General features: G+C 39.1%; 10 protein-coding genes across 16 annotated transcripts; 6 read left to right on the top strand and 4 right to left on the bottom strand.

Annotated features, from left to right (window-relative positions):
* The first annotated feature begins 26,724 nt into the window (after window positions 1-26,724).
* On the top strand, window positions 26,725-44,774 carry LOC106556317 (extracellular serine/threonine protein kinase FAM20C). The gene is made up of 10 exons (XM_087723198.1): window positions 26,725-27,534; window positions 29,814-29,974; window positions 32,053-32,131; window positions 34,715-34,807; window positions 36,697-36,812; window positions 37,108-37,288; window positions 39,071-39,180; window positions 40,687-40,768; window positions 41,708-41,767; window positions 43,071-44,774. Exons 1-10 carry the CDS (start codon window positions 27,047-27,049, stop codon window positions 43,306-43,308), a joined length of 1,608 nt encoding a protein of 535 aa, XP_087579324.1. The 5' UTR covers window positions 26,725-27,046; the 3' UTR covers window positions 43,309-44,774.
* Window positions 44,775-49,326: 4,552 nt separating this feature from the next.
* On the top strand, window positions 49,327-77,474 carry SUN2 (Sad1 and UNC84 domain containing 2). 4 transcript variants are annotated; one of them, XM_087723197.1, is made up of 18 exons: window positions 49,327-49,524; window positions 53,795-53,966; window positions 57,496-57,692; window positions 58,734-58,871; window positions 60,004-60,099; window positions 60,616-60,709; window positions 61,534-61,604; window positions 63,013-63,134; window positions 65,024-65,239; window positions 66,706-66,783; window positions 69,222-69,265; window positions 70,200-70,365; window positions 70,950-71,165; window positions 72,256-72,340; window positions 72,875-72,990; window positions 73,623-73,790; window positions 74,696-74,788; window positions 76,011-77,474. In XM_087723197.1, exons 2-18 carry the CDS (start codon window positions 53,833-53,835, stop codon window positions 76,125-76,127), a joined length of 2,151 nt encoding a protein of 716 aa, XP_087579323.1. In that variant the 5' UTR covers window positions 49,327-49,524; window positions 53,795-53,832; the 3' UTR covers window positions 76,128-77,474. The 4 variants fall into 4 exon arrangements, 3 of the variants coding, with proteins under 3 accessions (XP_087579323.1, XP_087579321.1, XP_087579322.1); XM_087723195.1 differs by having other exon boundaries at window positions 49,327-49,598; XM_087723196.1 differs by lacking the exon at window positions 49,327-49,524 and adding an exon at window positions 53,198-53,363.
* A 12,929-nt stretch (window positions 77,475-90,403) lies between these two features.
* On the bottom strand, window positions 90,404-114,612 carry GTPBP1 (GTP binding protein 1). Of its 2 annotated transcripts, XM_014055176.2 has the most exons (13): window positions 114,373-114,585; window positions 113,110-113,221; window positions 111,202-111,382; window positions 108,174-108,522; window positions 106,783-106,906; window positions 101,226-101,340; window positions 98,134-98,278; window positions 97,821-98,003; window positions 96,944-97,079; window positions 95,970-96,148; window positions 94,820-95,020; window positions 93,694-93,735; window positions 90,404-93,106 (listed from the first exon to the last, which is right to left on the bottom strand). In XM_014055176.2, exons 1-13 carry the CDS (start codon window positions 114,562-114,564, stop codon window positions 93,014-93,016), a joined length of 2,052 nt encoding a protein of 683 aa, XP_013910651.2. In that variant the 5' UTR covers window positions 114,565-114,585; the 3' UTR covers window positions 90,404-93,013. The 2 variants fall into 2 exon arrangements, with proteins under 2 accessions (XP_013910651.2, XP_013910652.2); XM_014055177.2 differs by lacking the exon at window positions 93,694-93,735 and having other exon boundaries at window positions 114,373-114,612.
* A 4,059-nt stretch (window positions 114,613-118,671) lies between these two features.
* JOSD1 (Josephin domain containing 1) lies at window positions 118,672-128,176 on the top strand. Its single transcript, XM_014054935.2, has 5 exons — window positions 118,672-118,783; window positions 119,467-120,276; window positions 124,437-124,565; window positions 124,656-124,850; window positions 126,052-128,176. Exons 2-5 carry the CDS (start codon window positions 120,092-120,094, stop codon window positions 126,149-126,151), a joined length of 609 nt encoding a protein of 202 aa, XP_013910410.2. The 5' UTR covers window positions 118,672-118,783; window positions 119,467-120,091; the 3' UTR covers window positions 126,152-128,176.
* Window positions 128,177-128,605: 429 nt separating this feature from the next.
* On the bottom strand, window positions 128,606-135,565 carry TOMM22 (translocase of outer mitochondrial membrane 22). The gene is made up of 4 exons (XM_014054936.2): window positions 135,432-135,565; window positions 135,034-135,152; window positions 130,820-130,937; window positions 128,606-129,221 (listed from the first exon to the last, which is right to left on the bottom strand). Exons 1-4 carry the CDS (start codon window positions 135,534-135,536, stop codon window positions 129,147-129,149), a joined length of 417 nt encoding a protein of 138 aa, XP_013910411.1. The 5' UTR covers window positions 135,537-135,565; the 3' UTR covers window positions 128,606-129,146.
* Window positions 135,566-137,571: 2,006 nt separating this feature from the next.
* CBY1 (chibby 1, beta catenin antagonist) lies at window positions 137,572-146,198 on the bottom strand. 2 transcript variants are annotated; one of them, XM_087723193.1, is made up of 5 exons: window positions 146,074-146,198; window positions 145,495-145,596; window positions 144,210-144,315; window positions 141,075-141,190; window positions 137,572-139,200 (listed from the first exon to the last, which is right to left on the bottom strand). In XM_087723193.1, exons 2-5 carry the CDS (start codon window positions 145,570-145,572, stop codon window positions 139,120-139,122), a joined length of 381 nt encoding a protein of 126 aa, XP_087579319.1. In that variant the 5' UTR covers window positions 145,573-145,596; window positions 146,074-146,198; the 3' UTR covers window positions 137,572-139,119. The 2 variants fall into 2 exon arrangements, with proteins under 2 accessions (XP_087579319.1, XP_087579320.1); XM_087723194.1 differs by having other exon boundaries at window positions 146,149-146,189.
* A 533-nt stretch (window positions 146,199-146,731) lies between these two features.
* On the top strand, window positions 146,732-167,205 carry FAM227A (family with sequence similarity 227 member A). 2 transcript variants are annotated; one of them, XM_014054937.2, is made up of 16 exons: window positions 146,732-146,813; window positions 147,834-147,955; window positions 148,374-148,459; window positions 149,118-149,196; window positions 149,697-149,785; window positions 152,152-152,298; window positions 153,161-153,262; window positions 154,696-154,800; window positions 155,863-155,986; window positions 157,679-157,780; window positions 158,554-158,618; window positions 162,656-162,767; window positions 164,740-164,858; window positions 165,613-165,770; window positions 165,988-166,137; window positions 166,982-167,205. In XM_014054937.2, the coding sequence occupies exons 2-16, from the start codon at window positions 147,835-147,837 to the stop codon at window positions 167,115-167,117; spliced, it is 1,695 nt and encodes a 564-aa protein (XP_013910412.2). In that variant the 5' UTR covers window positions 146,732-146,813; window position 147,834; the 3' UTR covers window positions 167,118-167,205. The 2 variants fall into 2 exon arrangements, with proteins under 2 accessions (XP_013910412.2, XP_087579317.1); XM_087723191.1 differs by lacking the exon at window positions 153,161-153,262.
* Window positions 167,206-168,349: 1,144 nt separating this feature from the next.
* On the top strand, window positions 168,350-188,885 carry DMC1 (DNA meiotic recombinase 1). The gene is made up of 13 exons (XM_087723192.1): window positions 168,350-170,246; window positions 172,369-172,413; window positions 172,709-172,855; window positions 175,236-175,318; window positions 176,765-176,817; window positions 178,247-178,288; window positions 179,531-179,603; window positions 180,327-180,418; window positions 181,613-181,686; window positions 181,797-181,911; window positions 183,146-183,206; window positions 186,548-186,664; window positions 188,125-188,885. Exons 1-13 carry the CDS (start codon window positions 170,190-170,192, stop codon window positions 188,192-188,194), a joined length of 1,029 nt encoding a protein of 342 aa, XP_087579318.1. The 5' UTR covers window positions 168,350-170,189; the 3' UTR covers window positions 188,195-188,885.
* A 1,431-nt stretch (window positions 188,886-190,316) lies between these two features.
* DDX17 (DEAD-box helicase 17) lies at window positions 190,317-210,439 on the top strand. The gene is made up of 13 exons (XM_014054938.2): window positions 190,317-190,624; window positions 193,752-193,890; window positions 196,468-196,567; window positions 196,809-196,942; window positions 198,376-198,441; window positions 198,744-198,885; window positions 199,334-199,494; window positions 199,579-199,751; window positions 200,737-200,847; window positions 202,236-202,297; window positions 202,466-202,525; window positions 206,305-206,541; window positions 207,621-210,439. Exons 1-13 carry the CDS (start codon window positions 190,581-190,583, stop codon window positions 208,133-208,135), a joined length of 1,944 nt encoding a protein of 647 aa, XP_013910413.1. The 5' UTR covers window positions 190,317-190,580; the 3' UTR covers window positions 208,136-210,439.
* On the bottom strand, window positions 210,435-218,202 carry KDELR3 (KDEL endoplasmic reticulum protein retention receptor 3). The gene is made up of 5 exons (XM_014054939.2): window positions 217,722-218,202; window positions 213,817-213,917; window positions 211,997-212,155; window positions 211,594-211,846; window positions 210,435-210,908 (listed from the first exon to the last, which is right to left on the bottom strand). The coding sequence occupies exons 1-5, from the start codon at window positions 217,810-217,812 to the stop codon at window positions 210,868-210,870; spliced, it is 645 nt and encodes a 214-aa protein (XP_013910414.1). The 5' UTR covers window positions 217,813-218,202; the 3' UTR covers window positions 210,435-210,867.
* Window positions 218,203-253,382: the final 35,180 nt, after the last annotated feature.

Here is a 253,382-nt window from a genome sequence, read left to right as displayed (position 1 = left end):
GAGCCAGATTGGATCCTACAACGTTATTCTGGGACACGTAGATTTGCCTTCATTCGTAATTAAATTCCAGCTTAGAAAATAGAAAGGCTTTATGTAATTCCAATGTAGAATTATTATTTTTTTACTATGTACTCAAAATTGCCTTAATTTTATTTATAATTTTCATTTATGCCTGGAGACTGTAATCAACTTTTAAATCTACTGTTCTAATTAAGAGCTGTTGTATGTAAAAAGTTCTACAACTTTTACATTTTGAGTTCATTTTAAACCTTTTACAATAAAAATACACATTGTTGTTAACTGACAATAGCAGCAAGTATGGAATAATAGAAACATAGCAAATACTGTACATAAGCAATACATCTCCCATTTTTCTGATCTAAAGAATAAAGTTTATGCCTCATTTCTATAAAGTTCAGCTTCATCTCATCCACCATGGTTTCTAATCTGCATAAATTCAATCTTTCTAACGGAGTGCAAGACATAAAAAAGAGATAAGAAGTGACATGTAACTTTGTGGATATTGATTTCTGACTTGCTTTATTTGCTGCTTTACCACATAGTTCAAGAACGAATTCAACTCTTGTTGTTCTAAAAATTTCTAAAAATTGATTAAGAAGGTGATTATTCAATACATATCCCCACAGAGCAATAATTTAAATGAAGAAGAGCAAAGGGAGTTTTCCATTTATCAATGAAACAGTCAAAAGGTGATAGGATAGCCCTTTAAACTGACAGAGAAGCAAAATCATAGATCCAGTTTGTAATGTATTGAATGTATACAGTTATATAACTGTGCTAAAATGAAACTAACCTTTAGATGACCCTAATTGTTAACTGTGCCTAAGTGAAACTAACCTTTAGATGACCCCAACTGTTTTGAAGGGAAAATTAGAACATTTATATTTGGGCGGGCTTTTTCTAGTTCTAAGATTGGTTAAGGCCCTGTGGGCCTAGAGCAGTGGTAGTCAATCTGGTCCCTACCGCCCACTAGTGGGCGTTCCAGCTTTCATGGTGGGCGGTAGGGGTTTTGTCCGATACTGAAGCACTTTCCTTTTTTTAAATTTAATTGACTTTTTAAAAAAAATCATAGCATTATTTAAAAATTTTCATTAGGTTTTCATAAAATCACCATTACTGTGGAACCGGAGGGCGATTAGAAAATTTTACTACTAACAGAGATACAAAAGTGGGCGGTAGGTATAAAAAGGTTGACTACCCCTAGCCTAGAGTATAAATCACAGGCATTTGCCTGCAGTTCCTTAGTTCCATTTTTGAGTCAATAAATACTGTTGTAACTATGCTGGTCTAATTCTTGCCTACTGAAGCCCACTACACAATACAGTCCATTTCTCTACAAAACTACAAATCTCATGTGTCTTTTTAATGGTCATGAAGAAAGCAAGGCAGGCAAGTTTTGATAGATGGCTAGAGTGGAGGTGGAGCTCCTAGCTGCTGACCCCAGAGGTGGATGAGGGACAAGCTTTTTTCTTCTGCTGCTCCTCTCAACCTAAATCAGCTGCCAGAGCTAGAAGGGTGTCAGAAGAAGAATAGAACAACTCTTTTACCTGCCAAGTCTCCAGTTCCAAGGGTCAACTCCTTGGGATCAAAGGTCTGATAGATCAAGAGGTTCTTTTTCCATTTCTGCTAACTGTGCCAGCTAGTCTCCACACTGACAAGGCTAGGAGTGGTAACAGAAATGGAGGTGTCCATTATTTGTCCCCAGTTGCTTTTTCAGCCAACCTGAGAAAAACTGACAGAGGCCAGGTGGGACACCGTACAATTACCCCAATGACTTTACCATTCGTTTGAAGGCTCATATCGTGGTTGGGCTGTTTTTAAACATAAGTTTAGACTTTTACAGAAAAATGCTAGATCCCACATTTAAAAATAGCCTGAAAAGCGAGAGGGGGAAGGCTTCTCTCCAGCTTACCTTGCAACCAATTCCACCTGCTCATCTGTCAGCAGTTAAATCAATCTATGCCTAAAATAGTGGCTTGGTATTTCTGGAGGAATGGTAAATCCATGTTCAAAATCAGCTCAACAACACCTGCCAGGCAAGGTGGGTGCATCCATACAGTGACAGGAAGATAGACTATGTGCTCTCTCCCTCATTTTACTTCATTTCCCACCCACCCCCTTTGGTAGCTTTTGGGGATGATCCAGCTTTCTGAATCAAGGTTCAGCTCACAAGCCTGGTTGGCTCAAGGCAGAGGTGGGTTGCTAATCTTTTTACTACTGGTTCTGCATGCGCAGAAGCGTCCGGGTGGGTGAGTGGAGTCTCCTGCGGCTGCTACTACCAGTTTGGCTGATCCAGGCCAAACTGGCAGCAACCCACCTCTCATCTGAGGGGAAGCCTTGGTGGAAAGAACTGGACTATCTGATTAACTTCAAAAAATGTCCTTAGAGGATGATGTCCAGGCACTGAAGTATGTGTTACCTAAAAGTTCTGGTTTGATTCCACACCTTTCCAAGGGTCACCTGATGAGTTCTTGGACCATATTGCAGAGGGGCATGTCAATCTTCACCAAAACCAAGATTATCCTGACTTGTTGCTTCATTAAGGGGGGAAAGAATTCTGTAACACCAGAACAGCAAGGAGAACTTCAAGCAGCCTCTGAGGATGAGATGACAGCATTGTCACAAGCAGGAAAAAATGTTGCTGGGGCAGCTTCATGCTGTGGCTAGGGTGCAAGTAGAGAAAGGCCCACTAACCTTTACAATATAGTGATACAGTTCTACCACAATATTCAGGAAATTCACAATGCCTCAAAACCATCAGTTGGGGGTACGCATTCAAATCAGACCTGGTGGCCTTCATACACAGGATAATGTTTATTTTACACCAGAATAGAACTACAAAAGAAAGCAAGGAGGGTTGATTGCTATCAAAGAAACATTTTCCCAATGAAAAAAACAAAGGATTCCATATAAAGAATTTAATTAAAATTATACAGTTGAAGGGAAAATTATAAATATCTATCAAGGTGAGAAGTTTCACACAAAACAACAGATTGCCTAACAATGAGTGGGGGGAAATGGCATTTCTACAAAGATTGTAGAGTAGAGGGAGAGGATGAGATGGAGCAGATCAATGGTTAAAAAAAGAAAATTAAAGTGTTTAAACTCCACATGGAATCTTCTAAAGGATGCTAAAGGAAAGTGAACGTTATCTTGATTTTTAAAAAGAAACCATAAAGAGAGCTGAAAAATATGATATACATCAAAGCTTCTCCTCTTAAAAATAATTAATTTAGCAAATGGAAAATTTTCAGATGCATATCAAAACATTCAGTTAATATAAATATTTAAGTTGAAGAGGTTACTGGAAATTAAAAGGCTACTTTTTATACAGGAATATCAAATAGAAACTGAGGGAGAAACTTTGAACCTAAGACTTTTCTCAGTAACTACTTGCACATTATCAAAGAAGAAGACATTTTAAAAAAATAGATTTGCATAAAATGAACAGTGTTCTGCTCCAGCAGTATATAGCTCGTGTAGGAATTAAGAACTGTCTCCTTCAAAAAACTATCTCATAGGAAATGCAGGCAGAGACTGCCTTATGAGAAATGTAGTTCCATGACATGTGATCACATCTCTGTTTCTGATTGGCCACCAGGGCATTCTGCCTGCATGCAAAGTTTATAGCCGGTCAGTTTAAATGCCTTTGTGAACCAAAATAGTAGTGTTTGTATCTTTGCTCAGCCTGGGAGTGAAATCATCATCTTTTTACACCACATGATGGGACAGATTATGGAAAGTCAGAAGTATCTTAACACTGAACTGTAAGTTTTGCTATTAAGAATGCCTGATAATAAACTTGATCTGAATGAGATTCCTAAGCGTGGAGTTAACTGCATGCCCCGAGCAAGCCTACAATGCTCAAGGCAGAACGAACAGTCTTGCATAAATTGAACAATGTGCGTAAAATGATCATTAGCAAACATAGACAATATAAACATCTTTTGTGCTCTACCCCAGTTAAGCAGTTCTCTCTAGCCATAGCAGAGAGATTGCAGTGCCATAATTTATTTATGTATTTATTTATCTAATTTTTTGTAGCTTGGAGCGAAGGGAAGGACGCGACAAGAGTTAAGAGGAAAGTGACTTTATTCAGCTCATAGTAAACTGCGATTCAACGTGGCGTGTTTCGCGCCCTACATTTATACCCCCGGGTTTGAACGAGGAGCCAATGGGGCGTCGAGTAGCTCGGCCAATCAGGGCGAGGATTGAACCGGCTCCGCCCGGGAACCAATCAGGAAGGAGCCCTTTGTTCGCGCGCTAGTTTTCCCGCGCTAGTATTCAACACCCCTCCCCCCCCAGTCAAAGAGTTCTTTTGGGAAGGGCAAACATAGTCTTGTAGGTAGGCGGGGCGGTGGCGTTCTCGCCCTGACCTTCGTGGCTCCCCGGCGGTCGTTGACGGGGGGGAACCCGCTGGCGGAGGTGTGTCCGTGGTAGGGCGGTGAACCTGTGGTTCGGGCCCGCGGGAGAGAGCTGGCCCCGGGTCCCCTGTCCAATGTCCAACTGTCTGGGGTGGCGTTTCCGTGGCAACCGGAGTGTCCGGTTGCGGTCCCGTGCAGTCTGGTTGGGGTGTAGGTTCAGAGTCTCGATAAGGGCTTCGAGGAAAAGAGTAGCCGGTTGAGGCGTGCCTGTCCGGAAAGTTCGCATCGGCTTGCCTCTCGTTCCCCGGGTGGAAACGGTCCGATGGGGAAAAAATCAACGATGTTGGCTCCTGGTGTGAGCGGGTGTGCGCAGGGCTCGGGCCGTCTGTTTCCGCGGGAAGGCGACGCCTTAATTGGTCCACGTGGCGCCTCCATTGTGCTCCGTCGGCCAGGCTGACCCTGAAGGAACAGGGGCCGGTCAGAGCTGTGATGGTTGCGGGAACCCACCGTGGATCCCCGGAAAAGGAGCGGGCCCATACCGGATCCCCTAACTTAAACGCGTGGGAAGGGAGGGCCCCCAGGTTGCTCGGCAGATCCCCTGCGTAGAGTGGATGGAGCCTGTCTAGGGAGGTTCGCAATCTCCTACCCATCAAGAGCTCTGCGGGACTTTTATTCGTCGTTGGGCAGGGTATGGAGTGCTGGCTCAAGAGGTAAGCCGCCACTCTTTCTTGCCAGTCGCCCTGGCCCATGCGGCCCAAGGCTTCTTTCGCTGAGCGAACTGCGCGCTCCGCCCGGCCATTGCTAGCTGGGTGATAGGGGGCTGTGGCCGCGTGTCTGATTCCTTGCTCGGCCAGGAATTCTTGGAACGTGGTGGAGGTAAACTGGGGCCCATTATCGGAAACTATCACATCCGGTAACCCATGGGTAGCGAACATCTTACGGAGGGCCCTCACTGTACTCTCCGCTGTGGTGGAGGTCATGATCACCAGCTCCACCCACTTAGAGTAAGCATCTACCACTATCATAAAGTTTCGGCCGTGGAAGGGACCGGCGAAATCAATATGTAAACGGGACCATGGGCCTCTAGGGATTTCCCACTCGCGAGGGGCGGCTGTGGGGGGATTCGGCCTGGAATTTTGGCATATTCTACATCGGCCTACATAATCTGCGATTTCGGAATCTAACAAGGGCCACCACACATAGCTACGGGCTAACGCTTTCATTCGTGCTATGCCTGGGTGGTTTTTATGGAGTGCAGGCAGGATTCGTGCCCGCAGGGCTGTGGGGATCACTACCCTATCCCCCCAGACAAGACACCCCCCATGAAGGGCGAGTTCGGCTTGTCGCATTTTGAATGGACGGAATTCTTCCGCTACCTTTTCCGTGGGCCACCCCCTCAAAACCCATGAAGCAACCTGAGATAGGACGGGGTCAGCCTTTGTGCAGGCTGCGACGTCCGCGGCCGAGACAGGGAGGTCGGATTCGGCGATGGACAGAACAGAGAGCGCGGGCACGTGGGCTGTGTCCGTCTCTGGCAGAGGGCAACGGCTTAGAGCGTCTGCGTGCCCTAGCTGTTTGCCCGGACGGTATAACAGCGTATATGAATACGCTGTTAGAAACTCCGTCCATCTAGTCATGCGGGGGGACAAAATGGGGGGGGTTGGCTTGTCGCCCGCCAGTAGCCCCAAGAGGGGCTTGTGATCCGTGACCAGGGTGAAATTCCTACCGTAGAGGTAGTCATGGAACCGCTTAATGCCGGAGACTGCAGCCAGGGCCTCTTTATCGATTTGGCTGTAGTTCCGCTCCGTGGAGGAGAGTGTCCGGGAATAGAAAGCTATGGGGGCTTCTGAGCCGTTCGGGAGGACGTGGCTCAGGACCGCCCCAACGCCATAGGGGGAGGCGTCGCAAGTCAGAATTAGAGGCATCCTATCGCTGTACTGGATTAGGACTGCCGATGAAGTTAAAATATCTTTTATAGCCGCGAACGCGTGCGCTTCACGGCTACCCCATTTCCAGGCCGCTGACCGGTCAAGTAGTCGGTGTAGCGGCTCAGCTAGTGACGCCTTGTGGGGGATAAAAGGGGCGTAGAAATTTAGAAGCCCCAGGAACGCCTGTAATTCCGCCCTAGAGGTGGGTGCGGGTGCGTTTTTGATGGCGGCAACTTTGGAAGGAGTGGGGTGGATGCCTTGGGCATCAATGAGGAACCCCAAGAACTCAACTTTGGGAACAGCAATTTCGCATTTGCTGCGCTTTAATTTCAGTCCTGCCTCCCTAAAACGTGTGAGGACCTCCCGCAGTGTTTTCAGGAGTTCCGAGTGGCTGGGGGCTGCGACCAGGACGTCGTCGAAGTAGGGAACGACGCCTGGGAGCCCATGGAGCAACCGCTCCATGAGGCTCTGGAAAATCCCGGGGGCAACCGAGACGCCGAATTGTAGGCGGCGGCAACGGAAGGCCCCACGGTGGGTGACGATGGTCTGGGCTGTAGCCGCATCGTCGTCTACGGGAAGCTGCTGGTAGGCCTGTGCCATGTCTAGCTTGGCGAAAATGCGGCCCTGTCCTAAGGAGTGGAGTAGGTGCTGCACTACGGGAACCGGATACGGGTTTGCCTGCAGGGCCAAATTGATGGTCGACTTGTAGTCGGCACATATTCTCACGGATCCGTCGGGTTTGACCGGGAGGACTATGGGGGTTTCCCAACGGGCGTGATCTACGGGCTCGAGTACCCCTTGCTCAATAAGTTTGTCCAGTTCTGCGTCTACTTTTGCTCGCAATGCGAAGGGAACCCTGCGTGCCTTTAGTCTAACGGGAGCGACCTGGGGATCGAGGCAGAGGGAAATTGGGGTGCCCTTATAACAGCCCAATCTCCCATCAAATACGTCTGAGAACTCGTCTAGGACGCTATCTACGGCGAGGGGAACTACCCTGTGTACCCCTTCTATGGTGAGGCCCAAAGCGGAGAACCATTCCAACCCCAGGAGAGCGGGCAGGTTGTTTCTAACGACTAAAACTGGGAGTTTCCCTTTAAAATTCCCGTATTCCACCCGGATGTGGTATATCCCGGCTGTGGGAATCCCATTTCCCTGGTAGTCTAGGAGGGAGACCCGGGCGGGGCGCAGCTTTCTCTGGGGAACCCCGGGGCAAAGGCGGGAGAACAAAGCCCAAGATAGGAGAGAACGGGATGAACCAGAGTCCACCTCCATTTGGCAAAGCTGACCTTCGAGCCGGACGGCGGTGCTTATTTTCCGGTGGCCGGCAGGAACGTGGGATGCCTGGTAGACCACGCAGTCAGCGCTGGAGGGCTGGTAGGTTGAGTAGCAGTCCTCAGTGCGCTTCGCGGGACGTGGTTGCTGGCGGCGTTGCGGCGCCGGGCGCTGGTTGCTGGGTTGCATGAACGACGGGGCTGACAGGGGAGCCCGGCATACTCTGGCGAGGTGCCCTTCTCCTCGGCAGCGGCGGCAAACGGCAGAGCGGTACGGGCAGGCTGCGCGGCTGTGGCGGCCGCCACATCCGCGGCAAGGTGCGTTTGATGCTGGCTGAACGGGCGCCGGCGGTTGCTGGGGTGGCCTCTGCTTCGGCTGCATCCTCATCTGGCCAACGATTTCCTCCTCCTCCTCCTCGTCTTCGGCAGGGGAGAGATCGTCGACGAGGTTCGTCTGGGTGGACGGCCCCGCGGCGGGTTGTGCGGGGGGGTTTAGCTGGAGGCGTTCCATGTCGGCCGTGGATTGTTCGGAGAGTTCGGCTGCTCGCGCTATCTCCACGGCTTGCATCAGGGTAATCTTGTGATTCCGGAGTAATCGGCCGCGTAAATGTGCGTCGCGGACCCCGCACACAAACTGTTCCGCAAGATTCTCCTCCAGGTCTGCGAAATCACACTGGGCGGCCACGGTGCGCAAAGCCTCCAGGAAATGGCTAATGGACTCGTTGGCCCTTTGTACTCGGCGGCGGAAAGCGAAACGGCGTGCAAACAGAGAGGGTGAGGGAGCGTAGTGGTTCCTCAGCCTGGACATCAGCTCGGCCCACCCAAGTTTGTAGGCTGGCCTCGGGGCGGCCAGGGCTCTCGCAGAGGCGAACATGGACGGCTCACAGCAGGACAGGAAGAAACTGCACTTCTCCTCGTCGGTCTGAGCCTGGTTTTTCGAGGCGATTAGGTAGCACTCGAACCGCTCCATGAACCCGTCCCATGATTCTCCGGTGGCTCCGCCGAATGGCGCGAAAGGAGGAAGCGATGACGCCATCGTGATGTGGAGCCGGAGAGAGAGAGTGAATGACGGAGAAAATTTCGCGTTCGCTGCCGGCGTTCTTGGTCCGAGGATAGCGTGCTAGCTGGTTCAGACGCGGTGGCAGCTGGCTGTTCTTCTCCGTGGTCGCGGGAATCGGTATCCCACCTTCGTCGCCAGTTTTGTAGCTTGGAGCGAAGGGAAGGACGCGACAAGAGTTAAGAGGAAAGTGACTTTATTCAGCTCATAGTAAACTGCGATTCAACGTGGCGTGTTTCGCGCCCTACATTTATACCCCCGGGTTTGAACGAGGAGCCAATGGGGCGTCGAGTAGCTCGGCCAATCAGGGCGAGGATTGAACCGGCTCCGCCCGGGAACCAATCAGGAAGGAGCCCTTTGTTCGCGCGCTAGTTTTCCCGCGCTAGTATTCAACATAATTCATACAGCCACCCATCTCACAGAATAAGTAACAGTTGTTGGCTTACAACAAGTTAAAACAATGAATTCATACTTAAAATCATATTTATTAACAATTAAAATAAAAACTATCAAAAAGCTGAGCTACATCAAAGTAGACAAAGTGACTCATTTATTTATTTATCTAATTTTTCTTATGTTTTGAGATTTCAGGTCTCATGAAAGGTATAATTATCAGTTACTGTAATCACTTTAGCTGTCTTTTCAGTTTGTACATTGAGAAAGCTCTCAGGAATGTTCCTTATACTCCATTCAGGAATTCATTGAAAAACTATTATTGAACGCATAGAAATTGTGCATTGTGCAGAGATATTTTAAACCATGTGGTGATTGCCAGTCAAATTGTTCAACCGAAAGCTCAGGAGGTTGCCTTTAAAAAGAAAGGGAGGAATCCTAGCTCCATTATGTAGTTATGTTCCATTAACTGTGGCAGTGCAAATGGCAGACGTATCAATTATCGAATCATTATTGTAAAACATTATAAAATGACTAATATGTAATTCTAAGCAAGCATATTAAAGAAAGAATATTTATTAACAATTTAAATAATTAAATTAAAATTAAAACACTGATGGTAATCTTGATGGAATAAAAATAACCGGAGACGCTAGCAGGAAATGAAAGCAGCAATGCTCATGAAAAATTTAGAAGGCAATCCCTAAGTACAGCACATATAAAGCACATTTTGTGAAATACAAACAAATAGTTCCAATATATTCATATATATTAATTGGCATTACAGATAGAAGAAAACATCCACGATTACAAGACTATCATTAATTAAGAGCCGAGGTGGCGCAGTGGGTAGAGTGCAGTACTGCAGGCCACTTCAGCTGACTGCTAGATCAGCAGTTCAGCGGTTCAAATCTCACCGGCTCAGGGTTGACTCAGCCTTCCATCCTTCCGAGGTGGGTAAAATGAGGACCCAGATTGTTGTTGGGGGCAATATGCTGACTCTGTAAACCGCTTAGAGAGGGCTGAAAGCCCTATGAAGCGGTATATTAAAAAATCTGCTATTAATGTACTTCTTTCCCAGTTTGTGAGGTCTGCTGAAATGCTGTTTTCCCAGATGTTAAAATTAATAACCCAGAACGTTATCTTTGCAAAATTATAAAACCTTTCCCAAAAATATTACTTACGTATCTTACGTATGAAGTAATCCTCCTGCAGTCATATGAAATTCCATGATTTCCTACAGATAATAGATAAGAATTTGGAGAAAACATTAGCAAGTTTATTTATTTTATTTATTTATTTTGTTTATTTAGTTTGTCAAACATGTACAAGGTAACAGGTATAAGTATAAACATGGACATGAACACAGGAAATGGGTGCAAATAAATGCGGACAATGAGACAGGGACGGTAGGTGCACTGGTGCACTTATGCACACCCCCTTAGAGACCTCTTAGGAATGGGGTGAGGTCCACGATAGACAGTTTAAGGTTAAAGTTACGGGGGTTTGAGGATGTAACAACAGAGTCAGGTAGTGCATTCCAGGCATTAACTATTCTGTTGCTGAAGTCATATTTTCTGCAATTGAGTTTGGAGTGGTTTACCTTGAGTTTGTATCTATTGTTTGCTTCTGAATACAGTGCCTGAGGACATAAATCTCTTTAGATTAAGAAGATATCCTCTGAATTGATAGGTTTTTTTAAATCTCAGGCTTCAAGACTGCTTCTCATTTTACTCTTCACAATTGTCTGACATATTTTTTTGATGGAGGAGATCGACACAAAACATGAGTGGAATAGCTAAATTGGAAGCGACCACATTTTTGTATAATTTTATTAAATATTTGGTATACTAACTCTTCCTTTTATTTTAAGTAGCCCCTTTTACTTTTATAGCAACCTTCAGCAAAGTTATTTTGAATTTCCGCTTTCCTGATACCCTCTCTGAAGTTTCAGGCTACCTGTCCTTCTCCTGCTGAGTGATTTGCCATTACCACCACCCACTTTTCACCTCTTGTTTGTGTCATTTTTGAGTTTCAGATCTTTCACTAAGCATTTTGTAAAGCCACACTGGCTTCCCCCCATGTCCACCATTTCATTTCTGGATTTTTTTGCAACTGTACATGTATTATTGCCCAGTATAGTTGCCCCATCCAATATTTTTACAAATGTGTATATTCTCTCTCTCTGTCTCTCTCTCTCTCTCTCTGTCTCTCTCTCTTTCTCTCTCTCTCTCCCTCTCCCTCCCCCCTCTCTGTTGTGTATGAATATGGTGTGTGAATATACAGAGAGAGAGAGAGAGAGAGAGAGAGAGAGAGAGAGAGAGAGAGAAAGAGAGAAAGAGAGAAAGAGAGAAAGAGAGAGAGAAATATAAATACACACACAAAAATATAGGTTTCTGTATTTGTTCTTGTTAAAATTCTTGTTTTCCTCCTCCAAATCTTAATAATGTACTCCAAGAAATTTGTTATTTTGTCCTATCTTTCTGTATTTCCTATATTATTTCTCTTCTCTTTCCCCATTTCTCTTCTCTTTCTATCTTTCTTCTACCCTTCTATATTTACAATATTATATTTGATAATGCTATATTTTTAACCCATTATCCAAGTCCTTTATAAATTTGATTGCCCAAACTTGTTTGCAGTTACATAAATATTTTTAATAAATAACCGAATGAATTTGACACAACTTTTCAGCAGGATATGAAGACATTAATATACATTTTGCACAGGTAGTCCTTGACTTATGACTATAATTGAGCCCAAAATTTATGTTGCTAAGTGAGATATTTGTTAAGGAGTTTCCCCTCATTTTATGACTTTTCCTGCCACAGTTGTTAAGTGAATCATTACAGTTATTAATAGCCCAGTGGTTAAAAGAATCCAGCTTCCACATTGACTTTGCTGGTCAGAAGGTCACAAAAGGTATTCACGTGATCTGGGGACACTGCAACTATCATAAATATGAACCAATTGCCAAGCATCCAATTGCCAAGCATCCAAATCTTGGTCACGTGACCGAGACAATGCTGCAATGGTCATAAAGTGTGAAAATAATCATAGGTCACTTTTTTCAGTAACATTGTAACTTCAAACGATCACTAAATGAACTGTTGTAAGTTGAGGACTATCTGTATAGGATTGCTCTGTGAGCTCTGGCCGCATACTCCAGCCCAATTTTGCCATACTACAAAAAACATTTCATATGCTGTCAAATAATTTACTGAAATCCATGTATACTTATGTCTACTGCATTCCCATGGCCAGTTAAACTAGTCACCCTATGAAAAATAAAATCAGGCTGGTTTGGCACAATTTCTTCTTGGTAAATCCATGCTGACTCCTGCCAAACAATACTTCTTCCCTCTGTTTACTTACAATAAGTGCTTAATAGTACATTATAGAGTTTTCCCCAGTGTTGATGTCAATCTGATTGCTGTGTATTTATTGGTTCCTCTTTATCCCCTTTTTTGAAGGTAGGAACAATTATCCTTCTCCAGTCAAAATGGCAGATTTGCCATTTGGTTGACTATCCACTCGATTTAAAGAGAGCCTTCTAGAGGTTTGATTTTTACTAATCTGCACATACCGATGTAGATAGTTCAGTGCTTACCCCCAAAGTAAAATTCAGTAAAATTCAAAACTCATAACCAAACCTATTACACCAGGCAAAAAGCCCAGCATTTCCCCCTTCTTGAACCCCTTGATAATTGAGCCATGTGAAACTTTAAGAATGAAGAAAATCAGTATAGCTGTTTCCACAAAGATTAATGCTTGTTACATCAAATTGCCATCATTTCAGTCCTGTAGCTTCATTTCAAGGGGGGGGATTTTTGTCATTGCTTTTATGAAATCATAGGTAGTGAAAACCCTTTTTCCAATCTATTAGAAATCACTCAAAATCTATTAACAGCTTTAACATCTTGCAATTACCAGGAGGAGCCTGTAAGAGGTATAAATTCATTGACATCTTCCCTTAGGGCTACCTTTTTGTTAAGAAGTGATTGCTGGTGTATCGACCTAATTTCTATTGCTTAAATAAATCTCTCGGTAAGAGAAGGACTCAGTAGTCTCCTGTTCTCTACTGTTATTACATTTCCCCACACCACCCCCAGCCCTAACTAGTCCAGCACAAACAAAAGACATGGTGGGAAGATTCAGACTCCTGTGACTGAAGTTCTTTGTGTTTAATACCAGCACTCAGACATGCTAGAAGAAATCTGAGTCTGGGAGGGTAAAATATCCTACCAACAAAATGAAAATGGTGGCTGAGTGGAAGCTTCTGTAATCTATGACTTCATGGTTTCTTGGTGCTTGGCCTCATTTTTTCTCCACCTACTATATTTGTTCAGGCTTTGGGGGAGTAGATACCTTTCCTTTATGGGTGGTGATTCTCAGTTCTGGCTGTCTCATTTAAGAAATGGGCCAGATAATCCCCCCTCTGTTGCCCTTTTTAAAGACGTCTCCAAATGAAAATAAGATGGAATCAAGAGAAATATAGTGACTGATCAAGGTTTTGTTTCTGAAGTCATTCATGAAGTGAAGAATCTTCCTTTAAATGAAGTCTATTTGCTTATATTTGGAAGAGTTCTTGGCATACGCTTTCAGAATCCAAACTCACCCACCCAGATTTTTCTCAGACATTTTGTTGTATTTTTGGATCAGTTAACAAAAGCAGGTTTCTTTTCAGTAATTTTGTGGCATTTCTTATTTATATACCAGTTTCATGAAAAATATTTTTGTGTTTGGTCTGTGCAAATTTATGTGAGAGGTTTAATATTGCTCAAAAGACACCTGACTCTTATTCTGCTATTGTTTCAAGGTGGAATAATGCAGGAGGGATTGAATTTATGAAGCCGTACATCATAGGTAGCGTGAAAAAAGTTAAATCCAACTTGTTGCTACTCCTTGCTGTCAATCCCATTTTCTGAGAGTGGATTTGGGGAGGGAGGCAGCTGATTTCTCTCTGCTTGTATGACAGCTGCCTGGTTGTGAGAAATGTCTGTGACAGCTTGAAAATTTTGACCCACGGAATGGTTGCTAAGGTAATTGCCCTTCCACCTCCTCATTACACCTACAGAGCATTGATATAGTTTGTGAAGCGTATGGCACACAAATAGAACTATTTTGCATAGCATGTGGGATGGGGTGGGAGTGTCACAATGCCAATATGTTGTTAAGAAACTGGAGGAGGAAGAAGCTGTAGCTAAACAACCAGTTTTTCTACTTTTAAGTACAATTGTATGTCTATTCTGTAGAGTCTAATGGTATTTGATTAAGAGATCCGTGAGGACATTTTAAAAAGTCAAGATGGCAGTTGCAACTGCACATTTGCTGTGCCATCTTTGTTTGCTTGTTATTGTGGGCAGTCCCATGTTTGATGAATGGAATGGTTCTAACACTATTTTCTATATTGCTTATTGAATTTGGAGTATGAGGGGTGTGTATGTGTGTATACATAAATGTTTTAGAAAATTACTCAGAATTGTATGCACATGTGTTAGCAGTGAGGAAGTATGTAAACCTATTTCAGTTTAGGTCCCAAAAGACCCAGGTGCAGGGTTCAGTTCAGAATTATGTGTCTCAATTATTGGCAGATTTTTTGATAGGAACTTGCCTTCATCCTTTCATTCAAGATATCAGACATTATCATACAATCCTAAGTCACATGGACATCTTGTTCAATTGGAGCCTTTGGTCAAGAATTAATGACTGAGCAACTGATCCTGGAATAGAGCTGGGTTTATTATGTTTATATGCTGCTCATTTTCAACATCTCAAATTGGTTCTTTATTTTCTTGATTTAGATAGAACCTTATGCTACCCCTAAGTCCTTCTAAAACCTGTGACCAAATAGTAAACTGAATTTAACAAAAGGATAACTTTATTAAACATATATCAAATAGGAAATAGTATTAACTAGAAAACATTGAATACAACTGAAATTAAATCAAATTTCATTTTTATTCTAATTCCATTCATTATTTTGGGGGACGGAGCCCCCGACCCAAAGAATAAATACGGCCCTTGCCCCAGGTAAAATTATGTCCACATATCCAACATTTCCTCTACAGAGAAAAAGAGGTTTTATAATATAAAATGTGTATTAAATAAAACTGTAAAAAAATGGAAATATCAGGGGAAGCCCAGGTGTAACACAGTTGCCTTTTGTTTTTAAATGTAATATTTAAATAATTGGGATATAGTTGCAACATATTTTCTTATTATTTGCTATGACTCATACATTGTGTGTGTGTGTGTGTGTATGTGTGTGTGTGTGTGTGTGTGTATATATATATATATATATATATATAGATAGATAGATAGATAGAGAGAGAGAGAGAGAGAGAGAGAGAGAGAGAGAGAGAGAGAGAGAGAGAGAGGGGGGGGGGAGGGAGGGAGGGAGGGAGAGAGAGAGAGAGAGAGAGAGAGAGAGAGAGAGATTGTTAATATGAAAATGTAGTGTGAAAAAAATAATGTAATAAAGTAGTGAAAAACAAATCTCATTTAAAGCTAACAGAACATTATATAAAATTCCTGTAAACAATCTGATTGTTAACATCCACTCTCAATTTAGTAAAAGATGATTATTAGGGTGCTTTTCTCTAAGAGGCAAGTTCTGTTGTTATAGAAAAGGTCATTGTAATTGTGCTGTAAACAACTTAGTGTACTGGTAGCAATAAAGGAATAAAGGAATCAAACAGCTTTTTCTTCTGAACAGGTGACTTGATATCTCTCTGAAAAATATTATATGTAGAGACATGCTTTAAAGGGGACAACAACACTGTATTTGAAAACCCAAAGACTAAAGAGTATTTTGGATGTAATGCTCAATGTCCCATCACCAAGATAACATGTTGTTCAAACCAGAGTGGGTTGCTAACCAGTTTACTGCCAGTTTACTCGTGCTCATGCGCACTCTTGCATACGCAGAGGTATCTGGGCGGGTGGGCGGAGCCTCCCGCCACTACCACTACCAGTTCAGCTAAACCAGGCCGAACCGGGAGCAACCCACCCCTGGTTCAAACCATCCTTTATAGGACCAATTTGTTCACAGCTACCCGTGGAAATATCCCATTCACCTCAGTGATATTTCAATGATTTATCCCATTCAGAGGAATCCAATCAATATTCCACATATCATTCTTTGTTTCTCAATGCTGCCAGGCATGCTTATCCCATTAATAGATTACGTATTGAGATGAGAAAGAGGGAGAGAAAAATTCAACAATTCTGTCAGATTATAAGGTAAGGCCTTGGAAATCCTTGCTTTCTGAACATTGAATCTACTTTTGACTACATACACTGTTTTTATAGCAACTTTAGGAACTTTACAAAAATAAATTAATACCTTTTGCACATAGATAAAAACACATGTTCTTTTGTACATTGGTCATAGTGACCCATCCAGTAGTCAGGCTGACCCAGAGAAATTCTAATGCCTAAATAGGTGCTTATCTAAGCAATGTATTTCTTGGCTGCTCTGCCTGTCTCTTATCTGTAACCAATCATCAGGTGAAGTGTAGCAATGACCTGTACCAAGTAAGCAAGGACAGCCTGAATTAGCTGGTCTACATTTTAAAAAAATCAAAACTCACTCATAAGAGTGCTATCTGTAGCTGCTACTGTTGATATCCTAATTACCTTGGCAATTGTCACAGGCTGTTACTTTTCGCATGCTAAATCCCATTAAATCCTATTGTCATTTTGATCAACTGGAAGGCAAAATCACACTTGGCCAAAAAAGAATTCTATTCTATTCTATGAGCGAATCACATGTCTGCTGAAGACTAGGTCACAAGGCTTTAGATGCCATTGAAGGAAAACCACCGTTCAGTGTTTCCACAGCCAGGAGAATAGTTGAATACTTCGTTTGGTGCTGAGGCTAGAATGTTATCTATATGCACTGTAGTAGCAATGGAAAAAGTTCTCTACAGAACCATCAAAAAGTTTTCTTGAGTGAAAAAGCCCATCCTTGTGCTTGGGACCACAGAGATTATGAAAAAAAGAGGGAGCTACTCCACTACTTTTCCAAGGTTGACATTCTAAAAAGGTGCTGGTGTTCTGAGGTTAATAGTTTCTTGAAGTCTCAGCAAGCATAATCAAATTCTGACCGGGAATTCTGAAAATTATATCCCAACACATTTGGAGGGTTGTGCCAACTTGGAGAAGGCCTGTCTTCAGGTTATAGTTTTATTAAAAACAATGCTAATGTGCATAAGCTCTGTCACTCAAGCTAAACAATTAAGTTCTTTCATTCTATATTATCCAGGAGTATGAAGACCACAATCACTGCTTTTCTGTACATTTTCACCTTGAAATAATTCCCTGGGTATTTAAGCATATGATAAAGTGCACAACGCATAACATTTACCCTGGAGTTGAATGAGATGATGACATTTTGAACATGATTGTGCAAGAAAGCCACAAGAAAGTCCTAATTGGTTCATGAGTGCATTTGCTTTGGCACATATCCCATCCATGCTGAATATTTGGCCTTCCTAAGAGATTGCTACAGCCCACCTCAGTTCTCAGAAATTAACTGAGCCTGATGCAGTGGCTGCATGTGAGATGAATGGCTTGCTTTCCTCAGGGTCTATGTTGAAGCAAATTTCAGCCCAAAATCTGCTTTCAGTACTACATATAAGTTCTGAACTATATGAAATAAGGTGTGCATTTGAAATAATGTGGGCAGAACATTCTTCATTCACAAATAAAATGCATCCCTTCTGGATATAGGATTTATAGATGTCAGATCCACACAGTTTGGGAGTTCTTGCGTAGGTAAAAAGAACAGATTGCTTTGATTTTAATTCATTCTATTGATTTAGAATGTAATGTTTATTTCTCATGCTAATCTATAATATGATTTGGTTGATTTTGGTTTAGAGTGATATACAGTATAAACCAACCATTCTGGTTTAAAAAGAATTAATTAAAAAAAAACACAGAGAAAAGGCCTACCTCTGCAAATCTAGAGAAAAACAGATAACCCTGCCCTCACATGTGTGAGATGATTCTTTCCTCTTTACATCATTGCTCTGCCCAACACAGTTTTTGACATAACAAAAAAGGCAGTGTACAGCCATAACAATATCCTACATAACTAACTTAGAGGCTAAAGTTCCCTTGAGCCTTGTAGGACTCTCAGATTTGATAAACGGCCATTAAATGTTCCATGCCAAGGCCCTGCCTCATGTTTATCAGTCACCAATTCCCCTTTTTCTGAGCAGAAAGTTCTATTCCTGACAGGTTTTTTGTACAAATGCAGAAAAAAACCTTCAGGGAGAAAAAAGAACTTATTTGACTTACTGTGGCTTTGATATGAAATATAGTGTTGTCAGAATCTGGGGCAACTGAAAATGTTAGCTGGAGACAGTTACTAAGCAACAGCTGCACCACGGGACATGAGTGAGCAGACAACTCATCATTCTCTCAGCAGCTTGGGGTCTTTGTGTATGTGGCAAAGGAAGCAGATGTGACATTATGAATGCTCACCTGTATGACGTAAGTGGCCTACATTTGAGAAACCGGCTGAGTATTAGTAGATAAAATGATATTTCTCGCATGTTGGATGTTCATCTCCTGTAGAGTCTTAGTAAGAATGCTTGACACAAGCATAAAATGTACTTACACTGTCACTTAATTTGGAAGCTCAATTGCTAGCAGGGAGCTCACAAATTGCCATATGTTATAATGTTATGTGGATGTTTGTCACTTAGTGTATTATATGATGGATGATCAGAAGGCCTGAAGCAAATGGAGAAGGACCACTTGAGCCAAGAGGAGACTCTTCTCTTCCTTCCCAAGGTATACATTCTCTCCTAGGTGACTCCTTTCTTGGTTACCAGAGTGCTGCTCCTCAGACTGATAAGCAATTAGTCATCCTATAGATGCCATTCTGAGGGAAATTCTTTGAGAAACTCATTCTGAGGTGACCTGAGTGTTGCCATCACAGCCTGCTGCAGCTATCTAACAAGGAATCACACTGAAGACCTTTTAAAGCAACACCTGTGCAGTGACCAGCATAGTGACAAGCTGTTTGGTTTGAAAGAGGGGTAAAATAATTCATCTATGTTACATTGAACTGTCCTCCCTCAACAGAAGGGGAAGAATAAGGTAAAGGTAAAGGTTCCCCTCACACATATGTGCTAGTCATTCCCGACTCTAGGGGGCAGTGCTCATCTTTGTTTCAAAGCCGAAGATCCAACGCTGTCCAAAGATGTCTCCGTGGTCATGTGGCCGGCATGACTAAATGCTGAAGGTGCACGGAATGCTGTTACCTTCCCACCAAAGGTGGTTCCTATTTTTTCTACTTGCATTTTTACATGCTTTCGAACTGCTAGGTTGGCAGAAGCTGGGACAAGTAACAGGAGCTCACTCTGTTACCCGGCACTAGGGATTTGAACTGCCAAACTGCCCACCTTTCTGATCGACAAGCTCAGTGTCTTAGCCACTGAGCCACCGCAATAAGACACCACAATAAGACACCACTTATCTCCAGTTTACAACATAACCCTTGCAGCAGTTCCAAGTGATTCCACAAACAATTGCACCTTATTTCAGGTGACCCTGAGGGCACAGATAAACCCATAAGTGGCATCAACAGCTCTCAGAGAATGCTAATGACCAAATGACTGCAAAGAAATACAGTCCTTCCATTCCCCCTCCCATCCTATCAGAATCTATCCTTCCATCTCCTCACCATCCAGTCTCAACACTCAGTACCATCCTTCCACCCCCTCCCTGCCATCAGAATTGTTGAAGCTTCTTGGATGAGAAGAAAAACATATTATTATTCTTCCTCAAGGGGGAAAAAACCCCAGTCCAGTTGCCTTTTGAAGAAAAAAGCCCCTTTGTTATAACATGAATATATGTTATTTCAAAAGTTCTTCCATGTTTCCTCTCCCATAGTTCTGGTCTGATGGCATCAATGATTGAGTTTTCATTGACATATTGCAAGCCATTTTGGAGAGAACCTCTGAAGTTGGTATGGCAAGAGTTGGTACATTCCAGCAACTCTCTGACTCTCTGCCTAGCTGATTTTGCTCAGGCTGATGAAGTTGCTTGGGTGAGCAATTAAACATCTCAGATTAACGAAGTTTGGTCCAGACGCCATGATCAAACCTTTAGACATCTTTGGCCTGGATGATTGACCCTTCATTGACATAGGTAAAGGTTTCCCGGCACATGCATGCTAATCGTTTTCCACTCTGGGGCAGTGCTCATCTCTGTTTTTAAGCCGAAGAGCCAGCGCTGTCCGAAAACATCTCTGTGGTTGTTAGATTAGGTAATGGATAGGCACACACAGGCTTAACGGTAACAATAGCTCTTTATTGAATACAAGTGAGAACAATCCAGCGAAGGTTGAGTCTGACAGCAGCCCTTTTATAGGGAGCTGTCAGATCCTTCAACCAATAGGATTAAACCTCTGTTCCTGCCAGAACAGAGGACCTTGGTGGAAACCACTGTAGATAAGGTGAATATCTAGCACCCCTCCCCTCTTGGATGGAACAATCCTACTTGTAATATAGTCACGCAGGTAGGCGGGCTTTTGGGTAGCTTTGCCTGACCTGCGCAGTTCAGTAGGAGAGGTTTCCTTGGACAGGTCGGATGGACCTGTTTGCTCCGCAGCTCCGTTTGGTGGAAGCTCCTGGAACCTTTCACAGGCCATGGCTGGAGCTTCTAGAGCCAGTTTGCTTGGAACTCGCGCGGGCCTGCAACAAAACCAGATAAGTTTCCTGGTACTCTCGGGCTTGAGCTGGCCATGGAAGGAGTCAGAGTTTGCTCCGTTTGGGTAGGGCTTTGGCTAACTCGTGCAGGAATTACCTCTGGTTGTCTAAGAGTGGAGTTGGAGAGGCGGCCACGGAGTTGGTCAACATGCCTTCTCCAATTCCTACCGTCCTCGAGCTCTAAGAGGTAAGAGCGAGGGCCGGTGATGCCTATCACTGTGGCAGGAATTCACAGAGTTCCCCTGGCGTAGTTGTGGCCGTATACCGAATCACCTATGCTAAATGTCTTATCTTGCTTGTGGAGTCTGGGGGTGATGAGGCAGAATAATTGGGGTGTAGCCGGTCTAAGTGGGACCTTAGCTGGTGACCCATGAGAAGCTCGGAGGGGCTTCTCCCTGTAGTGGCAGTGGGTGTGATGTGCTGAATTAGCAAATAGTGATCAACCGTGTTTGCCAATCTCCCAGGCCCATCCTAGCGAGGGCCTCTTTTGCAGATCGCACCATTCTCTCCACCTGACCATTGGAGGCCAGATGGAATGGCGTGACCAGGGCATGCCTGATTCCCTGAGCTCCTAGGAAGGTCTCGAATTACATGGCCGTGAATTGGGGCCCGTTGTCAGAGACCAAGACCTCAGGCAGGCCGTGCATGGAGAAAAGTCTCCGTAGCACCTTGCTGACCGCTTCTGCCTTAGTGGAGGTCATCAGGACTACATCTAACCATTTTGAGTAGGCATCCACAACTATGACAAAATGTCTGGCCATGAACTGGGCCAGCAAAGTCAATATGCACCCTAGACCATGGTGCTTGAGGTCACTCCCACTCCTTAGCGGGCGCCTCTGGGGGATTTGATCTGGACTCCTGGCATGGTGTGCAGGTAGCCACCCACTCTTTGATCTCCCTGTCCATGTTAGGCCACCACACATAACTCCTAGCCAAAGACTTCATCCTGACAATTCTAGGATGCCCTATGTGTAAAGCCTCTAATACTGCAATGTGCAGTTTGGGTGGAACAACTACCCGGTCCCCCTACAATAAACAGCTGTTAACAACTGATAACTCATCGCGTTTGGCAAAATGCATTTTGAAATCAGTTCCCACAGGCCCCTTGGGCCACACCCTCCACACCCAGTTCAAAATTTGCTTGATGGTGGAGTCCTTACAGAGTGACGGGCAAAGTCACTGGACAAGACTGGCACAGTCTCAAGGCAGTCAATGAGAAGGACTGGCATCTTGGGGGTAGGGTCAGCGAGAAGTTCTGGCAATAGCCAGTGGCTCAAAGCGTCAGCGTGCCCCAAGGTGGATCCAGATCGGTGGATGAGGCGGTAGGAGTAGGCAGCTAGGAAGATGGTCCACCTGGTCATGCAAGGTGATAATGACACTGAGGTAGGTCAGTCCCCAGCCAGTAAGCCCAACAATGGCTTGTGGTCAGTAACCAGTTCGAAGTCCCATCCGTAAAGGTACTTGTGGAACCTCTTTACTCCAGCCACTGCAGCCAATGTCTCACGGTCCAACTGGCTGTAGTTCCGCTCAGTGGCGGACAAGGTCCGGGAGTAAAATGCAATAGGGGCTTCGGTTCCGTTGGGCATGCGGTGGCTGAGGACAGCGCCAACGCCGAAAGGGGAAGTGTCACAGGTCAGCACCAACGGCAGGGTCTGGCTGTATTGAACTAGAAAGGAGTTCGCCGACAGGAGTCGTTTTACCGTGGCAAATGTTGCAGCCTCGGCTCTGTCCCAGTGATCACTTTGTGTTCTTAGCCAGGAAACAGTGTAAGGGCTCAGCAACGGTGGCTTTCTGTTTGAGAAAGACGCTGTAGAAATTAAGGAGCCCGAGGAACACCTGCAGCTCGGTTTTGATTGTGTGGTGTGGGGGCATCCTGAATAGCTTTAATTTTTTGTGTAATCAGGTGAATCCCAGAACCATCGATCAGGTACCCTAGGAATTCAACCCTTGGCACATTAATTTGGCATTTCTCTTTTTTGAGAAGGAGGCCTTTGTCTCTAATTTGAGCCAAAACTGTTTGTATGCATTTTAAAAGTTGTGCCTCATTTGTAGAGGATACCAAGATGTTGTCGAAATAGGGGACAACTCCTAGAATCCCCTGCAAAAGCCATTCCATGACGTTTTGGAATAGTTCAGGGGCGATACTAACGCCGAATTGCGGGTGGTGACATTTGAATGCACCCATGTGTGTCACAATGGTTTGGGCCTCCGCCGTAGCACCATCTACAGGCAATTGTTGGTATGCCTGCACCATGTCCAATTTTGCGAAGATTTTTCCTGAGCCTAGTGAATGAAGTAGGTGCTGTACAATGGGTACAGGATAGGCGCTTTGTTGTAGCACCTTATTTATTGTGCACTTGTAGTCTGCGCAGATGCACACAGACCTGTCAGATTTGAGAGGTAACACTATGGGGGTCTCCCAGCCTGCGTGATCAACTGGTTCTAGGATTCCCTGGCTCACGAGCTTGTCAATTTCCTTGTCAATTTTGGGGCAGAGAGCAAAAGGTACTCTCCTGGGTTTTAGCCTAATTGGGGCTATGCTGGGGTCCAAACTAAAGGATTGGAGTCCCCACATACTTACCCAGACCATTGCTGAAAACATCCTCGAACTTCTTAAAGATGGCCTCAGCGCCATTGTCTTTCAAGGCATTGATGCCGGTCACTTCTAGGCCCAGGGCTTGGAACTAATCTAGCCCCAGGAGGCTCTGCAAGTTGCCACTGATAACTGTTACTGGGAGTTTCCTGCTGAATTGCTTGAAGTTTACCTGGAGGTGCCTTGGCCCACGATGGGGACCTGGTTTCCCTGGTAATCACATAGGCGGATGTCAGGGTGCATAGATGCTGCTTCTGTAGGCTAGGGATAGCCTGCTTAAGGGTAGACCAAGGCATGATGGTCAGTGATGACCTGGTGTCGATCTCCATCTCACATGGAGAGTCCTCGATGAGGACTGTGATGTTCAGCTTTTTTGGCCGCCTGGTATGGACTTGGCCGATTGATGTATGGTGGGTGACTCTATTGTCGCCCTCTGAGCACTGTGGTGGCTTCTGCCAGGCCCCTGGATTGGGCCTCTGTTGGCGGCTTGGTGCACTTCTAGGCTGCCAGGTGGTGACAGGGAATTCGCTCCGGCACACCTTGATGATGTGCCCCTTTCACTCGCACCGCTGGCAGGTTGCGTCACAGAAATGGCAAGCAGATCTGGCATGGCCTCCTCTGCAGCCAGTGCAAGGCAGGAGACATGATTTGAAATTGCACACTGGCTGGGCACGGCTACTGCACATGTGGCAGCTGTCATTTTCCTCACCTTCTGAGCTCTTGGGCTCTGCAGCCTCGCGATGTATGCATGTACTTTTTCGCACTTCTTGTGGTACACTTTGGCGCTGCAGAGTCTCAGTAGATTTGGCAGCTGATTCGGACGCCCTGGCTTCGTCCAAGGCAATCTGCAGAGTGAGGTTAGATTTTGCGAGTAACCTCCTCTGCAGGGTAATGTCCCGCACGCTGAAAATTATGTGGTCCAAAATCAGCTTGTCCAGGTCTTGGAATTCACAGTACGCTGCAACCATGTGAAGTGCCGCCATGTACTCGTTAATTGACTCGCTCTCCTTCTGGTTTCTGATGTTAAACTCATGCCGGTGAACGTGCTTAGACGGCTTGGGCGGTGTCGGCTCAGAAATGTTTTTCGCCGTCTCGAACACTTCCCGGCCACAGTATCCGAAGAACATGTTCTTCTTGCGGCCTTCGGGAATGCCCATGAGGTCGTTTGCCTCGAAGAAGCAGTGAAATCGTAGCATGTACGATTCCCAGTGCTCGGTGACTGGGTCATACGGAATTGTTGGGCCATTTTCTGTACAGAGGGCGATTTGAGTTTGCCACTCAAAAATGGCTGCTTGATGCCGCGCTGAGCTCCAGGCTGGATGTACTTGCTGGATTGCTATGCTCTTTTTGGTTCACCTAGTTGCCTTCCAATCCCACCTTCTTCGCCAGTGTTAGATTGGATAATGGATAGGCACACACAGGCTTAATGGTAACAACAGCTTTTTATTGAATACAACAAGTGAGAACAATCCAGCAAAGGTTGAGTCTGACAGCAGCCCTTTTATAGGGAGCTTTAGGAACTCTTTCCAGAGCACGATACCATAGTCTTTTGAGACTGAAGGATGCCAATGCCATAACATTCATAAAGAATACATCCTATTGCAGTGATGGTGAACCTTTTTTGGCTCGTGTGCTATAAGGGGAGGGAACGCAGGGGGGTTGTGTGCGGACATGTCGCACCCATAATGCAACGTGCGACCCCCCAGTGTGCATATGCATGCATGAGAGGCACTCCCCCCATTTTTTGCATGCTTTTTTGCCCTCCCCAGGCTCCAGAGGCTTTATAGGAGCCTGGGGAGGGTGAAAACAGCCTTCCCCCGGAGGCCCTCTGGAGGCTTCAGGGACCTTCAGGAGGCTTTCCTGAAGCTTCCGGAGGGTAACAAATGACCCTACGAGCAAACTGGAAGTGACTTCTGGTTTGCTCGTAGGGCCTTTTTTAGTCCTGCGGAGGCTTCAGGAAAGCCTCCTGAAGGTCCCTGAAGCCTCTGGAGGGCTTAAACCGACCCTACGAGCAAACCAGAAGTCCGTTCCTGAACTTCCGGTTTGCCCATAGGACCGTTTTTCTGCGCTCCAGAGGCTTCAGGGAAGCTCATGAAGCCTCCGGAGGGCCTCCAGGGGGCAGGGGAGGCTCTTTTCACTCTCCCCAGGCACCTATAAGGCCTCTGGAGCTTGGGGAGGGCAAAAAATGGCTTTTAAAAAAGCTGAACACAGCTGGCCAGCGTGCGCATGCAGGGAAACGCCTCGCATGCCCTGACAAATGGCTCCACGTGCCAGCTGTGGCACACGTGCTATAGGTTCGCCATCCTGGCCCTATTGTATAGACCTGCCATGACCCACCCGCAGCCCATGGCCCACATGCAACTCTGGACAGCTAGTAATGTAGCCCCGCAAGATGGTAAATTTTTAACATTATTATGTGATTTATATACATTACCATATATAGCTGAGGTGGCACAGTGGTTAGAACACAGTACTGCAGGCTACTTCTGCTGACTACTGCCTGCCTGCAATTTGGCAATTTGAATCTCAGCAGGTTCAAGGTTGACTCAGCCTTCCATCCTTCCAAGGTCGGTAAAATGAGGACCCAGATTGTTGGGGGCAATATGACTCTGTAAACCGCTTAGAGAAGGCTGTAAAGCACTGTGAAATGGTATATAAGTCTAAGTGCTTTTGCTATTACTATATTATATATTTAACATGTGGCACAAGAAAATTCTTCTTCACTCAGTATGATCTAGACCAGTGTTTCTCAACCTTAGCAATTTGAAGATGTCTGGACTTCAACTCCCAGAATTCCCCAGCCAGCGAATGCTGGCTGGGGAATTCTGGGAGTTGAAGTCCAGACATCTTCAAGTTGCCAAGGTTGAGAAACACTGATCTAGACAAAGCAAAATGTTGGACACCCATAGACCGTTGATCCATAGAGCCTATTTCAATCAACAATGACTAGCAAACCAGCCTTGCCTATGTTTATACAAATACACAGGCCAAAATAAACTAGCAGGGTAATTGTTTGTCCCGTGACAGTGGGAAAATGTTTAATTTTTACATTCTGGGGACAAAGTGACGTGTTTCCATTATAAAGATTTGTCAAATGAACGCATGTGCCTACATCTTTCCCTATACATCATCTGATTGATAGCCTATGCTTCATCTATTTTTAAAAAATAAATCCTAGATATTTCAGCCAAAAAGTTCCAGTGCAAGTTATCATGTTGCAATAGAAAGTTTTAACAACTGCTGTTGCATGACACTATGCTTTGAAGAGACTTGCGGATTGGCTAATCTGCTACTATTGATTTGGAGTTTGGTCTCTTCACATTAACCTTGACTCCACCTGCTCTTCTCTTATCAACATAGTTAAAATTCATAGACAGCCTCTCTTTCTCCCCTTTTCTTGCTGAGGACTACTTGATGAAGGAAATGTTTGTAGCAGACGTAGCTTTATATATATTTTTTTCATAAGTAAAGGTGATTATAACATAAATGGAGAGATTATAGTTGTTTAATTGTTTGTTTTGCCTGAAAAAAGTTGAACTTCTGCATTTCTCCCTGGATTACAGTTCTGGAATTACTATTCTTACTGCTGCATTCTTGCAATTAGGATCAAAAAAGAAGAGAGACTTTTTCTATTTACATGTGAATCTTTGACATTCCGTTGCATCTTTCTGTATCTAAGAATCCAAGAAGATGGTACGCTACCTGCCTTTTTTGCTCCAGAGGAAACTCAAAGCCACCCTTTGTCTTTTTCTCCTTATGGTTGTCCTGATACACATTGTGATGGAATTTGTGCCCTCTGCTGATAAGACGTCCTGCAGGTGTCTATCTAAAGCCACAGGTAACTTGGACCATTTATCACCCCGTTCCATATCACCAACTCAGAATAAGATGAATCTGAGGAATCTTCAGGATTTTAGTAGCAGTAACAGCTCCCTGGAAAAAGGATTTCATTCAACAGAAGGTGTGTCTCATGTGGATGGCCTCAGCAATGTGGGTCTCCAAGATGTCAACATCAAGCAACAACGGGAAACCAGAGAAAAACCCAGCCAGAAAATCAAATCCAAATTGTCTGCTCTTTTTCACCATCCTCTGTATAAGATCCCAATCCCAAAAGTTGCAAGGAAAGACAAACTATTTGGGAACAAGCCAACGATGAATCTCTTCATAAAAAATGAAGGGTGAGAGATCCTCTTTTTCTTCTGGATGATTTGCTCAGTTTGGTATCTTCTCTTTTCAGATAAGCTGGTGTCTATTCCTGACCAGATTCTATTATTAAGTGCATAATTATTTTCTTTCCCATTTTGGAACAGTTTGATTCTCAGTAGGTTGTGTGGATAAGAAGCCAGACTAAGATTATGTTGTGTATAATTTGATTCTGACTCTTCCCTGAGGCATAACCTCCCATGTGAAATAATATCAACCTCTCCTCATTAGTGATGGCAATCGGTTCAAGCAACTTTTCATAAAGTGAAATGGTTGCTAAATGAACATGTGTAGGAGAGAGAGAAGGAGGAAGAGAGGGTGGGAAGATCACTGATGGTTGCCATTTCATTCAGATGAAATTCTATCCTACAATCATGACCCATTTTCTCCTCTCTCTTTTTTGCCACTGTTGATATAAGTAGTGTATGCTAACCTACTATGGAAAGAATTGCAATCCTAGTTGAGATGGTCTTCTTCCATGAGTACTTCCTAAGACCTGGATAATAATGTCTAAGAACAATATATAAAATCAGTACCAAAAGCATGCATGTCAGATCATGGGACTCAGATTCAGAAGGAAGTATTTTCCACAGGATGTTGTGATCAGATTATTGTAATTTACCTCTGTATATTATGCTGGCTTCCAAATGTCCTTCTGTGTACATAATGAATGCGCTCTTCTCTTTCCGGTTCTTTTCTCAATTATTTCTAATAGACAATTATGATGCTACTTATTGTTTAAAGCAAGATATGGTGAGCCTCATTTTTCCCCACTACACAGCATCATTGCTAAACACAGCAGGGCTATTTGATGCAGGAAGTACAAACTAGAACAAAAAGAATTGTGGGTTTTTTTTTCTGAAAAAAGAAATTCCCTTTTAGGAAAACATCTACAATTTTACTTATTTTACTCATTCCCATCATTATCCCATCCTTTGTAGCCCTCATCTATTAAATACCATCCATTGACATTGGATGATATTTAATAGATGATATCCATTGATATCCTCGCATGGTTTATAGGAGCTACATTTTCTGATGTGATATACAAGTTTTTTCTAAAATGTTTCATTTGTTCAATATCAAAGGTATGATCCAAACAAATAAATAAATGTAGTATCCTTATAAAATGTCAATTGCTATAAAAAGGGGCCCATATACAGTACGCTGGCCAGAACTGAGATTGCATCAACCATAGTTACATATACAAATATATAGTTGCACATACAGATGCACAGAATGTTCTGTTCCACAGTAAGAAACTGTGGGGTGTGACTGCAGTACATGGCCATTTCAACCGATACTGGTTTAAGGCTAGTTGCAATAGAAAAATGAAATCAGAAAGCTAGGTCATACAACTAGGTTTTTAAACATGCCAAATTCTAATGTTTAGCTCCTTCATTCTACATTATTACTATGGTTGATTGCAGTCAGCCAGATGTTTAGACTGGGTTTGGCATTTTTGTCCAGCTATCAAGGCCTTCTCAAGAACCTGGAATAGGCAAATGTTATTGTTTAATAATATTAAATGAATCATGTAAGCTGTTTCCAAGCAAAACTGCCTTTTGCGATGGACTGATTATGATTTGATCGGTGCCAAAGGGTGTTCAAATGGTGCTCCAGATGTTTTATCCAATATTGCTATTGGTTTTTGCTTTCATTTGCCATAGTTGTTCTACTATTTGAGATTTTTCTGTTTTGTGATTTTGTATGGTTCTTTCTCTTCTGTTCTGGGAAAAATAGGAGGAAGAAGTATTAGAAGTTCACCACCTTGAATTATTTATAAAAAATAAACTAGACAGGAAACAAACAGACAAACAAACAATGTTTGTCCATCTAAATTCTAAAGTCCCAGAGCACTGTAACTTCTTCACATGTTCTATTGCTTTTTTTTTCCCCAACTGTTCTCGCTTGCAGGCAAGTTGCCTTCCAAAGTACTCACTTGCAGGCAACATTTCTTATCCAGACTTTTTATTTTGCCTTTCTTACCCACAGCTGCTACGTTTGAAGTGTTCAGTGGCAAGTTTAATTATTATTTTATTTGTTCAAAAGGTGTGAAGCCACAGCAACCAATTCTTTAGCTGGTGTTGGGCTTCATCTGCACTGACTTCTTAGGATGGGGTTTGTTTCAGGATAGCCTTAGTGTATTAGTAGCTTTATTTTGCTTCCAGTTCAGTGTGTAAATTCAGTATTCATACATAGGATGTAATAATAACTCAATAGAGTGTTTGATTTTGTTTGTTGGGATCTGCAGAATCATAATCAACAGTGCAGAAGTTCTTCAGAACCACAGTGCTAATCCTGCGTGGCTCAGTTTTTACGCTGGAATCAATCGCTATGAATTGTATGCCCGCCATGATCCCTCTCGCCATGACTTGATGAAGGATTTGGCCAAACAGAAAATTATCAGCTCAGGTATCACATAGCAGATGCTCCATCTAACTCATTGTTTGCTTGTTTTCTCATTCTGTTTTCTTATTTCTACTGTTTACTTTTCTAGTGTTTCCATTCTTTAATTCAGTATCAACCCAGGTAACCATCCACAGAGGAGAGTGTTAGATGAAGGAAGGATGTCTTCTGCAGATGAGCTACTTAGTACTAACCAACCAAAACAGGGACACATCTTTTTGTAGCCCACAGCCACACTTTTTGTTAACAAAGTTTGCCTGAAATCCAAGGGTACAAGGGGATGACATCTTGGACAGATTACATTTCCCTGTTTGTTTGTTTTACTCAATGTTTTATTTAGATACGTTAAACCAACCTGACATCTTATCTTCCCCCCCCCTCCTCCTCCTCCTCCTCCGCCACCTGCTGGGAAAATGAACTCTTCATGTTTCGCAATTTGTTTCTGGACTATTTGATTGCCAAAAGTGAAGTTTGGGAGCCAGATAAGCTCATTAAATTACATCCCCCATGCCAAGAGTTTGCCAAGATTCTCGGTGCAAACAAAAGACGGCCATGTTTCTCTTTGTTATTTGTAATATATATATTTTTTAATTTAAATACACACATACCACTGGCAAATACATGACAGCAGAGTTAAACAGCTTGACAGCTATATCTACTCTTAACATGTGGACAAGCATACTATAATATATAGTGTGTACATATTCTGTATTCTGTTATAATAATTCTAACAGAAAAATACCGAAAGATGTTGATTGGGGAAATAATAATTTGATTTTGAATCTAAAAGGCATAAACAGCCTGAAGCTGATGAAGAACATCAGAGCACTGTTGTACTGTTTAATGGATACTGGATATATACTGGATGTTATATCCAAAAGAGCTCCTAGTACAATAGGTTGCCAGATCAAAAATTAAATTTAGGAGTCAATTATTATTAAATTACTGCAGAACCACAAACAGACGATAAGCAGTCTCTAAGTGGTAATGAAATCACCACAGCCAATGGTCACGAAACCCAGCTTGGTAGATATCATACCGTGATTTCCCAAAATATGACCTATTCAAAACGTAAGGCCTAGTACAATTTTTTAGGGCAGTGGTCTCCAACCTTGGCAACTTTAAGACTTGTGGACTTCAACTCCCAGAGCTTTGCTGGCTGAGGAACTCTGGGAGTTGAAGTCCACAGGTCTTAAAGTTGCCAAGGTTGGAGACCACTGTTTTAGGGGACCAGCGTAATATATACCCTACCCCAAAAATAAGCCCTAGTGAAGGGTGTGGGCATACACAGCACAGGAGACAGCCCTCCCCTTCCCCAATCATCACATGGCTGCTCAGCCCCTTAACTGCGGCCTGTGGATCAGCTGATCTAGCGAGGGTCGGGAGTTCTCTCCGGGCACCTGGAGATGTTTCTGGCACACTCTTGCCAGCCGTAGCCCTGTCAACCTGGGACTGGGGGAAGCGGGATCAGCGTGGGCAGTTCTTGCCCACAGCATTACCAGCCAGGATCAGATCAGAGCCACTGTCACTTGAGATCAGCAGGCCAGATTAGGCGAGCAAGGTGCACTGCCGGCCACACCTCTGTGCAGACAGAGCCTGCACTGGCCACTGCTTGGAGCTCCAGCTCCAGTCCCCCTCCCCCCAATCCCAGGTCGACAGGGCTAGGGCTGGCAAGAGTGGGCCAGAAACATCACTAGATGCCCAGAGAGACAGAACCTCTGGCCCTCGCTGGATCAGCTGATCTGCAGGCTGTGGGCCGCAGATAAGGGCCTGAGCAGCCATGCTCACTGCCTCCTGCACCCCCAAAAAATAAGACCGAAGACAATAAGACCCGGTCTTATTTTTGGGGAAACACTGTACACTTTTAGGATGAAATTAGGTGTGAAACGCTAAAAGTGTGAGAAAGAAGCTTAATTCGTAATCATATTTTTAAAACCAGGATTTTTATTCAACGAACACTTTTCAAGGAGGTATCCTCTTTGAATGAACAAGATAAATGGAACATTTTATCCTCATCTGTAAAATAAAAAATACAGCAACCTGAATCTCTTCATGAGCTCTAATGCTTGTTAATGTCATTTCAGTTCAGAAGCCTGGAGGAACTCAACTGAAGCTTATCATGACTTTTCCCAATCATGGCGAAGCTCTCTTCAAACCTATGAAGTAAGGCACCTTGATACACTAATTGTGATTCCCTCCAAAACGGGCTGTTTGGATATGCTGAGAGTGTAACTCCAAAAGCAATGCTAGCTGAAAATTTGGGAATTTCAGGCTGACATGAGAGAGTGCTCTTTACTAATATCTTGAGCATCTTTTCATACATTTCTTGATGGGTTTACATTAAATCTACACTTTGTAAATTAGTTGGTAGCTAAAGCATCTTTGCATAGCAAGCTGATAAGGTAATCCTGGCATTGGCATCTGTATCCCAAGTGAAAAAAGAAGTTTGTTTGCTAAACAAACCTATGCAATGACTCTATCAGAAGCAACTTAAATGTAAGCATCAAAGTGTAAAGTCAGGTACAGAGGCTGCTAACTACAAAGATGCCTCCATATTGGTTTCTTGGCAAAAGGTAATGAAGGCTATTGTAGGAAAACAATACATGTGCCCCTTTGCCGGGAAGCCTGATTCTATATCCCAGACAGCATGTTTTATAAGGCTGGCATTGAAACAGAAATGGATTAACTTGCTCTGTATTTCTCATGGGGTTTCATCCACAGAAAAATGTGGTCACAGAGAGAGATAATAAAATTACACAGGAGTAATATAATAAATCATCAGCATCTGCAAATCTGATTACAAGTTAAAGGCGGAATTTACGTTTGTTTTTTTTTTCAAAAATAGGCACTTCTTAGTGTATTGGGAACATCTGGAAAAATAACTCAAAATACTAGCAGGCAGTGTCATATTTTAATTAGAATTAGAACCAAAAATATTCAAAGCTTCAGAAAAAAAAAACATTCACAACCCTTTAAAGCATTTTGTAATCCCTATATCCTAGCAAAACAACAGCAATCTTGCCCTTCTGTTCCCTATCAATATGACTGCTTTCCCTAACTTAGTGCCATATTCATGAGTGTTCAGATTGATTGCACTGAATATTTAATAGAAATGTCCTTAAAATTACTCTGAAATTTTCTGCCATAAGATGGTTACATATGGCGCTGTAGTAAAAAATAGTTATCCTTATTACCACCCTAGCACAGTTGTAGCTACTGCAGTTCGGTTTTGATGGAGATGTGCGACCTCTGGTGGTGAAAGGTTTAAATTGAAGTTCTTAGTGTTTTTCAAGCTGGAATCCACAATCCCAACACTTCCCTTTCAGAAATAATGGGCATTGTAATCCAAACGTTCCTGGAAAGGTCTGAATTGAGAAAAATCTTTAAAATGATAAAATTGAATAACTTTTAATTGGATGCTAGTTTGTTTGAACAGATTCAGCTAAAAGACTAGCTCTGTGAAGCATGTACTTTACATTCAAAATGTCTTCCAACATCTCCAAATAGATCAGGGGTGTTGAACTCAATTTCATTGAGGGTCACGTCAGGGTGATGTTTGACCTCACAGGGCCAGGGTGGGCATGGCCAGCTTGACATCATTTGTGTCAGGGGTGCCTGTGGTGGCTCAAGCGCTCTGCCAGCAAAATATGCTCACAAGCTCCATTTTCAGCCCCGACGGCCTCCTGCAGCCCTCTGCCAGAAAAAAATGAGCTGGGGGGGGAGAGTTCATGCCAGGACCCCATTTTAGCTGTGATGGCATTCTGCAGCCCTCTGCCAGCAAAAATGGAGCTCCGCAAGGGTCATGTGTCACCCTCCAAGCTCCGTTTCTGCTGGCAGAGGCACCCTGGGCTGGTCCTTTACTGTTTCCAGGGTGACCCCAAAGGCCAGATATAAGCAACCCTGGGGCTGGATCAGAGGCTTTGTGTTTGACATCCCTGAGAGAGATAGACAAAATATCTACCACTTGAAGTCACAAGAGTTACTACTGCTGTAAAATACCAAGATGATGGATGCAAATCTGACTTGCTATAAGAACTTTGCCCGTTCTTATCTCATGTGCAAACTGATCTCCCAGGTGCAAAGGAGATACAGACTTGACTTCAGCCACAAGATACTTACTTTCTTGACAATTTCTCTCTATATGAACATCTGCCAAATGTTGACATCTTCCCAGAATTCTCAGTAACACCATATTGTTGGAGAATTCTGTGAGCTGGATGAAGTTTCTGATTGTGACCCGACAAAACCGCGGTCCACTAAAGCGCGCCCGATTAAAGCGCGTACCTGACGTCATCAGCAGCGCGACAAATACGACCGCGGAGAAAAAAGGGTGCTTTAAAAAGCGCTTTTAAAGCAAGCCGATTCACATAAAGGTAAGGGTTAGGTTTAGGGTTAGAGTTAGGGTTAAGTTAAGGCTTAGGGTTAGGGTTAGGGTTACGTTAAGCGTTAGGGTTAGGGTTAGGTTAAGGGTTAGCGTTAGGTTTAGCGTTAGGTTAAGGGTTAGGTATAGGGTTAGGTTTAGGGTTAGGTTAAGGGTTAGGCTTAGGGTTAGGTTTAGGGTTAAGTTTGGGGGGGTTAGGTTTAGATTTACGTGTTAATTTTAAGTTTACCGCTCACAGCGTGCTGTTTTCATCGCGCTGTGATGACGTCACGTACGCGCTTTCGTCGAGTGCGCTTTAGTCTACCGCGGTTTTGTGGTGGAACCGTTTCTGATATCCCATTCTACTCTTCTCTCTGCCTTCCTAGGCAAACCCGAGACCAGGAGACTTCAGCAGACTTCTTTTACTTTTCAGACTTTGAGCGGCACAATGCAGAAATATCAGCTTTTCATTTGGACAGGTACGTTAAGTCTAATTCTCTTCTTCAAAATATACCTATGCTTTATTTTCAGGAGGTGGTTCGTAAAACAATTACCATAGTTTAAACCTAGAATACTGGTATACTCTTTGCCTGTAAACAAATTCAGGTTTTGGCACTTTCTGTTGCAGAATAATCCCAGTAGTACAGGAAAGGAACTCTTTCAAACTGTTGTTATTAGAGTAGGCAAGACTGAGCTAGCAGAAGACAACTTTCTGCCCTGAATGGGAGTAAAAAGAATGGTGAGATACACATCGTAATAAAAATAACAATATAACCAGCCTGATACTTTATAACAGTGTTTGAGAAGACACCTGAAAAAAAAAATCAAGGACATCAATGGGTTAGTGAACAATTCAAGCAAGAGTTCTCACTCAAGACTCAAATGATCAAATTATCTTACTTCAGACATATTATGTGAAAATCTGGAGAAGGGTCTAATTCTGGGGAAAGTGAAAGGAAAGAGAAAAAGAAGGTGATAGCAGCAAGGTGGTTGATTCAGTTACAGTAGCAATGGCTGCAATGTTGGAAAACTTGAAAGACAAGATTAGGACAAATCATCATGGAGAAAATCTATTTATGTGATTGAAAGGAATTTAAAATGACTTGATGGCACATAATCAATCGAAATAGTGATTTTGGCTGATATGAGATCCAGGCATACAACAAGCTATAGAACAGGATTGGATAATCTATAACTTTTTAGATTTTGTGGGAATATAAATCTGAATATCCTTAATTAAAGGATTACAATGTTTACTTAAAGGAAGCAGGAATCCTAAAATTTCTGGATGGCCACAGATTCACCATTTGATCTAGTGTGTAACTTGAGACCATGACAAAGTTATTGGTAGCCATTCTGAAACTCTAGCTCTGCTTGGTGTGTCCAAGGTTACACTAAGTGTTTCATGTTTACATGAGGCCTTATGCATCACTGAGTTCAGATTGGCCTCAGTAAAAACTATCCTTGGAGGGTACAATCCAATTTCTAGCAGGATTTACTGCACCTTTGCCCTGGGTCTCTCTAAGCAGTTAGGAAGTCCCATTTAATTTTCAAAATAAAGGGAACATCCTGAGAAATTTAGGTGAGGCTTCTAATTCACTCAGAGCATTGCTGTTATAATCCAAATTATCTAAGGTGAAAAGCAATCCATCAAGGAATCCTTCAACAAGAGTTCCATAAAGGATATGGCAGGAGATGATACAAGATATATTTCCATGGACCTAGTTGAGAGCAGTTTGCTAAGCTACAAGGCAAACCTCAGGTCAAGGCTTGGGGGCCACATCATAATGTGATGGCAAATACAACTATTAGAAAAAGTTAATTTGATATTGTTTGATTGTAGCCTCTATCATGTTCGTGACCCGTCAAAAGCGCGGACGGCAAAAGCGCGATCGACAAAATCGCGCCTTTGACGTCATCACAGCGCGACGAAAAAGATCAAAAAATTCAAATAAAAATTAATAAAAATTAAATTAAAGCAAGCCGATTCACATAAAGGTAAGGGTTAGGTTTAGGGTTAGGGTTAGGGTTAGGTTAAGGGTTAGGGTTAGCTTTAGAGTGTTAGCGTTAGCGTTAGGGTTAGGTTAAGTGTTAGCGTTAGGTTTTTCGTTACTTTAACAGTTAGGTTTAGGGTTAGGTTTAGGGTTAGGTTAAGAGTTAGGTTTAGGGTTAGGTTTGGGGGGCTTAGGGTAAGGTTTTCGCTTTATTTTTACATTTTTCGAACTTTTTCGTCGCGCTGTGATGACGTCACAGCGCGCTTTTGTCGAGCGCGATTTTGTCCTACGCACTTTTGTGGTGGAACCATGATGTTAATAGTGTATAGGCTAACCATCTGTTATTTTCTCCTGCATTTGCCTTTTCCATGCAGGATCTTGGACTTTAGAAGAATTCCCCCAGTTTCTGGACGCTTGGTGAACATAAGCGAGGACATTCGTGACATTACCACAGATAAGAAACTGTTTAAAACGTTTTTCATCTCCCCAGGTGAGTATCTCCCTGCCCCATTCTTGACACCTCCCCTCAACTTTGGAAACAATGAATAATTGTGTCTTTGAATTTATGGGGGTAATTGTGTAAATCTTTCCCAGTACTGCTCTCTAGATTTAGTGTGGCTCCTATAATTACTGGCCAGCTTCACCACTGACAGGAATGTAAACTATTCCCTTCTCCCTCCGAATCTGTAAGGCAGGTGGTGGCGCAATCTATCACAGAAAAAAAAATGTGTCTGTGTTTCACTTCCCTAACCTTTGCTTCCCTCCATTTTGCCTGGATCAACCAGCTGGCAACATCTGTTTCTTTGGTGAGTGCTCCTACTATTGCTCCACTGAACATGCTTTGTGTGGCAAACCTGACCAGCTTGAGGGATCCATGGCAGCCTTGTTGCCTGACAAAATAATAGCTGGACGCCAGTCTTGGCGGAATCCCTGGAGACGTTCCTATTCCAAGATCAAGAAAGCTGAGTGAGTATTCAAAAGGAGAAAAGAAAAGCCACTACTGCTAAAAAGAGGATTTAAAAGGCGAAAAGAACATTCTAGATAGAGTGGAGACAAATGAGATGGTTGGAGAAACAGGCAAGCAAAGAAAGGAAAAAATGAGGCACTTAGTCTAAAGGGAATCTGTACAAACCATGAAAATATATCCCTCAGCCCACCAATTTGGCCATCTTGCCGCCGCCCACTTTTTTTTTGCACCCATTTTACTTTTTTAAATTCCTCTTGCTTTTATGCTCACGTGAGCCAATGGTAGGGTGTGGCTTCCTGGGCATGGCTTCCTGGGCATGGCAGGGGAAGGTTACGGCAAAATCCCCATTCCCTCCCCATCCTACTAAGCTGCTTTCCAGCTCTGTTCTCCTGTTTAGGACAACAAAAGAAGATCAGCTGGGAGGCTGGGAAGCAGCTGGGGCGGGGCCAGCCTATTTGCCGGTTCTCTGAACTACTCACAATTTCCACTACTGGTTCTCCAGAACCTGTAAGAACTGGGTGAATACCACCTCTCATGTGAGCCCAAGAAAAGTCCAGTAAGAGGACAAAGAACACCACACCCTCAAAGTATTCAGTGGCTCCTTCATCACTAGTGACTTGAAGAAGCTGATTCTGTTTAAAAAATATTAAAGCATGGGTCTCAAGTAACTAATGGAAATAAGTGTTTTTTATGTCTTTTCTATATATGAATATAGATATATAAATATCTCGAGCTTCAGATACAAGATCAAAAAAGATTCAGAAATCTAAAATAAATAAAAAATGTAAACTTATAACCATGACAGAACATGGATATCAACAGAAAGATATATTTCCCTATTCACCATTGTATAAATAAATGCTGATCTGTTACCTGTCTGGTACGATCTCCTGGAAATGAAGAAGAGGAAATGAACCTCTTATTTTAAGTGGTTGAGACATACTGCTTCATACCTGTGGGAAAGGCTCAGGTCACAAAAGCATCATATTTCAGGGCAAGCATTGCCACTTTCTCTATTTCTGTGGCTTTTCTTAAGGTCTCAGGATCAAGGTTCACCCTATCAGCAATGAGAAGTGCCAGCCCATTTTCGTTGCTTCGGAAAAGGAGCAGAATTCCATTGTGCCACTTATTCTCATGGTAATTTTACTGGCAGAAAGAGGAAAAGATGCTTCAGAGATTTTCCTGGTTTGAGTGTCATCACTTAGTATGCAATTACACGAGTGGAAAAAGAGAGAAGTCATTTGTAGCTCAGCTCACACAGCAAAGTATCTTGGCCTTTGCTTAAATAACTGCAGCATCATGCAAACAAGTTCAAAAGAATCTCTGTAGCCATACAACATGCATTTGCAAAATGACAAAATGCATAAGCGGACCTGAAGGAGGAAGGAGTTCGACCAAAGCTGCTTCTTTTTTCCAATATAAGATTTATTTATTGTTGCTATTAAGACTGCATGTACTACCGTTTAGCAATACACCTCAGCAGTTTAAAACAGAAAGACAAAATAAAATTAAAATGAAGAATAACTAAATCATCTTTGAAAACACACTATATTTTATGTTGGTAAATATTCTCATATGCCACTCAAAAGTATACAACAGTGGTAGTTGGGAGAGGGAGAGAAAACTGGATAAACAGAAGACTAAAAATGAACTATTGTAAATGATTAACCATTGGAAGCCTGTCCAAAGCAAAATAAAAATAAAATTTGAGGACTTTTTGAACAAAGACTTTAGGTCACAAATTTAGCAGATAATATTTCACAATGGCTGACTTTTCCCAGGTGGGAGCTGAATGAAAATTACTGTGCTAAGATTCGAAAGACACCGCCCTATAACAACACAGCCCGGCTTCTGAATCTCATTGACATGACCATGCTTGATTTTCTCATGGGTAAGTTTGTTAATGTATTTATATTGGGGACGACAAGGGACCCGAATCAGTGGTAGCAGAGGCAGAAGGCCCCAGATTATGCCCCTGATTCAGACTCTGTCTGGCATTTCCACGGCAGATGTTTCAGCTCAGCTTGTAGGAATGAGACTGTGGAGCTTGAGTTTCCTAACCATAAGGCCCATTGCATCTTGCAAAACAAAGGATCTCTGTCTGTGTAAAACTGGCTGCCCACCAGCTTCTCCAAAATAGACTTTCACTGGCAATACATTGTGCTGAAATTCATAAGAAAACAATCGCTCCTTCTGTAACATTTCTCAGAGTCGCTTGTTCTGGCCTGTTTTTTTTTTAGCATTGCCTTACTATTCCAGAAGGGACATTCTTTTTCTCAGCTGGTTATCCCACTTCAGAAGAACCAAACTGATGCCAGTTAAAACCTGTCTCAATAAGGAATGTACAGGCCTGCATCTTAACTAAATTTCAGGACCCTGAATAATTTCAGAAAGTTTACTGAAGGCCTTATGTTCACCATTTACCAAGGCCTATTGTTGGCCGATTTAGCCCATTTCTGTCCAACCGTCAGTGGCTCCGCAGGTTTCATAAGCTGTCCATTTTACATAGTAAAAACTGTAACTTATTTTTTCTCCTTTTCCCAGTTTCAGGTTAATATGCAAACAAAGTTTCACCTATCAGACTTACACAGAGACAAAACTTTAATCTTTTCCTTAGTGTTTTCAGGATACATGTAAGAAAATTCAGAAAAAAATGTGGCTTGCTAAAAGCTTCTTTATTTAAATTACTATTCAACATACAATGGTGTATTTAAATAAAGAAGCTTTTAGCAAGCCACATAATTTTATAGTTTATAATGGCAAATATGTGTCACTATGCCCTCTAGTGGAAGCATTGCATTTTTTCATATTCATATCCTATATTTCAACAATAGACATGTACAGTAAGTATTTAGAGGATTGGCCATCTCATCTATTCTGATTTATGCTCCAAAAATACAGCTGCTTATTATGTGTTGTTATTATAATGTTTAACTGACCAGTCAGAGTAACCTATTTGATTAGTGGGCAGCAGAAGCACAAACATAGCATCTTAAAAGATAATATAATCTTTCAAACACTGATAATCTGCCTTGTTGAATGTTAAATCAAGTTAAATACTACATGCCCTTTGGCTTTGAAAATCCAGAGTAAGTAATATAACTCATCCGTGATTTTAGCATATTGTATCACTCTCTTTTTAAATGTAGACTCAGACACATACACTTCTGACAGTGGCAGAAGAGTAATATATGTTTATATCCCAATATTATATATTATAATGGCAACCTAAGAGTTGGGTCACTCTCATGACAATTCTCTGTCTGAATAGTGTCATGTCAGAAGCAGAACTGAGTGACAGTTGGTATAAATGTACTGTATACTTTTGGTCTTATAGCTCTGGTATGGGCAAATTTTGGTGACACATTTTCTTCCACTGCTTTCTCTTGATCTGCAGGAAATATGGATAGGCACCATTATGAGACATTTGAAAAGTTTGGTAACCACACTTTTTATCTTCACCTGGACAATGGAAGAGGGTGAGAAAGTGCTGCTATCTTCCTAAGGATGGGCAAGAGATTTTGGAAAGCTTTTGAATTCTGACTATAATGAGGGGGAGTATAAGCAGGGCTAACATCAGAGGATATCTCAGTACATTCTTCAGATGTATGTGGGATGCGCCTGGCTAAAAAATCTGGGAACTGTAGCTCCAACACATTTTGGAAAGTCCCAGGTTTTTGTTTTTTTTAAAAAAACAACAACTATTCTGCACTAATTCAAGATAAACAACTACCCCCATTATGGGATAGACTTTGAAAGCAAGAGTTTACAAGTTAAGAATTTCAAACAAGGAAGAATTAGTTGCAAAGTAGTTTTGTGCTAGAATCCAGTGAACTAGTCTCTGCGGTCCCAGCCCTTGGCAAGTATTATTTGAATGCCAAGGAGTACTTATCTACTGGCACTATTTATGCATGATAAGGAGAATTATAATTTACTTTAAGACTACAGCAATAATATTATTCCAAAATTTAACAGTAGAATGACATTATATAAAATGTAACACTACAAGCAGTATGATTAGAAGAATTCCTACCAACTGTACCATGTTTTGCCTTTGGATAATTCCTTTCTTCTCAGTAACAGAATAAGATAGCTACATTATGCAGCTGTGTCTAATTTTCACGGTCTATTTCAGTGGCAGGATTTGAATTGTGTACAGTAACCCCTTGAGATGAACCCATGTCATGTACTGATTATTCTGTTGGACTAGACTGGGAGATCCAGATCCAAGGTCTCAAGTAACAGGATTATTCACTGTTTTAGTCCAACATGCCTCAGGATTGTTGTGGGGATAAAATTAGAGGACAGAATGTAGCTTTATGCCAGTTCTTTCTCTGAAGAACAGGGAAATTGTTTGTAATGGATAGCATTACTTCTCCCCCAAATTATGCCACTAATCTGCTATTTTTATTCTTCAGGTTTGGGAGACATTCTCATGATGAAATGTCTATTCTGACTCCTCTTCGTCAATGCTGCATGTAAGGATAACTTTTTACCTCTCAAAATTTGCATTTGCTGGGGTAATATAATTTAGGATGTTTTAAGAATGTTCCAGATTTTTGCAATGAAAAACTAATGTTGCTCGTAAAAGAGATTGTCAAGGTGCTCTCTCAAAAGTTCTGTGTTTTTAGGACATCACACATCTAAATCCTCCATTGTTTAGTTTGTTCAGGAGAGTAGGCGATTGTATGTGGGAGCGAGAGTGATTTCTGTTGAACTGTTTCTCGCCACTAGTCCAATATTGCTGAGTGCTCAAACTTCTTTATTTAATCATGAGATTTATTTGCTGCCCATCTCATATCCAACGACTTGGATGCTTCTTGACTATCTACATAGCAAAAGGCATGTCCATTAATTACATTTACCCAATTCATTATCATACAATGGCCCTGATGACTTAATTCAGCCTTTCTCAAAGAGAATGTCCTCAAGATATATTGGGCTTCCATAATTTTCACCCAACATAGCCATCGTATTTAGAAAATATTAAATCTAACTCATCTCAAAACATAAGGTAAAGAAGAAAGTTATCTGAGGCTGGAATACTCTATGGTATGGCTGATATGACATTTGTGAAATATGGGATATAGGATAGGATTCAAATCCTCTTGTTAAAGCTGAAGTTTAATATATCTAAAGAGCTTCAAATTGGGCAAGGTGGTTTAATGTGACTGTCTGTAGGATAATTTTGAAGGTCAAGTTTTTCTTTCCTCCAGTTCTGTAGTTCCATGAACCAGCTCCTTTTCCAATTTTGAAGTATGAATTGTCTGAGATTGGTGGCTGTTTCCTATTGACACATTTGGACGTAGGGCAATTCAAAAATGCAAAGGAGCATGTAATCATGTTTCTGGCAGAAATCTATTAAAATGCACATGCTCTGGGTAGAACAATTCCTGCCAAACTACTTCCACTCTCAATCTATAGGAACAAGCATTTGTTTGTCATCTGAATCAGGGAACTTTTTGTAAACAGCACCAAATTAAGATTGATTCAGTTGACTCATAATAAGAAATGGATTTTCCCCAAATGCCCATAGCATATTATTATTATTTTCAAGCTTAGCAATCAGTTTGGAAATTACTGTACTTTACTGGATTCCATAATAGTTATGAGCATTTCTCACTTTGACAGTTCTAAGACTTCTATGACTGTCTTGATTCATACTGGTATTTCAAGTCCATATGGGTTTATTTTAATTCAATTGCATTGATAGAAATAGTAAATACGGTATTTTCTCTCTCATATATATATTCTCTTTTCCTTGTTGTTACTGTCTCCCAGTATTAAAAAGTCAACCTTCCTGCGGCTGCAACTGCTTGCTACTGAGCCTTTTCGCTTGAGTGATGTCATGCGTGAATCATTAGCTTCAGATCCCCTGTCTCCAGTCTTATCAGAGCCTCATCTGGAAGCACTGGATCGACGACTGAAAAAGATATTGGCTATGGTGGAAAACTGCAAAAAGGCAGATGGACCCAAAGAAGTAATAGTCGATGACTTAAAAGGAAAACAGCATTTTTAGTTCAGAGTAGCTAGAGAAGTGATAGTGATCTTACCTACAGTAGACACAATAACCCCAACCACCTTTTTTTGTTCACTCATGAAGAAATTATCTACCGTTGCTATTTATTGGGGAGGGGGGCATCTATAGTTTATTGAGTTCCAATATGGAGCTGTGAACTTTGTCCACTGACAGATCAGACAATTTGTTTATTTAACTAACTTCTAGATGACCTGTTGCCTTAACAATCATGCACAGCAAGAAATCAATTCAGACTATGGTGCCAACTTCCAGTCAATTCCTCCAGATTGCCTCTTGAGAGAGAGAAAAAGTATCAGGAGTAAAAAGGGATTGGAGGCTAGGGAGAGTGTACAGTGTCTCATGTCACCAGTTCTTTGAAGTTGCCCAGAGGTTGCCTCTGCAGCTCTTGATAGGAAAAACAGTATTTACTTCTGACAACTGCTAGGCAATATTATCTACTAAGGCCTCTGGTACTATGTTTTTCTATTGTATGGTCCTTTTAGAAAGGGCAAGATGTGAACCTGGAATTGTCTGCCTGAAATCATATAAATGGTTATCTGAATAATTAGTTCCATGTATTATGCAACATTCTGCTTCAGGTAATGACCAACTAAGTGGAAATATATATTTTGTACAGTATGTAAACTGTTGTACAGGAACATAACCAGTTCATAGTGAGCCATCCAGCCCATATTATTGACCTTGACGAGTAGTGGCTCACCAGTGTTTTAGACAATTTTCCCCCCAAGTCCTACTTGGTGATTCCAAGAATAAAATTTTAGATCTTTAGTAAAAAGATGAAATGCTTTATGATATGTGAAGTCTACCCATAGAGGGGAATGTGTAAACTCAGGCAAGGCTCCTATTGGGCAGGTAGCCTATGGTTCTCCAAATATTCTTATACAACATCTTCAAGCAACATCCAGAAGCACCAGCCAATGAGACAGCCAATGAAGGTTGCTGTTCAAAAGCATCTTGACAGATACAGGTTGCTTACTCCTGTCCTTGGATAGGTGGATTCAAAGGAAAACATGCATACATAGTTACGTGAATGATTTAACATGATTGCCCATGAATTGGTTTTATGGCCTTTTGGATGGAAAGTTTTTAAAAGAAATTGAAGAAATACTATTGTAGCTACTGTACAATAACTGTATTACAAATTTATTGGGAATTTCATGTTCTTATTTTTCCAAGAATATAACAAATGAATGAATAACAAATTGTTTTAATGATATTTTAGGTCTTTAGAGGGGAAAGTAGCCAAGGTATATTTCTACTGAAAATGACAAGCAAATGTGCCATGGTTTATTCAGGGTATTGTGTTAACTCTAAAAAAAAAATGCATCATTTTTATTAATTGTGCCTCAGTGTTCATACATATCTTTTTCAGGGTTTTCATAGCAACAGATTTTTTAGATCCTGTTAAATAAGAGTATACAATGAAAATAAACACTCGAAACATGATATAAATATGTGTTTAATTTCTATATTAGCTATGTGGTACAACAGGTAATTTTCACTTTAAACTGAAAATTAAGCTTCAATACAAGGTCATCCTCAAGTTTGAGGCCAATTGGTAGCACATCCGGAAAAAGCCAAAAATGGACAAATCTCTGATTTGATGTATATTCATTGTGCACAAATATATTAATATGGATATAGCTCTGTTAGCCTTATGCAATTAAGTGTCAAACACCTTAAAAACTAAATTAAGTTTGTTGTAGAAAAACATTTCACAGACTAAAGTCATCAGATGCAAAGAATTTCATTCCACAAAAATTTATACCATAACAAATTATAATTTCTAAGAAATTATAAGACTTAGTCCTTGATATTGTAGATTAACAGTTTTCCCTGTGAAAATGTTAAGACCAAGAAGTCCAGGATACACAATCACCTAACTAAATCCTGGTTGCATTAGACATGTTTTAACTATCATACATTTATAAATTGGTAAGGATTATGATCATAATGGCAGGTTTTTTTTCTCTGTCACTTTTACAAAGAATATTTAATTTGATTCACTAGCTCAGACTGCGCTAAAGCTCATATACTTTTTAGAGGGAAAACTGAAATGAAAAAGGTTTTTATAAACTTTAATTAGTGCAAGTATCGTTAGAAAAGCACAGAGATTATATGTCTAATTTATAGGTATAGAGATTGCCTGTTGGTCTCCCATCCAACTTCTACCAGGTCAAAACCTGCTTAGTTCCTTGAGTAACCAAAGTGGGATTAATGAACCACCTAGCTGACTTGTAATTTTTACTGACTTAACTTGGTAGCATACACTCTTTAGCATATACTTTAACCTTTTTTATCTGGATGCACTGTCTTAGTGTGTGAACATTGAGTTGCTATAAGCATTAGTTGTAAATTATAACTTGTAATCCCCCCAGAGTTGCTGTCTCTTCTTAGAATCTTGGCCGTCACCACTTAGGGCCAAGGAGGAAGCAGTCAGAGCCTGCTGTGATTGGGCAATGAAGAGCAGAGCTGAAACTGATTAGCTGCTGGACAATCACCTTCCTTATTTCATAAAAGGCATCAGGCAGTAACTGAAACTAATAAATACAGAAAATTGGCAAACACAAGATAGAAGTCCCTTTCAACCCTTGTTATTGTGAGGTCACCTGCATCTAAGAGAAACATCCCCACTGACACTTTTTCTGACAATATGGAATTGTACTGATGCTCTTCTGGCTCCAATAAAATAAGGGAGGTCTGCTTTTTTCTCCCCTACTTTGTTGAAAATCTGGAGAAGATGAATAGGGAAGAAGAGTTATAATTCAGAAATCAAAATGTAAACGGAGAAGGCAAACTACAAAACAGAAAAAATGTAGTGGAGGCTGAATAGTGATTAGAGGGGAGAGGGTATACCCAGTCCACCCAGAACATACCCAACTAGCAAATGTCCACAAAAGGCAGCAATGACTTTATGACACAAGTCCCACCCTTGCTACTTGTGCTGACATCTGATGAAATAGCACATTTGCAGCATGACAAATATGATGTACATTTCACTGCTTGTTCCTCTTGCCTCGGCTCTGATATAATCTCTATGCACTTTCCAGATAATAGGAGAGGGGCTATTATGGATTTTATATATCATAAAGCTATGATGAGAGTTTTCAACTTCAGGGGAAAATATCTACATTTATTTTTAAGATGACTTAGAACTTGTTCTGGGAACAAGATGAGAAGAACATCATGTATCCAGAGGGGAGAATGGATCATAACAAATAATGACAGGCCCTGTTCTGCCCCAGCGATCCAGATGGCTCGGGGCATGCAGTTAATTCCACACGTAGGAATCTCTTTTTAGATCAAGTTCATTATCAGGCATCCTTAATAGCAAAACTTACAGTTCAGTGTTAAGATTCTTCTGACTTTCCATGATCTGTCCCATCACGTAGTGTAAAAAGACATTAATTTCCTCTAATCCTTGCTGCTGACGCAAAGCTGCTCTTTTGGTAGAACAAAAGGTGATTCAGCGAGTGGCCAATAATAAATCACTTTTCCCGGGCAGAGTACCCCGCTGCCCAATCAGGGAACACAGATGTAGTCACATGTTATGGAATTACATTTCCCACAAGGCAGTTCTGCCTACATTTCCCATAAGGTAGTTTCTTAAAGGAGACAGCACTTAATTCCTACATTAGCTATATACTGTTGAGACAGCACAGGCCCAAAGACTAGTATTAAAGGTTTCACTGCATAGCTTTCAATAGTGGCCAAAATTGTGGAAACCTTTTGGGAAAGGCTACTATTTTTGAGGTTTGTTGGCTAACACCACTTTTTTGGACTAATTAGTACCATAAAATTATATATCAATGGAAAGATAGTTTAATCGATAATGTAATGCAATAACTTTTATGGAGGATTTGTTATTAGAATAGCAGTTGTAAAGAAGAAAAATGAAATACATAGGGGGGAAAATGAGATATGCAAAGATTATCACGTCAGTTAATACTTAGTTGGGTAACCGGAATGCCCCGCCGGGCTAAGGAGGGGCGGTGGCGGCGGCACAGCTGCTTTAAGCGCTGCCTTGTTTTGCAGCCAGGGCCGCTCTGGCCGGGCTACCGGCCGCTGGCACGCGCTCCTGCGAGAGCCTCTGCGTAGCGCCGGGAGGCCGTGGAGAAGCTTCGCTCCGCTTCTCACCCAGCCTTCCCCCCGAGGCGATCCGGGACTTCCAGCGGCGGAGCCTGGAGAAGCAGGCCGGGGCAGCGGGCGGGCGGGCGGGCGGCAGGGCACTTTGCATCGCGGGAGCCGCCAAGCACCCAGGTCTGCAGCAAAGAGCCAGCCTCCTCCTTCTCCCCCACTCATCTCTCCTCTGAAGCATGCCCTCCGAAATAGCCCGCCCAACGTAAGCGTGCTCAAGAAGACATGATTCGCTGCTTCCAGATCAGGAGGCGGAAGAATTAGTGCCTCTTTTCCATCTGAACTTTTTTGCCTTTTAACTCTTTCTTAACTTTTAGAAGGCGAAAAATTCCTCATGGAAAGGAGGCCCCGAGTTCTCTCGTCTCCTGCTTTGGTTAACACTAAGCAGACACCAAGCCACTGTGACCTGGAATCTGGTAGCGACTATCTTGGCTTTAATTATTTAAAAAAAATATTTAAATTTCTTTCTTTTTCCTGAGGAGACTGGTGAGGCTCCACCTCCCTTGCCTCTAGTGACTGCACGTCCCTGTTTAGCATGAATTACGCCTTCCCATGGAGTGAAACAAGTCTTTCAGTTCTGCAGCTGTTATAATGTGAAACCAAGATTGAATGATTGCTTCTATTAACTTTTTATTGCTGGCTATATTTGGCTATAACTTTTCAAAAAATACAGATAATTGAACAAACTTTGTTGCATTACATTCTTGATTAAATTATCTTTGCGTTGATATATAATTCTATGGCACTACTGTTATTAGCCATCAAAACTCAAAAACACTTTCCTCAAAAGGTTTCCACAATTTTGGCCACTACTGTATATTTTTCCATGCATCTATTTTTGCTGCTTAGCTTTAGGATCTTTAAAGTATTATCTATTAGTTTTTAAATTTGCAAAAAAGTATGTTGGCATAAAATATTATGTCCTTCACCAATGATCCCTATTCTGCCACAGCGACACTCCTGCTGAATGATGTTGTTCTTACATACTCATGGTGGGTTATCTAAGGGAAAGGGATTGGCTGGTTTCCCAATTATGTTGCCACAAAAGTACCAACCGCAGATGGGGCTCTCCTTAAGTGGGATAAATTTAGTCGAATGCTTACAGCCGACAGTTTTAGCTACCCACAATGTTGCTTAGCTAAAGGGTGACAGGAGTTAAGGCGAAACCAGAAGATGACGCAGCAGGGAGGTTGCCCACTGCTGCTTCTTAGCAAAACTAAGCACAAGCCTCGCAAGTGTCACTCAAATTTTCCTCCAGCCCGAGCCTAAATAGCCATGGAGGGCAGTACTCAGTGGGGAGAAGGGCATGCATAAAGAAGTGGGCACACGTTCCATCGTCACACCCCAGTACAAAAGTCAGGAAACCACTAGATGTTTGTGGGGACTTCAGGTATGGAAAACTTTTAAGCTGCCTCATGTACGGGGCGAGAATAGACTCTCTGTCTCTCTGACACTCACACACACACGATTATATCAGCACGTTCCTGCAATGCTTGAAACTGAGGAACACCCTCTATCGGAGACTCCTCCTGTGCACCCAACAGCCCCTCCTCCCCCCAGGGCCCGGGAACTCTTCCCAAAGCTGCAACCAGCCTTCCGACCTTCCTTCCTCTTCTATGCCACGCCTACCCCGGGGCGGAGCCAGCCCTACTGCAGTTTATCCCGCCCCGAGCTTTTCTTCTTCTTGCGCAATCCGGCAACTGAATCCACAAAACGAACGGGAGGGGCGGGGGAAAGAAAAGGCCAGGCGACCAACGGAGGGCACTTCTTGTTCAAACCGACCAATAGACACAGGGCGTCGCAGGAGACTGACAGCCCGGGTCAGGTGCGGCTCCTGCCAATAAGCTCATGCTTGTGAGGTTTGACAGGCGCACGCAGGCACCGGAGAAGAGACCCGTCAAGGCTCTATTGTTGGCGCGCGGGGCGCTTGCCGAGGCTTCGAGTGGCTCGAGCTGGCTACGGCAATTTTCCTGGGATTCATCAAATCGCTTAGAAAGCCCGGCTAACTTCGCCCGCTGAGGAGAAAGTCCCGAACCTCTTTTGAATTTTTCTATTTGGGTGCGTGTGTGCGCTCGTGTTTTTGTTTGGAGTTTTCTTTTGTGCGTCTCTCTTCCGAAGCCGCTTTGTGAAAGGTAATTCCGTGCGGTTAAAGGCGAGAAAAAAAGCAAGCGAGTAACGGAAGAGTATTTCTTCCTCTCCTCCCCCCCCTACTCTGTCTTTGTGTAACGCTGTCGGTTCTCCCCCCCTCCCCAACCCTCCCCGTCCGTTCTTGCGGTGCCACTTTCAAAACATCCCAGGCAATGTGAGCCATTTCCAGCCCGGTCCCCTCCCACATTGTCGGTAGGGATTACAAGTCCCATCTGCCACGGACATGCATATTGATGCTGGGGATGATGGAGCTTGCCCCACGTTTTGTTGCGCTCGTCTTTCCTACCGCTCTTTTTTCTTTCTTTTTTTCTTTCTTACGGCGTCTTCGAAGGTTGCGGCTGCATTTCTTCTACCTTTCTGGAAATGCGACTGCTTATTTTTATTTATTTGTCCCCCTCTAAAATCAGGCTCCGCTACTTTCGCTTCCTTCCGGCAAGCGAGCGCAGCGTTTGTTGCCCTCCTTAAAAAGTGGAGAGCCAGCTGCAGGCTTGGAAGTTTTCGCCGAAGATAATAAAAGGAGAGACCAGGAACAGGAATGGGGCCGGAGTGGGGGGGGGGGCTGCGAGTGAAACAAATACGCCCCGATCCTAGGCAGGTTTGTCCGGATCTAAGTTTCAGTGCGTGAATTTGTTTGTCGTGTAACGACCGTGGTTGCCATTGAAAAGTGCGAGGCAGCCGCGTGGATCGCTTTAACGGAAACGACGGAAACGGTTTGACAGTTTTGCTGCCCCTTAACCGTTCTTTTTCTTTCGTGCCTCCTGGCCTTTCTTAATATTGGTACATTGAGAAGTTTGGTACATCAAAATGTAGGTTTGAAGTAGCGAGGGATGATGGGGTTAAATGAACAGCTCTGGACATGTTTAATTTATAAAGAGAAGGAGGGAGAACTTGCCGGTGGGAGGAGAAATCACGCCTCCTAATTTGGAAATCCTACCCTGGAGAGCCCCAGATTCAAATTCCTCTTCTATGATCTTGGCTTATTTACAAGTCAGCCTAACCTATTTTGCGGGATTATTGTTACAGGGAAAGAATTTTGTTTTCAGGGAAATGCAAGGAAATAATCCTGTGTACTGTTTTAAGCCACTGAAAAGGAAAAATGTGGGGTATTTATTTAATGTTACTGAAACTCAGTGAAACTCCCAGGAGATTAGTGGTGACATTTTGTGTATCACTTTTACCCCACTTATTTTCGCCTCAAGTGAACCGTCTGATGTAGTCTCAATGAAAAATATTCGCATTTGATTATATGCTGATTTCTGCAATTTTAACTCAGCATTCCCGAACCACATAACCTGTTTTCTTTAGATTAAAAAAATGCACATGGTGCAGCTCACGTACTAAAACAGATGACAACTGTTATTCTCATATGAGGGGAGGGATGGAATACAATGAATACAAGACAGAATCAAAATGCAGTCTGAATTTCTGTATGCAATGCTATTCTTTCTCTCTAATTTGTCTTCTTTAAAATGTTCTACTTTAGCAAATTGACTTTGCTGTTGAAAACAATAAGGCCATTTTTGCTCCATAGGGTCTCAGTAATTTTCTTTCTCAGAGGTTGAAGCATACAAATTAAGGGGAAGATGGGGAGAAGAACAGATCTGAAAGATGTGAAGGAAAGGAGGCCAGCATGTCTCCTGGAGTAACATACTTGATTTGAGTTGAGCTGCCTAGGGATGGATGTGCATCCTAATTGGAATGAAAAGAGGCATTTGTATTTTCTTTTACTCTTGGGAATTTGGACAATTTTTTTTTTATTTTGTTCGTTGCTTCCTACATATTTGTGTGCACCAGCGGGGATAACATGAGAAAGAATATGTATTATAACAACAATTATAATTAGTACATTATAATACAATTAGTAGCTACTAGCTACTAACAACTAGCTACTAAATTTGGCCTATAAAATCCTGGCCACCACTAGTGTAGCAGAGAGGGATAATGCAAGAGTCTTTTGGTTTGATATAAGGATGGTTCAAAGCAATGTTTCTCACCCTTAGCAACTTGAAGATGTGTGGACTTTAACTCCCCGAATTTCCCAGTTCAAATCCACACATCTCCGAGATGTCATAGTTGAGAAACTGGTCTGGAGTTTTGCAATCCAGGTAGAATGTTGGAAATAACGAAGAACAGGAGTGGGTGTGGAGAATGGCAGCAGCATGGCTTATGACTAAGCAAGGGAAACCCTCTTGTCATTTGACTTGCTGAACATTGGAAACATTTCCCAGAAGAACAGTTGTGTTGTAAGAGTAGAAATGCAGGCTGAGGCATGATAGAAATATAATTAGAGAATTAATGATGTAAATGTTGATAAACAATTGTTGGTGAGCAGACCTGACTTGATTTGCTTGTGGCAACGAGCAGGGAGGCAGGTTTTTTTAAACTGTATGAAGTGAAGGATAGGCCCAAGGTCAGATCTTGATTTTCCTATGTGGTTCCCCCCCCCCCCCCTCTCAGCAGGCAAATCTGCAGGGTGACTGACTCTGTATAAATATAGTTGTTGCTGTTGCTGCTGAGGGTGGGACTTGACTTAGTTCCAGACCAGCCTTGTCTTGGCTGGGCTATGGACTATATTTTGCCTTGCCCAAAAGCTCTACTGTTTCCAGCCGCATTTGGTTCATGATGCTCTGATGGGAGTAGCTCATGAATCTATCAGCGGGCTAGAAATTGAGCTCACATGCCAGTGGCAGTTGAAATGTGACCCTGCAGTGTAGTTCAGTGCAAGAGCATCAGGTATTAGTCCCTAGTGCCTTTTGATAGCAAAAAGAAATGAAGAAAAATAAATCCTCAAATCAAGCTGAGATCCTGATAAATGTAGACAAATACAGTCATGCTGGTTTATTGGCAATACTACTGAAGTAGTTTGCCCATTTTTGTTTCTGTTGTTACTATTGTTTATTTACCAAATATATTTGTCTACATCTATCAGGATCTTAGCATGTGCAGATGACTGAGAAAACATTTGAAGTTGTCACTCAGGTCGTGCAAAGATGTGCCTGCCTTATTTCAAAGAGTTACTTCATTAGCTCTATCACATTTTTAAAAGGATTTCTTTCAAATGATTTGCATAGTCTGAAGTGATATGGGTTATTTTTCCTTCAAGTCAGGATTGACTCTTGATGACTGTCTAGACTATCCCTGCACTTTTCTTGGCAAGATTTACCAGCTTCTAAAGACTGAGAGTCAGTAACTGGTCCAAAGTTGCACGGCTAGTTTCTTGCCTAAGACAGGTCTAGAACTTACAGTCTCCCAGTTTCTAGTCTGCTATCTTAACCAGGACACCAAACTGGCTCTTCACAGACTTAGTAACTCTAGACAATCCATGCCCTTTTGGTCATTGTTTCAGAAGTATTTCATTATCTAGACAGAGAAATAGAATGACTACAGGTGGGCAAAAAGCAGTGGGAGTTGAAGTTATGAGGGTGCCCAAGAGATGCTGCATAGATCTGGGAACACACGGGGTGGTGCAGGTTGGAGAAGACACAAGAGGGGTGGCACAGATTGAGCCCACAGGACAGTGACATGTGCCAGGAAGTATGTATTTTCCCTTCCCTTTCCAGAGGTAAATGGCTGCTTCTGGGTGGGGAAAGGAATGAGGGATTGCAAGACTGGCTGGAAAACTGTCACAGAATGTTGAAAATGAAAGTCATATGACCACAGCTCAGCAGCCGCCAGCAGCACTGGATCAGCCACAGTGTTCCCATATTTCATCCCCTCAAGACATATAGATCAAGGATTGGACACTTTCTGTAAGTTAGCCTATTTAAATAACTTGGCTTAAAAATTGTTGTCCTACGATTCACCAATTTGTCTAGTTAAATGTCATGACAGTGATAGTTTTAGTAGTGTATAGATTAGTTACTTTAACTAAAGGGAACTTCGTTTGTCATTAGAACAATGGTACACTTTGGAACACGTAAGCTGGGATTCTTGGAATTGAGTTTTGCAAAGGATTCTGAAGATGAGAAAAGTGGAATATGAGCAATAGCAAGACCCCAGTACCTATTTCATTTAGGTAGTCTTTTTAGAGGAATTGACTTGGCCAATAGGAGAAAAAATGCTAGCTTTTGTGAACTTTTCTTTGGGATTCAATAAAACTGTTCAATCATAAACCATCTTCATACTACTTATATCTGATGTAAGTCCTGATATTTTCTTTTTTGTGCTGCTTCCTCTTAAGAACCTTGACACAAGTGTGGAGGCGGCTCTTTTTTGGTCATGTCTCGACGAAGCCAACGCATTGGTGGAACTTTTCGCAGTTATCAAAGTGAGGATACTGGGAACAGTAGGATCAGTGGAGGAAGTTCTCTGCTAAGTGGACCTCAGCCCCTGTTTACAGATAATTCAAACAGGTAAGTCAGAAGGTAGGAAGAGGGAGACTCCCCCACGTATGCTATGTATGAATTATAAGGTTTCTTTGTCTTTTTGAGTGGTAACATTAATTTATTGTCGCTGCTTCCATATTTTCAGGTTGAATCTGATCGTTTACCACTGCCATCCCCAACTTGTTATTCATTATCAATGTCAGATACAATTCCCATAATTATTAGTATTATAATTCAAATTATTTAAAAGGCAGTAGAATAGAGAAGGGTCTGTGGCATGAAGTAGAAATAAGATGAGGTATTTTGAACTGTAGTATACTCAGAGTTGTCTCATTTTTTTTATAGAACTCAACTAAGCTCAGATTGAATTCAAAACTTTAATTTTAACAGACTTTGATTTTTGTATTTATACAATTCTGTCTCACTTTATATAAAGAGATTTTCCTGTATATTACTAAAGATTTGTCTTGTGTTAATAGTAGCTACTATGATCGGATTGTGAAGTAACAGCAAGGACAAATCTGGCTCTAATTAGAACAAAGTGCATCATTAAAGATTGCACCAAACAGCTTCTTAATTTGCTTTGTCCCTTCTACATTTACAAATAATGGGTATTTTAAGACTTTTCAAGATTTTCTTTTTACATCTAGTACTTCATAGCCTATTTCAGTACAGTAGTTGCAGTACACAAATAGCCAATATATAATTGGTTTTAATATGCAAGTTTGTTTTTTAAATCAGTTTCCCCCAATCTGGATGGATTACCAGTCCTTAATTTCCATATAATTCTATCTGTAGTTGCCTAATTTAGTTGTAGTTGTGGGGTCGTAGCCTAGTACTCCTATTGTCAGCAGAATAGGGAAGGCTACTTTAAAGTGGCTGGAAAGCTCCCATTCCCATTAGATACTTTGATTCTTTAAAAAGAGAAAGGAAAAAGAAATAGATAAACATTGTAAGTGCTACAGTTAAATTAGTTGGCATTGCTGGTATCATAAGACCTGATTATTATACTGTATGGCTCATGTTCATGCCACTATGTCCCATTTGAAATAGTAATGGGAATTGTAAATGGAAAAAAATAAATATTTTCTCATGAAAATGTTATGTTATTTGTAGAGTGTGCAGGCAATTTCTTTATCATAGTCTTGAATGTTCTTACTGGAAACAACTAATGACAAAGAAAAACCATAAAAACATGTTCAGTTGTATAAATGGAGCTGTAGACAGAGGCACAGAAGAGAGTTAGTGCTATAGGGAGAAGTCATTTTTGGATGCATAATTTATTTTATTTTTGCCTCAGAGAGCTAGTTTTAGTACAAAAATGCACAAATACTTGATTTTCTTACAAGTAGCCATAATGAAAGATGGGGGGGGGAGAGCTCAACCTCCCATCATGCACCATATCAATTGGGAATTGTAATTGCTTCTTAGGAGAACTTGAAAAATAAGCCGCCTATGACCTTCATGTCACTATTCATAGCCCATTTTTACAGCCCCATTGCTCCTCAGAATAGCCCTGAAAAAATTCTGAGCACAATTTTGGGAGACAGGCCTCAAGGAGAATGAAAAAGGGGCTCTAGAAAATGATTTTGACTTTGCCCAGCTTAGTAACATCACTGTCTACACACTGCAGCAATCCTTACAGGTGGAAAAATATTCACTTTTACAAAGTGTAATTTGTAGGAGGCAAAATATTGTCATCTCAGGAGCAAATGGCTTCTGACTTTTGAATAATCAGCCAAGACGTCATTTCCCTCATAGCTTTCTTTTAGGCTTCTGTTTGCCACTAATGGGAAGATTTCCCTTTGATATGATTTGCCAGAGTGGTACTAACTTCTTCAGTTCTGTTTCTTGCTTCCTCATAAACAGCTCTAACCACATCGGAAAGCAATTGTTGCTGCAGAATAAGCAGGCAGGAACGAGAGTAGGCCGAGTATTCTATCTGTTGGTGCGTTGCCTCCGCTTGGTTAAAGAAGTGTTGGTAGATAAAAAGGATGTTACCATCTGTCTGTATTACTCCCACTTCCTCCATACGCATGAACTTTAAAGAAAAATGTTATACTCAGAAAAAGCTGCTTGTGCTATTTTATTCTCTTCTTGGAGTGTGGTACAAAATCCACCCCAAAAGTGCCAATGTTTGGAGAGCATCCAAAGGATTGTTTTATTAATTCCAAAGCTAGCAGGTTACAATGAGTCATTGGTCTCTTGCAAAGAGCAGGAACTGCAACATTACATAAATCTTATGTAGAATGTTGTTCAAATGGAACTGAGCGTGGAGCTACATAGAAGAAAACCCCAAATACAAAACAATGGCTTTACAATTAATAAGAAAACAAGATAACCACAAACCAGGTATACTACTGTTTATGAAATGTGAAATCATTAAAGATGCATTCCTAGAAAGAAATACTGTGTAGTATTTTTGGTGTATAAGTTGAGCCAAGGCTTTGGTTGCTATCCTAACAGTCAACTCTGCATTCACAGCCAGAAATAAGGAGGCACAACAGCTTATATCCTTGTGTCCTGGCTCCACTCAAGGACTGAATAGTGTAATAAATTAATAATTGGCAGACACATATTACTACAGTTCAAGTCATTATTATAGCATGGTGCATGATGGCTACTGGAAATGTCATTAAATAAATATAATATGCAGTACTACACTCAGATAAATAATCATGAACATGATTAAACTGATTCAACCCAAGTTCTTATTTCAGTTCATCACAGGAGCAAACTGCATGCTTTTTTAAATTCTCTGCAAAGCAAGGATTTTGGATAGTTCTAGTTTCCTCCTGTATTCAATATGTCATAAACACCTCAAGGGCTAGTTCTTGAGCTCCTAGTTATAATATAGAGCAGTGTTTCCTAAATTGAGGTCTTCTGGATGAACTGGAACAGCATCTCTCCTGGCCATGCTTGTTGGGAATTTTGGTCTCAACGTATTTGGAGGGACCCAGCTGGGAAATTTGCTGTAAAGTGTTTGTGGACAGGGAAATGGCCTCATTTGCTCAACCTATTACAATTGTTCTGTTCCGTAAATGAAGTTGCACGTGGCTATGTGGAAACATATATCCCCACCCATCCCCAATAGGCAGTTAGGATGAACTGACAGACATTCTTACAACTTTGGTATTAAACAAGGCAAAATACAAAGCAGACGAAAAGGAAATTAGGTTAGAACTCATTAGGTAATGAAAGATGCAGTTGTTACATCACTGTAATCTTTTCCAGTACAGTCTCATTTACATGCAATGGGATGACAACTTCCAGAAATCCCAGTATATTTGAACCTTGTACCAAATATATTTTACCACTTATTTAGCGTGATCAAGTTCCAACTTGCAATATCCTTAGGAAAAGATTGCTTTTCTCCTTTCTTATCTCTTTCCCATTCAATTCTATTGTTAGGATGTGAATTCTATTAAATGGTAGGAATTTATTAGTGTTATTTCTAAATAAGAGCACTTATGCATGTGTGTACAAATGCATTTTTATGTTCTTCATCTAACTATGTACTGTCTTATCAATATGCCATTTGTTTCTTCTCCTGCAGTCGAACCCTGAGAAAGAAACCAAGCAGTGTGAAACGTCTGTCTCCTATACCTAGTCTAGGGATCAGTTCTGCTCCCCATACTACCGCCTACTACAGTGAGTCTGTCATTAATGAGTCTTATCTAACTGATGACAGAGGATTTTCTCTTAAAACTAATGTGGCCTTTGATGAGCCATTGGAAAGCAGTTCTTATTGGAGTAAGTATTTCTCTGAAATGTTCTGTAGTTTGTATATTCTAGAATATATGGATGGTACTTGCTTGGGAGAATTTAAAATAAGCTGCAAAGCAACAAATTAGCCCTTCAGATGTTTTTGAACTAGACTAGCAATTCCACTTGGGACTAATGAGAATTGGCATCTGCAACATCTGTAGGACCACAAAAGCTTTTTATTCTTATTGGCTCTGCATAGTCACTGTACAAATCCCCAATTGTTTTTCACATGTTACCTAATCTTTCAATTAACCCTGGCCTGTAGTTAGCATAATTCATACCCAAGTTAGAATATTCTTCTGCATCACCTGGCCTACATGAACCTATTTCCAATTTGATGCTCTTGGAAGATAACATTTGGAGTAAATTTGTTAGTCTTTGGGATCTCTAAGGGTCCTTTGTTGTGACTTACACTATTTATACAGAATGGTTCAGAGAGTTCATTAAATCTTTATTTGTTGTATGCTGTCAATATATTTTTGACATTGTATCATTTTTTTCAATTGATGCAATGGATATCAGCCAAATGATTTTGGAATATTGTTCTGGATGATGAAAGTTAGAAGTACAGCAATACCTGAAAGGCCATGCGTAGTCTTCTCTGGATTAGTTGGTAGGGTTTCGAATGCAAGGCAGTATTAAAGACAACTGAGGGAGAATTGGATTGGGACACATGCTGAAAATCCAGCAAAGAAAGACTATTCTAGGGAAGCTGGTTAGTGGAATTCTCAAACATCTAATCAATTAATATAAAATATTGCAGTTCTTCATGGTGATGTAATCCATCACCTGCATCAACAACAATTATTAAATATGAACATGAAGGGGTGTGTGGTAGAATTCCAAAAATATACTCAAGGCACAAGGAAGATATTTAAACTCTCCTGCAATTTTCACTAAATGATATGCTTTATTTGAGCTTGTCTAAAGATGATAGTATCTAGTTTCATACAAGCTTTTGGTAGGAAATGTATAAAAAAAAAGATTGAGTTTATTTCTAAAATAAATGTTGTAATTTGTGGTCAGGTGAGGATCTTTCATCGAGAAGGAGAAGAGGTATAGGGGGCATCGAGTCCAATAAGAAAATCAATGGATTAGGAGACAAGAAGACATATGACACCTATGGTTCTTCATCTGGTTATTCCTCTGAGGATGACTACACAGGTATTGGGAAGTTCTGTGACCCTAAGCAATCAGACGAGGCTCCCGGAGGAAAAACATTAGGGGAATAATTTGTTAACATCATTTACAGCCAAAACTGATTGGCTTGGTAGACTAAAGTAAACCATCAGCTAACAAAAGGCCTGATGAACTCCTTGACCTGCACATATTGAAGTTTTCCTTAAGGATGTGCATACTTAAAGCCTGATTGCTGGTTTCATCACAGGTCCTTGTTATTCCACTCATCACAGAGGAAGATGCTTGTCTGTTACTTTTTTTATAAAAATAAGGAAGTTATAATATTTTTCAGTTTGTTCTTTAAAAAACAGCTGTTGCAAAACTGATCTGCAGATTGGTAAAGCAGAGAGAGTAGTCAATAGTTACCATCTCCATACAGTTGGCAGAGGATGAACTTAATTTATACAGAGGAAAGATTAACAATCATGGCTGAAGCCTGCTTTCATAAGTCAGACAAACTTGGCCACCAAAACAGTACAGCTGTTAATATTTTATTTCTGTTTTAGATAGATAAAGTAACTGGAGGAAACCACTGGATCCAATTTGACTAATTCCTGGGTTACAAGATTCTTACCACAGAATCCAATCTGGCTCAGTCACCAGAACCAGAGATTTAGTCTTCTGCGCTTTCAGACTCATGCTGGAGTCCATCCTCAGGGAACTTCTCTCTAGCAGAAAATATGCTTTGGTCTATTTGGTGTGTGGTATTTATATAGATTTATATTTATACCACACACCAAATAGACAAAAGTACACAAAGTTCCCTGAGGATGGGCTCCAGTATGAGTCTGAAAGCTTGGAAGACTACATCTCTGGTTCTAGTGACTGACCCAGATTGGACCCTGCAACGTTATCCTGGGACACATAGATTTGCCTTCATTCTTGCCACAGAACGTGGAGTATGCATCAGCTGTGTCCTCTATTAACTGCATACAATGCTTTTTAGGTAGGATGTGGGAGAAATCGCTACCTTAAGACCACCTTTACCTGTTGTTAAGCTTAGGATAAGGTGGATGTGGGCTATTATCAAACTGGGGCAGACAAAACAGAAAGAAAAAGAAAAAAGAAAATCAATGATGACTTGTTAGCTGACAAAACTATCTTCTGCTTCTTGCAGGTGGTTCTTCCATGGACCAGAATACATCCAATTTTGGGTTCAAGAGTGTCCTCTCCAAAGTGGGGTCCTTCATTTGGTTGGTGCTTTTAGCCCCAGGTAAATGGAAAGAAGTTTTTAGAAATCTGATTAGTTATTACACATGTTAAAAAGGAAGCTATATAGCTGTGTTTATGTCTCTGTACTGCATTTTCAGTACTAACTTATCTGATATGGACTTCTTCAAAATAATGCTGAAAATGTTCATTTGGAAGGGATATAGAGAATTATATTAAGAGATAGCCAGAGGCTTAGAATCAAGCATCTGGAGAAATTCTAATTCTTCAGATTTATTCTTTGAGATTAATTTGTCCAAGAATGCAATTCAACTTGGAAAAAAATTATTTAATATTTTGAATAATTTTTAAACTGTCCAGAGACATTGGGAGTCAAGGGGCATATATACAATATGTGTAATTAATAATATCTTGTGGGTTTTGGTAAACCGTCATTTATGCTATTGAATGTGGAAATAAGGCTTCTGAGAAATTCTGTTGTAGAGGAAGGGAAGAGATGGAAAGAAAGCTGAGCAGTTACTCTTTTAAAAGCTGTTCTGAGTTGTTTTTTTTTTTGCAGGACGGTTCTTTGGTTTGTTATACTGGTGGATGGGGACCATGTGGTATCGTCTAACAACTACAGCCTCTCTCCTGGATGTCTTCATTTTAACACGGTTAGTGAGAATAGAATTTGAAATATAAAAGGATGTGGCTAACTGGTTCCTGGATGGACTGGAAAAGTAACTGAAAGGGGGTGGGGGGAATAGAAGAAATTCCTGCAGGTGCACAGCTTAGAGTATCCCCAAATTCATCAGCATTTAGAATGTGTGTGTGTTTTTCTGCTACAGCCGTCTTTCATTAATAACTATCTAACCAACTAGACACTTATCATATGCACAATCCAATAGCAGATGCTTCAGAGTTGTAGGATGGACTTAAAAGTTTGAAGTGGCCCAACTCTACTGTGGTTGATGATTGGGTTTACACGTTTTTCTAAATATTTTTTCACCATTCAATAAACTAAGAATAACTGGATTCATACAATACTAAACCATATTCCATGCAGTTTACAAACTATACTACAATAGCTCAATCTACCCAACACATTAAGTAAAAAAAACACAAGCAGACTAGTTTCATAAAAACATTGCACGTTGGCTTAGCTGGTTGGATGAACCTAGCTATTATAATTAGTCATCTGTGGCTTATATTTTAGTATATTATAAGTTTGTGGTTAAGTAAACAACACAGTACAATATGTGAACCAGGTCTATCTATTTTGATTACTTTCCAATGTTAACTGCAGCAGTTATATTTGATATGATGTCATCATGCCAATAATGTAATATGAAGTTGGGGTGTAAACTTCATTTCATTGAGGTTCACATCACATGTTCTATTTTTATTGGCAAGCTGAGGCAGCACTGTTTTGCTTATAATGCTTGATTTTGCCTTGTATTAACAGTTTGTTCTCTCTCTCCTGTTGTTTGGGTTTTAGGAGCTATCCAGTCTTGAAGAAGATAATGTTGTTTATGCTTCTGCTCTTGCTCCTGAGCTCTGTTGGTTATGGTGAGTTTCACATTTGCCTTTGTCTGTGCCTCTTAGAAAGTATGAGATGACATCACCCTGAAAGGAGTATTATTGAACATCTTATATTTCAACATGTGATTCTTTTTGCAGACTTTTGCCTTACATTGTGCAACTGTTGAGAAGGGAAGAAAAAAAATGGGGGAAGGGAAACATTTGTTAATGCACTTGTATTTTTTTCTGTTAAAAATTGCTTCCTCTATTTAAAAAATGTACTTCTGATTAGGAGAATCTGTTGTTTCTTTCATGACACTTGAGCAGATAAACTCAGCTAGAAAATTTTAATTAGGAAAACAGCGACTAGGAAGAATTGGGAAGTCTTTCCTCCCTCGTGTACACTTCTTGTCTCAGGAAAGCATTCCACTCAAGCAGTGACTTGTCCCAAACAAAATGTGATAAAAATGTTTATTGGTACAGGTCTGGAATCGAGTGAGTCCAAAACCTTGCCACTCTTCCAGATAAGCACTTAAGAGATTCTTTCCTTGGCTTTAGAAATATAGTTAACAATGCTGAAACTAATGCTACTGTGCAATAGTATGAATCAATTGTCAGGGTCTTATTATATCTTCATTCTATCGAGTGACTTTTAAAATATTAGCCCTTTTTTAATTGCTGGCATCTTTGAGAGAGACATGTGGGAATGAGTCTCACAATCCAGCTAGGAATAGTTGTGAGAGGAATTCCGGAGCCATTTCTTAAGAATTATAGGGCTTTCGTGTTTCTCTGATACAACTAGAAGCTGAACTGAGGAGGGCTCAGAGTTCAGAGCTTTGCTTCCCAGTGTGGTTGGTGCTAACACTATTGAAGGTATCACTTTTTTTAGGGTTTGTACACTATGGCTGCTTCCTTCTATGTTATATCTTCTTTCCAATTGCAACCACAGCTCCATTTGATCAGACAATATCCATAATAACTGCTGAAGAGCTACACCTTATGGCTAGAATCACTTTGCTTGGAAGACCAGAAAAATATAAATATAATTTTAAAAAATGCTTTTAAGAATTACATCCATATAACGGTGTTTCTCAGCCTCGGCAACTTCAACTCCCAGAATTCCCCAGCCAGCATGTATCAGCAATATGATAATAAAAGGAACTTTATGATGTTGCTGATAACAGTATTAGTTCTTTCAGTATCTGACCTTTTTCTAACTATTCTCTTCTAGAAATATAACTTTGTGTGTAAACTTCCTGAGGGTATGGTCCTAAAAACAAATGAGAACTTAAAAATACAGAATGTAACACTGAACTCTAGAATTACGTTTGTCAATATCTTGAGTTTCATTGAAAGCAATCTGCCAGCCGTCATATTTATAATCTTCTGGAATATACTCTGCAATTATCATTTCTCATTTTTTAATTTGATTATTCTTCTTTTCTAATTATTTTAGGTGCATGGTATTTTTATCCCTTTGGGCTTCAACCTTCTATGTTTTCTTGGGGAACAGTGAAATTATTTCCCTCTGGCACCAAGAAGGACCAAGAAATGGGAGAGACTGCTGTATTTTCTGAGGTGTGTATTATGTGGATTTAGAGGGGTGTTTATAGAGAATATTCATGTTGGATATCACCTATTGCAAAATTCTCGTATTTGCTGAGAATTACACAGTGTTTTAAGAGGAATCACCAGGATTTCTTCATGTCATAAATGTAGCACAGACACTTAACCAGCTTAATGTTATTTTGGTAGATTCTTTCAGACTGAAAGGTAGTATGTCATGGCAAAAAAAATTGAATTAGGAGGGCCCTAGTTTGAATATTGTTTTTGACAAGGACTTAGTACACGGTCTTAGGCAAGGAGTATAACCTCAGCTTCAAATCCTTCTATTTACAATTTAAAATACTGATTTGATCTAGAAGGATATTCCGCAAATGTTAACTATTTAATGCATCTTCAATAAGCAATAGCAATGTGCAGTATGATATAAATATCAAACAAGAATATGTATAAATCAGGGAGGAATTTAGCTCTTAATTGGTTTGTAATCACATTTGTTTAATGAAAAGGACTAGGGGAGACATGATAGCAGTATCAGTCCCCAATATCTCAGGGGTCATCACAAAGAAGAGGAAGTCAAACTATTCTCCAAGGCACCTGAGGGTAGAAAAAGAAGCAATGGGTGAAAATTAATCAAGGAGAGAAGCAACTTAGAACTGAGGAGAAATTTCCTGACAGTTAGAACAATTAATCAGTGGAACATCTTGCCTCCAGAAGTTGTGAATGCCCCAACACTGGAAGTCTTTAAGAAGATGTTGGATAGCCATTTGTCAGAAATGGTATAGGGTTTCCTGCCTAGGCAGGGGGTTGGACTAGAAGACCTCCAAGGTCCCTTCCAACTCTGCTATTGTGTTGTGTTGTATTGTATTGTATTGTTTGCTGCCCATCTCATTTTAAAGTGACTCTGAGCAGCTTGCAACATTAAAAGCCATAAAACCATAAAATATAAATATTTCTAAAAGCAATAAAAATAGAATTACAATCCAAAGAAAATTTACAGTTATGGGGAGGGAGCAGAATGAGTGGAGGGAGGGGAGAGGCGATTCTTAATTCATCAACCACTTCCAGTGTGATGCTCTCCTGTTGGGTCTCCAAGTCAACTGGCAGAGCCAGGTCTTCAAGCCCTAACGAAAGATCAGATGGGAGCTGATCTCACCTCAGGGGGCAGGATGGTCCAAAGGGCAAGAGCCACAATAGAGAAGGCACCTCTCCTGGACCATGCCAGCTGAAATTCCCTGATTGATGGGCCCGCAGCATGGATGGGCAGGGAAGTCCATTGGGATGAGATGGTTCATGAAGTAACCTGGTCCTGTGCCATTCAGGGATTTTAAAGGTAATAACCAAACCCCGAAGAGTACTCGGAAGCAAATAAGCAGCCAATGCAGTTCACAGAGCAGTGATGTAACATAAGCCATCTTAGGGGCCCAAGAACTACCCACACTATCATACTCTGCACCACTTGTATTTTCCAAATGCTCTTCAATGGTAGCCCCATGTAGAGCATATTGCAGTAGTCCTAATGTAGATGATAAGGGCTCAAGTGACTGAACACAGACACTGGAATCCAGAAAAAGCCACCGGTGGTGGGAGGGGGTGTGATGTTAAATACTGTAAATATCTCTATACATCTCAACATAAATATTAATATAATATAACAATCAATAATTAAAGTGAATCATGGAAATTATACCAGGTCTTTGTGTTACATATTGGAGCAACCTGGAAACCAATGTAATGAGCAAAAAAATTATTCCTTTCACTTTAGTCCACAAGTGATCCAGGTTTCTACTTTTTTATTGGCTGCAGTTCATACATAACATCCTGCACAATTCTGATCTGGAGATTATTAAACTCTGGATGAAACTTCATTATTTTTTTCTTTCATTTTGTCTCTTGATTAAAAGGCCCAGCAACAGGCTTTGTCTCGTCTCCGGGCACTGGAAAGACGTTTTGAGACCCTGGAAACTGCAGCTTCTATGCTAGAATTCCAGAAAAGAAAGAACACAGAAGGTGCCACCCTGTCTCATGAGGATACCCTGGTGTTCCTGGATGGGATGATGACTCAGAAAGAGGCAGCCATGAGAGAGAAGCTTGGCTCAGACATAGATCTTCGTCTCCAGGTCAGGGAGCAAGGAGGCCAGTTGGGACTAAAGGAAAGGTGCACTGTAAAAACTTGAATTATTGTGAACTAGAGCCACTAATTGCTCAAAGAATGTTAATTTCCAATCTCAAACTATGTATTGGGACTCTAACTAGAAGCTTATCAGACATGGCAGTTCTATTCTACCATAATCTATTCTAAACAGACTCTTGGTAGTTTACCATAAAATAAAATATAAGGTATATAATACAAAAAAAGCAAATACCTAAAATACCTAAACCACTAGCAACCACTAAGTGATGAGATGGTTCAAATACCCTCTGGACGAATTCCATCCTCAACTTCTGGAAAGTGAACAGCATCAGAGCTACAGTAAAGAAACCTCCAACTGTCAGGGTTCCGACCGATGTCTAATAAAAGCAGGAGCCTCAAGCAAAGTTTGAAGAAAAATCCAATTGTTTATTAGGAGCACCATGTTGGCAAGGACTAAGTGAAGCCAGTTCTGATTTCACTCAATTCATGCCTTGCCTCTGACCCTGTTCCCCCACCCCCACCCCCAGGTGCGTCATCAGTCACATTCCCCAATGAAGCAATTTCACAGGTCATAGAAGTTACTACCTCTGGCCATTGGATCTCTGTGGAGATGGCCTTGACTTCGGCCGGCTAGGATGTGTTTTGTTTTGACTGAGGTATGAATTCCTCAATGCAGCTGTGAGGTGTGATTCCCCAACCCCCTGCTTATGGCAACTCGGGACCAGGTCAGGAAAGCTTCGTGAGTTGACACCAACAAAAGGTCATACCAGAAGGCTGGCCCCACCAACAAAAATGCTTCTGACCTTCAGCCCCATTGACTTTCACAAAATGGTGAACAATTAATTGTTTCTTGTGGCATAATCAAAATGGTTGGGCCAATTCCAGAGGAGAGATTCAGTCCTGCAAGTAACTTGAAGGTCTTTATAGGTTACACCTGGAGTTTGAAATTGTACTTGGAAGCTAATGGGAGCCAATGCAGGGCCCAGAATGTAATTATAATGTAATCCTACCAACTACCACTGGTGAGCACTTGGGCCACTACATTTTGCATTCACAGAACCTCAACATTTAATAAACTTGACAAAAATTTCACAAGATAAAGAAATGCTAAGATCGCGCTGATATTACCTGAAATCTCATAAGAACTCAGAATGAGATTGCCACCATTTCATAAAATGTGTTTGTCAACAGGCTTCTGGTATCTGAAAATATTGCTGTTTTTTGGCATAAGAACTATGTACAGTAATGTAAAAAAGTTAGAGTCTAGATGAACAGAAGAGAGGATTGCTCTTTATAATTACATCTTTGAGCTGAATTCATTTTTATATGTTAAAGAAATTTGAAACAAGTAAAATTTAAAACTCTGCTTCAATTTAAAGGATACCTTTACTTTTTTAATCAGCATTTTCCCCATTCATTAATTTTTGTGTTCCTTTTTTTCTTTTTATTTAGGATAAATTGGATGCTTTCCAATCCCAGGTGCAGAAGGATTTTGACAATCTCCTGAAGAAAGTCTCTCAGACTTCTGAGGTAGGACTTGTGTAGCATTTGTAATAAAGTGGACATGATGTAATTTAGATTTAGATTTAGATTTTATTAATATTTGTAGGCCGCCCTTTTCCCTGAGGGGACTCAGGGCGGCTCACATAAAATCGGGGAGGGGGAATACAGACATTAAACATAGAGACATATAATAAAATAGTAAACAACATACATTCATCATTCGGGAGGGGCAACTATCCTTGTCCCCAGGCCTGACGGGCTAGCCAGTTCTTCAAGGCTGTGCGGAAGGTTTGGACGGTGGAGAGGGTACGAATCTCCACGGGGAGCTCGTTCCAAAGGGTCGGGGCTACTACTGAGAAGGCCCTCCTCCTTGTAGTTGCCAGCCGACACTGGCTGGCCGATGGAATACGGAGGAGGCCTAATCTATGTGATCTTATTGGTCGCAGGGAGGTAATTGGCAGAAGGCGGTCTCTCAAGTATCCAGATCCACTACCATGCAGGGCTTTATGGGTGACTAGTAGCACCTTGAAGCGCATCCGGAGCTCAACAGGTAGCCAGCGCAGCTCGCGGAGGATAGGTGTTATGTGGGTGAACCGAGGTGCACCCACAATCACTCGCGCGGCCGCGTTCTGTACTAGCTGAAGTCGCCGGATACTCTTCAAGGGCAGCCCCATGTAGAGCACATTGCAGTATTCCAGCCTAGAGGTCACAAGGGCCCGGGTGACTGTTGTGAGAGCCTCCCGATTCAGGTAGGGTCGCAACTGGCGCACCAGGCGAACCTGGGCGAATGCCCCCCTGGTCACAGCCTTTAAGTGGTGGTCAAATGATAGCTGTGGATCCAGGAGGACTCCTAAGTTGCGAACCCTCTCTGAGGGGTATAAAATTTGACCCCCCAGCCTGAGTGATGGAATATTGATCGAATCTTTGGGAGGGAAGCACAACAGCCACTCGGTCTTTTCCGGGTTGAGTACAAGCTTGTTAACCCTCATCCAGTCCATAACGGCTTCAAGGCCCCGGCTCATCACGTCTGCCGCTTCATTGAGTTGGCACGGGGCGGACAGATACAGTTGAGTATCGTCCGCATATTGATGGTATCTGATCCCGTGCCTGCGGATGATCTCTCCCAGCGGTTTCATGTAGATATTGAATAGCAGGGGGGATAAGACCGAGCCCTGAGGCACCCCGTAAGTTAGGGGCCTAGGGGACGATCTCTGCCCCCCCACTAATACCGACTGTGACCTGTCCGAGAGGTAGGAGGAGAACCACCGCAACACGGTGCCTCCCACCCCCACCTCCCGCAGTCGTCGCAGAAGGATACCATGGTCGATGGTATCGAAAGCCGCTGAGAGGTCAAGGAGGACCAGGATGGAGGAGTGTCCTCCATCTCTGGCTCTCCAGAGATCATCGGTCAATGCGACCAAAGCGGTTTCTGTGCTGTAACCGGGTCTGAAGCCTGACTGGAAGGGGTCGAGATAGTTTGCTTCCTCCAAGGACCGTTGGAGCTGGAATGGTATGACAAAGCCTGTTTTACTCTGAAGAGTTTATGCATGTAACATGTCAATATTTCAGAGGTGTTTTTCAGAATTTTTTGAAACATTTGGCAACACTACTGGGCATGATCAGTTAAATGTTCCCATTTAAATGTGAGACATATGTATCTTATCCTATGTACCACTGAATTTTAGCAGACTTCGTCCTTTTAATAAAACTTCCATTTATACAAATAGTTAGCTGTTATTAAGGGCAATGGTCCAAAACGAATGGTATCTTCAGTCTCTCTGTGCTGTCCCAAAATTTGGGGAGTTTGGTGGTTGGGGGAATTGGAAGGACTGCAGTGGGTCTGTTTATTGAAGCAAAGTCAGTACTCATGACACACTTGTGGAGGACTGATGATTTTCTATCTTTTTTACTAAGCATCGTAGACTTGAGTTTTTCTTTTTCAACCTACATTTAGAGGTTAACTACAGTTTCTTTTTTTCTGCTTCAAAATGGTGGGGAAATATAGTACAAATGTTCAACCATTATAGCAGGAGGTTGCTCTGGCGGATTATACACTGTGAAGATGGGGCTCATAGTCTTGAGGTGCGAAAGCATCGGTTTGTCTATTCCTGGTTTAGCCTAAATCCCTAGAGAGTCTTGACTTACTTGAGTGGGTTACTAGCATTTGCTCTCTTTTTCTTAGCCAGCTTTGGGAGATCCCAAATGCAACAATAACCTATATTTGATAACCTATATCTAACAGGTGTACATGTCAGGAAGCTATCCTACAAGTAATTTAGGAACATGAACTGGTGTAAAAGTGGCTCAGAGATCAACCATACCTCTCCCCACTTTCTATTTCTTTTTTACCCTTTTATGTTTTGTTTCATTTTAGCTTTTAATCATTTGCCTAAGATTTCTAAGAAACTTGAACGCTTATAACTGATACAAAATCTTGCCTATGCTGACTAGAGTTTCTCCCACAGCAGGTGGAGGCCCAGACAATTGAGAAAACAGCTCAGTGGCAAAGGTAATTTGAGTGCAATGAGCAAATCATATTCCTATTTCTGGTGAAAAGGAACAAAGGAGTCGTGGAATATTTTTACACCTTGCAGGAATTGTTATTCTAAAAAAGCATTTTAGCACTTATAACATTCAGTGCATTTCTACCGGAACCATTACTTTAGGATAATCATTATTAGGTGATTATTTTAATTGAGGTTCGACTTAACTTTTCTCCCTGTGCTGATACCATACTTCATTTCAAGAAGGCACAATAAGCAAGAACATTTCTATCGCATCTGAGCAGGATACTGTTGTTTCTGTGCTATGTTTACTAAGCAGTGCTGTAAGAATATACATGCAATAAAGTAGTACATGGAAATTTAGATTTTTTTTTTAAAGAGAACTATGTCTTCCAATTCTTTGCAAAAAAATATGTTCATAGCCAAATACGATTTTAGTAAATTGGGGATTGCTCATATTTTGTATCTACATTCTTCTCTGTACATTGTTGAATTACAGGATTATTAACCCTCCAAGCAGTATTCCTGGGAGCTGGGGTTCAATACCCTATGGAAGATACTGATTGCCCATCCACAAAAAGCTAGATGTGTATTTATTTAAAACATTTTTGCTTTGCTGTTTAATAAACAAGAGCTCACAGGGCAGCTGACATAAAACTCATTAGCAAAGCTTAAATTGGCTTTTTTCCAAAGTTGCCTTGCTATGATATGAGATTGTCCAAGAATTTCATTTACTATGAAACTCTAAGATATTATTATTAAAGATTAAATGCACAGTTTGGATAACTGTTCATAATTTGAGGATTAAAACGTTTAAAAGTTCATACCTTAAGCTAGCTTTTGATAAACACATTTGAAAAAAAGTGGATAAATACCTTTTATTTGCATTGGATTATAAGTAGCACCTCAACATTCGTTCTGTTTTTTCCTCTTTCAAAGCTCCATAAAAGAAGACCTAATGAATACTTTCCGAAAGGAAATAGATAAACTGGAGGACCATTTATCAAGTCTGAAAAATGAATTTGGGACTTTAAGTTCTAATCAGAAGGCATTGTCAAGACAAGTGGAATCTCTTCCAGGGCAGATCAAGGAAATGCGAGAAGATGTGAGTTTCCCAATGTTTCCCACTTTTAAATCAATTTGTTCCAAAGATTCTTCCACTTGTGGTCCTGCCCTCTAATTGTCTGCCCCATTTCTCTTCCCTCTCTGGTGATTCAAGGTGCCACTTAAACTTTATTGGAAGGAAGAGGTTATTTGGGAGCACTAGTATAAATTGAACAGACCATCTCCACATTTTGTAGATCAGCCAGGTCTTCAACAGTAATACAGAAAAGGCAGGAAATTCCTCAAGTAAATTTAGTAAACTTTCTAGTTAGGTTTTAGACCATATTAACTAATCTGCAGTGAGTTATAGCAGGCATCACTGTAAAAATGATCAAAAAGTGATCCATCCATGACAACATCCCTAGCCAACAAAAACATTTCCTATAGATGATGAGATTAAACACATTTAAGAAGGTATCAGATTAAGGAAGATCTGTTCTTTAAAAAGACCACAATAATTCAAAAGGTCTTCTGAAATAGGCAATACACTGTCTATCTCATTTGATATAAAACCAGACATGATACGAAGAGTGAGGATGGAGGAATAAGATGTTTATCAAATTTGTTCTTCTCTTAATGATTTAGGTGGAAATTCAGTTTCCAACATGGTTTAGCCAATTCCTGTCCCGATCTAGAGAGGATAAAACTGGAAAACCTTTTGTCCAGCATGAAGAATTACAAGAGCAGCTACGCCAATTGGAGCACAAGATCCTTGCCAAGATCTTGAAGGACCAAGAATTGTCTGTGCAGAATGTTGGAGTCACTCTTCATAAAGAAGGAATTACAGGAGTGACTGAGGAGGTATGAGGATGTCTTTCCAGTAGATCTAAGAGAATCATCATTTAATATCTACTGAATAAATGGATGTTTATATGAGATGTTCTTGTCCATATGCAAATCTAGATTGTAAGACCTGCTCTGTGATTTACATGTGCATTAATTGCACTGTTTTTATTTGAATAGGTTCCAGAGTTCCAGAATTAATAGCACTTAGCAATAGCACTTATACAGCCTTCTCTAAGCATTTTACAGAGTCAACATATTGCTCCCAACAATCTGGGTCCTCATTTTACTGATCTTGGAAAGATGGAAGGCTGAGTCAACGTAGAGCTAGTGAGAATCAAACTGCCAAACTGCTGGCAGTCAGCAATCAGCAGAATTAGCCTACAGTACTGCATTCTAACCATTGCACCACCACGGCTCTAAACTACCGTTTTGTGGCATTCTGCTATTAGTCATAAATAGATTCTGAAAACTCATCCTACAGAATTTGGACAAACACCTTGGGCAACAGGGAGAGGGATGTTAGCCTTATATTTTTTTTCTCTTGACCTCTTTACTCTTCCCATTTATTGCAGATAGACAATACATTTTATACAGCCTTCCCTGTGTCCTTAAACTAACCTCAGATGCATGAAGAAGGCTGTTCCATCATAAGTTTTATTGGCTTCTGTAGAGGAGAAATAGAGATAATTGCCCCTTACCTTGATATCAAAAGGTTTTGACTACTTTGCTGAAACGCTATCCTGACTAGGCTTGAAGCCACAAAATTGAGAGGATAGCCTTCTTTCCTTATTTCTCATCCTCTGGAAGGGCAACACTTGTGAAGCATTTTCTGGCTGTTAGCACAGGGATGCACAGTCTTTATATCTCTCAGCTTAATTTCAGTTCCCTTTACACTATATACAAACAAAAATAGATGATTTCAGATGTTTATAAGAAGCTTGTTTCTTGGAAGAGTGAGAACAGATAATAGGTGTCCCATCACTTTGTGTGCTCCAACTCCAGCTCTCATGTGATCCCTCAGGTAAATCACCCTGAGATAATGTGACCCTTTTTAAGTTGTATCCCTTTAAATATTCTTATATTCAATCTTGCTGTCTTGTTTCAGCAAGTTCATCATATTGTGAATGATGCCCTGAAGCGCTACAGTGAAGATCGCATTGGAATGGTTGATTATGCACTTGAATCTGGAGGTAGGTTATACCCCCCCCCCCCAAAAAAAACCAACACAAACAAGTTTCCATATCAAGAAACCAGAATTATTTTGGTCAGTTTCATCTATAAGTTTAAACATTTGGGGGGGGGGGGCGGGATGCGTTATTTGGTGTGTGTTTGTGTGTTTTGAATAATAACTAATTCAACTACAAATTAAAACACAATGAAAAGGGAGAAATAACAGAAGAAGCTAAAAGTTCAAGAAAATGGAAGAAAGTAGAAAGAAGTAGCTTCTAATATTCTTCACAGAACTTCTAAGTACAATCATATTGTAACCTCTTTCTCTAACGTTACAACATAAAGTGTGCTGCATTTTTAGGCTTATTGCTTCACAAAAGCTGGCAACTTTTTCTTACAGGTTCATTCTCTGCAAAAAATCTTTTTTTGCCAAGAATGAAGTATACAAACATGTTCTAATAGTCTAATACCAGATTTCTAGTTCCTCATTTACAGAATGATTTGGGGATTAGCATGGTGCACAACTTATCTTCATCAATTCACTTTGATTATAGGAGCCAGTGTTGTCAGCACCCGGTGTTCAGAAACCTATGAAACCAAGACTGCACTTCTTAGCCTTTTTGGCATACCATTGTGGTATCAGTCCCAGTCTCCAAGAATCATTCTACAGGTATGGGTTCATTTTCAAAGGAACAATAGAACCACTGTCTTTATTTTCACTCCAGAGCATTTTGCTTATGTCCCCTATTTGTCACCCAGTTTACTTCCTGTGGCTTTTGCTCCATTATGGGGCAGGCAAGTTTTTGAAGCAAGGAGAATATTTTTTCCTTTCTCTATCATTTATTGTAATCACTATGAGATATTTATAGTTACTTTGTCACCTAGTTCATTCAAGAAGGGAAGAAGCTTCTCTGCAGTGTGTTATTTATAAACTAAAGAAAGTTGGAAGAGGTCCTTTGCCTGATAAAGATAGAGACAGAATAATTCTCTGGGTTTAAAAAAATATATTTAGGGAATGATAAACTTAGTTGGATGTTGTCCTATTATTTCACTGGGAGCAAAGCTCCAAACATGCTTCTAGAGGAATTTTTGCTAAAATTCTTTTACATTTCCAGTTTTTATTTTGAATAAGATGGTGATTTCATAAGGTTAATCTGTGAATTTCTGTCAAAAGACTGCCCAGAGTTTGTAATATTCTTTCTTTTGGTTGAATAGAGTATGCTTGTGCCTTGAGAGAAATAAATCTACATTTAAGGATTTATTCCTTTTACCTAACATTCTTGTTTGCCTTATTTGATACAGCCAGATGTCTATCCTGGAAATTGTTGGGCTTTCCAAGGCTCCCAAGGTTTTGCTGTCATCCGCCTTTCAAGCAGGATCCATCCCACTGCTGTGACGTTAGAGCATATCTCCAAATCGCTTTCCCCCAGTGGAGCCATTCCCAGTGCCCCCAAGGACATTGAAGTCTTTGTAAGTCTTGCAACAGAGCAGGAAAGAGCAAATTATAGTGACCTTGTCCTGGTAAAAGGCAGATTTTCCTCCAATCACAGGGAAAACACAACCCATAACTGTTTAGACTAATTTATATTTATTAACTAAAAGCCAAAATAAAATAAAAATTTAATACAATAAAACAATATAAAATATAAATACAATAAAGTAAAAGAGAAATAAATGTAATGTCATCCATCAATTATATGTTTATAATGATCAGACCTCTTTTTGCTGTTGGTTCTATGCAAGTAGTCTTCAACTTACAGTCACAACTGAGTCCAAAATTTATGTTACTAAGTGAGAAATTTGTTAAGTGAGTTTTGCCCCATTTTATGACTTTTCTCACCACATTTGTTAAGTGAATCATTGCAGTTCTTAAATTATAACATGGTTGTTAAGTGGATCTGATTTTCTCATTGACTTTGCTTGTCAGAAGGTCGCAAAGCGGGGTCACATGATACTGGGACACTGCAACTTCCATAAATGCAGTGGTGGGATTCAAATAATTTAACAACCGGTTCTCTGCCCTAATGATTTCTTTCAACAGCCAGTTCTCCAAACTGCTCAGAAGCTTAACAACCAGTTCTCCCGAAGTGGTACGAACTGGCTGAATCCCACCAAGATCCAAATGTAAATCATTGACCACGGGGATGCTGCAATGGTCATAAGTTTGAAAAATCATCCTGTCACTTTTACTAAACAAACTCTTGCAAGTTGAGGACTACCTGTATGTCCCTTGCCACTTGTGCGTTTTATTTTGGCTCACAGCTACACAAGTGGCTATGAGCCTCCCTTGCCTGCATCTCTCATCATGATTTTTCTAAACTCCTCAAGGCTTCAGCTCTCTCCTTTCCTATCCCCATTCTCACTTGTTTGCTCAGGGCTTAGAGGAAGAAGGGCATCAAGAGGGCATCCTCCTTGGGAAGTTCACATACAATCAAGATGGGAATCCTATCCAAACATTTCACTTTCAGGTAAGAAAAAGGACAAGAAATGGGGGTGATGGTAGACCAAGGGCTTCAGACCCTGCAGGAAAACTGGACCTTATTTGCTGTTCTTATTCAGTACTTTGTGAATAAAGCCTACTAGTGTATCTTTTATTTATACAGCCTGGCCCAAATAAAGAGCCTGTTTGTGAAATAAGTTTCAAACAATAAAATATAGGGATTATAATAGTAGTTTAAGTATAACTGTTTTGGTCTCACTGTGTTATTACCTCCAGAGTTACCCAAGGATTAGCCATTATGGAGGCAACAGGTGGATTTTCCTAACATTTTAAGGGACATAGCCCAAGAGTCTGCTCCTACTAAAACAATAATAATAATAATCATTAACACAATCAAACATCCATATCTGCCTGTCCCTGGTCCTTGGGAAGGATTTGATAAAAGGATAAAAATATCAAATACAGTCTGAACATCTGGCTATGCAATAAATTATAATACAGTGAAGAAATTGATCATTCTGCCCCATATGCTAATATCTCCTGGTCAAAGAAATGGACTTTAAAGCTTTCCCCAACTCAGCGCTCTTCATATGTGAAAGATTAGATCCCCCACTTTCTCTATTTAGGACAGTGATGAAGAATTATAGTTCAAGCTATCTGGTCTGCACAGGTTGGGAAAGAAGGAAGGCAGGTTGTACCCTTTTGTCAATGCTTGCAGAGTTCTGATAGTGATGCTGAATTAGGCATTATATTTCTATAGATGATAGAAACAAATTAAAATCATGTTTGAGGTCTTTCCTATTGGTTGTTGGTAGAGGCATCTTTAAAAAGTTTATTTATACATTTGAATGCATGTACCTTGCATCTTGCCTTTAATTTGTGGCTCCCAACACTCCCAGACTGCACAATCGATTTTCAACGTTTTTTTTTAAAAAAATTAAAAATGTGTGCACCAAACATTTAAGAACTTATGGCACCCACTTTTTCCCTTAAGGTAAATCATACCCCAAAAATGCACGCTTTACTCTGTGACCAAATATATATTTTAGCATCTCCAGGGAGAAAAATAAAGCCCATAGCTGAAAAAGTGACATATTGCTGTTTTAACTGATCAGAGACATGTTACTGTTCTCCAGGTAGTAAATGCATGTTTGACCTAAACTAGGCCAAGCTGAAGGAGCAATCCTCCAGCATTCTATGTGGGTCACATTTTTAAAAGTCAGCCTTTTCTTTTGTTTTCCCATCCTCAGGATATAGACAAAGAGGCAGCCTTCCAGCTGGTGGAGCTAAGAGTTCTCAGCAACTGGGGCCATCCAGAATACACCTGCATTTACCGTTTCCGTGTACATGGGGAGCTGGTCTCATAACGTCTTCTTGCACCACTAGCTCTAAAGTCACCTACCTCAAGATCTGCACTTCAGACTGTGAAAGACAGTTGGGAAGCAGTGCCAGGATGGCAAGCAACTTGGAATGGGCAATATATCTTTTTTGCTATGTTTCACAGAGACAGGATGTAAGCTGTGACTCTCCCTGATCAGTCAGCTCTCTCCTGGAAACAACACTCTTCTGAATGCAGAGGAAGAAAGAGGCCTTTTGGATTTGGTATTTTATATTTAGTTCTTCTTAAAGCAGATTTTTAAACATATTTAATCCAGTTCATATTTACCCCGTCCTTTATACTTCTCCAAACCTGATTTCTGGTTGTTCCTTTAAAATTCAATTTTCTGGGGACTGAAGGCATGTTTAAACAAGCTAAGCAATGCAGAAAAAAAATGGCAGTGACATAAGGTTTGGTGTGAAGTAAGGCTATATTAAAGCCTTTGCCAGATTCTAGGGTCCTATTTAGGCCCTCATTAGTGTGTTCCCCCTCCTCCCAAACCTCAACCTCTTCATAGAAAGGTGCCTTTTACTGTGCCTACTCTGAGTGGTTCTGGGGGATACAGAAGGTGTACTGGAAACTGTGCAGTTGAAAGTTTTAAAAAAGTGGTGGTGTAACTTTGGTCACCTTTATATCACCATCATATTGTGTGGAGGCAGGTAAAGGAATGTTTTCATGAAATCTGTCACGAATGAGGATTGTAGACTTAGGGCCATTCCTCTTCCTGTGTAGACAGGATTCCATGGGAAGCAGCAATGCAAAGATTCAAAAGCTACAGAGAAAAATAGGGGATTGTTTATTAGGGAACTGTGATGTGTTTAGAAATTCGAAGCTGCAGTTTTGAAGAATGGAAAAAAAAGAGTTTTTCTATGAGGAAAATAGTGTAAAGATAAATTAAAGTTATTTGTATGGATTAAATGTTAACATATATGTCCCAATATGCAGTATTTTGTTTCTTAGAAAATGAGATAATATTGTCAGGCCTTCACACTGGCCTTGAATCAAATACACCAGTTCCTAATAAGAGGGAGATGGTTGCTAATGCCAAAGTATCCATTATGTTCAGAGATGAAATATCTCTGAATATTGTTTTCTTGAATATCCTATATATTTTGCAACCGTCAGTATTACAATATTGGCTCCAAAGACAAAAATTGTTTCTTATTGAATTCTGTCTTTCGACCTGCTTTCAGCAGACAAGTTGCATATTGTAGTTCACAAAACGTTAAAAGATTCTTGAGTTGATTTCAACTCCTGATGATAATGTAGATATATCAGAAGCCGCCATGATTTGAACTGTATATGTTGGAAAGGGATTAAATGCTGTTTTTAAGCTTGTATAACATACATATTAATCTCATAAGCCATTAAGAGTAGCAGGAACATGAACTTCTAATGTACCACAACCTTATATTTCTAAACTAATTGAATTTTTAGCCATTTATTTGAATAGTTACTTGAGACAGAGAAAGTGCAACTAAATGTCTATAATAACTTGCTAAACTTAATCCCATGATCACTAAATAGTAAAGAAAACTGCTATATTTCCGCAATTTATATAGCAAAATATAAGCATTAATCAGAGTCCTGAGATGGCATAATTTTTTAAACATTACTTATGGCATGAAAAACCAGCCTCCCCCTTTAATAGAAAACAAACACAGCAAAGAATAAAACAGCAAGCCAAGAAAAACTACGTATCTCCCTGTTATGCTAATTGTTGATCACGGAAACAATTTTACAGATAGAAAGATTTTTAAAACGGTGTCCTTTTTCTTTGCTTGAAAGTGTCACACTCTATTTAACTGCTACCCTTTGTAGTGGAAAAGGTTTGTACTTAGTATAGGCTTATGTAAAGAACATTTTTCTTTTGACTAAATGGATCGTCTTTGAATGAAATCTCTGCTCAGTAGATATAGCCTTCTGGGATTGTTGCCTAAATAATTCCTCCTTCCACCCTTACTTGAGAAGGAAATAGCTATACATGGCAAAAGAGCATGGAGACTTTCATGGGTCTCAAAAGATCCAATTTTTCAGACTGAAATAATTTTGGAATCAACAAATGCTTCCTGCTTTAGAAAAAATGATCTAAGGGGAAGACTTGTCCAGCATTTCCAATTTGGGTCCCTCCAAAAAGTCTGTCAGTGTGGTAATTAATAGTTGACATTGACTTGATGACCCCGAATTAATCCAGATAGGTTGGGATTACCAGAACAGAGGTCAGATGGGGGAAAATAATCTGGCAAAGTGAATATTATCTCTATTCTTGACTGCAATGGTTTTTATTATTTAAATGAAACCACATAAACATTTAGGTAGGTAACCATACTGACAACTGAAGAGAGAATGTAGAGATATCTGGTAGCAGGCTGGTATAGTGTTCTACACCAGAGTACTGTAAACGTTGAATGTCCTGGGTTCAATCTTTGATATATGTGGTTAAAGTTAGGAAAACAATCTCCAAATGATTGTTGCTACCACTATCCAGAGGAGTTGCAGCATTTCTCTTGCAGCAGGAAAAAAACCCTAGTCCAATTGGGTCAACTGGTTCCTTTCATCCCTAAGGATAAATGACAGTGGAGTAGGCTGGGCTTGGCCATTTCCTCTGCTTTGGGGCTTTGTTTTAAAAGCATTTTCTCAATTGTAAATATAAACATAGTGGATGTGCACAATGTGCACAAGTTTACTGCTGCACTTTGGTGGCCACAATGGCAGAGTAGTATCCGTTACTCATTCCATGCACCTATTGAGAGGAGAGAGGTGGGGCAAAGAACAAGGTTCTTGCAACTAGAACTGGTGCATGCATATAGCAGTATTATAGAAGAAATAGTATTACTTGGGCCTTGCCTCACTTCTTCGGTATGAAGATGTGACTGCTGTGACATAACATAGCACAACACATTAAATGCTTGAGAAATATTTAGCTAACAAAGGTTTGTTACCATTATTGGTCTCTATAAACTTTGTTAACCAGCTGCATCTAACAGAAAGATCTAGCTAATATTTGTGATGTTGGTGCAGACCTCCGGTACTATCTCTCTTTCCTTATATATACCTGTTAAAGTGACAGGTGGGTTCTATCAGTCCTTTCACCAAGAATAAGAACAAAGAATTGCTAGCTGATCATTCTTCCAGTATCTCTTTATCAGGTGCCCACAATCAGGTAGCATCTTATCCTATCTTTCATGTTCCAGTAATGTTGCATGTTTTTTGACCTATAGTAATTTCCCTTTAATATTACAGTAAAGGCTGTTTCCAGCACTCTTTTTTTAAACATTAGGCAAGAGTTCTTCTGGCAAGGAAAACCGCTGTCTCTTTAATTACAAAAAATAGTTTCAACTTCTGAATCCTTATGCTCCTTCAGGCACATTATAGGCCTGCATATAATATATATATATATATATTCCACTGCTTGGAATAAATGTTAAGATACACCCCATTCTCCATGTTCTTAGTTGTCCCATGTACTTCATGTATAATTTTTTTTTAACCATTAATTGTAACATTAACTTTTTTGTAATTACTCCAAAATAAGGACCGGTTAAGGACAGGGATTTTTGTTTTGAAAGAATGGATGGTTCTATCTAGAAGAAAACTGAAACTTCTGGAATAGTGCATTTTCAAAGCATTTGATTGATTTAGGGTTTAATATGGCATGATGAACATGCAGTGGTTTTGTGAAATAATGGAACAATGTTGAGAAAGGTAAATACTGTAAAGGTAAATAGCAGTTGTATTCTTGTGATGCACGAAAGCTAAAAGGCTTAATTAAGGAGCACTTATTGATATTTTTGTTCACCTGATCTTATTGTCAAATAAGTCATATTATTTTGACTTATTCCCAGAGTCCCAGAGTTATTCCTCAAGGTACACATTATTTATAGTTCTTTATAGTCATCCACTAGTCAGTTTACTACTTCCAGATTTTCCCTTGTCTTCATCAGCCACATAACCAGCTCTTTGATTTCGATAATAGTTCCAAGTGTTTGTTAACCAGTCTACTTAGCAATCTTCAAATCTTGGAATTTTTTCCTCCTTAGTTGTGAAACAAATAGGTATCAGACAGTATACATCAAAACACAGTTTTCCAGATGTGTTTACCTCCATTCAGTATTAGAAATTTTTTCAAGGACTTCCCAGCCTTGATATAGTGTATTTCCTTTCTTTCACCAGTAGATAGCATCATTGCCAAAAATTTCAGAGTGACACCCAATTTGACAGTGTTCCGATTTCTTCAAATAAGTTCTTCCACTTTTTCCAATAATCAACCCAATGTTTCCAGCATTTCAAAATTCCCATTCAAGATGTTTCCAATAAGATATTTAAATCCAGTCATTCTATATTTAAAAAACATCCTCTCTTAGGATATAATTTTCTTTTGAGTCTGTAATCTTTCTCTAAGTAATTGTTCACCTCTTTTAACATTTTGGAGAGTTATCTTTTTGGCACTTCTTTTCTTTGGGGTTTAATCTCTAGTAAAGAAATTGAAAATCATCTCATCCAGCTCCAGTCCTCTGTTCAAACACAACTCCAGAATATTTCTTTCTTCAGTTGTCCCAGCTTCATGGCGCCCATAATAGCTGCCTCTCCTTCCTCGTTGAATAGGAGAATGAGCCTTGGATGAAGCAGGAGAGTTGCCACTCTCCATGATCTGCAAGGCGTCTCTCCTTTCTTCGTCACCCCTACAAGGTGACTTTAGCCCTTTAAGGCCCCTCCCCTCCCATGAGGAGAATTCAGACTAGGTTTGCAGAGCCCCACTCCCTATGACTGTCTTGCAACGATGCTTTGGTCGCATTGACCGATGATTTCTGGAGAGCCAGAGATGGAGGCTACGCGTCCATCCTGGTTCTCCTCGACCTCTCAGCGGCTTTCGATACCATCGACCATGGTATTCTTCTGCGACGACTGCGGGAGGTGGGGGTGGGCGGCACTGTTTTACAGTGGTTCTCCTCCTACCTCTCGGACAGGTCGCAGTCGGTGTTGGTGGGGAGGGAGAGATCGTCCCCGAGGCCCCTAACCCATGGGGTGCCGCAGGGCTCGGTTCTGTCCCCCCTGCTATTTAACATATACATGAAACCGCTGGGCGAGATCATTCGGAGGCACGGGATTAAGTACCACCAATATGCGGATGATACGCAGTTGTATCTGTCCGCCCCGTGCCAACTCAATGAAGCGGTGGACGTGATGAACTGGGGCCTTGAGGCTGTTAAAGACTGGATGAGAGCTAACAAACTGGTACTCAACCCGGAAAAGACCGAGTGGCTGTTGTGTTTTCCTCCCAAAAATTTGGCTAACGTTCCATCAATCAGGCTGGGGGGGGCAAAATTTATACCCCTCAGACAGGGTCCGCAACTTGGGAGTCCTCCTGGATCCACAGCTGAGTTTTGACCACCACTTGTCGGCTGTGACCAGGGGGGCATTTGCCCAGGTTCGCCTGGTGCGCCAGTTGCGGCCCTACCTGAACCGGGAGGCTCTCACAACAGTCACTCGAGCCCTTGTGATCTCTAGGCTGGAATACTGCAATGTGCTCTACATGGGGCTGCCCTTGAAGAGCATCCGGCGACTTCAGCTAGTTCAGAACGCGGCCGCGCGAGTGATCATGGGCGCACCACGGTTCGCCCATATAACACCAATCCTCCGTGAGCTGCGCTGGCTACCTGTTGATCGTCAGGTGCACTTCAAGGTCTTACTTACCACCTATAAAGCACTCCATGGTAGTGGATCTGACTATTTGAGAGACCGCCTCCTGCCAATTAGCTCCCTGCGTCCCATCAGATCGCACAGAGTAGGCCTCCTCCGAATTCCATCCGCCAGTCAGTGCCGACTGGCGACTACGCGGAGGAGAGCCTTCTCAGTTGCAGCTCCGACATTATGGAACAACCTCCCCGTGGAGATCCGTACCCTCACCACAGTCCAGGCCTTCCGCACAGCCCTCAAGATCTGGCTATCCCGTCAGGCCTGGGGATAGGATTACTCTCACCCCGCCCGAATGTTGAGTGAATGTTGTGTTTTTATGGATAATTTTCTTTTATTCACGATTCTTTTTCTTTTTAAGTCTTGTCTTGCACTCCCTTCCCCTCATTGTTGTAAGCCGCCCTGAGTCCCCTCAGGGAAAAGGGCGGCATATAAATCCTCAATAAAATCCATTAAAAAAAAAATCCAATAAAAAAAGTCTTTTAGTCTTTTAAACAACTTTGCTACTGGCAGATGCCATCTGTAGAACATTTTGTATAAGTTTTCCTTATATGAAGTAGCCATTGTCAGTTTATATTTTCTGTCCAAAAGTTTTTGCCATTTGTCTAGTTCTATCGCATAACCAAATTTTTTTTTGCCCATGTTATTGTTTTTTTAATTTGTTCATCTTCCATTGTGAGGCTTAACAGGTAACTATATAGTTTCTTTTAAGGGATGCGGTGGCTCAGTGGCTAAGATGCTGAACTTGTCGATCAGGAAGGTTGGCAGTTCGGCAGTTTGAATCCCTAGTGCCGCATAATGGAGTGAGCTTCTGTTTCTCATCCCAGATTCTGCCAACCTAGCAGTTCGAAAGCATTTAAAAATGCAAGTCGAGAAAAATAGGGACCACCTTTGATGGGAAGGTAACAACATTCCATGTGCCTTCAGCATTTAGTCATGTTGGCCACATGATCACAGAGACGTCTTCAGACAGTGCTGGCTCTTTGGCTTTAAAACGGAAATGAGCATCACCCCCTAGAGTTGGGAACGATTAGCACATATGTGCAAGGGGAAACATTACATAGTTTCTTTATCAATTTTTCATCTATCTCTAATAGCATCTAGTCAAGTGTTGTTGGTTCTTTATAAAAACCCATATTTTTACATCTTTCTCATATCTCAATTGCATTTGCAAGTGCAGCCACCATGCTAAGTCCACCCCTTGGTTTTATAATTCCTGTCTAATTTTAAGTTCCCCTTCCTCATTTAAGACGTCTTTATAGGTTACAATTTTTTCCAAGTTAACAATATTAGGATGTATCAATGCTTCCATCGTGGAAAGCCAGACTGAATTTTCCTATTATTTTTTGTTTTAAATTGGTCCCATACGAGAAATAAAGCATTCCTCACATAATCTTTGAAAATATCTATGTGTTGTGTTCTTTCCATACCCCCAAAAGGTGTGCCAACCTAATTGAATATCATGGCCCTCCAATACTTATGATCTTCTACCCTCAAGTTTATCCAGTCTTTCACCCACATGAGTGCAGATGCCTGGATGTACAGCTCCCAATCCAGTAACCCAAATCCATCATTACTTTTAGACTCCTGTAGCATTTTCAATCTTATTTTGCTTTTTTCCCTTGCCAAATATATTTCAAAATTATTTTATTCAGTTCCTCGAAATATTTTTTCTCGCATTTAATCGGTGGTTTGAAATAGGAACAGTAGTTTCGGCAATATACTCATTTTTATCCTACCATTGAAAATTACAAACTTTTCCACTTTTCCAGGTCCAGTTTAATTCATTGCATTATCTTTGTATAGTTGTTGTCTTTGATTGTTGCACATCTTGCTGTTGGGTAAAATCCTAAATACTTCACTTTCTTGACTATCTGAAGATCTATCTTCCCTGTCAGTTTATTTTTCTGTTTATCAGTAAGGTTTTTTACTAGTCTTTTAGTTTTTTCTTTATTTTCAGTCCTGCAACTTCTCCACACTCCTCTATTTTCTTTATTAATCTGGTTTTTATTCTAGAAGAACCATCTATTCCAATTTTAAAAGGGAGGGAGGGGAAGTCTTTCTTCATTCCAACTGTCACAGCTTTGGTTCAGCCGTAATGGCTGTCTTCTTCTCTGTGGGTCAGGAAGTTTTTTCTGGATCTAGCAAGGGGGTTGCAGTCCTTTGCAATCTACAGAGGATCCTTCCACTCTTCGTCACCCCTACAGGGTGACATTGGCCCCATGGGACCTCCAGGCAGGCAGAAATTGACTGGGCCTCACGGAGCTCCTGCTAGTCACAACTGTCCCGCTGCAATGTCAGCCAGAACCTAGTTCAAAAACATCTGAAGGGCTATGAGTTCCCAATTTTTGCTTTGCAGCTTATATTAAATTCTCTCAAGCAAGTGCCCTCCATATATTTTAGAACATGCAAGCTACAGAACAAGAACTGCTTTCCAATGGCTCATCAAAGGCCACATTAGTTTTAAGAGAAAAATCCTCTGTCGTCAATTAGATAAGACTCATTAATGACAGACTCACTGTAGTAGAAGTTAGTGTGAGGAGCAGAATCGAAGGCTAGGTATAGGAGACAGACGTTTCACACTACTTGGTTTCCTTCTCAGGGTTTGACTGCAGGAGAAAAATCAAGAAATGGCATATTGATAAGACAGTACATGGTTAGATGAAGAACGTGAAAATGAATATGCATTTATACACATGCATAACTGCTGTTATTTAAAAATAGCACTAATAAATTCCTACCATTTAATAGAATCCACATCCTAAGAGTAGAATTGAATGGGAAAGAGTTAAGAGGGAAAAGCAATATTTTCCTAGTCTACTTTGTATTTTGTCTTAATTTCAAAGTTGTATTGTCTGTCAGTTCACCAAAATGCATATTGGGGGAGGAGTTTTTTCCATATAGCGACATGCAACTTCGTTTATGGAACAGAACAATTGCAACAGGTTGGGCAAATGAGGCTGTTTCCCTGTCCACCAACACTTTACAGCAAATTTTCCAGCTGGGTCCCTCCAAATATGTTGAGACCAAAATTCCCAACAAGCATGGCCAGGAGAGATGCTGTTCCAGTTCATCCAGAAGACCCCAATTTAGGAAACACTTTTCTATATTATAGCTAGGAGCTCAAGAACTAGTCCGTGAGATGTTTATGACATATTGAATACAGGAGGAAACTAGAACTATCCAAAAACCTTGCTTTGCAGAGAATTTAAAAAAGCATGCAGTTTGCTCTAGTCGTAAATTGAAATAAGAACTTGGATTGAATCAGTTTATAACCATGTTCATGATTACTTACATGTGTATAGTACAGCATATTGCATTTATTTAATGCCCTTTCCTGTAGACTTCATGTAACATGCTTTAATGACTTAAACTGTGGCAATGTGTGTCTCCCAGTGCTTAAGGTATTATTCAGGCCTTGAGTGGGGCCAGAACACAAGGATATAAGCTGTTGTGCCTCCTTATTTCTGGCTGTGAATGCAGGGTTGCCTGTTAGGATGACAACCAAAACCTTGGCTCAACTCATACAGCAAAAATACTACACAGTATTTCTTTCTAGGAATGTATCTTTAATGATTTTACATTTCATAAACAGTAATAAACCTGGGTGGTTGCTTTTTTATTATCTTGTTTCCCTATTAATTGTAAAGCCATTATTTTGTATTTGGGCTTTCTGCTAGGTAGCCCCATAAGATTTATATAATGTTACAGTTCCTGCTCTTTGCAAGAGACCAATGACTCATTGTAACCTGCTAGCTTTGGAATTAATAAAACAATCGTTTGGATGTTCTCCAAACATTGGCACTTTTAGGGTGGATTTTGTACCACACTCCAAGGAGAGAATAAAATAGCACAAGCAGCTTTTTCTGTGTATAACATTTTTCTTTAAAGTTCATGTGTATGGAGGAAGTGGGAGTAATGCAGACAGATGGTAACATCCTTTTTATTCACTGACACTTCTTTAACTAAGCGGAGGCAATGGACCAACAGAGAGATTACTCGGCCTACTCTCTTCTGATGTGGTTAGAGCTGTTTATGAAGAAGCAAGAAACAGAGCTGAAGAAGTTAGTACCACTCTGGCAAATCACATCAAAGGGAAATCTTCCCATTAGTGGCAAACAGAAGCCTAAAAGAAAGTTGTGAGGGAAATGCCGTCTTGGCTGATTATTCAAAAGTCAGAAGCAATTTGCTCCAGAGATGACAATATTTTGCCTCCTACAAATTACACTTTGTAAAAGTGAATATTTTTCCACCTGTAAAAATTGCAGCAATGTGTAGGCAGTGATGTTACTAGGCTGGGCAAAATCAAAATTCCTCTTCTCATTTTTTGTGGGGAGTGCTGTATTTTTTTAAACGATGCACTAGGTTTCTTAGAGCCCTTTTTAAAGTCATTCGCCTTGAGTCCTTTCCCAAAATTGTGCTCAGAATTTTTTCAAGGCTATTCTAAAGAGCAATATTGGGGCTGCAAAATGGGAAGGGTAACATGAGGTTCATAGGCTGCTTATTTTTCAGTTTCTCCTAAGAAGCATTTACAATTCCCAACTGATCAGGGGCAGGGGGTTGAGCTCTTTCCCCCTCATGTTTCATTATGGTTACTTGTAAGAAAAGCAAGTATTTGTGCTTTTTTTTACTAGAACTAGCTGGGACAAAAAAAAGAATTATGCATCCAAATTTGGCTTCTCCCTATGGCACCAACTCTCTTCTGTCTCCACTATCTACAGCTCCATTTATACAGCAAGAACATTCAAGACTATGATAAAGAAATTGCCTGAGCTCTCTACAAATAACGTAACATTTTCATGGGAAAATATTTTTCTCCATTTACAATTCTCATTACTATTCCAAATGGGACATAGTGGCATGACCATGGGTCATACAGTATAACAACCAGTTCTTATGATACCATCTATGACAACTAATTTAACTCTCCTGCTGTAGCACTCACGATGTTTATCTATTTATTTTTCCTTTCTCTTTTTAAAGAATCAAAACATCTAATGGGAATGGGAGCTTTTCAGCCACTGTAATGTAGCCGTCCCTATTCTGCTGACAATAGGAATGCTGAGCTACAACTCTTACAATTCCAGTCAGACAACTACAGATAGAATTATATGGAAATTACGGAATGGTAATCCAACCAGATGGTGGGGGGACTGATTTAAAAAATAAACTTGCTTATTAAAACCAATTATATACTGACTATTTGTGTACTAAGACTACTGTAGTGAAATGGGCTACAGTTTCCAGACACTAAAAGAAAATAATCTTGAAAAGTCTTAAAATACCCATTATTTGTAAATGTAGAAGGGACAAAGCAAATTAAGAAACTGTTTGGTGCAATCTTTAATGATGCACTTTGTTCTACTTTAGAGCCAGATTTGTCCTTGCTGCTACTTCACAATCTGATTATAGCAGCTACTATTAACACAAGACAAAATCTTCAGTACTATTCAGAAAAAAATATCTTTATAAAAAGTGAGGCAGAATTGTATAAATACAAAAATCAAGCCTGTTAAAAATGAAATTTGTAAATTCAGTCTGAGCTTAGTTGAGTTCTATATTGATGTTGAGACAACACTGAATATACTGTAGTTCAAAATACCTAATCCTATTTCCACTTCATGCCAGACTCGTCTCAGTTCTACTGCCTTTTTAGTATTTTGAATTATAATTATAGAATTATAGGATGATTGGGGTAAACGATCACATTCAGCCTGAAAGTATGTAAAGCAGTAATAATGAACTAATTTTACCACTCAAACCCTATAATTCATACATAGCATACGTGGGGGGAGTCTCCCTCTTCCTTCCTTCTGACTTACCTATTTGAATTCTCTATAAACAGGGGCTAAGGTTCACTTAGCAGAAAATGTTTTCCACTGATCCTACTGTTGCCAGTATCCTTACTTTGATAACTGTGAGAAGTCCCACTTAATGTGTTGGCTTCATTGAAACATGGCCAAAAAAGTGTCACCTCCACATTTGTGTCAAGGTTCTTAGAGGAAGCAGTACCAAGAACATATCAGGACTTGCATCAGATATAAGTAGTATGAAGATGGTTTATGATTAAACAGTTTACTGAGTCCAGAAGAAAAGTTCACAAACACTAGCATTTTTTCTCCTATTGGCCAAGCCAATTCCTCTATAAAGTCTACCTAAATGAAATAGGTACTGGGATCTTGCTATTGCTCATATTCCACTTTTCTGATCTGAACTTTTGAATCCTTAGTAACCTCAGTTCCATGAATCCCAGTTAACATGCTCCAAAGTGTACCATTATTTTAATGTATACTCCTCTTAAGATAGGGAAGTTCACTTTAGCTGAAGGAACTATATATGCTACTAAAACTCATTGTCATGACATTTAACTAGGCAAATTGGGGAATCATAGGGCAACAATTTTTGAGCCAAGTTACCTTTAATAGGCTAACTTGCAGAAAGTGTCCAAATCCTTGACTTGTGTGTCTTGAGGGGATGAAATATGGGAAAACTGGCTGCTTAAGTGCTATTGGCTATGCTGAGCTGTAGTCACATGACTTTCATTTTCAACATTCTATGACAGTTTCCCAGCCAATCTTGCAATCCCGCATTCCTTCACCCACCCAGCAGCAGCCACTTACCTCTGGAAAGGGAGGGGCTTCATAACATAGCACATTAAATGCTTGAGAAATATTTAGCTAACAAAGGTTTGTTACCATTATTGGGCTCTATAAACTATGTTAATAGCTGCATCTAACAGAAAGATCTAGCTAGTATTTGTGATGATGGTGCAGACCTCCGGTGCTTTATATCTTTGCTTGGGTGTACCTGTAAAAATGACAGATGAGTTACATCAGTTCATTCACCAAGAATAAGAACAAGGAATTGCTAGCTGATCGTTCTTCCAGTATTTCCTTATCAGGTGCCCAGAATCAGGTAGCATCTTATCCTATCTTTCCAGGTTCAAGTAATAAGTCACATGTTCTTTGACCTATAGTAATCATTAAATTGATTACTTTTCCTTCAACATTACAGTAAAGGCTTCCAGCGCTTAAAAAAAAATAGATAAAAGGACAGCGGTTTTCCTTGCCATAAGAATTCTAATTACAAAAAATTGTTTCAACATCTGAATCCTTATGCTCCTCCAGGCACATTATAGGCCTGCATTAATCCACTACTTGGAATAAATTTTAAGGCACACCCCATTCTCCATGTTCTTAGTTGTCCCATGTAGTTTATGTATAGTTTTTTAACATTAATTGTAACATTAACTTTTCTGTAATTTCTCCAAAGTAGGGACCAGTTAAGAACAGGGATTTTTGTTATGAAAGAGTGCAGTGGTTTTGTGAAATAATGAAACAGTATTGCGAAAGATATTGTGAAGGTAAATAACAGTTGTATTCTTGTGATGCACGAAAGCTAAAAGGTTTAATTAAGGAGCACTTAGTGGTATTTTTGCTCACCTGATCTTATTGTCCAATTAGTCAAATTATTTGACTTGTTTAACCTATTATATGTAGTCAAATTTCATGGCTTGCCATCATGTCCAGATACATCACTTGGGGGCTGTGCACACTGGGGCTTGAGATTAAGTTTTATTATGTTAATTCTGGGCCACCATTTTGGTTCAGCCAATAACTCTGGTTTAAGACCTCCACATGGTACAGATAATGTAGTTGTACATGTGTACTTATTAACCAAGCCTTTTTAACTTAAATGTTATAAAATACAACTAGAGACTGAAAATCCATTGATATCAAATCAACCATGACCTTACTTAAACATATGAAAAAGTATTACAATTTTATGGTACCAATGCCTTCACCTGTCATTTGCATGTAGCTGCTCTCACTACTCTCAGATGTAATCTTTTTCACATAGCCACAGACCGCGATGGGTGTTTATACATTAGAAGGTACTAAATTACAGATGGCTAGTTAAGACTGTTGACTGGGAAGCAATATAGTAGCTTCCAAATTGTACATATCCAATGGTTATCATCAGGAATGCTTTTATGCAGTATGTTTTTCAAGGGGATACAAAAGCAAAGCATGAAAAATATGACTTTTCCACTTATTTTTGTCCTTAAGAAGGTACCCCATAGATTAATGGTTGTAATAATAATAATAACTCCTAAGAAATCTTTTTGTATTTAGGGTTGGGAGGAGTGTATCTAAGTCTACAGGTTACAAATGCACAGTCTGTTATTTTTGTTGTAATTTATACCTATGCAAGATAAATCAATAAATGATTTCTCTTAAAAGTGGTAAAACTAGTCGTTAATGAACAAAGACATTTTGGGGGGTCAGAGAGGACTAAAACAGGAGTAGAAATTCTCATCAAAGCATAAGAATACTATAGGTTTTGGTCAAATAGATCATAGACCATATGCGGACATACAGACATCCCCTCCACCCATATCAATACAAATCTCCTATGAGGGAAGGAGTCCCAGGAAGAGCCAATCTGCTGAAAAAGTTACATAATTAAAAAAGCAATTTATACTGCTGTTTAAACTACTGTAGTTTAATTTTAAGAAAACATTTGATGTCAAGGCTTAACTAAAATCAGGATTGTAACTATTCCAATCTGAGGTTTTTAAAATAGCAACAGCTTTGAACTTATTTTTTAATTGTGCACATTTCTTATGAACAGCTGTTATAAATAGCCCTTGGAATACTTCATACAAATCTGGTCATTGCATCTCTTTTGTAGTGCTAAGAAGGATGTAAATAGGATACCCAAAATAATTAAGCTGTATTCTAGCATGAAAAGACTACAAACTATTTTTTCATTCAAAATTTGATAAATGTATATAAAAGCTATGTAGAAATTTTTCCTCAAAATACCAGAACATGGCTATCATGCATCAGTGTGAAACTCTGGGAGATACAAGATAAGGTAATTCTTTATAAAGCATATAGAATTTGCTTCTATTAGATGAATGTGATTGGTGATACTGGTTTGGATGGTTTTTTTTTTTAAAAGCTAGTCAAATCTATAGAGCTACTGGTTTCAGTGGAACTATAATACCTTCAGAATGAAAGGCAGCATTTTCTCAATACCGGTTGTAAACACTTGACTTTGCTCATGCTTTTGAACACCCCCTTAAGTCACAGGCAGATTTGATTCAGCAGAATTTTTCTTATGGCACAAGTTTCTTTTTTTGTCAATTGGATTTTCTACAAGGTTCTGGAAGCATTTTAGTAAATCCCCCGTTCAGGAAAACAACCAGCTAGCCTTCAAGACTTTTCAGGGAAGAAACTTCAGCCATATAAAACATATTTACAAATTACATCTAACCTAATTTACATTTTATGAACCAGGATTCGTGAAGTAGTACCCCATTTCCTTTAAAATGGAGAGAACAAGCTTTTTTTTTTTTAACCAAATTGTTCTTTTTAATGTTGACACCATACTAGCCTCAGTAGTTTTTATGTTCGGCTCAGAAAGGAGAACACAACACTGACTTTCTTAATGCTTTCCAGCATTGTACATTCATCTTTCTGAACAAAAGAATGAAATAAAGAAGACACCAGACTAAGGGCTCTGCTTCCCTTGGAATTGGAACTCAAGGAGACAGATGTAATACAGAGTAAAAAGCAATAGCACAGGTTGCTACCTTGCATTAATCATCCTCACACTGATTTATTCTCACAGGGCTCCTTAATGCTGCAGGTGCTGAACATTCTGTTAAAAAAGCAAGAGAGGTATAGCAACTTCTCTTAATCTGGCATCTTCAAGATAGATTGGTCTGCAACTTCCATCAATTCCAAATAGCATATCTGTTAACCATGCTTGTTGGAGAATTGTAATCCAACATATATACTGTGCATTGAATTTGGGAAGATGGCATAAGTAGTTCTACCTCTCTTCAATGTTTATAACTTTAAAAAGGCTGGTATTCCAAAAATAGTTAGGATGGAATAAATCCAAGAAACACTACTTTGTAGGGAAAATGCTATTCAAAGTTACAAACCAGTTAACTACAAACCATTTTTTTCATGCTTTCTCCTTTTTAAAAACATGATGCAGTTAAAATGTCAGTTTAGAATGAGTGCCTTGAAGAGCCACAGCTACTAAAGTTATAAAACCACAAATATGACTTTAAATTTTAATGGTGGATTCAATAAAACTCAGCCCACCTCTATGTAGTCTCTGTAAGTGCCACTGGAAAATATATGGAGAGTTTGAACAAGTTTCTAAGTTGGTCTCTAAATCAGTAAATTAATTAAACAGGCAGCTGTTTCTGTAATGTAAAGGGAGCTGAATATGTAGAGGCTGACAATGGCATCTATTCATGGTAGGAAGGAAATGTGGCCTTCAAATTGGTTTGGAAGCCATGAAAATAAATGGGCAAACAACCAGAAACAACCTTGCGCTCTAGCTGTCTTGTTATTAATGTGCCCACATAGCTGGGTGCAAACCTAGATATAGCATGTAGTCAGTAATACGGGAGCCTCTACATTTTGCTCCGTAGGAAAAAAAGATAAGTTCCAAACATAATATACATAATATGAAATTAATTCTCTTTGGCCTCCAAATCTCGCTTTCAAAACTCTCCTTTCAGAAGAATGAAGTGTGTGAAAACAAGCTTACAAATACACACAACTTCTAGGATTTCATTGAAGTCTAAGATTTGGGATGAGGCTTGTTTGGGAGGTCATGGTGAAATTACAGTGAGAGAGACCTAGTATTGAAACAAACCATTGGAAACATGGGGAAAGAACTACTATCTCCTTCCTGCCAAATACCACCTATTCTTACTCTTAAAGGTTTGGAGTTTCAGAAATTCCCAACTGCAAAAGAGCAGGTTAGCTAGCCTAATGATGAGTGTGGGAATGGAGAAGACACAGGTGCTTTCTTTTCTATACCTGTATTCTCCTGAATGCACATGCTCAGAAGCACACTCACACACAAAACCACCATAATAAAAACATAAAAATCATGACTAAGAGCTCAAGGTGTACAAAAAGTTTTGGGAAAAGAGAGAAGGTGGCTGCTGGTCAGTCCCATTTGTTCTTTGCCACCTTCATTAGTTTCAATGGAAAACCCTGGAACTTCCTCCCCCCCCCAGTCCTCGTCCCCAAAATCTTCCACAGTAGAAGATCAGCTGCAAAGGGTTTTGGTTAAGCTGCTCCAGGTTTTTGAATTGAAGAAATGGAGGGGGAGATGTAAATTTCTCAATTACTAACAAGATGTTCAGCAGCCACCAGCTGGAGTCACAATAGCTGCTTGAGATTTCACTTTATGACGCTGGCCACCACGCCTCCGTCCACCACCACCAGCCTTTGCCTGGAGAAATGGGGGTGGGGGAAAAGAAAAAATAATCCAAGTTAGAATAAGGTGGACAAGAGATTTTGGATGACCAAAGAAATTGAAAAAAAAATACACAAATACAAGTCACAGTGTTGGATATTGAATATATATAAGCCCCATGAACAGCACCTTCCATCTAAGCCTTCCCAGTCCTATTGAGAAGAGGATATCTCCCTGATACTTTCTTATGGTCATGATGGTGGGGTATTCTTTGTTGTAACTGCTAAGAGGCACAAGCACTGCAGCAAAATAAAGTGGGCATGGAGCATTCCACCATGAATTAAAGACCAGTAGTACAAGAGTGTTTGATTATTGGCAACCCTAAGATGACTGGTATAATTTAGGTCTTATTTGTGTATTTCTCTTTTCACTGTAAATTCCTTTGAAATTGGTGATAAAATGAAAAACAAACTATAAATAAAATAAAAGAATGGGAAACGAGAAGATAATAAAACATGTTCATAACAATTCTTCCTGAAGGCTCCTGAGAATTCCATTTAAAGATTATGACCCCCTCCTCAGCCTGGGCTCCTAAGGCATATAAGCCATAGTAGAGGAAATACCTTATTTCCCTCTTGATTGTGGGATTCTTCATCCAATGCAGGCTGAAGGAAAGCATTGGGAAAAGAAAAGCAGAGGTAAGCTGAACACAGGACAAACAGATAACCAAGACAAACAAATAACTAAGATATGGACAAAGATTGAGAGAATGAAGGGAGTTCTGTTCCAATTCATCTGGAAAGCACTAGACAACAACACATGACAGGAGACAAAACAAAGGCATACACACTCACACAGGTCAAAGGAAGAAAGGAGACTGACATGCTAGATAAACAATGAATGCACATACAGAGCACAACTATATGAATTAAGGAGCACTGCTATGCTAAAGCTCTCAAGCTTTTGTCAATTTAACAAGCTTATGCTGACTGTCCAAAGTTTACAATGGCATCTTAACAGTTAAAGTGCAATAGAATACTATGCATTCTGCAAAGGAAAACCTCACAAAACTGTAAAAACCCTTCCTGCAGAAACAGACGTTTGAACTGGATGCATTTTATGCTTTCAATGTAAGTCAAGGAAAGCTCCATAATTGAAGAGAGAATTCATTCTACACTTTGGGGCTCTCTCATTAAATCCTTGCTGTATTAATCCAGATCACAAAGATAAATGAAGCAGTTGGATCCACAAACTGCAAAAGAACTGCAAGCTCATGTGGAAAAGATTTAACACAACGCATGAACAGGACACCTAAACCTGAGGCAGAGAAACAGCTGTTTCACTCTGAAATAAATAAAAAGCTTATAATGTTCACTATGGGATGGATGGAAAATAAACTTCCATTTAAAGGGAAACAAAAATACAAGCAGTTTCCTTGGCTACGAGATTGTGCCTGTGTTGAGACTCATTTTTATGATGTAGTCATACCAATTCTGGACAGAAAAACAATTGTGAACACAATTTTAAAAATGAACATACCCTGCTTGGTTCTTTTCTTTTGAACTTAGCAGGGAACAGGAATCAGGATGCAAAGGTTTGTTCAATGAGGCTTAGTTTAAAAAGCTTTTTCTTAATATGAACTCAGCCAAAATCAGTGGAGGAGAAATGGTGGTTCCCTTTAAGGTAAAGCCTGGGAAAGCTATGATGGCATTGACAAAGGTACAAAAGCACTGCACAGGCCACAATTACCTGTGGTTGTTGAGCACCAGAGGGTGCTGAGGCAACTGTTGCCAATGGGGCTCCATCCTCTGCCACAGGGGAAGTCAGCACTGCTACGCCAACCTGGGCTCCACTCTCTTCGCGCTTGGTCAAGGGTCCTTTTTTTGTAGACTGCATCTTGATTTGCTGGGGCTTCGAGTTCATGGGAGAATTATTGGTGGTCTGGAGTAACTGTCAGTCAAAAACAGATAGCCAGAATCAAGATCTTTGCTGAGTGTTAACCTAGCAAAGTTGATGTGACTTTAGTTTTAGACACTTAGATACATAGAAAAAGCTAAGCTCTCATCTACACCTCCCGAAGCAGGAAGAGACTAAAGTTTTTTATTCCAGGTAATAAGGAATAAGCTGATAAGGAAAGTCAAACATTATATAAAAGAGAAATATTAACAGCATAACAATATTTAAGCCATTTCATTGAACATATGCTTCAATTTATCTATTTGAATGATATATAAAGTTATATTCTGATTTGGCAACCAGGACCTTCTGAATTTGCCATGCTTAAAAAAGGATAGTTGGTGCACCACATTTGTAAATATGAGGAATCCATTGGAATAATACCTTCATTCCAAACAGAAGCAAGGCTTAAAGGACATAGAACCATAACTGGGTTTGTAAGCCTTTAGAAAATATGGGTATTGCAGCAATATTTAATTTCAATGGAAAGAACACTGATGCAGGGCCCCTAAGAAGATTCCATTTTGGATGGGGTGAAAATTCTAGAAGATACTTGACTTGTTGTGGCAACTCTAAAAAAAGAAAGGACCGAAACAGCAGAAATAGGCTCCATCCTTTTCTCACTTACTTACATTGTTGTTCCTTACTGAACAACAGTGCTCAAACTTGTTCTAGCTACCTGGGCTGAAAACTCTGAAAAATGGGAACAGAACTATCTTAAGTATAGAATTTGCTGTAAAGTTAATGCCATACAACACACTGTAACGTTTAAGAAAATATATACAGTAGATACTGGAAAATAACAATTGTTTATCAATTATGTAACCCAATAGTAAGTAGCAACAGGTAGTAATTGGCAACAAAGCAATACACTATTTAATCAATGGAGAAATTATGCAACTGCATTTGGCAATCTCTGAAACTCCTCCCCATCCACTATTACCTTGGTGATAGTGCCGACCGCTTTGGTACGCCCCTCACGAAAAACTAGCCGCTGGTCTATGTGCAAGTACTCAGGAGTTTTGATGAAGCGGAAGTGGACAGTGGCTTTGTCCCCAGTGCGTAGGCAGTCTTTGTCCATGCTAAGGATAGTGGCTGTCTGGCGAATGCTACCGCAATGTACTAGAAACAGAAAGAATCTCACTGGCACTCAGAATATCACCAGGGAAACGAATATTGGCAATACACATAGATGTTATTAATTCACCACTCAAAGAAGTTAAATTTCCTTTGTTATGTATATGGATCTCTGACTAATAGGAAGAACATCAAAACTTTATTCTTGTTACTTTCCCTAGTCACCCCAGATCTTCCTTGCTCACTAGCGTTCTTAAGCAGTGAGGGATTCCTCCAGTGACAAATCTGAAGGCTTCTCATAAGTCATGCTTTTCTCAAAACCTCTATCTTGTAAGATACAGATTTAAAAAAATCACATGCAGTCATCCCCCCCTCAGTCCCCTCCCCAATCATCCATCAAACCTAGCACTAAAATGGACTTTCTACAGTGATGCAAGTCAAGCACTCTAGACATGGATCACCTAACATCTTGTTCTTCTGGCACATTCCAACAATTTCACAATAAATAGTACTCTTTTGCTCTTTGTTGGTGCTGTCCCCGTAAGTTAAAGATGCAAAATATTAAGAGCTGTACCTGGCCTTTTAATGTCCCATTTGAGGAGGGAAGGATTAAGTTAATAGCAATATTCTTAATCTATTTAGTAATTTTACAATTTACAGGGCAGATGGGACTGCAATAAGAGCTTCAGGAGCAGAAGATAGTCTTCGATCTATGTTGTAAATTCCTATTCTTATGGAGAATAACCAGTACCATTTAATATTTCACCACTACTATATTTAATATTTCAAGCTACACTGCAACAGATGTATATAAAAGACATAGAAAGCAACTCCACATACCCATTGCCTGATAACGTGGACTGATAGTGGTAGGATGGTGGAGTACCAAAATCTCTGCTTCAAATTCCCAAGAGGCTTGGGGATTCAACCGAGGTGATACCATCACCATGCCTTTCCTGATAGAGGAACGTTTAATCTGGTAGTGGAATAATTGAAAGGGAGTTATCAAAAACATAAGTAGGTTCATTGGAAAATAAACATACTTCTGTGGTATGTACATAAGACGACACCAGCTCTTTAAATACAACCTCTTTTGGGAAGCAGTAGGATGTCCATCTATCCAACTAACCAAGCAGGAAACCATTCCAAAAAGAATAACTTAAGGTGGTGGTTTGGTCAAACTCATTTACTAATAAGAAACAAGATTTTCAGAAATGATTTGCCATTACTTTCTTCTTAGGGTTGAGAAAGAGTGGCAGCCCCAAGGCTACCCAGCTGGCTTTATGCCTAAGGCAGGACTAGAATTTATAGATTCCAAGTTTCTAGACTTGTGCCTTAAACTACTATACCAAATTAGATCTCTACATTTACTTATTTGGGATTAACTCCAACTGAACTCAATTTATTTCCTAAAAAATTAGATAGGATTAACAAGTAGAAAGGAGATTATGGAAGAAAATAAAAAAGGACTGCCCGTCCTCAGGCATATAAATCTCTCATCATTTCTCATTAGCTCATTCCCAGTGGAGACAATTTTGGTGTGTAATTGCAGACAAAACTAGCTATGCCTTAGCCTTCCTGAATATACGGACCAAGGAATAAACCTTCTTAACCCAGAATGTATTTACTTCTGGATACACATGTTTACCACTGCATTGTCAGACACTGAAAATAAATGCCTTCCAAGAAAGTACAGCCATAGCAAGTTGGCACTCACCTTTTTCAGGGCAAAGGAAGCAGTCTGACCACCCCGCACCTCTTTGACTGGCATCCGCTTCCGATGGATGGATTTCACTGCAATAGGCAAGAAGTTACCTAGCGGATCTGGGCCTAGAAGCAAAGTGTCATTTAACTTGATTAGGCCTCTCAGAGTTGTCCCAGACACCACTGTTCCAACACCCTATTTCAGGAAGAAAGTAAAAAAGGAAACAAGCGAATTGTGTTAGGACACAAATAGCACAATTTCTTTACTTTTCTCATTTCTGAAAAAGTTGACAGAAACATTTTTTTTCTAGAATACTTCTGCTTACTGGCACAGAATAAGTATCATCGATCTGGAATTCCGCAGGTTCTTCCTCCCGGTAACTTGTCCTTGGAGATAGGAGATTGAGAAACATCTTCAGCAACTCCAAATTCTCACCTGTAACATTGGAAATCTGGAAGATTGGGCACATCCTAATGGGGAAAAAAGAAGATTACAAAACATATTACTGAGGGCTCTTCACTATCTTATTCTTCATGTTTGGGACATCTCTAGATGATATAACGTATAACTAAAAGTGAAAAAAAGTGCCCTGCAACATTACTTCTTAAAGTTTGCAATTTTGTGGTCCCCCAAGTCAGGGATGTGTAATTATAGCCCATTTATGTTCTGTGGACTTCAACTCTCAAAATTCTGAGAGCTGAAATCCACATGTATGGATTTGCGCCCCACACACCCCCTAAAGTGAATTAGGATTGCTCTATGAATAAAACTAATGATTTCATTGGATTTAGGGTTGGATAAAAAAATACCTCGTTTGTTACATATTAATTTATAATCTGTGGCCCTTCAAGGGTTACTGAACTGCAATTTCCAGTAGCTCCAGCCTGTTCAGCCAAAGATAAAAGATTATGGGCACCTTCCATTCCCCACCACCTTGTCAGAGCTGAAGAAGCTTCTTGGATGAGAAGCGAAAAGTCTTCAAAGAAAAACAAGTAAATCTGCCTGCTACAGAAACAGCATCTTTCAAATATAAAATTCAAATGTTTTATTCTGCAAGAAAAGCACATTTATTCACTCACCCTTATTACCTCGGGTCAAATTTCCAATCTTTTTCCTAGTAGAGGCAGAAGTGGCTTAACTGGATATCTCTCCAATCTCTATCCCAAAACTTTGACAGGTAGCCCAACCAGGGTTATTGCAACTCATTCCCGCCTTCTTAGCCTCAACTGAGGCCCCAAATAATCTCTTTCCAGCTTTTGCCTTGCAGGAAGAGCCTGCTCACCTCACACAGCAGGTCTCCCATCACCAACACAGATTCCATGCTCACACATTTCCACAAACCCATGTTTTGGAAGACTGCTTAGAATGATGCTAAGTTTTTTCCTCCTCTGGGGAAGACCAAATAATTTCACATTACTGTTTCCTTGCCCATGAATGATGGAGGAAAACCAAAAGTGACATTTCTTTCTTCAGTTTTCCTCTAAGCTTTCCCAAAGAAAAGCTTGTAGTACAGATGACTTGCATCAATCATACATTTCAACCAATCCAAAGTTGAGACAGTGCTGCAGCCCTAGCTTGCCTCTCCATCACTTCACTTTGCTCCTAGTGTGACAAGCTGAGACATTGCCACCACTGCCTTTATCCTCTCTTAGGTAGTGAGGCTACCAGCAGGAGCTGAAGCCCCGCAAGCAGCAGCAAAACATGGCAACAGGAGTAACTGCCTTCTCTCTCTCTCCAGCAGCCAGACTATCTGCTGCTCAGTTGCTGGAAATACAAGTAGACAGCTAGCTAGCAACACTAAATAGTACTTCTTGTCCTCCAGATGGCTTTTCATTTGCTCTGGCCCAATGACTTCTCCTTGTTATAACTGGGAGAAGGTGAACTCAGAGAGAAGGGGAATGGCATGTCCACCTGTTTGATCCCCCCCACCCACCCAAGAAAGCCATCAAGCTTTGTTAAAGGGAAAGGTTGAGAATGAGGTGGTGGAGGCCAGCAAATTAGCATACACCAGGTATTGGTCATTCCAGTGGATTTAGCATTGCTGGAGCTCTGGAACAGCACACTCCCTCTGTGCATAGACACGTGCTTGGACAAGAAAAGAACTGCAGTATTGATAGGGTTAGTTGAGAGTAGGAAAGAGAAGAGAGATGGAGAGAGATCACTTCCATTTGTCAAAATAGTATACTTCCTTTATAATTTTGCCAGCGGGACTATCAGTATTGTTCCTCAGCTGACAATACTGTAAAGATCACAATGAGTCTGATTCAGTTCAAATAGCATTTCAAGTTTGTTCCAGAGAATGAGGACCCAATTAGAAAACTCCTACCCTTCAAGGGACCCCAACTATGGTATTCCTGCTGTTCCTGACATTGGTAGCAGGGACGTGCAGTCAGGGGAGGCAGGGCCTCACCACTGTCATCATGAAAAAGAAAAACAAATTTAAAAGGAAAAAGGCTGAGGTAGTTGCTGCCAGAGTCACAGTGGATGACTCTGCTTAGTGCTTAACTGCAGGAGGAGGCAAGAGAACCACGTGCCTCCTTTACTCTATCTTTATGATCACTTGAGCAGAGTTAAGCAAGGGTTAAAAGGTGAAAAATTCCTTATGCAAAGGAGGCACGTGGTTCTCTCGCCTCCTCCTGCAGAGGGCACATTTTTAGAGGCTTTTTTTGAACAGTTAAGCAGAGTCATCCATTGGAGGCTCTGGCAGCAGCAGCTTTTGTCTTTTTCTTTTTATATTTTTTACATTTTCATCATGGCAGACAAGAGGAGAGTTGAAATCCTCTGTTACACAGCTGGAAAAGGTATGTGGGTTCTGGGTCGGAGGGAGGGGGGAGGAATTCAAAATTATTGTAATTTGTAAGTAATTGTATTTCTAATTTGTATTATTATAAGTAGTGTGTGTGTGTATGTGTGTGTGTGTGTGTGTGTGTGTGTGTTTTACCCGCCTTGCCATAGACTGGGACACGCCGGCTTCTGGCCATACAGCGGTTCCCCCTGTATGGCCGACACGGCGTCATGCACCTTAAAGTGCCAGCGCGCCTTCTGGCCATAAAGCGGGATGTGTCGGGGCTTCAGGGGCGGCTGGTGCTGGCAGGCATAGGCCGGCTTTTGCCCGCTTGCCTCACCGGCCGTGAACCTCACCGCACGTCACTGATTGGTAGTATACTCAAGTCATGTAGCATCACATTTCTGATTCAACTAACCTCACTGTGTTTTTAATCCTAGGGCTGGCAAAATAGGGAGCTACAAATTTAAAAGAAACATCTGCTTCCATTATAGAAAAATGATAAGATTGTGAGGGTCAACATATGTTTGCTTTTTTTTTTTTTTAAAAAGAATTTCATAGGGCTTTCCCAGAAGTCTTTTATCTCTGTTGTAAGTCAGCATATTGGGATTCAGCTTGTTTTCATGAATTACCTTTCAGAGCTGAAATTGGAGGCTGTAACAATAACATCATCTTTACTTTGGACCAGCACAGGGATCTTCCTGCATCCTGGGGACTTCAAAAGTCGTTGCAGGAGCTTCAGAGTTTCTTGATGAACAAAATGAAAATAATTAGGCTTGTTTGTGGCACTTAATTTTGATAGGGCTAGTTGAGAGCAAGAGAGAGAGAGAGAGGTGGAACAGGATCATCTTCCATCTGTCAAAGCAAGATCCCTTACAATTTTGCCAGTTGAATCATTTGTATTCTTCTTGTTCTCCAGCTGTCAACATTGCAAATAGCACAACGGCTCATATTCAGAGCTAATCAGGTACTACAGGTGAAACTCAAAAAATTAGAATATCATGCAAAAGTTCATTTATTTCAATAATGCAACTTAAAAGGTGAAACTAATATATGATAGACTCATTACATGCAAAGCAAGATAGTTCAAGCCGTGATTTGTCATAATTGTGATGATTATGGCTTACAGCTCATGAAAACCCCAAATCCACAATCTCAGAAAATTAGAATATTGTGAAAAGGTGCAAAATTCTAGGATCAAAGTTTTCCCACTCTTATCAGCTAATTAAGCCATAACGCATGCAAAGGGTTCCTGAGCCTTTAAATGATTTCTCAGTCTGGTTCAGTAGGAATCACAATCATGGGAAAGACTACTGACCTGACAGTTGTGCAGAAAACCATCACTGACACTCTCCATAAGGAGGGAAAGCCTCAAAAGGTAATTGCAAAAGAAGTTGGATGTTCCCAAAGTGCTGTATCAAAGCACATTAATAGAAAGTTATGTGGAAGGGAAAAGTGTGGAAGAAAAAGGTGCACAAGCAGCAGGGATGACTGCAGCCTGGAGAGGATTGTCAGGAAAAGGCCATTCAAAAGTGTTGGGGACCTTCACAAGGAGTGGACTGAAGCTGGAGTCAGTGCATCAAGAGCCACCACACACAGACGGATCCTGGACATGGGCTTCAAATGTCATATTCCTCTTGTCAAGCTGCTCCTGAACAACAAACAACATCAGAAGCATTGTACCTTGGCTAAAGAAAAACAGAACTGGTCTGTTGCTCAGTGGTCCAAAGTCCTCTTTTCTGATGAGAGCAACTTTTGCATCTCATTTGGAAACCAAGGATCCAGAGTATAGCGAAAAAATGGAGAGGCACACACTGCAAGATGCTTGAAGTCCAGTGTGAAGTTTCCACAGTCTGTGTTGATTTGGGGAGCCATGTCATCTGATGGTGTTGGTCCACCGTGCTTCATTAAGTCCAGGGTCAACGCAGCCATCTACCAGGAGATTTTGGAGCATTTCATGCTTCCTTCCGCAGATGAGCTTAATGGGGATGCTGACTTCATTTTCCAGCAGGACTTGGCACCTGCCCACACTGCCAAAAGCACCAAAACCTGGTTCAATGACCGTGGGATTACTGTGCTTGATTGGCCAGCAAACTCGCCTGACCTGAACCCCATAGATAATCTATGGGGCATTGCCAAGAGAAAGATGAGAGACATGAGACCAAACAATGCAGAAGAATTGAAGGCCGCTATTGAAGCATCCTGGTCTTCCATAACACCTCAGCAGTGCCACACGCTGATAGCTTCCATGCCACGCCGCATTGAGACAATAATTGCTGCAAAAGGGGCCCAAACCAAATACTGAGTACATATGCATGCTAATACTTTTCAGAGGTCCAATATTGTTCTATGTACAATCCTTGTTTTATTGATTGCATGTAATATTCTAATTTTCTGAAATTGTGGATTTGGGGTTTTCATGTGCTGTAAGCCATAATCATCACAATTATGACAAATCACGGCTTGAACTATCTTGCTTTGCATGTAATGAGTCTATCATATGTTAGTTTCACCTTTTAAGTAGCATTGCTGAAATAAATGAACTTTTGCACATATTCTAATTTTTCGAGTTTCACCTGTATATCAAAACTGTTTCAGAGTTATACAGCAGATAAGTACACTTTCAATTTATTTGAAATATTTACATGCCTGGAGCATATTTTAAAAATGGGGGAAGTCTTAAGTAGAGCTAGAATTTAGAAAGTGAGATATAGACTTTCAGTGGGACACTTTAACACCATGGGGTTAAACAAATTAAATTTTAAAGACTGTAGAACTTTGGAGACCCTAAAACAGCTCCTTGTTCTTGCTTGCTTACAACTTTTATTCTCTATTACATATACCTTTAAAAAAATGATTGCCCCCTTCACTAAGTACAATTATTTTTAGTAGCTGACCACCTTCTTTAACATTTCAAAAGCTCATTTTCCCATATCTCATTCTCATCTTTGAACAAATTATGAAGACTGGTCATTCAATCTTAATCAGTAAAAGTCCACTAAGGGTTACCCAAAATAATAACATATATATTTCAACTATAATCAAATAAATCATTTTGTATTCCTTAATTTTTAACACAATAATTTGTTTTCTCTAATATAAAGAATAATCTTCCCATTTCTCATCTCATATATAAACAAACTGTTGTCTCCTCTTTTGAACTGTCAAGAAAAATCCTTTAAGAGCTGCTAGAAACAGCAACAAATTTAAAACCATCATCTTTAATCCCTTTGATTTAAAGTTCATTTCTTATCATTTCCTCTTAACACCATAACTTATCATTTTCTCTTAAAATACACAGACACATAATCTCCCTTCTTCTGATATCTTACCTATAAGCAAGTATTTAAAGTCTCCTCATTCAGTCCTAGTTTTTTTTTTAATTAAGCTACTAAAAAGAATATGTAGTTTAAATCTTAGTCTCATAAGCCAATTTTATATTCTTTCTTTTTAATTTTAAAAATCTTGAAGTTTATTCCCTTTAAATAATAACTTGTATGTTATGAATTTATTGTTATGAAATGAAGAAACCATTTCTTTGGGGGGCAGGGGGGTTTAACCTCAGGAATTCCTTCATGATTGTAATACATCTCTTGATAAGTCCAAAATAAGAAAGTTGTTCAAATCACTCTTCTATAATTTGTGTTCCATTTATTTATTTATTCAATCCAGAATTTCAAGGCTTTTCATTCCACAAAAAAACAAAGCTGCCTTCAGTCCACCACTGCTTCCCTTGCAGTCTGCTTTTAACACCCAATATTAAAATGGTAAAATAAAGAAAGACACCAGGAAGCCCAGAATATCCATTTTATCACCATAATAATAATAATAATAATAATATAGAGAGAGACTAATGGATGCAATTTTTGCCCAGGAGCAGGCAGCCTCATTCATTTGCCAACATAACTGTGAAGGTGTCAGAACGGATCCTATTCCGGTCAGTCTGTTCTCTTAGAAAGGCCCCGCTGCAGTAAATTCTACACCGAAGTGCTTTTGGCATTCAGTGTTCTTTTATACAAAGACAATAGCTTGTCTTTGGCAGCAAAAAATAATTTCCCCATGAATTACATACCACAGCAAGGAATAAATGAAGATGCTCTTGTGAAAGACAGGTGTCAAGAATAGCCTATAATCGATAAATTTTGTGAAAGAGTCAAGTTTAAAGACCATTGGTGCAGAGATGGTATTCTATTTTCTTCACTACCGGTTCGGTAGCAGGAACGGACGTCTGGGCATGTGCAGAATTATCTGCACATGCGCAGAAGGTCCTTGATGACGTCAGGTTGGTGGGCGGAGCAGAATTATCTGTAAACCCAAGGATACTTGCTAACTGAAAATGCCTGCTATAGGTGCCATAGTTATGGTTAAATACTTACATGCTTATAACTCATAGATAGGTTATAAGCCAATATAATCATCTGCCAGATTCTTAATTTTTTCTGGGTTTGCAAAATGCTATACTCATAAATTATGTGTACAAACAGCTCCAGAAGTAAAGCCATTTATAAACTAGTTATTAAGCAAAATATTTTCCATATTAAGATCTATCCTCCGTAATTTAAGTTTCAAATATCTAGAAAGAACTAATAAACTATCACAACAATCAGGGAAAAAATTAAAGATAGTCATGGAAAGGAATACCCATAACTCTTCATCTTACATTAGCAAATGGGTGAAAAAAATATAAACTGTATAAAATATAAAATAAATATCTTTCTATCTATGAGAGAGAAAGATTTAAACTGGATAAAAAGTGCTATAGATTTGACTTTGCTAAAAATGAATTGGAAATTTCATTATGTGGCAACGATGCTTATGTTATCGCTATCAAGAGAGACTTTGGATGGCTGGGTTAATTATTTTAATCCCAATAAAGAGAACAGGAGCTTAAAAACAATACAAATATAAAGGGTTACAGAGCTGACCTTGGAAATAGGGAAGCAATGAGCAAGCTGTTAAAGAGTCCTGAAGAAAAGATTACACAATCCTAAATAGGGGGAAATACAGATAGTCCTCGACTCACAACCACAATTGAGCCCCACATTTTTGTTGCTAAGTGAGACAATTGTTACATTAATTTTCCCCATTTTGCAACCTTTCTTGCCACAGATGTTAGTGAATCACTGCGCTTAAGTTAGTAATATGGTTGTATCTGGATTTCCCGTTGACTTTATCAGTAGGTGATCGTATGACCCTGAGACACTGGAACTGTCATAAATATGAGTCAATTGCCAAAAATCTGAACTTTGATCACATATCCACAGGGATGCTGCAACTGTCACAAGTGTGAAAAACCGTCATAAGTCATATTTTTCAGTGCCATTGTTAACTTTGAACCATCACTAAATAAAGTGTTGTAATTTGAGGATTACCTGTATGGCAAAGAAACTCAAAATAACCCCACCTTAATTTTGTTTAGGATAAGTTGAGAAAGAGAAATATGCACAGAACATCAAGATTCTGTAATTCAACCTTATGAAAATAAAGAGCAGTCCTAGAATCCATGTTGTATCTGTTTTTTTTAATCTGAATTACCTCAAAGGCTAGTGTCAAATTAATAATTGGCAGTGACTGTAAATTAATATTTTAATATGACGCCACTACTTTCTTTGAAAGCATCAACCACAACAAGAGATAGAAAAAGGTCAGAAAAACCGAAAAGAAAGCCAAGATGGTATAGTGATTAAGGTGTTAAACAGAATAGGGACTGTTAATGCTCTTATGGTTTCTTGCACAGTGAGCCTGGATTTTGTTTTTGTATTCACCTATAGAGTCCTTCCAAGGATCTGGGATAGGAAGATGTTATTGTTTGATGGTGCTAAAGGTATTTTCACAGAATGTAAGCTATTCCAAGTAAGGATGCCTTTTGCAATTGACTGGTGGTGTTGTCAATGCCAATGATGCCCAAGTGATGCTCCAGTTCTTTTGGGATTGCGCCCTACTATTATTATTTACATTTGTATATGACTGAGCAGTTCAGCTTTGTCTTCAGTCATAAAAGCACTTTGGGTCACTTTGAACTTTTCTCAAGGCTGATGTGGGAAATTTTGTACCATATATGTAGTGAGAGTCAGTCTGATGTGATTAAGAAACCAAGCTAGAAATCAGAAGGCAGCAAATTCAAGTCCCTTTTTAGCACAACTGAGATGAACAAAGCAAAGAAAAACTGTTGTAGCAATAACCATTTACCTTGAAGTATGTTAGCCGGACACATATCAATCTTGGTCACCACTACAAAGACTGGAACATTAAGTGCCAATGCCAGACCTAGGTGCTCCTTGGTCATTCCAACAATTCCAGCATTGCTGCCAACCTGTATTAAGATAAAGTTTAAGGAAAAACCACTGTGACTATGATAGCATTAAGCCATGTGCCAGATAGGTATAGACATGCACTTCAATCAATCATGTGAGAAAACATTAAGATTTGTAGCAAAGTAAAAATTGATCAAGTTGTCATATGAGAAATAATTTTTCAGGGTTAGTAACACCATTTGAGAGGATAATTTGAAAAGCGTAATTCAAGAGGAATCTACAGAGTCACCTTAGGACACGTACAAGAGACAAGGTGTCTTAATGAACTAAATATTCCAAATGTTATCTAAAAAGCATTTTTTCTCATTTAAAAACTTCCCTGTAGTATCTGCTCTTTGCATTCAAGCAATTCCCAAGCTTCCCTTTATTTTAAGATGGGTTATGCACATCACAATCAGCACACCAAAAGACAAAGGGAAACTGCTTGCTTGCTACTGTCAGAAAAGTCACTGATACAAAAATAACCTAAATCAATTCTTATTAAGTTACCATCACAAAGTTTCTTTTTTGTTTTTCAGACTTTTTTGTTTTGTGATGTTCAATAAGCCAGCAGGACCCAATGTTTACATGTTTTACATGCATTATCACTGATGTCTTTGGGATTGTTCCATATGGCAAAGAGATATTTCTACTAAGTTTACATTTTGTATTTGAGCAGCAACTTTCATGCATATTATAAGCTGCCCAGAGTCACTCTTGATAGCAAAATGAGTGACATATAAATTAAACAAACAAATAAAATACATTCTGTACAATTCAAAAACAAAGTTAGGCTGAGAAATATCATGTAAAATCAAGAAAAGCCACAAAACACAGTTTCATGAGCAGAAGACAGATAATTGAAGTTCCCAACATTCAGTTTGGTAAAAACAGTTTTAGTATGTAAATTCTACCGTGTTATTATTATTGTTGTTGTTGCTGTTGTTATTATTACTCTTATTGCTGTTATTTATAATATAAATTATATTCAACTGTTCATTTGTTAGTAAGTCAAGAATGTTAGAAGACCGGAAGCTGATGTCGCAGTGACACGATGGTCAATCTTGGAGCTCTGAGACCACCGCCGAAATTCCAGCCACAGGACGGTCCAACTGGACCTAAACCGTCCCGAAGAGACGGTGATAGGAAAGGGCATATCCTGTCGATCCCAGAGATGCCCGAAAAGTCTCTGGTGATCCAGGAATAGTCCATTCGTTAGTAAGTCAAGAATGTTAGAAAAGGGCTGCTTTACCACAAACCCCTTCTCCTACAATTAGCATAGCTTACCATTAGCATGCAAAAATCAGGGAGATGCCCAGTCATGCCAAACACTGTAGTCTTTAAGTACTTCTCGTGCCCCGCCAGGTCAATGAAGGTTATGACTTTGGTTGATTTCTCACAAATCTTGGTCCATTCCAAACTCCCACCATGGCTGTCAGGCTTGTTCACAACATTGCCTTCGCTGTCGAAGCCCAAGATGTCATTGCCCACACTGCTGGTACGGCCTGACTCAATCTCATGCTTGTGGCGAAAAAGTTTTTGCCGAGCAAAACCACGTCCATTGTCCAGTTCACCATGGGTAAGAACCCCCAGCAAAGTGCTCTTCCCAGCATCCACATTGCCAACCACTGCTACCCTATAGGAAGGCAAAAGAAAGTGGTAAACTTTTTGACATCAATGCAACAATTGGAATCAATTTCCTTCTGTCACTATCGAATGAAAATCAGCAATATATTCAGAATGTTGCAACATATATTTTAAGAACTACTCCATAAGGTTCCAATCACCAGTTTCTACATCACATAAAACATAAACAACTAAGACTAAGAGGAGGAAAAAGTCACCAGTGCCATTGTTAGAACATTGACATCTCATAAGGATGTGCACAATGACATAATTAGTACCAAAATTATTTCCCAAACACCAGTGTCTTCATTCAAACCTAAATCCAACACAATGAGAATATCCTAGGGTTACAATTTCTGTCTTACAACTCTTCAGAGCTAGCACAACTGCTAAAAGCTACCATGTCTTATGCTGTAAGTAATATATCTGTAGCATAACATATTGTACAATGAGATACTGAAATTTATCATTCCTTAGTAGTAATTTATTGCATTTCCATCCTGCTTTTTCTCACCAGAGTATTCCTCTAATTTTATCCGATATCAACAACTATGAGGTAGATTGAGATGAGCTGAACAACCAAACAAATCACCAAGTGACTTTTGTGAATCCTTGACCAATTTCTATATCTTAATGCCTAACTCTACTACTGCCGAAAGTGGATATGGGGAGGGATTTGGGGAAGAAGAAATTTGAATCAAAGTTTGATTCAAAAATTTATAAATTTGAAAAAAGTTAGCCATCAAACTCCAACAACTTGAATATGTCCATCAGACCTGGAACCAAGTTCAAAGCAGGAAACTGAGAATTCAGAAAAGCATATTCCCTTTTGGAAATTAAATATTCCTGCATGACCCTTCCCAATCTGAATCCTCCTACTAGCAATGTTGGACTATAATTCCCATTATTGATGGGAACTAGAAGTTATACAGGTAGTCCTCTATTTATGACCATAATTGAATATGACTTCCCCATTGACCTTACTTGTCAGAAGATCGCAAAAGGTGATCATATGGGCCTGGGACACTGCAATATGAGCCAGTGGTCAAGCGGCCAAATTTTGAACACATGACCATGCAGATGCTACAATTGTGAGAAAAATGATCATGTCACTTTTTTCAGCGCCACTGTAACCTCCAATGCTCACCAAATGAAAGTTGAGGATACAACTCCTCCTACAGGCTATAGGATAAAGAAGACTGCTGTCATAATGTAGGAAACACTACAAGGAATTGTGCTTTCACAGATACTGAATCACTAATATAATGGCCAAATCTTTAACCAAGTTGGGCTATTTTCTTTCTTGACTGCCCATTGCACAATGTGAATATATCAGTACACATTCACAGAGCCCCTGCTGTATACAACTGGCACATGGGATGTTAGTTCTATACCCATCTGCAAATTTTCTACACTGACACAGTCACAATCGCAACCTGAGTGAAAATAACCCTTAGAGATGCCCTGCAGATCTTAAGAGCATCTCAAACATGCTGTCTTGACCCTTCAATTAACTAGGTTTTTAAAAAAAAATTAAAATGGATCCAATAGAGTGTTATACTCATTAAGGAAGCTCTCACTAAATGATTTGCACGGAACTAGCATAGTCAATCTTTGCTTACCTTAAAAACTAAATGGATCAGACTTATTTAATACTTGGTTGGGAGATCATCACAGGAGTCCAAAACTGTCGTGGGAAGACAATAGCAGCCCCAAAAGTAAGCACTGGTGAACCACTTCTATACTGTGACCAAGAAAACAACTTGCACACATTCATGAGGTCTCTAGAAATCAATCTGAATTTATAACTTTACCTTTTAATGTGTACATCAACTTTATGTGTTTTAAAGATACCCCACTAGCCACATACATTTTGGAGACAAAGGGTGAAGAAGACTGTATAAATAGCATTTGCCAATGAATTGCAAGTTAGAATTGAGTTAGAGGAAATTCTTAACTACATTCCAAGTTCCTACTATATTTCCATAAAGCTAATAAGAATGGCATACTTTTTCATCTTGATACTCACCAATTACTATTAAACAAAACTGGAAAAATATTTCCAGTTCTTAAGCGTCAGGATCAAATTTCAAGAGCTGCTATGTGCCAACTGAGTAAAGATAAGAAAAAGGTGAACAACTTAAGACACCAGCATCAACTTTTAATCTGAAAATGCAGATTCATGGAATGCTTCCAAATGGGTTTAAACTCTCATCATAAGCATGTTTCCATGACCTGTTTCATACATAATACTGGTTTGTTGAGTGGCTGAGCTCACCAGAATACTATACCCAAACCAAGTAAAACTATGTTTTAGTTTAATATGCTGTGTCTGTCCACAGTAAAAAATAACAGCATAAATGAATAATACAGTTTAAGTCAACCCTTTAAAAGTTAGTTGAAAGTAGTTAGTCATAAAGAAAGTAATTTTTTTGCCTTTTCTTGTATATGAAAAATACAACTTGCAATGTTCTAACAATAATAACTGCCATTCAGACACTTCTTTATAAGAATATATACTCTTAGTCCCAACCATAAGTTTCTATGCATAGCATGAAAGGAGAAAAAAATTAATTACACCAAATTACTTCCATAGTCAAACCAGAGTTACCAGCTTTCTGCCACTACTAGTACAAGCTGCAGCAGCAGATATCATGTTGACTAAGCAAGCCTCCACATCTTTTCTTACCTGACCTCTAGGAAATCGTTGTCACCCACACGTTTCCGCACCAAATAATCACGTACTTTGCCTCCTGCTTCTTGGTGCTCTCGCAAGAGAATTACATCAGCGTCTATTTGTTCTGCCATGCTCTTCACTGTGGCATAGGAGGCTTCCATGTCTCCATCACAAAGCCCATAGTCAGTCCCATCTGATGAAGCATTAGGAAGGAAGGAATTTATTATAACAGATTTAAAGGTACTTTGTCCCTCCTGATCTCTTAACAGACTAGCCAAGGGGGGTCTATTTTTAAAAAAATATTGTATACTTAAAGGGCATTGATTAAAACAGGCAAAATGATGGTAGAAAAATAAAAACTCAAATCTTATTTCAAATGCTTATAGAGTCTTTGACAGTGAGGTGCACAGCATATACATTTAATAAATAAATAAATGAATAAAAATATATCAAAACAATATGTAGGACATGGAGGTATGTGACCTGGGAAGGGTAAGTGCACTTTTCACTGATATAACCTGCCACCCTTTCCTTTTTCATTTATCTTTTCTACCAGCAGAATACTAACCTATCCAAACACACTTAGCCGTATTTCTATGTAACCCTTGTTTATCTGATGTATCAGAGGGAAAAGGAGTTTAGAGGCTACATGGAATCCTAAATTACAGATTGCACCCTCTAATTGGGCAAGAAATACCTTCTGTATTACAGGTGGTCCTTGACTTAAAACCATTCATTTAGTTTAGGTTTTATTTGACTTGTATGCCACCCTATTCCCGGAAGACTCAGGGCGGCTAACAATCAGAAGGGGAGGGGGTACAAAAATAAAAATAGAAAACAGAAATTTAAAATACAACAACAGTCATAACCTCGAAGGGGGCTGGATAGTTCAACAGCCCCAGGCCTGCCGGAACAGCCAGGTCTTAGTTGCTTTGTGGAAGGCCGGAAGGGTGGTAAGGGTCCGGATCTCAACGGGGAGATCATTCCAGAGGGCCGGAGCAGCCACAGAGAAGGCCCTCCCCTGGGGAGTCGCCAGCCGACATTGGCCGGCAGATGGAATTCGGAGGAGGCCTAGTCTGCGGGATCTAATAGGTCTTTGGGAGGTGACTGGCAGGAGGCGGTCTCTCAAGTAACCGGGTCCGATACCATGTAGGGCTTTAAAAGTAACGACTAGTTGAAAGTTGTCCTGAGACCAATGGGCAGCCAGTGCAGCTCGCGGAGGATAGGTGTTAGTGATGTTCATCACTGAAAAAGTGACATGATCATTTTTCACACTAATGACTGTTGCAGCATTCCCATGGTCATGTGATCAAAATTCAAATGCTTAGCAATTGATTCATATTTATCATGGTTGCAGTGTCCTGGGATCATGGGACCATCTTTTGTGGGCTCCTGACAAGCAAAGTCAATGGGGAAGCCAGATTAACTTAGCAACCATGTTATTAACTTAACAACTACAGTAATTCATTTAACAACTGTGGCAAGAAAGGTCATAAATGGGGTAAAACTCACTTAACAAATGTTTCACTGAGCAACAGAAATTTTGGGCTCAACTGTGGTCATAAATCAAGGAGTACTTGTATTGTTTTTATTTTATATGGCTATTCTGAACATGCTTTATCAAAATGCAGCACATTACTTCTATACATTCACTGTTCATAAAGGATAGTATTCCAGTTTTGTTCAGGAAGAAAATATGAACACTTATGATGTGATTAATAATTAGTTGGCACTGACAACTGAAAACAGTGCTTGTTATTATGGTGTGATTTAGCACTAGCTAGAGGTGAAAATGAAAAAAAGTAGATATTATATATTAGCCTTTCTTTTTCCCAAGCATAATCAATTGAGCTACTTCTGCAAAACTACTGTTTCTTAAAATCTCAGCATTTGGCATTAAAAAAACCATAGAGTACTTACCTGACCCTTGACCAATAACATAGATGGTCTCTCCACATCCTTCATCCATCCTCTCCCACATCTGTCGGAGTAAACTATCATACTGTTCGGATGTTGGGCTCACCATTACTAGCTAAATGGAGAGAGTAGGCATTTACTTCTTATTAACTATTCAAACAAGTTATTTCTCTTAAGATAGACATTGTTTTAATCAATTACAATTCAATGAACAAACACATCAAACAATACAGCTAAAACAAAATTCAAGTAATATATCACAAGTTGCTTTCAAAAGGAAGAAAATAAATGATAAAGAAAAATAGTGATAAAACAAAAATACCCAGCTATACTACTTGATGAGGAAGCAATATTATATCTGAAATTGACTTTATTTTTGAAGACTGTATTTAAAACTATGAAGAATAAATGCTGCTTCTGACATGGTATAATATCCAGAATGTTATCATGTTCCAGAGGATACATAACCATTCCAGTACTTTAACAACAGTTTCTATTTACCTAGATCTGCAAAGTTCACTACAGCACAGCAACAGAAGCCTGATCTGTCAGTATCTGGTCATCAGATTACATGACTAGTGAAAATTGCTCAGACTCCATCTCTCTCCAGTGCATCGCATAACCATGCCAAGCAGGTTAACAAACAAACATGAGGTGCTATCACAAGTTCTTTTTTGATCAGAAAAATGCAATATTAAAATAGATGGTACCCAGATGTCTATACACATAACTTACACCCCAACTTTCAAACAACTGACAATGAACATATAAGGAAAAAAAACCAAGGTAACTATTCTAAAGATGTTTGCAGAAGAATTAAGTCCCACTTTTTTCCTTATTTATGGGAAAACTCATTCAAGACTATCCCAAGCATGTATTAACTTTCTGAATCCAGACACGTGCCAAGGGTGAATGCCACGTACTCCGACTCAGATCCCGAGAAGCACCCTGGATTATACCCTCACTGGTATTTTCTTTCAGAGACACAGGTTCTCACAATCGTTATCCTCGACAAGGGCAGCAGCTGCCAACCTTTCACCACCTCCTACCTAGCCAATTCACTTACAGTAAACATTAGTGAAACGACCCCGAATGAAGTTCCCCAAAGGACTATCTGAACAAGGACAGACCTAGTGTGGGTGGCAAGAGAGGGGACCACTCCAACGAATGACGAGACGGTCAAAGGAGCGCGACCCGGAGCAGTCACAGCCGCCCTCACCTCCTCCGGCCGTCTCGGCTCTCGTTCCCCAGTCCCGCCAGGCCTACCTTACTGGTAAGATCGAGCTCCGGCTCTCCGTTGAGCAGCTCGCCGTCCTCGCTGCAGTCAGCTTCTGGGACGCCGCCGTGAGGCCTAGAGAAAGCCGCCACTGTCCCGCCGTGCGCCATGGGCTCTGGGGCGAACATCGAGGCCGGCACTGGCGAGCCCCCCACCGGAGAGCGACTCCTTTCCGTCGCCATCTTGGCAGTGCCAGCCTCCTTCCCCGGCCTCATTAGTATAAACCCCGCCCACTCGCGCGAAATTTACTTTCGAGGAGCCAGCAGGCCTTCTCTTCAGAGTCCACCCAAACAGGTGGTTCCGTCATTGAGCCCTCCGCCCACCAATCAGGGAGCAGAGCCGTCAATAACCTTTACTGTGTTGCTATGGCGACCGCGTTAGAATCGATTAATATGTATGAGCCCCGCCTCTTTCCAATATTTTCTTTCCGCTTCTTTTCAAGAGCTTTGAAGGAGAAAGCGAGGTGGGCTGCAGCGGCGATCTTGGTTTCGTTTATGAATGTCGCCTAGGAACTCGAGAGAGGCGCCTGCTAAGCCTGCCCTCCTTGGCGGCTGGGACAAACATAGAAGCCTCCCAATCCTGTTTTAAAGGATTAAATTGAAAGAAATTCTGGGAGAGATCGAGCCTTTACCAACCATTGGCCGTAGCTTAGACCGAGCCAGTTAGAGGAGAAAAGCGTCCATAAGAAAGCAACCTATCTGAGCTGCATTCTAATGCATTCAGCCACGATGTAGAAAAGATGTGGAGGCTCTAGAAAGAAAGCAGAGAAGAGCAACAAGGATGATTAGGGGACTGGAGGCTAAAACATATGAAGAACGATTGCAGGAACTGGGTATGTCTAGTTTAATGAAAAGAAGGACTAGGGGAGACATGATAGCAGTGTTCCAATATCTCAGGGGTTGCCACAAAGAAGAGGGAATCAAACTATTCTCCAAGGCACCTGAGGGTAGAACAAGAAGCAATGGGTGGAAACTAATCAAGGAGAGGAGCAACTTAGAACTGAGGAGAAATTTCCTGACAGAACGATTGATCAGTGGAGCAACTTGCCTCCAGAAGTTGTGAATGCTCCAACCCTGGGAGTTTTTAAGAAGATGTTGGATAACCATTTGTCTGGTCTAGGGTTTCCTGCCTAAGCAGGGGGTTGGACTAGAAGACCTCCAAGGTCTCTTCCAACTCTGTTATTCTATTCTATTCTAAGAGAAAGTCAGTACGCTTGGAAACCATTCTAACCCTATGCTTAAATGGGATTTCTCCTCCTCTGTTTACCAATTATTGGTCCGGGATGGCTGGTGTCCAAAACTGGGGGTGGAGGCTCCTTGACCAGAGATACTCTTATCCTACCAGCAGCAACAGAGGTTTCTCGTGACTTTTTAATCCTGGCAGAGAAAGTATTTCTATTGTTCAGTACACACTTTGCAGCCTCATTGTTGATTTGGTAGAGAGGGCATTGGGATATATCTGAATTTGAAAGTGAAATGTTTATTCATACAGTAAGTAATCCTATAATCACAAGATTTCTTGTTAGCAAAAGTGGCAAATGTGCTTGTGCAAATGCAGCCCAAGGGACTATGTTCCACAGGGAAATTTCTTGTGTGTAATCGGCTCCAATCTGATAGGTTTAATGAAGCAGGGATCGATGACTTGACAACCCAGAATCTGATGCTGATGCTACTTGGGGATTTCCTCCCCCCTCTCTCACCAATACTGTATACAAGAACAGATGTTTCTTAGTATTGGGAAGACTGCTGCAACGGATTTTTCACCACACCAGTCCTCAGAAAGCAAAAACAGGAAACATCTAATTTAGTAGTTATATTAAAAGTTGTTTCATAGTTTAGGTTTATCATTTTTTTTCCTGGCCAGGATAATTGAATTTTTAAACAGCTATTGAAAAGTGAAAGTTGTGGGATCTTCATTTCTGGAGATTTTTTAAGAGGTGAAAAGCCACTTCTTGAGGAGAGCTAATAAACTGTGGTTCAGCATATTAAAAATTGTGTAAGCATTTTTCATGTTCCTATTATTACTAAAGCAAAAATATGTAGAAAAATGTATGACATACCAATACTTGCACTCAATTACAGTCAGCATTTTTTGTTTTCAGTTCCCATTTTTTTGAAATCAACACTTTCCTGTGGAAGAAAGTTCAATAAATCCGCACAATATTTTCTGAAGCAAAATATACATATATTGATGAAATGTATTATATATAGGTGGATGATGGAAAAAACAAACTTTTAGCCAAGATGAGTCTGGAATTACTTCAAAGTTCCCAGTTTCTTAACAGAAAATGAATAGTAAGATCTGATAAGAATGGCATGAGATATAAGATCTTTTCACCACTTCAATAAACATTGAGTATCTTTATTCCCAAAGTAATTTGGAATGTGTGTTGATAGAAATCTTTGTTCTAATGTCAGGCAGGAAGGTCCCATCCTAATTCTGATATATTAGTCCTTTCTCCACTAGCAATTTACAGCAGCACCATAATGCCTCTTGGTTCCTTCTTGGTCAGAAAAGGCTAGTCTCATTTTATTACAACTTCTTAATTTAAACAACATTCAATAGTTATTTTGCATATCAGCATACATGTGATTTTTCCCTTAAAAATCTGATTTTGCCCTGTCACACCTTGGGAGCTTCATTATTTTATTACTGAAAGAAGGGGTAAATTTTGCAGTTGTGTTCTTGCTCAGTTCCCAAATAGCATTATGTGAGTTGCAACATCCCTGCTTTTTGTTATTTGTTTGATAATTACATCCCACCTTTTTCTCTAGGTTCTCAAAGTGGCATATATCGCCCTCTCCCCTTGCTGCACACAATGTTGTGAGGTAGCTCAGGCTGAAAGGAAAACTCAATGAAAATTATGCAGTGGCTGTGGACTATGGCTGTGGGTGTGCTTGAATCTCCCCGTGACAGTCCACTCCTTAATCATTATACTATATTTGCTTTGTATGTTATAGATTATAGAACACTGAAATGAGGGATAATATTGGCTATTTCTAATTGTGTGTATTTGTCAGTTTCAGCCAGTCCCTCACTCAATTACTAAGAGTGAAAGGGCTTTCTGGCTATTTGTTTCAGCCATCCAGATCCTTAGATGTTTCCTTGCAGTTATCTAATTATGTCTGTCAAAATATGAATCTGGCACTATTCCATTAATTAAAATAGAGATGCATACACTTTTAGAATTTGGAGTCACTTTCCCATTGTGCTTACTGTCAAGTTAATTTTATTTTGTAAGAGTTTCAAAAGGTGCATGGGACGGGCAAGCAAACTGATCTAGAGGCCAGAATGCTGTAGAACTGTGCAGTTACCACACCCAACACTTTCCCAGTGCAGTTCTCCCATTGTGGATGAGTGATGATGCTTTGAAGGAAAAACAGAAGACACAAATCCAGAGAAAACCAATCCTGCCTCTATAATGAGGCACTCACAAATCTGGACAATATGGTTGGGCAGGGAATTGCAAAAGGCAATAAAGAGATTGACAACATAGAAGGTGCATAACCCTGCACACTGCACAAGTCAAAAAGAGGGCCGTGAAAATATTTACAGACCCCTCATATCCTGAATATAAATTGTTTCAACTCCTACCCTCAAAATGATGCTACAGAGCACTGCACACCAAGACACAAGAACAGTCCCCCCCCCCAAATGCCATCAGTCTGCTAAACAAATAATTCCCTCACCACTGCCAAGCTATTCACTAAGGCTGCATTACTATTGCTACTAGTCTTATCATCATTCCTATCACCCATCTCCTCTCACTTATGACTGCAGGACTGTAACTTCATTGCTTGTATCCTTACGATTTATATTGATATTGTTTCCTGATTGCTTATTTGTACCCTATGACAATCATTAAATGTTGTACCTTGACTCTTGACGAATGTATCTTGTCTTTTTATGTACACTGAGAGCATATGCACCAAAGACAAATTCCTTGTGCGTCCAATCATACTTGGCCAATAAAAATTCTATTCTATTCTAGTAGCCACCCATTCTTATAATGGTAATATTTTATGGTGACAAGGTGGGTGATGCTTTAAATGAATAGCTACACACATGAGAATGTGGCCCAATAAAGATAATGGGACGTGGTGCAGATTGGTGGCCTGAGTCCCCCCACCTCCACCCTCCTCCCCAGTAGCCTGCGATAGGCAGAATTCACTTTGCAGAGACCACCGGCCAGAGACGAACAGTGGGGCAGCCTCCCTCCAGCAGGCGGAGGTTTGTAAGCGGACCGTCTCTGACATCAGGAGCGCTCACGCTCGCGACGTCAGGCTGCGGTGGGGCCGAGCGAGCGTTGGCGCGACGGGCCAGGACTCCGTGCAGGGCTGCGCATGCGCCGCCAGGGGTAGGTGGCTGTTGGTCCAAGAAGGCTGGGGCTGCTGCTGGAAGGTGAGTGGAGCCTCGGGACGGATCGGACTTCAAAGAGAGGCGTTGTGGTTTCCCTTCCCCTCCGGGCGGAGAGCCTGGTCCTTGGGTTTGGAAGATCCCTGGGGCCGTTTGGGTAGGGGAGCCCTCTTCCCAGCCTCCCCCTGGCCGGTCGCCGTCCTCGCGGGGGGGGGGAGGGGGTTGGTCTCGACTCGGTCCAAGGGGTGCAGGTATCCTGGCCCCGCCGCCGCCCTTATCCTCCTCTCTCTCGAAGGAGGGGCTTTCCGGAGCTTTGGTTTGCCCCCCTCGAGAAAGCGAGGGGCGCTGTGAAGGGCCTGCTGGCTGTACCGCTGCGGTTTGGAGAGGACAAGCCAGAATGGCTGAGATTGTAAACACGGGAGTCCGTCCCCCCCCTCCGCGGCCACGCACCCTTGATCCACCCGTCGGCTCCGGGGGCTCTTTTTCCTCTGACGGCGCGTGACAGCTTCTCGTGGTAAAGGATCCAAAACGGTCGGAGGATTGAGAGCTTTCCCCGAGGGGTGGATCTTGGGTAGAAAAGCGCAGGCCTTGAATCTTTGTTGTGTTCGATTGGGAGTATTTCTGGCTTGAGAAGCCCATTGGGAGCTGTTTTAAAATTTGATGGTCATCGACCGCTACAGTAATGAGCAAAATGCTATACTTAATTGAATATTTTCTTTCTCCATCAGGAATACGAGGACAGCCAAGGAATCTTTGCTTATCAAAAGTGGAGCGGTTGCTTTTTATTTTCCTGCTATCTTGAGAGAAGTAACTTCCTGCCTTTTGATTTCTGTGTTTTGGAGGCCTTTTAACTTTTTGCAGAATGCAAAGATGCACTTGATACTTTCCTTGGGGGCCTGAGGTTGTGTATAAAAGCCCGGGCTTGTTTAATTTTGGATTGTCTTTTCCTGTATTGGGGAGAGAGGTGGGCCGTGGATCTTGGCTTTACAGTCATCGGTGACCAAAAGAAATGGAGGAGAAGGAGCGATGTGATCAATTCAGTCTGACACTCCTATGTTAAAGTCTCTCAAAACAATTTTTCAAGGGAAAAAAACTAGAAGAGAAGAGAACGATATACTAAAAGCAGTTTCTTCAAGTTAAGGAAGAAGGTAGGAGAATGGAAGAAGAATGGTTCAAATTTTGAAGTTGCTTTTGCCACTATCAAATAAAGAAAACAATTGAAATCCAACTGCAGGTCTACTATTTGTGCTGAAGTTGTCTATAAAGGAAAGAGCAGTTCCCTCTTTGTTTCTTTCGAAAAACAAGCTTCAGAAACATTATCTCCAATCTTCACATCAACACCACTTAAAAAAAATGAGTTGCATGCCATGGAAAGGTGACAAAACAAAATCAGAATTGCCAGAAACGCCACAGGTGATGCCAGTGCACATTTATCATGAAAAACAGCGCAGAGAGTTATGTGCCCTCCATGCTCTCAATAATGTCTTCCAGGACAGCAATGCCTTTACACGAGACACATTACAGGACATTTTCCAGAGGTAGGAAAAATGGTTTTATTATATTATTGTGGAGTGTTTGCTTACATTTCTTTGGTAGACTAGATCAGATCTTATAGAGATTTTCTGATGTTTTATTATTAAACTCTTCTACCATTCGGTTCCCTTTTATCTTCATAAATTAGTCTACCTGCCTATCTTAACTTCAGACAAAGAAATAAAAGCCACTTAGGATTATATTACACATTTTTAATGTCAAGAATGTAATGAATGAATCAATAGTTAGGCACGAGTTTCTGTTAAGGATGCCAATTCAACTCTAGCTATCCATTAAGCTTCTGCTGGAGACTTAAACAGCAGGTCTGTGAGTGTCCCTGTCCTTTCCTGTCCTCTTTTGACTGCAAGGGTTCCTGTCAAGCGCCTAAGACATCTGTCTTCCTGATTTACAAATTAATAAAAGCTATGAAAAAGGCAACTTTCAGTTTAACATCTATATACTATTAAAACTCTCTTTATGACCTTTAACTGTGTGAAACGGTGCATCCTAGAGCAATAACTTTTAAACTAAGATACCTCAAATGGGCTAATTTATAGAATATGTCCAGAATCCATGACCTATGACTCCCAAGGAATGAAATTTGGGGAAGTTCTAATTGCTTCAGTGCTACTGGCTGCCGCTGCATTGCTGAACTACTACTACAGTCACATGATCTTCATTTTCAATGTTCTGTGACACTTTCTCAGCCAGTGGCACAATCCCCTGCTCCCTCCCCCACCGAGCAGCAGCCACTTATCTACCTACTGAAAAGGGAAGGGAAAAGAAGAGGGAAAGGAAGATCTCTGATGCTCCCTGCCAGATTCCCACAAGAAAAGTTAATGGGGAAGCCATCAGGACTGAGAAGTCAGTTCTGTTCCTGCTGCTTTTTGGCCCACCCTTGTTCATCCTGTTTCTGTTTAGGTAAGAAAATATCTCTGAAACAATGACCCAGTGGGATGCAAATTGTCTAGTTTCCCTCAGTCTCAGTTATATATTTATAAGGTTGGCTTCAATTGGTTAGCTAGCTCTTTTCTACACAGTAGCTATGCTTCTGCCACAGTTCATCTCTAAAAGGAGCCAGTGATATGGCTATTTTTATATAAGTAACCTAGAAAGCATCTTGATGCATATTAAAATATAGTGCCATTGAAGTCTTTCAGATACTAATCCAATCCCTTACCTTCCATAAAGAATTGGAAAGATGCAGGGACCATCTGCTATCACCAAGTGCCATTCCTGTAGGATCCACTGAAATACGTACGTGTTAAAGCATCTGATTTGCATTCAGCACAGTCCAAATTCTTACTAGGTAATGCTGAGAAGAACTTCTGATATCCACCTGAGTTTCTGCCAATCAATACTGAACTAGATGAAACATTGGTTGTATAAGGCTACTCTCCATATGTTTTATATTTGATATCAAACTCTAAAGCAATAATGGATTATTTCTCTTGAAAATTGAAATTGCAGATTGGCTTGAGTTGAAAAGCTGTGCTCCCAGCTATTTACAAACTTCATTTTTCAAACACTTTATGGCTAGATTTCTTTGTACATTTATAAGAAGTCATGTAAATGCATAAATCATGCTTTATATTTTGAAATATGCTCATTACTAATAGTTGTTAAAATAAAAAACTATAATGCAATTGATTCAATAGCTCTTTGCAGTGTTTATACCAATGAGAGTTTTTACCTTATCTGGGCTTTACAAGACTCATTAAGAAGCAATGCATTAAAAGTTAATTCTTGTGACTTAGTGAATTTTGAATGATAAACTTTGTGAAGTTTATCACTAGCATGAGTGGGATGGGCTTGTCCCATCAGGGAGAGACAGCTCCTCAGATACCCACGACCCATGATGGTGAATCTATGGCATGCAGGCCACAGGTAGCACATTGCCATCTCTGCAGGCTCGCGAGTCCAGTTCGCAGCTGAGCTCCACCACGCATGCGCATGTGCCCACCAGCCAGCTGGTCTTCTGGTTTCTTCCGCGCACATGGGAGGGGTGGGGTGCATGCAAGGGAAGCATGCATTCATGCATGGGGGGGAAGCATTTGCATGGGGGTGCTTGCATTGCATTTTGGGGGTTTGCCTTTGTTGGTGCAACTGGGCACGACTCTGCCCCAAGATGCTGGCCTGCCACCGCCATTACTGCCTCTTTGCCGGTGAACAGCCTGCAGCCTCAGCCTCTTTATTGGCATGAACGGCCTGCAGCCACAGCCTCTTTGCCGGTGCAAGGGACCCCCGTGCCCCGTTTTGGCTTCCAAGTTGGTGCAGGAGGCTTTCCAGGCCCAAAACGGGGCATGTGGAAGCCTTGCACCAGCAAAAAGGCTGCAGCAGCTGGCCATTCCTGCCGGCAAAGCTGCTGTGGTGGCAAGCTGTTTGCACCAGCAAAGAGGCTGCGATGGCAGGCCGTTCACACCAGTGAAGAGGCAGCAGCAGCAAGCCATTTGTGCTGGCAAAGAGGCTGTGGCAGCAGGCCATTCGTGATGGCAAAGAAGTAGCGCCAGCGCCAGGCCAGTGTCTCAGGGTGGAGTCCTGCCCAGCTGCACCAATAAACGCTGGAAGTAGTCGCCCGCTGTGTTTTGGGTTCCAGGTTGGTGCAGGAGGCTTTCCAGGCCCAAAATTGGGCGTGGGGTGTCATGCGGAAGGGAAGGGCTGGGGCGGATGCGGGGAGGCACATGCACATGCACGGGCGCATGCGAGGGGGCACTCACATTGCATTTTGGGGTTCAGGACACGTGCATGCATTCATGCGCATGTGCTTTGAACACTCAGCACCCAAAAGGTTAACCATCACTGCCCTAGACCCTCGCCATGTAGGGCTTTAAAAGTAACAACCAACATCTTGTATTGCATCTGGAAGCAAACTGGTTATAATGCAGTTCACACAATAAAAGTGTTACATGTGCAGCCTTAGGAGTTCCCAGGATTGTGCTTGCTGCTGCATTCTGCATCAACCGCAGCATCCAAATATTCCTCAAGGTTAACCCCAGGTAAAGTATGTTGCAGTTATCCAACTGAGATATGACTAGGCATGAGTGATCATGCACAGAACTTTACAACCCAGATAAGTGCCCAACTGGTGCACAACACAACATGAAATTGAACAGAGGCCATCCTAGCCATGACTGCCACCTACACTTTGAGCAGGAGTTGAGAGTCCAAGAGGACACCCAAGGTGCACAACAGATGCAACACCATCCAGAGTTAATTATGTTAAATAATTTTATGATCTTTCTTGCCACAGTTGTTAAATGAATCACTGCAGTTAAGTTAGTAACACAATTGTTAAGTGAATCTGACTTCCTGATTGACTTTTACATCATGCCTTCAAAACAGAATTTTCTTTTTTTCTTAAAATGTTTTTAAAAGTGTTGTATATTGAAGTCTTTGTTACAATTATATTTATTTAACATAAAGTTTATATTCTTGTTTTAAAATAATTTGCAAACTTGTGTTGCAGGTTCTGTAATGTTTTCTGCTAGCAGTATTTTTTCAAAAGATACTTGAAAATAGGAAAATTACACATATTAATTCATACATAGCAAGAATTTGGAGAGAACAGTGCAAAGTTTTGGCTGCAAGTGCATACATAAATGTGTACTGGTAATTTTTAATAGGAATCTTTATTCAACCTAGCTACCTAATTACCTCTTTCATATGATTTGGGATAGCGCACTCTTTTTTTCAAGCACTGATACTCTGCAAGGTAATGTCTAGAAGGGTTTTTCCTAATTTTATCTTTACAGGAACTTGGTCTGTGTAACTGGCTAGTAATCTAGTGAATTCCGTGGTCAAATGGGAATTTGAACTGAGGCTCCATGTAATGGCATGTTGAGAACTGGAGAGAGATCTACTTTCTAACTAGCTAGTCATTCCTCAATTATCAGCTAAGAAAACTGTTCAATATGAGTCATTAGGATATGGAGAAAGTTTCTGCCTTAGGAAATAAATTCTAGAGGGGGAAAGCAAACCAGTTGTTGAAATTTTTGTATATTATTCTGACTTCTTTCAATATATCTTTCTTAAGATTTTTATTGGAGGATTCATGCTTGCTGTGAGATGAGGCAGCCAGGAACTTGACAAGTCAATACCTTACAATTATAATAGTACATTGTCTTATTGTTTGTTTGTTCATTTGTATTATTTGTTTGATGACTAGGCTATCTCCCAACACCATGGTGACACCACACAAGAAAAGTATGCTGGGTAATGGAAACTATGATGTGAATGTCATCATGGCAGCTCTTCAGACCAAAGGTTATGAAGCAGTTTGGTGGGATAAGCGCAGGTAATCCAGAGTATACATTTATTGTCATTACGAATGGCTGATTTGAAAAGATGTAAGAATGTGCTCTTTCCTTCCTCTTTCGTTGTTCAGGGATGTTAACGTAATTGCCCTTTCCAATGTCATGGGTTTCATAATGAATCTGCCCTCAAGCCTCTGCTGGGGTCCACTGAAACTTCCTCTTAAACGGCAACATTGGATCTGTGTCCGGGAAGTGGGAGGAGCCTACTATAACCTTGACTCCAAACTAAAGGTTCCTGAATGGATTGGTGGTGAAAGTGAGCTCAGGTAGGTTGTCTTTGTTAATCTGAGACCTGAGTGCTATCATCTGCACACACTGAATTTATCATCTGAATAACATCATTTGGCTTTAGGCAATGAAATCTCCCTTCCTTCTTCCCACTAACCCCTCCAAATTAATCAACTATTCCAACAAAGTGAGATTGTCTCACTTTGGCTTCTTGTACCTTTATATAAAAAATATAGTTATATTTTTATGTAACTCTTTTCACTACTTATGGCACATAAAAGTTTTGAACTGAGATGCTCAGTATTTGGAAATAGTATCAGTTGCTGAATTCAGTGGATTATATTTGAATTACACAAAATTTATACAACTCACTAAATTATTTCATGCCAAGATCAAGCCACAAGCAGCAGCAGTTAGTCTTTAGCCAAGTTAGCACACAGAGAGGTACTAGTTCCAAACCACAGGTTTGCTATTTTTCATGTGTTTAAAATAGCTTGTTCTCAGGAATATAGAAGGAAATAGCCCATGTGAAAACATTTCTTTCAAGTAGCGGCTGCTGGATCCAGTAAAGAAAGATCCAATTGCACTGCATGAAGAGCATGCGATGTTCTTCATACATTAATTAGACTTTTGATTATTACAAATCAATGAAGAAATACTTTTTGATTATTAGTTTGTGGCTTCTTCTAATAGCATATGCAACGCTTTTTTTTACCGTGACCTTTTATAAAGCTAAACAGAGCAACATAGCTTTATGCTTGTTTAGTCAAAGATTCAACAATATAAGCAAGCTATTTTTGAGGTAAAATGCACTGCTGCATTTGATCTGCCTTAAAAAAAACCCCGCAATGCCATATATCATATTGCAACTCTTGAATTCTTAAATTTCAGTATAGAAATTTAAGAACAGTACAAACCTACCCATTGGCAGCAGTCCTATCCTTATATTTAAAATGGTTCTCAATCTCTGAATATTTAATTTAGTGATCTCTTCCATTACCACTTTATTCCATTAACTAGCTCCAGTAAATCCAGCAGAGATGCTATCTATGCCTCATTTCATTGATTACTACAGTTTCTCCAAGTCTCTATAGCTGGAGAGCATAATAAAAGAACAACAGGTAGGAGAGTGGAACTTTTCAGGATAGTTTGCATATTCCTAACACTCTGCTGTTTACAAAAATTCCAAAATATACTCAAAACTTTATTTGTGCCCTTTTGTGCTTTCTATTTCCACAGGAAGTTTTTAAGAAACCAGCTGCAAGGAAAGAACTGTGAACTTCTGCTGGTAGTACCTGAGGAGGTAGAAGTACATCAAAGTTGGAGAGTTGATGCATGACCTGCAAAATATCTTATCTTTGCACTACAGTACTGGTCCTTCTCCCTTCCAACTTCTAATGTCCTGTGATGTGGATAACGAGCACTATACTCTCCCCAGGAACTTTCCATTATGAAGGTGCAATAAGGCAGTCACAAGATACTGTCAGGGCCAAACCAGATTATTGAAGCCGGATTTAGGGGAAGAGGTAGAAGACAGTTTTGCATTCTTTCATTATAATGCATAATGAATTAGAAATGGAGTATTGGGATTCTCTCCATTAAATTCTGATTCACTTTCTTACCCACCATCCTAAAATACTTTATATTGAATTGTACACTACTGTCTGTAGGAGTCTCTATAGTTGGATGGTTTCTCTCTCCTTCAGGAGAGGTTTGAGGCGAGGCATGTTCCCTTCATATCTATGACTCCCTTCTCTACCAAACTTACGTTGAAGAAACTTGCAAACGGTATGGGTCTCTCAGGAAATTTTAGATACTCTTAGCAATGGTATGGTGCTTGTGGATTCCCTATTTAAATAGCAATTGTGCCAACAGTTAGGGAAAATATTGACAAAACGGGACCATAATTCTGGAACTCCTATTGGAGTTTGGGGCTTTTCTTTGTCATACTTGACATTTTTTTGATTTGAGAATGAGCGAGTGAATAATTTGGGGAGATAATTGATGCTTATTTTTCAAAAACCTCAAATATTTTTGGTTAGATGGGTCAGGTATAGCCTCTTTTTATTTATCTTGTTTGTCCTGTAATTCAGGGAAATAATTCACTGAGCAGGGAATATATCAACAGACTTCTTAAGGATGAAATCATGACATAAAAGGAAATTATAGCCAAGTTTTTGTAAGGTAGAACATTGTTGAAAGGGCAAATGTTAATTTTGCAACCTATTGTGGGGAACAAATCCAAGGATTAGAGTTTTGTTCTTATTTCAGCTGATAATAGTTGAGATTAAAAAGTTTCTAGGGAAGTTTGATGCGGGTAGATGAAACTATTTAAAACAGGTAAGCTGAGTTACATTCTTCCATTCCATCTGGCAGGAAATCATAATATCTCTCCTCTTTCCCACTAAATTAATAAAAGAGCTGAAGACTGGCAGGAACCTTATTAGTTTCCCCTTTCACTTCATCTAAGTGTGCCTCATTTATTCTTGTCACGGTTTATCCTGTTGTATTTTTCATTAAGTGTCATTTACATTAGTACTGATATATCAGGAATAGGACCTATGTTTCCAGCATCATCTTGGTAAAGGATGGGCAAAAGTAACTCTTGTAACTGTAAAGGATGCCTTTTGCTTTCTATTTTGAGTAAAAGCAAGACAGACATCTTTCAATTTTGGACTTGAACTCTCTCAATCAAATACTTTGAGGATGACAATGAGATCAAGACGAATCTTGTTTATTGATGCCTGGATAATTTGCAGCCATATACTGGTGAAACTGAAATGACTCCTCTTTGCATGTACTACAGTCCAAACAGAATACTTCTAGTTTAATAGAAGCTCTTTTCTTCTGGACTATACATTCCAGTGGTAAAACCAGCTGACATTTTTACACATATTTTTCATATGCAGAACATTAGGCCTGAAGTTCTGCTTCTGACTTGAAGCCATTTTTTCATGAATTTTAAAAATATCAGCAGTAAAGTCACTATTCTTTATGCTGACTAAAATAGCACTTTGGAGAGACCCTGTTTGCATGGAAGCCAATGGACCAGTGCACAATATACAAATATCTTTTAAAAAGTAAAGCTATTCCTTTCCTCTCGGTATATTGATGTCATTGTTCTGGCCATAGGGAAAGTGGTGTGATTCAGCAGCTCAGGAAAAGGGAACATGTAATCATACACACTTCAGAATCAGAATTATGGCACGAGAGGAGAATAAGAATAATCAACCCAGTACAGTTGCTTGGGAATAGAAAAGCCCATGATTGTTTTCTTGCTTGTTTGGTTTTGTTATAGCTTTGTCTTGGGTTTGTTTACAGAGATGTATTTTGTTTAACCAAATATTAAAAATGAGAAAACCTTTCCCAATGTCCTGATACTTGTGTGGAAATTGAGCTGCTCTGTTTGTAAAAGTGGGAAAAATGTGCATCTCATAAATCAACTATAACTTTCCTCATGGGTCTTTTAGATATTCTACCGAAATAAAAGTACAGAAGCATAAATTATTTTCTAACTGTGAAATTGGCCTAATAAAGTTATTCCCTTATTAAGGATTGAAGATTTTTATCCCCCCCCCCCCCCCCCACTCCCAATGGCCAGTTCAACTATCTTAAGGTACTGGTTCAGAGTTGAAGACTTAAAACTCTGCTAGAAACCTTTTAATACCTAGTTTGAAAATGTGGCTCAACAGAGAAAACAATTTTCCATGTGGTCAACTTTTTTATCGTAACATGCAATTAAGCAGAAACTGTATAGCCAGTAAGCTGAAACAATAAAGAAAACATTCTATGATTGCACTCAAACTATTTAATACAAAAGGGCTGTAGCGGACTTCCGTATCAATAGAGATGCAGCAAAATTGATGAAAATGACTTATCTAAGGTTCCCTCAGCATTGAAACATCTAACTCAAATAGAAGCTCACTCAGTGACATTTAGTATGCACCAGACTGTTCCATTGTACTTGTAGCATGTATACTTCAGTTTTTGCTGTTTCCATCTTCAGTATATCAGGAGAGAAACACAGGACTTACATAGACAAACATTGCTAACTAAATTTGGCCAGAATCTGGCATGTCCTGAGGCGGTTTCCTGGAAATAAGGATACCAAATAAAAGCTTCCAAAGTCCTTGTTAATTGCTTTGATTATCAACTGAGGGAAGGAATAAAAAAAAATCATGATTGCTTAAGGATTAAAGAAGAGGTCAATGTCATAAAATACATATTGGGGTATGCCTCCATCAAGAACAGATGTCCAAGAAAAGAAAAAAAAAACCTGCCTAATAAACAATTTCAGTATTTCCTTCCATAATAATATGGCTCCAGGTATATGATTAAATCTTGCCAGGAAGAGAAGGCAGAGCACTTGACATTCCTCCAGAAAGCCCTGTATTTGGTCCTAATAAAATCTGTAAGAAATGAGAACATGTCAAAATGATTGAAAGGCCAAACTAACATTCAATTTTTTGTAAGTTATTTGAGAAGAATTTCCATTTCAAATGTCGTAAACCCAACAATTGTCTTACATCATTTTTACCCATAAAAAACACAAATGTAGCATTTCTTGTTTGTAGTCTTATCATTACAAAAATACAGTTCTTGGTTCATATGATTATCAGATTTACTGTATATGAAGCAACATTTGTAAATGCACTCGTTTTTGATCCTGCAATGTGCAAATGCCTTACTGTGCCAAATCTTAATATTCTGGTTAAGTATGAGACCTGGAAAGTTTTGTTCTGACAAAAATTCATTTAAATATTTGGTTTGCTCAGAAAGTGGCCACTATTGTTCCATTTCCTATTTTATCAGATCGGCTTTATTTTTGTATTTTAAATATGTAAATAATTCTGTTCACATTTTCAATGTAATTATAATACTCCAGCAAGAGAGGGAAATCAGAAATAAGTTTTGTCATCCCTGTAAGAAAGCAATGTGTTTACAAAAATGATATGATGAAGTAACATTTTTACTATGTAAGAAAGCATTGTCAGATACTCCAAGGAATTGTTTTTCTGAAAGCACTTGTAATGGAATATTACAAAAGTCATACCATAAAATGTGCTTTCAGCTGAGAATTATGGTCACCAGTATAAAGGCTAAAAGATACCCATCACATCCAGCAATAACTGGGACAATAAATAGACATCACTTTAATAAAAGTGTGAATGTACAAAAGTGTGAACCCACATAGACTAATGAGGCTACATTGTTGATATTACTATTATGGATGAATATTTAAAAGGGATGCTGAATATATACATATATACGCATATACATACAGTGTGTGTGTGTATACACATACATACCTACCTACCTACCTACCTACCTACCTACCTACCTACCTACATGTATTTTCTTTTAGTCAGTTTTGACTTGTATCAACTACATGGACAAGACCATTCCATTTTCTTGGCAATTGTTTCAAAAATAGTGATGAGCTAACTGGTTAAATGGCTGCAGTCTAATTCTTTTTGATGTCCTAGCACTGCCAGCAGCTGTTAGGACTCTGGAACACTAGACGTCAGCCATTAATACTGGAAGCTCATCACCACTTGCTTGATGTTAGCAATGAAAGTCTATAGCAACATATTTTTACCAATAGTTTGCCATTTCATTTTTCTTATGGCTGAGAGAGCAATTGATCCATGGTCACCTAGCTGCATTTTGTATCAAAGATAGGCTTCGTTTCCTGGCTTCCAGTTCAATGCATTTATTTAACTATTATTACACTAAAACTAACTCTTGTAGTACAAAACTTTCATCAATCTTATGCTTTCCAAATGTGTGGGTCCAGACTTCCAAGCCAGTACTGTACATTGAACGAAAACTAGAGAAGACTAGTGTAGAAACTGAATTACAGATGAAAAATTACATTAAATAAAACGTAGCTCTTCAATGGGTTTGTTTATAAATTCTTAATAGGTTGGAGAATGAAAGATACATTGACATTCACAGACGAAAGGAAGATTAGATTCATTAAATTAGAGTTCAGAAGACTATTTACCTGTCGTTGTTGCAGCTGCTGCTGCTGCTCCATTTGCAATTTCTCAGTTTCAAAAACAACAGGAAGAACTAGGATCATGAAAGAAGTGGTCCCAATCCATAAAGCTGCCCTTGAGAATCTTTGGGAAAATGAGAGAAAGCAAAAGTATATTCTGACTTTTGCTGAGATGGAAAGTAGCCACTCTGTAGACCTCAGTTGTATGAAAGTGACCCATTTCACATAGATTCATATCTAAACTACTTATTCGTAACTGTAAAACATTTTTAAAAAATTACCAATATGCCATTCAGACCTATCATAAACCATAAAGAAATATATATTACTTTCACCCACTTTGATCTTATATGTAATTAAAACTAATGTTTTCATACTGTAGTGTTTAAAAAATTAATTCTTACTCTTAATGGAACAAGCATGGTACTCTTTAACAGAATGAAAAGCACTTAGGATTTGATTTCCAAAAGGTACTTCAAATGCATAGCAACATGTACATAAAATATGTCTGCAATGTTTTAAAGCAGCAACTATCCTCCAGAGTTGTTCCATGATCACAGGAAAGGGAGCAGCTACTTTAAGGCACTATAAACAGATGCTACATTTATGCTTTGACACACTTTTTGAAGACTGAATGCTAAGTGTTGCACATTCCTGCTTTTCAAAATATAGCAGTATGTTTATTTTAATCTGCAATCTAGCCACCAAAGGATACAGGATACCTTTCCTAAAAAGAACCAGGGGATAAAATCCAAATTTGGTTGAATAAAAAAGGTGTTATAAGTAAGAAAGACTTGTCTGAGAGGGGGAGAGAGATAAAAGAAATAGATGTGGTTTAATAGATGCATCTCACAGAAATGTGAATCATAGATTTACATTCTGCCTTTTCTTTAAGACTTCAAGGTTCTATATGTAGAACCTATTCCTCTATTCTCCCCACCACCCACACCATCATCCCATGAGTTATTCTGGGCTCCTTTAGTCATACTGCTGAATTTCAGCAAGATCAGAAAGGCTGTAATATATAATTGCCTTATACCCAAAAATATTTGAATAGCGTTATTTCATTACATTCAGGTAAAAAAAGCATTCTCAAAAAATATTTGGGGGAGGAATATCTAGAAATTGTAACTATAATTTATGATAGTGATATTTGGCATCTATTTTTAATTACATAGCTTTATATAAAATACATGAATATTTGTGTTTAATTTTAATTATGTGTTAAAAACAAAGACTTCCATATATTTAATAATGAACTTTTATTGCTAGAATATTAATAAATATGCTTATGCTGCAGATAATCACATAATTTAGGATTTATGCTGTTCTAAGTCCATCTCTCTACCACAATTTCAGTGACACTAGCATCTCGATCATAATGAACAATGAAGGCTCTCTGGGATCTATTGTCAGCTTTTGATACCATCAACAATATATCTTTATGCATCAGCTTCAAGAGACTCCTTAAGCAGACTCAATACTTATTTGGCTTCCATTTTAATTGTCACTTTATTTATTTGTATCCTGGGTTTATTTATTTTTTACAAATAACTCAAGCTAATAAACATATATAGGGATGTGGAGGCTCAGTGACTAAGATGCTGAGCTTGTCGATCAGAAAGAGCAGCAGTTCGCTGGTTCGAATCCCTAGCACCGCATAACTGAGTGAACTCCCGTTACTTGCCCCAGCTTCTGCCAACCTAGCAGTTTGAAAGCATGTAAAAATGCAAGTAGAAAAATAGGGACCACCTTGGTGGGAAGGTAACAGCGTTCCGTGCACCTTCGCCGTTTAGTCATGCTGGTCACATGACAACAGAATTGTCATCAGACAGTGCTGACTCTTCGGCTTAGAAACAGAGATGAGCACCGACCCCTAGAGTCGGAAACGACTAGCATGTATGTGCAAGGGGAACCTTTACCTTTAATGAACATATCTAACATATCTTCCACTTCCTATTCACCCACAATAACAATCCTATGAGCTGGGCTGGGTTGAAAAAGAGTGACTGGCCCGAAGTCACTCAGCTGGCCTTCTAGGGTAAGATGGGACTTGAACTTATGGTCTGCTGCTTTCTAGCCAGGTATCTTAACCAACTGTGATTACAAGGAATGATGTACTATGATACATGCTGCAAGTTGAAATAAAGTTTTCTTAGCTTCATCTTAATTGATTAAATGGAACAGATTCCAGCCACATAGTGAAGAAACATCTCTCCAGCCAACTACGATACAGGGAGTCCTCAACTTAGAACCGCAACTGAATCAAAACTTTATGTTGTTAAGTGAGAAAATTGCTAAGGAGTTTTGCCCCATTTTATGACTTTTCTTGCCACATTTGTTAAGCGAATCACTGCAGTTGTTAGATTAGTAACATGGTTATTAAATGAATCTGGTTTTCCCATTGATTTTGCTAGTCAGAAGGTTGCAAAAAGATATTACATGACCCAAGGACACTGCAACCCTCAAAAATGTGAGTCAGTTGTCAAGCATTCAAATTTAAATCAATGTGATTATGAAGATGCTGCAAAGGTTGTAAGTGCGAATAATGGTCATATAAGTCACTTTTTCAGTGCTATTCTAACTTCAAACCGTCATTAAGTGAACTTAATGTGTTAAGTGAGCCGAGGTGGCGCAGTGGTTAAAGTGCTGTACTGCAGGCCACTTCAGCTGACTGCTATCTGCAGTTCAGCGGTTCAAATCTCACCGGCTCAAGGTTGACTCAGCCTTCCATCCTTCCGAGGTGGGTGAAATGAGGACCCAGACTGTGGGGGCGATATGCTGACTCTGTAAACCGCTTAGAGAGGGCTGAAAGCCCTATGAAGCGGTATATAAGTCTAACTGCTATTGCTATTGCTAACTGTTGCAAGCTGAGGAGTGCCTCCTATATATAAAACAGGTTCTGTTCCCCTTTTGCAATAACGACATACTACAGTGAAATAAAGATAAAAGTTCCCCTCAAACATATGTGCTAGTTGTTCCAGACTCTAGGGCCGGGATGGCGAACCTATGGCACACGGAGCCATTTGTCAGGGCACGGGAGGTGTTGCCCTGTCAGCTGGCCAGCGCACATGTGCGTGCTGGCCAGCTGAGTTCAGCCTTTTTTTAAAGCCATTTTTCACCCTCCCCAGGCTCCGGAAGCTTTATAGGACCCTGGGGATGGTGAAAACAACCTCCCCCCCCCCCCGGAGGCCCTCCGGAGCAGGGCTTCCCTGAAGACTCCGAAGCGCAAAAAAACGGCCCTACAGGCAAACCGGAAATCACTTCCGGTTTGTTCATAGGGCTGGTTTAAGCCCTCCGGAGCCTTCAGGGAAGCCTCCTGAAGGTCCCTGAAGGCACCATAGGACTAAAAACGGTGCTACGAGCAAACCGGAAGTCAATTCCCGGTTTGCCCTTAAGGCTGGTTTGTTTGCGCTCCGGAGGCTTCAGGAAAACTCCTGAAGCCTCTGGAGGGCCTCTGGGGGGAGGGAGGGCAGGGGAGGCTGTTTTTGCCCTCCCCAGGCTCCTATAAAGCCTCTGGAGCCCGGGGAGGGTGAAAAAAGTATGCAAAAAATGGGGGGGCTGTCATGTGCGCATGCACGCTGGGGGGGTGTCACACATTGCATGACCCCCACCCTCCCAGTGCTGATCTCTGTTTCAAAGCTGAAGAGCCAGCGCTATCCAAAGACGGTCATGTGGCCGGCATGACTAAACACCAAAGGCGCATGGAACGCTGTTACCTTCCCACCAAAGATGGTTCCTATTTTTCTACTTGCATTTTTTACGTGCTTTCGAACTGCTAGGTTGGCAGAAGCTGGGACAAGTAATGGGAGCTCACCCTTGTAATGCGGCGCTAGGGATTCGAACCACTGAACTGCCAAACTTCTGATCGACAAACTCAGCATCTTAGCCACTGAACTATAAGAAATAATAAGAAACTATACAATAATTTATATAATAATAAACTAGCAGACTACAAATGACGTCACAATCAATCCCAAAGCATTCTTCCGGAAAAAATATGACAGTGAAAGCCATCCTCACCATGGAGGGCAGGTATTCCAAAGGAGGGGAGCTCTCACAGAGAATGCATTCTGATCGACAAGCTCAGCGTCTTAGCCCCTGAGCCACCGCGTCCTCCAACAATGAAATAGCAGGAGGTTATTTATCCCCTCGGAAAATCATCTCAGCATCTTTAGACTGTGGAGAAGGATCCCCACTTTTCCAATTCCTTATCTCACCTGTACATTTTCTGAGCTACAGAAAGGGATACGTCGAAGGTAGCTCCAGCTGCCGACCGAAGGCCGTCTGGAAACATCTCTGTGAGACCCCAAAGTCTTTCTGCCAGGGTCTCATCCAGCTGCAACGAAGGCGAGAAAAACGTAAAGTAGGAGCCTGCCTGACCCTCCAACCTGCTCTCCCTCCCTCCCCCCAACCTGGACTTGAAATCCTGTGGACGACTATTTGTGCATTCCTCCCAAGGAGGCCCCCTTCCAAAAACCCCACCGGCCCTCACAAACACGCTCCGACTGACCTCGTGGGGCCCCGGCGGTCTCCGCACGCTTCCAGGAGAGGTCAAGCGTCGAGCGGCTTACGCCAGGACGCCGTACGGAGCTCTCGGTGGCAACGACCCGCTTACCTCATCTTCGTCCTCCTCTGTATCCTCTTCCAGCTCCTCCGTTTTGCCGGCGCTTCCCTTGGAGGGCAGCAGGTCCTCGGGAGACAGCGGCGTCAAGGCGGCCATGACTGCAACTGAGAGAATGACGAACGAGGAGGATCCCGCAGCGGCTAGACCGTTGCCGGAAGTCAAGATCTGGAGGCCGACAGCCTCCGCGGCCCTTCTTGCAATTGCACAGCGACGCATAGCGCACGGGAAGAACAAGCGAAGTTAGCGCAAAGGCTTAGCCCAGCGTTTCTCAAGATGGGTAATTTGAAGAGGCATGGACTCCTCTTCAAAGTTAACTGAGGTTAAAAAATAGTGGCTTACAGCAAAAATGGATGCATGCATCCCACGGAAGATATGAGGAAGTGCATATATTACTTTATAAATAGGAACTGCAATATTAATGTCCCCTTTCCTCAGTGGGACGTAATGCAGCCATTTATATTTCCAAGGTAAAGATAGGAATTCAGAGTGTTTTTTTTAAAATCCAGGTTTTGTGATTTGGGACTGAAATTCAACTTATTTTTTTCTTCTTCTTGGGAGATGGGGACAGAAGAAAGGGTTACCTATCTGGCTAAAGTCTGACTTTAGCCCTGACTATACCAGAACATTCAACGGGTTGCAGGCATTTATTATGAAAAAGACCAAATCCTAAAACACTGCAACTTTATAAAAAGAATATTCTAAAAATAAAAAAAGTTAATGGCTGAGTTCATGAGTGATTTTGGTTCACTGTATTGCATGAATCCACCTTTTAAATAATGACCATGTAGCACAAACCCAGCTAATCATAATTATTCAGTAAATCATGATTATTTAAATCATATCTTAGTTCTATCCCTCCTTCCCTCCCTCCCAGGCAATATAGCAATGCTATTGTATAGATTCCTGTAATATTTACTGTTGAATTTAACTTGAAAATAGCCATTTTTCCTGTATTTTTATGTGTTGGGGATTATAATTAATATATAAAATTAATGGGAATGTTTATTTTAAAACATGAAAGTATATTTAAAGAGCAATGTTTTTCTTTAAAGTGTTCTGATTAGATCTGCAAATTGCACAAAATACCTTAAAAGGGAAAAATGTGTTGTCCCCCCCCCTTATAACTAAAGGTGCAACACATACCAGGAATTCCATTTAAAAATATTATTCCAGATTAATTTATATTCTGAGAAGAATTCCTGTTTATCTATCTGGAAAATACTTTCAGAAAATAAATTTTATTTAGAAAATTTGTATAGGATTCTTCAATTCTGGTAATATCTTTATAAAAATGCAATTATCAATTAATGAGGATGGCTCAATGATGGTCATAGATCAAGGACTCCCAGTAAAAGATAAATATCATTTATCTGATATAACCCAATGAAAATATTTACAAATACATTTCCTAACAACATTGTTTGAATCAGCACCATTTTCAGTTTCTGAAATATCTGAGATAATAGAACAACTTGTTCAATCCTTTAAAATTAAAAACCCTATTATGAATTTTTATAGATGTTATCAATAAATCTGAAATGCAGATGTTTTAAAATGGAATAAAAAATAAGAGCTTCCTAAACTGTCTCTATTATGAGAGTGTGTCTTAACCTCTAGTAAGAATGTCAGTAGACCCTAATTTATGATTTTTACAATAAAAATATTTAGAGTTCACTGGACTCTGTTATGTTTGTATAGAAAAGAACTCTCAAAAACAGCATTTTGTTACAGGTGTATTAAGAATAATGCTTCTTTAAAACACATGTTTTTACAATGTCCTATACTTAGCAAGTCTGGGCAGAAAGTAGTGGATAACATAAGTAGGATTGTACGACAAAAGCTAAAATTCTCAATATTCTATTGATTTACACATTTAGTACATAGAATTTGACAATGGATAGGTCCATACTATGGTCGAAAGGTTGATATTGCATCATTAGAAAGATTAACTTCTGACCCCCTTTCACTCAGTGGATTGAAGACCTGACTGGATTAGCCACCTATGAGCAGATTCCCGATAGATGTAGCCTTTATATATATTATGGACAAAGATAATGAACTATGGGACTCATTTATACAGATTATACAGTCAGTTAAAAAAAATCATATAAATATTACCAGAAATGTTACATAAATCTTAAATAATATTTTTATTAGACAAATATTCCATTATGACATAGTATTTTTTGTTATAGCATTTTATGATTTTTTTTGCTTTTTGAGAAAAAAATATCACATTGTTTTTTGTTCTTTTTGCTATTAATTAAAAAAACAAAAATAATTTTAAAAAGTGATTTATTATGAGTTAAGGAGCAGAAATAATAAAAATTGGCTATTCAGTGTGAAGTTCAAAGAAATAAGGGTCGGGTAACGTGTGTGTGTGTGTGTGTATACACGTACGTACGTACATACATATATATAATTACCTGCACTTTACAGGTAAATTATTGTAGTTATAAGGCAACCCTAACTTATTTTTTTGAATTGTAGAATAAATAGGCCATTTTTGAGATGAATATGTTGTTATCTAAGTATTTGTGAACAAGTGACTACTCTATTAAAGCAGATGCCCCAACAATTTTGTTACACTTTTAAGGTTCTTCAGGATGTGTCTTTTTTCTGATGTCAGATTTAAATGTTATCTCAGTGGTGGCTTGCTATATACTTTCAGGGAAAGTGCAGGAGCATTTGTGATGCCTCCTATAACAACAGAAACTAATGAAAAGATATGGTATGCTATCTATTTGGTCTGCCATATACCAAGTCATTGTCAGAAACTACAATCTAGAGATATATTGCACTCCAGACATTAGACTCCTAGATGCCAAGGAATGCATGGATAATGAACCTAAAATAGATTAAAGAAAGATAATGGCTTATTTTAGACACAACATGGATCCTGGAATGACAAGCCAAAATGTGTACAAGCAGCATGAACTCAGGTACATTCCACTTGCATTGCATACATTCCTCTGTATAAAGCAAAAACAGGCTACATTGCTAGCTCACACTTAACTCATAAACTTTCAATTAAAACAGGGTTCATAATCTAAAGCGGACTTTCAGTCCTGCCTTGTTTAGAAGCAATTTACCATGTTTTCAGTCTTATGAATTTTGAGTAAATTCAGCTTCCTAGCTTGCTTTACAATTCATATAAGCTGACAAAAGTGAGTGCATGTTGCATGTATATATTCTAGCTTAGTAATAATTTCGTTGTCAGTAAATATCCTGAGATGTATTGCAAGAAATGTTCCTATCTTCTCTTCTCATTTGATCTTTCAGAATGGTTGGTATCTTCTTGGGAAGATGACATAAATGTTACCTATACTTAAACATCTTTTAATAATATAATGAACAAATGTTAAGAGCACTTTGATAGAAGTTTCACAAAGAGAAAAAAAGTAGATACTAGCTTCCTGGAACTAACTAGCTTCCTGGAACTAGCTTCCTGGAACTAGCTTCCTGGAACTAGCTTCCTGGAACTAGCTTCCTGAAACTAAAAAGTAGATACTAGCACTGGAACTAACTATTTCTTAGTTGGGGCCCTGGCTATAAAGAGTCGAAGACAGCAAAGTCTTCCAAGGCAGATGTGACTTCAGAAGTGATGAATCTGATCCCTCTAAATCATATTTGCCTGTTATTTCTCCCCCTTATCTCCTAGTGATTGTCAAGTTATAATTCACTTCCTCCTTCGGCTGTAATTTTTCAGTTCTTCTAATTCCTTCTCCATGAGGTGGGATTCAGCAGTTGTCTCAGAGAGCTGAAAGTGCAAGGCATAAATGGTAATGAAAATATATAGGTACATGCCAATGCTGCAGCACACCCAGAAGTATTTTTCTTTTGGTTTTATTCCAAAGCAAAATTATTCCAAAGGTTTAATGAAATGGGTTGGGTTTCAACTGTGTGTGTTTGGGCTAAAATTAATTCTTTAAAAATAAGTCATCAGCTGCTGGTAATGCACAACATATATGGTATTCTGCTCTACAGTCTTAAAATACATTTTCAGACATTGAATAAAAGATCTGAATGTTGCTGCAGCTGCTTCCAACCAGTATGAACTGCTATTTTCAACTCCCATCTGTAAACCAGTGTCATTTATAAGGTTATAAGGTTTATTGCACTTGTATGCCGCCCTATTCCCGAAGGGACTCAGGGTGGCTAACAAACCAAAGGGGAAAGGGATAATACAGACAAAAACAAAAGGCAAACAAACAAAATACAAAAACAATTTAAAAGCAACCAACAGCCACACAAATTCGAGAGGGGGTGGGAACTCATCAGCCCCAGGCCTGTCGGAACAGCCAGGTTTTGACGGCTTTGCGGAAAGCCTGAAGGGTGGTGAGGGTCCGGATCTCCACGGGGAGGTCGTTCCAGAGGGCCGGAGCAGCCACAGAGAAGGCCCTCCTCTGGGTAGTCGACAAACGGCATTGGACGGTGGATGGAATTTGGAGGAGGCCTAGTCTGTGGGATCTAATCGGTCTTTGGGAGGTAATTGGCAGCAGGCGGTCTCTCAAGTACCCAGGTCCAATACCATTTGTGGGACATAGAACACAGGTGATCTCTGTACCTATGCTTTCCCTGTGAAACAGCATTCCCTGGAAATCCATATGGTCCTGACTCTGTGGTACTTTCACAAAACTGTAAGGCTGGGTTTTTCAATAAGCTTTGGGGCAGTTTGAATCATGATCTATTTCTTGTTTAACTTCCTTTAAATTGTTATTGGGTCCTGTTTTGTTCTTGGTGTAGTTGTATATTATTTATTTTTATTGTTTTTAACCCTTATGTTTAAGTTATCTAGAGTTGTTTTGTGATTGAGATGGCATACATACTGAACAAAACAAGTAAACTATTTGAAAATTTCATTTTATTTCTCCCTCAGAAAAAGCCTGTTACCTATAATAGAAGTTTTAATTTTCTAAATTTTAAGATTGTATCATAAGGTCTACAGTATCTTGGATCAATGGCTGTCAGGTTTTGTTCACTGGAAAATTCTCCTTATGGGCTGTCCTGTGTTATGCCAAAAGCTGGCTCACCTAAAGCAATCAATTCACTTTGAACAAGCAATATAAAAATTTTAAGCCTGCATAGGACAGTATACACTACTAGGCTCCCAACAAAGCATTCAGAGATTGCTGAGAGACTTGTGCTAAAGCAGAACCACAGCTCATATATCTTTGGCTACCACACCTGGATTGGCATAGAACAGTGATGACGAACCTTTTCAGCACCAAGTGCCAAAACCAGAATGTACGTGTGCGCCAGAGCGCAGGAAACCCAAAGACCAGCTGACCGGTGCACATGCGCACAACAGCCATCTGATCTTTGGGTTTCTGCTGCACGGATGCGCACCGGCCAGCTGGTCTTTGGGTTCTGCCGCTCTGGCGCACACAAAGACCAGGTGGCTAGCGCGCATGCCCGTGCTGGAAATCAGAAGAGCAGCTGGCGATGGCACGCGAGCCCACAGAGGGCTCTGCGTGCCACCTCTGGCATCATGCCATAGGTTCACCACTATGGCCATAGAAGTTACTCGGAAGGTGTGGAATGCAATAGCACCACACATCTTGTGCTAAGGAATCATTAAACTAAATAACTCCTGAAATGTACTAAAAAAGAGAGATGACACATTGATCTCACCATATCCAACAAAAGATCCACTTTCAGCCGAAGAAGATTGTTCTCTTCTTCCAGTTGCTGATTCCGTTTGCGAAGACGCTGTGTCTCCCTGCGGTCCCCATTGCTTCCAAATGATTCTGGAATTACATATCTCAAGATTATCTAATTTGTTTTGCTCTAGATATTTCATGGAAAATGAGAGCCAGAACCCCAGCAAAAACCAGTCACATTAGCTTTACTAAAATAGGCAAAATAACAAGTCAGAAAAAAAACAACAAAAATCTGATAGAAAATAACATTTTATATAGAATTGTTAAAGCATAATAAATAAAGTCATGTGTTATAATATATAAAGCCAAGGCCAGAAAAGGTGTCTTTGAATATCATAGCATTTTACTTGCAGTTGAAAATTCTACGACAGTCATGACAACCAAATGTTTTAAAGATGGTTGTAAAAATAAGGTCTTGTATTAGTAAATTCAAGTTTGAATTCTTTCTGCATTCCAGTCTGCAAGATAGTTTTACCTTTCATTTACCAGTTGAACAGATTGAAGCCTATTGTAGTTTTCACAGAAAGGGCGCTGTTTCATTCAGGCCCAAGGCCCCTGTTGTTTCCTCCTTGTTTACAGCATCCCAAAACTCAGAATATATATTTTAAAGTTTCCAAATACTTCTCAGATTTGGATATAGGTAGTCGTCAACTTATGACCATATTTGGGACCCAAATTTTGGCTGCTAAGCAATTAAGATTGTTTGTTGTTGTTTGTTGTTGTTAATTGCGAAGTCATGTCTGACCCATAGTGACCCCATGGACAACATTCCTCCAGGCCTTCCTGTCCTCTACTATCCTCTGGTGTCCATTCAAGGTCATGCCTACTACTTTGGTGACTCCATCCAGCCACCTCATTCTCTGTCGTCTCCTTCTTCTTTTGCCCTCAATCTGTCCCAGCATTAGACCCTTCTCCAGTGAGTCCTTCCTTCTTATTAGGTGGCCAAAGTATTTGAATTTCATGTTCAGGATCTGGCCTTCTAAAGAGCAGTCAGGGTTGATCTCCTCTAGGACTGACCGTTTTATTGCCTTGCAGTCCAAGGGACTCGCAGGAGTCTTCTCCAGCACCATAGTTCAAAGACCTCCATTCTTTGGCGCTCAAGCTTTTCTTATGGTCCAACTTTCACAGCCATACATTGCTGTGAAAACCATAACCTTCACTATACGCACTTTTGTTGGCAAGGTTTGCTTTTTAGTATGCTGTCTAGATTTGCCATAGCTTTCTTCCCCAGGAGTAAGCATCCTAGATTGCTAAGTGAGACATATATAATTTTACAATCTTTTTGCCATGGTTGTTAAGTGAATCCCACAGTCATTAAATAAATCTAGTTTCCTTGACTTTGCTTTTGGGAAGCTGGCAGGGAAGGTCACAAAACTTGTGAAACCAAGATCCTACAACCACTGTAAATGCAAGCTGGTTTTCAAGTGCCCAAATTTTGATTACATAACCGTGGAGACACTGTGATGGCCATAAATGTGAGGATAGTTGTAAGTCACTTTTTTCAGCAACATTATAACCTTGAATGATCATTAAATGAATGGTCATAAGTCAAGGACTATCCGTGTGTGGCCATCCCTATGGCAGTATAATGAACCAGTATGTCTGGTACTTCTCATTTGCAATTCATAATTATTTCAGATTCTTAGTAACTGAAGTTCTCTCAACATTACAACACTATTTGAAATAATAAGTTTTTTTCTGATTTTTTTTTAAAAACTGAAGCAGTAAAATGCAAACATAAAATTACATAGTAAATATAAAATCTATCACTCCACAGTAAATTAAGACTTTAAAATCAAATTGAACACCCACCAATGGGTATGTTTTGGTACATATTAAGACTATTTTATGTGTCCAAGAAAAAATGAGAATTGGTGTTATATAAAAGATTAGCAAGAACAAAGATCTATCTAAATGTGTGATTTAGCAAGAATACCAAACCAGAAAAAACTACAGTATGAATACCACCCCTAACATAATAACAATCATTAGTACTTGCACATCCAACACAATAACCATTAGTTTTTGCAAAAGAACATCAAAAGAAAGATGATAGCAGGAAGCACATCAGGCTGATTGATAAGGCTCCCTTTTGGAAGGAATTAGGATTTAAACTACCTCACCCTTAAGCACCAGAACAGTGATGGTTAACCTTTTTGTCGTGTACCAAAAGCATGTGTGTGCCTGCACCCATAATGCAATGCGCACATGACACACACACACACCTCCCCCCTGCACATGCATGCATGACACCACCACCACCACCCATGCTCCCCACGCAATCCTCCCATGCCCGTTTTGGGCCTAATAGGCCTTCCTGCAGCCTCCTGAGACCAAAATGGGCTGTGGAAGAGTGTAGCTCCCCTGTGCTCCCCCCCTACATGTGCACAACCCTCCCGGGCCACTGCGCATGCATCTCCCACATGCGTCCCGCTCCCCGCGCATGCATGGCAGAGACCCAAAAATCAGCTGGCCAGCGGGAGGCACACACAAATGCGTGGTGGAGCTGAGCTGGGGCGACAGAGAGGGTTCTGCGTGCCACCTGTGGCACACATGCCATAGGTTTGCCATCACAGCACTAGAATAATGGACATACAATCTTGGATATGTATATTGCTGGATTACAGGTAGTCCTGAAGTTACAACCATAATGGAGTCCACATCGAGACTGTTGTAAAGCAAGTCATTATGTCACCAGACCCAATTTTAATAACCTTTTTTGCAGCTGTTGTTAAGTGAATGCTGCAGTCATAAAGCAAACACTTAAATAAGCAGTTAAACCCATTTTTTGCTATGGAGCATTTTCTGCCAAAAACCAGAAGCACCAATTTTCTACAAAAACATAAATTATGAGCCTGTGACCAGAAGGTGCTGAAAATGTTTGTCAATGCAGGCAGATTCCTGACTTTCCAAAACGAGGTCATGTGGCTGCAGAGGCACAGATGCTGGAACTTCAAAATGGGCTGTAAGTACTTTTTTGGGATGTGTTATAACTTTGAACAGTTGCTAAGCGACCGGTGGTAAATCAAGGACTATCTGTAGAGCTATATCTCTGATACTCTGCAGAATACTGCAGTCGCTAAGATAATTGCTCTTTCTCTCTTACCAGGTATCCATTGGCCATTCTCAAACCTCAGACTCTGTCCTGTAAGTGTCATAACAGGGGTTCCATATTCTAAGCCCAGCTCAATTTCACGGGCAGATCTGTCCAGCTGTAAAACAGAGAAAATTTTCCCAATATTTTACATTCCTTAATTTCTATTTATTTTCTTAGCATTAAACAAACCTGTACAAAATATGCCAAGTCCATTTATTATAGGGCATAAAAAGTACATATCTTACACAAATATGCATTGGAAGTCATTTAGCACCCTCACACTGATACTCCCATAAGGTTGCATCATTTTAGGGAAATATGGATGCGCTTCTATAGCTTTAGCGTCCAGTCATTGCAGAATATATTGGATTTCCACCATCAAGATCAGGAAAGCTCCAATATCAAATTTATTTTCCAACCTCCTCTAAAACCAGCTCCTCTCCTGAGATTGTGAAATGTAAACCATAAAAAGTTCAAAACAAAAAACAATAGTGAGAGGTGGACTAGGCTGAGCTAAGATGTAAACCCCACTCTTCTCTAAAAAAGGTAAAGGTTCCGCTCACACATATGTGCTAGTCGTTCCCAACTTTAGGGGTCGGTGCTCATCTCCGTTCAAAGCCGAAGAGCCAGCACTGTTCGAAGACGTCTCCATGGTCATGTGGCCGGCATGACTAAACGCTGAAGGCGCACAAAACACTGTTACCTTACCACCAAAGGTAGTCCCTATTTTTCTACTTGCATTTTTATATGCTTTTGAACTGCTAGGTTGACAGAAGCTGGTACAAGTAAGGGGAGCTCACTCCATTACATGGCGCTATGCATTTGAACTGCCGACCTTCTGATCGACAAGCTCAGCACCTTAGCCACTTGAGCCACCGCGTCCCTACTCTCTTCTGTACTATGTTAAAAAGAACAGAATAAAGATTTCATAGAGCTTGAGAACTGCTTTAAATCTCTTCTTTTGCACATAACACAAGAAAAACTTTTTATTATTTTTATTTATTCAGTCCTTTCCTCAAAAGGAGATAATGGCCAAAATACACTTTGCTTTCAAAATAGAAATACGATGTGGTTTACAATTTTGTTTTTTATTAATACAGTTTGTTTATTGTTAAAAGATTTTTTTATTATTTAAATAAAAATGGGTAAAGGTATATAACATCACAGGAAGGATTCAACAAGTAAAAAACTGGTTCTACTTTTCTGAATATTTTATAAGCAAAAGTGGCTTCAAGAGTCTCCTATTCTGATGAAAAACATAGCATAAAAATCTTCAGTTTCTTCTAGAACTTACCAAATGGAGGTTGGAAAGCGAGGCTGATTTTCTGGGCGGAGTTTTCTTTGGACTGAATGTGTTTCCAAAAAGTGGCATCTTTCTAAATCCCTCTTATCCTTCCTGGAGGGGGGAAAAAAATCCCACAAAGAGTATTATTTCATTGAAAAATGCATAGATCAATCACTGCCCACAAGAGTTGGACACGGAGAACTTTTTGACCTCAGTCAGACTATAAATTCCCAGCTACCATTACCTATATAGTAGCCTACATCTCCAGAAGGTACCAGGTTCGCCCAAAAAGCAACCACAAACACTACTTTTAATCAGATGCAATGTGAGCATATCAGCAATAGAGGCAGCTTGTCTGAATTTCATCTGATGTGTAGCTGAGTACCAACCATCTGCTCAAGGTAGCAGGTGGCAATTGTTAATGCATCTTAAGTGACCCAGCCCTGGTACCGTCTCTGATCCAAGCAATACCCCACTGGAGGATTTTTGGAAAATCCAATATTCCGGATCTCCTGTGCTTAAAAGTGCCGAATCCAAGTTAACACCACATTTAAAAGAGCCCCATGGCAAGGAGCGGCATTTTCCTACCTAGCACTTCTTCAGACCAAATTTAGGGAACTTTCACACCATGATCACGACCATAACACATACAACACTCCCAACCTTCAAAACCAATCTGCGCAGGCGCAGCCTCAACCGATGTTTGAAGCTTTGTAACCGGCGGTAGCCCGGGGACGACCGCGCTGAGGATAGCTGGGGCAGCAGCCAGTACCACATAAAGGGAAGGGAGGTTTGTTTTTAATTTCGCAATTGCGACAATAAGCTTTGCTATAGACTCACACAAACGGAATATATATAAAGTAAGAACGCGTGACAGAATCTCTTCTCAGGAGAAGGAATGACGTATGAGTAGAAGGCTTGCGAAGTTATAACCCGTATCAGAAGATACAGCCCCCCTCCTTCTGTGATGGTAGCGACCCAAGCGACTGTGAAAGGAGGCGTGAACCGCAGCAGCGGCGATAAGGTCCTTCCATCGTTGTAATATGGGGGAGGAAGAAAGAAATAATGATTTTGATAGAGCTATTTTTTAATGCTGACGTTCGGAAGATGTGTTCTCAAATAAATTATTCCCAATGTATTATATTATTCTAGTAATAGCGAAGAAGTGCTAGGCTCTCCTTTAGTCCGGTACAAAGGTAGATTGAGGGAATAGTTTATTCCGCTGGTTGCTGTGGTAACAGAAGGACGCCAAGCGAAGGAGCGAAGCTAGACTCTTCCGGGAGAGGGCGGTCCGTGGCTTGATTCGAGTCTTGGTCGCTGCCGGGAAAGTGAGCAATTTTATTCCCACAATAGCCGTCCCCAAACTGAACAATGGGTGGGAGTTCTGACTGTGCTGTGCTGTTTCTGAGCGGACAGTGCTCAACAAGTTCCCATGTACATAGCTATTGCTATGTACCCAAATAGAGTTTCAGCCCGTCCACTTTGCTCTTGGACAGATCTAGGCAGGGAAAGGAGCGCCATACTTTATTCCACTGTAGAATTTCTGGTATTGTTAGGAAGCCTTTAAAAAAAATCAGTCGGAATCTACGTTCCAATAACTCAAATCCATTATTCTGGATCCTACAGTTCCGAACAGTACAGAATAGTTCTTCATTGTCTTCTATGTGATCTCCTTTTTATTTAGCATGACTAGATGTAAGGCAGTGGACTTCATTTCCACTGTGATTTATATCATGTAAATATATATCCCCCCCCCCCCCCACAGTGCCCTGTTTTCCTATGTACATGTTTTAAATAAATAAATAAAGCTTGGGAACTGAAACCAATATAGCTAAATCCAAGTTTACTTTCTTGGAAGAGGGTTATATTGGAGCCCACTTCAAAGTCCCCAGTCTCTTGTCCCTCTTGCCCTTCCTTCCCCACTGCATCATAATAGTCCCAATTCAATCTTCCCTCTCTGATTGCTAATGCAACTGCTTGCTACTCTGACCACTTCTCCAACTTCTACAGACTCTTCCCAGATGATATCACCATGGTCTTATTCTTGGACTCTGTCTAGCCAGCTTCTAACTCCTATGAAAAATAAATAATTCCATCTGCAAAATACTTCATTAATATATCTCAGCAGCCCATCTTCTTCAATAGGGCCCAACCTATTGTAAAAAGAACTTTCAACAACACTTTCAATACTGTTTCCTATATAAGTGACTCCTTTTGTTTCCACATTCCAACACAAGCTGATGATAATTTGTTAACTTCAAGAATGATTCAGAATAAAATGACTGAATAAAAGTGTGTTTCAAATTAAACTATTTTTTCCTTCCCTTTTTTAATGTTGTTTTCCGCAGGATGAATTTCATACATACTAAAGCATTTTTAAGCCCCCTAAGTGGTTTCTTGATTTTGCCACCCCCAACCCAAGAAGAGAGAAGCAAAACCTTCAGTTGCAGTTTAGATGACCTTCCACGCTGTATCCTTTTCTCATTAATTACAAACAACATGAAGTTTACATGAAAATATTTCTCTATATACACATGTATATTTGCATTTAGCAGAAATATGCTTTTGTGATACAAGTTGTTATTGAATCAAGTCCCACTCAATTTATTTTAAAAGAGAGTTGAATTGGATCTCTGAATTAAGTGTTTCTTATGAAAAATACATTGCAACCAAACAAACTAGATTCTGTTTTACTTGTAATAAAATATTGATGTCCAACATGATGCCTTAACCACTACACTAACCTGGCTGGCTCCACAAATAAAATAATGCATATCATATTTAAAAAGCAATATTAAACTAAAGGAAAAAGAGAAAAAAATAACAGCAAGATTTGTATATTATCCCTCTTTACAGACTTTTGAAAATACCCTTAACAAAATTGTTAGTGTATGTCATTGGCAATATACAAAATGTGAATAGAAAAATATCTACGTTAGAATTGGGACTGAGAAGATATGACAGTAGTGATGTGGTAAGTAAAGATATATTGCAGCATTTTTAACGTGCAGAATTCCAGAATTTTTCTGATCTAATTTTAAGCAATTTAGGAATGGTCAAATACCTTGCTTAGCCTTTCTGATGGCAACCTGAAAATCAGTGTAGGTTTTTTTCTTTCTAAATTAAATACACGTAGATAGCTGAGTAGGTACAGAAAATAAAAAGTACATACCAAGCTGATGAAGCTACAGTTTAAATAAGGAAAGCTTTGCAGTTTGAAATTACTTATGTACAAAGGTACATAGCACAAGGACATAAAAATAGTGATCAGTCTTTGGGAAAGAGTAGTGGTGGTTATTTGTTGTATTGCTATTCTTCACATCATAGTTAAATCATTCTTGTTCCACGTGAATGAATTATTTATCAGGTTGAACATTGTTAGTAATATAGACATTTGGATTTCTTTTAAGTACATGAAACTTTATAGAGCAACTGAAAATGAAGAACATGATTCTAGGAAAGGCAAGCACTTTAAAATTCCTTTTGATGGAGGAGATGTAGCATTTTAACTCTTCAGATAAATGGGAATTAGAGAATAGAGAATTTTTTATTTTACAGTTCTCCACAAATAAGATACATTTTAGAACTTTTAACAAAAATTGTCTCAGTTTATCTTTTTCTTATCACTGAAGGTGATTGAGGATATGATGCACAGGAAATATCCAGGGTTGAGGAGTCCTAGAAAAGGAAGACGTATAAGCAGGGGGAAAGGTAAGCATAATGACAATATTAAATCAGTGATTTAATTGCTTCAAACTTAAGTTTCATTGCATCATATTTAAAAATATCCCTTCTAGCCATTGTTGGTTAAATCATATGTCTTACCAAACTGCTCTTTTAGTAACCATAGTTAAGAATCCAGAATATTTGAGGAAATTGTTGTCAGATGTGTACTTTTACCGTGTTCTATCTGCTCAACATACATGTTCAAAATTTCATAAGTTCACTCCTGGAGCATGAGTATGATTGGGGATGGGGACATAGCAATGGTCCTAATTTTGGCTTGTCAGAGGATTGTGAATCAGGGCTAATACCAAATTACAACAGCTGTAGTTTTGTGTATAAATAAGCTCCTTTTAGCTTTAAATGCATGACAAAACAAAAACAATTGGCATTTCTGTGCCTGGATAATTACATACCAATTACATTTGCATATTAAATGAACTTCTACTCAGGTGCTCAATAGGAGTGTTCTTTTTCTTACATTGCAGAGAAGGATCAGGCCATGACACACAGGTATGGAAGGCTTGGTTCGGATGCAGAAACTCTACAAAATAAAAAAAAAATAGCTCACAAAAAGGTATGATACTGAGTGACAAATCAAAAGTCACTCTTTCCTATAAATATATAGTATTTAAAAGCTATATTATTCTTAATGTTTAGGAAATACAAATTTTACTGTGAGATGTATGCTATGAAGAAACCATGAACGATATGAATCTTTATATTTAGTGACTATTAAACTACAATTTGTAACCTATGCATCAATTATGCTGATATTGCAAAATATTTTATTATGCTTATTTGGAATTCTGGGAGCTTCTGTACAAAACATCTATAATGTTTATGTCTCAAAAATATTATAAATGTGTCCTAATAGTATTTAGCATTTAGTAGAGTAAGCAATCTATGGCCCAACATTTTTTCTGCTTACTGCAACTCTACAGTATAATTCCCCACCAAATACTTTCCCGCCAAAATACCTTCATAAGCATAGTAGGAATCCTCTAAAATAAAATTAAAGTAGTTATAAAAAAAACAAGAAACTCTGCAAGTAAAGAAAAAATAAAAGCCTTCTCCATGTATGTATATGCAACATTAAATAACCAATGAACCCTTGGATCATCATTTCAGAGTAAAAAAAATTAAAAAGTAATATTTCCTTACCAGATTCCTCAAACCTTTAGCAGAATTGTATAATACAATCAAATATCAGGAACTGACCACAAAAAAAGTTTAAAATGTTTTGTATTATGTAACAAAACATTTTATGATAATTTTATGAGATTTGCTAAATTTCAGTTCTATGGGAGTCATGGGTCCCAGATTTTGGAGGGATTGCATAAATTAACCCATATGAGGTACCTTGGTTGAAAAGATTTTGTTCTATGTTACACCGTTTCAACATAGTTAAAAGTTACAGACAAGATAATTTTAGTAGTATACAGACATATTTATATTCATTTTATATTATTAGCACACCCACTGAAGATCTGGCCTCACCTCTACATGTTAAGTTGTTCCCTACTCTTGATTTAGACAATAGTTTTGAACATTTTAAAATATTTTTAATTATAGTTAAAATGTTGAAATATAAAAGGAGGAAAAGAAACAAGAGAGAACAAAGGAAACACTATATATAGATTTCAAAAAAGAAAAAGGCATAGTTAATAGATGCTCCTCTTCCTTTCCATTTGTTTCCTCAACCCCTAATTTATAAATATTTACACATTATATAGAACATTAGCGGATGTTAATCACTTCTAATTAAGTCATAAAACTATTCCATATTACATTCAAAAAGTTTCTACATATTATCTTAATGTGGTGTATAAAACAATCCAGTATCTATACCAACCCCATACTGTAAATAAGAGTTGTGGTTGAAGAACAAACCAAGTTGAAATGAAACACCTGGTAGATAATTATTAGACCATGTGGGTATTAATTTTGTTAGAATCACTGTGTGTGGAAGATAATCCTTACCTCCCCTGAGAAAATCTTTCTCCTAGTTGTACTTGCTGCTAAGCCCAGAAAAGTAAGCCCTGTTTGCTATAAATGATAGCTTACTTTCTTTTATCTATCAGAATCCAAACTTTGTTTCAATTTCACCATAGCGGAACTTGGAATGACTTTATACAGCTTTGTTTGGTACACTAATGCTGATCTTTCCTGCTAAAGAAAGATCTAGCCTTAGTTATGAATCTCATGGTTTGAGGTTAGACTATAATTTAGTCTGTACAAAAATAAAATACTATTTTCCTAATAATTTTAATTAAATTAATAATTCAATAAAACACAGTATTCATAATTATAATAGTAAACATTGTTATGGAAATAATGTAGAATTTTAAGGAGCTAGAATTTATTGTGGTCATCATGCACCACTTGTATTTGAGGGGGAAACTATACTACCCTTTTAATAGTCAAATGCGTTGTCCATCCTGTATCAAATTCAATCTCCTAATAGAGCTTTTTAAGGAACAGAAATGCTTAAAAGAGCCAATAAATAATATAGTTTGGCCCACAGTCACACTCTGTGCAAGCAGATTTAATCTATAAGTTCTATAAAGATCAGGAAGCATAAAGTAATATGTTCTGGCTTATTGCTCTATATGTCATTTTACTTAGCACCTTACAATGTCTCCTTTAATCAGGTCCGAGATCTGAATCCTGCTTAATAAACATTAGATCATCACTATAAGAATAATTGGGGCTTAATTTGCCTGGTGTAGTGAGTCCCTAGTCCGAATTATTTACTAATACATTACATTGAACTTAATATATTCCGAGCAATATTGCAACTTGATTGAAAGGTAGCCAACCACACCCATTTTATTATGCAGCAGGACATATATTTTTTTCTGAACAGATTGTTTGAGTAGAACGTGTTAAATTGTGGCCCTCCTATGTTTCTCATGCATTATTTCTTCCTTTCATCCCTAGATGATCACAGAAAAGAATAAACTTGTAGAGTTGTATCATTACCCAGGATATCATGAAGAGGAACTCACACCACTGCCCAACGGAATAGACCTGAATGAAATTTTGGAGAAAGTGATTCGTGCTCAGAGTAAAACTGTAGTTGGGAAGGTAGTTCAGACCTTTAGGTTTATATGGCAATACTCTTATCTTCTGGGTAAAAATAGTAGGGATAGATTAATTGTATATTTACTTGTTTTAATGTCTATTAGCACCTGATATTTATAAGTAGCCATAATGCCCAATGGTGGTGATTACACAGGGTTTTTGGTTTTTTCCTTGTTCAGCTTCAAGTGAGTACAGTAGATCTAGTTACTTTTCTAAATAACAGAATATCTGGACATAGCCACTTGATACGAACAAAAAAGTAGCCCAGTTATATGGGATAAAGGTTGTCTGTGCTTCTCCAGATTTCATCTTCTCTTATGTCTTATTATGAATAAAAATGTTCTTAGTGAAATGTTTGTCATTAATCCAGAACTGGAAATTTCAGGTCAGAGATCAGAATAGAAAATCAAGGAACAACTTTTGCGATTTACAGATTGAGATGAAACAGTTTTATAGTTTGAATGGATTCAGTTGAGAGCATGATCTTAATTATTCTTTTTAGGTTTTAACTATGCTTACTTATTTAGATTAGTTCACAGTTTGGAGAGCTGAGATTCAAGATAACTTAAACCTCTTGCTATGATTGCTTAATATAGTTCTGATTAGGCCCCCTACGTCCAAGGTAAAACAGGATAATGGAGTAAATATATCATAAAATATTCTTTCCAGTTAGTTCTGAGCATATTTTGACTAGTAGTTCCCAGCTTACTTCCTCCAGAGGTACAAGATAGCTAGTCCCATTATTGGCAGGCTTTATCCATGCATAGAGGGAAGTCGGGGAATTGCAGTTCCATACTTGTGGAAGGATCATAACATGAGAGGAGACAGATCTAGACTCTGCTGTTACTCTTTTGTTTCTTTACAGACGAAATGGGCTGTGAAAATGCTGCATAGGTTTTTTGACACTCCATGTTCCCGAGCTGTTTTGCTGGATAGTTTCTGGTGGCAATTCCTGCACTTGTATCATGTAAGGATAAGGGATGGTTATTGATTAGATTGTTAAAATTCATTTGCCCAGTTTTTCATTTTAGGTTCACCATTTTTATATTGTTCCACTTGTTTTAAAATAATGGTATTCCAAATTTAGCACCATCTATTTATCTAATAGGTTCTATATAATAGAAATTATAATAACCTGTTTAAAATTTTGAAATATTGGCAAAGAAAAACTATAACAATTTTTTCAAGTTTTATAACTTATTGCTTTAATTTGGGTTTTTGCATTAAGAGCACCACAGGTAGTCCTCGACTTACAACCATTTGTTTAGGGACATTCAAGTTACAATGGGGCTGAAAAAGTGACTTACGACTGTTTTTCACACTTTTGACTGTTGCAGCATCCCCATGGTCATATGATCAAAATTCAGACACTTGGCAATTGTCAGTAGACTGTTCTAGGGTCATGAGATCACCTTTTGCAACCTCCTGACTAGCAAAGTCAATAGGAAAGCCATATTCAATTAAACATCATGTTACTAACTTAACAACTGCTGTGATTCACTTAACAACTGTGGCAAGAAAAGTCATACAATGGAGCAAAACTCACTTAACTGTCTTGCTTAGCAATGGGAATTTTTGGCTCAATTGCAATTGTAAATCGAGGATTACGTGTAACTTACTGACCTAAGTGTTCTTTCTAACTCTGTGATTCTGTACCATGTAGTGTTAATTAATGTTAACAACGATGTTAACAGTGAAGCCAGTGAAGTACATATTTATTGTATTCACTAATACATTATGTTAACAATTTTGTAGGGGGGAGAGAAAAAGTCATATCTGTTCATATATCTCAAAAATATTGAATATTGCAATTCAAGGGCATCAAACTTACAAGATTACTACCAGGATAACGCAAGAGGAGAGGGTCAGATCATGTCTGTCTGTCTATCACATTTTTGGAAAATCAATACAGTATATGATCCTTCCCCCCCTTTCCCTTCTCTTTCCTTCCTTCCTTCCTTCCTTCCTTCCTTCCTTCTTTCCTTCCTTCCTTCCTTCCTTCCTTCCTTCCTTCCTTCCTTCCTTCCGGCTTCCCCAGTGACTTTGCTTGTCAGAAAGTTGCAAAAGTGAACATATGACTCTGGGACACTGCAACCATCATAAATATGAGTCAGTTGCCAAGAGTCTCAATTTTGATCACGACCACGAGGATGCTGCAACGTTCATAACTGTGAAAAATTGTCATAACAGCACTTTTTTTCAGTGCTATTATAACTTTGAATTGTTGTAAATCAAGGACTATCTGTACTTCTTAGAGGCAGTCCCATTTTATCTAACAGCAGTACGCTTTTACCCTAAGCATCTTGTAACTAGTTTTCCTTCCTAATATTCCATTGCCATGACTCTGTGGTTAAATAAAAATGCCTTCAATAATCCTGTAATTTATAATTCTCCCAATAGCCAAATCAAGAAATTCAGGGGCACTTGTTTGAACGCATTGCAGAAAATTATGCCCTCATTCTATTAGGTGACCACAGGGCTTCCAACCAGGAATGCATCCTCAAGGTGAGTAAAGATTTTAAGAAATACAGGACTATAATCCCTATTAATCTTAAGAGTGATATGGTCTAAGTTTTAAAAATTCAGGAAGAAGTTTTAAATGTAAGGGTTAAAACTGGGACAGTACTGAATATTAAACTCTGGTTTCTTTTTCAATTATCAACTTATGGCTTCTTACTGTGTAAAAATTTGTGCCATCTCTTCTGATTTCCAGTTACTGCTAATGCTTCCTCCTCCTGGAAAAATTAGATAAAAATAAAGATGAACTTAATCTATGGATTCTTTTTTCATAAAGTTGTATTTCTGGCAACAACTTTCCTCTGTTATGGTAATTATTTCTAGGATCTGGTTTTCAAGGAATATGGAAGTTCACCTAAATGTGAAAGTTCTCTCTAGTTTTCATTAATACCATTGCAGTATCTATGTCATTGTTTCTCAACCTTGGGGACTTTAAGTCCTGTGCTATGCTGGCTGGGGGAATCTGGGAGTTGAAGTCCACAGGACTTAAAGTCGCCAAGATTGAGAAACACTGATCTATGTAATTATCTACATATTTTTACTGTCATTTAATCATCCAATGGTATATACAGACAACTTCTATCCTTACCCTTGTGGCAAGCTATGGTTTTGAGAACTAAACTAGATGCAACATCACCATTTGAATAATTATGCAATGATTTCTATTATGCAAAGAAATCATTTCTCAAGCCTACACACAGAAATCTTCTTAGTTTGCACCTGAGCGAAACTAGATAAGATTCAACAGTATTCAAGGAAGGAAGTTTGGACCTCACCTTCATGCCCACAAAGAGATTCTAGACTAAGTCCCCATTTGACTCTTTTGCCAGGTTCTGCCAGTTCTCTCCTATAGAAGGTTAGGAGAAAATGACAATTTTCTGCCAATCATTATACTTCTAATTGAGGGACTTTTGAAAAGATTTTGAGGAGTTTTGATATTCTTATAACACAGGTTGAGAATTAATTGACTGGGAAAATTAAATTCTCAAATACAATTGCCTTAAATTTCTTTGAGATTTTCTCCCACGCCTGCTTTATTTGATTTTGTAGTTTTTTCCATCACTACTGAGTCAAGCTGTGTACGTCTCCTTCTGCTCCTGTTTCCCGAGGTCCTGGTTTAATACTTCTGAATTCAAGACGCAGCTCTGTAATGTATTCTTTGAGTGGCTGGGAGGTGAGATGCCATCGTATCCTTACTCAAGGAATGGATCATATAGGTTTTGACCAAGAATTCATATTTTTTAAAATCATGTGGTATTTCAAAACATGAAGTATCACTGCCCCTCAATTTATTTTACTCATCCTAGATAGGAACCAAAGGGTGAATCTACTACTTGCATCTTCCCAAAAATAGTTTTTAAAACTATTGCAACAAAAATGTTGATTCTGGCATAGGTTTTGTGAACTAGAGACCAAAATGTGCCATAATAACAATTCTTTAAAATGTTTTAAGATTCTTTGTTGCTTCAACTAAGTTTCCAAGTTTAATAAAATTTGTATGCCGCTCACTCCAATTGGGACTCTGGGCGGCTCACAACAAGACAAAAAAACATTTAAAATTTAAAAATAGAAAATACAATATTAAAATTCAAGATCATCCATTCCATCTAAGTGGGGCTGGATATCAATCAACAGCCCCAGGCCTGCCGGAACAGCCAGGTCTTGACGGCTTTACGGAAGGCCGGGAGAGTGGTAAGGGTACGGATCTCTGTGGGTAGATCGTTCCACAGGGCCAGTGCAGCAACAGAGAAGGCCCTCCCCCGGGGAGCCGCCAGCCGGCATTGTCCGGTTGACGGCACCCGGAGGAGGCCCAACCTGTGCGATCTTGTTGGTTGTTGGGAGGTAAGCGGCAGGAGGCGGTCTCAGGTAGCCAGGTCCTAAACCATGTAGAGCTTTAAAAGTAACGACTAGCACCTTAGTTATATGCCAAGAGAATTTGTCCTTGTATTTCTTAAGCACAGTCTTTTTTATGTCAACTATGTAACTTTATGGAAAAAACATTTAAACACATCATGTAATAATAGGGCATATGGAAGAATGCTGTTTATAGAGAAGACAGCATACTCGACACCTATACTGTAGTGTTTTTTTTGACTTCTTGTGGTATAACCTTTTAACAGTTATCCTGCGGTAGGTCAGGCAAAAAATCTGAAAAAGGTTCTCCAAAATATTTCTAATTGCTTGAATACTTGGAATTCTACTGCCCTAGGCAGCTAATGTATCTTTAGTTAGAATGGCTGTCATTGTCTATCAATATATATTACACGCTAGCCTTCCATAATCTACTACCCTCCAGATGAGTTAAAGTTCTGTCGTAATGTCTTGGCTGCTTAGAAATCATGAGTTGAAATCGCAACATATTTGGTTGGCCCAAGTTGCAAGGTGTATGCGCCAAAGCAGTGGTGAAATTCGTTGTTTTTTTTTTAACTACTGGTTCTGTGGGCATGGCAGCGAGAAGTGGTATTTGCTGGTCCTCTGAACTGCTCAAAATTTTTGCTACCGATTTTCCAGAACCTGCTGAATTTCACCCCTGTGCCAAAGGCATTTTTCCAGTTATGGATCCAGGTGGTTCATAATCTGAAAAAAAAAATGTAGTGTTGAAACTATATCTCTTGGCTGCCTGAATAGAGACTGCTCGGGAACAATAAATATCAATCTTTTTAGATGATTTTTAATAATCAGATGCAACATGCTATTTTAACACACGTTATGTTGTATTCAATTGGTTCTTTAAATTTTAATTCTGGTCTTCCATCAATTTTTTCCTCTCATTCCTTTTGTTTCAGCATAAAATCTTAAATTATACTAACATCATCCACTAGATTATGATTTTCACTATGAATCCTTTTTGGTACAACCCTGTTAGGTACACGGCATGAACCAAGAAGTTTCTATAAATGGGATTACTCCCAACTGGAACCAGAACGGTCAAGGAGAGAAGATCTGATGTCAAGAAAGAAAAAAATAGGTACTGGTAAAATCCTGATAACATTTATGTTTTCTTTCTTATGTAAAGGAAAATGGTCATTGATTTAAATGAAGTAGTTTCTCATTCTGAACTATTATAAAGTATTACATGACATCAGTAACATTTAAACAATATGCCAAGTTCCCCCTTCTATTATAGTTCAACCATGCTAAGGAGTCAAAATGAAATCAAGGTTTGTATAGTTGTCATGGATTTGTGCTAAATATATGATTTGCTTGCAGAAGACTGCAATTTTAGATATTCCAATTAATAGTATTTCAATACAGAACATAAGAAATATTGACTCTGCTTGCCAGATTATAATGCTGGCTAGATCAATGGCCTAAAGCAGTACAAATTAGACCTACCAGATTTTATTTTGAGTTTTCAAAATTAAAGTTTTAGTAAAAACATTAATAGTACATACATCTTAAAGCAAAGTCAACTATAGTAAATAGATCTAAAATGATGCATAATCTGTCTGAGATTTTGTAGAAGATGAGCATCTGGATGTAAATACCTAGTATTGTGAGTCCTCTTGCTACTTTTTAACCCACTCTATCATACTAACTGTAATATAAATGGCAAGTTAAAACAACCCTGATCATAATATGCCTTAGAGATGAAGAGCAGTCTATAGGTTATATGCATATGTATAGTGGCTCTCTTGAAAATAGATTGCGATACAATGGAGAGAGCCTGCACTGGATTCAAGGCAGGGAGAATGTACCAGCCTTTATTGATTAAATTTCACATTTCTTTCATTTCTATAGGCATGGGTATATCGTTTGAGAGCTACAAGCAATACAGTTATATAGGAAAGACTCGTTTGCAGAAGGTAAAATATGAATTGGAGTTGGAGATAAAGCCTTTTTTTTTTCCATTTGGAAAGTGAAAAAGAAAAGAATTTACCAAATGCTAAAGCTGGATTTAATGCCCCTTGTTAACTCTTTGTGGAGTTCTGCAAACTGACTGAATAGTCAATCTTGCCTGCCTGCCTGCCTGCCTGCCTGCTGCCAGTAGCTCACACACACCTTCCTGCTCATTTGTAATTGTAGGAAGCACCCAGCCCTCTCCCAGAAAAATGAAACATCCTGGGAAATATTGAAAAGGCAGAACATATGTCCCTGGATCAGAAATGGAGAAACATGTTTTTAGGCAGGAAACAGACTCACTCTTAATAGCCTTCACTTTCCTTAATGGGCCATTGAAATGCCTGAGCCAGTCTATTCTACATAACAAAGAGTTTCCCCAATTCAGCTCTAGGTTGATGGGATTGTGGCATGATAGTATTAGCTTTTATCCATCTCTCCAGAGGGCATTTGGGAAGAAACAATGCTCAACCAAACTCTGGACTGAAGACAGCCTACAGCCGTGATGGCAAACCTATGGCACGTGTGCCACAAGTGGTATGTGGAACCATTTGTTAGGGCACGCAAGGCTTTGGCCTGTCAGCTGGCCAGTGCACATGCGTGCACTGGCCAGCTGACTTCAGCCTTCTTTTGAGGCTGTTTTCACCCTATGGAGGCTTTAGGGAAGCCGCCTGAAGCCTCCGGAGCAGGAAAAACCAGTCCTATGGGCAAACTGGAAGTTTGGGGATGGACTTCCAGTTTGCTCATAGGACGATTTTTCGCCCTCCAGAGCCTTCAGGAGGTTTCCCTGAAGCCTCCAGAGGGTGAAAAATGGACCTACAGACAAACTGGAAGTCACTTCTGGTTTGCTCGTAGGGCTGGTTTTGCCCTCCGGAGGCTTCAGGGAAGCCTCCTGAAGGCCCTTGAAGGCTCAGGAGGTCAAAAATCGGCCCTGGGGACAAACCAGAAATTACAATTCCCAAACTTCTGGGTTCCCCAAGGTCTGTTTTTTGACTTCAGGGGCCTTCGGGAGGCTTCCCTGAAGCCTCCGGAGGGCAAAAACCGGCCTATGAGCAAACCGGAAATGACTTCCAGTTTGTCTGTAGATCCATTTTTCACTCTCCCAAGGCTTCAGGGAAGCCTCCGGAAGGCTCCTGAGGTCGAAAAGTGGCCCTATGGGGAACCAGGAAGTCACCATTCCTGAACTTCGGGGTTCCCCATAGGTCCGTTTTTCACCCTCCGGAGAATTCAAGGAAGCTCCTGAAGCCTCTGGAGGGCCTCGTGGGGGGCGGTGGAGACTGTTTTTATCGTCCCCAGGCTCCTAGAAAGCCTCTGGAGCTTGGGGAGGGTGAAAAAAAATTCCAAAAGCGTGGGGTGTGTGTTGCTGGTCGCGCACGCATGCGCAGGGGGGGTTTCACGCACATTGCATTATGGGTGTGGCTTTCCCGCACATGATCCCCCTGCACTCCCCCCGCTTTTGGCATGGGAGCCAAAAAAGGTTAGCCATCACTGGCCTACAGAGTTGCCCCTGCATGGCCCCATGGGAGTCTAACAACCAATCAGAATACATTTCTTACACAGGAACAGAAAACAGAGAGATGGGGCCAAACTGAGTATAAAAAACCCAGCAAGCCCCTTCTTTACTCTCTTCTTCTTCACCCAACATCGGAAGCAGGTGATCACATATTCTGTTCAGGACCTCAAACCATATGATCCTGTCCACCATTAAACCATCTTTCCAAGCAGCCTCCATGTCTCCAGTGTTTGTTTCCCCACTTGGAGCTGAACCCAGAAGGACATTTCTTCCAACATAATTAACCAGAGGAAGGAGGGGGGGGGGGGAGAAAACCACATAGCCATGCAGTCAGCACAGCCTTGAATAAACAATAGAAAATTGACAGGATTAGGCCAGGAAAGGAGTTTTAAAATGTTAATACAGAGCAGGAGTTTCTTGTCAGAGTTCTTATGCCTTTTTAAATACATGTTCTAATTAGCAGAATTGATTTTATTAATTTGGAATAGAGTCGCAATGGTGTTTCTAGGTTTATGTATTTTGATCCTACATTTTCAGCATTTCAGAGTTGGCTTACAGTATTAGACTGTAAAGATTTCAATTTATCTTGTAACTGTGTTGCTTGTGTGTGATGGAGTACCCACAACTTCTGAAAGCAAGCTATTCCATTGATTGATTGGTCTCACCCTTAGGAAACTTCTCCTTAATCCTAGGTCAGGGATCAGCAATCTGTGGTTCTGGAGCTGCATGTGGCTCTTTCATCCCTCTGCTACAGCTCCCTATCGCCAGTCAGCGCCACAATTTTGAGAAGAGTTTCCTTTCAAAATTGGGGAAGCAGGGTGCGCCAGAAGGAGACTCTAAGGCAAGGGATGGGTTTTCTGGTTAGCTCCACAATTGATAGGGCTTTTGGTTAGGACAGGTAGAGGAAAAAGGATGCTGCACTATGGTGGGGGAAAGGGACTTCCAGTCGGCTCCAGAAATGAACAGGGGGCTTCCGGTTAGGACCTTTGTGGCTCTTTGAGTGTTTAAGGCTGCCGACCCCTGTCCTAGGTTGCTTCTCTCTTTGGGTAGTTTCTATCCATTGTTTCTTGTCCTGCCTTCTGATGTTTTGGAAAATGGATTGACCCCCTCATTTTTGTAGGAGCCCTTCCTGACAGTTAGAACTATTAATTAATGGAACAACGTGACTCCAGAAGTTGTAAATACTTCAACACTGAAAGTTTTAAAGAAGAAATTGGATAACCATTTTGTCTGAAGTGTGTGTAGGGTTTCCTGTGGCGGTTTGGAATAGAAGACCTCCAAGGTGCCTTCCAACTCTGCTATTCTATTTATATTCTATTCTATTCTATTCTATTCTATTCTAAATAACGGAACAGTGCTATTTTATTGTGTGTGAGAGTGAGCTTGCATTGGGAATACAAGCATTCTCACAATCCGATGGACCACTTCACGAATTCTAATTCCTAGGCTGCTTTGGCAATGAGACACACACGCAAACTGCAGGCTGGGTGAAAAATGGTGGTTTCTGGTTAGACCAGAACACTTTTATTAGGAAAGTTCAAAGGAAGCTAGTCAGCAGTTAATTCAAAACAAAGGATCTCACAGTATGTTACAAATCACTTCTTGATTATACATTCCGGCAGAGAAGCAGGGAGGAGGGACAAAAGGTACTCTTTGATAAGGGGAAATGAGGAGGTATGGAATTGTAAAACACATCCTGATAAGGAGAGCAGGAAGGAGGAACAAACGGTCTTAGAATTGTAAATCATACAGAGAGCTACATTAGGCATATGGAGATGACTGATTTGTTACACGAGGCGGCAAAAGGATGCAAGGCTAATTCTGTGTGTTTATATCTCAGATAATAGAGGCCTCTCATCTCTGTGTGTATCTGTGTATTGCTATTCACATAGACACCCGAAATGAATTCGGCTTCCTTATCTAAAAGCTTTCTCAGGACTGTTCTTTCCATATGGCTCTTTGGCAAATGTTCACTGGGATCTTTTTGATCCAGATAGAATTGATCCAGATATTCTATCCTATCCTATTGATCCCAGCTAATTTCACCCAGCCAATTATGGGATAGTTTCCCACAATTGTGCTATTTATTGTGAGTTGGACTAAGGAGAAATTGCTACGGGTGAGACCAATCAAGTTGGCTACCTCCACCCAGTCACATAACAACCCGGCTACGCCTTCCCAACCGATCATTAGGGCAAAGACCAGTTGTTAAATTATTTGAATCCCACCATTGCCATAAGAATATTTTTTTAAAAAAATCAACCAAAACAATGTTTGTAGCAAGCAATCATGCACAATTATTTTGCTTCTTTTCAAAGAGCAGAGGATCTTAGATTGTCAAATATATTTAAACTCTATTTTTCTTTGAAAATTGTGCCAACCCATAAATAGATTGTAATGCATTTCCAATTCTCTTTGCTAAAGTCTGATATTCTAATATGAACTGATATTTATGTTTTTTATATCTTTCTTTTTCTGATATTGAAATAGATTCCATCAAGGAAAACAATTACCAAATCTACAAAAAAAGGCAAAAAAACTGTACCTGGGAAAAAAGATCAAAAGCAGCCTTCCAAAAAAGTTACCAAGTTGGAAAGTGAAGGTAACATCTTCAGAATTTTCTATAATACCAGCTTTAATACCAGTGTGACTTTGTTTTCAGACTAAGTAAGCAACAATAATGTAGAATGCTCTCTCCAATTGAATGGATATCATCATCATCTCTCCAATTATAAAAAGTGTCTTATTTTCATATATCATGCAACCATATTCCTATGACAGAAATATACAAATATGCTTCATTTCGTTAGTTTGCAGAGAATTCACAAGAGAATAATCTTGTATTGCTAATATCTATCACAAAGCTTGTCTAGCACATGTCTAGATCTTGAAGTACTGCATTTTCCCTTAAGAATTGTATGGAAGCACAGAAGTTCTGCACTGGTTTGTATTTGTATTTATTTGTTTGTCAAACATATACAAGATGGCAGGTATAAATATAAACATGGACATGAAAGAAATGAATACAAATAAATGGAGACAATAAGATAGAGACAATAGGCACGATGGTGCGCTTATGCACGTCTGCTTTACGGACTTCTTAGGAATGGAGTGAGGTCCACAGTTTAAGGTTGAAGCTGTGGGGGGTTAGAGGATGTAACAACGAAGTCAGGTAGAGCATTCCAGGTGTTGACCACTCTGTTGCAGTAGTCATATTTTCTGCAATCGAGTTTGGAACGCTTTACTTTGAGTTTGTATCGATTGTTTGCTCGTGTATTATTGAGATTGAAGTTGAATTTACTTCTGTACCATTAGCATGGTTGAAGATGAGTGATTTATAGATGAACACTCTGTGAAGCTACAGTTGTTTTACAATTGTTTTAAAAATGCTCTTTGTTTCTCCATTGATTACAAGCATTTTTGTTCCTTCTCTCTTCCTAGCTCTGGAACTTCAGCTAGCTTGATAATTTTGTAACTCCACATCAGTAGCCAGTTTCCTAAAGCTCTTGTCTTGTCTTCTTTTTCCTTTCCCCTTGGTAGGGAGGTGATGGTAAGATTTATGTTGTTGCACACCACAATACGTGTGTTTGTTTTCAGTTTGGCAGAACAATCACAGATCACCTTTAAACTACTTCTGATAATTTTGGGAGTGAAAATAATAGCTGGAAGTGGTATATAAGACTAGGTGCTATTGCTATAAGATTTTGAACAGCATTCGCAGAAAGATTCTGTATATTACTATATAAGATATGAAGAGCCAAGGTGGCGCAGTGGTTAAAAGCAGCACTGCAGGCTACTGCTAGATCAGCAGGTCAGCGGTTCAAATCTCACCGGCTCAGGGTTGACTCAGCCTTCCATCCTTCCGAGGTGGGTAAAATGAGGACCCAGATTGTTGGGGGCAATATGCTGACTCTCTGTAAACCGCTTAGAGAGGCCTGAAAGGCCTATGAAGCGGTATATAAGTCTACTGCTATTGCAATTAATTACATGTTTTTCTATGGATACTTTAAAAAACAAAACTATAAAATACTTGCTAAACCTTAATACAGATAGAAAATTGAATTCATTTTTTAATGATCTGCACGTGTAAAATATATGTAATTTATGCTGCCTAGATTTGATGAGATAAGCAGCCATATAAATCTAATACAGGTATTCCTATACATATAACTGCTCATCTACATAAATAAATGATGACCCCCTACACAAATTGGCACTCCATTGTTCTGGAAGAGTTTTCTAATTATAGGCCTGTCACAAACATTCAATTTTCAAATAAAGCGATTGAGAAAATGATGATTCTACAGCTCCAGCTATATCTGAATGACATTTATTTTGGGGGCCTTTTGGTTCCAGGATATGGTAATAAATGTAGTGAAAAACTCTGATTGTGATCTGCTAATAAAATATGTATTTGCTCATCCATGAGGTGATCTTTCTTCAATACTTGAATATGAGCAATAACTTATGGGAAAGTAAACTCTATATGTTATTTATTGATTGATTAATGGTTATTTGAATATATAATTCTTAATAAATAAATGATTAATACTTATCAAATGTGTGCTTTTTAGAAATAAAGCAAAGTACATCAATTATTGACCAACTTAAAGAGGATAATGAGAAAGCTGCATGGAGCAAACACCAGAACTTACCCAAAAAGAAACTAAAGATAGCTAAACTTCCTCGAGAGGTGACATTATTTATGGATAATAAAAATGCTGAAATAAAGTAATTATGGATGGATCTGGATAAAATAAGAATGTACTACTTACTCTTGTCCAAATTAGACTTTGACTTCATAATTTAATTCTTTTCAATTATTTCAACATATATTTGCTTGATTTATTTTGTAGCAAAATAAATCAGCTTTCTCCCAGGCAATGAAATTAATTTGTCTAAAATGAACTAATGATCCAGAAACATTTTACAAATCTGAGAATTGTTTAACATTATGTTTGGATTGGTTTATATTTAAGTATCAGCCTCCTTGAGATTGTGATGGGTTCAGAGTCAGCCTGACAATAAGCATCACTCTATGTAGAAAGATTGGCTACATTTAGATGAATTATGTAATAGTTAATTAGGATATGTTGAATATTGAATATCAGAAAATTCATATATATATATATATATATATATATATATATATATATATATATATATATATATATATATATAATCAAAATTCATAGAAGAATTTCAGAAGAAAATTATTTAAATTACAGATATTCCAATATACGCATATATTTTTCTTCTGTTCAATCATGCCAAATTCTTGGAGACTAACTAGCAGCTTTCTTGACTACTATACAGAAACAAGATCTAAAGGGGATTGTGAACAGTTTTAAATATAAGTTATGACATAATCATTCACCTGATAAAATTATTCATTCTGAATGTTGCTTTAGTAATAGATCTAATAGTCACGTTTATTTACTTTCTAGTCACACCCTGCTTGCCCTGGTCCCGACTTTACGTGGCATCGCTTCAATATTAGTGGTAATAGTCCACTAATTCAACATTACTTCCAGAAACGTGGTATTGAATCAAAATCAGGATGTGACATCTTTCTTTCTAGGAGAGAGATAGACAAATCAATGCCATATCCTTATGATGTTCAGAAGGGAAGTATTAATGGAAAATTCTTAAGACTGAGCTTCTTGGCTCACTATTATAATTTTTTCCAGTATAATATTTAAGAAATGCATTGTTTAATTTACATATAAATGTCTATGTCATTTTGGGAACCCATTACATTTTTGTGTGGTTTGCTTAAGTAAAAAATTCTAAGTAGAAATTTCCTTTACACTTAAATTCACTGATTCTGCCAAAACATATGCAGAACTGATCAAGGAAGGTTTTCATACCGTCCATCAGAAGCACAAAGCCTTCAGAAAATATTATTGGCAGCAATACAAAGAAATGAGGAAATTTGATGAACAGAACAAATGTAATCAGGAACTTTACAGGTATCCAAAAATGTATATTGAAACTATGTAATTTTATCATATAATGTCCACATTTTAAAACTGTTTCTGGATGTCAATGCTTTGTAACAGCAACATTATTTTCTCCCTCTTACACTTTCAATTTTTGTTTCATACCATCTTGTGTGATTATCTTACCTATCGTGTTTCCCTGAAAATAAGACCGGGTCTTATTTTCTTTTGACCCCCGAAAAAAACAGGTAGGGCTTCTTTTTGGGGAGGTCTTAATTTCTCTCCCCCCATGTACTGATTGGAGATGGGGTGGGTGGGACAAGTGGCCCCTTGCACCAGCTTACTGAAGGGTCGCAGCAGGCCATCCCACAATCTACAAAACAGCTGCTTTGCGGGCGCCGCTCAGTCCGCTTTTGTAGACCGCATTTTGCGGCCACAAAAGCAGCAGGAGGCCAAGCAGTGCGTCCCTTGCACCCTCCTTACCTAACGGTGTGATGGTCGCAGCAGGCCATCCCACCATCCATGAAAGAGCTGCTTTGTGGGTGCTACTCAGGCCGCTGCCTCTAGCAACATGGCCACTTTTGCAGCTGCAAAAGCAGCAGGAGGCCAATCGAAGCACCCCACGTGTCACTTGGCCTCCTCGTTGCTTGCCATGCAGACAACAGGAGGTGAGGTCAAGGCTGAAGCGGGGGGGAAGGGGGGAAGAACTTGCCCCACGCGCCCCACACACCCTTACCTAATGGTAGCACCTACCATCCATGCAGAACATGTAATCATAACCTAGGTTTCTTCTCAGCTTTAAAATTCAAATAATTCCTCTTCTGCTACCTTATGCTCAAGTTAATTTCAATGTTTCTCTTGTATTGTTCTGCAGAGAAGCTATAAAAGAAGAGATGAAAAAGAGAAAGGCACAAAAGCAAAAAGAAATGCTTTCTTTCAGGGAACGGCAGAATAGCTCGGAACCTTCATCCCTGTTTTCAAGAGATTCATCCGGGAAACGCCATAGTTAACCTAGATCTCTCCTTTTGAACTGACATTGGTTGAATTCAGTGGAAGCATGTTACAGGATGACAATTTAAATAAAATTAAAGAACCTAACTTTGGTACTAAATGTAAACGTATTGCTAATTAGAAATAAATGAGTGGTACTACATTAAGGGGGAAGAATATGATTATGTTTTGGGAATGTTACTGGATATAATTTCTTTTATTACTTTTAAATATGATATGTATAATTCTTTCCCATTACGTTTGATTTTATTGTTATATCGGTTTCATTCTTGTCCAGTTTAAAAATATACTTACCCTAAATTGGATTATCTGCAGCTTTAGGCAATACTTCTTTTCTTTAGAGTTATATCTAAGTTTGGAATGTTTAATTTGTTAACTGAACTCTACATTTTAGCTCCTAGTGAAACTAATGTGCAAGGTGTTATTTTTCTTTGTTCTTCCATATTAGCCCCAGTAAATGAAGTTAAAAAGAGCATCTCTTTTTAAAGATTATTTCCAAATATTGAAAATTGTATTATAACAGTATATCTATAATAATTTGTAATTATGTTCTAATTTAATTATATTGTAATTAAATCATGACAACAATAGATATGGATTATAAATATATATAATTAAGGGAAATTATTTCTATTCTATTTGTCAGAATATAATATTTTATTAGATTCTGAGGACTACCTTTCCAGGAGGATATTCCTAAACTGGAGCATGTACAGAGGAGAGCAACCAAGATAATTAGTGGCCTAGAAGTTTACATTTGTGAGGGAAAACTGGGGAGACATGATAGGTCTCCTCAAGTGTCTGAAGGGCTGCAATTCTGTCCAGCAGAATTGATTAAGTTGTTCCTGAAGATATGCCAAGAAAAATTGAGCTTAAAGAAGGTAGATTTTAGTTGCTCACAAGGTTTAAACAAATCCTAATAGTAAAAGCAGTTCTGTTCTGCTCTTAATTGTTAGGAAGCTTTTCCTTAAATCAGTTATTCTGTGTCCTTTGGAATGGTATGTCTGTGTTTCCCAATCATGGCAATTTACTGTGGAATTCTGGGAGTTGAAGTCCACACATAGTAAAGTGGCGAAATTAAAAAACAAACAAACACGCTGTCTGAGAAGCTAATTTCTTTTTTCCCAGCTGTAAATTTTGCCTCCAAAGTCTATGTCTGAGCTACAGGCCAATCTGGTTCAACTTGGGTTAAATTCAGCTGCATATAAAGCAAGGTCTGAGCAGCATCAGCATCTCTGTCCCTAAGGCTGCAGATTATTCCCCACCCCCCAGGTTTTCTCTCCCAATCCAATTTACTTCCAAAATTACTAAAATGTTACTAACAAGTTGGCATGAAAGTGACATGAGGAGAGAACTGAGAGGAAATAAACGTCATGGCTCATGGGCCTAATTTACCTCAGAGCCTAGCTTTACCCATCTCATTTGCCTCATAGCAGAATGTCTGGTGAGGAAGCAATAGAGGTGTGAGGAGGGGGAACCTGGCATGCCATTCTGAGCTCCTTTGTGATTAAAAAAAATGTAACTTTTAAACGGAAGCTAAAGGAAGGCGCCCTTTGTGAGCTTTACACTTCCAACTTTAATTCTGAGGCAAGACCCTCCGATAAGAGTTGGCATCCATAGAGAAAATCTTTATTAAAATGTGTTCTAGAAGGAGGAGGATCACATATAACTTTTATACCAGGGTGTTGTTTTTTTCAGTTGCACTTTAAACAATATATTATTTCTATATTTATTAGGGTTTATTAATTTATTGCAGATTTAGACAGAAAAATGTAGCCTATGATGGAAATGAACAACATTTTTATGTGTATATGATGTACAATTATATAATAGATATATTGCATTATTATCTATGTATATACCAGTGGTGGGTTTCAAAAAATTTTGGAACCTCTTCTGTAGGTGTGGCCTGCTTTCCAGGTCCACTGGTGGAACCTCTTCTAACCGGTTCAGTAGATTTGACGAATTCAATTCAATTCAATTCAATTTATTAGATTTATTAGATTTATAAATATGAGCATGATAGTGTAGAATAATCATATCCAAGGACGAGTGGTAGATTTCAAAAAATTTTGGAACCTCTTCTGTAGGTGTGGCCTGCTTTCCAGGTCCACTGGTGGAACCTCTTCTAACCGGTTCAGTAGATTTGACGAATTCAATTCAATTCAATTCAATTTATTAGATTTATTAGATTTATAAATATGAGCATGATAGTGTAGAATAATCATATCCAAGGACGAGTGGTAGATTTCAAAAAAATTTGGAACCTCTTCTGTAGGTGTGGCCTGCTTTCCGGTCCACTGGTGGAACCTCTTCTAACCAGTTCGGTAGATTTGATGAACCGGTTCTACCTAATAGGTGCGAACTGGTAGGAACCCACCTCTGGTATATACATACACAAACATCATCTATGTACACACACACAATTATAATACAGGAGTGTAATTTGAAGATGATTAGATAAGTTATACAATGCACCATAATAAAATTAACTGTAAACATATTAATTTTATTACATTGGTATATCCTGCTTTTATTGTTACTGCTATTGTTAATTGGGACTTTATCTTGCAAACAGTACAATGGCCCATGGGTTTTAGTCTTTAATTGGCCAGACTATGTTACCTTGCTTTCTAGCTGTTAGATTGCCTCCTGTAAATATTAAAGTTAAAACATATACTAAATATATAGTGTTTGAGGACTGTCTTAATCTATTATCAACATTCATAATTACAGTGAACTGAAAGTGAAAGAAGGTTTTTTTAAAAAAATTTCACAAATTATGTTGCAAAAAGTTTGGTAATCTTTTTCTCCTTTTGAATCTTCTACTTGGAAAAGATTGAAATCAATGCTGATTCAAATATCAGACCACTGTAGTGGTGAGTGGTATATTTATTTTTGAATGAAATTCATCTTAGTTAATGTATTTGAGCAATCTCCTTAACCCCCACTAGGCTAGCATAATATAGTAAACATTAAAAACTCATAAAATAATTAGCTTATTTATGCTTTTTAGCAGTATTGAATTATTTCTGCAGCACTGACTGAATTCTATTAGTTCTATTTTCACAATGAAATCTGTAGAAGACCAAGTTGTACAAGAAGAACTAGGATGCCAAGATGAAGAGGTATGGAAGTATATTTGTTTCAGTAATAATTTTCAATGTAAACTATCTCTTGAGAAAATCCCATACAAGAAATGTAATAAAATGGATAGTTTATCTACAAATAATAAATATATATCTATGTTTATATTGTCATTACTTATCAGCATCAAAAGAATAAGAGTACCGTAGTTGGCAGCAGGCAGGTGACCTCAGCTAAGAACAAAAAGTTAAACAGGATTGGACTTGGTAGCTGAGGAGCAGAGGGAGAACTGGTAGTGGCGGCGGCGGGAGGCTCCATCTACCCGCCCGGATGCTTCTGCACAGAAGCATCGCGCACAAGCGCATGAGCAAACCGGTAGTAAAATAAATTGAAACCCACCACTGCTGAGGAGGCATCAGAACTGTAGACTAATTAAAAACTTGTGACTTGGATGGGAAGAAACAGGATGAGCCTAAAGTCAAATAAGATGGAGTTTGCATTTATTCATCAAGATTGTCAATTAGTTCCTGTGTTTCCTTTGGATGGGGTGACTGTCCTAAGCAGAATATTGTATAACTTGGATGTTCTCCTTGATTCACAGTTACTATTAAATATATGTAAGATATACTTTACCTTTTCCACATGTAATTAGATAGATTAAGGATTTAAAAATATCAAAATGTATCATGTGGATGAGTCTTTTAGGAAAAGTGATCAAGAAAGTGATGGCATTGCAACTGTGGAGGATCCTGGAGGAAACAAATTATCTGGATCCTTTTCAGTCATGTTTCAGGCCCAGAAACAGACCTGAAACTGCATTGGTCACACTCATGGATGATGTCTGATGGGAGAAAGATGGTGGCAGTGCTTCTATCCTTGCTCTCCTTTCCTCTCAGCAGTTTTCAATACCTTTGACCATGGTGTCCTTTTGGGCCATCTTGAGGAGTTAGGTTAGGCGGCACAGTTTTGTGCTGTTTCCCCTCCCTCCAATGCCAGTCCCAACTGGTGTTGATAGGAAATGAAAAGTCCAGCTCATGGCCCCTTTGTGGTGTGCTACAGGGCTTGGTGCTCCTTTTCAACATCTACATGAGATGACTGGGTGAGATCATCCATCTCCATGGAATGAGATATTACTAATATGCTGGTGATACCAAATTATATACCTCCATTGTCCATTCCTGATTAAATGAGTTCTGTAGTGGATGTCCTTTCACAATGCCTGGATGCTGTGGAGGTCTGGCTAGGTAACAACAAACTTTAACTGTACCATAAGATAGTGGATGGTCTCTTCTGTTCCTAGGAGTTTATCATATCTGGTCATTGCCCCAGTCAGACCCAGTGCATAATTTGAGGGTCTTCTTGGACTCATGACTCCTGCTCAAAAGTAGGTGGCAGCCATGGCCAGGAGGCCCTTTGCCCAACTCCACATTGTGCACCAGCCCTTTCTTGGACAGGAAAGCTCTATGTTCAGTCACTTATGTCCTGGTCATCTCCCGATTGGATACTGCAATGTCCTCTACATGGGTCTATTTCTGAAGAGTATTTGGAAGTTTCACTGGTGCAGAGTGTGGCTATACGGGCCAAATTGGGTGCCCAAAGGAGGACACATACTATATAACACCCTTGCTCCATGAACTGCATTGGATACCAATTTTCTTCTGGGTCCAATTCAGGTGTCGGTCATCACTTATAAAGTATCAAATTACCTACAGAACTGGTTTCCCCCCATCTCATCAGCCTGTCTCACTCAATCAGGCAGAGAAGATACACTCCAGGCTCTGTCAGTCAAAGAATTTTGATTGGTGGGGTCTAGAAAGAGAGTCTTCTTGCCCCCGCTTTATAGAACATCCTTTCCCCAGAAGTGAGGAAAGCACTCCCCCCCCCAGTATCTTGTAGCCTTGACTGTGGGGGCTAGCTAGTCACATGATAAATCCTCTCACATACCTATAATAACCATCTTGGGATGGCTATTTTAGGATTTTTCTTTTCCTCTTTTTGGTGTTTATCATTCTATAATTTCAAACATTTTAAACATAATTTACATTTTTATACAAGGTTTTATTTATTGGTTATATCCTGTCTTCAGGGAGATGGGCAGTTTAAAAGTATGAATATAAATAAGTAAATAAATATAATAACCAATATTCTGTTCTCATGTTGCAGGAATCATTTTTCCAGGACATTGATCTGTTACAGAAGCATGGAATTGTAAGTACATTCAGGGATTAAATTACAATACTATAACAACAGTAAAAATAGATGTTTTCTCAATGGATTTAAACTCTTTTGATACACTTAAACATAATTCTATCTTTCTGTCTTTTATTATTTACACTTATATTTATTCTAATACTTTTTTTCTATCTGTGCTAAAAGGAGAAGATTGTGCATATGTGTGTTTTATCTGTATTTTTATGAAAGTGTGAGAGAGAATGGCTGGCGTGAGAAAGAATACTTGACATAAATAAATATTGTAAAGGAAACATGTTTATTTCCTTCATAGAATGTAGCAGATATTAAGAAACTGAAATCAGTAGGAATTTGCACAATCAAGGGGATTCAGATGACAACTAAGCGGGCATTATGTAATGTGAAGGGACTTTCGGAAGCCAAAGTAGAGAAGATAAAAGAAGCAGCCAACAAACTTATAGTAAGAAAAAATAATCCCACTAGATTTCCTTTATCGTTATTTCCTATAGGAAACCTGAGAATGTATAGGTAGTCCTCAACTTTAGTGTATGTGATTCACTAAACTTAAATATACCACATTTTCTAGGCAAGTATTTCATTCTACATTCTGGTTTTGTTTTTATTTTTATTTTCTCTTTTCTCCCTCCTCAGAAAACTAGCAAAAAACACTAAGATTTGACACTGTCTTGCATTGTATTATACATATACATATGTATTTACATATACCGTATGTATGTACATATACATACATGTATTTAAATATAAAATGGGTTTTCCATCCAGCTCACTATAAGGAAACTCTGGGTGTCCTACAATATTAAATTAAAACCATTAATGTATATATAAATATATAGACTTATATTAAAAATTATAATAAAATACAAATTATAACTAAAAATGAGAAGGGAAGAAAATATATGAGAGGGAGGTAGGAACTACTATTCATTAATCAACCACCTCCAGTGTGAAATTCCCTATCAGGGCTCCAAGCCAACAGGCAGAACCAGGTCTTCAGGGTCTTACAGAAAGTCAAGAGGGCGGGAGACAATACAACCTCAGGGGGCAAAATGTTCCAAAGGACTGGGGCCACAGCAGAGAAGGCTCTTCTCCTGGACCCTGGTAGCAGAATTCCTTAATTGTTGGGGTGGACTGCTGGCATGGGTGGGGTGGACCTGTCCCATAGGGATGAGATGATTCCTCAGCTAATCTGCCATGCAGGGCTTTATAGGTAATAATCAATACTTTGAATTGCACCCTGTAACAAACCACTAGCCAGTGCAATACTCAGAACAGTGGTGTAACATGGGTCACTTTAAGGGCCCCAAGGATTGGACACACCGCCCCATTCTGCACCAGTTGAAGCTTTCAAATGCTTTTCAAGGGTAGCCCCATATAGAGGACATTGCAGTAGTCTAAGCATGAGATGACTAGGGCTTGAATGACACCTAATCCAGGAAAGACTGCAGCTGATGCACAACCCAAAGTTGTATTCTAGCCATGGCTAGAAGATTCTTGAGTCCAGGAGACACCCTCCCCACAAATTGCAGACCATGTCTGTCTCCCATCCAAACCTAAAGCAAAGTCTCACATCTTTTAGTCTGTGTACTCAGTCATTTGGTCTTGCCATAGTTCACCCAAAACCTGTTGTTCTTCAGGCTCCCATAGCCTCCAGCAATCATATTTTTTTCCTGTTCTTCCCATTTAACATGTTTCTTAAACCAAATAGTTTATGAAGAAATTGGATTTTGCAAATCAATAACTAATTGTTTCAAAGTAATTTGGATTCAGTCTTCCTCAGATCCTGCTCTGCCTCAGTCACCTTACAAATCAATCCAATTCAGTTAGGAACTCTGCCATATCTAATACAGATCCTTAATTTACTTTACCACATGTTTTGATAGTTTGCTGCATGGAATCAAGCCTTGCAATGTCTAGTCAAAGTAAACAAATGGTGAAAACATAGAGTAAATCTAAATTCATTAATTCAGCTCAGGAATCTGAAATGATCTTGTAAACAGAATATAACTATAAAAAGTTATTGCTTTTTACAAAATAAGCATTAACTACTTTAATGAGATTTTTAAATTCAAGAGCTGCTCAAGATACATTTGGAAATATACCCCACTACGTATTATGCAAATTACACTGAATAACATATTCAGAACTTCAGCTAGTCCTTGACTTATAACCACAGTTAAGACCAAAATTTCTGTTGTTAGCAACATAGTTGTTAAGTTGCATAAGGGCTCTTCTAGCCACAATATCATCTACTCTTTGAACAGGAGTTATGAGTCCAGGAGGACTCCCAAGTTGCATACTGGATGTGTCTGGGATAATGCAATTCTATACATATTTAGTGATTATAAACAATTTTATGACCTTTCTTGCCACAGTTGTTAAGTGAATCACTGCAGTTGTTAACTTAGTAACACAGATGTTAAGTGAATTTGGCTTTCCTATGACTTGGCATGTTGGAAGATTGCAAAAGGTGATTACATGATCCTGGGACACTGCTTCCATCATAAATGTGAGTCAGTTGTCAAACATCCGAATTTTAATCATGACCATAGAGATTCTGCAATGGTCATTAAATGTGAAAAACTGTCATTAGTCACTTTTTTCAATGCCATTGTAACTTTGAACAGTCACTAAAACTGTTGTAGATCAAGGGCAACCTGTTCACCAATATCACTATTCCATAGTTAGGAGTTTTATATTAGTATTATATAATTGTTTGCTCTTACTACTAGTATTATTTGTTCAGTGTACAAAGCAATTTACAAATATTAAAGACAAATAACGTCAAGACATATTAAATAGTTTCATTTTTTCCCTCCCAGGAACCAGGGTTTCTGACTGCTTTTGAGTATAGTGAGAAGCGAAAGATGGTATTCCATATTACCACTGGAAGCCAGGAATTTGAGTTAGTAAACTGACAACCCCATACCCCTACTTTTTTCATTTCCTTCATGCTCAAGTTTTTATTTTTTATTATTTTATTATTCAGTTTTTATTTTTATTTTATTTAGTTTTTAATATTTTGATTTTAATTTAGTTTCAGCTAACTATCTATGCTGCCCCACTCACTCACACTCACATGTCAGTGTGGTTTATGGAGGGTTTTATTTGTCTTCCCCCAGCAGTTCTCTTCACCCAGCTTTAGAACCATCCCAACCGAAGCCAGCCATGCGCAAGCCTAGATTAATTCCCCAGGCAATGGCCAATTAGTCCACAACACAAATAGCAAACTGCTCAAACATTAAGTCCAAAAATGAACATAAAGCCCCCAGGTAAAACTTAAAGTACATCCATGCTAGCTGATGGGTTATGGATATTCAGAGCCCCAGGAAACATGAACGAGCATGTAGCTACGACCCACACACATTGCTTTCAGCAATGCCTCCCTCTGCCTGCCATGCTAAATAGCTCCCGGTGCAGCCCATCGAGAGGGGCAAGGCCTCCATTTCTCTGCCCTGCGTGCTCTGAGATTCACCATGACAGACAGTTCCTCCCACTCTTCTTCACTGATCTGCAAGCTGTCCCCAGTCAAAGCCTTTTCTGATGGCAGTTCATGGTCAGGGAATTATCTCATTCTCCCTGGAGCTGGCTTCTGAGGAAGCATTGGAGTCGTTGTCCAAAGGAGACATCACACTATCTTTATTGCCTTAGCAGTACCATAATTAAGCATTTAACATAACATAGCATTTAATGTAATCTAATCCCAGAGATTATACTTTCTATTAGGTAAAAGAATTTTTTTTTAGAGAATGGGCCAAATAGTGCTTGTTAAGGGACAAATTATTTTAAAATTAATTAAATTAATATATAGCATATTCTATAAACAACTGACAATCACTAGATTGTAATGGGTCACAAGTTTAGTAAATTTAAATGGTTGCTTTGGTTTATAAATAAACTTCTGAAAAAAACCCAAAAGAGAATATTTTGATTAATTACTCTTCTTTATATTTCCATCTTTTGCAATATCATATATCAAGTAAATAATTGATTTTACTACTATCTCCTGATATTGTTAAAGTTACATTTTAGTATTTTTCATTTTAAGCAATACATTATTCCTAGATAATTTAGCACCCTAGATATTCTATCAGCTCCCATTCTGTCAGATACAAGCAACCAGAGCCGCATGTGAACAGTCAATTAAGTGTTTTATTTCTCAAGCCTATAAACAGCCTATTGCATCTGGGTGAGACTAGATAAGGTTCAATGGCATTCGAGGGATGTGTGTCAGACTTTGCTTTCTTGAGCCCATGTAGGAATTCCAAACTAATTTCTTGTTTGTCTCCTGGCTTGACCAGTCCCAGTCCTATACATTCCATGATTTTAAGTTTTTTCTTCTTCTTTCCAGTAAACTCCTAGGTGGTGGGATTGAAAGCATGGCTATCACAGAAGCCTTTGGAGGTTAGTGAACATATGGGGGAATAATTCCCTAAAGCTATAGGAATTAGAAATATATTGAACAGGCACTATATTTTCATTTGTTTGTCAATATTTTAAAGTCATAGTCTTTTTTGAACTGGAAAGAGCTATACCTTTTTTGTATTTTCGGGCCTACTATATATGTAAGTAAAATGTATCAGATTGTAGTATATCTAGATCAGTTTTCTTAGTGTGATACCATTCAGGCTGGGTAGAATTCCCTGAAAATATTCAGGTTTTGAATTTCCATGGTAGTCATTCCAGAGCATCTTTAGCATGCCTAACTGGGAAATCTGCATTAAACCCATTATTAAAATTACTAAATGCCATCTTAATAATATATAAATATTTTTAAAGTATTTGAAATCTGTATCACTGCATAAATGTTGTTTCTAGTTGAAGTGAATGGAACCTCAAGTAGATAGTAGGTAGGTAGCCACTAAGTAGGCCACACCAGAAAATCAACTTCACAGGACAACTAAAGTTATACTATAGTGACAGAATCTTGCAATCTTCTTTTTTATACACCAGTGAATCAGGAGGATTGTCTATATCATTCCTGAATACTAACTTCTTCCTCAGCCTTCCAGAAGATTTCAATTCTATCTCCATATTTCTATAAAAATATCTCCCTCACAGAAGTGTCTCTTCTGAGTGGTTTTCATATCAATTTCATTGGATAATGGAGTTCTGCATATTATCATGATACGTGACCCATCAAAACCGCGGTCCACAAAAGCACGCTCGACGAAAGCGCGTACGTGACATCATCACAGCGCGACGAAAAAAATTAAAAATTGAAATAAAATTAAAGCAAGCCGATTCACATAAAGGTAAGGGTTAGGTTTAGGGTTAGGGTTAGGTTAAGGGTTAGGGTTAGGTTTAGAGCGTTAGGGTTACGTTTAGCGTTAGGTTAAGGGTTAGCGTTAGGTTTAGCGTTAGGTTAAGGGTTAGGTTTAGGGTTAGGGTTAGGGTTAGGTTAAGGGTTAGGGTTAGGGTTAGGGTTAGGGTTAGGGTTAGGTTTGGGGGGGTTAGGGTAAGGTTTTCGCTTTAATTTTACATTTATCGATCACAGCGCGATGTTTTCGTCGCGCTGTGATGACGTCACGTACGCGCTTTCATCGAGCACGCTTTTGTCTACCGCGGTTTTGTGGTGGAACCATCATGATATACAATTGATCCTTCCATTATGTGAGAATATAAATATTTTTATATCAATATATAAACCTTTATAAAAGGGAATTCATCTGAACACTGGAGCTTTTGTGCCAGTAAACTGATATGATTTCAAAGAAGTAGTTGTGTTAGTCTTTGAAACGAAAACAATAAAGAAACTTTCGACTAATTAGCTGATCTATTGTTGCATGACTGACTTCCCTTCTTTACAATTTTTAAATTTTTGTTTTTATAGAATTCCGAACAGGCAAAACCCAACTTTCGCATACTCTTTGTGGTATGTATCAAATAATAATTATATTCAAAACTGCATGTTCAATATGCAAAAATATGTTGATAGCATTTAAAATCACATATATATGATGTATGAACATTCTAAATATTAAACTAGATGGAGAATTAGCTTTCTTCTCTTCACTGGTGGATTGTGTTTTTCACTTGGTGAAAAATAATAATCCTGCCTTCAGCCCCATAGCCTTCAGCCCCCATAGCCTTTCTGACTCCCTAGTATCAAAGCAAGTCCCTAGATGCTGCATTACAAAGAAATTAGTTATACTGTATATTTAAACAACCATATTCAGAGGGGAAGAACTATAAGAATTGCCTTCTAGTCTTCCTCTGGGCAGGTTTCTTAGCAATATCCTCTACTTGAAGGTATTTCCCAAAATCATTGCAACAGAAGAAGTACATTAAATGCACAGGCTCCAAGCTTTCTTATCAGAATCTCCATGGTAGTGGAAAGAAGAGCAGCCAGGCTAAGCAGATAATACCAGTGGTGGATTGCCAATTTTTTACTACCAGTTCGGGTGCATTCGCATGTTCTGCATGTGCAGAAGCATCTGGGCGGGTGGACAGAGTCTCCTGCCACCATAGTACCAGTTCTCCCGATCCAGGCCAAACCGGGAGCAACCCACCTTTGGATTATACTGTGTATGCAGCTGGCATGTTATCAAGTCAGAATACTTCATATGTTCTATCTGACAAGGAAGAGGATGAACGATCAGCAAATGAAGATGAAACTTCTTCCATTGTGTCTGATAGCATCCATTTTATGGCAGCCTCAGATTTTTCAATTTTACTATATTGTACAAGATAGGTGTGGAGGAAATAGTACCTGGACCACTAGAATATTCTCAGCTTCATTCAGGGCTGCAGCAATATTTCCATTCCCTTCTAATCTGCAAATATTTATTTGTACAGAATTTAAGGCAAAATACAATATACAAGAAAAAAAAATACAAATAGACAGCCAATATAAAATACAATAACAAAAACAAATCTATTCTGACCATCATTAGTTCCCATTTCACCTTGAGAAATGCCACTTCTAAAATGATTTTATAATAAGTTAAACACTTTCATTTTGATCTTTACTCACCTAATTAACATAATAGTATGGAGCTTTTGATACAGAGGCTGATAGAAAAAGGGGGATTGAATGTAAAATCATTCATTGTTTTGACAGTAATACATTGATTTTGGACATTTGAAAATTTGTTACTATTATTATTCATTTTAGTGACAGCCCAACTTCCAGGAGCAGATGGATATACAGGAGGGAAGATTATTTTCATTGACACAGAAAACACATTGTATCCTGAATATATTGTGTCGACTGAACAGGATGAAAGGATTTCAAAGGATTTCCTATACAGTATTAATAATACATTTTAAATTTGAGCTTATGGTACAACATAAACAGAAGAGACATTTAATGTCCAGAGGGAAGAAACTGAAAGCAAATTAAACAAATTTACCACATGCAAGGAGAGATCTTCTCATTTGCCACTCCTTTGCAATGTGTCTTAATGCTTACTTGGATACATGTTGTTCTCATAATTTGCCAAACACAAGCACTTTCACCATGAGGTTTTCAGTCTGGAGCTCATGGCGAACATCTTTATGTTGTCAATCAAGTTGAATCCAAAGTTGTGAAAACAGCCTGTCAACTAATTTGCTTCCCTAAGCTAGGCTGGAGGTTGCATGCTAGGATTTGAGAAGTAGGAGATATAGGAGAAGTCACTAAAATGGGGACATAGTTCATAAACACAGGAGGAATGTGATGGAATGTGAATTTAATTTGTCCTTCAAGTGAGGTCAAATACAAATAGATTTTTAGATTGTAAGTTTTGGAAATTTGCATTGCATCAACACTGGTTTGCAAGTAACATCTGGCAATCAAAAGAGCATAGTTACTAAAAGGGGAAAATTAGCAACTGGAAGTGCTCAGTTTTTAGGAGATATTTTAGGAGATATGGGCAATATATCTGAGAACTGAATTAAAAATCAGATACCTTAACTAAGAAACATTCCAGTCGTCCAGACCGCCTCCGTGACATTGCTGATCGCTTCAATGCAGATCATGAGGCAGTTCTTGACAACGTCTTGTATGCACGGGCTTATACTAGTAAGATTGGAACAAGATGGCATTGGAATCCTGCTCATTTTAAGAATGAACAATTATGCATCAAGGGATTATCACTGGAATTATATCTATTTTTCAATTTGTGTTTCTGTTTTGAATATACTCAGGATAATTTTCACATAAGATTGAGTTATCTGAACATATTATCTGTCAGTTTATTTCTCCTCCCCAAAGAAATATTTATATTGCCTTCCCTTTAAATCATATCACTGCACTATATGAATTCTGTACAGTGGGGTTTGTTTATAACACACAAGAGACTGTTTTCTTAAGGAAATTCATGTAATAAAGGTGTTTTTTTCTTTTTCTAATACAGTGTTCTGTATAAACACTCTTTTAAATGTTTAACTGAATTTTATTTTAAAACCCTTTTTAAAAACCTCCAGTGATGAAGCACCCACAACTTCTTATGGCAAGCTGTTCTACTGGTTAATTGTCCTCAGAAAGTTTCTCCTTAAGTCTAGGTGGCTTCTCTCCTTGATTAGTTTCCATCCATTGGTTCCTGTCCTGCCTTCTGGCGCTTTGGAAAATAAGTTGACCCCCTCCTCTTTGTGGCAACCTCTCAAGTACAGGAATACTGTTATGTTGTTCGCCCTCGTCCTTCTTTTCTCTAGACTAGCCAAACTCAAACCCTGCAACCGTTCTTCATATGTTTTCGTCTACAGGCCTTTAATCATCTTAGTTGCTCTTCTTTGCACTTTTTCCTCAACATCTTTTTTGTAATGTGGTGATCAAAACTGGATGCAGTATTCTAGGTGTGGCCTTACTAAGGCTTAGATTAGCTTTCATTAAGTAAATAAATGAATAAATTAGGAAAGTCACATCAAATATTTGAACATGACATTACAGATGACTTCTATATGGAAATATTGCAGAATTATAAGTAAAATTTATAATTAAGTATATAAACATTAATGTGACCTCATCTATAAATGAATATTAATTATCATACTTTGCAGAATTTTCAAGAGAGGATTTCAAATATTTATGAATTATTTAGCTTCTTTTGGAATTATTTTAAAGTAACGTTTTAAAAATTGCAACATAAATATACTAAAATTTAGTTATGTCAGTTGCAACAAGAGCTCAACCACTATACATCTAGGTCTACCTAGCAAGTGCTTCTTTTTTTCTCATTTAAAGCAAGTATTATTATTACTATTTCCTCTTTGGTAGGTGAGCATCAAATGGAACTACTTGATTATGTTGCTGGCAAATTCCATGAGGAACCTGGCATCTTCAAACTACTGGTATATATTTTATAGTCCTGTTTATTATGTGCTTCAATTCTTTTAATTAAAATGTTATTCTTTTAAATTTATTCTCATGAGCAAATGTCTTTTTGACATTTAATGTACAGATAATAGATTCCATTATGGCACTGTTTCGTGTGGATTTTAGTGGTCGTGGAGAATTAGCTGAAAGGCAACAGAAACTTGCTCAGATGCTTTCAAGACTTCAGAAAATATCAGAAGGTGGGATAAAGTAACAAAAAGCTTGTTAGATTAAACACATGATTTTATATAAACTGTTTTCTCTTTTGAAAATCCTAGTGAGATTGAAAAACATAAGGGATGGAATCTTTTTAGTAATACTATATATAGTATAGTATATATACTATACGGCTGTTTCTTAACTATATATAGTTAAGAAACAGCCGAGATCTCACATTGCTCCTGGAAGCACCAAGCCTGAAGTAGCCTGAAGATGACGAATGAGACTTCGTCGAAACGTCGCCAAGACATCTCCAATTTTACGCGGGAGAAAACCCGAATAACTAGAGACCTACATACTAACACCCACAAAAACTTCAGAAAACGTGTGTGTGTGTGTGTGTGTGTGTGTTTGTTTGTTAACAAAAAGGCAACAGTAAAAAAAAATATTGGGTTTCTGCCTGGATGGTCTCTTGTGACGAGCCGAAGGACAGAGAATGGAAGTAGTGATCTTCCTCCCATATTTGGGCATACCAGGGGTTGTAAAACTCTTATATATGTGTGTGTTGTGTGTGTGTGTGTGTGTGTGTGTGTGTTATATTTGTGCTGATAAATAAATAAAGGGAGACTAGTATAGATCTATTTCAAGCTATTTAGCTCTCATCAGCTAGCCATACGCTTAATGGGTTTCTGTCTGGTTCCTCCCATATTTGGGCATACCGGGGGTTGTGACTTTAAATATATATTTATATATTACTACTGGCTTCAGCACATGCGCAGAAGCATCTGGGCAGTTGGACGGATCCACCCGTCACCACTACTACTGGTTCGCCCAATCCGGCCCGAACCGGGAGCAGCCCATCTCTGATTTGTACTCCACAAAAGGATGCTTTTAATTAGACTTACAGAACACCTTTAAATTTGGTTTTAATGATCTGGTTTAACGTGATACTGCTGGTTATTTTAAACTAGTATTTCCCAATCTTAGTTACTATCAGATATGTATATTTCAACTGAAATAATTCTCAGCAATAGGAAATTTAAAGATTTGATGTCCACATAACTGAAAGTTAGAAAAATTTCCATAATACTATTTTATTTCTCCATTAGGGTTATTAAAACTGATCTTCATGCTTTTTCAATATTGTGGAGAGTATTATAGGCATAGTTTATTAGAAATGCTTTAACAAAAGATTGTGAAAAGAATACTAGCAGAATATTTTCTCTCTCTCTCTTTATGTCTATTCCATCTTTTGGCCTAATTTTCTTACTGTAGAATATAATGTGGCTGTGTTTGTGACTAACCAAATGACCTCTGATCCTGGAGCAACTATGACGTAAGTACCGGTAAATTACTGGTGTTGTTCTTAAGTCACAGAAATAGGATTTCTTATATGATATTTTTAAATCACAGAGAAAGGTACTCTAGAGACCTAAAGAAGACTCAGTTTTATTTTGAACCATACTGATAAGGGATTCTAGGGAAATAGTTCATCTGAATGTAAGTTCAGATAGGAAAAATGAATGAAAGTCCAAGCTAGGTATGTAGTTTAAATGAGTCTTTATATTTTAAATGCATGTGTTAAAAAAGCATCTGGGAAAATGAGGTGAAAGTTACTGAGCAAAACTGAGCACAATGTAGCTATTTCTTGTGTTGTCTCATCTGGAGAAAAATCCTACTCTTAAAATTATTTTTTGCTTTTAGAGTGGAATTATAGGATTCTCAGATTAGACTAATTAATATTCTCCTTCAGTGATCCTTAGATGGACTGAGACTTACACAGTATCTTGTTTTCCCATTGTAGATTATACAGAGTTCACAGCAAGCTTGCTAATAGAGCTTACAACTGTGTGAAAAAGTCCTGCACAGTTTATGGTTTATGACTTTTTTGGATAGGCCGTTGATTTTATGATATTTTATGCTAACTGCTATGCAAATATTATTACCGTATATACTCGAGTATAGGCCGACCCGAATATAAGCCGAGGCACCTAATTTTACCACAAAAAACTGGAAAAGTTATTGACTCGAGTATAAGCCTAGGGTGGGAAATGCAGCAGCTACCGATAAATTTCAAAAATAAAAATAGATACCAATAATGCCATTGCCCATTGAATAACATATACAGCCTGCCTGTGCCCATTAAATATACAGTAGCCATTGTAAACATTTGCTCTGCATAACAAATTATTATCACACAATACCGGTGTATTCAATGAAATACTTCACTCACCTCATGATGCTGATGTCCCGCTATGATGATGATGTCCCGCCTCCTATGACACACGGCACAGTGATTCCTATCATTGGATCACTGTACCAGAGGAGGTGGGACATCGCTATGTGGCTGCTTGCCATAACAAGGAGGAGGTGGGACATCGTTGCAGAGCGGCAGGAGGGGGAGGAAGGGGAATCGTAAGATAGCCCTGCATTACATTAGAACGTGAGGAGGGGGGATGGTGCGGTGCACGCTGCGCGGCAAACTGACACAGAGGGAGGGGAAACTCAGGGGCACTGGGCCATTCACGAGCGTCACCCAGCGGCATGGCCCCGCCCCTTTTTCTCCTCCATTTCGGGCAAATTTTTCACTGACTCGAGTATAAGCCGAGGCGGCTTTTTTCAGCTCAAAAAGTGGGCTGAAAAACTAGGCTTATACTTGAGTATATACAGTATATTTAAATAAATACTGGTGGTTTTTAAGTGAAAAGCATAAGCTTTTTGCAATTTGGTGCTGTTTGGATGGGGATTGTGAATTTTCTTGCATGCTTACAATGCATGCTTACAATGACTATGAAAACAGATTAACTGATGCATACCCAGTGGCATACATGTTGCAATTACTAAGGCTGATGCTAGTGTTTTGTTAACATTTTTATTGTTTGTGGCCCTGAAAAGGACCATTTAGATAATCAAACATTTACTAATATGAAATTGGCCAGCCCTTATTGCTATCAGAAGGTGGCATTGCTTCAGCATAAGCTTTATAAGCCTTTGCACGTGATCTTTGGTGATAATGTAGTGCCAGGCTGCAATAATGGATTCAATCAGCTCCTGCTTGGTCTTTGGATGCTTCTTGCTTATTTCATAACCAATCTTGGTCCACAAGTTCTCAGTTGGGTTCAAATCCGGCCTCTGAGCTGGCCAATCCAGGAGTCGAACACCATGCTTCTTCATCCACTGCTGGATGGACTTGGCTCGGTGACAAGGAGCTTTGTCATCCTGGAAGTAAAAGTCCTTCCCTACAAGTTGCTGAGCTGAAGGAAGCATGGTCTTTTCCAGGATTTCAATATACTGCTTGGAATTCATAATTCCCTGCACAATTTGTATCCGACCAATACCAGAAGCAGTGATACAGTCCCAGATCATCATGTGCAATGGATGCTTTACAGATAGATTCAGGCAGTACAGCCTAAATTCTTCAACTGGAAATGTTCTGACATACTTATTGCACTGATTCCCAATCAAGTAGAAATTGCTCTCGTCACTGAAGATTACCTTGGCCCACTGTTTGTTGATCCACTTGGCATACTTCTTGGCCCACGCACATTGACGAGACTGGTGAGCATCTGTGAGCAAAGGTTTACTTTGAGCCCTGCAGCCTTTGAGCCCTCTGGCAAGCAGTCTGCGACGCACTGTGCTTGTGCACACTTTTATATCACATGTTTCACCCCAAATTCTTGTAACCTGAGGTGAGGTGAGCTTCCTGCCAGCCATTGAAATGCATTGCAGAGCCATTTTGTCGAGTTTCTTGGTCTTCCAGAGTGGAGCCTGTCATAACTGAACCAGTTATTTGGTTATTTTTCAACCACTCTGCTCACTGTGGTGCGATGGCGTTTCACTCTCTTGGCTATTTCTGTACAGGAGTAACCCTCTTCATGAAGCACAATGATGCAATGCCACTGCTCAGTATTGGTGAAAGCAAAAGCCTTCATCCTTGCCCACAGCCAGAGCTAAATTAAATTTCTCAATGCTTTTCATGCCGATTTATAGTCAGAGAGTATGACAACATTGATTGGCTCATAGATTTAGCCTCTGTGCATTTTGATTGGTCAGCCAAAGTTCGCAGCCGATTGGCTACTTTAGATCCTAACATTCTTGTTTGTTTTAGCACATAAACTCACTCAAAACCTTAAAAGCCTTTGGTTATATTAATAAAAATTATGCATCTCAATCCAACTACAGAAATTTCCATCAAAGTACTAATTTTGCATGGTTTCTATGAATGAAAAGTTGATTAAACATGTAAACAGGAAAGAATGTTGAGTCAAGAATTCATTTCTTTTTGTCAAGCATTAGCTCTGTTGTACGCATTCTCATTTGTATTCAGATTGTGCTATAAACTGAGGAATGACTGGTTATTATTTTTAAATGTAAGTTTATGCCCCTTTTTGTCCAACATCAATAAAGCCAGTGATCAGTAATATGTGGAGGAGAGGGGAAGAGTGAGAAATTGAGTACTTGGTATAGTGGTTAAACCATCAAACTGCAGGAACTTGTGCAGAAGTCCAACTCACCTGAAGGCATACAGACAAACACACAATAATTAAAAGAATGTTATTTTGTTAATATTGATGTTTCTCATGGCAAACTATATATCAATATTATTTCAAGATGTTCAGAAATTTAGCACCATATTTCCCACTTTGGATATAACAGCTCAGTCTTTATTTAATGTAGCTTTCAGGCTGATCCAAAGAAACCCATTGGAGGACATATCCTTGCTCATGCTTCTACAACAAGGATTAGTTTGCGGAAGGGAAGAGGAGAATTACGTATTGCCAAGATATATGATAGGTATTATAGAAATGGACTGGTACAGTACACTATACTTCAACATACTCTTATGTGATCATTGTGTCTTATTTGGGTTTTAGTTTTTAAACGAATGTGTAAAAATTAAGAAATATGACTAAATTACTTTAATATATCGTTACTTGTAACAGTACATTATAGTATACATTACAACATAGAATAGAATACATAGTTTAGAATAATATTTGGCCAAGTGTGATTAGACACACATGAAATTTATCTCCAGGGCAAAAGCTCTCAGGGTCTATGCAAAACAACAGAATAATCATAATGATACCAAGATCAAAATTATTATTCTTTTATACTTGACACTATCACTTCTTGTTTTATGACACGCACTTCTTTGTAACCCAATTCTATCAACTCTAACTTCTATATTGATAGCATGCTTCTGTCCAACTTGTAATATAGAAGTTAGAGTTGACGATGTCACAAGAAACATAAACATTTAGTGCCATAGAATTGGGTTACAAAAAACTGTGTATTATAAAACAAGAAGTGATAGTCTCAAATCATGGATTTATATATGTGTATGGAGATTTTCCGTTACCCAGGTTATTGTTGTCCCAAAGGCACTTTTTCTGAAGAGTTGAAGAAGCTTCTTGGATGAGGATCAAAATGTCTTCAAAGAAAAACTAGAAAGTCCAATTGCCTCTTGAAAAAGTCCCTGGATTGTTAAGCAGACAGATCAAAGAAGCTGTCTTTTGAGGCAGGATAGCCAGTTCTTTTCCATGTGCAGAATGGAATTTTAGTGCCTGATCTGAGCTTCTTTTCTCCAGCCCACTGCAAGAGTTGCCCTCACCTCCATGTATAGACAGGAACTGTCATTTCTCTAGCCCTTCATAGAAATCTCTCCCCCCTCCCCTCCCAATCAGTCTCACATATTAAGGGAACATCTTCCAGTAGTGGTAACAATTTGCAACTTTTCCTGCCAACTTCTCCATCTCCTTTCTGCACAAGCCAACAGGGAACCGCCTGAAATGCAGTCATATGGTAATTGGTGGCACGGCAGCAGTTGTAACTTTGAGGACAGGGTTAATATTATGGTTCCAAGTAACCCTGACAGACAGATCATAAATATCCTTTAAAAATGTTGTAACTTTACACAGTTACTAAATGATCTGTTGTAAGTCAAGGACCATCTGTAACAAGATATCCAAAATGACATGTGTAACAATTGCTTCTACAATGAGAAAAGCTAAATGAAAATTACATTATTTTTGAAGGTAAGTAACAGCAACTATAATATATAGGTTTATAAAATCTGGGCTGCAAAAATCCCACCACTATATAGGGATAAAATGATACAGAAGACTAACTTTTTGCTCCTATCTAGTTTTCTGGATTTCTGCAGCCAGTTCTATCATGCATAGTATCTCTCAATTTATTTACACAATTCCAAAAGGAAAGTAAAAGAATTAATTTTTATTTCTTTTTTTCAGTCCTGAAATGCCTGAAAATGAAGCCACATTTGCAATAACTGCTGGAGGAATAGGAGATGCCAAAGAGTAGGCTTATCTTAGTGATAAACAACTGAGAAACTCCCATCAAATTATATCAAATGTTATTTAGTTCCTAGTTACTTCTGTTTATATTCCAAATTTAGAAAAGTTAAAATTGAGAGGTAGAAATGATTGCTGGAAATGTTCTTATCTTTTGATATTGCTGAGCACATCTGCATTGTTCATAGGACAAGTCAATCATGTGTAATCATCCTTTTCATAACAGCACTAATTTTGTGCAGGATATTTCTAGGAGTTAGAATACTAATGCACTGCAGTTTCAAAAATCTGAAAAAAAGTCTAGAGATCAAAAGAATCATTTTTTATTTAAAACATCTCAAAATGCTTTACGAATCCTTAAACATTTTAAGGCCTTTTAGTGTACTAATTTTAGCTTTAACATATAGAATTACCGTAACTGAAAGTAATTAAAAAATATATAAATTTTGCAACTCTCTAGATAAGGAGTTTCTACGTAAAGTAGGCTGGAATTAAAATTGGAAATTGGTTTTACACAAGGAATATTCATTATTTGCAGTTTAAATATTTGTTTAATTGTAATTAAAATCCCTGTACATGTACTTCATGTAAAATCAAACAATTGCCCCTCTTTTTTTCTTTGAAAGCAAATGATACTGTCTATTCCATCTATGGATGTGTAAAATAAGTTTCACAAATCTAAGTAAATATCTTATAGCATATTCTTTTCCTGTTTTGTTAAAGCAATATTCATAAGTCGATGTGTTTTTCTTGAATACCGTCACTCATCAGAAAATAACACTGAACATTCTGAACATAAGTGGGAGTACTGGAAATACATAACCCTCCGGAATAGGTTATTTCTCTTTTTAGATTCAAACTAGCTGCTAACCCAGCATTGCCAGGTATTTATTTATAGGGAGAAAATGTCTGGACCAAACGTAACTTCTAATGTTGGATTTTCCCCCTTACTGGAGGGAACCCCCTTGTGGAGTACTGTGAAGCCGTTACCATGGCAACTCCACTGCGCTGTACAGTAGAAGCCATTTTAAGGCACTACAGGCTGAATCTTAACAGAATATATACACTGAAAGTTTTAGAAGTGTCTTACCCCCCACAAAATTGTTTCCAGAGGATAAGTACCAAGTTGCTTGAGGCGTTCCTGTCAAACGTTTTAGTCCGTAACAGTCACTGTCTTCGCATGTCCATACTGGCTAGACCAATGGCCAGTTGTACATACTGAGAAGGTATCGGTTTTCCTCCCCATCCCCAACCTCTTTTCACAGAGCATAAGTGAAAAACCACCCTTCTGCTTAAAAAAAAAAATCCTGCTTATGTACTACCATGTAATTGATAGGAAAGTCCATAGAGTGTGGCTACCATGGCATTCTGTGGCATTCCTATCTCACACCCTATTGTTAAGAAAGTTTCCAGGAAGATAAAGCCAGCATAAACTGCCAAGATAGGGTGTCAGCGCAGGGCATGAGAAATGAAAGGACTTCTGGAACAAGACGGTTAGATGTCCCAGGCTCAGTCCTCTTGTAGTAGAATGGCAACCACAATCAATCTATGTATCGTTCTAACGTAATAGCTTTCAGCTAGGAAAGTAAGCTGAACTGTAGGAAACAATTGTTTCTTTATTTTGAAACAAGGGGGTTAGTTATTGGGAAAACAATTATACGTTATAGATATTGGAACTATTTGTCTTATAAACATCACGCCTTTTCGTTCAATGCAGCTAATAAGAATGATTACTCCGCATATTGCAGAGTACACGTAACTCGCCAATTTCTACGCAAAACGGGCAGCTAGTTTTTCTACTCAAAATGTGGCGCTGAAGTAGGCGACGGCGACGGAAACGCTACGGACTCGCACTTCCGTATTTCACTGCTTTTAAGATTGCTAGCACTAAAATTTGCCGTAAATGTGTTTCGAGAATACATTAAAAATGGCTCTTCGTGTAGAGTTCTTAGATAGCTTACGGCGCAACCTAGTGAAATCTTCTTAAATCGCTCCTTTGAAGCGTGATCAGCGTACGCGATCACTGCTGGAGAATAAGCGTAGAGAAAGGCTTTCTCTTTCCTCGTTAATTCAAGGGACGTATCTTACGCAACAAACGGGCTGGCCGACAGCGTAAGAGGCGGCAAACCGGGGTGACGGCGGCCATTTTGTGTCTGGAGGCCGGAGAAGAAAGACTGGTTTTCTTTTTAACCAGCGCCAAGCAGTTCCTGACGCGACTCGGCTCTCGGAGGCTCCAGAAAACCAATTCCAACGGCTGTTTAGCTAGGAAAATTAAGTCCCGGGAGTTGTTTTTATAGCCACAAAGCAGCAGCAAAGTTCAGAGTAGGCGCGGTTGGGCCTCTCAGCGCTACTTTTCACATAGTCGCGCACAGGGGTCCCTTTTCCTGCTTGAGAGAATGCGAGGCTTCGGTGACCGAGGCCGCGATCGTGACCGCGGCGGGTAAGGACGATGTGACTGAGGGAATCGGACTTCTTTCAAGGGTTTTTTGTCGTATCTCTGCCCTCCCTCCCCTCCTCTCCCCTCGCCCCTTGAGGGTTCCTCCTGCTGCGTGGCAGGCAGAAATACTTCGGATACGGCCAGCATTGCCCGAGGGCTGATCGTGCTAAATTTTCTGCCTTTCTCGTAGTGATTCAAGCGTTGAAGGACATCGAGAAGAGGGGTGGGGTTCTGCCATTTTGTAGAAATGTACAAAACGGTCGAAGTTGGGAGCAAGTTCCTCGGAACTCGCCGGGGGCTCCTTCATTAATCAGCACAATACTAGGCTGTGCGGAGAGAGCAGATGTAATGGATGAAGGCTGCCACTTTGTTAAGTTTGGCCTTTTTTTGTGTCGTGTGGAAAAGAGCACTTTAACAAAGCGACCTTTTCTCTCGTAAGGGCGGGGGGAGAGGCTCACTCTCCGGATTGCTTTTCTTTCTCCCTCCGCGTATTTCTAAGCTTTGCCAGAGAATTTTATGCGGGTGACTGAAAGATGGCGTCACAATATGGAGGTAAATGTTTGACTGGGAGGTGCCAGATGAACGTCGGCCTAGGAAGAGACACGTAGATGGAGGAAAGCTTTGGAAGGACTAGGCGCCTCCCGGACAGATGTTTTTAAATATTTTCTGTCCTTTGAGCAGAGGGCTTCCATGCCGTTACATACACCAATTGACTCACCAGGGACTCTAACCCTCAAATGCTACATGGTCACTTATCCTCTGATCTAGCATGCCCTGTTTTTCTTTATCTCCTGGTGAAGTAGGTCTAATATAATCATTGCTAACCCCCTAAATCCGAGGGCTGCGTTGGAATAATCTAAAAATAAAACGAAATATTCTAATCGGATTTTTCTTTGCTTCTGTCTATATTCTTGTCAAGTTTGTAAGGATGGTCTTATACTGCCTACTTACAAAATGTATCTGCTGCTCTAGTTGAAGAGTGGGAGCTTACAAAATCATAAAAATGCAATACAATGGTTATAATCAAAATCTGCACTCATTTAAATCCAGATGGAAAATCAGCACCCAACATTGGGAACTCTTGGCTGAAAAACTTCGTTTCTACAACCCCCTTAAAAGTGCATTCTCACTGTATTTTACCTCAGTTCTGATAAAATAAGTTAAACTTCCAAGTAAACATATTTTGGATAGGTCTTTAATTAGGAGGAAGTTATGAATCATTGATATTTTACTGGGCAGTCCCACGGATTAGTTCCATACAATGTGAGAAGCTACATTAATTATTTTGAGAGATGTTTATTGTAGCAGGGGATTCTGAGGGAGCTGTAGTACCATTATTGCAGTTGTCCAATTTTAACATAAAGCTTTAAATATGGGATATGTTTATTGATAATAGTGTGACTGATAATTAAAGTTAATCTACTGAATGAAAGTGCTCTACTAAAGCAATCTTATTTATATTTATGCAGAAATCATTAATTGCATACGTTAGTGCTTGCACAAAGTGTTCTTTCACTGTAACTCACAAGAGTAGGAGTCAAGCTGCTTATTAATTATTACATGGTGTAATCTATTCTTAAGATAAAGAGAATTGTTAGCACCTTAACCGTCAAGGGTCAAACTAGTTGAGAACAAATCTCTCCTGTCTTCAAATGAAGAACCGGAAAATTCTGATACTTTCCTGAAGTACAGAAGGGTGGAGCACTACAGTAATTTTTGAGAAGTATGTTACTACTGTATTTTACAAATGCAAGTTTAACTGTGCATTAATATATACTTCTCACTGTATTTAGCAATATATGGGAACAAACCTCACGGTCAGTTTCCTAGGTAAATCAGATAGGAAACAACTAGATGAGCTAAATCTATCTTAAGGCTACATTAACAGAATCTTGCAAGTTTGAAAGTACAAAACTTCCCTGCTGTCACTTTAACTGCTTGATCTATTAATGACAGATACTTTCTAAGTTTCTTTCTCAATTGTTAAACTACTGGGAGCTCCTGCCTTTCTTGTCTGATTGTTTCCTAGGCAGCATCTCTTCCCCCATTCCTTAAGGTCATTTCCATATTCCAGTATGCTTATTGAAGATAGTGGATTTTGTATTGGTTAAAATGCTTGGTTTCCTGCACTTAGTTTCTACTTCACTTTATTGATGTTAGTGTTGCAATGAAAACTCTATTCTGATGTATTTTTTCAGTAATTTGTTACTTAAAGTAGAAAGAATATTTTTTTTCTATATTTTTATGTAAAACTTGCCCTGTTTTGTCATTTCCATTGGGGAATGTTATGGAACTACATATACATAATGCATTTCTACATATTTTCGTGTTCAAATATGTTATTTTGTTGCCAAAGATCAAATACAAAACAAAGAAAAGTAAAAAAGAAAAATAGATTAACAAATGTTCAACAGTAATAACTTAAAGAGGAAACCTTTGTGTACAAAGAAAGAAAAAAAGTCCAAATAAATCTAACATTAAAAATAAATCAACCCTGGCTTGAGTGCTGAAAGCTACATCAAAAATGTAATATATTTCTTCCACACATAACTGGTCTACAAAAAGTCATAAATTTATCCATCTGTATTTAACAGAAATGCTATATCATATAAATACATAAATAAATATTCCCAGTGTGGAAAACTATCATAATTAAATGAACCCAATATATGTATGTATACACAGAGACATAAAAACAGATTACTCCAAAGTTAAAACTAATTTTCAAATCCATGTGTCATTTTATTTACATGTAGAAAATCTACAAATGACTTCCTGTCTCTTATAAACTTGTTTAATCCTTTGTCTTAATATTACTTTCCAAAACACTTTGTGATACTTTTTGTTAGTTTACTGTATATAAATTTTATTAAATCCAGACTTGGTTATGCATATTCAGTGAAATGAATATCATTTTTCATCCATGAGTGATTTTTCCCCATTCCTTTCAGAGCATCTAAATTAAGCATGGCTTAATTCAGATCTGCCATATTATATAGAATAAACATTTATTACCATTGCTATTGATGTTTTTCAACATAAATTTAATAACATGTTTAATCTTCATAAAATAATGCTATTTCAGGTCAATCAGCTAGAGAAAATAATCATTTCTGTCTAATCCATTAAGGTTTGGTAGCCCTCTGCCTCCTAAAAAATTTGGAAATCCAGGAGAGCGTTTGCGAAAGAAGAAGTGGGACTTGAATGAATTACCCAAATTTGAGAAAAACTTTTATGTTGAGCATCCGGAAGTAGCAAGACTCAGTCCTGTAAGTTCTGTCTTTTCTTTCACTTTTGTCTTGTTAAACTACTTCAGTTTTAATCTCTCTCCAAATGCTGTAGCAATGAAAATGATTAGAATTTCCACCATTATTTTAATGAGATTTTCTATTCTTTATTTTGTCAATGTACCATATTTTTCTAAGTATAAGGCGCACCAAGGTTTTGAAGATGCGAATTAAAAAAGTAGGTAGGTGGATAAAGGGATAGAGACAGAGAGAAAGAAAAATAGAGATAGAGAAATACAGTAGGTAGGTAGGGAAAGAGAGAGTGTAGGTAGGTAGATAGAGGGATAGAGAGTAAAACATATATATAGAGAAACATACAGTAGATAGGTAGGGAGAGTGAGAGAGTAGGTAGGTAAGTAGGTAGGTAGAGGGATAGAGAGAGAGGAAGAAATACAGTAGGTAGGAAGAGAGAGGGGGTAGGTATGTAGAGGGAGAGAGAGAAATACAGTAGGTAGGGAGAGGGTAGGGAGGTAGGGAGAGGGATAGAGAAATAGAGAGGGAGATAGGTAGGTAGATAGAGGGATAGAGAGAGAGGGGGGAGAAATACAGTAGGGATGGAGAGAGAGAAATACGGTAGGTAGGTAGGTAGATGTTTCCAGTTGTACTTATCCATGTGCTGGAGAAGGAAATAGCTGACAATCTGCAGCACCTAACTTTGTTCCTGCTGGCACAGCATTTGATCCATGTAATTCTCATCAATCAGTTAAAGAGCTTTCCAAAAGGGGGAAAAAAGTTTTTGCACTTTAGCTTTGGGGGGGCTTGCAGAGTGCTCCTGGGGGAGTGTTGGGGCCAAAAATGAGCATAAAACAGCCTGTTTTTCATGAAAACGGGCCCTTTTTTTGTAAAAAACAAATGCAAAAAATGCGTGCATAGCCTTATGGAGGCTTATAGAATGCTACTGGGGGGGGGGGCAAAAAACAGCCCATTTTTTTCTCATTTCTGTCCTCCCTGGCGCCCAGGAGCTCTCTGAAAGCTTCCTTAAGGCTATGCACGGCCATTTTGGTGAAGGGGCGGGGCTTCAGGAGACAAAAATGCTGTATTTGGGGTAAAAGACTCACCCAGATTTTCAGCCTCTTTTGAGGAAAAAAGGTGCATCTTGTACTCCGAAAAATACGGTATTTCTGATCTGGGGTTGTAAAGCAAATAATGCAACCTAAATCTACAGTCCTATTCTGATCCATCTTTTCTGTATTATTTTTTTAATACATTTCATTTGCAGGTGGCTGTGAACTGATTTTGTTCAACTGAATCTTGAACTGTCTTCCTTTTTTTCTAGCTGCTATTTCCTAACGTGCAGGATAGTTTCTAGTGTTGTTTTGGCCAAAGGAGAAGTATTCCAAGTTCAAAATACATGGGTGTAGTTGGAAAAAGGGCATTTTGAGTTGGGACATTTAAAGTTTCTTCCATTTCAGAATGTTTACCCAATTGTATAAATCAAAATATTTCTAATCAGATTGCATTATCTCCAGTAAATGCATCTGCAGAGAAAACAATTTGCTCTACTAATTTAATACAGGTCAAGACATTAGTACAATTAAACATCTTTATTTGTTAATTAATATTTTTGATTGGTTTATTACTTTGGAAATCAGTAGTTAACTTTTCATGTTAAAAAGTATATTAAATATACCTAGCTTCTTTAAAGTTTTTGCTGTATATTTATTTAATATCCTTTGGATGGCAAATTTGAAAGAAAACTGAGTAATGTCTATGGAGATTCTCAGTCATCTAGTTCATGGTTGTCCCAAAGGTGCTTTTTCAAGAGGCAGCTGGACTTTATGGTTTTTCTTTGAAAACATTTCACTTCTCATCCAAGATGAGGTAAAGAAGCTTCTTGGATGAGAAATAAAACATCTTCAAAGAAAAACCAGAAAGTCCAGTTCCCTCTTGAAAAAGGACTTTTGAAAAAATAGTAATGTGTGGATATGTTCATCTGCATACACAAGATTATACTGTTAGAAGTTATAATGAATAAATGAATGAAATTGAGAAGGTTTTGAATATTTTCTTTTTTTAAAAAATCCAATCTGTTTTTCATTGTACGTTTTGATAAGCTTCTGAAAATGAAGTCAATAACAGGAGAGTAATATTTCTGTGTCAAAAGAATTGCTAGACCAAGACTTTATGGAGATTGCAAAGAGATAGTATTACTTGAAGTAAAAGGAATGAAACTTTATATTCAGTGATTACTAAATAATAATAACAACAACAATAATAGAGCAACTGTGGAAAAAGAAATCATGTGTTATCCCGATTGTAATTGGAGCCCTTGGAGCAATAACTAAAGGGCTACTTCGCTATTTGGGAATTCTAAATTTACCTGACTTGAACATTCTGATTCTACAAAAAACCACCCTACTTGGAACAACTTATATCCTCCGACGTTACCTTAACAGTTCCTAGGTCCTTGGTTAGGACTCGAGCTGCTGAGCTACCAACCAGCCCCAAAGGCTGTGAATCTCACCAAAGATTAACCATATAATAATAAAAATAATAATATTAATAGAACACTACAATTTCTATTTTTCACACTTTGCTTGCAATGTTCTCTCTAAATAGTATGAAGTTGAAGAGTTGAGAAGAAAGAAAGAGATTACTGTAAGAGGGACAGATGGTTGCCCCAAGCCAGTATTTAACTTTCATCAGTGTAACTTTCCACGTGAGTATTCTCTTGTGCCCAAAACAAGAGTGTTGGAGGACAGGGGGGCATGTTAAATAGAATTATTTGGCTGGATATATTTAGTTCTGGAAAATTGAGCTTAATGACAGAGTTTTGGGGAATAAGTTTTTGAAATTAATGCTATAATCTAAATTTATTTCAGTACAAGCTTTACTTATATAGCATTTGCAGTATAAATACCATCCTGTTCATTTGTGTATTTTTATCTGCTAATTTTTAGAATATGTAATGGATGTCTTGATGGACCAACATTTTACTGAACCAACTCCAATTCAGTGTCAGGGCTTTCCTTTGGCCCTTAGTGGGCGTGATATGGTGGGCATTGCACAGACTGGCTCTGGGAAAACATTGGCAGTATGTATTTTTCAGTTTCTTTAAATGTTCTTTTGTCTATGGATCTGTAAAAGTATATTGTGTTTTGTTCAGGTAATGTAATTAATTCATGAACAAAATGAAAAATATAATTTCTTTAAGTTTGGAACAAGTCATCTCAAGTAAACAAGTCATTCCAGTAATTATGCTCTAGGAAGCAATGGAATTTTATGGTAAGTTGTTGGCTCTGTTTGCATCCCAGGGCTGCATCACTAGGTTGGGTGATAGTGCTACCTACCCTCTACTAGCCAGCCAGTTTTCATTTAGTTTATTACTATAAGCAAGCCAGTTGTTTAAAAAAACACAGGTATAGATTTCATTGGATATGTATGCATCTACTATTTTGTTTTAACTTAATTTCAAAAGTATTTATCTGCTATTCTGCTACTTGTAATTAATAACTTGCATTGCAATCATATGATTTTTATAATTTGTACTGCCTTAGTAGAGCAAGCTTTACTAAATGCATTCTGAAAAGTACCAATTGGGTCAGAAATTGTACAGATACAGAGCTGAGCCACCAACGTAAACTGAAAAGTTGTGCAGTGCAAGACAGAGTACAGTAAATCATCATAAATCCCAAAGGGAATCAAGGCTTAATAAGAAATTAGTTTGCATTCATTTATCCAGATTTTTATATTATTGTAATTTGTATTAAAATAGGTTATGTCTACAAATAAAGCAAATATGAAGGCTTGCATTTATTTGCTTGTATTTTCATATATCATAAAATTTATTTACAGACTTTTTGAGTAGTAAATCACTTTTAGATCATTGAAACATACATGGGAGAAGCTAAAGTCTTGGAAATGTTGTGGATATGGAAGGTATCATCACATACATTTGTAGTGACAGAGAGAGCACTCATTCATTTCTCATGAATACAAGATCTTTTCGTGTATGATGATAGTAACATAGTTGTACTATCAATATGACTGATGAATTGAAAAAATGATACCATTAGAATATTTACGTGGCTCGTGGCATTCATCATAATTGCTACACTATTAGCCATAGCAGTAGCTCAGACCAAATAAATCCTTTTAGTTTGTTTATTAATTTGGACTGAAGTATCAAATATCTCCATGAATGTACAGGTAATGCTCATTTAATAACAATTCAAAATCAAGACAATGTTATAAAAAATTATCCCATTGGGACACTAGTGCATTATTACTCTCTCTCTCCTGTTTTTAGTATATCCCTCTGAGACTTAAACTGGAAGACTCTATAAGCTGACTTTGAAATTGTATGCTTGCTTATTGCCATTCTTACTCCAGATCTTTCTTATTTAATTTTATGTTTAGCTACTAATGTCTTCTTGCTGTTTTCTTGAGAATATAAGAATGGATGTACTAATTAGCTATCATCTTAATTAGCTGTCAAAACTGAAGTATGGTTCTCTTCTTTTTCAGTATTTGCTACCTGCAATTGTTCATATTAATCACCAACCATACTTGGAAAGGGGAGATGGTCCAATTGTGAGTATTATTATTATTTAAATTTTAATCTTCAATTGACAATCTGGGGATGGTAAAAACTTAACAGTTCAAGTCCTAACAAGGACCAAAGAGCTTTAAGGTAATGACTAAGCATAGTTGTTATAGACAATTCAGATAGAGTTGTTGTTATTGATCTGTGGGTGCTTACAGGCTGCCTATTATATTACAGTTATGGGCCTTATTTATCTAATTGGAGATGACAGTTTTGTAAGCTCTGCTTTTGAAGTTTAAGCACTAAAAATCAAGTATATCACTAAGTGTTATGGATGGTTTCTTCCCAGTGTTTAGTTTTAGCTCCTACCCGAGAACTGGCCCAACAAGTCCAACAAGTAGCTGATGATTATGGTAAATGTTCAAGACTGAAGAGTACCTGTATATATGGAGGAGCACCCAAAGGCCCCCAGATTAGAGACTTAGAAAGAGGTAATTATGATGAACTTATATATTAAAGGGTAATTGTGATCTAGCTTCCTTTATTAAAATCACTATTAATATGACTAATGGCAATTTTGCATTGGAATAAGATTAAATAAATTAAACAAGCTTGGGATGATTAATTAGTTATCAGGAATTTAATGTGCTTGCTTGGGAATATCTTCGCATATGTATTCATAAAACATGCATGTCCAATTAATGAGTCTCTTAAAAGAAACTACCATTTTTTTAAAAAAGGAGCAAGGATATGGAAAATGAATTTTATTTTCATTAAATAAATTGCTTTTGTGCAAACATAAGAATTGTTATAGTCTGTTTAGTAGTATAAACTGAAATTGGACAATATGTTCATGAAATGGTCCATGTATTTCTATAGCCCTGTAAATGACAGATTATTGTCTGACTTTTTGAATTCTCTTTCTCTATTCTTTGGAAGGTGTTGAAATTTGTATTGCTACCCCCGGCCGTCTGATTGATTTCCTGGAAGCAGGGAAAACTAATCTTCGCCGCTGTACATATCTTGTATTGGATGAAGCTGATAGAATGCTGGATATGGGTTTTGAACCTCAGATTCGTAAAATTGTTGATCAGATACGGGTCAGTATTTCTTAATATAGCTTAGGTTTCTTCTTGACTTCTCATTTAAATATGACTTTTGAGATAACACATGTCTTTTTTCAGCCTGATAGGCAAACACTCATGTGGAGTGCCACTTGGCCAAAGGAGGTGCGCCAGCTGGCTGAGGACTTCCTGCATGATTATGTCCAGATCAATGTGGGGAATTTAGAGCTGAGTGCCAATCATAATATCCTGCAGATAGTGGATGTGTGCATGGAGAACGAGAAGGATCATAAGTATGGATGTTGTTATATTATATATCAGATTTTATCTAGATTCCAAGTAGTCCTCGACTTATGACCACAATTAGGACTGGAATCTTAATTGTTGAAGGAAGTGGTCGTTAAGCAGAATGCCAACATGACTGCTTTCCTTAGCAACCATAATCTCGATTCTCCAAGTTGTCATTAAACAATTCCCTGGTTATTAAGCAGATGGACTAAAAGAGCAGCCTGCCCAGTTCAATTTTCCTCGTGAGTAGAAGGAACTGCTTTGGCAGATTGCAAGAATGGAACCTGGACTTTGGGGATCTGAGCTCCGTTTTCCCATCCTGTCAGAGGAGTTCAGTTCCCCTTAGTAGGCAACTTTGTCAGTCAACCCCCAACATTTAGGCTTGCATCCTTCCCCACTGGCTTCTCCATTGACCTTTCTTGGAAGGCCAGCAGAGAAGATTGTGAGTACCTATCACATTATTGTGGACGGTTTGATAAGCTTGATAAGTGCAAACAGGTTGTCAGGCACCAAGATTGCAATCATGTGACCACAGACTGTTTGTGTGAGTTTTTATGATGACTGGAAGTGCTTTATGCTGTCAAATAGCCTTTCTGAGGCCACTGTGACTACACTTTGAATGGTCATTAAATGAATGGTCATAAGTTGAGGACTAGCTGTAGAATCAATGTTTTTAAGTTTAGCATTTTTATATGAGTTGTGGTTGTTTAGTTAAACAGACTTATCAAGTTTATAAAATCTTTTGAATATTTTTATTCTGTTTTTATCTTAATTGTATTTAAAAGCCTTACTAAGAAAACCATTAATCAGTGCTATTTGCTATGCCATTATAGAAGTAGTTCAAACCATACACCTAAACTCCTTAATTTCTTTCTGTCAAAAGAAAGAACTGTAGCCAATTACAGTAATTCATTAATTGTAGAGGAATGCACAGAATAATATACAGGAAAAGAATGAAACAGTATGCTCTTGTTTGTATTTGTTTAAAAGATTAATACAGCTGATGGAAGAAATTATGGCTGAAAAAGAGAATAAGACTATTATCTTTGTGGAAACAAAAAGGCGATGTGATGACCTAACACGAAGGATGCGTAGAGATGGGTAAGGTTTGATTTTAACATTAGTGTTAAATTGGGAAAGACAGATTAGTTTTGCATCTCCTCACCATGTTATAGTAAAGAGGTTTTAGTGAATTATAATTAAATCCTATGAAAGGCTAGATGAGACTGACTATTTCAAAAGTTGCCATAGAATGCCATGGTTCATTTAAAATAGCAATAGATGTTAACAAGGTTGTTATAGCTCATGATAAATAATAAAAAGAAAAGAAGATAATCTTTACATTACAACAATTCGTTCAATGACGATTTGAAGCTATGGCAGACCTGAATGAATGGTAGTTACATCTGGTCCCTGAAGTTATAGCTGTTACGTTTCCCTGCAATCAAGTGATCAAAACTCAGACATTAGCCAGGACACCCACATTTACAACTGCAGGTGTGCATGCTTCCCCCCCCCATCCCCCAAATCTCTTGCCCTTTTAGCCACCTTGCCAATGGCCCATAGGAGTGATGGTCCAGGGGCTAAAGTAGAGATCCAGGAGCAGTGATAGCTCACTGAGACTGCTGAAGCCCTGGGCCTCTGCTTCAGTCCCAGTGATACTAACACCACTCAGGAGTGCTGTTGTGCAGAGTGACCAAAAGGACAAAGATGGTAGGGAGGAGAGTTGAGAAGGCAGTCCCTTATCTTGCCAAGACTAGGACTAGGAATTCCAGCTCAAGTTGCTGTTGTAACTTGAGGGGCACAAATAGTACCAGTTTAACACCATTAATTTGAGGGGATGTGGACTTATTAACATATGCATGAAAATAACATTTAAAAGAAGATAAATAGAAAATTATGGTATGTCTGAAATAACGCAGATTATAATTTGACAATATAAGCAAAAGATAGACATATATATTAGCTTCTGTTTAGTTGCATATTGTACTAGCACTGATGTGATTCAACCAATATTGGAATCAAAAGTTCCTCCAGTGCAGAGAAAGTAAAAATACAGATTTCTATCTTCATTCAGAAAAACCTGTTTCTATGTATGAAAAAGCATCACTTGCTTCAGAAGCATGGTATTGTTTTGAAAAGTAGTTTCTCAATTTTTTGTTCTGATTTCTAAATCAAAAATTTTCACACTCCAAACCAAAAGTCTTCCTTTAAAATTCCTGAAAATTGCAGTAAACACTTGGTTTAATAAACTCTGGATAGCCACGATAAATTTTATGTTCAGGATTCATTCTAATTAAAAAGGCTTAACACCCAGAATTACACAAATGACAATGCAACTCACAAAAATGAATCTTTATGAGACATCTTTAGATTTAACAGATGCCCCAAATGTTTAAATTGAGGTTTTAAAATATATTCATTTATATTAAATATATTCATATTTTTTGAATATATGTTAGCTGAGAATTCTTAAAACTCTTTTACAGTTGGCCAGCTATGTGTATTCATGGAGACAAAAGTCAGCCTGAACGAGATTGGGTGCTTAATGGTGAGTTGTAGAAAAAAGATTGTTTCATTTACCCAGAGAATGCTCTGTTTTATTCAACCAGCTGCTGTGTACAGTTTCATTGCATAATGTAAATATTAATACTAAAACAGTTTTTAATATGTGTTTATGAACCAGAGATTTACATCAAGATTATTTCTTTTCTTTCAGAATTTCGTTCTGGAAAGGCTCCTATCCTCATTGCCACAGATGTTGCATCTCGTGGGCTAGGTTTGTACACATGAGCTTCCTACCTGTCATTTCTTTAGATTGGCATTTTTCCCCCCAAAGAATTTTAAAGCGTGACTTTTCTCATATATGAAATGCCTTTTTAACATTGATCTTTTTTTTCTTTCATATTCAAAATCTCTTCCTGCTCCTAATGAACAGGCTTTGGTCTGCAGCAAGGCCTAGGCATGACTAATCGATCGCCAAGGGGAGAAGAGACGTCCAATTACTCAACCCAATTCTTCCACTATACCCCATCTCCTTTAATTCCAGCTTTGTGGCTGGGTGGCTAGGACTGAACTGTATTCATTACGTTGTTATTCAGAATTGCCAGATGGTAGAACAAGCATCTAACTATCTTTTTTTGCCCAAATGCATTACTAATGTAATTGCACATTATTATAACAGTCCCACTTCAGTATCACAATACATAGATTTATATGTGTGAGCATATTTTGCTTTTTTACACATACTCTTTTTCACTTTTCTTCCTCAATTGGATTGTTGAGGTTGTAGTAAAAACTCTAGGGGGGATGGGGTTATAATGAAAATCTGTCAGCCTTTCAGTGCTTTCATCATCTGGATGTTTAAGCAAACAATTCAGCTGCTTTTTACATTCAATGTTCAAATCTCTATCTTTAGTACATTCAGAAAGTAGATTTAAACAGGGTTGTAGATACTTCAAAAACTTTGAAAAGACATTCCTAAAAGGTTTTCAGTTAATGTTGAGTTCAGTAGACTCAATCTTTTATTAAAAGTAATTTCTCAAATATTTCAGATGTACATTGAATTTAGGATCAGTTAAAAGCTATTCTTGAAAATGCTGAAAAGACAGCTGCTTGTTAGCATTTCTCAAAAATGACAAGTTGCTAGTCTTTTCCTCACATAAAATTCATTCCCCCATGCCATCTCCGAAATTATCCCAATGCTCCTCTAGTTCATGTGGTTTCAGTCTCTCTGTTCTGAGGTCATGTCTGGACCTATGCAGGTAGAACTGGGGCCTGTTAGGAGAAGGAGTGAGGCCAGTTATTTTTTTAAATAAAACAAAAGGACAATATTTTGGTTGGCAACATTTTGGTTTTTAAACAGGCTTGCTGTGTGCTGGTAGCTTCTTTGTGCATCTTGCCTAGACACTTAAATCAGCCCTTCTCCTCATATATTTCCCCAAAACAACTCATTTGGATACTATTGGAAGAAAACAGTCTCCCCGTTCTGCCTTCTCCACTTGACTTAGGCTGTGGGGAAAAGGTATCAGGGTCTGTTTCTTGTTACGAATAACATCTTGGCTTGTTTTGGGGCCCAGAGTTTGCTACTTCATAAAAATACAATATCTTACTGGCAAATCTCTGGACGAATTCCTCCAAGTTCCTGGAAATTGAAGGCTTCTACCTAAAACATAGAACAGGGGCGCGCGCTTTTTGGCTGAGTCACCAGGGTTTTTCCTTCTACTCAAATGAACATTGGTCTCAGAAAACTCCTTCCAGGTAAGTTGAGTGCCCCATAATGGCTTGTTTGTGAATCATCCCCAGGGCAGAAAATTTCCCTCTGCACTGTTCATTAAAAATTTGGTTACACTTCACTCTGTTAAAGTCAAATCATTAAATTTCTTTTTGTTTGTTTTCTTTAACAGAAACTTTGATATCAGCTGCCGATCACTCAGTGCAGGTCTGGGGACATATCTACATTGGTGGTCGAAGCAGCTTTCTAGATGGAGTTTGCTAGTTTCTGCCCCTCCCAATTAACAATCAGACATTCCTTTGGGGGGCATCTCAGTGGATAAGCATCCCCAGGTAGTCATGTTCCTTTTTAGAATAAGCAAATTCTGTAGAAGAAACACTGTGATTAGCACAATTTTACACCAGTGCAAGATAGATAGTAAGAAACCTGCATTATAATTGCATGTTCTCTTCCTGAGTCCCCAGCCATATAATATGGATGTCACAACTGCCATTTGAAGGTGAAAATTGGCCCTGCCTTCTCTTCTTTCCCCTCCTTGTTGTCCTTTCATGGATTTTCTGGCAAAATCCATTCTCCGGTACCTTCATTGTGGACAATGTGTGTATTTCCTAATAAGCAAATGTTCCCTGGTATTCATTGTGACCATTTTGCTAATGGATGTACATAATGGGATTGATTGAGGTCCATAATCTGCCATTTGTCAGACTCCAGTGAAGCCCTAGCTATGAAGATGTGAATGCACATGGTGTGCTGCCCTGTCCTTATCTAACACAAGCCCTTTGCACCAAGGACCCTAGTTGGAGACTCGCGCTGCCCCCTGTGAAATCTGCCTTCTCACTTTTTGGTGTGATTCAGGACTTTGGAGTCTGGAAAGATTGAGGAGCCCCCCCTTGCTGTAATAAGAAACAGACATAACATCTCTTTGCCACTACTACAGCCCACTTCCATTTTTGCTCTCCCTCCCAGCCCCTTCCTTTTATTTGAAATTGATGCAGTCTGGGCAATAGATGCAGGTTGGATGTAATTTTTTGCATCTTCAATTTTGGCCCCTTTAAGCCCTGTCAAGGGACAAAAAGTGTTGGAGGACCTGAAATATTTACGTGAACCCAGGTTCTCAGGCGCTTGACGGCCAAATAGGCTACAGAGAAGCATCTAAGCCAGTTCACAGAGTGAGCGTGTGTGGGGACTTCTCGCTGCCATGGACCCTTGATGCATGCTCCCCGCGCTCCAGTGGTCCCGTGTCAGAGGGCGGAGTTTTCGAAAGGAGGCCGCCAAAAATAAAAGGCAAAGAGACGGGATCGGCTGCAGCGATATCCCACAGGAGGAGGGAGTGTGCATCGGTCTGGTAACAAAACAGGGAATGTTTCTCATTTTTTTAAAAGAAAAAGTCGATCTGTGTTTTATCTTGGATATATTTTGAATATTCTTTGTAAAATGCAGATTTTTAATGGGTTGTTAATTTTTAATGTAATACTGCTTTTGTTTGTCAGTTTTTTTTTACCAAACAGTACACTAACATTTACTTGTTTTTCTGTCCTCATTTCTGAAAACTCAGATGTTTATGACTTTAAATGTTTGAATCTGGGTTCTCTGTTCAGGTTACACTGTAGATAATATGCTAAAATTTTCACTAAAATGAATGTGTTGTGATCAAATGTTAGTGTGTATTTTTAAAAGGAAGATTAAAATGAGCTAGTTATCTACTTACACAAACTGGCTATCTTGAGATATCTTTTGGATATCAGGAAGAGGGGAAATGTATTAATTACTTTTAAACCTTTTTGGGAAAGGTTTGTGTCCTATCCCTTGTGATAACCTGAAGGTAAGTGACCTTGTGCTGCTAGTTTTTGTAGACTTCTCCTAACAGAGTTAAAGTATTCAGCAGTTCTCTCTCTTGCTCATGTTTGCTGCATTTGTAATAAAAAACAGGACATTTGTTGCCTTTTGAAATTTCTGTTGTGGAGCAAAATTGCCTGAATTATATAAGACAAGGTTTCAGAGATGACAATTTGTATGTATGTGTGTGTGTGCGTGTGTTTTTGTGACATGCATGCAGCAAAAGATGGATGAATTTGAGAGGAATTATGAACTGCTTTGACTTGATATTCGCTTTCTGATCACAAACTCATTTTTGTGCACAATTATCTTAGTTTAGCCTTTTGCTCTGTTAGGAAGAGTCTATACTGTCTTTCTATTGTACAAATACTAACTTTTTTCTTTTCTCTTGTTACTGTCACTTGCGTTTGTGCTCCCCATCTTCTATTGGCACATCCTTCCTCTACTGCTCTCCTCAATTCCTCACTGTGCTTTGGTTGCCTTACAAGATGTGGAAGATGTGAAGTTTGTGATAAACTACGACTATCCAAACAGTTCAGAGGATTATGTGCATAGAATTGGCCGTACTGCCCGTAGTACCAACAAAGGCACTGCTTATACATTCTTCACACCAGGAAATCTGAAACAGGCTAGAGAGTTAATAAAAGTTCTAGAAGAAGCCAATCAAGCCATCAATCCAAAACTGATGCAGCTTGTGGACCACAGAGGTGGTGGTGGTGGAGGAGGTAAGAGATTGGAGTATTTTAGCTGTTTCTGTGTCTTTAAGCTGGATTTGGTTGTCGAACATGTGATAACACGTCATTAAATTTGTTAAGAGGATAAATTATTCTTTGAAACAAATACATTTCCTTCTGTATATCTCGCCTCATCTAAACTTCATTCTTTCTGTTATTGGGAGATGTTTCCTCAGCCCAACATCTGCATATTATGTGTCAGGAATGTTTCATATATTATCAAAGCACATATATTACTGGAAATCCAAATTATATGACATTTCTCTGGAATGATACCTTTAGAATTTTGGACACTTTAAACATGCTGGAGAACAAAATTAGAATATTGTTTGTGCGTCATAATTCCTGCAAGCTATTTATAAAAGAGAGACTTCTTGCAACAGTGTTTCTAACCTTTTTAATAATTAAAGTGGGCTCTAGTATGAATAACAGCATTCCGTGATGTCATGCTGGCCACACAACCATGGAAATGTCTTTGGACAGTGCTGACTCAATGACCATTGAAAAGGAGATGAACACCTCCCCCTTATAGTCAGCAACCATTAGCGGAGTAAAATCTGTAGGGAGTTCTTTACTTTTTACTTTTAGTGTGAATAAATCTACAGCTTTAATTAAGCATTATATTTGTACCTGAAACAACTTGCATGTCAGGTTAACTTGCCTGTTGTTGCTGCTGCTACACATTTTTTTATCTGTTTTTGGATAATCTGATTTAAAATTATAGCAAAAACTGTAAAGATAAATAATAAATCTTCACAAGTTATTTTTTATAGCCAGTAATAGCTCACCTATTCACTCTATCATGCCAGAATAAGGTTAACAAAGTAGACTTTAAATAGGAATAGGAAATGACAGATTTCATTAACAGTAAAGTAAAAATTATTTTCAATTTTTTGCCTGTGATTTTAAGAATAAAACAGTTGGGAATGTATTATCAAAATAGAAAAGAAAAACCCTATTAAGTTATACAAGGCCTTCATGATGAATTAGTAAACATGTATAGTTGTTGTATTGAAAATATTCAATGCAAATTACTAAATTCAGATCTGTATGTATGCATGTATTACCAGGTGGTCGTTCTCGTTACCGTACAAGCAATTCATCCAACAATCCTAATTTGATGTACCAGGAAGAGTGTGAGCGAAGGCTCCGGGGAGTTAAGGATGGCCGAAGAGACTCAAGTAATTTCCGAGACCGTGATCGCACTGACAGTTTTGCCAATGGAGCCAACAAAGCCTATGGTAGTGCTTACGGAAATGCAACTTCTGCATTTGGGGCACAGCAAAGCCAATATGGATATGCCCAGGGAGCCTATGGAACTGCAACTTATGGAACAAGTGGTTATGGGGCAGAATATGGTGCTGCTGGGTATGGGGCAGCCAGCACTGCTAATGCTGGGAGAAACTCACAAAGCACCAGCCAACAGCCATATGCAGGGCTGGGCCGTTCAGGCCAGCAGCCACAGCCTCTCATGTCGCAACAGTTTCCTCAGCCTCCTGGCACCAGTGTGATGGGCTATATGGGGCAGACTGCCAGCTATCAGTATCCTCCACCCCCACCCCCACCTCCTCCTTCACGCAAATGAAGCCACTTCATTTAGTGGTTATCAGTCAAGATTTTCAACCCCTTCTCATTTTTTCTGTCTCTTCCCTTCTCAATCCCATCTCCATAGAGATGTTTTTCTTAATGCAGGTTAGCTTTAGAGTTTACCATTCAAATTGTTCCCACAAAAATGATCCTGGTACACATTAACTGATTTTCTTTTTAAAAAGTATTATTGACTCTGGAAAACGAATTTCCTTATGGCCTTGCATTATGTAATCTGAAATTTTCTGTCTCAAAAAAGAAAGATCTACAAGGCAGGTTTGTCCCAGTCCAGCTGTTATTGTGTCTGAGGCTTGTGTATGAAAAATTGCTGTGGAGAGGACTTCTCTGTAATATAAACATCAAAAAAGATGGTGCTAAGGAGTAGCTCCTTTTAACAGAATATTAAATATGGTGTGATTTTTACTTAATGAAATTGAGACAGGTTTTCTACAGCTAATGAAATGAGGCTTTGGATTTGGCATAGGAGAATTTGGGAAGATAATTCCTTTGGTTTGACTCTTATTCTTTCAAACATTTACAAAATCTAAAAATAATTTTGAGTTTAGCTAGCATTTCTGCAGCTCCTGAATGTCTTACCAGTCCTATGCATAAAGGAGTGTAAGTGTTGGAGATTAATGTTCTTTTCTGTTGCAATGCATTTTCACCTTCGATGTAATCACAGAATTACTACACTTTATTTTTATTGGATTTTTCTATGGCTCTTAGATTTCACCCAAGATATCACAAATGACATCTGCCCCATCATTTCAACTCTGGAGTTAAAGTTATACTTCTAACAAAATGTATATATATCTATAAACATGGGGAATCTATACAGTTCCTTGGTGTTCATCATCTGATCCATTTACCTGGTATCAAGATTCCTCACTGGACATGTGTGAGATCCCACTGCATTGCATTAAGCAAAAATGTTTCATTTTTCAAATTTATTTTAAGCTGAACAAAATCTTAAAATCTCTTAAAAGGATGGTGAGGAGATAGCTAATATGTCTTGAAGCTGCATTTATATCCACATCTGACTAGGCTTTCCAATGGCTTTATGAGTGAGTTTCTTCAGCTGGCTCTTATACTCAGCTTTTACAGGTAGGTAGCACCCTAGATTTTAGGAAGAGAGAGAACTTTAGCAAATGCTTTCATTCATTCTTGTTTTTTCCCTAGTCTGAGAAAGGTTTAAAGTTGGGGAGTGGGGGAGGGTGGGATGGGATTATTCAAATATTAAAGTTTCTGTCTTGTAACTAGCAGGAGAAAGTTGATGGTAGTTGGTTTCACCTGTTATTTCCAGAAAACATGGCAGGAAAATCTCTTCTGTCCTAAGAGACAGAATCTATGGGGTTTTTCTTTTTTCTTTTCTTTTTCCAGTTTTGGGAAACAGGTTGTTAGAACAATGGAGTTATTTATAGCAATGTGGGCTTGGCTTAAAAGAAATGGGATTTAAGTACGTGTTTCTCAATAAGCAGGCTGGAGAATAATAACCACTTGTGTGTCTGCGCACATCATACAGGTAGGTTGTTGGTACAGACCTTGTACAATAAAGGCTTGCTAGTTAAAATCCTCTTTCTCAGTTTGGTTTCCATAATCATCATTAAGATATATATTTGGCAGTTATCTTCATTGAAAATATTAGAAATGAACATTCATTTACTGAACACTGCCTGATTTGTATTTCCTTTCTTAATCAAAACATCATGGAGCTGCTGTTCATGCAGAAATAAATCTACAAGCCTACAGGAGGGGGGGGGGACAGAATAAATTCTTCCCCATTGTCTTTAAAGGGATTTGGTCTTCATCTTCACCAATATAAAATTGTATTGGGGCCTTACAGTGCTATACTGTGGCTTGAACATAGTTACAGCTTGGTGTGTGGTGTGCTCAGACTGAGCATTAACAAATAATTGAACTCTGACATGTACAGCTTGTTTCCACTTATCAGTTTAAAAATCTGGCCAATTGGTAATATTATTTGCTCAGTAAATATACCAATATCCAACCTATATTCCCTTTTACAAAAGTCATTGTATAGGCTTTGTTTAGTTAAAAGATACAGACTTAAAACCCTGCAGGCTTCTTAGGTTGAATCATTGGGGACAGTCCCCCTCCCCTTTACTGGTATTTGAACACATTCCTGTTCTGTGAATAAAGACTTGAAAAGAGAGATTCATAGCTCTGTGATGTTCAGGCACAGTATATTAAAAAAGCTATGTTACTATTAGTTTGTAAATTGTCCTTTTGATACCATCTTGTTTTCTTTTGTAGGTATGAATAAAAACACTTGTCGATAAAATTCAGAAATCTTGTTTTTTATTTAAAAATACAATTGAATATTTTAAAATGTTTAATCCCTTGAGGGAACATTGATAGTTTAGGAAAGAGTGTTAGGTCACAGCTGTTTTAGTCTTTATAATCATTTGAAATTTGGCTTGAACTTTTTAGAAATGGATATAACCATTATAGAGGATACAATGGTTAAATCATAATCTGGTTTCTTTAGTTTTCAAGGAACGCTTCCTTATAAAAATACTGCAGAGGAATCATCTACGCTAAATAGTTAAGTTCTGAAATGTTAGTTACTTGGCCCCTGTGGTGCAGTCATGTTCTCTAATCGAAATGTATAGAAAAAGACATATACTCTGAATTCAAATAGTGACATGGCAAAAGAGTCTTGAATCCTGAAGCAGGGACTTCATCTGCTTTCTTCTGTTGTGCACATCTTCATATAGGCATTGGGAGACTCAGTTTCTTCCCTTTTAGTACTAAAAGAAGAGGAGGGAAAAATAGCCCAATAGTAGAAAGCAATGGCCTTTTAGTTTCCATATTTTTATGCTATACAAAGAACATTTAATGGTGTCTTTAGCACAAGAAAGTACATTGATTTCTATACAAAGTATGCCAAGATGAATTGTTTTTTCACCTTACTATTTAAAGTCAGTAATATCTAGCAATCCTAGAATGCAAAGATTGGGGTGAGGGACAACACAGTATAATTAGAAGTTACTATACTTTTTTATTTCTGCTTGTGATTTATAAGACATGGTTATGGATATTCCAAAATCCTGCTTGTGCATTATTTTTATTAAAAGTTATGAATGTAAAAGTACAAATAAGGTGATGGAAAAGCTTCTAAGTTCACAAACTCTGACTTCCCTCATAAAACATATTCAAATAATTGAAAACAAAAATTACTGTGATTGACAGCTGTCTCAAAGGAAGCGTTTGGGGGGAAGAGGTATTCAAATTTTGAAGCAGAGCCTGCTATGTGTTTGCTTAGGCCCAGCTGAAACAGGTTTTGACAGTGTTCTCCCAAATCAGGAATGCTGTCCTCTAGAGTCCTGTCCTTTTAAATTGCTCATAATCCAAGAAATAACCCAAAACTGTGACCCATGCCACAGTAGATAGCATGTCATAATCCATTTTTGTTAATCTTTTGGTGATCCTTACCTTTGGTGATATAGAGGTAAAAAAAGTCACAATAGAAGATTGTCTGTACTACTCCAGAAACAACAGCAATTTGGTCAAAGAAGCTTTCTGTGTAATAACGCCAGATCCAGTTGGCAAGATAAAGCACACGATAAAGGCCCAAGAAGAAAAGGTAATGTGTTGTGATTGTCTCAGCTTCACCTGTTTTGCTAATCATAAAAAGTTGTGGAAGGATAGCCACTGATTCTAGATAAATTGAGAAAGTCCATAGTATCTGAGGAAGAACAGTAAATCCAAAATAAATATCCAAAACATTGACACAAAAGGTTACAAATATGCATAAGCTATTTAATAAATGGTTTCAGAAAGCTGAGATCACAAAAATATGGACATCATTGTACTTAAGCAGAAACAAATATCTTACCTCTAAAGGAATGAATTTGTAGTTTTCTAAAAATGAGAGACCTGTGACAGGAACCAAAAGGAACTCAAGACGGAAAGAATCCTGTTCACTCTCAAAGGTTTTCCGGAATTTTCCATAGATCAGGTACACAGTAAAATAGGCACAAAGTAAGAAGATAACCTACAGAGAAATAGAAATCACTGAATGCTATTTCTTAGATCTTCCCTGTTCTTGGGCATTTTTTCATAATTAGTGATACTAATTGGACACAGACTGGTAGAACCTCAAAGATTTAACATCTGATGAAGTGAGCTGCAGTTCCAGAAAGCTTTTAGGCCCAATAAAGTAATTTAATCTTGAAGTTCCTACTTGACTATTATACCACAGAGTAACCTAGCTTTCTTAAAATTATTTAACAGTTCAGAGAAATAACTTTCTATAGGTTTTCTAAATGTTAAGCAAGTGGAGCAAAGCTTTATAGCATGGAAGCAAGTGCTGCTATACAGGTATTACCTAATCATGTCAGGTACATCTATGTAACTTGCAGTACCACAGCTATGCATCTCTTATATTTTCTTGAGCTTCTATCTACCTTGCTCAGCTGTGGATTGAATGGTATCTTTTTCAGAGATGCATCGGTCTTTAAAATGCATGTGGATTTGAAGTATGTTTTTGTTTCTTGATTCTTATTTCCAGTTTGGCTTGGTATTTTCCAATACTGAATGGCTGATTTTCATGGCTATTGAACAAACAGCCTCCTCCCAACACTTTTCAAATGTGTCCGTCTCTTTCTTGTCCATCCTTCGTACTTCATAACAGGAATGCCATTCCAGTTATAAGTTGGCCATTAAATGCTAGTACTACTTAATGGTTATTTCATAGTAAGCTATAGTTTTAATTCTGTATTGTATCCAGCCCAAAGTCCCTTAATATTAATGACTGCCTTCATGCCATCATGCAATGGGATGGGAGAAGAGTAGCATTTTTAAAAATCTCAGTGAAGATTAGTCCTGGGATACAGGTGGCTTAATTAGCACTGCTAAGAGAAAGGCAAACCTTGCTTCTCTTTCATTATTGCCATGGAAATGGGAATTCCTGCATCACACTAGCTGCTTCCTTCCTGAATATGAAGCTTATCTTCTTTTTGGTCTTTTTATATGTCTCTATCCATGCAGGAAAGCATTTCAGTGCATGTGAGTTTTATAAGTTTGTAGAGAAGTTAGAAGAATATGGGGATTTTAGCATATCTGAACTTTTGGAAGCTTGAGGGCAGGTTCAGCTGGTAAATTTGGCAGTAGGAACGTAGAAATAACTTGCAGCTTCCCAATTTTAATCTTATTGGGATGGGATACAAGCAGCTGGAGAAAGCAAAAATATCTATGGTACTGAGCCTTTGCTGCCTGTGGGCTTAATAGTTTAATTGCAGTTGTTAAGTTAGTAAAAATGAATCTGGCTCAACCATTGACTTGGTCAGAAAGTTACAAAAAATGATCACATGATTCCAGGACCCTGCAACTCATACATACAAGTCAGTTGCCAAGCATCTGAATTTTGATCATATGACCTTGGAGATGCTGCAACAGTCATAAGTATGAAAAAGTGTCAGTCACTTTTTTTAGTGCCATTGTAACTTTGAATTGTTACTAAATGAACTATTGTAAATCAAGGACTACCTGTAGATGAATAATCTAAAATTACAGTGTCTTAATTTGTACGTGGGAGGGGGAATTATTTAGCTATCCCTTGCTCAAAATGGGCTACACTTAAATAATTGCATGACTTAAAACATCTGAATTACTCAGTGAATGAATCAACTAGCTCCCCCCCCCACTTTTCCTTACCTTCATGATGGTATTGTAAAAGGAGATGAAGGTTGTGAAGAGGTCAAGGTAACGGCTTGTGAAAACAAGTGCAAAGAGGATCTGACTCTTTCCAGAAACACCTGCACATCAGGACATATGAACAACAACAAAAAGAAACCAAAGAAAGGCTGTTTGAGGCTTTAATCCTAAAGATGCAGATTACTTAGTTGGCTGCGGGAGGCAGCAACTGATACCTGATGCCACAACCGCCCAAGAGAATTGTCTGAGATCAAAGTACCAGCTTCTGTCATGGAAAGAGACAGTACTGGACATTCAGGCAGTTGAGTAGCCCAGCCCATTCCTCCCAGGTTCACACATTTTATTTTGTCTAATGGTTGCAATTGCAAGAGTGTTCCTATAAAACAAACCTAAAAAAAAAAGCTGTTCTGGTTGAATGAACACATGGCATTAGGAAAAGTTCTTCTTGGAAGGTTCAAAAGCTTTTGTTAAGGCCTTTAGAATTCAGGGGAAACTTTTCTTTATAACCTGGAACTACTGTAGCATTTTCTTCTGGGGTAACAAAACTTCAAACTCCTCTACTGGTCACCCAGATGTTTACATTCCAGATCTGGCAGCCCTGCTTTAAAAAATGGTATTTTTCATTTGTTCAAATGGTTTTTATAAATAACTGTGGAATATTGTATGTGTATTTGTGGATCTTTAGCTTAAATGTGTTTAAATGTATTAGTAGCTTGGGTTGATATTTAGGCTGTTTGAGCTCCGAGCTTAGCAATTTGGTTGCAAGCATTTTGTCACTATTCGAGGAAACATCGTCAGAGCATTTTGAGTTGTTTTGAGTCAAAGCGCACTGACAATATCTCCTCGAATAGTGATGAAACATTTGCAACCCAATTGCCAAGCTTGGAGCTCAAACCAACAGCCCATCTCTAGTTTAAAGATATCTTCTACATAGATACAGTGTAAGTATAAAAATATTTTAAAAGGAAAAATCACTAAAATAATTTATTTAAAAGCTTAAGACTAATGTCTACCTAAAGGCAGTAACATCAAAACTTGATACAAATGAATTAAAGTAGCTGAAAGTAAATATTAGAATCACCTCCTTTTTATTTGAAGTCCAAGTAGAAGCTATTAAGACTAGTGATTGTCCCCCAAAATCTCAGTAACACTTAGCCAGTTCCTACTACATACAGACTTGTACTAGCAATCTTTTTTAAAGACAGAGGAATGGTCAAGATAGAGCTGAGAAAGTTAATCTTTTAGTTTTGCTTTGAAGCAATGATTTCGGGGAAGTTTTCAAAAGCAGTTATACTGTATATACTGCATGTTGGTATAATTGAACCACTCAGCCTTATTTTGGGAGGGTAGGAACTGCATCAAGATAATTTAAAAGTTAATGTTTATCCAAAGTGCAGGCTGTGCATGTGGTCTTTTGTCACAATAGAATAGTCTGCAATTGTAAGGAGGAAGGAATAAAGAGGCATGCTTGATTTTCAATATAGAGAGCCTCTTTTCTGTATGTACCTCTCCAGCTCTCATTTACATATAAATGCACCCAAAATGTCAAATGCTTCTATTCTGTCTAAGAAGGGAATCATTGGATAATTCCAGTGATCCAAAATCTTGTACATTTGTTATTTCCAAAACCCAATACTATTTATAAAAAAGAAAAAGCGTGGATGGATGAATCAGCAAGTTGAAGACAAATTTTCAGACATTGTAATTCAATCATTCAACTGGCTGACAGGTTCTATTTTTTCTACATTTCTCACAGTGTCACTCTGGGGCTGATGAAAAACATTTGAACATTGGTTGCAATCCCCTCCCAATCGCTTACAAAATTTTCATCTTGTTTGGGTGGATTGCAATCAAATTGTACAAGGGAATACAGCACTTCGGTATCCATTAGAAAATTGTGCCTATAATTTTTAGTCTGAGCCCAACTGAGGCCCACAGGATTGCTTTACTATTCATTCTGAATGTGCCAAAGATGTTTTTTTTAAGAGGCAACTGAACTTTCTTGTTTTTCTTCAAAGATGTTTCTGTTTTTCTTTGAAGAAGCAAAACGTCTTCAAAGAAAAACATGTCCCGTTGACACTTGAAAAAGCACCTTTGGGACAACCCTGACCTGGATGATTGAGAATCTCCATAGACGTTCACTATAAAATTAATGGAAAGTCCCATTAATTTCTCTCCATCATCCTTTCCATTTATCCAATCCCTCTGGAGGAAAAGCTTAGAACATAGAGGACACTTACTTTGGAGTAAGCCACACTAAATTCAATAACAGTTAAATCAGTTTCTAAATATATGTATATAGCTGAGTTGAGCATATACATCTATCATTCTCCTGGACAATTGTCAACAATACCAGCATCAGAATGTTGCAGTTCCATTAGCCCATTTATGTGGCAAGCACTTCTCTTGTGCATTCATTTGTGTGTATAAGACAGGTGAAGAGAGAGAGCTGGAAAGAACACTAGCATTACATCTGGCTTTATTCATTAATGGCTCTAACTTCACCCTTAATTTGTTAACACTGGATATTCTTAAAATGTTCAGCACAAAGGATAGGAAAAGAGATTCTGGAATGCTTCAGGGAAAAAGGGATTTTGCCTTTTTATTACTATGAGTAGATTCTCTTTTTGGGAACAATTTGAAATTGGCTGATAGCTTCAGAAAAGCACTGGCATAAAATGATTGCAAATAACAATATAAGCAAAACAGGAAAAGAAAGCAATCTATTGTAGAAAATAGAAAAGAGTAGACTCAGTCCCTGAGAAACAATCATTTTATGAGCTAGGGCAGTGTTGTCTCTGCTTATTTAATCTCTTGTAGTATTTGTTATCAGATGGGTACACATCAACACCAGAAACTACAACGTTTGCATTATATAACTTCGCAGCACCACTTCTTCTAAACACATATTTCATTCTCAGAATCAGGAAGAAGACTCGTGTGATAGGGTGGGATGGGCTTGCAAACAGGAAGCTAGGCATAGAAAGTTTTTTTCAAGCTCTCTGAAATACTGTTTGTAGCAAAGGATGTAACAGGTGAGAAGAAATCCAAGGATGTTAAGTAACTGGTATGAAGTTGGAGTCTTAGAAACTTTTTTTAAGAATAACATTTTAGGCTTCAGTGTCTGAAATTTAACACTTTTTATCTAGACTAATAAAGATGATATTGTTGAAATGGATTATAATTAAAAGCCTTTATGGTTGCTGTCTAAACTCAAGATAGTTTGTCAAAAAATATAAAAACTGCAATCTTGGCTCAACACCAAATGTCAAAAAAAAAATGTGTGTTGCTATGGTAGTAAGATTTATGCCTCAAGTTGCAAGCACTGTGGAGCCCAGGGGATGAGGGCAAGACTTTCAGAAAAGTGGGCCGGTGTGGAGCTCTTCTGCCTCCCTTGCATTCCCTTGGCTAGCCTGCTGCTGTTAAGCATGTTGAAGCGCAACTTTGTGAGCTGCTCCCCCTGTTGGTTCTGGCCCTAACACTGGTAGACAGAAGGGATACCATCGTTTGCCTTATACATTGGATTAAATTTGTTTTCTTGCCGCCACCTCCACTGCAATAAAAACTTCTATCTAGATTGGGATAGGAAGAAATTTAGTTTGATTCAAGGAATTATAAAGTGCTGCTGAGCTGAATAACTCACTTTCTGATTTCTATCCCATATTCCATATTTATTCCTCTATACTTTATTATAACATTTTGCTACACATCTAAGATGAATGTGACCCCAACAGCCTAAAGCTAAATCCCAAAATCTGACACTCTGGTCCATTTGTATTCAAATAACAAATTTCTGGCTGGCCTGCCATTCTATATGGCTTTGTCACCAGTTTCAGCAAGATAGAGAAGATGATGATAATGATAATAATGATAATAATAACAATAACAACAATAATAATACCTACCAGAACATGACTTTGATTTCCAGATTTTCACTATCAAAATGATAATAGCTAAGAGATGAGAGACATCTCCAAGGATCCGAAATACATTCATGATGGCCCAAGAATGTCCCTACAGGAATCTGAAGAAAAGCAAATTAATGTAAATTGAAAAGAAAGATGCCGATTCTCCACACTCCAAACTTGGGGGGAAAGTGCTGCTGCTCCTCTTTGTCAGCCTCCTGCTTAATGATCCCTTTTCATTAAATTCCTTTGGATATGCCTGTTTCTAGGCGAAGAACTCTCTCACAGCAGAAATCTTCAGAAACACTGTGCATGGAAGTTTGAAATTAAAACTTGGTTGTACTCTGCACAGACCAAAAGAAATTCCTTTTACACTTCTTCTCTAGGAAGTTTGTGCCTTCTCTGAAACTGATCAACTCCTCTCAACCAAGTAATGGAAGAACATTAGACGAACAGTCTCAGTGCAAACACTGGGTGACGTGGCACGGAAGCAGCCGCTAAGCCAAGTTAGCTAAACTTTCTCTTGCATCCCTTGACTTCTCAAGTTACAGCTTGAAATGTCCTTAAAGGGAAAAAGACAGGCAGTAGGCAGATGTCTTTCTAACTGGGGTAGGATGGCGGGGCTCTGTTGCAGGGTCATATTCCGTTCAGTGTTCACTATTTTGCGCCAATTTCTTTATGGTCTTTTGCAAAGAGATTTAGAAGTCAACGGATGCCTTCCAATTGTTAAACGAGTTTTCTTTATAATGTTCCAGGTCCATCCAGAACTATTCACTCCACCCAGGCAAGCTGGGATTCCTGTGGCACTTGAAACTCCCGTTTACTCTGATGGAAGATCCTTTATATGATGGACTAAGCCACTGATATTGTGACAGTGCGACTAGACAGTGATAGTCCAGGTTTCCTTTGGAATAACTTTCCAGGATGAAAACTTTATTTGGACTCATATTTTCCCCTTCCCCACCACCATTTCTCAACCTGTATAGGGATTCCTTCTTCCACATCTACAACTTTTTGGGTGCACAATTAAGGAACTGTTGAGTGCAGAGAAGGATGGACAGAGCTTACAAGCTAAATGTCATAAAGAATAGTTAAATGAACTTTATGTGTTTAAATTAAAGAAGAGAAGGCTAAGGGTTAGAAGTGCAGCATTTGACTGCATGAAGGAATATTAGAGGGCAGAGGGAGTAGACTCTATAGCACCTGGAGGTAAAACCAGAACCTATGGTGGAAGCTTTACAGTGAGAACTAAATTTAAATCAGTGTTTCTCAACCTTGACAGTTTGAGAATGTGTGCAAGCATGCTGGATGGAACATTATGGAAGCTGAGGTCCCCATTCCTTCAGGTTCACAAGGTTGAGAAACACTGATTTGAAGCAAAGAGGAACTATAAGAATTCCTGACATTCAGAGGCAGTGAAAGAGCTAGTCTTCTGAAGTTCTATGCCCAGTAAAGATTTGGACAGCCATTTGTCTACGATGGTATGAGGATTCTTGCACTTGTCAGGGAGTTGGATTAGAGACTTTCAAGGTGCCTTCAAACCCCATGATTCAGTATATTAATGAGTGCAACCCAATCCAACCCACTGTAGAAAGAAATGGCATCCATGAATAATCCAAAATATATAAATAAATTAAAAAACAAAACAACTTTAAATTTAAAATGGCTCTTCCTAGTAATTTTGGGTGGAGGGTGCTGAAAAATAAAGTAGGCTTCCAAAAGATTGATTTGTAGAGTAGAGCAGAGTCAAGCACAGTAGAATTCTTTATTGGCCAGTGGTGGGTTTCAATTTTTTAAAGAACCTATTCTGTGGGTGTGGCCTATTTTTTGGACGTGGCTTGGCAGTCATGTGACCGGGTGGGTATGGACAACTTGACATCACTCATGCACACTCAGTCACATGACCACCACCCCCAAGCCATGTGGCAAAAGAATTTGGGACTCCTATGAGTGGGGTGAAGAGAGGGGAAAACCTTCCAAAAATAGACAACTGTAGGATTAAGGGCTGAAATTAAGAAGATCGGAGAAGGCAGGACAGAGGGGAATCCAGTATAAAGCTATTACACGCTGGGGAAAAAACTTTGGGAAATCGGAGGAGGCAGGACAGAAGGGAATCCAGTAGAAAGCTATCACACTCTGGAGAAAGAACTTTGGGAGATCGGAGGAGGCAGGACAGAGAGGAATCCAGGATAAAACTCCTGAGCTTGCCGCTGCTGTCTAGTGGATTGTGCCACTGGACCTCTCCATGCTTCTCTGTTCACCACCTCCACTCCCAAGTATGGGACTTGACACCGAATTGGGCTAGGATAGTGTGGACGGGCGGAGGAAGCAAGCGATGGAGCTGCTTCCAGACGGGAGGGGGTGAGTGAGAGAGCGACAGGGCCAGGGCAGGCATTCCGGAAGTTACTTCCGGGTCCACCGGTCGAACCTCCTCTCACCGGATCGGTAAATTTCACCATCCGGTTCTGCGAACTGGCAGAAACCCACCACTGTTATTGGCCAAGTGTGATTGGACACACAAGGAATTTGTCTCTGGTGCATAAACTGTCAGTGTACTTAAAACAACAAGCAGAGGTGGGTTCATACAGGTTTGGACTGGTTCAGCCGAGTAGGTAGTAACTCGGCCTGCCATGCTTCTGCCATGGTTCTATTGGCGGCGCCTATCTTGTTTTTTTACTATGCATGCGTGCATAGCATACATCAAGTGCGCGCAAAGCGCGTCCCTGAATGAACTGGCAGTAGCAGAAGCTAGAATCCATCCCTGACAACAAGTGATAGCCCATAGCTCATAAATCATAATTAAAATCATTAATCATAAGATACAAACAACAAGTGATAAATGATAAAGTACCAATGGAAGACAGTAATAGGAAAGATGAGATGAGAAGATGAGAAGGATAATAACAATACAGCCCTACTACATTGGTAAATATCTTTAGGCCTAAAGACCAGTGCTGTGAGAATTGGGTGTTCAACAGAGTGATGGCACAAAGGGAAAACATATGTCCATGCAATGTTTAAACTTTGGAACACTAAGAAAAGGTGATAATCACCTTAGATAGGCTTTAAAGAAAGTTGGGTTGACTATTGTGAAAACAGAACATTCAGACCAGCTCAGGACATTTTGCTTCCTTCGTATCACCAAAATATACATATTTTTGGCTCTCTGCAACTTTCTGCCATTTGTTCACTACCCCAACTGGGAGCAAAGTTTCTTATCTGCTCAAACCTGCTACTTTGCAGTAGTACTAGCATGTGTCATGTGAATAGAGCAATACTGAAGTATGGGCAACTCCTGATGGATTACGGGAAATGGCTGTTTGTCAGATCTCCGAAACAGGTTTTTTCCCAATCATTTGGTCAGTTCTTTATAAACTGACGACATCCCCACCATTACCCATCAAATGATTATTTTGTTTACAGAACTACAGTATGTACCTGTGGTGGGTTTCAAAAATTGTTCAAACCTACTCTGTGGGTGTGGCCTGCTTTGTGGGAGTGGCTTGCTGCCCATGTGACTGGATGGGAGTGGCTTGCCGCCCATGTGACTGGATATGAAGATGCCAACGACACTTGTCAGAACCACCTTAAATTACCTCACACACAGCACTGGCATCCATAAGGCAGGTGAGAATTCTACCACTGAACCACCAATGCAGCATCCATAAGAATATGATGTAAACTTGTTTTTTAAAAGGCATCTTTGATTTGCGTTAAAACAACTTCAACACACGCAATGTTCTGATTGCACCACAAACGCAGTAGTCATCCTTATCTTTCACAGAGGCACTGGGTTTTATAAATATGAGCATGATAGTGTAGAATAATCATATCCAAGGACCAGTGGTGGGTTTCAAAAAATTTTGGAAGCTCTTCTGTAGGTGTGGCCTGCTTTCTGGGTCCACTGGTGGAACCTCTTCTAACCGGTTCGGTAGATTTGACGAATCAGTTCTACCGAATAGGTGCGAACTGGTAGGAACCCACCTCTGGTATGTACCTTGCTGACAATACATTTATCTGCTTTTCTTAATGATGAGTTGTAGTCTCCAGCTTACTCAGTGTCCTATTCTTATTGAATTTTCCCTTATCATATAAAGCATTGACGCCCAGCTGTTCACTGATCAGGATCACACTTTACAATAGTGAACTTCTGAGATAAGCAGGCAACCCCACATCTTTGGAGCAGAAGTGGGTTGCAAATCCCAGCGCTACTGGTTCGCTTGTGCTTGCACACACTCTCGCAAGCGCGCACAACGCTTCTGTGCATGTACAGAAGCATCCTGTTGGGTGGGCGGAGTCTCCTGCTACTGCCACTACTCATTTGGCTGAACTGGAAGCAACCGACCTCTGCTTTGGAGGCAGGAACTATGAAGAGAACAATACTCTCCTCCTACCCTCATTGTTTGAGGGCAGCACCCCTCTGCCTAAAAGTAGAACCTGCCTTTCCTTTGATACAATATGATTATATTTAGGTTCTTAACTTTGGAAATATTTCATTTGCATTTACTCCTCAGTACCTCATAACATATTGTGCACGAAAGGCAGTGGGTGTTGATAGAGATAAATTTATTACCCTCTTTATTTTTATTTGCACTCTGTTAAATTGTTAAGCTCAATACCCTTGCTATAAAGTAGGAAGTAGCTATAAGAAAATGCTATTTTATTAATGTGCCCACAGGTCAATGTTGAAATTCAATTTTTTAATTGCCGGTTCTGTGGGCGTGGCGTGGTGGGTGTGGCAGGGGAAGGTTACTGCAAAATCTCTATTCCCACCCCACTCTGGGGCCAGCCAGAGGTAGTGTTTGCCGGTTCTCCAAACTACTTAAAATTTCCTCTACCGGTTCTCCAGAACTTGCTGAATTTCACCCCTGGGACAGGTGCTGAGAAATTACCTTTTGAAGTCATATACGAAGACAGAACCTGGAACCATGTGTCCAAAGATAAATTCTGCCTGACTAACCTACATCATGCAGAGTGTCTGATAAAGGCCCTCACCTATCATGCATTCTCTGTGAGACCTCCCCTCCTTTGGAATACCTGCCCTCCGTGATGAAGATGGCTTTCACTGTCATATTTTTTCTTGAAGACGAGCCTTCTAGAATGCTTTGGGATTGATTGTGAAGTCATTAGTAGTCTGCTGGTTTCTTATTATATAAATTATTATATAATTTCTTATTTCTTCTTATAAAGGAACGCAGTGGCTCAGTGGCTAAGATGCTGAGTTTGTCGATCAGAAGGTCGGCAGTTCAGTGGTTCGAATCCCTAGCACCGCATAACATAAGCTCCCGTTACTTGTCCCAGCTTCTGCCAACCTAGCAGTTCGAAAACATGTACAAATGCAAGTAGAAAAATAGGAACTATTTATCCTTCTATTGCTTAGCTATAAGCAAAATTCTGCCATTCATAGTCATTCATTTTCTCTCTCTCTCTCTCCATTCATTTCTCTATTGTTTTTTCATATCATATATTTCATCTGACAACTGAAAGCAGTCTATATGAAGGCAGGCTGCTACCTCCAACTAGACATGTTTTTAAAAATTAGAAAAAAAGGAATATTGTTACATATACCACAGCTCTCATGATCTTAGTATGCCATTATCAATGCAGATACTGAACTTATATCTTTTATTGTCAATTTTTATTTAATTGGGCTTTGGAACACAAGCTTGCTAATTATCCTCAGGAACCCTAGGACAATTTCTTTTTTGTTTCTATTAGTGCAACCACTACTGTAATGCGCTCTACATGGGGCAGCCCTTGAAGAGCATTCGGAGACTTCAGCTTGTCCAGAATGCAGCCGCGCGAGCGATTGTGGGTGCACCCTGGTACACCCACGTTACACCTATCCTCCGCAAGCTGCACTGGCTGCCTATTGGACTCCGGACGCACTTCAAGGTGCTAGTCGTTACTTTTAAAGCCCTACATGGTATCGGACCTGGGTACTTGAGAGACCGCCTCCTGCCAATTACCTCCCTATGACCAATTAGATCCCACAGATTAGGCCTCCTCCGGATTCCATCTGCTAGCCAATGTCAATTGTCAACCCCCCGGGGGAGAGCCTTCTCTGTGGCTGCTCCGGCCCTCTGGAACGATCTCCCCGTGGAGATTCGGACCCTCACCACCCTTCAGGATTTCCGCAAAGCCGTCAAGACCTGGCTGTTCCAGCAGGCCTGGGGCTGATGAGTTCCCAGCCCCACTCGAATTGTTGCGGCTGTTGAGGAGTTTTTTAATCTGTTTTTTGTATTTTGTTTTTGTCTTGTTTGTTTTCTTTGTATTACCCCCCTTCCCTACTGGTTTGTTAGCTGCCCTGAGTCCCCCTGGGAATAGGGCGGCATACAAGTTTAATAAACTATTATAACTATAAACTTCAATTAACCATCCTCATCGGGGGGGCATGCCATTGCCACGTGCTCTCTCATAAGGACCTACTTACTGTCTAGTCCTCATATCACATGTAACAAGGAGACTGGACAATAGCATAGTTTGAAGGCCAAAAAAGCCTAGAGTACAAGAATGATGCAGAGGCATCAGAGAGGTCTGAGATTTGGGGATCCGAAGATTGTTCAAGGGCCTTTTTGAATAAATCCAGAACATAGTATTTTATTGTCAAAAGTTTTGCAGAGTTGAAATTATTTTCCTTATCCAGAAGATTATTCTATTTTCAAAGTTTTGTTATTTATTGTGCCTTGTCAAAACAGAAATTCAATAAAACATGTGAAACGAAATCCAGTTTCTCATCTTCTGAAGAAGGCAGAAAGCGTATAAAGCCATTCAGAAAAGGAAATACATATGCCTTTTGGGAAATGTGTATCTGTGATCTCTCAATAACCTTTGGTGCCTCTCATGATGTAAAGAGGCATAAAGTTGCTAGAAAACATAATGTGGAAAGTCAAAGTAGTTCAAAAATCTTTCACATAAGTACAGGAGTTTAAAACCCTCCAAACAAAAGAGCAAAGAACACAGAATTACTTTCTCCAAGTTCTAATTTTTTTCCCAATTCAGCAGCCCAATTTGCTAGTTGCTGTAAATGTCAATTTCAATTCAAGTTGCTAATGGCTTCGTTGGGTCTACAATTTTAAAACTTGAGGGACCAACAAAATGCATAATTCTGTGTGGGAAGAAAAATAAATATTTTAGATGGGTGCTGTCCTCTTGACATATTAAGAGATATGGGTCCAGCCCTAGCTATTGGAGCTAGAAACATGAAGCAGGGATATACAATCTAAGGCCTTAAAGATGCAAACAGCCCCTCCAATGATGCCAGCAAAATGTAAATTTTTAATGACAGAAGGAAAATATTACACACACATAAACAATCTATTACATAATTGCCAATTATCTTATCCTGGTTTCATATCAATTGAATTTGCCCCGGCTCTGCCCACATCCTTTATCTGACCTCACCTAGGTTTTTTTGAAGTATGAGTCTCATCTATCAAAGTCCAAAAATGATGCTTCCATGCCTTAAAAATCTTTGAATGATGAGCAGGTACTTAGCATGACACAACATTCTCTTGCCAAGGAAATTATCCACCCCCTCCAAAAAAAATATGGAGCACCTCCTCTGGCTGTCCTAGTCTAGAGTAAGAATTTGCCCTGCAATGGGTGCCACAGTAGCCTAGCTCAAAGGGAAGATGACTGAGCCTATATCTTTCCCTTCAAAGCAACCTTTTGCTGCTGCCCTTTTCATGCCAGGTTCTTCAGGCTGAGGAGAAGGCAGAGGAGGAGGCAACCAAGCATGAGAGATCCAAAGGCTCTGATTGTGACATCCATGTGCCATCAAATGGCTGAGGGAGGATGTGGGTGAAGACAGGCTTGAAAGAAGGGGGTAGAGTTTCCAAATTTGGAATAACTGAGAAAGAAAAAGTTGGCACATGAAGTGGGAACAATTAAAAATAAACCTTCCCCCACCTCCTCTCTTGCTGCAAAATAAGCTTGAAGAGCCTCACTCCAGGTGTCTCCCTGTCTCCTAAAATAACCCGGAATGCTGCTACTGTCTCTCTCTTTTTCTCTGTGATGCTTTCCTCCCCATCTCAACGAGTGCCTTGAGTTTCCATGGTGACTGTAAGCCATGTCGCTAGGGTGACAAGAAAGAAAAATATTTAAAAAATCAAAAAGAGAGGTATTTTTCGGGTCGTTTTTTTTAAAACTTGAGGGATTTATTTATTCTTTTTTTTTTTACCAAGATGAGGCCTAGTCATTTTCAACCCTTTTCCAACTAAGTACCTCCTAGAGGTCATGGCCCCTCTGCCTAAGGACCTAACACTCCTAATGATATTATGCTGAGTAATACATTTTTTTTCCTAGACCTCCATCACAACTGCTTACCTACTCATAGAGTAGAGCAGTGTTTCTCAACCTTGGCAACTTGAAGATGTCCGGACTTCAACTCCTAGAATTCCCCAGCCAGCGAATGCTGGCTGGGGAATTCTGGGAGTTGAAGTCCGGACATCTTCAAGTTGCCAAGGTTGAGAAACACTGGAGTAGAGTACGTCAGAATCTTGCAGGAGATGCCTAATTCCTCTTTCACACTAACAGTAGTAGGCCATGCTCCTTAAAAGGTCTCCCACATGGGATGTTGATCTCAGAGTTGGTTTTGATTAGAGTGGTATATAAGCCCAACAAAATAAACAAATAATCCAAACCTTATTTGTTATGGATATAAAGTTCCTGCATTATGCCCCTTCAAAGTCTGAAGGCATGGGCAAGAAAGTTGGGAATTGCAAAACATGGGTCTGAGTCTTGAATGAGGGCCTCCAAGCATGGAACTTTGCTTTATGTATTTATGGCAATATTTATATTCCCCAGTCTTCTGCACAATTCTAGGTTGCTCACAACAATTACTAACACAGAAATATAAAACAATGAAACAATTGGAGAGAATATAAGATTCACTCTATTCAAACATTGCCAATTGACTAGACACTCTGGGGGATACTGTTGAATCCCATGAGCATGCATCAATTTGTCACATAGTAATCAAGAGTCCTTATGGATTTATTGACATCATTCATACCCAAACTCACTCTGAAGTGAAAATTATTACTTTAGTTGCAGCCTAAATGGCTTAAGAACAAGTCAATCCATATAATCCACATGAACCTACATTATAGTCACTCTGAGAGTTAGATGGGTGATATTTATATTTGACATGAAAGAAAAAGAAAGAGAGAGAGAGGTAGGGAAGGAAGGAAATGGGGGAGGGAGGTATTTAGATTGGGAGGTTCTGTTATATGTCTGGCTAATATAGAAAAGGGAATCTGAAACACAGAACACTTAAATAACCATACAGGTTTATGGAACTTTTCTATGGAGTTAAATTGTAAATGTACTGTTACCCCAAGCTATTTTTATTATTTCAATAGGCATTGATTACTCACTGATGTTGTCTTTGAGCTGTAGAATTCTACTTGGATTTTTATCTCAAGTTTCTGGTTTCCATTGGTCTTGTTCACACAACATGGGCATGGGATACAATCAGGGGTGGGTTCCTACCAGTTCTAACCTCTTCTATAGAAGAGGTTCCACAAATCTACCGTGTCGTTTAGAACTGGTTCCAGCTCCCTCCCCCCACCCATCTGCACATCATCAAGATGAAGAGCGAGAGGAGGAATTCTGGGAGTTGAAGTCCACAAGTCTTAAAGCTGCCAAGTTTGAACAGCCCTGGGTTTTTTTCTAAAGGGTTAGGGGTGCAAGGGTCTTGTAACTTGACAGCTTTAAGACTTGTGTGCTTCAATGCTAGAGTTCCTAAGCCAACATGACTGGAGGAGGAATTCTGAGAGTTGAAGTCCACGTCTTAAAGCTGTCAAGTTTGAACACCCCTGGGTTTTTTTCCCCTAAAGGGTTAGGGGTGCAAGGGTCTTGTAACTTGACAGCTTTAAGATTTGCATGCTTCAAATGCCAGAGTTTCTGAGCCAACATTTTGGTTGCTAAGCAAGAGCGTTGTTAAGTGAGTTTCACCACATTTTACAAGTTCGCCACGCCCACCCGGTCACTTGGCCGCAAGCCCTTCCCACCTAGTCACATGGCCAGCAAGCCACTCCCACAAAGCTGGCCACACCTACAGAAGAGATTCTAAAAAAATTTAAACCCACCACTGGATACAATGCATAGTCTGCTGATTCTGTAGTCCACACAGAAGCAGATTAGAGTTAGCCCCAGTGAACCTTGGTCTTGTCTAAGGATAAAGAAAATCTCCATGTCATGTAAACTATTTAATCAGGAATGTGTTGATTCTCCCCATCACCACCACCCTTCAACCCCCAAGACTTAGGCAAAATCTTAGAGAGGCCTCTAAAATTAGAGACTATCTAAAAACTTCATTCTCCATCTCCTTAATACTTTTCCATTTTCAGTTAGTTTTCAGGCCCCAGCAGACAAATGGAAGAAAGGGATTGGCTTAAATAAAACTAAATATATAAAACATGATGTAATAAACTGCTCAAGCAAGAACTGTTTTTTAAAGGCAGCTGAAATCCATAAAACAGGCAAAACCATAAATAGAACATAGGTAGGTAGTAAAATAAATTCCAAATAGCACTTAACAGTAGAACAGCTATGAAGGTCTTGAGACCTTGAACCAAAAGATCAATTGTTGTGATCTGCCTGTACCTACAAAGATCAAAATAATGCAAGTAATGGTATTCCCTGTAATACTTTGTGGATATGAATGTTAGAATTTGAAGAAACAGGTTAGAAAGAGAATTAACACTTTTGGTGTTGGAGAGGCTCCTAAGTGGATCTAGGCAGTGGTGGGATTCAGCCAGTTCGCAGCTATTCGGGAAAACAGGTTGTTAACGTTCTAAGCAGTTTTGAGAACCGGTTGTTGGAAGAAATCTCATTTTGTTTTTCCCCACTTTACAGGGCTAATCCTGTAAGGAAGACAGGAAGGAAACATTCTGGTGTTGTTTCTAGCCTAATCTTTATTGCACTGCTTACAGAAACTGCATCTCCGGTTAACCCTTATTACATTGTAACAGATAAGATGAAATGCCAATCGATGTGAGTGATGTTGAGTTGGCCACGCCCACTCAGTCACATGACTACCAAACCACAGCCACCCAGCTGGTCATTAGGGCAGATAAGCGGTTGTTAAATTATTTGAATCCCACCACTAGATCTAGGTAGTCCTTCACAGTAATTTTCCCTGAGAAATTTAGGAGGTTAATGAAGTTCTTCAGAGGAATGTCTTCTGTGTATAAGCGTTTTGCTTTTTATCACATTGCTTTCATTTTTTTAAATTACTGTTGTGTTTTTCTTTCCAGGTATGTATTCAGAATTTAAGCTCTCTCATTTATGCTTTTGCCCAGTTGAAGTTGTCCTGTACTTTGAGTGTAAGGTCCTTAAAAAAGTGGGTCTGTTAAAAGTTAATTTTTTAACCAATCCTAGAGGATTTTCAGCAATGAGAAACATCACTCTATTGGATAAAGTAACAGACAGACTTTTCTTTGCTAAAAGGCTGGTTCCGGTTTCCCACTGATTTCAGCTGTTCCTAAGTCTGAGTGTTTGCTCTTCTTTCATTTCTCCTATTAAGTCAGAAAGCCAATTTTCTGGCCATTTTCTTTGCATCTTCTATGTGTGTTCTGAAAGCAAAGTGCTATTCATATAGGTTGTTGATTAAATAGCTTGTATTCATTTTATTTGTTATTCTATTGCTCATGGTCATATTTTTCATGCCCCCGAACTCAAAAACAGTTTTAATCTAAACTTTACTCATCTTTACCACTCTCATTAAAATACTAGGAATAAGGAGCAAAGAATATCATACTGTTTCTTCGCTACCCCAACTGTTGTAGATCTTGGAGTTTAAAGCAAATATCCTTATCTCTGCTTTGTAGAAGCAGAAAATACTTGTATAAATGCCCCACCTCTGTTTTCCACGTTATATGTTCATGGGGGGGGGGGGGGGGGGAATCTAGGCAGTTTCCTTTCCTCATAAAATTAGCCAAACTCAGGAACTGGGACGCAGGAAATCAACTAGAGGGTCTAAAATACTAGCAGCATCAGCCCTCTAACACTATCGGTCATTTGGGATTGAAACCTTACTTTTTTATTTATAGCAATTCTATTTAAAAATCACAAATAAAAAAGATAAAAAACTAATACTAAAAAATAAAAAAATAGAAAAGAAAGAAAAAATAAGAATATACCAAAGGAAAAAAAAGAACTATATAAAGAAACTACTTCCCCCTTCATCACAGAAAGTATAATCAATTGATCACCTCTTTTTAAAATATAACAAACGATCTCTTGTTCCTATATACCATTTCTTATCTATAAAGGAATCCTTAAAGCCTTGTTTTATTCAGCAAAAGTCCATTTGGGTTTACCAGAGATAACAATTATTTAATCCTTGATCAAATAATCAAATTTAAATTTCTTCCATTTACTTTTAACACTTTGATTTTTAGTCCATTTAAATCAAACTCGTGGCCCACATGCCAGATCCATCATGCACTGGCCAGCCCACCCCCATTTTAGCGAAAGGGAGAAAAGTTGTGATATGTCACGTGATGACAAGGTGTCGTTTGACACCCCTGCTTTAAATCATTTAATTTCTTTTCATTTAATTGTTTGTCCCTTCTAACAAAATTCTTTAAAGCTTTAACTTTGGATTTTTTAAATCCAACATAGGAATGCTATCCTGGTCACTCTTTTGCTTTGTTATTTGTATATCCATTTTAATTATGAAGATTTTAGCCAGTTTCATTTGTATGCTCAGTGTAACATTTCCCCCCCTATAATTCTTGTAGCCTTGCATTTTAAAATCCATTTTCTTATCCAGTAACATTTGTTTCTGTTCCATAACATCTTTTAAACACAGTCTATCCATAGAGGCAGAAACTCTTCAAACTTCTTGGTCTATTGTCCAAAATATCCTTTAATTTGTCTAATGTTACAATGCTTTACTCAATTCTATATTGTTAATTCAAATTTAAGTGTTCTTTAATTGTGATCTGTAGCTCTTTTTGGTTCCCTCTAGTGTTCAACCTTCAAACTCTCAATCTTTGATAAAAAAAAAAAGAATTCAAAACAAAAGCATTTTCCCATAATCCCCAAATTTTATTTCAAATCCACCTGGCCCCTTCGTTTATTTGGATCTTTCCAAAATCAAAGTTCTAATTGCACATTTGCTGTTTATTTAAAAAAAAGTTCTTACATTTGTAGTTAAAACTTTATCACTAAAGACTGAAGGAATCTCACCTAGTGCTGTAACACTTGTCAATCCAAGACTTCCTAATTTTTGAAAAGCAGTGACAAGTAATATCTAAAAGTGATTAAAAAAGGAAGTATCTGAACCCAGTGTTCTTTTTGAAGCTGTCGACTGCAGTTTCAAGCAAGATAGTTATTCCCTCATCTCCCAGACTCTAAATCCACTGTTTGCAATTTTTGCACAAAGAACAACTGTACGGAGACTTGCGAGTGATCTCAAGTATTCTTCTTGTCTGGAGAGGAATTACAATCTACTCACCTGTTCTTCATTCTACCATAGTCATCACCATTTCTTCCCAGTAATGCCAGGACTGGTAACTTTGAAACAACATGTATATGGGAATTAGGTTCCTTTCTTCTCTATTTCCCTTTTCCAAACTAAATCATTTTTTAATGTTTTAATATATATTATATGTAATATAATATGCACTATATAATATTTCTCCCTAAAATGTCACTCCTGTACATGCCTGCATGGTTGCACTCAGTGGTGGGATTCAAATAATTTAACAACCAGTTCTCTGCCCTAATGACCAGCTAGGTAGGTGGGGCTCTGTGGTCATGTAACTGGGTGGGCATGCCTAACTCAGGTTGATGGGCGCTTTACTTTGCTGTTACAACGTCATAAGGGTTAACCGGAGAGGCACTTTCTGTAAGCAGGGAAGTAAAGATTAGGCTAGAAACAACACCAGAATGTTTCCTTCCTGCCTTCCTTACAGGATTGGTCCTGTAAAGTGAAAAAGCAAAAACAAAAGGAGATTTCTTCCAACAACCAGATCTCTGAACTGCTTAGAAAGTTAAGAACCGGTTCTCCCGAATAGGTGCGAACCAGATGAATCCCACCACTGGTTGCACTGCTATCATTTATAGTGCTAGAATTTTCAAAAGATTAGCTTGTCCTACTGCTTTTGTATTCAGTATTTCTGGAGGGAAAATCTCTCACTCCCTCTTTCTATCTGCAACCCAATTCCAGCTGGGATGTCCCAAGTGGTTTTTAATTCTTCCTCAAGCCAAAGTTTTTTTAAAAAAAACCCAACTGAAAAAGCTAGGATATAAGAAGATTTATCCTGAATTGTGGTAGCCCCTCAGAATATCCTTGGAAAGAAGTGATCAGTTGGGAGGGAAAGCCATCCCATTTTCTGTAACTTTGACAGACTGGTTCCATTTATTCTAACTGATTTATTCTGCATTCCATTTCTTATAGTGAAATTATTCCCATTATTAGGACTAAAATATATATATTGTTTTCTATGTAAAAGTATCTCAATATTCTGACCCAGGCTTCCAGTGAAAGCATAAATCATTAGTCCCCAAAACCTTCTTTTATTTATACGGCTCTAAATTATGGTCATTAACAATCCGCAAGGCTTCACTAACAGTTTGTGAAGGTTAGCTTGAGTCTGCTCGAGTTGCCATAGTCTTTCAGGAGAATGTTGATAAACACCCACCTTATCTCCCTGGGAATGCTGCCAGAGACCTAATTGCCAAATGCAGAGCAAGGCTAAACTTAGCACAGAATCAAACAGAACTTTTTAAAACTTGAATCGACCAGATGCTTCCTGCAAAAGCTCATGTCTGGTTCACTCCTCTTTTATGTCTTATGGAAGGGGTCAATCATCTCCAAGCCTTACTCCCAAGTTGATCCTGTTTTCTTAATTGTTCTTGCCTTCTGGCAGCTCTGCGCAGGAACAGGCTCCCACTATTCTTCTGCCTCGCTGATGTCAGACTCCGAAGGATCCAGAGGCAGCAAACAACTACCAGATGGTCTTGGCCCTCTCTCTACCTCTGATGCAGAGCTCTCGTCCAAGCCTTCCCCAGACTCCAGGACTGGGCCATGTTCATCCCTAACCTCCTCACTGTCCGAATCTGCTGCCAGCTCTGCTGGCTGCTGGTGGCCTGCAACACTCAAAATGCCTCCCCACGCCGAGTCCATGGAAAAAACTGCCCTCCACAGAACCACTGCCTGAAGCCCAAAAGATTGGGGGCTCCTGGTTTAAATGGTTCTTTTGTCTTGGGAGGAGAGATAATATGAGGCAAATATATACATCGGACTTTTCTGACTATCCAATGCTCATTCATTCCCTGAAGGTACATTTTGCTTTGAGAAAGGACTCTCTTCAAACTCCATGGGCATACAAGTTGGCTTTAAACATACAGAACCTAAATGGTAATGGTTCATTAATGGAAAAAAGTGTCTAGAGACTAGGTAGCATCACTGAACACATAAGTTAATTTCAACAATCAGTGCCAGTCTTCCCCAACTTGCTCCCCTCCAAGTATTTTCTGATTTAATTCCAATATCCCTTACTGTTATTATCGAGGAAGCTGTTTTACCATATGCTGAACAGAAGTTAGATTAAGTTTTTTTTAAAAAAAATACATAAAATTGATTGAAACAGAATACCAACCTTCATGTTCAGTTAATTATACATCAAGTAGCAGTATGTGGCATTCATATTGTCGTTTTAGCAGTGGAAGAGATCGATGTGTATTAACTGATGTTACAACTATCAATTGTTTAGATCAGTGTTTCTCAACCTTGGCGACTTTAAGTCATGTGGACTTCAATTCCCAGAATTCCCCAGCCAGCTGTGAGGGAATACCACAAAGAAATTGCTAGGAGAAAATGTGTACACCAAAATGCAGGACTTTTAACTGCAGACTTGATGTGCACTTCAAGGCTCCTCACCAAGCTTCCTGAGATCTGAGCGAAAGTATACTTCTTTCCCCCATTTTCTACTTCATTCCTGGAGCCTTCAGTTTTTCATATTTTTCCCTTGCAAGTCAGATTGATTCAAATATTTCTATTTTTGCAGTGTAAAACAGAATTTGACACTGGAGATTTGGGCTTTTTCTAATCGTAGTAGTTCCTGAGGGGGGAGATTTGTAGCAAGGAAAGTTTGGAGGAAGAGGGATCGATTTCGATACCAGGTACTCTGGGAAGCAATTTACCCTGAAAATAACCTTCATCCCTACCCTCACTTTAGTCTTTAGAAAAATGTTCTGAAAACTGTCCTTAACACCAATAAGAATTTAGCTACCTATTTTCTCAAGCTGGAAAGTGGCATCAACTTCAGCTTGGGACAGGTGGATAAAAAGATCATTTTTCTACTTTTCCAAGGAGCTACTAGTTCTCCATTTCTACACCTCCCCCATCCCCACAACATTAGCAGCAGGAAAGGTTGGCGGAATGGGACTATTTTGGGGAACGTCTCCTTAGCAACGGCTGCTGCCACCGTCTGTGGTGGTTTATCCATAGGTGTTAAAATATTCTATGCTTCTTAATAAAGAAAGCAGCTGGTAAAAGCAAAGTTGGAGGTAGGAGGGATTGTCTACCCGACCACTTTGCCCAGGAGCTTCAAACCTTGGAGCTTGGAATTCTAACGGAAAACCCTTGCTTAAAAACAAGTATAATGTAGAGCAGTGTTTCTCAACCTTGGCAACTTGAAGATGTCCGGACTTCAACTCCCAGAATTCCCCAGCCAGCGAATGCATTCGCTGGCTGGGGAATTCTGGGAGTTGAAGTCCGGACATCTTCAAGTTGCCAAGGTTGAGAAACACTGATGTAGAGTATGAATAATGTTTTAAGATAGAGTTTGTTTGGGCAATAATTTCATTAAGGTCTTATCAGGAAGCAGACACATAGCCTCCTATTGGTGAAAAGTCTCAGTTTTGTATTTACAATTCAAGTGGTTATAACCCCAATAGCAAGTTACAGATGAAATATTTTTTTTAAAAGCTTCTTTATGTCTATGGAGATTCTCAGTCACCCAGGTTGACCCAAGGGTGCTTTTTAAAGAGGCAACAGGACTTTCTGATTTTTCTTTGAGGATGTTTTGCTTCTCATCCAAGAAGCTTCTTGAATGAGAAGCAAAACGTCTTCAAAGAAAAATGAGAAAGTCCCGTCGCCTCTTGAAAAAGCACCTTTGGGACAAAACTTCTTTACCTTTTTTTGCTTTATCTTCTTTACTTCTGTTGCTTAGATTTGTAGAAGAATACATTTGTTTTGGAATGGAAGAACTTTAAGATGAATTATTTTCTATTGTGGGTTTCTGATTAATTCTTACAGATTAACAATGAAGTTCAGCAGGTTAGGGACGCAGTGGCTGAGGGGCTAAGATGCTGAGTTTGTTGATCAGAAAGGTCGGCAGTTCGGCGGTTCGAATCCCTAGTGCCGCTTAATGGAGTGCGCTCCCGTTACTTGTCCCAGCTTCTGTTAACCTAGCAGTTCAAAAGCATGTAAAAATGCAAGTAGAGAAATAGGGATCATCTTTTGTGGGAAGGTAACAATGTTCCATGCACCTTCAGCATTTAGTCATGCCGGCCACATGATCACGGAGACATCTTTGGACAATGCTGGCTCTTCAACTTTGAAACGGAGATGAGCACCACGCGCTAGAGTCAGGAACAACTCGCACATATGTGCAAGGGGAATCTTTACCTTTACTTTAGCAGATTAAGAAAATCTAAAAAAGAAAATACTCAGAAATACTCAGAAATGTATAAACTTAATCCTTTTTACATTCTGGATGGAATGTAGCGCAGGAAAGCAAGTCCTTTAATGAGGTCTGGAATTACCCAGAGGTGGAAGAAGAAACTTTCCCCACACAAATGATGAAGACAAGAGCCCTTAGAAACTTCAGGATCATGCAGAAGCTCCCTATGCTATCTGAAGTTTGTTAAATAGTCTCTACGTATGTTTGTAGGCAGAGGGGTGTATCCTGATTTCTAGATTGCCTTACATTTATTTTTTGTTTCATATTCATCCTTCAGCTAAAATAGCTTCTCAAAGCAATTTCCAATATAGTTACAGTAAAATATGACATAGTATCACCATAAAATATGAAAGAAATATTAGAGAAATAAGAATGCTTTGATCATTCACTTAAAGTTAATAATCCCAACCCATGCTAACTGATGGATGATAGAAACTGTAATCTAACACATCTAAAAAACAGCAGTCGAGAGGAAGTTTATTCTAATGATGAAAAAGAAAGAACCAACAACACATCCTGAAAAAGGGAAATACAGTGTTTACCTCACCAATGAAAAGGCCTGGCCCACCACCTAACCAGCTGAGTTTCTGAAATTAAAACATATGGATCAAGATGTTTTATGAGTATTGTATTAAGCTGAGTAAACCCATATAGAAGACAATGTTTCAGGTAGCATGACTTGGGTTTTAAAGTATCTAGATTCTTATGAATAATCACTAGCATCTTGTTTTACATCAGTATTTTGTTAGAGTGGTCCATGCAAGATTCATCCTGAGGCTTTCAACTTCATAATGACATGGAAATTGGAAACTTACATGTTACTATGCCTCATATATGTAGCTATTCTGAAATTTAACGAGCACTTTATAAGGGAGAAAGTTTTAACTTTTAGTGTACAAGACACTGAGTCTTACTCTCTCAGTGTACAATATGTACAACTTTGAATTTCAAAATTAATTAATTAATGCAGCGGGATTTCTAGTCCTAGAAGCATGATTACAATCATAGATGGGACATGTGCTAAAAGTAATTACATTGAATGGGCTTGAAGATCAAACAAATCCGCAATTACTTTTTAGACTAAGATGAAGATATAGAAGAAAAAGAATTGAAGAACAGAAACCTTAGTGACGGTTAGAGAACAAACAGTACACATTGCTCAACATTTCTGAAGAAAACAAAAGTCTTTTTTAAGCATAAGAGAACATATCAGGAAAAAGTTATGAAACTGTACAATGTAAATTATGAAATCCCATAGTACTAGTATGCAAATAAATTTTTTTCAAGGGGTTAAAACCCAAAGGAACATTATCAACTAATTTCTCAGAGGGATTGGAGCTCTTCCAGATTAGGTCATTTTCTTCTGCAAAGGCTCTGGACTGGCCAGTTTATAAGTGCTGATTGGTCTAGTGGTAAGTTGGTATTCAGTTTCTTTCCTATGAACCATACATAAATATATAAAATATACTAATACTAAAGGGCATTTTAAAACCGTGTACTACATGGCAACTTCTTGTATCCTGTATGAACACTGGCCTAAAGTCATATCGCATGAGAAAGGCAACCATATAAATAAAATCTACCAACTGATAGCAGAAGCTGATCCATGAAACTGTTTATGTTCCTGCTCTGGCTTCTTTTCAGAAGAGATTGGGCAACCATTTGTCTGAAATATATTGATTTCCTGCTTGAGCAGGAGGTTGGACTAGAAGACCTCCAAGATACCTTCTAACTCTGTTATTCTGGTGTAGTTTTAGAGATTGAATTTTGAAATATGGAAATGTTACAACACTAATTGATTCCTCAATTCAACCATATATCACTCCAGCCACTCCCATTGTCTCTAATTGGGTATCATACTGACAGGACACTAGTATCTGCAGCCTTAACAAATATAGTGGGCATCACATATAAATGAAAAGTATGAATGTGCAAATATTATATTGAAAAAGTATTATTTCAATAATGATAACAAATGCAGTAACTAATAGCTACACCTGAAATCGCATATTATAGAAATTACTATGTGGATATATACATTTAACACATGGGTATATGGTATTTGATCACTTACAACATGCATATGACAGTACCTGTAATGGAGCTAGGTTTGTATGACTCCATGTTAGTGAAATGAAAGAATTGGGTAGGGAAGGGATAGGAGAAATAGTGAAGAACAAGAAACAAAATTTAAAATTGCAAAAAGGGGAGGATCAAAAGGACTTGCATCCTTTTCATGATTAGTCAAACTTTTTCTGACATCTACACCTAAATTAATTATAATGTTGGACTACAATCATGTGAGGTTTCCAAAGTTGGCTTGCTTAGCCTGTGGTTAGGCAATCAGCTCCAATCAGGGTTCAGCTGACCATTCCTGAGTCTTTTTTCACCACTTTGTTCTGAAACAGAAAATACAATTTACAATATGCCATATTCTGTACAGAACTATCGTATTCAACAAATATTTTCACAAAAGCTGTTTGGTTATGGTTGAGGAAGCTATGAAGAAAGCCAAAATATCTGCCCTAATAACATCCCTGGGGCACAATTTGTATTCCATATTATTCATGAGGTAAATTGAATTTTCTGTCACAAATGCCAATTGACTTGGGTTAATTCTGGGTCGTGATGTCACATTAAGGCATCCAGGGAGAAGGTTCTGGAAATGCAGTAGAACTTACTTTTATCTCTGCTACTACAGAACAGACTCATGTTGCAACAGCCAGAAAAAATAGGAGAACACAAGAATGTATCTATACATTTTCTGAAAGAGACACCAAAGCTCTTCAGACCAGAGCATTCTGTGTTAAGATGCTTGGGGCTTTACACTTGGAGCTCTATGCATTCCCACTACTGCTTTCCACTGCTTTGGATTGTACTCCTATCATTCCCCATAGCTGCATCTGCAGCTTGTATCCATGGTTTTGAGATCACACACAGGGATGGGTTAAAGTAGTGGAAGGCTGTTGGATTTTAGTGGAGTTGCTGACTTCTTAGTTACAGACTGCACAGCAATCAGATAACGGGAAGCAAGCAATTTGAAAAGAAGGAGTGAAAAAGAAAAACAGAGAAAAGCAAGAGGAAGAACAAACCCTGAAAGAAAAGTGTGAATGAAACAGCAGGAGTATAAAAGAGAAGGCAAAAGGGTAGGAGGTGAGGAGGAAAAGCAAAGAAAAACTAGAAACAATATTGTTTGAAAAGCCTAAGACTGGGCTGCAAATTTGCAAGTGGGAACTCCTGAAAGAGCATGTTAAAATCAGAAAACTATCAAACGAAGAAGAGAAGAGAAGACTGAAAAAACAATGAAGGAAAGTTGGAGGAAGATCAAGAGCAGAAGAAACTATAGTGAGTTACTTGGAAATCTGACCAAAAAGACGGACTTAGAAAGGGAACACTTTTAGGGGATAAAAATGAAACTGAATGGGATACAGACATTGCTCTCTTCTCCTTTCCCTTGTTAGCTGGATTTTGCAGGACTCTGATGGAATAAACTGGCTTCAGAACAGGTAAGAGATAATTTGTGGCACTTATATACCATGTATTTGCTTTATCCTGAAGTTGATGTGATTTCAGTGCCTGTTAGGGTAAAGAAGGGTACACTGTATGTCTGTGTATCTGTTTCAGTGAAAGCACATAATCTATTGTTGGCTGACATGTTGAGCATCGCTGCTTTTGTTCTAGCAAAAGCTAAATAAGGGGTGGGGGTGGGGAAGGCTCTGGTCCATTTATAAAAACTTACGTTAACAGAAATCTTGGAGATGCTACACTACTTAGAATGTTACTTTAAGAATATTTGTTTGCTTTATTTGTATGTTTCCATCAAAACAATAGTAAACCATGTTTTAATACAAGTTTGTAAAAAGATGAGTTCTGCATCTCTGTTCTTCCTTGTCTGGACAGTTGTTCTTTGGTACAGGTTTCTAAACAGCAGTTTTCAAGTTATTTTAGAAAATCTGAAATCCTTTTAATAGGATTAGCCAAGACTAAAGGGTTTTTTTTTTTTTTTTGGCAGGGGGCTCATAGGATTTTCTTGGGAAGACCAGGTCGAAAATGTCAATTTAGTCATAGAAGATAGGTATAGCAACATTCTTTCTTGGATTAGAACTAGCCTGAATTCATCTTGTCTCCATCTCTCACACTGTGGTGCCAAACATATAGTGACCCATTTCAATTGTCTTTTTTTTATTTTCTTACTTTAGAGCAACCTTTCCCAACCTGGTATATTCCAGATGTGTTATGACTACAACTCCTGAATTGATTCCAGCAATCTGGATGGTACCAGGCTGGAGAAGGCTATATTTTGTGCTCTGAAAATCAATTACTGAGCTGTTTTTAGTGGTGGTAAAAGTAATTCCTCACATGTGATATCATCTAAAATAGCATCAACTGCCAGTGTTTCTTTAAAGAATTCAAAGGAGTCTTTTAAAAAAAGACATCTTGAGTGAAGATAGTGGGAGTACAGCATCAGTGGTCTCAGACTAAGCTCTGGACTATATTTCACTAATATAGCAAGAAACGGAAAACTACATATAATTTGCTAATTTCAAGTATTTATTTTATTTATTTATTGCAACCATAGTTACACCTCCCTTCATCCTTGAATATAACAGAATGTAATATGAAAGTATGTTTAGAATCATAATAGTATACAGAATTAATAGAAAAACTGATAAAAGGACCCTTAAAACCAAGAAGTAGCAAATGTGATAAAGACACAATCAGAGTAATCCTTTAAAACAGCTAAGCAAGCAAAAAAAAAAGTTTTGAGCTGATGTGAAGAAGAATGCAATGCCCCCTTGGGTGTCAAAACTAAGATATTTTTTCACTTAGAATTCAGGCTACTTAAACTGGGCAGGCTGGTATAGAGACAGATATTCCTTCAGATCTTTGATTCTCAACTCATTGTGCTTTAAAGGTAAACACTACTTGAGTACCAAAAATTTACTGTAAGACTACTATTTTTAATGATAAGGAATCTAAAAAATAAAAGATGCCTTTGGAATAATTTGGTTGTAACAAAAGTAATAGTTGCTGCTGTGGTATTCAGCCACAGATAAAGATTCACAGTGTTTTCAAGGGCAGTCCCAAGAAAATCCGTCACCACAATCCTATTGAAAATTGTCTAAAGTATGAACTAATATGGCCAGATTATTTCTGCTCAAGATAACTGGGCAAACCAGACAATGCTGGTCAAAGGCAATCCTCACATGTGCTATTTTGTCCTGACCCCGTAATCCCTTAATTTGGAATTAAATTGGATAATTTTTTCTCTTGACAAGACATTTGTTTCTTTGTTGATTGATCTGATTTCCACCCCTCAGCAATCTAAGAGACACTCTTAGCGGCTTTCAAATAAGGTAAAATACAATATATTATCAAAGTCTAAAACAATAGCAATAAAATATAACATAAACCATGTCACATACATGAGTATTCTCTGGGTGCCTCTTGCTAAATAGCTGGTACGCTGCAGGCATGGTCAGATAATTAGGATTCAGATCTTGGGGCTGGTTATCTTATGTTACATTGCTGGCAAGTAGGAGACCATTTAATCATCTATCTAATTTTATATAAAGCTGAATACATTTAATTGTGATTTTTTAAAAAGTCCTATGGAAACTCATAGTACAGCTTTCCACAATCTGTGCCTTCAAATGTGTTCACTGGCAAGTCTTCTACAGTATATGCCTGGCTAATGTCTATTGTCTATAGACATGTTTGAATATATGCATTTTCCTTGTATTATGGGGATGCCAAGTCTAAATGTTTCATTTTTGAAACTACGCACAACTGAAATGTTTCACAAGTAGACATTCTAAATTTTGAATTTTGCATATACTACAGAGGATTAAATGACCAAATTCTCATAGGTAAAACCATTTAATATTATTGATCGTGGGGGTCCATTTAAAAATTATTTAAGCTATGAGTCATTTTATACAGTCAAACACTGAATGCATTTGCTTCTGATGTTATAATATTAATTATATGTATAAGAGGGAATTTGGCCTAAATATAATTAGGATGTCTAATTGTGGCATATTGTGAAAGCAAATGGACAGTATGCCCATTTAACACAATGTTATGTATAATAGCATTAAGTGTTCATAATGCAGACAGAGAAAATAAATGAAGAAAAATTAATGATATAAAATTGCATGGAGAAGGAGAAGGGGAAAGAGAAGGAGAAAAAAGAGAAGGAGGAAGAGAGTGGTGGTTGTGGAAGTATGTTTTGCTAAAAGAACAAAAGAGAAATTAGAGAGAAAACTTACACATGCACTATTTAACCTTATTTGCTGAAATGCCAATCAATTACATTTTGGCTTGTGACATTAAAAAATGGATTGTGTTATCAACCTGCAACTAACTTGAATAGTTATCTACATAAATTGGTGGCAGCTTCCAAGGGATACTAAAACTGGCATTGAATAGAGTCAGTGGAAGATAGAACTTCCATGTATCATCACAGTGGAGAACTTTAATTCCTCTGTGATGTTTCTGTAGTTTTTGCACAACTGCAGTTCTTAATAGCATTTCATATTGCTACAGAACATGTATATATCATAACACTGGGACATCAGGCAATGTCCTGCCAAGTTTCATTCTGCTCATCTACGTCAAACATCAAAGAAGGCCTGCTAAGGATTTTGTCCCAATGAGAAGTGGAGGGGACTTCAAAAAGGACACAGGTGTAATAGGCCCCATGCTATGGAACATGGTGTTGCTAGAAGTGGAATTAACAACCATCCTCCTTTAGTTTAAAAAGGCCCTTAAAATTATCATCTTTCAGAGGGTCTTCAGACCCTAGGAAAATTGAGGAGCACATAAATTTGAATAATTGCGATTGTTTGGACTGTTTTTTGATTATTTTACGTGCTGAAATTATTCTATTTGTTTCATTAATGTGCTTTATTCAGACTCAGTTCAGACTGAGGTAGTTTATACATAAGTACAATAGATAGCAATAGCACTTAGTGTTATATACGGATTCATAGTGTTTTTACACTCCTCTCTAAGCATTTACAGAGTCAGCCTATTGCCCCCAACAATCTGGGTCCTCATTTTACCCAGCTCAGAAGGATGGAAGGCTGAGTCAACCTTGAGCCTGGTGAGATATGAACTGCGAACTGCAGCTAACAGTCAGCTGAAGTAGCTTCAGTACTGCATCACCTCAGCTCATGCAAAGGGACTGACCCAAACTATACTCTGAAAGATTGCATAATTATGCACATTGATTTAGGAATAACCCTATTGAATACACTATGGGGTTTACATCAGAATTAATGCACATTGTCAACTATTTTCTCCCTGTGGAAATAGAATAGAATAGAATAATAGAGTTGGAAGGGACCTAGAGGGTCTTTTAGTCCAACACACTGCCTAGGCAGGAAATCCTATACTATTTCAGACTCTATACCCTATACCATTTCAGAGAAATAAGTTCTCATTGTTCTGGTTCATCAAGGGGATCATAAATGTATTTTTAAAATAAGCAGGTATGTATTTGTGTGGAGGTGTAGATAAAGTTCGGAGACCCTACCATCTATTGATGCACTACTTTATATAAATTCTAGTTCTCCTATTTGCATATATCTATTGCACATGCTCAACAAGTTATTAAGAGGTTCATACAGTCATTAAGTAAATCTGGCTTCCCAAATTGTTTGTTGTTTGTGGAACGTGAAGCTGGAAGTTGCAAATAGCAATTGCATGATCCTGGGATGCTACAACTATCATAAATGCACGCCTATTGCCAAGCATCCACATTTTGATCACATGACTGTAGGGATGCTGTGATGGTTATAAGTATAAGGACTGTTCATAAGCCATTCTTTTTAATGCTTTTGTATAACTTCAGATATTTGCTAAACAAATGGTTGTAAGACAAGGTCTACCTCAGTGGTGGGATTCAAAATGTTTACTACCGGTTCTCTGGATGTGGTGTGGCTTTGTGGGTGTGACTTTGTGAGCGTGGCAGGGGAAGGATACTGCAAAATCCCCATTCCCTCCCCACCCCACTAACCTGCTTTCCAGCTCCATTCTCCGTTCAGAGCAACAAAGGACTGTGGGGGCAATTTGCTGACTCAATTTGCTAAAAATCTGTAAACCGCTTAGAGAGGGCTGAAAGCCCTATGAAGCAGTATATAAGTGTAAGTAATAAAATAAATAAATAAAATAAAATAATAAAGGAAGATCAGCTGGGAGGCAGTGGGGGTGGGGTCAGCCTATTTGCTGGTTCTCCGAACTACTCAAAATTTCTGCTAACAACTCTCTAGAACCTGTCAGAACTGGCTGAATACCACCTCTGGTCTACCAGTATTTCCTCTATTACTCTCCCATGAGAGTAATGCCATAAAACCTTCCTTTCTGTTTAGAAGCATTCCATATCATTTCATATTTATATATTTATTTATTAAATAACTCCATATTTCCCTGGGATCCATCCTCAGAATTATCTTGTGGAAAAAGTTGAAGTAAGAAATAGTGCCAAGCAAAAAAATTCCTTAAGAGTTTGCAATTACTTTCCCCCCTCAGAATTATCTTTATTTCAGGGAGCAGGAAGGAGATGTTGGCCTACAATACAAGGGCAATTTCTAGATGGAAGAACTGTCTGACCCTCCAGAGCTTATGTAAGAGAGGTTGAAATGAAGAAAAAAAAACCAGGTGCCAAGAGAGGATTTTAAAGGTCCTCCTCTGTTGGAAATGGTGCCTTCAGAGGAATGAGTCATTGATGCATGAGGCCTTCTCTATAGAGCTTCTGACAATGGTAATAATTACACAGCAGAGAGAGAACAAATATTTTAAAGAGTAATTCTGATGGGGATGGAAAAAGGGAGGTTAGTGAAAGGAGATGAGATGAACACGAGAAGAAAAAATGATAGAAACACAGAAACATAGAAAACTGATGGCAGAAAAGACCCAGTGGTCCACCAAGTATGTCTTTTGACTTTTTCGTTCATTTCTGTTTTCTTTTTAATTTATGACGGTAATTTATTCATTATTTTTAATAATAAAGAAATATTTATATTTATTTAATTTTTGTCAGATGAGAGACGTATTTAACCCAACCATGTTTAAACTCCATTACTGATTATTACTGACACACTACCTACATTAGGTAGAGCCGAGGTGGGGCAGTGGTTAAATGCAGCGCTCAAGGCTACTTCAGCTGACTGCAGTTCTGCAGTTCGGCTGTTCAAATCTCACCAGTTCAAGGTTGAGTCAGCCTTCCATCCTTCCGAGGTGGGTAAAATGAGGACCCGGATTGTTGAGGGCAATATGCTGACTCTGTAAACCATTTAGAGAGGGCTGAAAGCCCTATGAAGTGGTATATAAGTCTAACTGCTATTGCTATTAGACGTTGGTTCCGCTACTTTTTTTGTGAAAAAATACTTTATAACATTACTTTTGAACTTCCCTCCTGCCATGTTGAGATTATGTTCTTAATTTTTGCTTAATATTGAAAATACTGCCTTCTAGAAGCTTATTCATATCCTTAATATATTTAAAGGTTTTAATCGTGTCTCCCCTTTTCCTTCTGTTTTTCATGCTGTATGTGTTCAGTTCAGAGGTGGGCTTCAAAATTTTTAGCAAGGGTTTCTCTGCTTGTTTGCTGGGTCGGTGTGGCCATGGTGGGTGTGGCCGGATCAGCCTCCTGCACCACGGTGGGAGGTGGGGTGTTTTTACCCTCCCCGAGCTCCAGAGGTTTTCCTCACCTACGGGAGGGTGAAAATGGCCTCTCCAGGCTCTGGAGGCCCTCTGGAGGCTGGAAACAGACCCATTTCCAGCATTCCCAAACATCCGGTAGACCTGTTTTTCGCCCTCCCCGACCCTCCGTGCACACCCTGCACTTACCTGCATCCAAAACGGCCTTCGTGGGGACTCCAGGGAGGGGCAGGGTGGACGGGACGAGTCAGGAGTGGGATTTGGGGGTTTTCCGAACAGCACAGAATCTTAGCTAGAGGTTCTCAGCAGTTCAGTTCCTCCAATCTTTCCTGATATATTTTGTCCCTCAGAACTTGACTTGCATCATTTTTGTTGCCCATCCCTGGATTCTTACAATCTTATCAACATCTTTATTTAATTGAGGCCTCCAGACCTGGACACCATCACTGGTTATTTTATTTATTTATTGATTTGCATCCACCTTTATTATTTTTATAAATAACTCAAGGTGGACATTCCAACATACTTTCCTCCTCATCTTTTCCCCACAATAACAGTCATGTGAGATAGCATGGGCTATTTCATGGCTAAGGTAGGACTTGAACTCGTGGTCTCCTTCTTTCTAGCCTTGTGTCTTAATCACCAGATCAATTTGGCTCTTCCTTTGCTACAAAAATGGATACCCTTCACATTGAAACATTTTGGCAGTGTCTTTAAGCTGCTTAAAGTTCAGGGGAACTCCAGAATGACTTGGGCCTCCATTGTGTATTTGTATAGCCATTATTCTGATTGACATCAACAAAATAAGAGACCACATAAGATGCTGGGGTCTATGTACGTCTTTTGGAATTCACAGAAACTATTAAGGTTTTTTCCACCTCTGTGGAGCACCCGTTGTTTTAATGCAGAATAATTCATATTATGGAAACCCAGACATCTGTGAATCTCTGCTAGAGCACATAGAACAAATTCATATCCAGATAATACAAAGTGACTAATGATACTGAATAAAAGGCTGAGTAGAAGCATAACAAGCATTTATTCCAAACAGTAATTTTTGATCCTCCTGCCCTGTATTTTACCTTATAATTGCAGTGCAACCAATCAAAAATGAAAGGAAAAGGCACAATGACTTTTTATGTTTTCTTCCTTCCATTTCTCTGCTACCACCAACACAGAGAGGAAGAGTCTCTCAATGAAAAATGGCATTCATGGCATAATTATTACTTGTTCAGTTTTGCAGATGAAAACCAAAACTGCAAAATTAACATTTGCTCAAACCTCACATATAACTGGACATTATCTGGAATATCAGTTTCTCCGACAATGAATCTTATGTCCACTACACTATTAAGGAAGTCATGCTAACTATGAAACAGCTAATAATTGCTTTCCTATGCAGGTTCTGAACTGACTATGTTTTAACTTTGCCTAGTTGTAGCTAATTCAAGCACACAAAGCAGGGAATACGACCATTTTTTCCTTATAAATCAATTCTTTATTTGTAAATGTTCCCAGAATGCTCCATATATATGTATATGATAAAAATATCTTCGCCAACCCACAAATGTCTGTCACCAGATTATGCTAATAATAGCAAGTGAACTTATTGTTGCTTCTGCTGTATGAAATGGCTTTAAAATGCAGTTGACCAGACTCAATTTAGAAAATCAGATCCAATTTATCTAACAGAAACCATCCCTATTTTTGACAAGTTCTTTTACACCAAGGGTGAGAAATCTATTGTTTCTCCAAATGTTTGAGATTTAAATTTCCATTTTTTTATTCATTAGGTTGGATTGGATTGATAGCAATTAAATTTCAAAACAGAGAATGATAAGTGCCTTGGTGGCCCATCAGTATATTTTGACCTTTGCAAATTTATTTCAGGAATCATACGGTACAACCATTGGAAATTAGATGACTTTCTTGCCCTAGCCTAGGAACCTCCACAATGCTAACACTTTCATTCCCTCCAAAGCTTAGAAGCAGTTGGAGGGAAGCTATCATTGCATATTTTTTTCTTCCAGTTTGCAATGCTGAGAAAAAGCAGCAAAAACCATTACCTCACCCCAGACTCCTACCAGTTCTACAGCAATAAAAAAACCCTTATCTTTAATCCCCAATAAAGACAGACAAAGCGATTCACATCCCTGCAGTGCATGCCAACTCCTCTGATGTTGAAAAAGGAGAGAGAAATTGACAAAGGTTTGTCAGTTTCAGACTTGCTTTTTATTTAGGATAAGTAGAAGGAGCTGCAAAGATATCAAACTATTCTTTCTGTGATAGGACCTAAACTGCAGAGGTCCGGAGAAAGGCTAAAGCAAGAGTTTCCTCCAGCAAAGAAATGAAATTACCATGGCTTAAACCAAATCTATGCCACAGGAGAGAAATCAATTTTATGGTTTTTTAAAAAAAAAAACTTTGCCAACATTGTAGGAAAACAGACATCTGGAGCTGTTTTTGAACTGGCTCTGAATTCTGGTGTGAAAGAATCATTACTCACACAATTCTGAATATTCAGAGTGTTAAATATATATGGCACGAAAACATAAAGCCCTTATTCCTTTTTTGCCTGCCTTTTGCTTATCTATCTAGTGTTAAAATCTCAAGTCCAAAAAATTTCTGCCTTTCACTGATATAATCAATTAGTGTGTTAGTCTTCTTGTGATTAGGGTGTGAATACATAATTTCATTTGTGTTTTCCAGCTTTACAATATTTTTTTAAAAGGTGGAGATGAAAGCTGTACTCCAGACTCTGCCAATATGATAACGATTTTAACACTTTATTTTCAATTTTTTTTCTATTAGTCATGAACATAGAATATGTTTTTTCCCCTTAGCAGCCATAATCTCTATCCTGGTCACTGCATAGACTACCACAAACCCGCATGCTCTTTGTTGGTTTGCCACAACTAGTTTAGACTCCATTGCCATGTATACAATATTAGGGTTTTTCTCCCAAATAGGTGTTACACTTTACACTTCTTAACAAGTTTACACCATTCCTTCCATGTGAAGAAACCATTTTCTTTTTGTTTGTTTGCTAGATAATATTTCTCTTGAGTCATGTTCCACCCTGACTGAAGTACCTGGGTATGTTTATGTGGTTTTCTTAAAAAAAAAACAGTACAAGAGCAATTTGCAACATTATCTGATATGTTTTAAAATTTCAGTTATATTTTACAGCCTTGAAATCTCCTGGTTGTTTTCAATCTTAGTATCAACTAGGTCTGACCTACTTAGCGTTTTCTTTTTTCTTTTTAGCTCAGTCAAAGTCAGTCAAGTGATACCATCATGAAATATGGCACTCTTGGCCAGCTCACAGTTCATCCCTCTATTCTTCACATCACTTATGAATATTTTTTAAAGCAATGGTCCCAGTTTAAATCTCTGAAATGCTCTAAATGTCTTCCTTCTACACTAGAAGCACAACTGAAATCTTGCTGTCTACTTTCCAGTGGTGGGTTTCAAAAATTGTTCAAACCTACTCTGTGGGTGTGGCCTCCTTTGTGGGAGTGGCTTGCCACCCATGTGACCAGATGGGAGTGGCTTGCCACCCATGTGACCGGATATGAAGATGCCGATGACACTTGTCAGAAACATCTTAAATTACCTCACACACAGCACTGGCATGCATGAGAATATGTTGTAAACTTCTTTTTTAAAAGGCATCTTTGGTTTGCGTTAAAACAACTTCAACACACGCAATGTTCTGATTGCACCACAAACGCAGTAGTCATTCTTACCTTTCACAGAGGCACTGAGTTTATAAATATGAGCATGATAGTGTAGACTAATCATATCCAAGGACCAGTGGTGGGTTTCAAAAAATTTTGGAACCTCTTCTGTAGGTGTGGCCTGCTTTCCGGGTTCACTGGTGGAACCTCTTCTAACCGGTTCGGTAGATTTGACGAACCAGTTCTACCGAATAGGTGCGAACTGGTAGGAACCCACCTCTGCTACTTTCATTAGAGAGTAACAAATTACTGAGTCATTAGAGAGTCTCTTCTCTTAGCCTAGGTCTTTGTCAAAAGCTTTATGAAAGTCCAGCTAAACTGAGTAAACCATGTGCATATGCTTATGTTCATGTTTTAACAAATATAAAATTTCAGTCATATATTATATTAAACCATCATATTGATGATTTATACATTGATTTATTCAATATATTCTGCCCCATTCATTTCCAACAAAGCCTGCCAACGATAGTTCATAGTATAAATATAAAAACTGCAAATACGTTATGAAGCATCAATGTATTTTAACTATTACAACATCTATAAATAATAATACTATATAAGTAATAAAGCATTCATGGCTTCAATCTTAAAATATCCTAGTAATAATTTTAAAGTAATATATTTTTGATGGGGAGGCTTGGGCTTAAAAATAAGGTTTTTTTAAAGGAAAAAAAATGACCTAAATTTCTAGTAGGAAGGGATTCCAGAAATCTACTTCCACCTTTGATAAAACCTCTCCCAATTGATTCTAAAGGAGTCTCCCTTTGGATTAGAAGCTCCAAGAAACCACAGAGGATGATCAAGGAAAGCAATTCCACCAGATATATGGTCCCAGGTCATAAGAGTTGTATATATCAACAGGCATTTTGAATTTTATAGATAGGGAAGCGTGTATGAACTCAGCCAATTATAATTGATTTAATATACCATGTTTTAATAGCATGGATTAGTGAGATGTTCAAGAAAGCAATATGGTAGTTCCTAATAAAATCCATTTGTAGTTAAAATGTTCTATTGCTTACCATTGTTTTTGATTTAGGATGATGGTGGGATGCCATACTGACATGAGTACTGTTTAATTACACACACACACACACACACACACACACACACACACACACACTTTTTAACACATTGTTTAACAAATCTTAGATTAAAGAAGTAATATTTTCCCAATTGCAGTGCCATCTCCAGACTTATAGCACCTTTGGGTAGTTTTTGGAAGCACAATTGGCCAATGGGAAGAAGGTGCTGAGCCTTAGTTCTACCTCAATGGCAAAAAGATGCAAGCAATGAAAATTTTACAAGATGAGAATCTAAGGCTACTTCAGTTATGATACAGCCATTACTCAAGATCATTAAATTCAGGGTAAAACACAATCACAACTGTGCATATTTGCCTCTCCCTTCTTCACTTCATTGAGCTTTACTTGTTTGTGTGGAGGGAGATGAGTTGGTTTCATCTGAGCCGAGGTGGCGCAGTGGTTAAATGCAGCACTGCAGGCTACTTCAGCTGACTGCAGTTCTGCAGTTCAGCGGTTCAAATCTCACCGGCTCAGGGTTGACTCAGCCTTCCATCCTTCCGAGGTGGGTGAAATGAGGACCCAGACTGTGGGGGCGATATGCTGACTCTGTAAACCGCTTAGAGAGGGCTGAAAGCCTTATGAAGCAGTATATAAGTCTAACTGCTATTGCTATTGCTATAACCAGCATCCATCTGTGCTATCCTCAAATTGGTCAGGTGTGGGGCTCCCACTCCTCTTTCATGGGTCCCTCATCCCGTTGCACTCTGAGCTGACAAAATTCCTTAACAGAATTCTGTCCCTTTGATAGAAAGAAAACAAATGCTTGTCAGGAGCCCACTTTACCACCCTCCTTCATAATCAGCCTAAGTTTTTCCTGTGAACCAAGCGCAAACTGTTTTAAACCTAGGCAGGTGGTGGATTGAAAGGTTAGGTGACTATCGTGCCTGAAGGTTGAAAATAAAAAATTCCAGGAAGTAAGGAGGAAAAAAAAGGGGGTGAGCTTGTAATGTTCTCCTGCACCCAAGATAAAGAACAAACATCTCTTTGTGTTCATTGCTAAAAGCATAACAGAAATGGTATTGAGAAGATTTGGCAAACACGAAAGTGGAAAAATAGTTTTTAGAAATTAGGAAACATTCCAAAATAAATTATCCTGGAAAAGTCTATGTAATTACTAAAAGTTGACTCCAGCTTGATGGCACCTTGATTGATCTGCTATATGGAGGAAAAGGGCAATGTTATTTCTACTGATAGGACATATTTTCACCCTCTATGTAATTTGGCAAACATTAGAGATAGTGAGTGTCCTGCCCCTTATTTTGGCTTACTCTGGCTGGCACTGACATCTTTATTTCTGCAGTAGAAACAGAAGAAATAGATCAGGTCTGCAAGCTTAGAATAGATTCTCCAACATGGGGGAGGTATGAGGTGACAACTCATAATTTTAAGTAAGGATAACCAAAAACCGAGATTTGGGAAATTTAAAATCTAATATAGTTGAACAACATTGCCTGAAGAAAAGTTGGGACAGACAATTAGCCTTATAATACAAATTCCATTCACTTGTAGATTGGGTATTTGCAGCCCCTCTGCCCTGAAGCACCTAGAATTCGCACTACTAAAACTGGTAACAAAAAAAGTTCATTTCATATGATTTTTAAAAAAAATAAAAGGCTGCACAAAAGTTCAAATAGGAAATTGATTTGTAACTAAGCATTGCCAATTTTTTGTCTTAATTCCTCTTTTTTTCTCTCTCTATGTATAGAGCGGACAATACTCAAATAGGTTGCTGTTAAACACTTCCTTACTCATTTGATTGCATGACCTCTGAACATTCCTAAGTATGCTAACATTCTCTCTGAAAACAATATAATAAAACCATTGTGATTAGCCCGTGAACCCTGACTTTTGGTAACACACACACACACACACTCCTGGAAAAAATAGCATGAGGTGTGATAGTTCAGTTTTATCTATCTATTGTAGCCATAATCTGCTAAATATTTGTCACAGGTGATGATGCAGTGGCTGGGAACATGTGCTAAGCGATTATTTATTTACTCACAATATATTGAATAAAAGCACATCACATTTAGCCATAAATCCTTATATACAAACCATAACACACAATAGGATACATGTAACAAGCTACAGAAAATCTAGTTTGTAAATTCAGACAGTGATTTTCCCTTTTCTACCACATGATATCAAAGGCACCATCAACAAATTCTGCCATTTTGTGAATGATTATGAAATTGTTTGAAGACTGTCCCTGTTTACTGCATTCTTACATGCTGTCCAGAGCTCAGTGTTTATGCTGAATTGTCCTCCATTTAAATGTTGCACTGATGTCTGTTTATACTTTCACCATTGATTTGCTAAACTAAAACTGCATTTCTTTCTAAATTCTTTGCAGCATAATAGATGAAATATGTGAATGTATTGATAAATATCAAAAAAGGCTTTTCGTGTGGGATATAGATATGAAATCAAAGGCTGATCAAAAGCATGAAAGCTAGTCAAAACGTACTGATATTACTTTACCTTACTTACATACTTACTGACATTAGTTATGATAATAGAAATAATATATTAAATAAGACTAAGATCAAATACTACACTAAGCCAGTATTAACTTATGGTTTAGTGAACAAACCACAGCGGGACATATCCAGGTAATATGCTAAGCCATAAAATGTAATTGATCAACTCACAGTATCTGGGGCTCATATAATATGCTAAAGCAAGACGAAATAAACCACTTTGTTGCTTAGCGTGAAATGCGATCCCTATTTGAGAACAAGAAGGAGAGAGAGAGTTCTTTACATCTGATCCAGCTGATGGGATTTTGGAAGTAACAGTCTCAAATCTGCTCTGAAGGATGCCAGGGTAGGGAAGACTGCTCCTTCAGCATTTGTTGTCTGCAAGATGCAAAACCTTGGAAATGGAAGAGAAAATAGAAAATGGAATTGTGGAGGTGATTGCACATGTTGATGTTGAAAAACTACAAGGAAACAACCATACATTTCAAATTCAGATATCCATTATACCATGGAAGGAGTTGTGAATTTTGTAAGAATTGATCTGAAAGTTTGATTTATCACAGTAAACCTAAGGAAATGCAGTGCAAGGTGTTTTCCACACAGTACTCCCACGCCATAATTATTGTCATTTTTCTGTCTTTCTGAAGGTCTGGTACTATGTCCATCTCCTTACTATATACTCCGTAGACTTTTGCTTTATTCAGCTTTTTCTAAACATGTTGTTTAGAGATATTTAAGCATCTAAATATTGGCAGGGGATTATTGTGGGAAATTTAAATGTACTTATTTGTTACAATTCCATCCCATTGTTCAATTCATCAAGTAACCTGGATCACTTAATTGGAGACAAAGAATATCCAATGCACCCCAATTCTTACATGCAGTTCTTTTACCTAATCTCCTTCCTATCTGTGAACCTTTTCATCTACGATCACAAGAGGATTTCCAATCCTTAATTTGCCAATAAATACTGTTG

Source organism: Thamnophis sirtalis, unplaced genomic scaffold, assembly GCF_051295495.1.
Source record: "Thamnophis sirtalis isolate CommonGarterSnake01/CBP01778 unplaced genomic scaffold, rThaSir2_p1.2 scaffold_9, whole genome shotgun sequence".
NCBI classification, from domain to species: Eukaryota; Metazoa; Chordata; class Lepidosauria; order Squamata; family Natricidae; genus Thamnophis; species Thamnophis sirtalis.
Note: the sequence above shows the minus strand (reverse complement) of the source record. Positions and strands in the feature narration are given on the sequence as shown.

Bases quoted from the DNA above. Each gene is read 5' to 3' on its own strand.
- LOC106556317 (XM_087723198.1), top strand. From the start codon at position 27,047: ATGGTACGCTACCTGCCTTTTTTGCTCCAGAGGAAACTCAAAGCCACC. The intron at 34,808-36,696 runs GTACGTTAAGTC...TTTTCCATGCAG, and splicing joins TCAGCTTTTCATTTGGACAG to GATCTTGGACTTTAGAAGAA. The intron at 40,769-41,707 runs GTGAGAAAGTGC...TTTATTCTTCAG, and splicing joins CACCTGGACAATGGAAGAGG to GTTTGGGAGACATTCTCATG.
- SUN2 (XM_087723197.1), top strand. From the start codon at position 53,833: ATGTCTCGACGAAGCCAACGCATTGGTGGAACTTTTCGCAGTTATCAA. The intron at 60,100-60,615 runs GTAAATGGAAAG...TTTTTTTTGCAG, and splicing joins GTTGGTGCTTTTAGCCCCAG to GACGGTTCTTTGGTTTGTTA. The intron at 71,166-72,255 runs GTATGAGGATGT...GTCTTGTTTCAG, and splicing joins TTACAGGAGTGACTGAGGAG to CAAGTTCATCATATTGTGAA.
- GTPBP1 (XM_014055176.2), bottom strand. From the start codon at position 114,564: ATGGCGACGGAAAGGAGTCGCTCTCCGGTGGGGGGCTCGCCAGTGCCG. The intron at 93,736-94,819 runs GTAATTGTGGCC...GCTTTCCTTCAG, and splicing joins CTGGTGCTCAACAACCACAG to CCTGCATTGGATGAAGAATC. The intron at 93,107-93,693 runs GTATTTCCTCTA...CCATTTCTCCAG, and splicing joins ACAATCAAGAGGGAAATAAG to GCAAAGGCTGGTGGTGGTGG.
- JOSD1 (XM_014054935.2), top strand. From the start codon at position 120,092: ATGAGTTGCATGCCATGGAAAGGTGACAAAACAAAATCAGAATTGCCA. The intron at 120,277-124,436 runs GTAGGAAAAATG...TTTGATGACTAG, and splicing joins TTACAGGACATTTTCCAGAG to GCTATCTCCCAACACCATGG. The intron at 124,566-124,655 runs GTAATCCAGAGT...TTCGTTGTTCAG, and splicing joins GTTTGGTGGGATAAGCGCAG to GGATGTTAACGTAATTGCCC.
- TOMM22 (XM_014054936.2), bottom strand. From the start codon at position 135,536: ATGGCCGCCTTGACGCCGCTGTCTCCCGAGGACCTGCTGCCCTCCAAG. The intron at 135,153-135,431 runs GTAAGCGGGTCG...CCTTCGTTGCAG, and splicing joins CAGAGGAGGACGAAGATGAG to CTGGATGAGACCCTGGCAGA. The intron at 130,938-135,033 runs GTGAGATAAGGA...ATTTTCCCAAAG, and splicing joins GTAGCTCAGAAAATGTACAG to ATTCTCAAGGGCAGCTTTAT.
- CBY1 (XM_087723193.1), bottom strand. From the start codon at position 145,572: ATGCCACTTTTTGGAAACACATTCAGTCCAAAGAAAACTCCGCCCAGA. The intron at 144,316-145,494 runs GTAAGTTCTAGA...TCTGTTTTACAG, and splicing joins CGCTTTCCAACCTCCATTTG to CTGGACAGATCTGCCCGTGA. The intron at 141,191-144,209 runs GTAAGAGAGAAA...ATGTAATTCCAG, and splicing joins GAATGGCCAATGGATACCTG to AATCATTTGGAAGCAATGGG.
- FAM227A (XM_014054937.2), top strand. From the start codon at position 147,835: ATGAATTTCATACATACTAAAGCATTTTTAAGCCCCCTAAGTGGTTTC. The intron at 153,263-154,695 runs GTAAGGATAAGG...TTCTCCCAATAG, and splicing joins AATTCCTGCACTTGTATCAT to CCAAATCAAGAAATTCAGGG. The intron at 158,619-162,655 runs GTAAAATATGAA...ATATTGAAATAG, and splicing joins GAAAGACTCGTTTGCAGAAG to ATTCCATCAAGGAAAACAAT.
- DMC1 (XM_087723192.1), top strand. From the start codon at position 170,190: ATGAAATCTGTAGAAGACCAAGTTGTACAAGAAGAACTAGGATGCCAA. The intron at 178,289-179,530 runs GTATGTATCAAA...TATTCATTTTAG, and splicing joins ACTTTCGCATACTCTTTGTG to TGACAGCCCAACTTCCAGGA. The intron at 179,604-180,326 runs GTATCCTGAATA...GAAACATTCCAG, and splicing joins ATTGACACAGAAAACACATT to TCGTCCAGACCGCCTCCGTG.
- DDX17 (XM_014054938.2), top strand. From the start codon at position 190,581: ATGCGAGGCTTCGGTGACCGAGGCCGCGATCGTGACCGCGGCGG. The intron at 199,752-200,736 runs GTATGGATGTTG...TTTGTTTAAAAG, and splicing joins GAGAACGAGAAGGATCATAA to ATTAATACAGCTGATGGAAG. The intron at 202,526-206,304 runs GTTTGTACACAT...TTGCCTTACAAG, and splicing joins TGTTGCATCTCGTGGGCTAG to ATGTGGAAGATGTGAAGTTT.
- KDELR3 (XM_014054939.2), bottom strand. From the start codon at position 217,812: ATGAATGTATTTCGGATCCTTGGAGATGTCTCTCATCTCTTAGCTATT. The intron at 212,156-213,816 runs GTAAGGAAAAGT...ATTTCTCTGTAG, and splicing joins TTTACAATACCATCATGAAG to GTTATCTTCTTACTTTGTGC. The intron at 210,909-211,593 runs GTAAGGATCACC...CTCTTCTTTTAG, and splicing joins TTACCTCTATATCACCAAAG to TACTAAAAGGGAAGAAACTG.